This window comes from Diplotaxodon limnothrissa, unplaced genomic scaffold (assembly GCF_057381915.1).
Source record: "Diplotaxodon limnothrissa isolate DT_005_m unplaced genomic scaffold, D_limnothrissa_male_GT1.1 unmapped_scaffold_1, whole genome shotgun sequence".
NCBI classification, from domain to species: domain Eukaryota; kingdom Metazoa; phylum Chordata; class Actinopteri; order Cichliformes; family Cichlidae; genus Diplotaxodon; species Diplotaxodon limnothrissa.
In genome coordinates this window covers 319369-607726 of record NW_028188555.1, presented here as the reverse complement: position 1 = coordinate 607726, position 288358 = coordinate 319369, and the positions used below count along the sequence as shown (strand labels likewise).

The window sequence follows — 288358 nt, the reverse complement described above, 5'->3', positions numbered from 1 at the left end:
CATCATCCCAGAGGTGAAGCTCCTCTGTGTGCAGACCTGAGGTCAGATTCCTCCAGGCTGATGTTCAGGATCTACAGAAACGTGTGGTTGTAGTTATTGCTGCACTGTGTGCTGACAGCAGATACTCAGAACAAAGCGCTGCACACGTGTTCTTTACAAACATCTGTACATATAAAATATGGATCATGGCAGTGAATGAACACGTTTCTGTCATTTGTTTCATTGGCTTCTTTTTTCTGCCTGTGTTCATGTGATTAATGTCTAACACATAAACAGGTTTGTAATCAAACATCACATCATCAGGGAGGCATCATGAAACAAAGTTACTGCTGGAGGCTGAACTCAATTTGGTGGCAATGTTCAAAAATATCACTCAGATCATTTCAAAGCTTTTAGTTCTTCTTCTTCACTTCTGTAAAAGAATAGAAAGGAAATCAGAACCCAGAAGTTCACTTCCTGATGACTGAACTCTTTCAAAATAAAGCTGAAAGCTCTGAATGTGACACCGCTGCTCCACCACAGTTTTTAGAGGAGGTCAAAGGTCAGTTCAGAGTGATGGATCCCAAACTTCCAGTACATCCAGTGAAGGACATAATCAGCTCTGTGATGAAGGCTTTTACTGTGGAGTTTGTAGGCTGATCACTCTGTGTTTAATAAGACAGGCAGGAACAGCAAAGGAAACTTGGATTCTGAACTCAAACACAAGTTTCTCCACTTTGACTTTTCTCTGTGACCATCAGAGCTTCTGCACAGTGTCATCAAATCTGGATGTTTGTCACTGACAGTCAATGATTTTAGTGATAAAGAAATGTGTTCACAGAGGGAGGAAGAGGAAGAGGAGTGGTGTCTGTGAGGAGGAGCAGCTGTCCTGCTGTGCTTTGTGTCAGGACGTCCTGAAGGATCCAGTCTCTACCAGCTGTGGACACTGGTTCTGCAGACAGTGCATCTCCTCATACTGGGACCAGTCTGCTTCATCAGGAGACTGGTCCTGTCCCCAGTGTGGAGAAAGATCCAGAAGCAGAGCTGGACTGCAGACAGCCAGTCAGAGCAGCTGTGTACAAAGTAAGACTGAACATCTGTCTGCTGATGGACTCATTTCTGAAAACTGGACTTCTTGTTGTTGTTCAGACATTGAAGAGTTTTCTGTCTGTTTTTCTTTCTTTCAGCAGATGTTGGTCTGCAGGAGGTTTTAGATGAACATAAGATCAGTCTGAGGAGGAGATGTGAACGTGTGACTGAAGGAAGTGATGAAACAGGAAGTAGAACCCTCCTCAACAGGATCTACACTGAGCTCTACATCACAGAGGGACAGAGTGAAGAGGTTCATAGCCAACATGAGGTGAGGCAGCTGGAGACAGCTTCCAAGATGGACGCCCTCCATGACACTCCAATCAGGTGCCAGGACATCTTTAAAGCCTTACCTGACCAACAGAGACCCATCAGAGTGGTTCTGACCAACGGCGTGGCTGGTGTTGGAAAAACCTTCTCAGTGCAGAAGTTCACTCTGGACTGGGCAGAGGGCTTGGAGAACCAACATGTCAGTGTGGTGGTTCTGCTTTCATTCAGGGAGCTGAACCTGATCAGAGAGGAGCAGTACAGTCTTCTGGAGCTGCTCCATGTTTTCCATCCAACACTACAGAAGGTCACAGCAGAGAAGCTGGCTGTCTCTCAGCTTTTGTTCATCTTTGACGGCCTGGATGAAAGCAGACTTTCATTGGATTTCACCAACAGGAAGCTGCTGTCTGATGTCACACAGAAGTCATCAGTCAGCCAGCTGCTGACAAACCTCATCCAGGGGAATCTGCTTCCCTCGGCTCTCGTCTGGATAACTTCCCGACCTGCAGCGGCCAATCAGATCCCTCCTACATGTGTTGACAGGCTAACAGAAGTACGAGGCTTCACTGACGCCCAGAAAGAGGAGTACTTCAGGAGGAGATTCAGTGATGAAGAGCTGTCCAGCAGAATCATCTCCCACATGAAGACATCCAGGAGCCTCCACATCATGTGTAGAATCCCAGTCTTCTGCTGGATCACTGCTACAGTTCTGGAGCACATGTTGACTACAGAGCAGAGAGGAGAGCTGCCCAAGACCCTGACTGACATGTACTCACACTTCCTGCTGGTTCAGACAAAGAGGAAGAAGAACAAGTACCACGAGGGACATGAGACGAGTCCACAGGAGCTGACGGAGGCTGACAGGGAAGTTCTTCTGAAGCTGGGGAGGCTGGCGTTTGAACATCTGGAGAAAGGAAACATCATGTTCTACCAAGAAGACCTGGAGCAGTGTGGTCTGGATGTGACAGAGGCCTCGGTGTACTCAGGAGTTTGTACAGAGATCTTCAAAAGAGAGTGTGTGATCTTCCAGAAACCAGTCTACTGCTTTGTTCATCTGAGCATCCAGGAGTTTCTGGCTGCAGTCTACATGTTCCACTGTTTCACCAACAGGAAGTCAGAGGTGCTGAAGGACTTCCTGGGAAAAAAATACAACGAGTCATCTCTGGATGATTTCCTTAAACGAGCCATGGAGAAATCCCTCCAGAGTAAAAATGGCCACCTGGACTTGTTTGTCCGCTTCCTTCATGGCCTCTGTCTGGAGTCCAACCAGAGACTCTTAGGAGGTCTGCTGGGTCAGACAGAGAACAGTCCAGAAACCATCCAGAGAGTCATCAAGAACCTGAAGAATAACAAGAAGTTTAATTCCTGTCCTGACAGAAACATCAACATCTTCCACTGTCTGATGGAGATGAACGACCTCTCAGTACATCAGGAGATCCAAGAGTTCCTGAAGTCAAAGAAAAGGTCAAAGGACCTCTCTATGATCCACTGCTCAGCTCTGGCCTTCATGCTGCAGATGTCAGAGGAGGTTCTGGATGAGTTTGACCTGCAGAAGTACAAAGCATCAAAGGAGGGACGACTGAGACTGATTCCAGCTGTGAGGAACTGCAGAAAGGCTCGGTGAGTCCAGATGTGATCATTAACATCATTGATCAGTGTCGGTTAATAGTTTAATGTTTAAATTAAAAACACAGTCCTTGGTTATAAAGTGCTTTACAAACACCAACATTACGGCTAACAGCTGGATTCTCCTGTTTCAGTGCAGCTAGCCAAACAACAAAGAGCCACTTGCTGCTAAAGACAGAGTGAAAGTGGACGGTATATCCTCCATTCTTCATGTAAAACACATGCAATGAATTGTAATGCACCATCTGTGTTTACCTTCATGCAGTTTTCTCTTTATGGTAGACTTGGATATTTAAATGTTTACCTCCTGGAGAGTCTTGTTCACTTGATTAGTTTTTGTGAAGGGGATTCTCCTCACCCCGTCTCCAAGGGAGACACCAGCTACCCTTCAGAGAAAATTTATTTGCCCCACTTGTAACCACGATCTGGTTCCTCCCGTCACTGCCCACAGCTCGTGACCATAGGTGAGGGCAGGGACATAGATCGACCGGTAAATTTAGAGCTTTGCTGTCACGCTCAGCTCTCTCTCTCTTCACCACGACAGACCGGTACAGCGTCCACCTCACTGTTACCGCAGCAACAGTCTGTCTGTTGATTCCTGCTCCCCTCCCCCTTCTTTACACGACCCTGAGATACTCAGACTCCTCCACCTGGGGCAGGAACTTGTCTGTGACCCAGAGTGGGCACTCCACCCTTTCCCAGCTGAGGACCATGATGCTGATCCTCATTCACACGGCTTCACACTCTGCTGAGAACAGCTCCACTGTGAGCTGGAGGCCATCACCTGATGAAGCCAACAGAACCACATCCTCTGTAAAAACAGAGACGAGACTCTGACACCACACAAGTGGAATATAAGGTCAGAGGTCAGCTGATACCTAATATGGTAATCCTGAGCTAACAGGAAAGGGAAATGCAGTGAAGAAATGGATTTTCAAATGAGGAGTGGAATCACCATTTTAAATGTACAAAGTAAATCCTTGATTTTATTTTTTAAAAGATTTTTAAAATCTTTTTAAAAATTGGAATTCAAAAATGTTTTTTAAAATGAAATAAATGTACTCATGTTTTATTGCACAATTTATTATTGAAGCGTTAAATGTATTTTGATGTGTTTTGACTCTTCTGATCCTCCATAATATTGAGATTGTATAGAAGTTTTCAACATTTGCCAGATTTATGATTATACTATACACTATTATTAGTATAGTCTACTATTATACTATACACTATTATTAGTATAGTATACTATTATACTAGACACTATTATTAGTATAGTATACTATTATACTATACACTATTATTAGTATAGTATACTATTATACTAGACACTATTATTAGTATAGTATACTATTATACTATACACTATTATTAGTATAGTATACTATTATACTATACACTATTATTAGTATAGTATACTATTATACTATACACTATTATTAGTATAGTATACTATTATACTATACACTATTATTAGTATAGTCTACTATTATACTATACACTATTATTAGTATAGTATACTATTATACTAGACACTATTATTAGTATAGTATACTATTATACTATACACTATTATTAGTATAGTATACTATTATACTAGACACTATTATTAGTATAGTCTACTATTATACTATACACTATTATTAGTATAGTCTACTATTATACTAGACACTATTATTAGTATAGTATACTATTATACTATACACTATTATTAGTATAGTCTACTATTATACTATACACTATTATTAGTATAGTATACTATTATACTAGACACTATTATTAGTATAGTATACTATTATACTAGACACTATTATTAGTATAGTATACTATTATACTATACACTATTATTAGTATAGTCTACTATTATACTATACACTATTATTAGTATAGTATACTATTATACTAGACACTATTATTAGTATAGTATACTATTATACTATACACTATTATTAGTATAGTCTACTATTATACTATACACTATTATTAGTATAGTATACTATTATACTAGACACTATTATTAGTATAGTATACTATTATACTAGACACTATTATTAGTATAGTATACTATTATACTATACACTATTATTAGTATAGTCTACTATTATACTATACACTATTATTAGTATAGTATACTATTATACTATACACTATTATTAGTATAGTATACTATTATACTATACACTATTATTAGTATAGTCTACTATTATACTAGACACTATTATTAGTATAGTCTACTATTATACTATACACTATTATTAGTATAGTATACTATTATACTATACATATCTGTTTTTAACAGGGAATCTTGATCATGTTACATTTGACTTCTGTTGAGCTTCTTGAATTGTCACCTTCAGTTCCTTTCATTTAGTCTTCCAGTGTCTTTGGTTTAAATGTATTTACCCCTGTGAACTGCATATGAAACAGTTCACCTCTTGTCACTCACTATTATCTGTTTGCCATAAAAGTGTTGGTGATGTGTTGGGAGAATCATTATTTTCAGTCTCTTCGTATAAACATAGTGAGGCAAAGATGTGGGTCGTGGTCCCTGATAATCAGATGTGTCTGTGTTCTGTTACATGTGACGTTAGAGAGGTTTTAGTGGAGATAAAAACAGGACCAACATCACTCGTGACTGCTTTCCTGTCTTCAGTGTGTTTACTGTTGGAGCTCGTCCTCCTGTTGCATCTGTCACAGCTGTTACGCTCCTCTGTGACTCCTCCTCTATCTGCTGTGACACTGCAGGAGTTTTTGGTCATGGCGTGTGAATAACTGCCGAGGTCGGCTAGGACGACGACACCACTCGTTGTCAGACCCTGTCACGCTGTCGGGAGTCCAGTGTACAGTCCTTGGTGTTGCATATTTTAATATGTTTTAGCTGAGACTGTAGTGGGCACTCTTTAAATGTCGGGTCAGTTTGTCACGTTAGAGCCTATTTGTGCCTGTTAGTGCTGCGATGACTTTAGACCGAGCTGACTGAGGGGTCTAAGCTCATGATGCCACCAGCAACACCCGGGTCATGCTGCAGAGTTTTCAAACCCCGCTGACACTCGACATAATTTACTCAGGTTATATCAGGTGATCTAAGAAAGGCCGCTTAGAAAGAAAAGCGAGTGCACTGCTTTAAGTTTCTTGAAGATGTTTAATCCGAACATTCAGCTTCTTCACTTCTAAAACCAGAAAGTGGAGAGTCCCAGATTTTAATCCTAGTGGGAGTGTCCCTTAAGAGGGTCGCTGACCAACTATTGATCATGTGGCTCATCACATGAGCCAAGCTGTGAAAAAGGGTGTGGGTGATTATCAGCAGAGGTTTCGAGAGATGAAACGTCTTCAAGAAACTTAAAGAAGTCACTTTTCTTTCCAGGCTCCTTAGATTACCATGACTGTATGATGAGAACCTACACAGACATATCAGGTGAAGTTTTCAGTGTTTTGGTTCAGTTTAATGTAAAAATGGAGATGAAACACATATAAAGGCTGGTTTACACCACTGAGCCCTGCTCTAAAACACTGACACAGATCTGTCTGTGAAGCTGGCTTTAACAAATAAGAGCTTAAAGTTTTAAAAACATGTTTAGCACCAAACTGTCCACTTTACTGTCTGTAGCAGGAAGTGGCTGTTTGGCACTGAAACGGGAGAATCCAGCTGTTAGCCGTGATATTGTGTTTGTAAAGCTCTTCATAAACGAGGACTGTGGAGGAGGAGAGCCTGTGTGAGTCAGGTGGTTCACCGGCCGAGTGTATCAGCGGCAGAAACAGCTGATCAGCGCAGTTTTATGCAGTAAAATAATCTTTCTGTTCCCAAACACATCCACACAGTTTACAACATAACAGCCCACTACATGCACATCTCACCGCAAACATGCATAAACCTGAACATAAAATATGTCCTGTACCTGTGTGATCTCTTTAAGTAACTCACAGAATATCAACACTAACGCCACAAGTTTGTTGGTATTTTAACATTTTAACCATTGATTTTGAATTAAAACCAACAGTTAAAATATTTTTGCACCAGAGGAAAGAGCAGCAGAAATATTAAGACAGATAAATCATTCTGTCTTCAGTCTCCATGAACAGCATCAACATCCTCTGGTGAAATTTCTCTTTCCTCCTTAAAATATATTAAATGTCAGTTTAATTCCAGATTAATGGTTAAAACATGTATGTCACATATGAACATCAGGAAATAAAGAAAAGTGACTGATTCAGTTCCATATATGCTCCAGGGAGCCGTTAAGGTTCATTGAAATTGTTCAGTTATTAAACTTTAATCTGAGCCGAGCTGACTTCCTCAGGAACAAATAAACACCGAGATAAACTTCACCTTACAGATATAATCTAAATGAATCATATCTAATCTCAGAGAGTTGACAGTCAGCTGTGTGCTGGGAGACATGTTTGTCTGCAGTGTACGAGCTCTGACCGCTCTCCAAAAATGTCGGAGTGAATACATTAATATTAAAAGTGTAGCTGGTGACACAGAAACAGAGGATTTAAGAAGTTTAAGTGTAGGTCGGGTCCACACATGTCCAAACACCTGTGCGTAGTCCTGCTTGTTACTCAGAAACGAACACTAATAAAATGGCCATAAGGCCAAAGCAATGGTTTTGACTGGTGTTGACCCCGCCCCCACCCTGAGTGTGGATGCTGAGAGAAGGGCCAGCTGTGAATATGAGGCTGTGGGAGCAGATGGAGAGAGAGTATGTCGGGGTATCCCAGTACAAACTTTACTGGGGTCAGAAATTAGACAGACCCCAGTTCCTTTGTTTGATTTATCTAGTTTGATGTTAGGAAAGAGATTCATGAGATGGAAAAACCTCCCAGTCTACTGAGATTCAGAAATGATTTGTACACATGGAAACTCCCTGAGTGGGAACAAAGAGTGTCCTGTCAGGAAGAGCATTTGGAATATGGATGTTGAGGATGTGACAGTGCCTGAAATCCTGCTGCTGTTCTGAACCATAGTTTCTGATCTGAAGGTCAAACAGAGTCATGATGGTTGTTTCTATTTGTTCCTTTTTAGTTTAGTTCCCCTGAAATCAGATGTGATATCAGCAGCTCTGAGTTCATTCATCATTATTGTCCAGTGATGACATTTCTGCTCCGTTTGGTGACAGTCAGCAGGTTTTTCCTGCGTGTGGACGTGAACAGTCGTACCTGACAGCAGCAGGTAGCAAACAGAGATCATCTTTCCAGCTGGAACTCTTCACTGAGCTGAACTCATTCAAAATGTTCTAGATTCAAGACAGGAAACAGTCCACATGTGTGTCTTCACTCTGACTCTGGATCAGATCTCAGTGACAGACTGTGGACATTGTGGAAGCCTAAATGTGACACCATCTTCCACCTTCATCTGCAGATTAAAGCCAAACAAAGATTCTCATTAAAAGTCTGCAGGTCTGAGAGAGACTCAATCGTTGTGTCATGTCAAACACAGTAAGAGGAGCTGAAGCACAGATGTGAAGAGCAGATGTTCATCAGATTATGACCTCACTCTGTTTTGTCTTCATATTCATTCAGTCTGTGTTTATAATGCAGACTTTCTGCTTTTATAATAACACATTTTATATTCTATAATCACAGACTGACTCAGTGTCGACTCTCAGAGACTCACTGTGAAGTTGTGGCCTCGGCTCTGAAGTCCATCCCCTCCCATCTGACAGAGCTGGACATGAGTAACAACGAGCTGCAGGATTCAGCAGTGAAGCTTCTGTGTGCTGGACTGGAGAGTCCAAACTGTCGACTGGAGACTCTGAGGTGAGTTCACTGACTGCAGCTGTTGTTGTTTTTCTATATTTCAGGCTGCAGAGACTTTGAGCTTGTGTGGAAACAGAGAGAGAGAAAAGAAAGACATGAATGTCAAAGCTAATAAAGGTGAAGTTAGGAGCTGTGATGATGTTCATGTATCAGAAGCTGATCTGGCTGCTACAGAGACGACCCACACAGCTGCTGTGGTGAGGTTTGTGTTAAAGCAGAGGAACACAGGCCCAAACATGACAGCAAAGCAGGTTTCAGGCTCTGTGAGAGGATTTCAAACAGAAGCTGGAGAAGAGAAAGGACTACAGAAAGAAGGCAGCTGAGACCAGTCCAAGTGTTTCCATGGAGCCCAGTCTAACATTCATTTATACACTAACGTACAGAAGTGAACGGGAAAATGAATCCATAGTTTCAAATGTAGAAATAGTTCTCAGTTCATTTACAGAGTTTAATACCGTTCATGAGGAAATGTTCAGTTCGATTCAATTCGATTGGAATCTGGGAAATTTTGCCTCAGACAGAAATATTATAATTCAGTACATTTACATATTTTTGTGTCTATAAAAGGGAAGCTGGCACTTTTGAGACTTTATCAAATGTGTGAGCATCACAGCAGAGGCCTTTGTGTCAAAGTAGCTGAAGATAAAACACGGAAGAACATGAAGGTGATTTTCCTGTTCTGGGATTTTATAGAAATATTCTGCAGTAGATCAAAAACGAAAGAAAACCATGAATCAACACATGAACATTACCTGATGCTGCTGAAGTGAAGCAGAGCAAAGTTACAGTGTTTTTATTAAAGACACAACTGAGCGTTTTGCAATTTGCATAATTTTAAAAAGTTTAAATTTGTTCAGTATTGAACGGCAGAAATTAGGTTTTCTTTTCGAAAGCAAGTAAAAGGAAAAAAACAGCGGCCGACAGCGCTGTAAACAACGGTAGACTTGTGCGTAACAAGCAAGCGAATAATGCAGAAAACAGATTTTAAACAGGAAACTGTTCTTGAAGTACAGAGAGAGAGAGAGAGAGAGCTGTGCATGAAGTGTGATTTTATTGTGGTGGAAGCAAAACAGCAAAAGTCAGAGTGAGTTCATGACGATGTTTACGTGAAGCGTAGTTTGGATCTTCTTTTGCTGCTGGTTCAGTCAATATTGTTTGGAGAGAGATAAAACTAACAGCTTCAGAATCGAGCGCAAAAAGGACGTAAACACAAAGCGTGGACCCGCCGAAACATCAGAATCGGCGAGCTGTCGGCTTTCAGCCCCGACCGTGTCTGTGCCGTCAGTGAGAAAGGCGACATCTCACTGATTCTGATGTGTCGGCGGGTCCGAGCTTTGTGTTTACGTCTCTGTGCAGAATCCGTGTTCCTGCTCTCATTCACTGTTTCAGCTGTTTGGTGGTTGTTAAAGTTTTGTGAGGTTTAACCTGAGATTCTGACATTTCGGGCAAAATAAATTAATATTAAAAAATTGATTCAGGATTTTAATTAATCAATATCACGTTATCCAAGCTAGAATCGATTTTAATCGATGAATCGATTATTAAAACCCACTCCTAATTCAAAGCACTGAAGCATCGACTTGTTCCATTATCCAACAATGAAAACAAGAAACACAGACAGCTGGCCTTCAAAAGCTGCTCCTTTTGAAACATGTTGGTGGTAAAATGTAAGAAGAGCTGAAGCACATAAATGATCTACGTGCCAAAATATTAAACACAGTTGATATATTTGTGTGAGTGTTGTGATTCAGGTGTAGATGTAATAATGTACATATAGCAGAGTTTCCTCTTCTAGATCAGCTGATCAGAGTCGGGCCAATCAGCTCTGAGCATGCTCAGTCTGAGTTATGGAGCCACATACTATGATTCACCATGGCAACGGCATGAGCAGAGGCTCCGTGTGAATCCAGAGGAGCAGGAACATGAATGATGACAGTAGATGTTTGTGTGAAAGTGCTGGAAGCAAATGAGTGTGTGATGTTCTTTCAGTGTTGCACTTTGTAGACGCTCCCTGAGCACTGGTCTCACAGCCAGCTGCACATAGAGACCAGTGTTGTTAGTCCAGGTCAGAAGATGACTTGTTGGAATGAAAATGAGCTTGTAGTTTGTCTGCTTTAATAATGTGACTGGAAAAAGGTGTTGGACTTCAAATATGTCCATTTCTGTCACACTTCACCTTTAAAAGTGAAGCCATGTGGTTCCTGGAAGGAAAAACACGACTTTTTCAAGTCTTTGTCCTGTTTTTATGAGAAATGTACGACTTTAATGTGAAACATTCAGAGTTTTTTCTCTTGTTGTGTTTGTTTGAAGCTGCTTCCTGTTGGCTTCAGCTGTTTGGAGTTTCCATTTTCTAAACTTCTACATTCTGAACCTTCTTCAGCTCTGAACAGATGATGAAACACTGAATGATTTCAAGCACTTTGTCTAATAAACTTACATCTTTCATTCTTTATACAGATTGAAGAGCTGTGGTTTGTCAGATATTGGCCTTGATTATCTGGCAGCAGCACTGAAGTCCAACCCCTCGTATCCCACAGAGGTGGACCTGAGTGGAACCTACAGCAACCTGAAGGGTTCAGGAGTGAAGCATCTGTGTGGTTTTCGGGAGAATCCACGATGTCGATTTGAAACTCTGAGGTCAGTCAGCATGTTTTAGTTGTGCTGAGATGAATATGATGTGAAAGTTGTGCTGACACTAAACTGCAGACATCAGGCTGATATTATACTGATCCACACTGAGGATCTTCATGGTAAAGTCTGTTTTCTTCTTCTCTGGTTTAGTCCATTGACTGCAGCAGAACAATGTTCACATTTCAAACAGTGATACTCAACGTATGGCCCGCGGCCCACACGCGGCCTGCCCACCTTTCCTGATTCAGAGAGAGGGGACCCTGATTAACTGTGTAGCTTCTTCCTCACAGTTCTAAGTATCAGACACAACAATGAATAATCCACAGCTGACTGTCTTTAGCAGGTCAAAGGTCACGGCACACAGCACTCTGTGAAACAGTTTGGAGCAGGAATTCTTGCACATTTACAAACTGACACTGCTGCACGGCATGCTGGGTAATGCTAGCTGCTCAGGTATGGGCGTGCTAATGGCTGTGAGGCTCTGTGGCTGCAGAACACCGAAGAAGAGAAAAGAGAGGTGGAGGATGAAGAAAAGAGTCGGAGATGAAGCAGAAGTTTTGCTCCAGAGAGGAGCTGTGTCTGTGTGGGCGGGGCTCAGACAGCTCCAGACAGTATTTGATAAGCTGATGTACAAACATGTAGGTCGTGTCCAAATTCATGGGCTGCATCCTCCTGAGGCCGCATTTGTAGACCGATTACGTCACAGCGACACGTCGAAGGCTGTCCAAATTCGTAGACTCCTCCGAATGCAGCCAACAAATGCGTCCTCCTTTTCCCCGAATTTGAAGGATGGGTCGGGTGTGTCCTTCGTGGCCTACCATATCCCAGAATTCATAGCGCGGCCCAGCCAAACTCCAGTTTCCAACAATGGCGGCCGCTACTAAGTTTTAAAATTACTCATACTAATCTTTTTCGGTCACAAAATAAACTTTTAACATATTTTCAGGCGAGAAAGTAGCTGTGTAAACATCAAATATCTGCTCGGTTTATCAAGATACCGCATATTTGCAAAAGTGCTTCGACGTTTTCGGAGACGTCTGCTACCCACCAGCTCGATAGCTCGCCGGGAGCTCGAGGGTCACTGAAGCCGCCGAGAACGGCACAACTCCCGGCACAACTCCCGGCACATCATTTTCAGATCACCGCGGACTTTCGCTACTCAGGTTAAACGTGATATATAAGTCACTTAGACAACCTCAAAATGTTATTGTTTGACTTTTTTCAGTGTTTTGTTTGTTCGTGAGTAAATCGGTTTGGCTGAGATTAAAGTTATTAGATTAGATTAGATAAAATAAAACTTTATTAATCCCCCAGGTGGGTTCCTCCTTGGTCTTTACAGAGCTGACTAAACGTCAAACAGAAAACTGATTAAACAGAAGTATGAGACGGTCGAGAATTTACGCCAGTGTCCTGTTATATTTTAGATAGCAAGGAGCAGACGGCTGAGTTTATTAAACTCCACCGAGACAGCGGTGACGCTAATCAGAAGGCTAGACCGTCCAATTTCCCCAGCCGTTTATTTCCAGCCTACCCGACCTTCTGAGGACCCAGCCCACGTAGACCGCAAAGGCCGGGTCCTCGGGAGGATGCAGCCCATGAATTTGGACACGACCGTAGAATGATGGTGGCAGCTACAGAAACAGGTCCATACAGACTGAAGCGTGTCTCAGTCTGAATGTACACTGCTGTTATAAGAGCTGTGGAAACTCAGGTCAAAAGGACGTAACCACACTGCTGACAGTTCCAGGACATTCACAGAGTTACAGCATCATTTGTGACCATAAAGACAGAAAGCTCATCCAAATCCTGGGATTAAAAGTCTGTCCTGGTGGTGTCCAGTCAAACACGTCTCTGTGAAAGCTTCAATCCAACAGGCTCCAAAGTCCTTCTGCTCATTTCCTCGCCGGGTTCTTGATGCTCCTGTACCATCTCTCTGTCATCCTCCTCGCTCCCTCTTTGCACTCACAGTCTTTGTGCATCATTAACACTCACATGTGGAAAACCAAAGTTTTACTGGGCAGAAGATGATCATCAGTGACTCTGTCTTTAAAACACTCTTGTTAGAAATGTACGACTTTAATGTGAAACATTCAGAGTTTTTTCTCTTGTTGTGTTTGTTTGAAGCTGCTTCCTGTTGGCTTCAGCTGTTTGGAGTTTCCATTTTCTAAACTTCTACATTCTGAACCTTCTTCAGCTCTGAACAGATGATGAAACACTGAATGATTTCAAGCACTTTGTCTAATAAACTTACATCTTTCATTCTCTATACAGATTGGAGCGCTGTGATTTGTCAGAGATCAGCTGTGATTATCTGGAAGCAGTGCTGAAGCTCAACCCTTCGTATCCCAGAGAGGTGGACCTGAGAGACCACAAGCTGCAGGATTCAGGAGTGAAGCAGCTGTGTGTTCTTCTGGAGAATCCACAACATCAAATTGAAACTCTGAGGTCAGTCTCCACGTTTTAGTTGTGCTGACACTGTCGATCTGTGGAACTAAAACCTTTATACAGGAAGTCTGGTTCAGCTCTTTGTAGACCTTCTAATCTCTGATGCTCTGAGTCTTACTCAGTAGATGATGCAGAGTTGTGAAGCCGATGTGGGTGAGGACACTCGCCCAGCTCTAACTACTTTGACGTCCAGGCGGCTTCCCTGCTTGTCCTGATACAAACAAACCTGAGTAACCTTGCAGGTCAGATCTCATCAGTCACACCTGTTATGGCAGCTCTCCTCTAGATTGTAGTTCTTGTTAACCTGGGATGGTTTTAGAAGCCTGGACCACAGACTGCAAGGGAAGATATTACTGGGAAAGGCCAAAGCAACCTATTAGACCCATTAAACACTAACATAGATGAATACTCAGATTTAAACCTTTATTGTTTCACAAAGGGTTAAAAAGGGAACGTCCACAGTTTAGACTGCAGCAGATTTTATTAAAGCAGTTTGACAGGAGCAAAGCAAAGACACAAAGAATAAGTGTTTCACATATTAATACATATAACATAATAATAAAAGAAAAGCAAAAATAATGATACAAAAGAATGAAAAAGTTGTCCAGAGCAGCAGGATGTCTGAGGTCTGCAGAAACACAAAAACACAGCAGCTAAAAATAGTTGTTGAAAGAAAACGAGGTGGGAGCTGCTGATTCCTGAGCTTTGATACTGGATTAGCTTCAGTAGTTATTCCCATCACTGCTGTAGGAGCTACATTTAGTCACAGCTGATTGTCTTTGACCAATCAGAAGACTACTGTTGTAAAAACAAGCACACAAAGAACCAATGAGAGTGAAGAACAGGATAAAGAGCTCGTGTGATGGAGGCAAAGCAATAATCAGCAGACTGTAGCAGTTTCTATCTGGATGAAAGTAGAAGGAGCTCAGCGGAGCTCAGTCCCATATCTTTGGTTAGAAACAACATCAGTGATTTCCTGCTGCTCGAGATGATTCCAGCAGCTCTCATTACAGCAGCTGATGAGAGAAACAGCTGATGGCTCACAGCTCGTGCACTGTTGGATCTCCAGATGTTCACGTGGCTGAAGTCTGTGAAGAAACTGTGGTCCACGTAGTTCACACGGCCTCAGATTGGACCGAGCTCCCTGGATCACTGCAGCATCCTCAGCTGGTACATGGACGTCTCTGCTCCTCAGTCTTGGAGCCCCTGCAGGTCCGTCCACACCACCAGGGTCTTCTCACTCACCTTTCCTTTGTCCTCGTCCTTCATCGGCCGTGCTGTGTCTTTGTTCCTGCGGTGTTGTTCCCACGATGCAGCGCTGATGTTCCCTCCTTGAATGCACAACAAGTACGGTGCTGGTCTTTCTCGGGTGGAGCAGAGACAGATTGAAGTCTTTCAGGCTTTAGTGCCGACTTCCCTGACAGAGGCTGGACTCCATGGTCTGCACAGGAGGCTTCTACACTGTGTGGAGGTGACTCCTGGACTCGAAGACAGGCTGCAGGTACATGTGTGATGAAGAGGAGCTACAGCAGTGTGATGGAGCTGCAGGTGTGAAGGAAGTCCTGCTGTCCTGTCCCACCCTCATCTTTGCTTCCTCTGTCTTCTCTGGACTTGTCCTCCTGTTTCAGAAACAGCACTGCTTCATGCCGAGGGTGGACGGGAGCGTTGGCTCTGATTCTTTTACCATCCACCACAAGGAGACACTGATGCTGACCTCCTGATTCATCTGCATGTGTTCTGCTTCACACTGCTCACCTCCACCAAAGACTTCACAAACATCTTCTTTCTTTGAGTCCAGTTTGTCCCACAAACACTTCCAAATCTCCTCCTCTGAGATTCTGCAGCTTCTTGCAGTGTGACTCAGCTGACTTCTGACAGACCACAGACCGGCACAGCATCCACATGTGTCTCCTTTCAAACAGGCTCTTGATGTTTCCTCCCACATCATTCTGGCCTCTCAGTCTCCTTTGTTCTCCAGCTCTGTAGCTCCAGCTGGTGAAGCTTCAGTTTTCCATGTTGGTAACAGTAAACTACAGCCTCTGCTGTCAGCTGGGTAACTAAACAGAGCTGCAGCACGTCTCTGCGGTGGTGCTACATCCAGCCTGCAGACGGCCGTCTACATGTTGTAGTGGTTTACAGTCACCAGGGGGCGCTGTCCCAGCCATGCAGGCAGTGGGCTGCTCTGCTTGTGCTGTTGTTGGTGAAGCTGAAGTGAAAGTGATAGGTTTGTAGTTTGAACCTATCCACTGGAACGTTAAGGACAATCTGCTACGCAGCAAAAAGCAAGACACAAGGCACCAAAGTTCTCTGGTTTACTCATGCATGAGGGAGACCTGGCTGGAGCCAAGCGTCGTTCCACCACTTGACCACCATCAGACTCTCAGCCAGGCTCCCCATAGCACTCCTTTTATTGTGGTTACATGAATATGCATAGGGTCATTAACATATAGCATCTCACATAGGTATACATGTGAACAAAGAATACTGTGTGTGTGTGTGTGTGTGTGTGTGTGTGTGTGTGTGTGTGTGTGTGTGTGGTACTGCTGATCAAAGGGTCATATAACATCCTTGGTCAGGAAGAGGGTAGACCCCCCTTCACCCTAGATGGTTCACCCTAGATAACATGGTGAGGAAGTCCAGCAGTTCATCTAAACAAAAAGCACTTAGACTAGAACAGACGTAGCTACGTTAATCCTGCCATAAAACAATAAGAGAAGGTACGACCTCTCTCGTGCTCCCAGGATGTGGGTGTGCATTCCAGTGTGGAATACACACCAAGCCCCTGCAGCCTGCTAAAGATCACACATCCTATCACTACACAATTGATTATACACCTCTAAGAATATATGGTTAAATATTTCCTAATACAAATGACAATAATAAAATCTAAACCCATCATCACCACCCTGTATTGTCATTTTTTAAGGCTATACGGCATATATATATCTTCAGCTCTACACCACTTGTCAACATTTTCAGTGCAGGCTTCATTTCATACACACATATTAGCCTTAGCATCCATGTCACTCTGCTGCAACAGTATGAAATTGGTAAAGGTGTTAGCAATCATTTTATTCACCATCGATCTTACACATGGCAAAATGCAACCTGTAAACAAGCAAAGCAAAGCCAATAATGTAAGAATGGGAGTCAAAAACTTTAGAAACATATTCCACCATGGTCCAGATGTCAACCAGGCTATCCAGCCTTGTGACGTGTCTCCTCCTGATGTGTGGTCCGCCACATATTTCTGCAGAGCAGTTAAGTTCTGCAGTGCCTCATAGATGTCTCCTCCAGTCGTATATCCATCCGGAATAAACGTACAACATGTCTCTCCAATCAGCTTACACACTCCTCCTTGTGATGCTGTTATCAAGTCTAGGGTCAGCCTGTTCTGCAGTACCATCGTTCTGATGGCCTTTTGCTCCTCCGCTAAGGCTGTTCCCAGAGTCTTAGTGAGATTAATGTGTCGCAGTAAGGCATATCGGTTGATCTCCACATGATCCCGCACCTCTGCAACTCCGATGTTTGGGATCAAACTTTGGAAGAATTTAGCTCCTCCACTCCAAATGCGGAATTCTCGTGGCACTCCAGTGTCTACTGTCACTCCAAAAGAGTTAGGTGAGGCTATATTCACCTCACGCTTCCGTCGGTTGCTAGGGTGATGTTCAACTCTGTCCATGAAGAAGACATGATCCGATAACTTCACCACGGCACACAATCCTCCCCATCCCTCAGGGAGTGATAGATAGGCTTTATGTCCACACAAGAAATACCAATCAGCCAACACTCTTGTTCCTTTACTGCTCGGCACCATCCTTGCACATCCTGTCCACTTCTGACTCTTTGCTTTTACTGGTATCCTGTAAGCCCGGTTGGACTTGCATTCAGTCCTCCTTAATGTCAAGTTCTCAGCTCACTTTGCACTGGTCAAGCATTTCATACACCTGCTCTCATTCTCTGGAGGGCAGTAGGTGTATATGTATCCACATAAACGAAGCGGCAGCTCCCCCACTGACAGTGATCCATTGTTCATCACACACAACGGCAGTTGAGCTGTATTCAGCTTGTTCAGCAATATTATGTCTGGCAGTGGGTCTGACACTTGAGGCCAGGCCAATAAGTCAGTTTGCTCAGAACAATTCACATCTATAAGTGGCGACTTACTCCAGGTGATGTTCAGAGGTGTACTATAGTTGGCCTGGGACCAGAGGACTCTGTTGCCAGGATGAGTTGCTAAGCCCAACAGACACCAACTCCTGTCCTCTGGTATGCTGTACGGCCACAGTCCAGATGTATATGCGGATAACGGCATATGAGCACACACATAGCAGTCCGTCCTATTGTTCAAGTGAGCAGTTGTATTCATAAACTGCTACCAAAAGTTTGTAGAATAGCAATGAGGGTATTGGGTGTGGTTTCCTTGGACATACAGGGTCTCCACAGCTGACCATGATGACATCAAAGCCATTACACCCAGCAGGGTAGACAACACTTTACCAGCCATTCTGATGAGTACCTGTGGCTCAGTTGGTTTCTTCACCGGATTGAGACGAAGGGCCCTAGAGGCTTTCCCCCCCTTTGTACCCGGTCTTCCTGCCACTTACTCCGAGCTGGCCTGGATGTGTGTCACCTTTTTGCAGTGGCTTTGGTGTATCCAGGTGGGTCGTTCTGCAATCTTCACAGCAGTTGGTGTTGTCAGCAGAGCCTGGTATGGTCCGTCCCACCGTGGCTTCGACCAGCACTTCCTCTTTATGACCTTTATCAGTACCCAGTCCCCTGGCTTCAGACGTTCTTCCTGTACAGAAACAGAATCATCTGGCAGATTATTTGCACTCATGACTTCTTTGCTTTTCAGCATTTTAATCATCCAGTCTGCTAGTGTGTTTTCTTCTTCTGCTTTATCATTATCATTACAAAACACTGGAACTCTAAATGGCCTGCCATATATTATTTCAAAAGGCGTTAGGCCATTATCAGTTGGCGTGATTCTCATATACATTTTCACTAGCTCAATGCAGTCTACCCATGTTCTGCCTGTTTCCTCCATTGTTTTCCTGAGTCTCAGCTTTACTGTGCCATTAGTCCTTTCAACCAGCCCTGCACTTTGTGGGTGATATGAGCAATGGTTTTTCAGCGTTATCCCCAGATGTTGTGACATTTTCTCAATTACTTCATTCACAAAATGAGGACCATTGTCACTGTAAATAGTCTGGGGGATCCCATGCTCTGGGATCACATTTTTGCATATCACTTTAGCCACTGAAATAGCATCTGCTTTCTCAGTGGGGACAACTTCTACCCACTTTGAGAACGGGCACACAATCACCAGGCAGTACCTGTAGGTGTTACAGTTAGACAACTCAATGAAATCCATATGGATTACTTCAAATGGGTAGCTGGGTCTGGGAAACTTTCCTCTCCTAGGTCTGAGGTTTCCCTGAGCATTATGTTTACAACATATTAAACATGCTTTACAAAAATGTTTTGAATAAGCATTGAATCCCAGTGTGAAAAACTGCCGTTCGACTGCTGCCACCATCCCAGCTGTCGAGACATGGCAGAGCCCGTGGCTCAAACTTGCAGCAGTCCTGTATAGGTTCTTAGGCAATATAGGTTTATCACAAAGATAGTAGACATCACCTCGCAGGCTTGCTCCTTTAGTGAGCCACAGCTGCTTCTCAGCTGGAGGTGAGTGTGACTGCATGTCTGCTAACACATCATGTGTGATGGGCGTAGTTTGCTCCTGTGACGCCAGAACATGAACCCCATGTGTTCCAAGGGCCGCTTCCTTTGCAATTTTATCTGCAAAGGCGTTGCCTAGTACAATGGGGTCAGTGCCACGTGTGTGTGCTGCACATTTACAAACCGCAACTTTACTAGGCAGTAAGACTGCTTTCAACAGGGCCTGCAACAATGTCGCATGCTCCACAGGTTTACCTGTTGATGTTGTCATGCCTCGTCTTGACCACTGAGCGGCAAAGAAATGAAGTGTAGCATATGCATACTGACTGTCAGTATATATAGTCACTGCCTCCTGTCTCTTCTGCGCCTGTTCTAACCACAATTTAGCGGACGCCACTTGTAACTCTCTCTCCTGTTTCAATTTCCCTGTCGCACAAGCTGCTTTCACTGTCAACTGGTCTACTAACATTTGACATTGTCCTACAACCAATTTACCTTCAAAATCATATTTCTTGCGCCAATGTCCTAAATACTTTGCGCTACCGGGAGCGAATTTCACCATAAACTTCTCGTCACCCTCTGACACACTCTTGGTTGCTTGGGAACCCATAATAACAACAACAGCTGCCGACGTCACAGACCACGTGTTCTGCTCCGCACACACTCACACAACAACAACAACAACAAAAAATATCCTCACACACAAACAACAAAAATTAGGCCTATTGTCTCAACGCAGTCTCACACAGTGACTGCGTGCTTTGTCGCACACAGTGGCAAAGACTTACATAGCAGTGATCACGCGCTTTATCGCACACAGTGATAAAGACTTTCAACGCAACCTCACACAGTGGATGCGCGCTTTGCTGCACACAGCGGCAAAGAATAGTCGCACACAGTGACTACACGCTTTATCGCACACAGTGATAAAGACTTTACAACTCAGCCTCACACAGTGGCTTAGATTTTTCACATACCTACTTGGTGTTGCTTATTGCGAGTAGCATCAGTCCCGAATCCCGTCAATCGTCATCCATCGAGGAGAAAAAACAGACGGCTAATCCACCGGCTCGATGACGAATTCTCACGCCTCGGGACTTTGCTGCAGGACCTCTATAAGTCCTGGCTGACGTCAGTCTGTCGGCGTGTCTCTTTTCCCCTCGGTGAATGTCGACTCCAGGGATCCGGCTCTCGAAGGACCAATTAATGATAGGTTTGTAGTTTGAACCTATCCACTGGAACGTTAAGGACAATCTGCTACGCAGCAAAAAGCAAGACACAAGGCACCAAAGTTCTCTGGTTTACTCATGCATGAGGGAGACCTGGCTGGAGCCAAGCGTCGTTCCACCACTTGACCACCATCAGACTCTCAGCCAGGCTCCCCATAGCACTCCTTTTATTGTGGTTACATGAATATGCATAGGGTCATTAACATATAGCATCTCACATAGGTATACATGTGAACAAAGAATAGTGTGTGTGTGTGTGTGTGTGTGTGTGTGTGTGTGTGTGTGTGTGTGTGTGTGTGTGTGTGTGTGTGTGGGTGGTACTGCTGATCAAAGGGTCGTATAACATCCTTGGTCAGGAAGAGGGTAGACCCCCCTTCACCCTAGATGGTTCACCCTAGATAACATGGTGAGGAAGTCCAGCAGTTCATCTAAACAAAAAGCACTTAGACTAGAACAGACATAGCTACGTTAATCCTGCCATAAAACAATAAGAGAAGGTACGACCTCTCTCGTGCTCCCAGGATGTGGGTGTGCATTCTAGTGTGGAATACACACCAAGCCCCTGCAGCCTGCTAAAGATCACACATCCTATCACTACACAATTGATTATACACCTCTAAGAATATATGGTTAAATATTTCCTAATACAAATGACAATAATAAAATCTAAACCCATCAGAAAGCGAGAGTTAAAACACTGAACAGTGTCCACTGAGCTTCTCATGCTCTTCTCATGCTCAAAGAAGTTTAACAGGAAGGACGACTCGTCCATCAGGCGTCCAGCTGTCCGTGACCGTGTCCACAGCAGAGTGTGACCGAGGCTTCATGCTAACACGCACACATGAAGCTAATACCACCACGAGCAGCTGCTCAGTGGATTTGGAGGACAAATGTCTGCAGCTTCTCACAGGCAGTATGCAGAATGTGGATCTCCACAAAGACTGTGGAGAGCTCGTCCCACACTCTAAATCCAAACTTGTCTGCACAAAACTTCTCACACGTTCCCGTCACAAGTGTCTTCTAAGTGAAGCTACCAGGTTCAGGTGCAGCTTGTTTATCTGGAGCTGCAGGAGATGATCCATCCTCACAAAGCAACACAGCAGATATGCAAACACACAACACAACCAAAGGATTCTCTATGCATGTCTGTGGCTGATGCTGCTGGAACGAAGCTGTTTGAAACCTTGTTGTTCTGCACTTTGGGACCAGAAGAGGAAACTGAAGCTCTGTGCAGAGGGTCCAATGGAAGCAGCCAAGCGCTGTAAGTGTCTGCTGTACAGGGATGCTGGTTCAGCTGTGGCTCAGTTTCACAGTGTGACTCAATAAAAGCAGCAGGAAATCAAAGCTTGATGCTTTCATCAGTGTGGAAATAAGAAAGTTTCCTGTGACAGACGCTGGAGCTCTTTCACTCTCAGCTTCACAGTTTCAGCTTCAAACTTCTTCCAACATGTTTCTAACACGGCCACATTCCACCTTAATGGAGCTGATATCTTGTGCATCAGCACATTTTCTAAAGGCAGCGATCACATCTTTAGTTTTGGATGTTTAACTGCAGATTGTTTATGTGTTTATAGCACATTAATTACAGCAGCAGCGTTGACCACAGTGCTGTACAAGAATCCAAAATAACGATTAAAATAACTCCTAATATTAATATCACACATCAAATATCAAATAACTCTCATGCTGTATTAAAAGCCAGTGAATACAAATGTGTTTTCAGAGCAGATTTACAGAGACTGACAGCAGGAGCTGGGGCTGTTCGATAGAACGATGTATATATGATGACCATATGAAAACGTCTATCGTTTCATATCACGCTCTTTGTTTCCTGCTTATGTGTTTGTGTTTTCCAGATAAAGCTTTCAAAATAAATCTGAAGATCCTGTTGAGAGTTTTCAAAATAAACACAATACAGTACTGCGGTCGCTCGTTTATCGAGTTACGTTCTAAAAATAAGTCTCAGAATGAAGTAGCAGCTTTATGTTTTACAAGTATTATAGAAGTTTTAAGGCAGTTAAACCCTCACTGCACACTTTCTACACTTTTCTCAGACAGGCATGAACATTTTCACACTTTTCTCTCTTGTTTAAACAAAGTTCAAACCTTCATAGAAAAATAAGTTCATTATTAAAGAGTGAAAGCAAAGTGTTTCTGAAACGTGTCAAATCAGCCTTTGCTGGCATTAAATGAGCTTCTGTGTGAGGAGCACTCGTCCATGGCCTGGGCTCCTCGCTGTCAGGTAAAGTTGCATAAAGCTTTTGAGTTTTTATGCAGATAATGTTGGTGTCCAGCACGATGTTCTTTTTCCTGCGGTCACTGATCCACAAAGCCAAAGCTGACTCCATCCTTACGATGTTCTTGTTGTGGACAGTTACAACCTTTTTGCCTCCTTGTTGAAACTATGATGGTCAGCATCTTCCTCTGCCTTTGGCTGCTACCACAGCTGCAAAACGTCTCGTCATCATTGTTGTTTGTTGGGACAAAACATACAAACATACAGTGCAGCACTGCAGAGTCACACTGCTGTAAATTTGAACACATTCTGTACTGTACAGGAGACACGGCACGAGATTGGCTGACAATGGTCTACAGCCAATCAGGACGCAGAACACAACGCGCTGTAAAAAACAAAAACATGCAAAATTGCACAAAAAAGATCAGCGAAACAGCGAGGCCGCCAAAGGTGAACTGTGTTACAGCGAGGGACCAGCGTATATGTGGTTGTTGGGACGATAAATGTCTTTGAGCTTGTGTCAGAAGACGAGCTGCAGCTTTCTGGACCAGCTGCAGTCTTGCCAGGCAGGTCCCACTAACTCCAACATATAAGGAGTTACAATAATCCAGCTGGGACGTCATGAAAACGTGGATCGCCCGTTCAAGGTTTTTAAAAGATAGAAATGATCTCACCTTAGATAAAAGCCTCAGTTTGAAGAAAGACCGCTGTACAACTGAGCTCAGCTGTTTTTCAAAGGTCACATTGCCGTCAAATATAAGCCCCAAATGTAACTAGAAAAATTTGCATTTCCTGCGAAAATGCTGTGTGGATGCCTTAACGCTGAAGATGTCTGCTGAAAAAAGCTGAAAAAGTTGAAAAAAAAACAACAAAAAACATTGCCCTGAGCAGGATTCGAACCTGGCCCTTCTGGTCTAAAGGCGGCAATTCACCTCACTGCACCAAACTCATTCACACAAAGAAGAGGTGGAGAGAGTGACAATTGTGGTGAAATTAGCAGAAGCTGCTTAGAATTGTGCTGATAAGAGGTGAAAAAGCTAAACATTTGGCAGAAAAGAGGTGAATCAGAAGAATTTCTGCTGAAAAGAGGCAAAGAAGCAATAAGATGAGCTGACAAGAGGTGTAGAAGCAGAAGTACTTGCTGTATGTGTAATGACACACTGGAGAGCAGTGACACACAAGAAAGCAGAGCGCATGCAAGCAGGGAACATGTGTAGCAACTGTCACAGGTAGGATTCAAACCTCTGCCACCGGGTCTCACGGCAGATGCCCTACCCTCTGAGCCAAATGAGTTCTGGTCACAAGCAAAGATATGATGAGAGGGACAATGTGCACTGTGGAGCAGAAGCTCAAATTAGCAGAAAAGAGGTGAAGAGGAAGAACTTTGTTGTGAAATGAGGTAAAGAAACTGAAATTTGTGCTTAAAACAAGTGAAAAAGCTGAACTCTGAAATCCTGCTAAAACAGCAGAAGAGGCTGACATTTTTCAGCTACTCATTGAGCCAAACTGGTTCTCACATAACTGAAAAAAGGTGGAAAAGCTTACAATTGTAATGAAAACAGCAGAAGAGGCTGAGATTTGTGCTGATAAGAGGTGAAAATGCTGAACCAATCAGAGGTACTGCTTCTGTCTGCTTCATCAGGCTGTGTACTTGTATGTATTTCTGCCATAGACTGTTAACAAGAATGTGAGGTCCATATTAGAAAAGCTGCTAAAATCATAAAACTTTGCAGAATTGTAATAAATTATCAATATGAATTACCGGTCTGTGATAGTGTATAAATTTGTACTCAAAAACTAGGTGGGATAGAAGCATAATTCTTGCACTGGGTGAATCAGCGGACTTTGGTGTACTTTGACTACGATTTACATAGCTCTTTGTATCTCCGTCGCGGAGACATGACGAGAGAAGAAATGGCTTAATTTTCGGAGTTTGAAAAATGAGAGGAGGACAGATTTCCACCCCTCAAACATGTTTTTGCAGAAACACTGTAATTTCGCTTAAATAGTATGAAATAGCAGTAATACTATGATTTGGCAGAAATACTACTTTTTAGCACAAATACTATTGTACAGAATGGTGTACGTCAGTTTAATGCTGGGTGGTGCTGCAATAGTAACTATCCTCGGTCAGAAGGAGAGGCTGACATCCAGGGATTAGATTACCACAGGTGGAGTTTATTGGCGGTCAGATGGATGGTACAGGGAGGCATGGCATACAGTAGGAGGATGTGGAGAGGTGATATGGTGTGGTTTCTATGATTAAGAACACTGGCAACAAATTCCTCCACTACAAATCAGTCTGATACCACTTCTTACAGGGTTCACGTTTACTAAGGCACTACCCAAAAGGCGCCACAAGAGGGCACTCCAACACAAGAGATGACCTATTTACACTGTAAACACCCCCTACTTAGCCACTACATACTACAGTGATATTACAGTATACAAATTCACACAAATACTATGATTTGGCAGAAATACTATGACTTAGTAGTAATACTATAACATAACAGTTCAATGTTCTTGCACAAATACCACAATATGGCAGAAATACTATGTTTTAGCATAAATACTGTGATTTGGTATAAATACTACGATTTGGCACACATACTATATTCCGCAGATACACTATAACATAACAGATATTCTACGACTTAGTAGTAATACTATAACATAACAGAATTATTAATTGGGCACAAATACCACAATTTGGCAAAAATACTATGATTGGGTACAAATACTATGATTTGGCAATAATACTGCATTTTAACACAACTACTGAGATTTGATTGAAATACTATGATTTTGAAGAAATACTATTACTCCATACAAATACGATGCTTTGGGACAAATACTATGTTTGGGTTCCAATACTATGATGTGCAACAAATACTATGATTTGGCACAAGTACTATGATTTAGTACAAATACTATGATTTGGCAGAAATACTATGCCTTAGTAGTAATACTATAACATAAGAGATATACTATGGTTTTGCAGACAAACCAAGTTTTCTGCACAAATACCATGATTTGGAACAAATGCTATGATTTAGCAGAAATACTAAGATTGGGTACAAATACTATGATTTTGCAATAATACTGCGTTTTAACAACAACTACTGAGATTTGATTGAAATACTATGACTCCATACAAATACGATGCTTTGGCACAAATACTATGATTTGGCAGAAATACTATGACTTAGTAGTAATACTATAACATAACAGATTTCCTAAAAAAAACTATGAAATTGCAGTAATTCTATGACTTGGCAGAGATACTACGTTTTAGTACAAATACTATAACAACGCAGAAATACTATGACTTAGTAGTAATACTATAACATAACAGTTCAATGTTCTTGCACAAATGCCACAATATGGCAGAAATACTATGTTTTAGCACAAATACTGTGATTTGGTATAAATACTACGATTTGGCACAAATACTATATTCCGCAGATACACTATAACATAACAGATATTCTACAACTTAGTAGTAATACTATAACATAACAGAATTATTAATTGGGCACAAATACCACAATTTGGCAAAAATACTATGATTTGGCACAAATACAATGACATGGCAAAAATACTATGATTGGGTACAAATACTATGATTTGGCAATAATACTGCATTTTAACACAACTACTGAGATTTGATTGAAATACTATGATTTTGAAGAAATACTATTACTCCATACAAATACGATGCTTTGGGACAAATACTATGTTTTGGTTCCAATACTATGATGTGCAACAAATACTATGATTTGGCACAAGTACTATGATTTAGTACAAATACTATGATTTGGCAGAAATACTATGCCTTAGTAGTAATACTATAACATAAGGGATATACTATGGTTTTGCAGACATACTATGTTTTTGCACAAATACCATGATTTGGCACAAATGCTATGATTTAGCAGAAATACTATGAATGGGTACAAATACTATGATTTTGCAATAATACTGCGTTTTAACAACAACTACTGAGATTTGATTGAAATACTATGATTTAGAAGAAATACTATGACTCCATACAAATACGATGCTTTGGCACAAATACTATGATTTGGCACAAGTACTATCATTTAGTACAAATAATGTGATTGGGCAGAAGTACTATGTTTCAGTACAAATACTATGATTTGGCAGGAATACTCTGATTTAGCAGAAATACTATGTTTTAACATAAATACTATCTTTTGGCAGAAATTCCTGCTAAAAAGGACTATTTCTGCTTTTTAGCAGAAATACTGTAATTTGGCATAAATACTATAATTTGGTATAAATACTGTGATTTGGCACATATAATATATTCAGCACATATACTATAACATAACAGAAATATTATGATTTGGCCCCAAAACCATGATTTTGCACAAATACCATGATTTGGCAAATATACTATGATTTTTCAAAAAATACTATGATTTAGCAGAAGTACTAAGATGTAGTAGAAGTACTTTGCTTTAGCAGAAATACTATGATTGAGGAGTAATACCTAAACATAGGAGAAATATTGATACACAGACACACATACACAGACAGTAAGGGAACAGGAGCTGTTGAGAGTCTGGGCTTGGTATATGTAGGTCAGTTAAATTAGCTGCACCTGCTGTAGTCAGCCCTTACACACGCAGACACAGAGAGAGGTGTGAGTTTTCTTCAGTGTATTTCTGACATTCAGGATTCCCCTCGAACAAATGGCCATAATTTCCTAACCGTAGAGGCTAGAACGGTCATTCAGACATTGTTTTGTTCAGAAGAGATGGGGGAATCTTCAGGTCTTCATAATTCAGAGATAAAATATAAATTATTAAAGATATATGACTTGTAATACACTGTAACTGAGTAGAGGCGAAGCAAAAACTGCCTTGACTTGCTCTCAAACAACCTTTGGTAACTCTAAATCTATATGGAGCATCAAAATCATTCTTTCACCGTAAGAAACAGCAGGCTTTGGTGAACAGTCATGGAAATTTTCAGGGCTCTGTGGAAATCCATCAAAAAGATATGATGAGAGAAAAAAGTGACTCATTTCCAGAATTTGAAATCTGATGAAATCTGAGCGAGGGACAAATTTCCTACCCTCAAACAAGTCTAACTCATCTCAGAACGGTAATAGGTGAGAAAATAATTCTTGAATTGTGAGCATCAGGAGTGTCTGAAGATATACCGGGACAAGCCTCATGTCTTAACTTCGCTTCGTTAAGGAGATATGACAATTTGAAAATGCCTCTCATTAGAGAAATCCAGCGGTGATTTTGAACAAACTCTCCATTGAGTTTATATGGAGAGTTTTCTGACTTTGTGTTACTCTGAGGAGATTTGCAAAATAACTATGAGTCCCACAACAATGATAGGGACATTTTCTGAAAGCCAGCAAAAATACCTACGTTTTGGTGTATAATCTGTGGGGCTTGAGTGGAAATTGAGCGAGTAGCAAGAAGTTGTTTGGACATGAAGAGAAAATTCAAACAGTTTCACTGTCCCCTCTGAGTTAATTGCATAGCAACCATAGCAACGCATGTATTTTCTGAAAAATCACAATTTTGCAACTGAAGACTTAAAGAGAGATAAGATGAAAACAGTAGAAGATCTGAAAAAGCTGAATCATACAGGAATAGCCCAATCATTTGAGAACGTTTTAAAGTTTGAATGGAGTTTCTAGGTGAAAGTATGAGGCAGTAGTTAAGTTTCAAAGACAAGAAAGTTTTAGCAGAATTGTGGAAGTTTCCCATTCATTTCAATGGGACAAATTAAAGGAAAAAAGTGTAATATTTTAAAAAGTATAATAGTAATAAACACCAAAAGTCATAGCCGGCATAAGCAGAAAGAGCAGAACAGTTTAGAGTTTGAACGGTGAAAATAGCACAAAAATTGTGGAAGTAGATCCACGGCGAAAAGTGTACGGAAACACCCGGAATAATAAAGAATAAAGAGAAACAGGAACTCAATAGTGTGGATGCCTATTAAGGCATCCACACAATAATGCGATTTAATAAAAGAGCTGAACCAGTCTAATAGAGCGCCCTTGATGCCGCCATGCTCCAATGGTGAGGTCAAGATGCTGTGGTCAAGGCAGCAGTCAGATCCAAAAGCACAGCTGAGTCTCCTGATCAGTGGCTGATAAAAGATCATTAAGAACTTTCCAAAGTGCAGTTTCAGTGCTGTGAAGAGCTTTAAAACCAGACTGAAACCTTTACAACAGATTGCAGCTGAACAAATATAATCTTTTACAAAATCTTCGACAGGAAGGGAAGCTTTGAAATAGGCCTGAAGTTTGAGCAGACAGAGGATCCAGATCAGGTTTTTAGTACAGGCTGTACAACAGCATGTTTAAAACAGGCTGTACAACACCTGAACTAAGACTGCTGTTAAAAATCGCTAAGATGTCGGAACCAACAACCTTTAAAATCTTTTTAAACACGTGTTGGAACAACATCATTTGGACAAGATGATGTCTTTATAGCATCACATCGTTCCTCCACCTGATCAAACCACATGGGCTCAAACTGATCAAAAACAGCTGAGCAGGTGAATATTTTAGCCCCGGTGCGATCTCGGGCGAGAGTATCGATGATGGCCAAAGGGCAGCGTCCAGCTCTACGGCCGCTGAAGAGCAGACTCAACAGACGCGCGTGATGTGGATCCTACTGCTCTAAAACTGGAGCTTCTTCAATCCATTAAAGAGGACATTAGTACGCTGTTAAAAGAAGAAGTCAGAAATGCATTGAAAGAAGATTTTGACAATATAAGGGCTGACGTGCAAGGACTGAGAAATGAGATCACTAACAGCATGGCGGCGACGTGCGGCGAAGTTGATGGAGTAAAGGTTAGAGTGAAAGAAGCTGAGGATGGGCTGTCAATGTGGAGCGATGAGGTGACCACCCTGCAGTCTACAGTAGAGAGTATGAAGGAGGAGCTGTCTGACCTGAAGGATAAATGTGATGAAGGCAGGAAGCGGAGAGCTAACATCCACATCATAGGGATCCCAGAGGGCCTGGACTCGAGCTCCTCCACGGCCGTATCCGTGCTACTACGTGAAGTGCTGGGTATGGATAAAGACGTTATTGTCGACCGCTCACACAGGAGCCCTATCCTGAGAAAGCCAGCTGGTAACCCGCACGCCGTCATTGCCGAGCGTCACTACTACCAGGATTGTGTGGCTACGCCGTGCCAGGGCCCAAGCCCCGCTTGAGTTTAACGGACAACCTATTGCAATATTACGACTGGGCGATATGACCCAAAGTTCATATCTCGATATTCTTTAGCTGGATGGCGATATACGATATATATCTCGATATTTTTAAAGCCAGAAAGTACGAACAAAAAGAGAGTTCTTAGTCAAAGCTGTGTCCCAAATCTCACACAGGCACATTTATTAACATACAGCGTAGATGTACATGAAACAATTACTCAGAAATAAATGATCAGCATTTATTAAATAATAATGCTCCATAAATAAAAGAAAACAATGTTGTTTTTGTGCATAACAAACAGCTCACAATCGTGCAGTCAAAATGTAAACAGACGCTGAGCATAATAACAAGCAGCTGCTCTGTTCCCAGGTTCTACTGCGTGACTGACAGCCTGGAGTTTGAAACCCTCTTTGTAACCGTGTCTCTTACAGGTGCCATTTATGGTCCTTATACACACTCAATACAGTAATATTACGTTGAAGCAGAGTACGTATCACTCCGCAAGGCTCCTCGTAGCTGTAATGCTCCAACAATCCATCAAGCGGTGCGACCTCGTAGCTGAGCAAAGTCGTACCAAAACATCTTTTGAAAGGTTTCTGAGCGCCATGTAGCACATAAAATCGGTTCGAGGTCAGTAAGCACAACCAGAATTCATCCATAAGCCGCACTGTCGATTTATGAGAAAATTACAGGATTTTAAGTGCAGAAAATATAGTTTATGGTTTTCCTTTGATCTTAGCAAATATCTACGCCTCTAATTGGGACGACCACAGATTTTTCACTAATGTCTTTGCGCGGCTCCCCAATATGTCATCACACAATATCATCTTTGAGGGAGACCTAAACTGCTCATTATCTGCTATGGACCACAGTTCACACAAAAGTACACTTGGTCCAAAGTCAGCATGCGTCATTCAGAGCTTTCTTGATAATTATGGGCTGGCTGATGTATGGAGATTTCATAATCCTGCTTCACGTCAATACTCTTTTTTTCTAATGTCCATAAAACATATATTTGTATAGAAAAACGTCTCCCTTTAGTTACAGAATGTGATTATAAGACTCTGGTGATTTCTCCTCTTGCTTTTTCAATGTGTATTCCTGATGCCTGCTCCAACTATCAGCCATGGAGATTCAACTCAGTGTTGTTAGCAGATGAAGAGTTTGTCAGTTACAAAAGGTCTCAAAGACATTTTTTTTCTATCAATCAGACCCCAGAGATGTCATCATCAGTCATTTGGGAATCTCTAAAAGCATCTGAGAGGCCAAATAATTTCATTTTGTGCCAAACAAAGTGCAACACTGAAAGAACATCATCCATAAATATTGAGTAAGAACTGGACTCTCATACAGCGAGACTCAAATGCCTTTAAACATCAGCTTATCCTGCTGATCCAAGTCCAACACTGAGTTTGTAAAAACATGTTTGTCAATCATTTTGTTTGGTTTCTGAGGAAAATGATTCAATAACTTGCTGCTAATACACAACATTTCATCATATTTCCTCATAACCCTCTTTTGTCTGACCATTTGATCCCATTTGAATTTGCAATAAAGGATCCACAGAGTTTGGTGACAATAATGACAGTAGATGATTGTGTGAAAGTGCTGGAAGCAAATGAGTGTGTGATGTTCTTTCAGTGTTGCACTTTGTAGACGCTCCCTGAGCACTGGTCTCACAGCCAGCTGCACATAGAGACCAGTGTTGTTAGTCCAGGTCAGAAGATGACTTGTTGGAATGAAAATGAGCTTGTAGTTTGTCTGCTTTAATAATGTGACTGGAAAAAGGTGTTGGACTTCAAATATGTCCATTTCTGTCACACTTCACCTTTAAAAGTGAAGCCATGTGGTTCCTGGAAGGAAAAACACGACTTTTTCAAGTCTTTGTCCTGTTTTTATGAGAAATGTACGACTTTAATGTGAAACATTCAGAGTTTTTTCTCTTGTTGTGTTTGTTTGAAGCTACTTCCTGTTGGCTTCAGCTGTTTGGAGTTTCCATTTTCTAAACTTCTACATTCTGAACCTTCTTCAGCTCTGAACAGATGATGAAACACTGAATGATTTCAAGCACTTTGTCTAATAAACTTACATCTTTCATTCTTTATACAGATTGAAGGACTGTGGTTTGTCAGAGATCAGCTGTGATTATCTGGCAGCAGCACTGAAGTCCAACCCCTCCCATCTGAGAGAGCTGGACCTGAGTAATGACTACTCCTGGTTTTCGACCAACAACAACAAGCTGCAGGATCCAGGAGTGAAGCATCTGTGTGGTTTCCTGGAGAGTCCAGGATGTAAACTTGAAACTCTGGGGTCAGTCAGCATGTTTTAGTTGTGCTGAGATGAATATGATGTGAAAGTTGTGCTGACACTAAACTGCAGACATCAGGCTGATATTATACTGATCCACACTGAGGATCTTCATGGTAAAGTCTGTTTTCTTCTTCTCTGGTTTAGTCCATTGACTGCAGCAGAACAATGTTCACATTTCAAACCTTCAAAGAAGAAGAAAAATCCTCCACTGGAAAATTCACTGTGAAACTCTCAAACTCTTCATTGCACCTTAAAGTCTGTCTGACACTGAAATCCAAAGAAAAATGTGCGTTTGCTTTACAGACAGCAGTCCAACACAAACATACACACATCATCCAAAACACAGTCCAACATCCAAATCTCCTCCACTGCCAGCATGAATGATGGGAAAGAGAAGGAGGAACACTCTGACATTCAGGGTTAGAATGAGTTTCATCAAGCAGACTGTGAAGATCAAAGCTGCATTAGAAAGCTTACATGAATGAATGAGTGGACAGAAGTGGACAGAGATCATCTGAAGCACTTCAAAGGCTTTAAATCAGCACATTTCTCTTCATTCTTTATCAACTCTGTTAGTTTCTCTCAGTTTTCTGTGGAATGAAGCTAACAGCAGGCTAATAAGATGCTGACCAATAGGTTTCTATTAAAGGTTGTAATTTGTATATGAAAAAGTGCTTTGGCTCAGCAGGGATCAGCTTACAGGTAGAATACAGCTGCTGGATGGGATTAGCATGTCATAGCTATCTACCAAACTGCTAACTGGGGGATTTCAGGCCATCTATGGATCATTTTTGCTAACTGTTTATTCAGCTTAGGCTCACAGGGCTGCAGCCTATGCCCTAGCTGTCATAGGGCAAGAGGCGTGGTCCACCTGCACAGGTGAGCAGTCCATCACAGGGCCAACAGAGAGCGACAGAGAAGCACTCCCTCACATCCACACCTACAGCCAATTTAGAAGCACCAATGAACCTAAGCAGCATTTCATTGGACTGTGGGAGAACATCCAACCTCCACAGAAAGGCCCAGCTGACCAACAAGCTTCAACCTACAACCTTCTTGCTCTAAGGCACTAGTGCTAACCACTTTTGCCCATTTCAGCCCAAATCTTGCATCTTCCTGTTTCTGACTCCAGGCCAGCTCCACTAACACTTTCTCATCAGACACTGCCACCTAGTGGAGGAAGTCTTAGTTCCATTTGAAGCTTCAGATTACAGTTAGTTCCTTTACAAAGAGGTGGAGGTGGTGGGGCCACAGCACCATCATCACTGAGTGCCATAGGACACTTAACCTTTGTTTCCATATGCTGGGAACTTCCTGTTGTTCCAAGGAGGACTGGAAAATGTGTGAAAATCTCCCAGTCACTTCCTCACAGCACACTTCAATCATTTCCCTCCCACAGCATCAGGACCAGGGCTTTTTCTCTCTTTGGTCCCACTAAGAGATTTCCACACAAACACCTCATCAGTGGGACTCTCAGAGCTACCAGCCCTTTGCTACAATCACAAAGCTCTTCATTGAAATCAATGATATCAAAGCTGGAATCAAATGAGTCCAAGTCTTCTGCTGATTCAGTATCACATTCACCTTTGCTCCTTGTTCTGCATCCCCACCATGGACTTCATTCCTTTCCAAGCCAGCCTTGAGTGTCCTTTATTCAGCTCATCCTCTGCTTTACTTTTACACCTGATTTTAGCTGCTTTATCTCTCTTTCAACAGGTTTCTGTGCCTCAATCTTTTTCTTCTCTCCCTCATAACAAGACAGCTTCTTCTGCCTGAGAACATGTTGGAGTGATTTACTAATCCAGGGCTGCTTATTGGGGAAAATACTTCCTGTTTCCAAAGTAATCCCCATTTTTCCCAGAAAGAAATGTCAGTAGAAATCGATGATCTAAGTGAGAACATGAGCCCTTAAAAAGTCCCAGTGGGTGCAGTCAAAGCAGTCCCTCAGTCCCAGTATAGAGTCTTTGGTCCAGACTGGAACAACTGTGTGCCCAGTTTGAGCTCTCTTCAGTGCTGTGACCTGACAGACCCAGAGGGGCCATCACATCACATTTAGAAGCTCCCCTGATGGAGCCACAACACATGTCCAATACTTAGTCTGTCTTGTTGGACCAACTGGAAGAAATGATTCAAGGACTTAGTCACAGAACAGAGATTCAAATCTCCAAAATCCAACTGGCTGCATCAGGACATATAGTCTGAAACTCTGCACAGTTTCCTGTTTGAAGCTGCTTCCTGTTGGCTTCAGCTGTTTGGAGTTTCCATTTTCTAAACTTCTACATTCTGAACCTTCTTCAGCTCTGAACAGATGATGAAACACTGAATGATTTCAAGCACTTTGTCTAATAAACTTACATCTTTCATTCTCTATACAGATTGAGTGACTGTGGTTTGTCAGAGATCAGCTGTGATTATCTGGCAGCAGCACTGAAGTCCAACCCCTCCCATCTGAGACAGCTGGACCTGAGCTACAACAACCTGCAGGATCCAGATGTGAAGCAGCTGTCTGATCTTAAGAAGAGTCCAGACTATAGACTGGAGACTCTGTGGTCAGTAGAGTGATGGAGTGAGTGGGTGGTGCTGTCAGCAGTATTGTACTAAACACAGTCAGTATGAAACAAAGATCCAGTGTTTCCTGTAAAGCTGCAGCTTCTCAGTGAAGCTGTGAGAGGAGAACGGTGACAGGCTTCAGGATTGGACACAAACACTTCCTGTTTCTCACCTTTATGGTCACCATAGTAACGGCTGACACGCTCTGATCAAACACTGTCAACAGCCAATCAGCTCTCTGAACAAAGCAGCACGCAGACCAATGACTGCATTGATTTCCAAGTTTAAAGCAGTGAAGAACACAGTCTGTAGGTGAGGAAGAATTTAGTGAGAGCAGATGTTTGGATGGAATTCCTCCAGTTAACAGCTGGAACCGTCCATCTGGATTGTTGGGCTTGTTGTTGGGGTTCCTACAGAGCTCAAAGTGGACACACCAAGGTTCTTCTAATGAATGAAAGTCCAAACTCAAACTAGGAGGGAAAAACATTTTCAGCAACTTCAATAAAAATCCAAAGATTAGAAAAAGTGAAGCAACAATGAGTCCTAGTACAGTCCCAGCACTGACGTCCCTGCTGCTCTTTATACTGGATGTGCTGCATCACTGACTGACAGCTGATGAAGAGTCTCTGGAAACACTCGTTTATCTCCTCTGCTCTTCCTCCTTCTCTCTGCAGGTGGGACTCATGTTATATGTGCTGAGAGAGGAGCAGCTGTGTCCTGATGATCCAGAGAGGTTGAAGCAGCAGCAGCTTGTGTGTAGAGACGCTCTGACTGGGCCATGTTACTGGGAGGTGGAGAGGAGAGCTTCATCCAGCAGTGACTGACAGAGGAATGAAGTGCAGATGACTGTCAGTGCTGCAGAGTGAACTGCTCTGAGAACAGCTCCACTGTCAGACACAATGTAGAGTCCAGCATCAGCCCTGTGTGTCCCTCTGGATCTGACAGAGGATCATCAGTGTATCTGGACTGCTCTGCTGCTGCTCTGTCCTTCTACAGTCTCTGCACAGTCTCTGTCTCACTCTGGAAAGATTTTACAACTTGTTGTAATTACAGAACGTTAATATAATATTCAAACATGTGATCTTCTCTTTATTTCTGAATCTTTACCAAATAAAGAAAAACCAAACTAACAAACAGAAGCTGTCGTGTCCTTTTTCACCACATCTGTGAATCTTTTCTGTGTTTTTCCTCTTTTCCTCCTTCCTGCAGCTCCATCTTCATCATTCTGTGTCCAGTATATGTGAACACGTCCAAAGCATCTGAGCCTCATGTTACCCGTTTGTGTGAGTTACGCCTGTCGTTGTGTTGTGGTGTATAAATAAGGGGCAGGAGACAGCGCTGGATCTCTGAGTTCTTTACTCTCAATTTCTGCAACATCTGCAATATCTAGAAATGCAAACCTGTGAGCTGTGTGTGTTGTGCGTCTGCTCGGCCACCTCTCCTCCGGCCATGCTGGAAGCAGCTGTGCGTTTGACAGTTTTATCGACTCGACAATAATCGAACAAATTAAATGTTCAAAAATATCAACTTAAGTACTTCAAAGTCAACAAAAAGCTTAAAACAATGAAATAATATTTCACTGAAAAAACAACAGCTCATAAGAACGATACACAAAATAATACAGAAACAAACAAATAAAAGTTATTAACCAGGATCCATGTTTTTGTCACAAAAACTGAATCAGCTGATTCACTCTTTATGTTTCTGAGTTTGTTTTGTGATTATAGTTCTGGTTTCTGTTTCTGTGTCTTCACTGTGTCCCACGTCTCCTTACTTTGGACTCTGTGTTATATTTCCTGTTTTACTTTGACAGTCCTGTGTTACTGTTTCCTGTCTCGTGTGTGTAATTGGTCCCAGCTGTGTTTCCCTCCTGCCTCCCGTTCCCTGATTACTAAACTGCGTCCACGCCGCCGGCGCTCCTCTCCACAGCTGGATTCCAGGATTTCAGAGCATCCAGCTGTGGTGAATGATGGAGACACTTTCTCTGCTCCCTCAGTAATCAGGACAGTTTATTGAACATCAGAGGACATAAAGGACTGTTTTTCACCTGCCCGTTCTGAACCTGGACATTAAAGACTGCTGGCTTCAAGGACATTAATCCCAGTGTCAGCCAGCCAATAACAGCCTGTGTTTTTCAGCTCTTTAGGAGTCAGAAATGAGAAAGACACAGACTGCTAACCTCTCCCTGCAGGAAATAAGCTCCGCCTCTTCCTTTCCTGTATATGAGTGATTCTGACATGAGACACAATGAGTTTCCTGTTTATTGTGACTTAAAGCGAGCAGCAAAGACACTAAACTGTGTGTTTCCAGCTGAAGCTGCTTTTTGTGTTGCTCCCACAATCCTGTCTGAAACAGTCAGTGAGGAAAACTCAGTTTATGCTTCCAAGCTCATTGTGAGAGGGCACATTGTGTTCCTGCAAGTGCTGATTTTGTCTGCATCCCTGAGTTTAGTGAGCTGCCTCCAAGGACTTGTGAAGCCCAGTGTGTTAAGGCTGCATCTCCCAGATGTTTCCACCTTTCCAGCACAGACGATAAATGTTCCCACAAAGGCTCAAAGACTGTTTGATTTTCTGAGTGTTGGCCTCAAGAGATTGCTCAGTGAGCACCTGAGTGTTTCTGGGACATCGGACACTAACTGGAACTTCAAGTCTGGTTCTGAAGCTGCACATGCAAAGACTGTTTCTGGTTGTAGAGACCTGGCTGTTCCAGGGATTGTAACCTCCCCAGAGGCTGAGCTGCTGACCTCAGCTGACTCTGGAGCCTTGAAGGTAACTAAGTTTGCACCGCTCGGGTGAGCCATCTCAGCTGCAACAGCCTCCACAGAGAGCTCACGCAAGCTTACCCAGCCTGCTGAGGATTTTATGCTGCTGCAGCCCAAAAGGCATCCTGAGCTGGCTGACTGCCACCCACAGCTTCAGCTGCCTCAGCCAGGGGTCTCCACACCTGCTGGCCCTGCATCTGCTCTGACTGGGGGCTCCGGAGAGCCGCGCCAGCCATCCATCTCTGCTGGGGCTCCTGTTTGAGAATGTAGGAGTGTAAACTTCAAATATCTGCTCGGTTTGTCAAGATATCACATATTTGCAAAAGTGCTCTGGCGTTTTTGGAGACGTCTGTTACCCACCATCTTGATAGCTAACCGGGAGGTCGAGGGTCATTAGAGCCGGCGAGAACAGCGGACTCCCGGCACATCGTTTTTGGACCCCCACGGCCTTTGGCTGTTCAGGTTTAAACATGATATATAAGTCACTTAGTAGGGGTGCAACGATATTCGTATCGATATTGAACCGTTCGATACAGTGCTTTCGGTTCGGTACGCATATGTATCGAACAATACAAAATTTGTAATTTATTTTATCAACTTTCCTTCTGACGATGCTGTCTGTGTTGAGCGCTCAGTGAATCTGTGTTCGACTACTCCGCCTAGGCTGCACTGTCGAGCGCAGATCCACTGAGTGCTCAACACAGACAGCATCGTCAGAAGGAAGAGCGGAAGAGCGCAGGGCAAGCTAGCGAGACAGAAGTTAAGCTTTCCTTGCAGCATGGACCTCCCCCACCCTCATTCAGATCTGGCGTTTGGAATTATTTTGGTTTTCATGTGACATATGACCCTGAAGGTAAGCGAGTCATGGACTAAAGTAAAACAGTATGTTGGATGTGCCACGCAATGCTCAATTACATGGGTGGGAACTAGTGTGTTAGCGCAGTTAGCTCGTTAACGCGTTGGCCGTCTAGCCCCATACACAGGGCGATCGGCGGTAGCTCGTTAACGGAGATTTGCCGTGTTGTGGCGTTAAGGTCATTTCAACGAGATTAACGCTGACAGCACTAGTGGGAACACAACGAATATGACTGCACATTTACGCCGACATCATCCTAGTGCAAAGACAAGTGGAAGCAGACAAAAACAACAAGCATGCTACTAACTTTAGCTGAGTCATTTAGACAGCTGTTAGCACAGGATTAATATGCTGCTGAGAATATAGCCCAGAAAAAGCGGATAGTATAGCTTTTATTTTGGAAAGAGCCATTTCTCTGTAATAAACTGTCTTTTCCAAAGATGAGTGATTCCTCAATCAGATACAGGGCTCGCAATATCGCTAGCCCGACGTCCCGGGGCTAGCGATTTTTCCAGTCGGGCTACCAAAATCTATCTCTTCCCTGCCCGTCGGGCTATTGTAGGAAAAATATATGTCAATGCTTCTGCATTCTTTCAGAAATGTAGCTGGGTAATTATGTCATTGGCATCGGTGAGCCACTGTCAATATGTGACATATTGAAATCGCGATTGAATTTGCGCTTGTTTTTTGCTTTCACTTTGCAATCGTGCGAACTGTGTATAGAGAGCGACAGCACTGATCTGTGAGTGATGATAATTTGTGCACCAATTCCTCTGACATCGTCTTATCAATCGTTAGCTTACTACGCAAACATGACAAGTGAAATATCCCGCAGCAAGCTTAAACATGTGAGAGGTTGATCGCGCAGAGAATCGCTGAGCTTATGTGAGTGCGTGTGTAAAAGTAGCAGGATTTATATTTTAGTTCTGCTGAGCCAAATAAGACAGGTCAGGGTGAAGAAGTGACAGCCAAAGAAAAGCTTACCACAAAACGGAGAAGTTATGACAAATCAGACTATAAGGCAAAAAGAAAGTGCAGCTTTATGGTTTCATGGACAAAAGAATTTCTGTGGCTGCAATATGACGAGCTAAATAACCAGGGCTGCACATAAGTGGTGCGCATTCTCTGTCAAAATAAAAAACACGCACAAGGGTTAGGGTTAAATTTAAAAACTGTACTTTTGAGTTAAAAAATATATTTATAATTTTAATAAATGACAAATTAAAAAGGCATGAACATTTTATTTTGTATCGAAAAAATATCGAACCGTGACACCAAAGTATCGAACCGAACCGAACCGTGAATTTTGTGTATCGTTGCACCCCTAATATATATATATATATATATATATATATATATATATATATATATATATATATATATATATATTCTCCACCACCCTTGGGGTGGTGGAGAATGACCGAGCTAAGATCCTGTGGGACTTCCAGATACAGACGGACAAAATGGTGGTGGCTAACCAACCGGACATAGTGGTGGTAGACAAACAGAAGAAGATGGCCGTAGTGATCGATGTAGCGGTTCCGAATGACAGCAATATCAGGAAGAAGGAACACGAGAAGCTGGAGAAATACCAAGGGCTCAGAGAAGAGCTCGAGAGGATGTGGAGGGTGAAGGTAACGGTGGTCCCCGTGGTAATCGGAGCACTAGGTGCGGTGACTCCCAAGCTAGGCGAGTGGCTCCAGCAGATCCCAGGAACAACATCGGAGATCTCTGTCCAGAAGAGCGCAGTCCTGGGAACAGCTAAGATACTGCGCAGGACCCTCAAGCTCCCAGGCCTCTGGTAGAGGACCCGAGCTTGAAGGATAAACCGCCCGCAGGGGCGTGCTGGGTGTTTTATAGTATATATATATATATATATATACTATATATATAACTCCACCGAGACAGCGGTGACGCGGATCTGAAGGCCAGACCATCACAGCCGCTCACTTCCCGCCTACCCGACCTTTGGAGGACCCGGCCCACGTAGACCTTGAAGGCCGGGTCCTCAGGAGGATGCAGCCTGTGAGTTTGGACACGCCATGACACATGATGTTCTACACCTGATGTGTTTAAGTGAGCTCTACAGGTGAACAGACTTATTAACGTTACCAGCATAATAAACTGTCCTGTCACTGAAGGTGTCTGCCCGACAAGGACGTGGTGCTGAATGCATCCAGACCCCTGCTGACTGTCTTTGCAGCTTCGGTCAAAGGTACAGTGTCCACTGTGACCCTGAGAGCAGGACACAGCCAGAGGTGAGTCAGCAGTTACAAACTAAATGCTGCTGACATGAATCAAACTGCTGGATAACCCACTGCTCATGAAAATGGCACCTTTCTGTTGCTTTTTGAGATTACTGAGAATATTTGAATTGTGACTCAGATGGCAGATCCAGGCTCTCAGCCTCCAGCTGAAACTTTCAGTCCTCCCCCAGCCAGAAGCTCTGATGCTGGGCTGAGAGACTTTGATCCTTCCCTGGATCCAGAAATCCAGGAGGGAGAAGGAGAACAGGACCTCCTTCCTGATCTGGAGAGGCCTGAGGGAAAGAAAGATGGAGCAGACAGAGCTTTGAACAAATCCAAACCTCCTGAGCTTCACCTCCACAAAGGTGCAGACACTGATGCACAGATTCACATGTGACACCTGCAGCGTCCAGCTTGTGCCGCTGACATTATCTCCACTCTGATACAAGCCTCATTCACTCGCTCACACACGTTCATACAATCACCTTTTCCTCACAGTCACACACATGAATGTAATGAGGGGAACTCAGGGTTCACTGTCATTCCTCAGGATGCTTTGATATGCAGACTGGAGGCTCTGTGGATGAAACACCGACTGTCTGAAGCACTCTGAAGTGTTCATGATGGACTTCATCCTGATTAACACTACAATACTTGTTAGAGGCCTTTTATATGTAATAATATTCTTTTCCATTAAAGCTCTGAACATTCTCACTCTTTCTTGACCAGGTGTGACAGGTGAAGGACACCGGCGAATAGGAGGACAGAAGCTGAGAGCCATTAGTCACATGACTTCAGCTGGCTGATGCAACTACTTAGAATCAGTTTGTGAATATGAAGAAAATCAGTGCAGTCACTGGACAAACTCTGATTCTTCCTAGTTTCACTCTTGTTTCAGTCCAGTGTGACTGAGGTGGTAAAAAATGATCTGACTTTTAGCCACACAGCTGTCTGCTAGAGAAAAAGCCTTTGTGCACAACTTTCTTAAAGGCAAACGGCACCATGTTCACTGCAGCTGCAGCAAACGCAGCAAAGAGTGAAAGTTGGACTGAGAATGTTGTGACTGTTTCATGAGAAAGAGCAGGAAAACAAGCATCACACACCCAGACACAGTGCTGGGATTAGAATTAGACTTTAGAGCCAAATGTAGGACAAAAGCTTTAATATGAAAGAGGAAAACCCAACAACAGCCAGAGCATGAAGCTCAAATCTATACCAATCACCAAGAAAGCTGACAGGCCTGTGACACGTCAGAGACGCCGTTCAAATCATAAAGAAGTTGGTTTATTGACAAAATGTAAAACACCAAAAGAATCAAGTCAACCTTCAGTTTCGAGCGAGTAGACCAATCAGGCACAGCAGCAGCTCTAGAATAAGCAACAGTTTGATGTATTACAAACAACCTTTCATATACACACATACATATGGCTCATATGCTGTTTAAAAAGGGCTCAAAGACCCAACAGATTACACAAAGTACAAAAACACTTTCATTCAGACAACAGTCAGCTGTGCACGAGACAGAGAGCCGACTACAGTTAGTAACATGGACTCACTTTGTTTCAGACACGACACAAAGTAACACAAAGCCACAAAGAGCAGAAACATCAAAGAGGAGGCAGAGCAGCAGCAACTCTCCATGAGCTGTGAGGCTAACAGCCACCCACACTTCCTGTGATGCATAATGAAAACAACATTAACCTGAAGGATGATAACAACAGAAAGAAGTCTAAGCTAACGTTACACAGCGCTCACACAGCGCTGACTGTACAGGCCTCACACAGCTACGACCTGCATCCACAACACCTGATTCTACTGAACACAAACAAGTTAATGATATATGAGCAATCCAGGGAAGGCTTCCAGGAAGGTGAGGATCCAAAGACAGCTCTACAACAGCATCAGTCAGCAACAATGTTACTAATCACTGACTCTTTCATCCTTTTATACTCAATCAAAAAGTGCTGTGTTCACATTTGTTTCTGCTGAAATCCAGAGACTGAAAATGCGTCTTTTTAAAGTTTGAATAAACTGACTGAACTTCTCACGAGTCCAACCGTGAGGAACACTTCCCCCCATGACACATCACAGGAGAACGTCTCAGTGGAGGGGGGACAGTAGCTCAGTTTAGGCAGTCACACTCAGAATCGATGCCTCCAGTCAGGGTCAAACGTGGTCCTCAGAAACCTGCAGATGTTTGGGCCAAGCTCTCACTGGTCTCTGCGTCTGTAGACTGAGCTGATGTTTCTCCAGGTGTCTGGTAAAAGGACGATGCTGCTGTCCAATGAGGCGAGGAGAGAAGTAGCCAAACAGGCGAGAGCCGTGAAGGAGGAACGGCGGGCAGCTCTGGATGCCCGACATAAATACCTGATGAGCAGGCTGGCCGACGCCGGCAGCCTGGAGGAGGCGGCGGTGGAAGACGCCATCGTCTCTGATGACAGAGTAAGTTCAGAGACGTGATCCTTCCTCAGAGTTGAACCTTTGAGTCATTAATGTCTGATTCTTCCAGTTCAGTCTGATCCATGAATTCTTTGCTGCAAACGGATCCAAGAAGCTGATTTTCTTCTATCAGGATGTCAAACAGGTAACTTTGATCACATTTCAATGACTGACACATGAAGGTCTAACCGCTCTTCATAATCTGCTGTCCTGTTTGTTGCACCGTACTTTGTATTCATATCTTTTAATATCTGCCTTTCTCCCAGAGTCTGTCCTCCCGTCAGTCTTCCTTTGTGGACGCATCAAACTCAGCTGTGGCTCAGAGGAAACTCTTCCTCACTACGGGGAACTCTGAGGTTGGCTTCAGCTTTTTATGTTTAGTTAATGTGAGAATCACAGAAAAATGCTGATATGAGTGGAAGGTTCTGCTGGGAAATTGGCAAAGAGCAGATTATTGAACAGCGAGGCAGACGGTTCATTTCAGTGATGCCAGTTTATTAGAAACGAGGACTGTGGGGCTGCTGGAAGTCAGGACGGCCGTTCTCTGGATAAACCTGACAGCTGAGGTGGAGAGCAGGATTTATCCACAGACGGCTTCTTCCAAGCAAATGTCCTGAACACACCTGAGCTGAGGGTTACACAGTGTGTCCTGTGTGATCTCTGCTTTATGGTGGTTGAATCTCACAAATGTGACCATCAGACCTGACGACTTATTTGTGATGTTTTCATTAAAAATATCCTGGGTGAGGTGTTTGGGGCATGTCCCATGAGGAGGAGTCTCCAGGGCAGACCCAGGACACACTAGAGAGGTTATATCTCTCAGCAGGCCTGGGAATGCCTCAGTATTGTCCTGGATATGCTGGAGGAAGTGGTTGTTTAGGGAGGTCTGGGATTCTCTGCTTAGACTGCTGCACCTGTGACCCGGGACCAGATAAACAGGAAATGGATGTTTGAAATTCAAAGAAATCCTCTTTTAATAATGAGGAAAAAAGACAGCAGGAGATCCATCGCAACTAACAAAACACTTCAAACACATCAATGCATCAACTTTAATCAACTTCATTTGGTTCAAATGAAGGAATCTAACAAAGCACTCACTAAAATGAAACACCAGTTAGTTTCCCGAGCTCAACAGGTCGAACACCTGAGTTTGGTTTGCGGTGCAGTTTTTATTTCTTCTAGATAACTTGGGTTATTTGCACAGGAAGGTTTTTAAATGTATTTCTTAAGTACGATCTTATATGGGGGTTGATTTTATAGCATAACAGAATAATGTAATAACTCTAATAGAGTATGAAACATTTGCAGAATGAAGTACAAGGTGAAGAAAAGTTAGAACGTCCCTGTTTGAAAATCCAGTCTCAGAAGGTCAGAGATGGACAAATTCAGCTACAGAAACATGTGGCCATTTTTTTTAAAGCCATAGAGCATATTACAGACGACACAAAGAGCAAACACTGTAAACTTCTAACCACAGACCTCACACAGCTCACACACGTCAGAGTGAAGCTGTCATTTCCTGAAGCTTCCACACAAGAGAACTGGCAACAAGGTGGAGTCCTCATGGATCACTAGCAGAGAAATGTGGGTGGGTGCCAGACCACATGGACTCGACTCACTTTATTTCATACAAAGGAGCAGACTAATGCTGTCATCCTTAAAGACTAACTAGAAACAAGCAGTGCGCTCGCATCGACTCGACTTGTTTTGCAAGTTTGAAGTGAGATGGTACTTTGGAGTCAGCCTCCCGAGATGATGGCTGGTTTTTGAAAAAAATCTCATATTTATACAATGAGCAGCAGACTTTCCTGACTTGCAGAGGTCAACGTCCTCCTCAGTCATGCGCCATGAGTGGCACAGATACTATTCATCAAATAACTAACATGGCCTTGATTGTTACTCCAGAGACTTATCTGCGATGTAGCTTTATAGCATTTTCATTAGCAATCGTATGATTTGTGTTACAATGACCTTTGTGGACGGGCCCGGACCCCCAGGCCTCGTCCGTGACGCCGACGGTGAGCGCAACGTTTTTGTTTTCTTGCGCTTAAAATAACCTGATCAGCGTTCTGCGGACGGTTTGTTTACATTTCTCACATCTGTGATTGTTCACACGGGTTGGACACGAGCAGAGAGGGCTTTCAAGATGAAAAAGCCAACGTGAAACTTTAACGGACGACAAAGTTTTTCAATCAAATCTCCGTCACACCCTTCCTTGACCTCATCACGTTATCCACCTTAGTCAAGGAACAGTGGTTCGGGAAAATATGCATTTGTTTTTTGGACCAGTTTAAAACGTATCTCAACTAGTCATGTGCGGATCGATACTGAAATATCGATTCCTCCGATACCCGTCATTGTGTCCGGCCCCTTGGCGTGCACACTCACAACAATGGCTGAGCGTAAACAGAGTCATGTGCAGACGTATTTTACCTCCACGAACAGCTGAGACGTGGTTTGCCATACATGTGGCAAGAATGTGAGGTGTTGTGGTAACACCGCTGACCTGGTCAAACACCTCAGAGTGAATCACATCACAGAATATGACGAGCGTATGTTGAGGCGAACTGAAGAGGAGGAGAGGGAGAGGTGCTGCCAGGGCGAGACAGACGTCTCTCACGGAGTCCTTTAATGCTGCAGGCAGGCAACAAATAGCCACAACTTCAGGTTTTTCATTTCTATATGATAATTCTGCATCATTAAGTGATAAGAACAAGTAATCTGATGTCCTGTGATCATTACGACGCTATAATTTGAGATAAAATAAAAGATAGAGTAAAAAAAATAAGTTTTTGTACAGAGTATCGGTATCAGATCAGTATCGTCGATACCACCCTGAATTTTACTTGGTATCGGATCGGAAAGGAAATCAGTGGAAATCAAATCCTGCTTCTACAGGTGTCCAGTTCATTCACTCTGACCCCTCCAGATAAGCGTTGCCAGTTCTCACTGTGCTGTAGATCACATTTTCTTGTGTTTGGGGTTATAACGGTTACTTTTGAGGTCTGTGTTATAAAGCAAGTTAATCCTGAATTTAACTGGAGAAGACAAATTCCCACTGCGTGGTGTAGTGCACAGCCAGGCATTCTTTACATTAGTTCGTTTGACAAAACCAAAGAGCCGAAAGTATTTACTTGGAGTTTGGTTTGATGAAATAAGTGCCAGAATCAGTGAATACAAATGATTCCAATGACATGAAAACTGGTGGAAGGACAAATCCCTCAAGAAAAGCACGACTAGCACATTAAGTTTGTTTGTAATCATCATCATCTCTAACACCATGCGCACAACAGTGATTTTGTTACAGAACACTAAGATAGTAAAATCTGGGAAATGATGATATTTCTTTCCAAAACTTCCTGTCTGGAAGACATTAAAGCTGCTGTGCCACCTGCAGCTTCTTTCAATCTATGTTATGTGAATATATCTTTTTCTTTTTGGGTTTGAACATCCATTCAAACTCACTCTCTGCCTAGCAAGTGTCATTCCCTCATTTCCTTGGGGTCCAGCTTCACATACGTGGCACTGAGCCTTTTCCTTTGTCACCTCTTTCTGCTACATGCCTAGCCTCCCAGTTTCTTGGTCTATTTTCTTCATTTCGCTAACTACACTTCTTTTTCTTTGTAAATCTCTTCCTTCAAATACTTTCAAAATCACTTTTCTTTTTTCCCTTTCTTCTGTGCAGAGAAGACGTCAAACCCCTTCTTGGCAGTTTATCTCAATAAAGCTGTACTATCCCAGCCATCTGGTAAGTCTTCCCTACTACCCAGAGCCTGTTTATACTCCTGCATGTCTCTGCCTTCACTCACTTCCTCTTCTTGATGTCCAAACTCATCCTTCAAACTACCATTTGATGCTGCATAGCTGCATTCTCCCTGACACCTCCTTGTCTCCTGTCTTTTTGATTTCACCTTCTGCATAATATTTAGTTGCCCTGTGTGCAGCTTCCTCCACTTTCATATATTTCTACAAGTTCCTCCCTGTTCTTGAAGTATGTGTGCACCACGGCCATTTCCACTTGGAAAATCTGCCCCACATCTGTCTTTCTAGATTTCTCTCCTAAACACCACACCTACCCAACACCTCATAACCTCTGTTCCCTTCACCTAAATGTCCATTGAAGTCTGTGTCAATCACCACTGTAGTATGTGGTCTCTTGCACACAAAATGTGTCTACCCTCCACCTCCATAATATGAGTCCGCCAGCCCTCCCATTGCCAGTCATAGTCCATAACAAGTCAAAAACATAAACAGCTCGAACGTATTATTTATTTAAAAAAGAGAGAGAGAGAGAGAGAGAGAGAGAGAGAGAGAGAGAGAGCTCAGTTGTCCTTGCTCTAGCATCAAGAGTCAGTGACTGGCTGTTCACTGCAGGCTCAGCAGTCCAATGGCCGATCAGCAACAAAACAAATAAAAAAATAAGACACGTTCTTGATTATGACAACAAACCACATCCAAAAAAATATGACAGCAACACTTTAAGTTTTGTGTGCATTCATCATGTGCAACTCTGCAGAAAGTCTCATGTCAAGGATGTGTGGACAGGGGGGCTATTAAAAAGTTCCAGTATACAGAATAGAAAACCATCAAATGAATGAAATAAAATCTGTTGTCACAGTGGTTTTTGAAGGAACAATTACTTCACAGATGGACAGCCTCATTATATTTGAGTTAAATCTGATGATACACACTTCACGTCACCCTAGTTACATGTTTTTATTTGCCATGTGTATGTTATCCAAGGGAGGGAAAAAATGAAAAAGAAAACTTTTGATGTGTCCAGACATTTCTTCACATCAGCTGCCAGCAACCAGTTTCAGCATGTACAACTGTTGCAGTAAGTGTGCTCATGCAGACCAACTATGCTGGTCCACTGTTCTTAATGGTGCTGCATGTTGAGAAAGAAGTGAAACAAATGTTTTGTTTAACAAGTCCACTAGTGTTAGAATAACTTGGCATTTCCAATCTGTTTCTGCTGTAGTTCAATGAAAGGTTTCAGTTACTTAAGTTTGAGAAAAACCAAAAAAACCAAATTGCGTTTACAATTGTAGTTTCATCTTGTTATAAGATATTTGAAATAAAAACAAACAAAAAACATGAACAAACAAACCACAAACAAACAAACCACAAACAAACAAACCACTACATTTTCAGAAATATTTCTGCAGTCTGATTTACAAGTATAAACTTTCTGACCAAAACGCCACAATTTCATCCCTCAAACAAGTTGTCAACTGTGTCAACGACCAATGAGGACATCACTGCTACACTTGATGATACTCACACCTTGAAAAAGTGCAAAGGTTTCCCAACAGGACTTCGACGGTTGGTCTTCTTGATCAAGCTATAATCTGTTCTCATCAAAACCACCATAAAACCAGTTTGACAGGATGATGCTGATAAATCCCTCTAGACCTTTTTGTGACAGTATTAAAAGCTTGCTGGAAATTCTCTGTACTCATATTTGTGCTCAGTATCTGTAGGAGCCATTTTTGTGTGGGTACCTCATGTATGCCACTAGGGGTCACCTTTTGTGTTACATATGGTGTGTCTATTTAAGGTAGATAGGTCATTAGCAGCAGGTGTGTTGTTGTTGGGAAGGAGCAAACAGATTGTGACCGCTGCGCTGTTATGTTAAATTGTGTTGGAATAAAGAATCTAAAGGACAAGATAAGTATGGTTTCAGTTATTGAACTAAGTTTAATACGTTTATTCATACCAGTGACATTGCATTAACCTGCCAACAAACAGCTCAGTGGCTTTAAATGTCGGCTTAGCCTCGACAGCATCTATAACACCATTAAAATGCAGTAATGGCCACACAAAAAATAAAACGTGACCATATTCAGTTTAAGCCATTTTATGTGGTTTAGTTTATACACTTGAATCACAGTAGATGATAGCTTTCTGTTTTTAAATGTCTCCATTTATTGCAAACACTATAGTTACTGTTCTGCCTTTTATAAGGTAAACTGGATATTATGGTTGCAAACGGCCCTAGAGCTCCCTCTAGTGGCTGCTTTGTAATATGGGTTTGACTACTTTGGGAAAGGAACAATGAGAGCGTGAAAAAATCAAAGATGGCGGAAAGTTATCGTTCTAAGCTGATATGGACCTTAAAATGTTGTTGCCTTGGACAAGATATGTCTGTAAGTATGAGTGACGATAAAATAATTATTAACTTTTGTTTTGTGTAAAAATGGTACGATAATTTGTACATTTGAAAGTTTTATCTTGTTATCAAATCACTTTGATTGTCACATCACATGTGCAGGTACACTGGTACAGTACATGTGAGTGAAATTCTTGTTTGCGAGCTTCACAAGCAACAGAGGTGTGCAAAAATACAATAACGTAAAACAAGCAAAATATAAGAACGGCTAAATCTGAGACTAATAAATATATGTACAATATATAATAGTACATGCATTACTGGATGTGTATACTAAATATGTTTTTCTACGTGCGCGCGTGTGTGTGTGTGTACATATTTTACAAATTAAATAGAGTAAACAATAAAATAAAATATACAGAGGTTGGTAGTTGGACATGTGCAAAACAAGTGGCATTTATATACAGTGTGGAGTGCATAATGTTGAAGTTCCAGTAGTGAAGCTGAGGTGTCTATGACGTGTTCAGCAGTCTGATGGCCTGGTGGAAGAAGCTGTCTCTCAGTCTGCTGGTTGGGGACCGGATGCTGCAGAACCTCCTTCCTGATGGAAGTAGTCTGAACAGTTGATGGCTGGGGTGACTGGAGTCCTTGATGGTCCTCCCCGCTTTCCTCAGGCAGCGCTTCCTGTAGATGTCTTGGAGGGAGGGAAGCTCACCTCCAATTATCCGTTCAGAGCACCGCACTACTCTCTGGAGAGCTTTGCAGTTGTAGGCGGTGCTGTTGCCATACCAGGTGGTGATGCATCCAGTGAGGATGCTCTCAATGGCACAGTGATAGAAGGTCCTGAGGATGCGGGGGCTCATGCCGAATCTTTTCAGTCTCCTGAGAAAGAAGAGGCGCTGCTGCGCCTTCTTCACTGTTTTGTTTATGTGTCCTGACCACGTAAGATCCTCAGCCAGATGTACACCAAGGAAGCGGAAGCTGCTCACTCTCCACAGCAGCGCCGCTGATGGTGATGGGGGTGTGTACTTCTCTGCACCTCCGGAAGTCCACTATCAACTCCTTTGTCTTTGCGACGTTGAGGGTGAGATGGTTGTCTTGACACCAGTGGGTCAGGGCGCTGACCTCCTCCCTGTAAGCCGTCTCATCACTGTTGGTGATAAGACCCACCACTGTAGTGTCATCCGCAAACTTCACAATGATGTTGGAGTTGTTAGTGGCTGTGCAGTCATAGGTGTAGAGTGAGTACAGGAGAGGGCTCAGTACACACCCCTGTGGTGCACCAGTGTTCAGTGTGATGGGGGATGAGGTGATGCTGCCCAGTCTGACTACTTGGCGTCTGTCAGACAGGAAGTTAAGGATCCAGCTGCAGAGGGAGCTGCTCAGTCCTAGATCCTGCAGTTTCCTGTCCAGCTTCGAGGGAACGATGGTATTGAATACTGAGCTGTAATCTATTGTTAGCTTGCAGTAAGAGTGTAACAAGCTAGTTTACAATGTTAGTTAGCTAATACAGTATTTTGTACTTTCAGTTTTACGATGGTCAAAGAGAAGGCAATGGTCAGAGGCCATTCTTCAATAAATCAGCGCAGAAAGGAAAACAAGTCTGGTTATTGGAGCATCGTTATCTCGCTGTCTAGCTGGTGAAACTAAGGAACTCAGGGCGAGGACAGCAAAGTTACCAAAGGGGAAAAACTATCAAATTAAACCTGCATCATCTCAAAAATCACAAGTTTCTCTAAAATGTGTTTATTCTAGGGCTGCAGTTATTCATCATTTTAGTCATCAATCATTTTATTGATTGCTCGAAAATTGAATTGGATTAGAAATAGTTTTCTTATTAATGAGCAATAATTATTATTATTCAAAAGAGAAAACACACGGGTCTTTTGGTTACCATTTTAGAAATTGCCATCCTTTAATGATTCATCTGTTAAAAAAAATATTTTGACTGCTTTTATCTAAAAAATATTTTGAGATGCTGAAATGCTGAAATAATAATAATAAAAAAAACAGACACTGATGTCAACATAAAGGTAAACACGCAATTTAGTTTCTTTAGTTTCTGGTTCTCTCCTGTATGGACTAGAGAACGCACGATACCACTTTTTTGTGTCCAGTATCGATATGAATCCGATACAGCGTATTTTTATAATCAATAAAACAGTTTTTTTAATATCTTTCTTTATTTTGTATAAGTTCATACTCACGTTTTAAAAAATAAAACATTAAAGTTATTTAGTTATACCTGTACGCAAAAAACACACTGCACCCAAAATATTTCATAGTTCAGCAACACTGATCAATCTAATAAACTTAAACCTGCACCATCCTCCCTATTCTGGTATTTTAAAGAGTACTTAGCAGAAATATTAAACAACCTAACTAATAGGGTTGCAAACTCCCAGCAAAAAAAAAACTAAAGGGAACCATCGCCCACCCTCTGCCTCGTGATGCTTAATCCACATAATCGACTTTAATTTAATGCATGTATTTAAAAAAAATGCACAGAAATCAATTATTTTTCAACAACAATTAAATAGATTCAACATCTTTCTTCAACAGAACTGCAGAATGCACAGATGGTATCTTCCCAAAGGAAAAAGTACTATAACTTACTAGGGTATATATTAGACTTAATAGTTACTATATACAATATTAGATTTCTATACATTTTACGTTAGATAAAAACTTTGGTTGTAAGATTCAGATAATTATTTATTAAAAGCGAGACATTTTAAACGAGAATAAGAAAGAAAAGTATTTCTTTGTGCCCCCCTTTTCCCTGTTAATGCCCCAGCTGGCCCCCTGGCAAAACTGTGCTAGACCCGCCCCTGCACAGTTACCAGCTGTCAGCTACTTATAGCATTAGGCATTAAAGTAATATTAAATAAATTCTAACAACAGCTTATCAAGCTTAAACGTGCTGCTGTGGTTTATCTGCTGGTTTCCTCTTTCTGGCGCAAAGTGGGAAACAAACAAGAGAGACGGAACTTGCGATCAGCTGATCATTGATTAGTTTCATGATTGAAGTAGCAGCAGGAGAGGGAGGGGGAGAGGAGGCGCGGCAGTCGCTCCATATATCGGTTGTTAAGCTTAACGTGGGAATGCGTTACAAACATTGAGAGAGAAACTTACAAACTTGCTTTACTTCTCTAGGACAGCTTTCACTGAGAAGAAAGGCCGATTTGGAAACATGTAGCAAGGCGCTAAATGCTCCACCAGACAACCGAGAGGTCTCTTGTTGTCACATGCAAGAAAGCATGCTCTGAAGAATATCCAGGTAGATAACTGTGGCGATATGTTGGTTATATTACTTTAAAGTGCAACTGGCTAATTCTTATTTTAGCCAACTCGAAAAGTAAAAATGATGCAACGACCTTGAAATAACACATTTATCTCACTGAAACATGTCATTTAAATAAAAACATTTACTGAAATTAAAATAAATATACTGAATATAATATGGCTCAGATTTAATGGACTATAATGATCCTTTTGTGTTGCTGTTAAAGAAAGGGATAATGTGTGATTACTGTTTTTAAACTATGGGCTACAAACTAAATCCTTTTATTATTTCTGTCCTCGGTTTTAACTCATTAATAATCATTAGGATGAAGCCCCCTAAAAAACAACGTAAAGGTCATGAAAATGTAAACAATTTGGCATTTTGATGATGCATCATCCACATTAAAAAGTAGAGATCATATCAGCCCTGTATTTACTTGTATCGGATACATAAAACATCTTTCCGTATCGCACAGCACTACAGAAAGCTCTTTTCTAGGGTTGTATTAAACATCTGTAACTACCGTAACTCCTGATCCATTTCCTCAATTAAAAGAAGTCCAATGATTCCTGAGAGCAGCAACTCTGCACTTTTCATTAATATTTGCATCATTACGGTAATCCCAGGTACATTGTTGCAGCAGCCCCGTGAAGGCAAAGGTTGAGAGAATAGTGAGTGAGCGTGATGGAACAATGTTATCACACGTTTGGCTTCTTTTTACCATGTTTGTTTGTTTTGTTCTTTCATGTGTTATTTACCAAGATTTGGATGGTGTTCTGCCTCGAGTTACCATAATGTCCCTAACATCACAAAAAAGCACAGAGTTGCTGCTTTCAAGAACTGCTGGAATTTCTCATTTGCCCCAATGGTTCAAGACTCAAGTTAGGCTAAAAACACTGGGACCAGTTTAAATGGGTTCATGTGTGTCAGCTGCATCGTCACTGCTGCTCTTATGTTATGTGTTTTTGTTGAAAACTAGGTGCTGTTTGGCCTTAATGATGTCAAACTTTTCATTCACTTGTTTGCTCCTAAATACGTTTCTATTGCAGGTCTTTTCCAGTTGAAAATGTGAGTGAGCACTACACAAATTACTGACACTGAAATACACTGAAAAGAAAAACAACAAAACTAAATCCAAACAAAAACAACTAAACGAAGTAGTTACACACGTTATAGAATATATATACTGGGCATACAAGCCTGGCCTAAGCTTTCTGTCAGGAAGACTGCAGCAGTCCAGGAGTTGGGTTAACTGTCTTTAAGTCCCACAGAAGAAATGTTTACATCAAAGTGCTTGCCAGGCTTAATCCAAATTAGGTACAGCCATACTTGAACTTATCATTGTATAGTATGTGGGACTATGAGCAATGGTTTTCTGGAAACAGAAACAGGCAATTTTATCATTAGTAGAGTCACAAATAACTAGAAAAACAATTGAAAACATAATGTACTCAACACAGCAATATCTCACAATATCCACAAGGGGTCACTATAGATCATATATTGCCTAAATAGCACGTCATACAAATTGCCAATCATAAGGCACGGACATGGCAAGCTAGCCCCAGTTAAACTAAACAATAGAAAAGTCCTTTATTTGTAATACCGCTGGATGTAATGACTGCGGGAGATTACAGCCACTGCTATTAACTTAGTGCCAAATAATCCTACCAACATGGTATCAAAGAACTGAGGCATAACTTTAACATGCACAAACAATTATAACAGCTTCATGCGAGTCATCCTGCCAAAAGGACTAACACTCACAGGTTCATAAACACACAACTTAATCACACGAAACAACTGCGATGCTCTGCAGTGGCACCTTTAGTCACTCCCACTCTGCGTGCTGAGCACATGCCCACTGATACGCTTATTTCCTTTGAGTGTGCTTGATTTCTGCCTCTAGACATTCTGAGGCCGAGTCAGAGCAGGAAACTTGAGCACACGTGGTCTCATTAAATCAGACAGCTGGAGTCATTTAAAAAGGATCTTTTAAGCAGTGCTGTCCCTCAGCTTCATAGTAGATCCATCTATGGATCAGTTTGAAAATCCTAGCTGTCTTCTTTCCAGTTATCATGTTACAAGATTTTAAGAAAACTTGAACGCTGATCATGAGTTGAATGCCACTGATCTTCAAAATCATCCAAGCTTTTTGATAAATGCACACAAAAGTCGGGTGTCCATGCCACCCGCATGCAAGGTGACAAAAATACCCCAATCAGCCTTTCAAGCTGACAGCTAAAGAAACCATTTCACCAGATTTAGCTTCTTGGATATTGTGTTCACTATACTGTGTTCAAAATGTACTTCTCATTTAATAGAAGAAATGTAATCATGTCAATATAGAGGATTTCAAATTCTCACTCCTGTTAATTAAAAAAAAGAAAAAAGTAGGATAAGACATGAGAAACTCCTTGAAAAGGACAGTCTCCATTATAGCACCTCATGGAAGCTTTGTTAGACGACCTGTCATTAAAAACTAGAAAGACCATCCAGCATCGGGAGCTTTCAGACTTCCAGGTATGACAACAAGCCTATTGCTGGTTTGCCCACTCTGACTGTGTCAGTATTTGCTCCACATACCAACTGCTCTGACCCTAAAGTAAGCCAGAATCCCACACAGCCATATGTAGGCACATTCCAACCACAAAGAATAACTGGGGATTCTTCATCCTGTAAACATCCTGAACAACTGGTTTTGGTGGTTTGATGGGAACAGATCCTCACCTGATCAGGAATACCAACGATCACCCCACCACTCATGTCTTGTTGGGAAATGTTTGCAGTCCTCAAGCTGTGAAAGTCATCAGGTGCAGCAGTCATGAATACCATGTAAACATCCCTGTTGGTAGGACAAACAAATAACAGTGGGATTCATTCGAGAAAACAGAACTTGTTTGATTCCCTGTCTGACAAAAAGAAATTAATGCAACGTAAAAATTAGATTTAAAAAATCAGCAGCATCATATGTAACCAGGTCCTAAATTACATATTGTTATAATTACACAAAATTTGTTCTAAAGCCCAAACTGCTCCTGGTATATCTGACTTTTAGCACCTCCAAGCCTGTAGTCATCTTGGTTATTAGTTAGGCCCCTCCCCCGTGTGTCGCTATGTGTATAGGCACTGTTAATGCTAGCATGAAGAGATCATTCTTGCTGGCTGTTGTAGTGGCTTGAGCTAACTCTCATCCCAACTGTTTATATTTGGTTATAGGAGCTGGAGTGGGCATTAATGCTCCACAATTTACAAGCTGGGACCTGCCGCTAATCCATGGTTAAAGCCTTTACCCACATCAACACTGCAGGCAGAGGCTAACATCTGCAATACTATTAATAATTACACATAACTGTAGCAACAACAAAGAGAGGCTCGAACAAGAAAGGCTTGAAACCCTTAGAAAAGACTGATCAGAGTTGGTTCAATGAACTCTGATCGTGTTCATTCGGAGTTAAGCTCGTGTGTGTTTAGAGACAGAAAGCCATCATGTTACCAGGATTCTCCAGAGAAACACAGAAACAAAGAGCAGAGCCTCCATCTTCATTTAGTGGACAGAGGAATATGATCACAAATCAGTGTGGGCCAAAATTTGTATCTTAAAAACTAGGAGGGGATAAAGTTATACCAACATACTTTAATATTTTTATAATATACACTAGCAAACTTTCATGCTGTGTGTGATATTAAAAATATTGTATTGTGTGATATCACATTCTATTGTGATACAGCATTTTAATCTGACCTTTGATTTCTAAATGCTTCATTAAACTGTCAAATATACAAATATAGACAACTGTGGGATTTGTCTAAAGTATTTGCATATGCCATAGAAATGTTAGCACTCACAGTTTACTGGGCAAGGTTTATGCAAAGTTTCAACAAGACCAGTCCACTTATGACAAACGCGATCATACGAGCATTATAGTACGATGCAGTCTCTGCATGATATGACTATCTATTCAGCTGTAACCTGACAGGGACAAAGTCTAGGAGACAGAAACTGAAGATAGACACCATTTACTGATGGACCTGTTATATTAGGTGACAATTCCACGTGAAAGTCAAAAGAAATGAATACATACAGGGCAAGTCTTTATGAGGCAAACATGATGTGCATCTCACACGAAAGCGATTTAGGTGATTTTCTGTGAGAAATGTGTAAAAAGATCCGTACTCTGAATTTCAGATACTATTGATCTGTTTGTTGTGTGTCTGAGGGTTTACGCAGGGACGTTTTGTGTAAGCACTGATTGCTACAGTAGCATCCAATCAATGCTTACAGTGCAAAGAAACTGGCCTACAGTCTGACAGCTGCATTAATGTCTACACAATCTAAGAGTTTGAAAGATGGACACACGTGAGATGATCATAAATCCACAACAGAATCCTTTCTGTCCTAACATACTGATGAGAAAATAACTGAAGCACTCGTGTCAAGAACAACAACAACAAAGGGAAACATGCCTAACTTGGATTTCAGTGATTGTGAAAACAAACATATGCAAATGAATTTCCTCTGTGCGCTTTGCCTAATTCAGGAAATCACTATCAGTCAAGTTGAGTGTGAGTCAGTGAGTATGTTATGTTCACATAGACTGTTACCTCAGGGGCTAACTAACCAGATGAAATGAACCTTTATGGAACGGAAACCCAGAATTTGTTTCAAGTCACATTTTAGCTTAACCTGCATGGTGGAAAGTGCCTGTACCAGAGACATGATTGTTGCTGCTTAGGTTAAAATATCTAGTATATGTCAATAATGTAACAAAAAAGAAGAAGAAAATCTGTGGCGGTGTAAAAGTCCCACTAAATGCGTCTCTCGGTGTACATCTAAACTATATAACGATTAACCGCCAACTGTGAGTTCAATTTAAATTTTCCTTTACAAATGTGTGTTTGTTTAGGAAGGAAAAAAATGTGTGCACACAGTGTTCGGCAATATAGACTCAAAGGCAGCACCAAGACTGGCACGAGACTATTTCCACTGCACTGAGGGTGGGAACTCCAGGCCTCGGGGCCGCTGTCCTGCAGGGTTTAGATGTGTCCTTGATCCAACACAGCTGATTTAAATGGCTCATTTTGAACGTTGACATATACATCAAGGAATGGACCAGCCACTGCACTGATGTTAAACCAGTTCAGAAGTTCATTTATCATCATGAACCACCAATTTATGAGCAGACAAACCAAAGTGCACTCCAAGATTCAGTTGCTTGTAGAAGCACGTTTAGCAGCAACAGCTCAAAGTCATTGTTTTCTGTATGACTATCAGTCTCTCACATCATTGGGGAGTCATTTAGGCTCACTCTTCTTTATAATGTTGCTTCACTTCATTGAGGTTTGCACAAATTTGTTTATGCAAAACTCACGACCACACGACTTCTATTAAGCTGAGCTTTAAACTTTCTAAAATATAAAACCTGCTAGACACCGGTGTTGTGCCAAAAAGTGATTGTCTGCCAAAAAGTGATTTCTGGTATTTGCCAAAAAGTGATTGCTCGTATTTAAACTGCTATAAGTAACTTGTTGGGCTATAATATGTGAAACATATGTCAAATGCTTCCCTCATGGATGACATAAAGTCATCTTGAGCCACAAACAACATTCGTGTAACAAGGTAGAAGCCGCGATCAGTTTTTGGCAGCGACTTTTATATAACCTTTATTTATTTAGTTAAAAAAAATCTCATTAACATTAAACATGTCTTTAAACATGGGCAGCGCAACGGAGGCTAGACCGTCCCATTTCACAAGCTTCGCACTTCCGGCCTTAGCGGTCTTTGAGTACGCGGCCCTTGAGGATCGTTGAGGCTGCGTACTTTAAGGCTGCAGATCCTGAATTGGGATACAGCCAGTGTCTGTGTCTGCCCTGGTCCCACGTCTCTGTTCCCTTTGTTATAGAGCCTGCCTGAGTCTGTGTTATGTTTCCTGTTTTACTTTGAAAGTCCATGTCTGATGTTAATGTGTCTGGTTTTGCTTCCCCTTGTCTCGTTAGGCCTGATTGGCCCCAGCTGTTTCCCTCCTGTTACCCATTCCCTGATTGCTCCCTCTGTGTATTTAAGCCCTGTGTTTCTTTGTGTCGGTGTTGTGATCTGCTTTCATTTATGCTGTGTGTTCTGGCTGCCTGGTCATGTAGCGTTATTTGGATTTTTGTTACGTTTTGCCATCCAGCAATAAAAGCTGAGTTTTGAGTTACTTTCCGCCTCCGAGTGTCTGCACTTTGGGTCCTTCTACTTCCACTCTTGCCTGCACACAGCCTTAACCTGACAACCGAAGTCTATTTACCAACGTACGTAAAGATATTACACATAAAAAATACACAGAAACATTGGAAATCACTTTTTGGCACAACACCGTAACCTCTCCAGAGGTGGTATCAATATTAATATCTCTAAACCCTATAAATGTTTCTTTTAAAGTCTGACGAAAGGAAGGAGCTGCGAGAAGTGTGCCTCTCAACCGGTGGCTCGCTCAATAACGTCTGGCTGTGCAGCTGAAACCTTTTTGACCCACCAACAGTCACACAGAGGCCACAAAATCTCACATGCGGGTTTCAGTCTTTCAGGCGGAGTCTCTCTAAGAAATTCTAGTTTTAACTTCAGTTCAAATGCTTCATCTTCTGTGAATCGAGTCAAATTAGAAAAAACTAAATATAAAACAGGTTTAAATGAACAAAAAAGAAACTCATCTGATCATTGTTAACATACACAGTGAGCACTCATGCAGGTTCATCAAGACTTTGCTTTTCTAAAAAAGATCTAAAGATTTGCATGAGGAAAAACTGAATAACACCTTTAAAATGTTAGTTTTTCCCTTTTTTGTTCGATTGTAACGTGATTAATACAAAATATTTTAAAGAAAACATTTTAAATAAAGAAAAACTTACCTAATTAATCATTTTATCCTGTGATTTCTTTATTTTGCAATATTTTTTACTGATTAAACATGTTGTTTGTGTCATTGTTACGGCTGCTTTGATGATTTAGGATTCAGTTTTGCTGCATGTTATCATTAAATCCTGTTTCGCCTGGTTTGCAAGAAAAATAACAGGAGACAATGTGATTAGGGCTGAGTATCAATTTCAATTCCTACAACTGCTTCAGTTCCCATTAGTAGTAATACCTACACTTTTTTTGATTTCACTTTTCTAATAGTTTCACAGGCTAATAGTTTTTAAACAGAATAGCACAAACAACATGTATCCCTTTAGAAATCAAACTGTGATACTTCTAAAAGCACATATTCACACCTAGCCACACTAGCACTGTATCAACCCCCAATGTTCCTTTAATGCAACTAGCCCTATAATTATCTACTAGTCACAAACACACTGCAACAGTAAGACTTGTTGATTACACATAGATGATTTATCTACTTTAGGAGCATTTGACTTTTTCTTTAGCGCTCCGAAAAGACACAGAGGCTAATAGTTTTAAACAGAGCACCACAAACAACAACAGGTATTCCTTTAGAAATAAACTTTTCTGGTGTTACTTCTAAAAACTACAGATTCTTAACTAGTCACACTCTGCAACAGTTAGACAGAGTGGGTTACAGTTAGGCCCCCAACAGTCAGCAAAAGAAGTCATAAAACAATAAAAGAGGCTCCCTTTATCAAGAGCATCCCAGCACTCACACATCCCAACTGTAGTTCCATAGTTTTTCCACCTTTTTCATTACAAACAGTTCCTTTATCTTATCTTATCATGTCAGAGGTCAACTGAAACCATGTCCACCTGAACCTCCAAAGGTTTTACACCTTTTCTTACACCCCACACCTTTATCTCTGCAGGCAGACAATTACACCTCCTACTGACTAACTGTACCTCTATAGTTTCCACCTTTTTTCATTACAAACTGCATTTCTGGATGTATACTAAATGTTTTTCTACGTGTGTGTGTGTATACACATTTTTACAAATTAAATAGAGTAAACAATAAATAAAATATATAAAAATATACAGAGTTGAGACATGTGCAAAACAGTGGCATTACTGTACAGTGTGTAGTGCATAATGTTGAAGTTCCAGTAGTGAAGCTGAGGTGTCTATGACGTGTCCAGCAGTCTGATGGCCTGGTGGAAAAAGCTGTCTCTCAGTCTGCTGGTTGGGGACCGGATGCTGCAGAACCTCCTTCCTGATGGAAGTAGTCTGAACAGTTGATGGCTGGGGGGACTGGAGTCCTTGATGGTCCTCCCCGCTTTCCTCAGGCAGCGCTTCCTGTAGATGTCTTGGAGGGAGGGAAGCTCACCTCCAATTATCCGTTCAGAGCACCGCACTACTCTCTGGAGAGCTTTGCAGTTGTAGGCGGTGCTGTTGCCGTACCAGGTGGTGATGCATCCAGTGAGGATGCTCTCAATGGCACAGTGATAGAAGGTCCTGAGGATGCGGGGGCTCATGCCGAATCTTTTCAGTCTCCTGAGAAAGAAGAGGCGCTGCTGCGCCTTCTTCACTGTTTTGTTTGTGTGTACTGACCACGTAAGATCCTCAGCCAGATGTACCCCAAGGAAGCGGAAGCTGCTCACTCTCCACAGCAGCGCCGTTGATGGTGATGGGGGTGTGTACTTCTCTGCACCTCCGGAAGTCCACTATCAACTCCTTTGTCTTTGCGACGTTGAGGGTGAGATGGTTGTCTTGACACCAGTGGGTCAGGGCGCTGACCTCCTCCCTGTAAGCCGTCTCATCACTGTTGGTGATAAGACCCACCACTGTAGTGTCGTCCGCAAACTTCACAATGATGTTGGAGTTGTTAGTGGCTGTGCAGTCGTAGGTGTAGAGTGAGTACAGGAGAGGGCTCAGTACACACCCCTGTGGAGCACCAGTGTTCAGTGTGATGGGGAATGAGGTGATGCTGCCCAGTCTGACCACTTGGCATCTGTCAGACTGGAAGCTAAGGATCCAGCTGCAGAGGGAGCTGCTCAGTCCTAGATCCTGCAGTTTCCTGTCCAGCTTCGAGGGAACGATGGTATTGAATGCTGAGCTGTAATCTACAAACAGCATTCTCACATACGTGTCTCTCTTCTCCAGGTGTGACAGGGCAGTATGTAGTGTCAGGGCTATGGCATCATCAGTGGACCTGTTGTGGCGGTATGCAAACTGTAGAGGGTCCAGTGAGTCGGGTAGTGCAGAGCAGATGAAGTCTCTGACCAGCTTCTCGAAGCATTTGCTTACGATGGGGGTCAGGGCTACAGGTCGCCAGTCGTTCAATGAGGAGATGGTGGAGGATTTGGGTACAGGGACGATGGTGGCCATTTTGAAGCAGGCTGGGACTACAGACAGAGAGAGGGAAAGGTTGAAGATGTGTGTGAACACTCCAGCCAGCTGAGCCGCGCATGACTTGAGGACGCGGCCGGGAATCCCGTCCGGACCAGTAGCTTTGCGCGCGTTCACCTTCCTGAAGCACTTCCGCACATCCTCCTCAGACACAGCGTGCGCACTAACGTCATCCGCGGTGCGCACACTGTCCGGTCTCATGGTGTTCGCTGTGTCGAATCTAGCGTAGAATACGTTTAGATCCTCACACAGAGAGGCCGTGGTCTGCGGTGTGCTGGTTTTCCCTCTAAAGTCTGTGATCGTGTTTAGTCCCTGCCACATACTCCGAGGGTTGTCAAACTGTTGCTCCACCCTGTCCCTGTACTCACGTTTGGCTGCTTTGATCGTCTTCCGGAGTTGGTAATGTGCGTGTTTGTAGTCCGATGTGTTCGCGGAGGCAAAAGCAGTGCTCCGTGCCGCGCGAACATCTCCGTTAATCCAGGGTTTTTGATTTGGGAAGGATTTAACTGTTCTGGATGGGACGACATCTTCCACGCATTTCCTGATAAATCCACAGACTGAGTCTGTGTATTCATCAATGTTCCTAGCAGCCACGTGAAACATTTCCCAGTCCGCGTGATCAAAACAGTCCCGCAGCGTAGATTCCGATTGGTCCGTCCAACAGTGCACTGCCCTCCGGGTTGGAGCTTCCTGTTTCAGCTTCTGCCTGTAGGCGGGCAGGAGCAGGATGGAGCGGTGATCTGATTGGCCGAATGGGGCGCGGGGGAGGGCTTTGTACGCATCCCGGAAAGAGGTGTAGCAGTGGTCAAGTAGCCAGTCTCCACGAGTGCTAAAAAGGATGTGTTGGTGGAGTTTTGGTGAGACTTTCTTCAGGTTTCCCTTATTAAAGTCTCCGGCTGTGATAAACGCTGCCTCTGGGTGTGCGGTTTCCTCGCTGCTGATCGCGCTGTACAGTTCCCTGAGTGCTCGGTCAGTGTCGGCTTGTGGGGGAATGTAAACAGCCGTAATAATCACTGCTGTAAATTCCCTCGGTAGCCAGAATGGCCGGCACTTAATCATCAGGTACTCCAGATCCGGTGAGCAGAAGGATTTGACCGGGTGCACGTTCGCATAATCACACCAGCTGTTGTTGATCATGAAACATACACCACCGCCTCTGCTTTTCCCAGTAAGATCCTGTGACCTGTCCGCACGATGCACGGAGAACCCCGGTAGTTGTATTGCGGAGTCTGGTACCTTGTCCGATAGCCAGGTTTCTGTGAGGCAGATCACGCAGCAGTCCCGCATCTCTCGCTGGAATGAGATCCGTGCCCGAAGCTCGCACAGCTTGTTTTCCAGAGACTGCACATTAGCCAGTAATAAACTGGTTAATGGTGGTCTGTTAGTGCGCCGTCTCAGTCGAACCAGAACGCCAGATCTTCTCCCTCTGCGTCCCGAGTTTGTTTTGCGAGATCTCGCAAAAGTCCGTCTTAATTTTTTTTCTCCCATGTCCCCTGCGGGGCTCCGTATATTAAACATGTCAAGAAAGAAAGAGTATAAAGAAAAAATAGTAAATGTGTGTCTAATTAAACTCTTCCTGTGAACCTTATATCATCCTTTAATATGTTCGATGTTACAAACTTGCAGAAGCACAGAAAAGATCATCAGACATTAATCTAATCAGTTTTCAGCCTTCATTCATATTGAAAAGTTGAAATCTTCCTTGCTAGACCCAAGTGCAGCGTTTAACACCGTTGGCCAGAACATTTTATTACAGCTATTATTAAATGGAGAGTCCTCTTCACACACTGAGGTTAATTATGAAGCTCCACAGGCTTCTGTGCAAAGACCAGTTCTGCTTACATTATACGTGCTTTAGAAGACATAGCATACATTTTCACTGCTATGCATATGATACCCACTTTTATTGGTTAAACTGCCGGGATGTCTTAGACACATAATGAGCTTTAATTTTCTGCTTCTAAGTTCAGATAAAACTGAGGTTACTGTAACGGGGCGTAAAAATCTTAGAAACACTGGCTAACAAGATCCTTACTCTGGATGGCATCGCCTTAAGCCGCCTGTTGCAGTCATTTGGCACATTATAAGTAAAATTGAAGCACACGATCCTAAAGCACAACATCAACATTTATTTATATACAAAAATGAAAATTCTTTTTACAGAAAAGAATTGTAACTTCACAATATTGCATTAAGATGAGCAGACAGATTTTAATCTCAGCATCGTGCACACAGATTTTTCAGGACACTGGAAGAGTTCCTGCCGTGGATTTAGATGTTAGTGTTGTGTGGATGATCCCACTCTGTGATCTTTGTGTTACTAACACTGATGCTTTTACACTTTAGGACCCTCGAGACCTCTGCTGCTCAGCCGTCCTGATCGCTGCCTCCACTTTAACCAGAGGCTGTAACCTCTGATCATTTCACCTGCACCGACAGTAAAACTCTTCTCCAGAACCAAACGTGCCATAAACCCATCACAGCTTCATCATCAGCTCAGTCTCAGCAACATGCAGACGACCGAGCAGCAGAAACTCTGCAGGGAACGTCTGAAGTCTGTTCTTCAGTTTTCCCAGCTCACTGTTTATTGAACATGAGACAGAAAAATAACTTCACCTTTAATGTGAAACTTTTATCGCCTGTGACATGTTTGCAGGAAGTTTTCATGCTGTGATTTAGTGTCACAGCCATAAATATCACACAAGGTAAAAACTGCAAGTCCCAGCATCCTCTGTGTTTAGGGAGGAGCAGTGAAAGTGAAAGTGTTGATCCTCCGTTCAGAGCAGCAGGAGGAGGAAGGTGGAGCTGATGCAGGTGAGTGTTAACATGAATATGTTTCTTCTTATGACATAAAATAATTCCACACTGTTCGTGTCTGTGGGTGAAACGTGAGGCCGGTCGGCTCCTCTGAGCGCTGGTTTCCTGTAAGTAGAGAGGAAGTGAGTTTAGCTGAGAGAGCAGGAGGAGAGTGAGAGCTGTGCTGAGGCAGGTGAGTGTTAACACCGCTCTGACATTACTGTGTCTCTGTGGCGGGAACAACAGGCTCCGTCAGTGGAGGCAAAAATAATCAGACTTTGGTTTTTCAAAGGAAACTACTTTATGTTGGGAGAAGCCGCGCGCTCATTGGATAACGACTTGTCAATCTCAAGTTATTAGCCAATGAGCGCGCAGGTTCACAGTAAGACCCGCCCTTATCCCGACGTCTTTTAAAACTAAAATGGCGACAGAAACTCGGTGAGTGGAGTTCAGGCTGACTTTATGAAAGTGCGACGTTTGAGCCACTTCCTGTTCTCAGTCCCGGCGTCCTGATCACCGAGGTTTCTGTTGCTCTGATATCTGATATTGATTATATCGGTAAACAGGCTGTAGGCAGAAACATCAGGTCTGATCTGAAAATCCCTTCAGAAACAAACTTTAAGAGTTTTATGTCCGTGTGAGGCCGCACGCTGATTGGATAACCACCTGTCAGTCTCAGGGTATTAGCCAATGAGCGCGCAGATTCACAGTAAGATCTTATCACGTCATTCTTTTAAACTAAAACATTGACAGTAAAACTGTAACGTGTCCTGTGATCTATAAACACTCTGTGATGAATAATCTGACGTCATTTTGAGCCTGACAGTAGTTTCCTGTCACAGAGCAGAAGCTGCAGGCAGTTTTTGGCACCTTTATATTTAATTTATTCCAAAATAAATCAATAAAGGTAGAAAAGAACTCTCAGTGACATTAAAAATCTATTTTTAAAGACAGATGTGACCAAGTGCAACAAATATAAGATGAGATGTTTACAGATATTTGAAGTATTGATCATATGTAGAACACAGAGCAGGTCCAATAACAGAGTCATCCTGCTCACAAACAGCAGTTTGGTTTCATGAGCTCACTTCCTGCAGTGATCCTCAGCTTCTCTCCAAAGGAGCCGTAACATGTGGGCTCCTCACCATGATGATGATCCCAAACACACTGAGTTCCTTCATCCACCTGATCATGTACTTATTAAATAATGTGATGGTTTTGGTGTTTTTTAAAGACTTTGAGCCTCTAAAATAACTGGTTTGGACTTTAGGGCCAAAGCTCCAACATTAGAAAGCCGTCAGTGTGATGCTTCCAGTACAACAGCACCTCTGAGTGTGTGTGTTTACCTCTCAGACTAACTCCACCCTGACATCAAGAAGATGGAGGAAGAGGACGGAGCAGCATCTGCAGCATCCAGCTGTGTGTCTGTGAGGAGTGACGGAGTTACACAAACACCTCCACCTTACAGTCATGGACCTGCAGCAACAATGTAAGAACACTACTAACTTTATTAGTCATTTCAACATAACCATGACAGAATCATTGATCTGTGATTGGTTCAAACTGTTTGATCTGAGTTTGATTTTTATTGACTTGTTTTCTTGCTAAGATCTGAACTCTGTAAGTTTAAGTGAAGTCAGTGCAGCAGAATCAGAGAGAAGAGCTGAGAACAAACTGAGTTCATTCAGAGACAGAAAAAACCGCTGATGATTGGCTGACCTGTCAGCGTTATGAGGCAGACACAATATCACAGAGGGATCAGCTGATCATATGGCTGTCAGAGAGAACTGATCAGTTATTGATGTTTGTGTTTGCAGAGGTCAGAGGTCACAGTCTCCAGCATCCAGCTGTGTGTCTGTGAGGAGTGACTGGTCCAGAGAAATATTTCCTCCAGACTTCAGTGATGAACCTGCAGCAACAATGTTCTTCAATCATGGAGCTCAGCTGACCATGTAAGAGAGCTGCTGACTCAGAGTTCAAAGGTTGTTTCTATAAATGTTCTGCCAGTGACATCATAACTTAACCTAACACTGGTCTGTGTATGAAGTATCATTTAGTGGCAGTTGTTAAAGTTGTATAATGATGATGCTAGTTTGGGGTGTATTTTCCTGCTGATGCAAATGCATCTACTTTGCCCTTTGTCTGGTGCTTTGGACAAAGACGTCCAATGAAACTCAGAACAACACAGTTTGCACCACCAGCAGGCAGAGGAAGTGGCTGACATCCAGAAATCCTACCAGTGGCTGAACAAAGCTGGACTGAAAGACAGCACAGAGGCACTAATCATGGCAGCACAGGAACAAGCTCCGAGCACAAGACCCATAGAGCCCGGGGTCTACATGGCTCTTTTTGGGGGGGTTGTGTTGTATTAATAGTGACTTTGTTTCTTTGGACCAAAATCTTTTGTTTTTCAGTTCAGTTGCAACATTGACTAACACTAATGCAGGGGTCGGCAACCTGCGGCTCTTTAGTCCTTACAGTGCGGCTCCTCGTGGTTTGGGAAAATAAATTAGAAGTATTTAGCTGAAGTGTATTTTATTTATGTTCTTTTTTAACTTGTAGTTCTAAATTGGAAGATTATTGTGATATTGAAATATAAAAATAAAATTATATTTTTTTTATTTTTTCATCGTTCAAATAAGCGTCACACTCGCGGAAGCCGGTGTACCCGCCGAAACGCCGTGCATTTATCGAGACTTTCAGCCCCAGGTAGGCCAATTATGGATCTTCGGATCCACATTATGTCAGCAGCTGTTCTCCACCGTGAACTATGTTAAAAACAAACACCGCTCACGCCTCACAGACGACAGCTTACAGTCCTGTAAAGATGAAAGTGACTTCGTACAGCCCCGACCTGCAGACGCTGTGCGCAGAGGTTCAGGAGCAGAAGTCCCGTTGTAAACATATCACGGCAGACCCGACGATGTTTGCATGAACACGCTTTTCAGCTTCTCTTTATTGACCACTTTTCACACACGGTTGCTGTACGCACACAGCCGGCTGTAGCTTTGCAGCTCACAGCCCGACACACAACAGCACAGACGTTAAGGCGGCGAGGCGTGATTGCGGGTGCCGCTCAGGTGCGTCCGCCTCCCCTGCAGCGGCGCTGCAGACCACGCCCCGCCACACACATTAACCAGGTAAAATACATATTTAGGCAGAATTTTGCAAATATCTATTTTTCATCTTTCAGCAGCATAGAGCTTTTTTTCCAATTATTTTTTAAAAGTCAGGTCAAGGCTCCAAAAGCCCAAAGGAGATATAAGGGTGGCGGCTCACAGCAGCTTTTGTTTGCTACATCATTTTAGTTCAGCTGGGTGTCTTTCCTTTGGTTATATTTCTTTAAGAGTTCAAATGTGTTCATTACATAAATAACATGTAATTTTCTCTGTAGCACTTCATGGATTTCATAAGCAACACACCTTAGTTGTTCACACAAAGCATAAAGGTAAAAACAGTATATACAGTGTTCTCTTCATTCTAGATGTCAAAAAGTATTTGTGGCTCCCAGTGTTTTCTTTTGCGTGGAAACTGGCTCCAAATGGCTCTTTGGGTCCTGAAGGTTGCTGACCCCTGACCTAATGGTATATTTTTTTTAGCTGGATCGTTCTATAAAAACATGAATCAAATCTGAGAAAAGTTTCCACCTGACCTGTTGAATGTTATTGAAGCCAGAAGTTTGCCTTCATACTGTGTTTCTTGCATGCCTTTTGTGGTGTACTAATTGATGTGAAATGAATGCAATGTGGTTGTGTTTGCAGAGGTCAGAGGTCACAGTCTCCAGTATCCAGCTGTGTGTCTGTGAGGAGTGACTGGTCCAGAAACAATCCTCCAGTCTTCAGTCATGAACCTGCACCAACAATGTTCTTCAATCATGGAGCTCAGCTGACCATGTAAGAGAGCTGCTAAGTCAGAGTTCAAAGGTTGTTTCTATAAATGTTCTACCAGTGACATCATAAATGATTCCTAATGGTGGTCCGGGTACGATAATGCTAGTATCAATCGTAGTAATAATGCAATCCAAGGTAATGATTTCTTCTCTGTTGCTGTGAACGTCTCTGCAGCCGTCTGTACTCTAATCTGAGACAACTATTACTGACAGAAACCATCACATCATCCAGTTTGTGTGTTTGCAGCTGCTTAAAAGATTTTAAACAGAGATTAATCAGTAATTCATGTGATGTGTTTGTGTTTGCAGAGGTCAGAGGTCACAGTCTCCAGCATCCAGCTGTGTGTCTATGAGGAGTGACTGGTCCAAAGACAAACCTCCAGTCTTCAGTGATGAACCTGCAGCAACAATGTTCTTCAATCATGGAGCTCAGCTGACCATGTAAGAGAGCTGCTGACTCATTTACGGGTGTTTGAAATTCTGTGACCACTTTGTAATTTTAGTTTATATTTTTAAAGTGTTTTTATTTGTAGTTGCCTGTATTTTTATTACACTGTGTGTAACGTGGTGGTTTGTGCTGTTTGGGATCGTTTTGGTGTATTTGTGTCAGAACATCAGATAAATGATTTCATCACATTTTAAAAGAAAGTATCAGGATAATAATCTGAACTGAGTCATCAGAAATAGAAAGATGGTCTCAACAGGCCACTGAGCTGATCTCCAAAGAAATGCAGAAGATTGAAGAGTCCGAGGCTGTTTATTTGTCACAGGCATCGTCATACACGTACAACACAGTGAAATGTGCTGAGCTGCTCCTGTGACTGGACAAAACATTAGAAACAATCATTAAATGAAATAATGAAACATTGTGCAGATGTAATGTTAAAGTGCTTTGTGCCACATTAGCACAGCATGTACTGACAGAGCAGTGCAAGCAGAACAAAGCAAATGAGCAAAGTGATGTAAAGAGAGTAACTGAACAGAGTGAGCAGAGTAATATCAGCAGTAATGAAGCAGCAGGATCAGTGTAGCAGCGTGTGACGTCATAATGAATCAGGTATGATCTGAAATATGACAGTGAGACAAGAACATGATGTAAGGTCCTGTTTAAACCCTGATGGTGATGCTATGAGGGGAGCATGTTCTGATTTAGGACTTGGATGGTCTGAGGATAGAAGCTCCTCTCTGTTTGTGTCCTGATGGTGCAGAAGCTTCTGCCTGATTGTAGAAGGAGCTGACGCCAGCATCATCCCAGAGGTGAAGCTCCTCTGTGTGCAGACCTGAGGTCAGATTCCTCCAGGCTGATGTTCAGGATCTACAGAAACGTGTGGTTGTAGTTATTGCTGCACTGTGTGCTGACAGCAGATACTCAGAACAAAGCGCTGCACACGTGTTCTTTACAAACATCTGTACATATCAAATATGGATCATGGCAGTGAATGAACACGTTTCTGTCATTTGTTTCATTGGCTTCTTTTTTCTGCCTGTGTTCATGTGATTAATGTCTAACACATAAACAGGTTTGTAATCAAACATCACATCATCAGGGAGGCATCATGAAACAAAGTTACTGCTGGAGGCTGAACTCAATTTGGTGGCAATGTTCAAAAATATCACTCAGATCATTTCAAAGCTTTTAGTTCTTCTTCTTCACTTCTGTAAAACAATAGAAAGAAAATCAGAACCCAGAAGTTCACTTCCTGCTGACTGAACTCTTTCAAAATAAAGCTGAAAGCTCTGAATGTGACACCGCTGCTCCACCACAGTTTTTAGAGGAGGTCAAAGGTCAGTTCAGAGTGATGGATCCCAAACTTCCAGTACATCCAGTGAAGGACATAATCAGCTCTGTGATGAAGGCTTTTACTGTGGAGTTTGTAGGCTGATCACTCTGTGTTTAATAAGACAGGCAGGAACAGCAAAGGAAACTTGGATTCTGAACTCAAACACAAGTTTCTCCACTTTGACTTTTCTCTGTGACCATCAGAGCTTCTGCACAGTGTCATCAAATCTGGATGTTTGTCACTGACAGTCAATGATTTTAGTGATAAAGAAATGTGTTCACAGAGGGAGGAAGAGGAAGAGGAGTGGTGTCTGTGAGGAGGAGCAGCTGTCCTGCTGTGCTTTGTGTCAGGACGTCCTGAAGGATCCAGTCTCTACCAGCTGTGGACACTGGTTCTGCAGACAGTGCATCTCCTCATACTGGGACCAGTCTGCTTCATCAGGAGACTGGTCCTGTCCCCAGTGTGGAGAAAGATCCAGAAGCAGAGCTGGACTGCAGACAGCCAGTCAGAGCAGCTGTGTACAAAGTAAGACTGAACATCTGTCTGCTGATGGACTCATTTCTGAAAACTGGACTTCTTGTTGTTGTTCAGACATTGAAGAGTTTTCTTTCTGTTTTTCTTTCTTTCAGCAGATGTTGGTCTGCAGGAGGTTTTAGATGAACATAAGATCAGTCTGAGGAGGAGATGTGAACGTGTGACTGAAGGAAGTGATGAAACAGGAAGTAGAACCCTCCTCAACAGGATCTACACTGAGCTCTACATCACAGAGGGACAGAGTGAAGAGGTTCATAGCCAACATGAGGTGAGGCAGCTGGAGACAGCTTCCAAGATGGACGCCCTCCATGACACTCCAATCAGGTGCCAGGACATCTTTAAAGCCTTACCTGACCAACAGAGACCCATCAGAGTGGTTCTGACCAACGGCGTGGCTGGTGTTGGAAAAACCTTCTCAGTGCAGAAGTTCACTCTGGACTGGGCAGAGGGCTTGGAGAACCAACATGTCAGTGTGGTGGTTCTGCTTTCATTCAGGGAGCTGAACCTGATCAGAGATGAGCAGTACAGTCTTCTGGAGCTGCTCCATGTTTTCCATCCAACATTACAGAAGGTCACAGCAGAGAAGCTGGCTGTCTCTCAGCTTTTGTTCATCTTTGACGGCCTGGATGAAAGCAGACTTTCATTGGATTTCACCAACAGGAAGCTGCTGTCTGATGTCACACAGAAGTCATCAGTCAGCCAGCTGCTGACAAACCTCATCCAGGGGAATCTGCTTCCCTCGGCTCTCGTCTGGATAACTTCCCGACCCGCAGCAGCCAATCAGATCCCTCCTACATGTGTTGACAGGCTAACAGAAGTACGAGGCTTCACTGACGCCCAGAAGGAGGAGTACTTCAGGAGGAGATTCAGTGATGAAGAGCTGTCCAGCAGAATCATCTCCCACATGAAGACATCCAGGAGCCTCCACATCATGTGTAGAATCCCAGTCTTCTGCTGGATCACTGCTACAGTTCTGGAGCACATGTTGACTACAGAGCAGAGAGGAGAGCTGCCCAAGACCCTGACTGACATGTACTCACACTTCCTGCTGGTTCAGACAAAGAGGAAGAAGAACAAGTACCACGAGGGACATGAGACGAGTCCACAGGAGCTGACGGAGGCTGACAGGGAAGTTCTTCTGAAGCTGGGGAGGCTGGCGTTTGAACACCTGGAGAAAGGAAACATCATGTTCTACCAAGAAGACCTGGAGCAGTGTGGTCTGGATGTGACAGAGGCCTCGGTGTACTCAGGAGTTTGTACAGAGATCTTCAAAAGAGAGTGTGTGATCTTCCAGAAACCAGTCTACTGCTTTGTTCATCTGAGCATCCAGGAGTTTCTGGCTGCAGTCTACATGTTCCACTGTTTCACCAACAGGAAGTCAGAGGTGCTGAAGGACTTCCTGGGAATAAAATACAAAGAGTCATCTCTGGATGATTTCCTTAAACGAGCCATGGAGAAATCCCTCCAGAGTAAAAATGGCCACCTGGACCTGTTTGTCCGCTTCCTTCATGGCCTCTGTCTGGAGTCCAACCAGAGACTCTTAGGAGGTCTGCTGGGTCAGACAGAGAACAGTCCAGAAACCATCCAGAGAGTCATCAAGAACCTGAAGAATAACAAGAAGTTTAAATCCTGTCCTGACAGAAACATCAACATCTTCCACTGTCTGATGGAGATGAACGACCTCTCAGTACATCAGGAGATCCAAGAGTTCCTGAAGTCAAAGAAAAGGTCAAAGGACCTCTCTATGATCCACTGCTCAGCTCTGGCCTTCATGCTGCAGATGTCAGAGGAGGTTCTGGATGAGTTTGACCTGCAGAAGTACAAAGCTTCAAAGGAGGGACGACTGAGACTGATTCCAGCTGTGAGGAACTGCAGAAAGGCTCGGTGAGTCCAGATGTGATCATTACATCATTGATCAGTGTCGGTTAATAGTTTAATCTTTAAATTAAAAACACAGTCCTTGGTTATAAAGTGCTTTACAAACACCAACATTACGGCTAACAGCTGGATTCTCCTGTTTCAGTGCAGCTAGCCAAACAACAAAGAGCCACTTGCTGCTAAAGACAGAGTGAAAGTGGACGGTATATCCTCCATTCTTCATGTAAAACACATGCAGTGAATTGTAATGCACCATCTGTGTTTCCCTTCATGCAGTTTTCTCTTTATGGTGGACTTGGATATTTAAATGTTTCCCTCCTGGAGAGTCTTGTTCACTTGATTAGTTTTTGTGAAGAGGATTCTCCTCACCCCGTCTCCAAGGGAGACACCAGCTACCCTTCAGAGAAAATTTATTTGCCCCACTTGTAACCACGATCTGGTTCTTCCCGTCACTGCCCACAGCTCGTGACCATAGGTGAGGGCAGGGACGTAGATCGACCGGTAAATTGAGAGCTTCGCTGTCACGCTCAGCTCTCTCTCTTCACCACGACAGACCGGTACAGCGTCCACCTCACTGTTACCGCAGCAACAGTCTGTCTGTTGATTCCTGCTCCCCTCCCCCTTCTTTACACGACCCTGAGATACTCAGACTCCTCCACCTGGGGCAGGAACTTGTCTCTGACCCAGAGTGGGCACTCCACCCTTTCCCAGCTGAGGACCATGGCCTCAGATGCTGATCCTCATTCACACGGCTTCACACTCTGCTGAGAACAGCTCCACTGTGAGCTGGAGGCCATCACCTGATGAAGCCAACAGAACCACATCCTCTGTGAAAACAGAGACGAGACTGTGACACCACACAAGTGGAATATAAGGTCAGAGGTCAGCTAATACCTAATATGGTAATCCTGAGCTAACAGGAAAGGGAAATGCAGTGAAGAAATGGATTTTCAAATGAGAAGTGGAATCACCATTTTAAATGTACAAAGTAAATCTTTGATTTTATTTTTTAAAAGATTTTAAAATCTTTTTAAAAATTGGAATTCAAAAATGTTTTTTAAAATGAAATACATTTACTCACTAAATTTACTATTATTAGTATAGTATACTATTATACTGTACATATCTGTTTTTAACAGGGAATTTTGATCCTGTTACATTTGACTTCTGTTGAGCTTCTTGAATTGTCACCTTCAGTTCCTTTCCTTTACTCTTCCAGTGTCTTTGGTTTAAATGTATTTACCCTGATAACTGCATATGAAACAGTTCACCTCTTTTCACTCACTATTATCTGTTTGCCATAAAAGTGTTGGTGATGTGTTGGGAGAATCATTATTTTCAGTCTCTTCTTATAAACATAGTGAGGCAAAGATGTGGGTCGTGGTCCCTGATAATCAGATGTGTCTGTGTTCTGTTACATGTGACGTTAGAGAGGTTTTAGTGGAGATAAAAACAGGACCAACATCACTCGTGACTGCTTTCCTGTCTTCAGTGTGTTTACTGTTGGAGCTCGTCCTCCTGTTGCATCTGTCACAGCTGTTACGCTCCTCTGTGACTCCTCCTCTATCTGCTGTCACACTGCAGGAGTTTTTGGTCATGGCGTGTGAATAACTGCCGAGGTCGGCTAGGACGACGCCACCACTCGTTGTCAGACCCTGTCACGCTGTCTGTTTTCATCTTTAGCCGAGGTTATTAAGAACTTCAAAATGAAACCAGTCTCTGTTTTCAGTCTCCGCCCTCTTTTGCAGCTTTGAGCCAGGTTGTAACACCTGTTAAAGTCACCACCTGTTGTGACCGGGGAGTGAGATGAGTGTGAGAAAGATGAAAACAACGTCTCATTCTGACTAGTTACTGGGAACTGATGTGTGATGATGCAATAACAAAGATGACTGTTTCTATGATTTTCTGTTTTATTAATTGTTTTTATTGATGATAAGGACAGGCAGAGGAGATTGGATGGATTTACTTCGTTTTATTCTTTTGCACTGAAATGGAGTCCAGTGTACAGTCCTTGGCGTTGCACATTTTAATATGTTTTAGCTGAGACTGTAGTGGGCACTCTTTAAATGTCGGGTCAGTTTGTCACGTTAGAGCCTATTTGTGCCTGTTAGTGCTGCGATGACTTCAGACCGAGCTGACTGAGGGGTCTAAGCTCATGATGCCACCAGCAACACCCGGGTCATGCTGCAGAGTTTTCAAACCCGACATAATTTACTCAGGTTATATCAGGTGATCTAAGAAAGGCCGCTTAGAAAGAAAAGCGAGTGCACTGCTTTAAGTGTCTTGAAGATGTTTAATCCGAACATTCAGCTTCTTCACTTCTAAAACCAGAAAGTGGAGAGTCCCAGATTTTAATCCTAGTGGGAGTGTCCCTTAAGAGGGTCGCTGACCAACTATTGATCATGTGGCTCATCACATGAGCCAAGCTGTGAAAAAGGGTGTGGGTGATTATCAGCAGCGGTTTCGAGAGATGAAACGTCTTCAAGAAACTTAAAGAAGTCACTTTTCTTTCCAGGCTCCTTAGATTACCATGACTGTATGATGAGAACCTACACAGACATATCAGGTGAAGTTTTCAGTGTTTTGGTTCAGTTTAATGTAAAAATGGAGATGAAACACATATAAAGGCTGGTTTACACCACTGAGCCCTGCTCTAAAACACTGACACAGATCTGTCTGTGAAGCTGGCTTTAACAAATAAGAGCTTAAAGTTTTAAACACATGTTTAGCGCCGAACTGTCCACTTTACTGTCTGTAGCAGGAAGTGGCTGTTTGGCACTGAAACGGGAGAATCCAGCTGTTAGCCGAGATGTTGTGTTTGTAAAGCTCTTCATAAACGAGGACTGTGGAGGAGGAGAGCCTGTGTGAGTCAGGTGGTTCACCGGCCGAGTGTGTCAGCGGCAGAAACAGCTGATCAGCGCCGTTTTATGCAGTAAAATAATCTTTCTGTTCCCAAACACATCCACACAGTTTACAACATAACAGCCCACTACATGCACATCTCACCGCAAACATGCATAAACCTGAACATAAAATATGTCCTGTACCTGTGTGATCTCTTTAAGTAACTCACAGAATATCAACACTAACGCCACAAGTTTGTTGGTATTTTAACATTTTAACCATTGATTTTGAATTAAAACCAACAGTTAAAATATTTTTGCACCAGAGGAAAGAGCAGCAGAAATATTAAGACAGATAAATCATTCTGTCTTCAGTCTCCATGAACAGCATCAACATCCTCTGGTGAAATTTCTCTTTCCTCCTTAAAATATATTAAATGTCAGTTTAATTCCAGATTAATGGTTAAAACATGTATGTCACATATGAACATCAGGAAATAAAGAAAAGTGACTGATTCAGTTCCATATATGCTCCAGGGAGGCGTTAAGGTTCATTAAAATTGTTCAGTTATTAAACTTTAATCTGAGCCGAGCTGACTTCCTCAGGAACAAATAAACACCGAGATAAACTTCACCTTACAGATATAATCTAAATGAATCATATCCAATCTCAGAGAGTTGACAGTCAGCTGTGTGCTGGGAGACATGTTTGTCTGCAGTGTACGAGCTCTGACCGCTCTCCAAAAATGTCGGAGTGAATACATTAATATTAAAAGTGTAGCTGGTGACACAGAAACAGAGGATTTAAGAAGTTTAAGTGTAGGTCGGGTCCACACATGTCCAAACACCTGTGCGTAGGCCTGCTTGTTACTCAGAAACGAACACTAATAAAATGGCCATAAGGCCAAAGCAATGGTTTTGACTGGTGTTGACCCCGCCCCCACCCTGAGTGTGGATGCTGAGAGAAGGGCCAGCTGTGAATATGAGGCTGTGGGAGCAGATGGAGAGAGAGTATGTCGGGGTATCCCAGTACAAACTTTACTGGGGTCAGAAATTAGACAGACCCCAGTTCCTTTGTTTGATTTATCTAGTTTGATGTTAGGAAAGAGATTCATGAGATGGAAAAACCTCCCAGTCTACTGAGATTCAGAAATGATTTGTACTAGAGCTGGGCAATATGAGATTTTTTCATATCACGATATGTTTTTTTCATTTCAGGCGATAACGATATCTATCACGATATAAGCCAAATAACTATATTTGTAAGATTTAAATGTGCCGTTGCTCACAAGTAAAATGTGAAATAATCAGCAGCTTGTTTTTAAATATTTATTTCCCATAATAAGTTCAACAGGGTAGATGTACTTAAGGAACATGAGACTTTTTCAGATAAATAAAGGCAAATATTGCAAACTACACAAAAGGCAGCCGCTAAAGCGTTTAAGTTTCAAAATAGAACAAATGAAACAGACTAAATTGTCAATTCCACTTAGAAACAAAATATTAATTCTAAAAATAAATCTTAGTTTGTTTTACAGAAGAACAGACAAAACTGACTAACTTTTGTCAATATCAAGTAAACTGAGAACTAAAAGGAAATTCTCAATCTCTCCTTGTTGTATAGCTGAGCTTTTCAAACAGTTTTAACAGTTACTTTAGTCTGACAAAAGCCGAATGACGAATTAGCGCTTCCAGTCAGAGACTGAGGCTACGTCCACACGTACACGGGTATTTTTGAAAACGGAGATTTTCCGTTTTCGTTTTAAAAAATAATCCCGTCCACACATAAAGGCAGAAATGAAGGAAAACGCTGCTATGAACATGCCAAAGCAGCAGGTGGCGCTAGATTCCTAACCGTGCAGAAATATTGGCCAATCAGAAGTCTAGAAGCCTCGGTGGGAAAAAGTAAACAAAGCTGGGGCATAGAAGCAGAACCTGTGTGTATATGTAAGCATTTAAACACTGCAGAGAGTACAATGAACAGTAACAGTATTGTAGAAATTCATTTCACCGAAACAATAACGTGGCGCACAGTGTGACGCATGCACCAGTTTATTGTATTTCCAGACTTGCTTTCAGCACAATTTACAGTGAACGCTACTCTGTTTTTTGTCAGACTTGAAATAGCCGAAATACCTTCAAACTACGGAACTTCTATGGCTCTTCCGTTCGACAATCTCTCCGGCGTTGGAACCTTCATCTGTTTTCTCTTCGGTCACGCTCGGTTGATTTTTCTAGTCGGCACACTCATTTCCTCCATTACCCGCTGGCTCCATTACCCGCTGGCTGCTTCCCAAACAAACACACGTGCGGCTTGGCACTTGTGCTGTACGTAACAAGTCACGCGACGTGACGCTGCGGCTGTGATTGGTTCGGCTCTGTGCTACTGAATTTGGATTGGCTGACCTTTTTTTTTTTTTAATTTTTTTTAAGAGAACAAGAGCGGCGAGGTCTATCGCGATAGCTTAATTTCTCTATCGAGTAAAAGTTATATCGCGATACATATCGTTATCGTTCTATCGCCCAGCTCTAATTTGTACACATGGAAACTCCCTGAGTGGGAACAAAGAGTGTCCTGTCAGGAAGAACATTTGGAATATGGATGTTGAGGATGTGACAGTGCCTGAAATCCTGCTGCTGTTCTGAACCATAGTTTCTGATCTGAAGGTCAAACAGAGTCATGATGGTTGTTTCTATTTGTTCCTTTTTAGTTTAGTTCCCCTGAAATCAGATGTGATATCAGCAGCTCTGAGTTCATTCATCATTATTGTCCAGTGATGACATTTCTGCTCCGTTTGGTGACAGTCAGCAGATTTTTCCTGAGTGTGGACGTGAACAGTCGTACCTGACAGCAGCAGGTAGCAAACAGAGATCGTCTTTCCAGCTGGAACTCTTCACTGAGCTGAACTCATTCAAAATGTTCTGGATTCAAGACAGGAAACAGTCCACATGTGTGTCTTCACTCTGACTCTGGATCAGATCTCAGTGACAGACTGTGGACATTATGGAAGCCTAAATGTGACACCATCTTCCTCCTTCATCTGCAGATTAAAGCCAAACAAAGATTCTCATTAAAAGTCTGCAGGTCTGAGAGAGACTGAATCGTTGTGTCATGTCAAACACAGTAAGAGGAGCTGAAGCACAGATGTGAAGAGCAGATGTTCATCAGATTATGACCTCACTCTGTTTTGTCTTCATATACATTCAGTCTGTGTTTATAATGCAGACTTTCTGCTTTTATAATAACATATTTTATATTTTCTGTAATCTCAGACTGGCTGACTGTGGACTCTCAGAGACTCACTGTGAAGTTGTGGCCTCGGCTCTGAAGTCCATCCCCTCCCATCTGACAGAACTGGACATTAGTAACAACAAGCTGCAGGATTCAGGCGTGAAGCTTCTGTGTGCTGGACTGGAGAGTCCAAACTGTCGACTGGAGACTCTGAGGTGAGTTCACTGACTGCAGCTGTTGTTGTTTTTCTATATTTCAGATCTTTGATATTTGAAACGTTCTTTAGTTCCTAAATGTTCAGGATGTGTCTGAAGAGAAATGTGTCTTTGAGTGCTTTCAGAAATGTTGTGTCTTTCCAAACGACTGAACAACAGTTTTTCCTCTTGGCTCCAAATAGAAGTTACAGACTTGAGCAGGGTTCATTTAAAGGCTGACAGAAGTGCAGTGGTGACGGGGAGATGTTTGTCAGGACAGCTTTTCAGCCTCCACAGGTTCATGTTGTGCTCCATCAGTCAGTGAAGATGAAGTCAGTACTGGTGAGGCTGTAGAGTGTGTGAGGGATGTGAATGAGGCTGTTGGAGATCTGATGATAGCAGATAAAAACAGGCTGCAGAGACTTTGAGCTTGTGTGGAAACAGACAGAGAAAAGAAAGACATGAATGTCAAAGCTAATAAAGGTGAAGTTAGGAGCTGTGACGATGTTCATGTATCAGAAGCTGATCGGGCTGCTACAGAGACGACCCACACAGCTGCTGTGGTGAGGTTTGTGTTAAAGCAGAGGAACACAGGCCCACACATGACAGCAAAGCAGGTTTCAGGCTCTGTGAGAGGATTTCAAACAGAAGCTGGAGAAGAGAAAGGACTACAGAAAGAAGGCAGCTGAGACCAGTCCAAGTGTTTCCATGGAGCCCAGTCTAACATTCATTTATACACTAACGTACAGAAGTGAACGGGAAAATGAATCCATAGTTTCAAATGTAGAAATAGTTCTCAGTTCATTTACAGAGTTTAATACAGTTCATGAGGAAATGTTCAGTTCGATTCAATTCGATTGGAATCTGGGAAATTTTGCCTCAGACAGAAATATTATAATTCAGTACATTTACATATTTTTGTGTCTATAAAAAGGAAGCTGACACTCGCAAGACTTTATCAAATGTGTGAGCATCACAGCAGAGGCCTTTGTGTCAAAGTAGCTGAAGATAAAACACGGAAGAACATGAAGGTGATTTTCCTGTTCTGGGATTTTATAGAAATATTCTGCAGTAGATCAAAAACGAAAGAAAACCATGAATCAACACATGAACATTACCTGATGCTGCTGAAGTGAAGCAGAGCAAAGTTACAGTGTTTTTGTTAAAGACACAACTGAGCGTTTTGCAATTTGCATAATTTTAAAAAGTTTAAATTTGTTCAGTATTGAACAGCAGAAATTAGGTTTTCTTTTCGAAAGCAAGTAAAAGGAAAAAAACAGCGGCCGACAGCGCTGTAAACAACGGTAGACTTGTGCGTAACAAGCAAGCGAATAATGCAGAAAACAGATTTTAAACAGGAAACTGTTCTTGAAGTACAGAGAGAGAGAGAGAGAGAGAGAGAGAGAGCTGTGCATGAAGTGTGATTTTATTGTGGTGGAAGCAAAACAGCAAAAGTCAGAGTGAGTTCATGACGATGTTTATGTGAAGCGTAGTTTGGATCTTCTTTTGCTGCTGGTTCAGTCAATATTGTTTGGAGAGAGATAAAACTAACAGCTTCAGAATCGAGCGCAAAAAGGACGTAAACACAAAGCGTGGACCCGCCGAAACATCAGAATCGGCGAGCTGTCGGCTTTCAGCCCCGACCGTGTCTGTGCCGTCAGTGAGAAAGGCGACATCTCACTGATTCTGATGTGTCGGCGGGTCCGAGCTTTGTGTTTACATCTCTGTGCAGAATCCGTGTTCCTGCTCTCATTTACTGTTTCAGCTGTTTGGTGGTTGTTAAAGTTTTGTGAGGTTTAACCTGAGATTCTGACATTTCGGGCAAAATAAATTAATATTAAAAAATTGATTCAGGATTTTAATTAATCAATATCACGTTATCCAAGCCAGAATCGATTTTAATCGATGAATCGATTATTAAAACCCACTCCTAATTCAAAGCACTGAAGCATCGACTTGTTTTCATTGTTGGATAATGGAACAAGAAACACAGACAGCTGGCCTTCAAAGTAAAAGCTGCTCCTTTTGAAACATGTTGGTGGTAAAATGTAAGAAGAGCTGAAGCACATAAATGATCTACGTGCCAAAATATTAAACACAGTTGATATATTTGTGTGAGTGTTGTGATTCAGGTGTAGATGTAATAATGTACATATAGCAGAGTTTCCTCTTCTAGATCAGCTGATCAGAGTCGGGCCAATCAGCTCTGAGCATGCTCAGTCTGAGTTATGGAGCCACATACTATGATTCACCATGGCAACGGCATGAACAGAGGCTCCGTGTGAATCCAGAGGAGCAGAAACATGAATGATGACAGTAGATGTTTGTGTGAAAGTGCTGGAAGCAAATGAGTGTGTGATGTTCTTTCAGTGTTGCACTTTGTAGACGCTCCCTGAGCACTGGTCTCACAGCCAGCTGCACATAGAGACCAGTGTTGTTAGTCCAGGTCAGAAGATGACTTGTTGGAATGAAAATGAGCTTGTAGTTTGTCTGCTTTAATAATGTGACTGGAAAAAGGTGTTGGACTTCAAATATGTCCATTTCTTTCACACTTCACCTTTAAAAGTGAAGCCATGTGGTTCCTGGAAGGAAAAACACAACTTTTTCAAGTCTTTGTCCTGTTTTTATGAGAAATGTACGACTTTAATGTGAAACATTCAGAGTTTTTTCTCTTGTTGTGTTTGTTTGAAGCTGCTTCCTGTTGGCTTCAGCTGTTTGGAGTTTCCATTTTCTAAACTTCTACATTCTGAACCTTCTTCAGCTCTGAACAGATGATGAAACACTGAATGATTTCAAGCACTTTGTCTAATAAACTTACATCTTTCATTCTTTATACAGATTGAAGAGCTGTGGTTTGTCAGATATTGGCCTTGATTATCTGGCAGCAGCACTGAAGTCCAACCCCTCGTATCCCACAGAGGTGGACCTGAGTGGAACCTACAGCAACCTGAAGGGTTCAGGAGTGAAGCATCTGTGTGGTTTTCGGGAGAATCCACGATGTCGATTTGAAACTCTGAGGTCAGTCAGCATGTTTTAGTTGTGCTGAGATGAATATGATGTGAAAGTTGTGCTGACACTAAACTGCAGACATCAGGCTGATATTATACTGATCCACACTGAGGATCTTCATGGTAAAGTCTGTTTTCTTCTTCTCTGGTTTAGTCCATTGACTGCAGCAGAACAATGTTCACATTTCAAACAGTGATACTCAACGTATGGCCCGCGGCCCACACGCGGCCTGCCCACCTTTCCTGATTCAGAGAGAGGGGACCCTGATTAACTGTGTAGCTTCTTCCTCACAGTTCTAAGTATCAGACACAACAATGAATAATCCACAGCTGACTGTCTTTAGCAGGTCAAAGGTCACGGCACACAGCACTCTGTGAAACAGTTTGGAGCAGGAATTCTTGCACATTTACAAACTGACACTGCTGCACAGCATGCTGGGTAATGCTAGCTGCTCAGGTATGGGCGTGCTAATGGCTGTGAGGCTCTGTGGCTGCAGAACACCGAAGAAGAGAAAAGAGAGGTGGAGGATGAAGAAAAGAGGCGGAGATGAAGCAGAAGTTTTGCTCCAGAGAGGAGCTGTGTCTGTGTGGGCGGGGCTCAGGCTGCTCCGCCCACACAGTGACAGTGAAGCAGGTGAAGAGTAATAAATGAAGACAGCAGACAGTATTTGATAAGCTGATGTACAAACATGTAGGTCGTGTCCAAATTCATGGGCTGCATCCTCCTGAGGCCGCATTTGTAGACCGATTACGTCACAGCGACACGTCGAAGGCTGTCCAAATTCGTAGACTCCTCCGAATGCAGCCAACAAATGCGTCCTCCTTTTCCCCGAATTTGAAGGATGGGTCGGGTGTGTCCTTCGTGGCCTACCATATCCCAGAATTCATAGCGCGGCCCAGCCAAACTCCAGTTTCCAACAATGGCGGCCGCTACTAAGTTTTAAAATGACTCATACTAATCTTTTTCGGTCACAAAATAAACTTTTAACATATTTTCAGGCAAGAAAGTAGCTGTGTAAACATCAAATATCTGCTCGGTTTATCAAGATACCGCATATTTGCAAAAGTGCTTCGACGTTTTCGGAGACGTCTGCTACCCACCAGCTCGATAGCTCGCCGGGAGCTCGAGGGTCACTGAAGCCGCCGAGAACGGCACAACTCCCGGCACATCATTTTCAGATCACCGCGGACTTTCGCTACTCAGGTTAAACGTGATATATAAGTCACTTAGACAACCTCAAAATGTTATTGTTTGGCTTTTTTCAGTGTTTTGTTTGTTCGTGAGTAAATCGGTTTGGCTGAGATTAAAGTTATTAGATTAGATAAAATAAAACTTTATTAATCCCCCAGGTGGGTTCCTCCTTGGTCTTTACAGAGCTGACTAAACGTCAAACAGAAAACTGATTAAACAGAAGTATGAGACGGTCGAGAATTTACGCCAGTGTCCTGTTATATTTTAGATAGCAAGGAGCAGACGGCTGAGTTTATTAAACTCCACCGAGACAGCGGTGACGCTAATCAGAAGGCTAGACCGTCCAATTTCCCCAGCCGTTTATTTCCAGCCTACCCGACCTTCTGAGGACCCAGCCCACGTAGACCGCAAAGGCCGGGTCCTCGGGAGGATGCAGCCCATGAATTTGGACACGACCGTAGAATGATGGTGGCAGCTACAGAAACAGGTCCATACAGACTGAAGCGTGTCTCAGTCTGAATGTACACTGCTGTTATAAGAGCTGTGGAAACTCAGGTCAAAAGGACGTAACCACACTGCTGACAGTTCCAGGGCAGTCACAGAGTTACAGCATCATTTGTGACCATAAAGACAGAAAGCTCATCCAAATCCTGGGATTAAAAGTCTGTCCTGGTGGTGTCCAGTCAAACACGTCTCTGTGAAAGCTTCAATCCAACAGGCTCCAAAGTCCTTCTGCTCATTTCCTCGCCGGGTTCTTGATGCTCCTGTACCATCTCTCTGTCATCCTCCTCGCTCCCTCTTTGCACTCACAGTCTTTGTGCATCATTAACACTCACATGAGGAAAACCAAAGTTTTACTGGGCAGAAGATGATCATCAGTGACTCTGTCTTTAAAACACTCTTGTTAGAAATGTTCGACTTTAATGTGAAACATTCAGAGTTTTTTCTCTTGTTGTGTTTGTTTGAAGCTGCTTCCTGTTGGCTTCAGCTGTTTGGAGTTTCCATTTTCTAAACTTCTACATTCTGAACCTTCTTCAGCTCTGAACAGATGATGAAACACTGAATGATTTCAAGCACTTTGTCTAATAAACTTACATCTTTCATTCTCTATACAGATTGGAGCGCTGTGATTTGTCAGAGATCAGCTGTGATTATCTGGAAGCAGTGCTGAAGCTCAACCCTTCGTATCCCAGAGAGGTGGACCTGAGCTACCACAAGCTTCAGGATTCAGGAGTGAAGCAGCTGTGTGTTCTTCTGGAGAATCCACAACATCAAATTGAAACTCTGAGGTCAGTCTCCACGTTTTAGTTGCGCTGACACTGTCGATCTGTGGAACTAAAACCTTTATACAGGAAGTCTGGTTCAGCTCTTTGTAGACCTTCTAATCTCTGATGCTCTGAGTCTTACTCAGTAGATGATGCAGAGTTGTGAAGCCGATGTGGGTGAGGACACTCGCCCAGCTCTAACTACTTTGACGTCCAGGCGGCTTCCCTGCTTGTCCTGATACAAACAAACCTGAGTAACCTTGCAGGTCAGATCTCATCAGTCACACCTGTTATGGCAGCTCTCCTCTAGATTGTAGTTCTTGTTAACCTGGGATGGTTTTAGAAGCCTGGACCACAGACTGCAAGGGAAGATATTACTGGGAAAGGCCAAAGCAACCTATTAGACCCATTAAACACTAACATAGATGAATACTCAGATTTAAACCTTTATTGTTTCACAAAGGGTTAAAAAGGGAACGTCCACAGTTTAGACTGCAGCAGATTTTATTAAAGCAGTTTGACAGGAGCAAAGCAAAAACACAAAGAATAAGTGTTTCACATATTAATACATATAACATAATAATAAAAGAAAAGCAAAATAATGATACAAAAGAATGAAAAAGTTGTCCAGAGCAGCAGGATGTCTGAGGTCTGCAGAAACACAAAAACACAGCAGCTAAAAATAGTTGTTGAAAGAAAACGAGGTGGGAGCTGCTGATTCCTGAGCTTTGATACTGGATTAGCTTCAGTAGTTATTCCCATCACTGCTGTAGGAGCTACATTTAGTCACAGCTGATTGTCTCCTTTGACCAATCAGAAGACTACTGTTGTAAAAACAAGCAGACAAAGAACCAATGAGAGTGAAGAACAGGATAAAGAGCTCGTGTGATGGAGGCAAAGCAATAATCAGCAGACTGTAGCAGTTTCTATCTGGATGAAAGTAGAAGGAGCTCAGCGGAGCTCAGTCCCATATCTTTGGTTAGAAACAACATCAGTGATTTCCTGCTGCTCGAGATGATTCCAGCAGCTCTCATTACAGCAGCTGATGAGAGAAACAGCCGATGGCTCACAGCTCGTGCACTGTTGGATCTCCAGATGTTCACGTGGCTGAAGTCTGTGAAGAAACTGTGGTCCACGTAGTTCACACGGCCTCAGATTGGACCGAGCTCCCTGGATCACTGCAGCATCCTCAGCTGGTACATGGACGTCTCTGCTCCTCAGTCTTGGAGCCCCTGCAGGTCCGTCCACACCACCAGGGTCTTCTCACTCACCTTTCCTTTGTCCTCGTCCTTCATCGGCCGTGCTGTGTCTTTGTTCCTGCGGTGTTGTTCCCACGATGCAGCGCTGATGTTCCCTCCTTGAATGCACAACAAGTACGGTGCTGGTCTTTCTCGGGTGGAGCAGCGACAGATTGAAGTCTTTCAGGCTTTAGTGCCGACTTCCCTGACAGAGGCTGGACTCCATGGTCTGCACAGGAGGCTTCTACACTGTGTGGAGGTGACTCCTGGACTCGAAGACAGGCTGCAGGTACATGTGTGATGAAGAGGAGCTACAGCAGTGTGATGGAGCTGCAGGTGTGAAGGAAGTCCTGCTGTCCTGTCCCACCCTCATCTTTGCTTCCTCTGTCTTCTCTGGACTTGTCCTCCTGTTTCAGAAACAGCACTGCTTCATGCCGAGGGTGGACGGGAGCGTTGGCTCTGATTCTTTTACCGTCCACCACAAGGAGACACTGATGCTGACCTCCTGATTCATCTGCATGTGTTCTGCTTCACACTGCTCACCTCCACCAAAGACTTCACAAACATCTTCTTTCTTTGAGTCCAGTTTGTCCCACAAACACTTCCAAATCTCCTCCTCTGAGATTCTGCAGCTTCTTGCAGTGTGACTCAGCTGACTTCTGACAGACCACAGACTGGCACAGCATCCACATGTGTCTCCTTTCAAACAGGCTCTTGATGTTTCCTCCCACATCATTCTGGCCTCTCAGTCTCCTTTGTTCTCCAGCTCTGTAGCTCCAGCTGGTGAAGCTTCAGTTTTCCATGTTGGTAACAGTAAACTACAGCCTCTGCTGTCAGCTGGGTAACTAAACAGAGCTGCAGCACGTCTCTGCGGTGGTGCTACATCCAGCCTGCAGACGGCCGTCTACATGTTGTAGTGGTTTACACTCACACGACGTGCGGCGAAGTTGATGGAGTAAAGGTTACAGTGAAAGAAGCTGAGGATGGGCTGTCAATGTGGAGCGATGAGGTGACCACCCTGCAGTCTACAGTAGAGAGTATGAAGGAGGAGCTGTCTGACCTGAAGGATAAATGTGATGAAGGCAGGAAGCGGAGAGCTAACATCCACATCATAGGGATCCCAGAGGGCCTGGACTCGAGCTCCTCCACGGCCGTATCCGTGCTACTACGTGAAGTGCTGGGTATGGATAAAGACGTTATTGTCGACCGCTCACACAGGAGCCCTATCCTGAGAAAGCCAGCTGGTAACCCGCACGCCGTCATAGCCGAGCGTCACTACTACCAGGATTGTGTGGCTACGCCGTGCCAGGGCCCAAGCCCCGCTTGAGTTTAACGGACAACCTATTGCAATATTACGACTGGGCGATATGACCCTAAATTCATATCTCGATATTCTTTAGCTGGGTGGCGATATACGATATATATCTCGATATTTTTAAAGCCAGAAAGTTCGAACAAAAAGAGAGTTCTTAGTCAAAGCTGTGTCCCAAATCTCACACAGGCACATTTATTAACATACAGCGTAGATGTACATGAAACAATTACTCAGGAATAAATGATCAGCATTTATTAAATAATAATGCTCCATAAATAAAAGAAAACAATGTTGTTTTTGTGCATAACAAACAGCTCACAATCGTGCAGTCAAAATGTAAACAGACGCTGAGCATAATAACAAGCAGCTGCTCTGTTCCCAGGTTCTACTGCGTGACTGACAGCCTGGAGTTTGAAACCCTCTTTGTAACCGTGTCTCTTACAGGTGCCATTTATGGTCCTTATACACACTCAATACAGTAATATTACGTTGAAGCAGAGTACGTATCACTCCGCGAGGCTCCTCGTAGCTGTAATGCTCCAACAATCCATCAAGCGGTGCAGCCTCGTAGCTTAGTAAAGTCGTACCAAAACATCTTTTGAAAGGTTTCTGAGCGCCGTGTACCACATAAAATCGGTTCGAGGTCAGTAAGCACAACCAGAATTCATCCATAAGCCGCACTGTCGATTTATGAGAAAATTACAGGATTTTAAGTGCAGAAAACATAGTTTATGGTTTTCCTTTGATCTTAGCAAATATCTACGCCTCTAATTGGGACGATCACAGATTTTTCACTAATGTCTTTGCGCGGCTCCCCAATATGTCATCACACAATATCATCTTTGAGGGAGACCTAAACTGCTCATTATCTGCTATGGACCACAGTTCACACAAAAGTACACTTAGTCCAAAGTCAGCATGCGTCATTCAGAGCTTTCTTGATCATTATGGGCTGGCTGATGTATGGAGATTTCATAATCCTGCTTCACATCAATACTCTTTTTTTTTTCTAATGTCCATAAAACATATATTTGTATAGAAAAACGTCTCCCTTTAGTTACAGAATGTGATTATAAGACTCTGGTGATTTCTCCTCTTGTTTTTTCAATGTGTATTCCTGATGCCTGCTCCAACTATCAGCCATGGAGATTCAACTCAGTGTTGTTAGCAGATGAAGAGTTTGTCAGTTACAAAAGGTCTCAAAGACATTTTTTTTCTATCAATCAGACCCCAGAGATGTCATCATCAGTCATTTGGGAATCTCTAAAAGCATCTGAGAGGCCAAATAATTTCATTTTGTGCCAAACAGAATAGAATAGAATAGAATTAGAATAGAATTCAACTTTATTGTCATTGCACATGCACAGGTACAGGGCAACGAAATGCAGTTTGCATCCATCCAGAAGTGCTTTAGTGACATAGATATATTACAATATATATTAGCAATAATATAGATATGTGAGTATATTACAGAAATGGGTCTATTATGGTATGTTATAATGTACACGGTATGAAGTATGTTGTGAATATTCTATAACTATAAGTATGTACAGGCTGTAGTGAGTACGAGCTATGTACAGAATATGAACAGGATATAAATATGAAAAACTATACAGAATATGAAATAAATAACTTTACAGAAATCTGAGATATACAGCTATACAGAAATGGGAACTATGCAAGTTGTAAACAGTTGTAGGATTAAAGATTATCGAATGTACAGAATGATTATTTACACAGAGCTATACAGTAGTGCAGTTAAGATAAGTGAGATATGTAGATAGTTTCTACAGAGGCTATATAAAGTGCTAGTGGTTGTGAGTGGTGATTCAGTCCATGTTATTATTGTGTGTTTGAGGGTACAGTTGTCCATTGTGGGTGTGTGTATGTTCAGTCCATGAGTTTAACGTGGGTCAGATGTCAGGAGGCAGAGTTCAGGAGTCTGACAGCTGTGGGGAAGAAGCTGTTCCGGTACCTGGTGGTCTTAGTTCGGAGGCTCCTGTAGCGCCTCCCGGAGGGCAGGAGGGTGAAGAGTCCATGTGATGGGTGACTGGGGTCTTTGATGATTTTCCCAGCCCTTTTCAGACACCGCTTCCTGTAGATGTCCTTTATGGCAGGAAGTGGTGCTCCGGCGATGCGCTGGGCAGTTTTCACGACCCTCTGCAACGCCTTCCGGTCCGAGGCAGAGCAGTTCCCGTACCAGACTGTTATACAGTTGGTCAGGATGCTCTCGATGGTGCAACGATAGAAGTTCACCAGGATGTCTGAGGACAGGTGGTTCTTCCTCAGAGTCCTCAAGAAGAAGAGGCGCTGGTGAGCCTTCTTGACCAGCTTGGAGCAGTTGGTCGTCCAGGTGAGATCCTCGGAGATGTGGACTCCCAGGAACTTGAAGCTGCTCACACGCTCCACAGCTGTCCCCTTAATGTGGATGGGTGGATGTGGGTCAGCATTCCTCCTGTAGTCCACGATGAGCTCCTTGGTCTTCTCAGTGTTAAGCAGCAGGTTGTTTCTGTCGCACCACTCAGCCAGACGATCCACCTCCTCCCTGTAGGCGGCCTCATCGTTGTCACTGATGAGGCCAATCACCGTGGTGTCATCTGCAAACTTAATGATGGTGTTGGAACCATCAGCAGGTCTGCAGTCGTGGGTGAAGAGGGAGTAGAGGAAAGGGCTCATCACACAGCCTTGTGGTATACCGGTGTTCATTGTGATGGTAGATGAGCAGTGGTTATCCAGCCGGACATGTTGGGGGCGGTTGGAATAAAATAGGGACCGAGCGCCTCTCTCAGTTAGCTGATGAAATGACTAAACTACATGCTGTGTACAGCCACTCTCCTGAGCCTGTATTATATACACAGCGGTTACAATGACAAACTGAATACAATCTCATATCTACAAAACAAGCTTAGTCAAAGTTGCAGCTACGCTTATGAACATGGAGAAAAAACAGGCGAGTTATCAGCTCACCAGCTACGACTAAGAACAGCTAACCAACTATCCTTGAGATCTACAATGACCAGGTAATAAGGTCTACAGACAACCAAACTATCCTTGAGATCCACAATGATTTCAATAAGGTGTTTGATATTCCCTCCTTGGGAGAAGATGCGATCGCTAGTCTGGAGGAACCTGTCTCTAATGTTGAAATAAAGTTTTCTGACCGACTGAATTCACTGTTAAAATCAACTTTTGAAGAATCCTTCCTCTCACAGTCGTTGCCTCCAACAATGCATCAAGCAGTGATGTGTTTAATTGTAAAACAGGAAAAAGACCATTTAGATTGTCGTTCATGTCGTTTAATATCTTTGTTCAACACAGACACCAAGATCCTGGCTCAAGTGTTGGCCCGTCGCTTACACAAGTATTTGTCCTCCATTATTTCACCAGACGGGCTTTATTAGGCACTCTTTTTTGAACATTAGAGCTCTATTAAATATCATTTATACCCATGTTAAAGGTGATACATTGGAAACTGTAATTTGGCTTGACGCAGAAAAGGCGTTGGATCGGGTGAGATGGGATTTTTTTTTATACGCTTAAAAAATGTGGCTTTAATTTTGTATCTTGGATAAAAGTATTGTATTGCTCCCCTCTAACAGCCGTCCGGACTAACAATAATCTGCCCCCCAGGACAGGGATGCCCTCTGTCTCCTTTTTGCCATTGAACCGCTAGCTGTTGCTCTGAGACAATGTGTTGGTGTTGAGGGAAAACATCGAGGGGGTATCAAACATGAAGTCTCTCTTTATGCCGACGACATGATTTTATTTATTTCCAACCCATCGAACAGCCTCCGCAAACTTTTGGATAGACTTACAATAATAATAATAATACGTTTTATTTATAGGCGCCTTTAAGAGCCTCAAGGTCACCTTAATGCATACTTAAGGAATTTGGGACAATTTCTGGATATAAAGTGAATTTTGGGAAGAGCGAGGCAAAGTCTATCTGTACGACAACTGGGGAGTTTTGTGTATTTTAGCCCCTTTTAAACCCAGCTATAACAAGTTTAAGTACTCGGGCATCTGGGTGACAAGAAAACCACAAAGACTTGTATAAAACTATCTTCCTTTATTGTCGAAGCTTAAAGAGGATTTTGGAAAATGTGAGTTTTGCCTCTTTATATTTATGGTGGGGATGCAGAACAAGGAGCAAAGATGAATGTGATGCTGAATCAGCAGAAGACTTGGACTCATTTGATTCCAGCTTTGATATCATTGATTTCAATATGTCCATTTCTGTCACACTTCACCTTTAAAAGTGAAGCCATGTGGTTCCTGGAAGGAAAAACACGACTTTTTCAAGTCTTTGTGCTGTTTTTATGAGAAATGTACGACTTTAATGTGAAACATTCAGAGTTTTTTCTCTTGTTGTGTTTGTTTGAAGCTGCTTCCTGTTGGCTTCAGCTGTTTGGAGTTTCCATTTTCTAAACTTCTACATTCTGAACCTTCTTCAGCTCTGAACAGATGATGAAACACTGAATGATTTCAAGCACTTTGTCTAATAAACTTACATCTTTCATTCTTTATACAGATTGAAGAGCTGTGGTTTGTCAGAGATCAGCTGTGATTATCTGGCAGCAGCACTGAAGTCCAACCCCTCCCATCTGAGAGAGCTGGACCTGAGCTCCAACTACAACCTGCAGGATCCAGGAGTGAAGCATCTGTGTGGTTTCCTGGAGAGTCCAGGATGTAAACTTGAAACTCTGAGGTCAGTCAGCATGTTTTAGTTGTGCTGAGATGAATATGATGTGAAAGTTGTGCTGACACTAAACTGCAGACATCAGGCTGATATTATACTGATCCACACTGAGGATCTTCATGGTAAAGTCTGTTTTCTTCTTCTCTGGTTTAGTCCATTGACTGCAGCAGAACAATGTTCACATTTCAAACAGTGATACTCAACGTATGGCCCGCGGCCCACACGCGGCCTGCCCACCTTTCCTGATTCAGAGAGAGGGGACCCTGATTAGCTGTGTAGCTTCTTCCTCACAGTTCTAAGTATCAGACACAACAATGAATAATCCACAGCTGACTGTCTTTAGCAGGTCAAAGGTCACGGCACACAGCAGACAGTCAGAAATATTCTAACTCTGATCATTTATCAGTTGTGACACTGTGAGACTTGATCAGAGGTGTGATCATCACAGCAGAGGCCTTTGTGTCAAAGTCACTGAGGATCAAACAGAAACACATGAAGCAGATTTTCCTCTTCTGGCTTTTTATAGCAGATAACCTTCAAAATATTCTGCAGTCGATCAAAAACTGAAGCAAACCATGAAGCAACATGTGAACATGAGCTGATGCTGCTGAAGTGAAGCAAAGTTACAGAGGTTTGATTACAGACACAGCTGAGAGTTTGTAATCTGTCATCATTTTAAAAAGTTTCCATGGAACAGCAGAAATGAGGCTTTACTGTCAGAGGCCGACAGCACTGAACACAACAGCAGACTGGTGGCTAATAAACAGTGAATGATGCAGAAACAGATGTTTGAAGCTGTTCTTGGAGTACACTGAGAGAGAGAGAGCTGTGCAGGCAGGAACAGCCAAAGTCAGAGAGAATTCATGAGCATATTGATCAAACGTGAAGCAGAGTTTGGATCTTCTTTTGCTGCTGCTTCACTCAGTTTTGGTTGGAGACAGATGAAACCTGCAGCTTCAGGATCTGTGAGCTGTCCGCTTTCAGCCCCGACGGCGTGTCCGTGTACGTGCCGTTGAGTGAACGATCCACGCTCTGTGTTTCCATCTTTGTGTGTTTAGCTGCTCTCATTTACTGTTTTATCTGTTTGCTGCTTGTTGAAATAGTTTGTGAGCTTTAACCTGAGATTCTGGCAAAATACATTTATATGAAACATCGATTCAGGATTGAATGAATCAACATCGTTTTATTCAAATTAAAACCATTTAAATGGGAACATGAATTTTTTACAGCCGCCTCTAATGCTGGGTAATGTCAGCTGGTCCATGTGCAGCTGGCTGTGAGGCTCAGGGAGCGTCTACAAAGTGCAACACTGAAAGAACATCATCCATAAATATTGAGTAAGAACTGGACTCTCATACAGCGAGACTCAAATGCCTTTAAACATCAGCTTATCCTGCTGATCCAAGTCCAACACTGAGTTTGTAAAAACATGTTTGTCAATCATTTTGTTTGGTTTCTGAGGAAAATGATTCAATAAGTTGCTGCTAATACACAACATTTCATCATATTTCCTCATAACCCTCTTTTGTCTGACCATTTGATCCCATTTGAATTTGCAATAAAGGATCCACAGAGTTTGGTGACAATGATGACAGTAGATGTTTGTGTGAAAGTGCTGGAAGCAAATGAGTGTGTGATGTTCTTTCAGTGTTGCACTTTGTAGACGCTCCCTGAGCACTGGTCTCACAGCCAGCTGCACATAGAGACCAGTGTTGTTAGTCCAGGTCAGAAGATGACTTGTTGGAATGAAAATGAGCTTGTAGTTTGTCTGCTTTAATAATGTGACTGGAAAAAGGTGTTGGACTTCAAATATGTCCATTTCTTTCACACTTCACCTTTAAAAGTGAAGCCATGTGGTTCCTGGAAGGAAAAACACGACTTTTTCAAGCCTTTGTCCTGTTTTTATGAGACATGTACGACTTTAATGTTCTTTTTTTTTTTAACTCAATTTTTATTATAATTTACAACATTGCAACTTGTACTTGTCGATGTTCACAAGTAGGACAGTTACAGGAACCGCAATGCAGAAATGTAGATTAAAATAAGAACTGCAATTAGGAAGCACAAAACAAAACCCAAGCAAGCAAACAAACAGACAACAACATAACAAAAAGAAAACAAAACAAAAACTTTATGTAATATTAAATAACATGTGACAAACTTAGCCGTAAATGGACAAAACGAAACAGACCTATGCTAAATTATTGAAACAGTAAAGCATGTATGGGTCGCCAACGCTCAGTAAACAATTCTCTCTGAATCCGCAGAGCAGATGTTATTTCCTCCATCTGGTAAATTTCTCTTGCTTTATCAATCCACATATTATATGAAGGTGGGTCAAGATTCAGCCATTTAATAGTGATACACTTTAGTGCTGCTGTAAGATTCTTAAGAGATACGTTTTATTGTTTCCCGCAAAACCCTTTGGTAAGACTCCTAAAATGACTAACTGTTGGTCTTTTGTTAATGGTTGTTGGAAAACTGTACTGAGAACTTTAAATATGTCATTCCAAAGTGAGCAGATTTTTGGGCATGACCAGAATATATGTGAGTGGGTTCCTAAAGAAGTACCACAATTTCGCCAGCAGGTGTCAGGATTTGTAGGCTTCATTTTGGCAATTATCTCTGGGGTTCTAAAATATCTCATGACCACCTTCCATTTAAATTCTCTCCACAGCCCAGAATTAGTCACCAGATGGGCTTCACCGAACACCTCTTCCCAGGTGTCCTCTGAGATTTGAGTGCCAGTCTCAGCTTCCCACCTTGCCTTAATATCCAAAGTTGCATTTGTATTGAAACTCATAAATGTGTTATAAAAATGACTGATTAATTTTGGGGAGGAATTACTTTGAAATATTTTTAGAAATATTTCCTCAATGGCTGAGGGCTCCAAAACTTGCCTCCATTCTTTATGTTTTGTCAAAAAGCTTCTTAGCTGCAGAAATCTAAAAAAGTCAGAAGAAGGAAGCCGAAACTGACCTCAACTGTTCAAATGAGCTCAGGTGCCCATTCCTCACAACATGACAAAGTTTATGAAGCCCGCTATTTGACCATGCTCTGAAGCCAGAGTCTTCCACAATAGGAGAAAAACCCTGCAGGGAGGAGAGCCTTGATAACATTGAAATTTCTTTTGGAAGACCAAATGATTGTTTGATTCTACGCCAAATCTTTAGTGTGACCCTCGTCCGTTCCCCCATATGCACATTGTTAATTGAAATGTTAGAAAAAAGCAGGGATTCCAATGATCTTTCGCACATTGTCTTCTCAATGTTTAGCTACTGAGTTTCAGACAAATCCTGCACCCATACAGTCAGGGGTCTCATCTGAGCTGCCCAGAAATAATATTTCAGGTTTGGAACAGCCAATCCCCCCTGCAGGTTTGACAGTTTTAATCTTTGGAACTTGATCATCCCTCATGTGTATTTAGTCTCTGTGTCGCGTCATCTGTGTTCCCACCCTCCATATTTTCATGCCCGGTCTTTTGTATTCTTAGCCATAGCTTTCCGTGTCTTCATGATTTATTATAGTATTAGTTCCCCAGTTTAGTTCTCTTCACTGTGATTCTGCCTTGTTTGATGTCTTCAGCCGAAATAAAGGCACGCTTTTCGTTCAAAACTCAGTTTCATGTCTGCGCCAGTGTCTGTGCCTGAGTCCTCCACACACTCTCCATACGGTCAGCCACTGTGACCGTGACACTAAACTACATGCTGTGTGCAGCCACTCTCCTGAGCCTGTATTATATACACAGCGGTTACAATGACAAACTGAATACAATCTCATATCTACAAAACAGGCTGAGTCAAAGTTGCAGCTACGCTTATGAACATGGAGAAAAAACAGGCGAGTTATCAGCTCACCAGCTACGACTAAGAACAGCTAACCAAATATCCTTGAGATCTACAATGACCAGGGAATAAGGTCTACAGACAACCAAACTATCCTTGAGATCCACAATGATTTCAATAAGGTGTTTGATATTCCCTCCTTGGGAGAAGATGCGATCGCTAGTCTGGAGGAACCTGTCTCTAATGTTGGAATTGAAACGGCCGTACGGAGCATGCAGTCTGGAAAATCTGCTGCCCCGACGGGTATCCATCTGATTTTTTTCATAAAGTTTTCTGACCGACTGAATTCACTGTTAAAATCAACTTTTGAAGAATCCTTCCTCTCACAGTCGTTGCCTCCAACAATGCATCAAGCAGTGATGTGTTTAATTGTAAAACAGGAAAAAGACCATTTAGATTGTCGTTCATGTCGTTTAATATCTTTGTTCAACACAGACACCAAGATCCTGGCTCAAGTGTTGGCCCGTCGCTTACACAAGTATTTGTCCTCCATTATTTCACCAGACGGGCTTTATTAGGCACTCTTTTTTGAACATTAGAGCTCTATTAAATATCATTTATACCCATGTTAAAGGTGATACATTGGAAACCGTAATTTGGCTTGACGCAGAAACGGCGTTGGATCGGGTGAGATGGGATTTTTTTTATACGCTTAAAAAATGTGTCTTTAATTTTGTATCTTGGATAAAAGTATTGTATTGCTCCCCTCTAACAGCCGTCCAGACTAACAATAATCTGCCCCCCAGGACAGGGATGCCCTCTGTCTCCTTTTTGCCATTGAACCGCTAGCTGTTGCTCTGAGACAATGTGTTGGTGTTGAGGGAAAACATCGAGGGGTATCGAACATGAAGTCTCTCTTTATGCCGACGACATGATTTTATTTATTTCCAACCCATCGAACAGCCTCCGCAAACTTTTGGATAGACTTACAATAATAATAATAATACGTTTTATTTATAGGCGCCTTTAAGAGCCTCAAGGTCACCTTAATGCATACTTAAGGAATTTGGGACAATTTCTGGATATAAAGTGAATTTTGGGAAGAGCGAGGCAAAGTCTATCTGTACGACAACTGGGGAGTTTTGTGTATTTTAGCCCCTTTTAAACCCAGCTATAACAAGTTTAAGTACTCGGGCATCTGGGTGACAAGAAAACCACAAAGACTTGTATAAAACTATCTTCCTTTATTGTCGAAGCTTAAAGAGGATTTTGGAAAATGTGAGTTTTGCCTCTTTATATTTATGGTGGGAATGCAGAACAAGGAGCAAAGATGAATGTGATGCTGAATCAGCAGAAGACTTGGACTCATTTGATTCCAGCTTTGATATCATTGATTTCAATATGTCCATTTCTTTCACACTTCACCTTTAAAAGTGAAGCCATGTGGTTCCTGGAAGGAAAAACACGACTTTTTCAAGTCTTTGTCCTGTTTTTATGAGAAATGTACGACTTTAATGTGAAACATTCAGAGTTTTTTCTCTTGTTGTGTTTGTTTGAAGCTGCTTCCTGTTGGCTTCAGCTGTTTGGAGTTTCCATTTTCTAAACTTCTACATTCTGAACCTTCTTCAGCTCTGAACAGATGATGAAACACTGAATGATTTCAAGCACTTTGTCTAATAAACTTACATCTTTCATTCTTTATACAGATTGAAGAGCTGTGATTTGTCAGAGATCAGCTGTGATTATCTGGCAGCAGCACTGAAGTCCAACCCCTCCCATCTGAGACAGCTGGACCTGAGCTCCAACAACAACCTGCAGGATCCAGGAGTGAAGCATCTGTGTGGTTTCCTGGAGAGTCCAGGATGTAAACTTGAAACTCTGAGGTCAGTCAGCATGTTTTAGTTGTGCTGAGATGAATATGATGTGAAAGTTGTGCTGACACTAAACTGCAGACATCAGGCTGATATTATACTGATCCACACTGAGGATCTTCATGGTAAAGTCTGTTTTCTTCTTCTCTGGTTTAGTCCATTGACTGCAGCAGAACAATGTTCACATTTCAAACAGTGATACTCAACGTATGGCCCGCGGCCCACACGCGGCCTGCCCACCTTTCCTGATTCAGAGAGAGGGGACCCTGATTAACTGTGTAGCTTCTTCCTCACAGTTCTAAGTATCAGACACAACAATGAATAATCCACAGCTGACTGTCTTTAGCAGGTCAAAGGTCACGGCACACAGCAGACAGTCAGAAATATTCTAACTCTGATCATTTATCAGTTGTGACACTGTGAGACTTGATCAGAGGTGTGATCATCACAGCAGAGGCCTTTGTGTCAAAGTCACTGAGGATCAAACAGAAACACATGAAGCAGATTTTCCTCTTCTGGCTTTTTATAGCAGATAACCTTCAAAATATTCTGCAGTCGATCAAAAACTGAAGCAAACCATGAAGCAACATGTGAACATGAGCTGATGCTGCTGAAGTGAAGCAAAGTTACAGAGGTTTGATTACAGACACAGCTGAGAGTTTGTAATCTGTCATCATTTTAAAAAGTTTCCATGGAACAGCAGAAATGAGGCTTTACTGTCAGAGGCCGACAGCACTGAACACAACAGCAGACTGGTGGCTAATAAACAGTGAATGATGCAGAAACAGATGTTTGAAGCTGTTCTTGGAGTACACTGAGAGAGAGAGAGCTGTGCAGGCAGGAACAGCCAAAGTCAGAGAGAATTCATGAGCATATTGATCAAACGTGAAGCAGAGTTTGGATCTTCTTTTGCTGCTGCTTCACTCAGTTTTGGTTGGAGACAGATGAAACCTGCAGCTTCAGGATCTGTGAGCTGTCCGCTTTCAGCCCCGACGGCGTGTCCGTGTACGTGCCGTCGAGTGAACGATCCACGCTCTGTGTTTCCATCTTTGTGTGTTTAGCTGCTCTCATTTACTGTTTTATCTGTTTGCTGCTTGTTGAAATAGTTTGTGAGCTTTAACCTGAGATTCTGGCAAAATACATTTATATTAAACATCGATTCAGGATTGAATGAATCAACATCGTTTTATTCAAATTAAAACCATTTAAATGGGAACATGAATTTTTTACAGCCGCCTCTAATGCTGGGTAATGTCAGCTGGTCCATGTGCAGCTGGCTGTGAGGCTCAGGGAGCGTCTACAAAGTGCAACACTGAAAGAACATCATCCATAAATATTGAGTAAGAACTGGACTCTCATACAGCGAGACTCAAATGCCTTTAAACATCAGCTTATCCTGCTGATCCAAGTCCAACACTGAGTTTGTAAAAACATGTTTGTCAATCATTTTGTTTGGTTTCTGAGGAAAAAGATTCAATAAGTTGCTGCTAATACACAACATTTCATCATATTTCCTCATAACCCTCTTTTGTCTGACCATTTGATCCCATTTGAATTTGCAATAAAGGATCCACAGAGTTTGGTGACAATAATGACAGTAGATGTTTGTGTGAAAGTGCTGGAAGCAAATGAGTGTGTGATGTTCTTTCAGTGTTGCACTTTGTAGACGCTCCCTGAGCACTGGTCTCACAGCCAGCTGCACATAGAGACCAGTGTTGTTAGTCCAGGTCAGAAGATGACTTGTTGGAATGAAAATGAGCTTGTAGTTTGTCTGCTTTAATAATGTGACTGGAAAAAGGTGTTGGACTTCAAATATGTCCATTTCTTTCACACTTCACCTTTAAAAGTGAAGCCATGTGGTTCCTGGAAGGAAAAACACGACTTTTTCAAGTCTTTGTCCTGTTTTTATGAGAAATGTACGACTTTAATGTTCTTTTTTTTATACTCAATTTTTATTATAATTTACAACATTGCAACTTGTACTTGTCAATGTTCACAAGTAGGACAGTTACAGGAACCGCAATGCAGAAATGTAGATTAAAATAAGAACTGCAATTAGGAAGCACAAAACAAAACCCAAGCAAAACAAACAAACAGACAACAACATAACAAAAAGAAAACAAAACAAAAACTTTATGTAATATTAAATAACATGTGATAGGGCTGGGCGATATATCAAAAATTTATCGTTACCGAAATTTATGACTCTCATCGACGTCATTTTGCCCATGTCGGTAAATTCGGTATTTAAAAAAAAAAAGGAAAGGCATGTGCAGGTTGGCGATGTTCATGTCCCTTTAAGACGCTGTGCTACGTTACAGACTTGACGGGGTGGAGTCACATGACTCTACTACCTGTAACAAGACGAGACACGGGTGAACAAATGGAGGACGATTTAAATGTTGAAGCAGCAGCGACGGAGGTAGGCTGGTGGAGGAGGAAGAGGAGACGCTTGTTAACAAAAAAAATGCATCATCAATCGTTTGGCAACATTTTGGATTCAACAAGGATGATATTGATCAAAAAATTGTTAAATGTAAACTCTGCAAAAAGACTGTTGCGTCAAGTCAAGGTAACACAACCAACCTCTTAATAAATAATATTTATTATTAAACTATTTTGTTTACAAGGGATATACATTTTTTAGAGAGCATGGTTACATATTGTATCCGACACTTTTTATTTTGTTCAGTTAATAAATCTTAACCACTAAAAGTACTTACTACTATTGTCTTCATTTATTTTCAGTGACATTTTACAGTCCTTTAAAGTGGTAATAATATAATTGCAATGAATAGGTCTAGGGGGAATAATATTATCAAAATAACTGGAGGAACTATGCTGCCTGCCACAGCCCCATCAAATGAAAAAAAAAAAAAAAGCGTTTGTTTTTTGGCACTTGGGGTGGTTATCGTCCATTTATCGTTATCGAGGTTAACTGCTCAATTTATCATGATATTGATTTTAGGCCATATCGCCCAGCCCTAACATGTGACAAACTTAGCCGTAAATGAACAAAACGAAACAGACCTATGCTAAATTATTGAAACAGTAAAGCATGTATGGGTCGCCAACGCTCAGTAAACAATTCTCTCTGAATCTGCAGAGCAGATGTTGTTTCCTCCATCTGGTAAATTTCTCTTGCTTTATCGATCCACATTTTGTATGAAGGTGGGTCAAGATTCAGCCATTTAATAGTGATACACTTTAGTGCTGCTGTAAGATTCTTAAGAGATACTTTTTATTGTTTCCCGCAAAACCCTTTGGTAAGACTCCTAAAATGACTAACTGTTGGTCTTTTGTTAATGGTTGTTGGAAAACTGTACTGGGAACTTTAAATATGTCATTCCAAAGTGAGCAGATTTTTGGGCATGACCAGAATATATGTGAGTGGGTTCCTAAAGAAGTACCACAATTTCGCCAGCAGGTGTCAGGATTTGTAGGCTTCATTTTGGCAATTATCTCTGGGGTTCTAAAATATCTCATGACCACCTTCCATTTAAATTCTCTCCACAGCCCAGAATTAGTCACCAGATGGGCTTCACCGAACACCTCTTCCCAGGTGTCCTCTGAGATTTGAGTGCCAGTCTCAGCTTCCCACCTTGCCTTAATATCCAAAGTTGCATTTGTATTGAAACTCATAAATGCGTTATAAAAATGACTGATTAATTTTGGGGAGGAATTACTTTGAAATATTTTTAGAAATATTTCCTCAATGGGTGAGGGCTCCAAAACTTGCCTCCATTCTTTATGTTTTGTCAAAAAGCTTCTTAGCTGCAGAAATTTAAAAAAGTCAGAAGAAGGAAGCCGAAACTGACCTCAACTGTTCAAATGAGCTCAGGTGCCCATTCCTCACAACATGACAAAGTTTATGAAGCCCGCTATGTGACCATGCTCTGAAGCCAGAGTCTTCCACAATAGGAGAAAAACCCTGCAGGGAGGAGAGGCTTGATAGAATTGAAATTTCTTTTGGAAGACCAAATGATTGTTTGATTCTACGGCAAATCTTTAGTGTGACCCTCGTCCGTTCCCCCATATGCACATTTTTAATTGAAATGTTAGAACAAAGCAGGGATTCCAATGATCTTTCGCACATTGTCTTCTCAATGTTTAGCCACTGAGTTTCAGACAAATCCCGCACCCATACAGTCAGGGGTCTCATCTGAGCTGCCCAGAAATAATATTTCAGGTTTGGAACAGCCAATCCCCCCTGCAGGTTTGACAGTTTTAATGTTTGGAACTTGATCCTTGGGCGTTTGCCTTGCCATATAAATTAGGAAAAAAGTTTATCTAAATTATCAAATGTAGAGTTGGGAATGTTAATAGGCAGCATTTGAAAAAGGTCTAGAAGTCTTGGCAATACATTCATACGTATACTCTCGATCCGACCCAAGAAAGACAGAGGCAGGACTGTCCATCTCTCTAAGTCTTTTTTTATTTTTGCAACTGTAACTTCATAATTTACTTTAAACAAGTCTGATAATGAGTGAGGAATTTGAATTCCTAAATACTTGATACCTTCGTTTGGCCATTTAAAGCCACATCGCTCCTTGAATGTTAGTGAAATGTTTCCTCCTATATCCATTGCCAATGTTTTGTCAATATGGCACTATATTGCAGGAAGGCAATATAGTGCCATAGTTGTCATGGTCCTGGGTCGTTGACCCAGCGTTTTGTGTTTTGTGACTATTTCCCTCTGTTCTAGTTATTCTGTGTCCTCCCCCCTTGTGTCCGGTTCGGGTTCTAGATTTCCTGTTTTACTTTGTAGGTCTGTGTCTCGTTATGCCCATTAAGTTCCAGCTGTGTCCCCTCCTGTGTGCCATTTCCTCATTACCTGGTGTGTGTATTTATAGTTGGTGTCTGCCTGTGCTCCTCGTCGGCTCGTCTGCGTTCATCCCTGTATCACTGCGTTCCTCCGTGTAGCTCTGCATTCTATGGTGTTTCGTTCCTGTCTCTGCGTCTCTCTGCCCCGCACCCCTTTTGTATGGTCTCAGGTTTGTCTTTAGTTTCTCCCAGTTTAGGTTTGTAATTGCTCATGTTGAGTTGCCTGTTTTTGCCACCACCACCACCTTGTAAATAAACATCACTCTGTCATCAGTTCGCTGCATCTTGGGTCCTCCTTTTCCTCCACACCACACGGCTCCCTCCGCCAGCCGTGACAATAGTGCCTTCCTGCAATGAACCCCGTTTGATCTGGATTTATAACCTGTGTAATAATTTTACTAACTCTTTTGGCTAAAATCGTGGTGAGGATGCGCAAATCAGTATTAAGTAATGAGATTGGCCTGTATGATTGACAGTTTGTGGGGTCCTTGCCCTCTTTATGGATTACAACAACTGTAGCATCGTTCCAGGACGACGCGCACACACATACACTTACACTGATAAGCACGCACTCATCCCCCTCCCTTTCCAAACGCCTTCGATGCTTGTTTCCTGTGGGGGAAGACGGCGGGTCTGTGTGCCACGCTGGAATGGTAGCGCTGTGTAGGACGACTGCTGTGTTCCTTCGTATTACTCCTCACCCCCTACCCAACCCCGGTGGCTTGTCACGTGCCCCAATGTTGTGACGTGGACATTTATGTGCTCTCTGTGCAGAGGAGTTTTTTTGTTTCCTGTTCTCATGCTGTCCTCCCATAGGTGCCCAGCGTGAGAAGAGGTCTCTTTTTTTCCTCATGTACTTTTCCCATTGTTGTGTACTTTTTCAGTTTTTTTTTTTTTTTCTGTAACGCTGCCGATCTCCGACTGTATTCCCATGTGATGTCTTTGTTGTGTGTGTAAGTCGGGGGGGAGGGGTCCTATTCCTCTGCGGGGCAACCTGCATATGGCCAATAAAGCATTCATTCAATTCAATTCAATTCATAGTCCCAGTCTCCAGAGCGCAGTGGTAAGCTTTCAGTAATAAGGGTGCGACTTTGTCCTTAAGTTTTTTAAGTGCTAAGCCTTTTAAGTGTTAAGGTTTGAAATCACCTGTAAAATTTCTTGTTCATCTAACTCCTTTGCTACAGACTCTGGCAGTGTTTTTAAATTGATCTTTTCTAAGAAATCAGATAGTGTATTGTTATCTTTACATGTATCTGAATTTTTATATAATGACTCGAAAAAATTGGCAAAACAACTTGCAATTTGATTTGGTTTAGTAATTAGGGTTTGATCTGACTTCAACTTTTGGACCATATTACAAGTTTGCTGTTTCCTGAGTCTTATTGCCAGCAATCTACTAGCCCTACTACCCTGTTCATAGTACTTTTGTTTAGTGAATCTTAAATTGCCCTCAATTTTCACGTTCATTAAACTATTAAGCTCACTACGTAACATTTTAAGATCGGAAAGCAAATTGGCTGTCTGTGCTTTTTTGTGTTGTTGCTCTAGGTGTTTTATTTTGGCCTCCAATTCACACCGCCTAGCCTCTTTTCTTTTTTTCCCGGCACTTGCAAATTATATTATGCGACCTCTAATGTATGCCTTGGCGCAATCCCAGAGGGTTAAAGGCGATATCTCTGGAGTTGTGTTCAACTGCAAGTAAGTATTTAGTTCAGTATGTATGAACTCAAAAAACTGCCAATCATTTAGGAGTGAGGCATTTAATCGCCAGACTTTAATGTTCTTGATGCTCCTGTACCATCTCTCTGTCATCCTCCTCGCTCCCTCTTTGCACTCACAGTCTTTGTGCATCATTAACACTCACATGAGGAAAACCAAAGTTTTACTGGGCAGAAGATGATCATCAGTGACTCTGTCTTTAAAACACTCTTGTTAGAAATGTTCGACTTTAATGTGAAACATTCAGAGTTTTTTCTCTTGTTGTGTTTGTTTGAAGCTGCTTCCTGTTGGCTTCAGCTGTTTGGAGTTTCCATTTTCTAAACTTCTACATTCTGAACCTTCTTCAGCTCTGAACAGATGATGAAACACTGAATGATTTCAAGCACTTTGTCTAATAAACTTACATCTTTCATTCTCTATACAGATTGGAGCGCTGTGATTTGTCAGAGATCAGCTGTGATTATCTGGAAGCAGTGCTGAAGCTCAACCCTTCGTATCCCAGAGAGGTGGACCTGAGCTCCAACAAGCTTCAGGATTCAGGAGTGAAGCAGCTGTGTGTTCTTCTGGAGAATCCACAACATCAAATTGAAACTCTGAGGTCAGTCTCCACGTTTTAGTTGTGCTGACACTGTCGATCTGTGGAACTAAAACCTTTATACAGGAAGTCTGGTTCAGCTCTTTGTAGACCTTCTAATCTCTGATGCTCTGAGTCTTACTCAGTAGATGATGCAGAGTTGTGAAGCCGATGTGGGTGAGGACACTCGCCCAGCTCTAACTACTTTGACGTCCAGGCGGCTTCCCTGCTTGTCCTGATACAAACAAACCTGAGTAACCTTGCAGGTCAGATCTCATCAGTCACACCTGTTATGGCAGCTCTCCTCTAGATTGTAGTTCTTGTTAACCTGGGATGGTTTTAGAAGCCTGGACCACAGACTGCAAGGGAAGATATTACTGGGAAAGGCCAAAGCAACCTATTAGACCCATTAAACACTAACATAGATGAATACTTAGATTTAAACCTTTATTGTTTCACAAAGGGTTAAAAAGGGAACGTCCACAGTTTAGACTGCAGCAGATTTTATTAAAGCAGTTTGACAGGAGCAAAGCAAAAACACAAAGAATAAGTGTTTCACATATTAATACATATAACATAATAATAAAAGAAAAGCAAAAGAATGATAAAAAAAGAATGAAAAAGTTGTCCAGAGCAGCAGGATGTCTGAGGTCTGCAGAAACACAAAAACACAGCAGCTAAAAATAGTTGTTGAAAGAAAACGAGGTGGGAGCTGCTGATTCCTGAGCTTTGATACTGGATTAGCTTCAGTAGTTATTCCCATCACTGCTGTAGGAGCTACATTTAGTCACAGCTGATTGTCTCCTTTGACCAATCAGAAGACTACTGTGGTAAAAACAAGCAGACAAAGAACCAATGAGAGTGAAGAACAGGATAAAGAGCTCGTGTGATGGAGGCAAAGCAATAATCAGCAGACTGTAGCAGTTTCTATCTGGATGAAAGTAGAAGGAGCTCAGCGGAGCTCAGTCCCATATCTTTGTTTAGAAACAACATCAGTGATTTCCTGCTGCTCGAGATGATTCCAGCAGCTCTCATTACAGCAGCTGATGAGAGAAACAACTGATGGCTCACAGCTCGTGCACTGTTGGATCTCCAGATGTTCACGTGGCTGAAGTCTGTGAAGAAACTGTGGTCCACGTAGTTCACACGGCCTCAGATTGGACCGAGCTCCCTGGATCACTGCAGCATCCTCAGCTGGTACATGGACGTCTCTGCTCCTCAGTCTTGGAGCCCCTGCAGGTCCGTCCACACCACCGGGGTCTTCTCACTCACCTTTCCTTTGTCCTCGTCCTTCATCGGCCGTGCTGTGTCTTTGTTCCTGCGGTGTTGTTCCCACGATGCAGCGCTGATGTTCCCTCCTTGAATGCACAGCAAGTACGGTGCTGGTCTTTCTCGGGTGGAGCAGAGACAGATTGAAGTCTTTCAGGCTTTAGTGCCGACTTCCCTGACAGAGGCTGGACTCCATGGTCTGCACAGGAGGCTTCTACACTGTGTGGAGGTGACTCCTGGACTCGAAGACAGGCTGCAGGTACATGTGTGATGAAGAGGAGGTACAGCAGTGTGATGGAGCTGCAGGTGTGAAGGAAGTCCTGCTGTCCTGTCCCACCCTCATCTTTGCTTCCTCTGTCTTCTCTGGACTTGTCCTCCTGTTTCAGAAACAGCACTGCTTCATGCCGAGGGTGGACGGGAGCGTTGGCTCTGATTCTTTTACCGTCCACCACAAGGAGACACTGATGCTGACCTCCTGATTCATCTGCATGTGTTCTGCTTCACACTGCTCACCTCCACCAAAGACTTCACAAACATCTTCTTTCTTTGAGTCCAGTTTGTCCCACAAACACTTCCAAATCTCCTCCTCTGAGATTCTGCAGCTTCTTGCAGTGTGACTCAGCTGACTTCTGACAGACCACAGACTGGCACAGCATCCACATGTGTCTCCTTTCAAACAGGCTCTTGATGTTTCCTCCCACATCATTCTGGCCTCTCAGTCTCCTTTGTTCTCCAGCTCTGTAGCTCCAGCTGGTGAAGCTTCAGTTTTCCATGTTGGTAACAGTAAACTACAGCCTCTGCTGTCAGCTGGGTAACTAAACAGAGCTGCAGCACGTCTCTGCGGTGGTGCTACATCCAGCCTGCAGACGGCCGTCTACATGTTGTAGTGGTTTACAGTCACCAGGGGGCGCTGTCCCAGCCATGCAGGCAGTGGGCTGCTCTGCTTGTGCTGTTGTTGGTGAAGCTGAAGTGAAAGCGAGAGTTAAAACCCTGAACAGTGTCCACTGAGCTTCTTATGCTATTCTCATGCTCAAAGAAGTTTAACAGGAAGGACGACTCGTCCATCAGGCGTCCAGCTGTCCGTGACCGTGTCCACAGCAGAGTGTGACTGAGGCTTCATGCTAACACGCACACATGAAGCTAATACCACCACGAGCAGCTGCTCAGTGGATTTGGAGGACAAATGTCTGCAGCTTCTCACAGGCAGTATGCAGAATGTGGATCTCCACAAAGACTGTGGAGAGCTCGTCCCACACTCTAAATCCAAACTTGTCTGCACAAAACTTCTCACACGTTCCCGTCACAAGTGTCTTCTAAGTGAAGCTACAAGGTTCAGGTCCAGCTTGTTTATCTGGAGCTGCAGGAGATGATCCATCCTCACAAAGCAACACAGCAGATATGCAAACACACAACACAACCAAAGGATTCTCTCTGCATGTCTGTGGCTGATGCTGCTGGAACGAAGCTGTTTGAAACCTTGTTGTTCTGCACTTTGGGACCAGAAGAGGAAACTGAAGCTCTGTGCAGAGGGTCCAATGGAAGCAGCCAAGCGCTGTAAGTGTCTGCTGTACAGGGATGCTGGTTCAGCTGTGGCTCAGTTTCACAGTGTGACTCAATAAAAGCAGCAGGAAATCAAAGCTTGATGCTTTCATCAGTGTGGAAATAAGAAAGTTTCCTGTGACAGACGCTGGAGCTCTTTCACTCTCAGCTTCACAGTTTCAGCTTCAAACTTCTTCCAACATGTTTCTAACACGGCCACATTCCACCTTAATGGAGCTGATATCTTGTGCATCAGCACATTTTCTAAAGGCAGCGATCACATCTTTAGTTTTGGATGTTTAACTGCAGATTGTTTATGTGTTTATAGCACATTAATTACAGCAGCAGCGTTGACCACAGTGCTGTACAAGAATCCAAAATAACTATTAAAATAACTCCTAATATTAATATCACACATCAAATATCAAATAACTCTCATGCTGTATTAAAAGCCAGTGAATACAAATGTGTTTTCAGAGCAGATTTACAGAGACTGACAGCAGGAGCTGGGGCTGTTCGATAGAACGATGTATATATGATGACCATATGAAAACGTCTATCGTTTCATATCACGCTCTTTGTTTCCTGCTTATGTGTTTGTGTTTTCCAGATAAAGCTTTCAAAATAAATCTGAAGATCCTGTTGAGAGTTTTCAAAATAAACACAATACATTACTGCGGTCGCTCGTTTATCGAGTTACGTTCTAAAAATAAGTCTCAGAATGAAGTAGCAGCTTTATGTTTTACAAGTATTATAGAAGTTTTAAGGCAGTTAAACCCTCACTGCACACTTTCTACACTTTTCTCAGACAGGCATGAACATTTTCACACTTTTCTCTCTTGTTTAAACAAAGTTCAAACCTTCATAGAAAAATAAGTTCATTATTAAAGAGTGAAAGCAAAGTGTTTCTGAAACGTGTCAAATCAGCCTTTGCTGGCATTAAATGAGCTTCTGTGTGAGGAGCACTCGTCCATGGCCTGGGCTCCTCGCTGTCAGGTAAAGTTTCATAAAGCTTTTGAGTTTTTATGCAGATAATGTTGGTGTCCAGCACGATGTTCTTTTTCCTGCGGTCACTGAGCCACAAAGCCAAAGCTGACTCCATCCTTACGATGTTCTTGTTGTGGACAGTTACAACCTTTTTGCCTCCTTGTTGAAACTATGATGGTCAGCATCTTCCTCTGCCTTTGGCTGCTACCACAGGTGCAAAACGTCTCGTCATCATTGTTGTTTGTTGGGACAAAACGTACAAACATACAGTGCAGCACTGCAGAGTCACACTGCTGTAAATTTGAACACATTCTGTACTGTACAGGAGTCACGGCACGAGATTGGCTGACAATGGTCTACAGCCAATCAGGACGCAGAACACAATGCGCTGTAAAAAACAAAAGCATGCAAAATTGCACAAAAAAGATCAGCGAAACAGCGAGGCCGCCAAAGGTGAACTGTGTTACAGCGAGGGACCAGCGTATATGTGGTTGTTGGGACGATAAATGTCTTTGAGCTTGTGTCAGAAGACGAGCTGCAGCTTTCTGGACCAGCTGCAGTCTTGCCAGGCAGGTCCCACTAACTCCAACATATAAGGAGTTACAATAATCCAGCTGGGACGTCATGAAAACGTGGATCGCCCGTTCAAGGTTTTTAAAAGATATAAATGATCTCACCTTAGATAAAAGCCTCAGTTTGAAGAAAGACCGCTGTACAACTGAGCTCAGCTGTTTTTCAAATTGCCGTCAAATATAAGCCCCAAATGTAATAATGCGATTTAATAAAAGAGCTGAACCAGTCTAATAGAGCGCCCTTGATGCCGCCATGCTCCAATGGTGAGGTCAAGATGCTGTGGTCAAGGCAGCGGTCAGATCCAAAAGCACAGCGGAGTCTCCTGATCAGTGGCTGATAAAAGATCATTAAGAACTTTTCAAAGGGCAGTTTCAGTGCTGTGAAGAGCTTTAAAACCAGACTGAAACCTTTACAACAGATTGCAGCTGAACAAATATAATCTTTTACAAAATCTTCGACAGGAAGGGAAGCTTTGAAATAGGCCTGAAGTTTGAGCGGACAGAGGATCCAGATCAGGTTTTTAGTACAGGCTGTACAACAGCATGTTTAAAACAGGCTGTACAACACCTGAACTAAGACTGCTGTTAAAAATCGCTAAGATGTCGGAACCGACAACCTTTAAAATCTTTTTAAACACGTGTTGGAACAACATCATTTGGACAAGATGATGTCTTTATAGCATCACATCGTTCCTCCACCTGATCAAACCGCACAGGCTCAAACTGATCAAAAACAGCTGAGCAGGTGAATATTTTAGCCCCGGTGCGATCTCGGGCGAGAGTATCGATGATGGCCAAAGGGCAGCGTCCAGCTCTACGGCCGCTGAAGAGCAGACTCAACAGACGCGCGTGATGTGGATCCTACTGCTCTAAAACTGGAGCTTCTTCAATCCATTAAAGAGGACATTAGTACGCTGTTAAAAGAAGAACTCAGAAATGCATTGAAAGAAGATTTTGACAATATAAGGGCTGACGTGCAAGGACTGAGAAATGAGATCGCTAACAGCATGGCGGCGACGTGCGGCGAAGTTGATGGAGTAAAGGTTAGAGTGAAAGAAGCTGAGGATGGGCTGTCAATGTGGAGCGATGAGGTGACCACCCTGCAGTCTACAGTAGAGAGTATGAAGGAGGAGCTGTCTGACCTGAAGGATAAATGTGATGAAGGCAGGAAGCGGAGAGCTAACATCCACATCATAGGGATCCCAGAGGGCCTGGACTCGAGCTCCTCCACGGCCGTATCCGTGCTACTACGTGAAGTGCTGGGTATGGATAAAGACGTTATTGTCGACCGCTCACACAGGAGCCCTATCCTGAGAAAGCCAGCTGGTAACCCGCACGCCGTCATAGCCGAGCGTCACTACTACCAGGATTGTGTGGCTACGCCGTGCCAGGGCCCAAGCCCCGCTTGAGTTTAACGGACAACCTATTGCAATATTACGACTGGGCGATATGACCCAAAGTTCATATCTCGATATTCTTTAGCTGGATGGCGATATACGATATATATCTCGATATTTTTAAAGCCAGAAAGTTCGAACAAAAAGAGAGTTCTTAGTCAAAGCTGTGTCCCAAATCTCACACAGGCACATTTATTAACATATAGCGTAGATGTACATGAAACAATTACTCAGGAATAAATGATCAGCATTTATTAAATAATAATGCTCCATAAATAAAAGAAAACAATGTTGTTTTTGTGCATAACAAAAAGCTCACAATCGTGCAGTCAAAATGTAAACAGACGCTGAGCATAATAACAAGCAGCTGCTCTGTTCCCAGGTTCTACTGCGTGACTGACAGCCTGGAGTTTGAAACCCTCTTTGTAACCGTGTCTCTTACAGGTGCCATTTATGGTCCTTATACACACTCAATACAGTAATATTACGTTGAAGCAGAGTACGTATCACTCCGCGAGGCTCCTCGTAGCTGTAATGCTCCAACAATCCATCAAGCGGTGCGGCCTCGTAGCTGAGCAAAGTCGTACCAAAACATCTTTTGAAAGGTTTCTGAGCGCCGTGTAGCACATAAAATCGGTTCGAGGTCAGTAAGCACAACCAGAATTCATCCATAAGGCGCACTGTCGATTTATGAGAAAATTACAGGATTTTAAGTGCAGAAAACATAGTTTATGGTTTTCCTTTGATCTTAGCAAATATCTACGCCTCTAATTGGGACGATCACAGATTTTTCACTAATGTCTTTGCGCGGCTCCCCAATATGTCATCACACAATATCATCTTTGAGGGAGACCTAAACTGCTCATTATCTGCTATGGACCACAGTTCACACAAAAGTACACTTAGTCCAAAGTCAGCATGCGTCATTCAGAGCTTTCTTGATCATTATGGGCTGGCTGATGTATGGAGATTTCATAATCCTGCTTCACATCAATACTCTTTTTTTTCTAATGTCCATAAAACATATATTTGTATAGAAAAACGTCTCCCTTTAGTTACAGAATGTGATTATAAGACTCTGGTGATTTCTCCTCTTGTTTTTTCAATGTGTATTCCTGATGCCTGCTCCAACTATCAGCCATGGAGATTCAACTCAGTGTTGTTAGCAGATGAAGAGTTTGTCAGTTACAAAAGGTCTCAAAGAGATTTTTTTTCTATCAATCAGACCCCAGAGATGTCATCATCAGTCATTTGGGAATCTCTAAAAGCATCTGAGAGGCCAAATAATTTCATTTTGTGCCAAACAAAGTGCAACACTGAAAGAACATCATCCATAAATATTGAGTAAGAACTGGACTCTCATACAGCGAGACTCAAATGCCTTTAAACATCAGCTTATCCTGCTGATCCAAGTCCAACACTGAGTTTGTAAAAACATGTTTGTCAATCATTTTGTTTGGTTTCTGAGGAAAATGATTCAATAAGTTGCTGCTAATACACAACATTTCATCATATTTCCTCATAACCCTCTTTTGTCTGACCATTTGATCCCATTTGAATTTGCAATAAAGGATCCACAGAGTTTGGTGACAATAATGACAGTAGATGTTTGTGTGAAAGTGCTGGAAGCAAATGAGTGTGTGATGTTCTTTCAGTGTTGCACTTTGTAGACGCTCCCTGAGCACTGGTCTCACAGCCAGCTGCACATAGAGACCAGTGTTGTTAGTCCAGGTCAGAAGATGACTTGTTGGAATGAAAATGAGCTTGTAGTTTGTCTGCTTTAATAATGTGACTGGAAAAAGGTGTTGGACTTCAAATATGTCCATTTCTGTCACACTTCACCTTTAAAAGTGAAGCCATGTGGTTCCTGGAAGGAAAAACACGACTTTTTCAAGTCTTTGTCCTGTTTTTATGAGAAATGTACGACTTTAATGTGAAACATTCAGAGTTTTTTCTCTTGTTGTGTTTGTTTGAAGCTGCTTCCTGTTGGCTTCAGCTGTTTGGAGTTTCCATTTTCTAAACTTCTACATTCTGAACCTTCTTCAGCTCTGAACAGATGATGAAACACTGAATGATTTCAAGCTCTTTGTCTAATAAACTTACATCTTTCATTCTTTATACAGATTGGAGAGCTGTGGTTTGTCAGAGATCAGCTGTGATTATCTGGCAGCAGCACTGAAGTCCAACCCCTCCCATCTGAGACAGCTGGACCTGAGTAATGACTACTCCTCTTCTTCAACTAAGAACAAGCTGCAGGATCCAGGAGTGAAGCATCTGTGTGGTTTCCTGGAGAGTCCAGGATGTAAACTTGAAACTCTGGGGTCAGTCAGCATGTTTTAGTTGTGCTGAGATGAATATGATGTGAAAGTTGTGCTGACACTAAACTGCAGACATCAGGCTGATATTATACTGATCCACACTGAGGATCTTCATGGTAAAGTCTGTTTTCTTCTTCTCTGGTTTAGTCCATTGACTGCAGCAGAACAATGTTCACATTTCAAACCTTCAAAGAAGAAGAAAAATCCTCCACTGGAAAATTCACTGTGAAACTCTCAAACTCTTCATTGCACCTTAAAGTCTGTGTGACACTGAAATCCAAAGCAAAATGTGCGTTTGCTTTACAGACAGCAGTCCAACACAAACATACACACATCATCCAAAACACAGTCCAACATCCAAATCTCCTCCACTGCCAGCATGAATGATGGGAAAGAGAAGGAGGAACACTCTGACATTCAGGGTTAGAATGAGTTTCATCAAGCAGACTGTGAAGATCAAAGCTGCATTAGAAAGCTTACATGAATGAATGAGTGGACAGAAGTGGACAGAGATCATCTGAAGCACTTCAAAGGCTTTAAATCAGCACATTTCTCTTTATTCTTTATCAACTCTGTTAGTTTCTCTCAGTTTTCTGTGGAATGAAGCTAACAGCAGGCTAATAAGATGCTGACCAATAGGTTTCTATTAAAGGTTGTAATTTGTATATGAAAAAGTGCTTTGGCTCAGCAGGGATCAGCTTACAGGTAGAATACAGCTGCTGGATGGGATTAGCATGTCATAGCTATCTACCAAACTGCTAACTGGGGGATTTCAGGCCATCTATGGATCATTTTTGCTAACTGTTTATTCAGCTTAGGCTCACAGGGCTGCAGCCTGTGCCCTAGCTGTCATAGGGCAAGAGGCGTGGTCCACCTGCACAGGTGAGCAGTCCATCACAGGGCCAACAGAGAGCGACAGAGAAGCACTCCCTCACATCCACACCTACAGCCAATGTAGAAGCACCAATGAACCTAAGCAGCATTTCATTGGACTGTGGGAGAACATCCAACCTCCACAGAAAGGCCCAGCTGACCAACAAGCTTCAACCTACAACCTTCTTGCTCTAAGGCACTAGTGCTAACCACTTTTGCCCATTTCAGCCCAAATCCTGCATCTTCCTGTTTCTGACTCCAGGCCAGCTCCACTAACACTTTCTCATCAGACACTGCCACCTAGTGGAGGAAGTCTTAGTTCCATTTGAAGCTTCAGATTACAGTTAGTTCCTTTACAAAGAGGTGGAGGTGGTGGGGCCACAGCACCATCATCACTGAGTGCCATAGGACACTTAACCTTTGTTTCCATATGCTGGGAACTTCCTGTTGTTCCAAGGAGGACTGGAAAATGTGTGAAAATCTCCCAGTCAGTTCCTCACAGCACACTTCAATCATTTCCCTCCCACAGCATCAGGACCAGGGCTTTTTCTCTCTTTGGTCCCACTAAGAGATTTCCACACAAACACCTCATCAGTGGGACTCTCAGAGCTACCAGCCCTTTGCTACAATCACAAAGCTCTTCATTGAAATCAATGATATCAAAGCTGGAATCAAATGAGTCCAAGTCTTCTGCTGATTCAGCATCACATTCATCTTTGCTCCTTGTCCTGCATCCCCACCATGGACTTCATTCCTTTCCAAGCCAGCCTTGAGTGTCCTTTATTCAGCTCATCCTCTGCTTTACTTTTACACCTGATTTTAGCTGCTTTATCTCTCTTTCAACAGGTTTCTGTGCCTCAATCTTTTTCTTCTCTCCCTCATAACAAGACAGCTTCTTCTGCCTGAGAACATGTTGGAGTGATTTACTAATCCAGGGCTGCTTATTGGGGAAAATACTTCCTGTTTCCAAAGTAATCCCCATTTTTCCCAGAAAGAAATGTCAGTAGAAATCGATGATCTAAGTGAGAACATGAGCCTTTCAAAAGTCCCAGTGGGTGCAGTCAAAGCAGTCCCTCAGTCCCAGTATAGAGTCTTTGGTCCAGACTGGAACAGCTGTGTGCCCAGTTTGAGCTCTCTTCAGTGCTGTGACCTGACAGACCCAGAGGGGCCATCACATCACATTTAGAAGCTCCCCTGATGGAGCCACAACACATGTCCAATACTTAGTCTGTCTTGTTGGACCAACTGGAAGAAATGATTCAAGGACTTAGTCACAGAACAGAGATTCAAATCTCCAAAATCCAACTGGCTGCATCAGGACATATAGTCTGAAACTCTGCACAGTTTCCTGTTTAAAGCTGCTTCCTGTTGGCTTCAGCTGTTTGGAGTTTCCATTTTCTAAACTTCTACATTCTGAACCTTCTTCAGCTCTGAACAGATGATGAAACACTGAATGATTTCAAGCACTTTGTCTAATAAACTTACATCTTTCATTCTTTATACAGATTGTGGGACTGTGGTTTGTCAAAGATCAGCTGTGATTATCTGGCAGCAGCACTGAAGTCCAACCCCTCCCATCTGAGAGAGCTGTACCTGTACTTCAACAACCTGAAGGATCCAGATGTGAAGCAGCTGTCTGATCTTCAGCAGAGTCCAGACTACAGACTGGAGACTCTGGAGTAAGTAGAGTGATGGAGTGAGTGGGTGGTGCTGTCAGCAGTATTGTACTAAACACAGTCAGTATGAAACAAAGATCCAGTGTTTCCTGTAAAGCTGCAGCTTCTCAGTGAAGCTGTGAGAGGAGAACGGTGACAGGCTTCAGGATTGGACACAAACACTTCCTGTTTCTCACCTTTATGGTCACCATAGTAACGGCTGACACGCTCTGATCAAACACTGTCAACAGCCAATCAGCTCTCTGAACAAAGCAGCACGCAGACCAATGACTGCATTGATTTCCAAGTTTAAAGCAGTGAAGAACACAGTCTGTAGGTGAGGAAGAATTTAGTGAGAGCAGATGTTTGGATGGAATTCCTCCAGTTAACAGCTGGAACCGTCCATCTGGATTGTTGGGCTTGTTGTTGGGGTTCCTACAGAGCTCAGAGTGGACACACCAAGGTTCTTCTAATGAATGAAAGTCCAAACTCAAACTAGGAGGGAAAAACATTTTCAGCAACTTCAATAAAAATCCAAAGATTAGAAAAAGTGAAGCAACAATGAGTCCTAGTACAGTCCCAGCACTGACGTCCCTGCTGCTCTTTATACTGGATGTGCTGCATCACTGACTGACAGCTGATGAAGAGTCTCTGGAAACACTCGTTTATCTCCTCTGCTCTTCCTCCTTCTCTCTGCAGGTGGAGGCCATGATGGTAAACAGGACGGTGTGTGTGCTGAGAGAGGAGCAGCTGTGTCCTGATGATCCAGAGAGGTTGAAGCAGCAGCAGCTTGTGTGTAGAGACGCTCTGACTGGGCCATGTTACTGGGAGGTGGAGAGGAGAGCTTCATCCAGCAGTGACTGACAGAGGAATGAAGTGCAGATGACTGTCAGTGCTGCAGAGTGAACTGCTCTGAGAACAGCTCCACTGTCAGACACAATGTAGAGTCCAGCATCACCCCTGTGTGTCCCTCTGGATCTGACAGAGGATCATCAGTGTATCTGGACTGCTCTGCTGCTGCTCTGTCCTTCTACAGTCTCTGCACAGTCTCTGTCTCACTCTGGAAAGATTTTACAACTTGTTGTAATTACAGAACGTTAATATAATATTCAAACATGTGATCTTCTCTTTATTTCTGAATCTTTACCAAATAAAGAAAAACCAAACTAACAAACAGAAGCTGTCGTGTCCTTTTTCACCACATCTGTGAATCTTTTCTGTGTTTTTCCTCTTTTCCTCCTTCCTGCAGCTCCATCTTCATCATTCTGTGTCCAGTATATGTGAACACGTCCAAAGCATCTGAGCCTCATGTTACCCGTTTGTGTGAGTTACGCCTGTCGTTGTGTTGTGGTGTATAAATAAGGGGCAGGAGACAGCGCTGGATCTCTGAGTTCTTTACTCTCAATTTCTGCAACATCTGCAATATCTAGAAATGCAAACCTGTGAGCTGTGTGTGTTGTGCGTCTGCTCGGCCACCTCTCCTCCGGCCGTGCTGGAAGCAGCTGTGCGTTTGACAGTTTTATCGACTCGACAATAATCGAACAAATTAAATGTTCAAAAATATCAACTTAAGCACTTCAAAGTCAACAAAAAGCTTAAAACAATGAAATAATATTTCACTGACAAAACAACAGCTGATAAGAACGATACACAAAATAATACAGAAACAAACAAATAAAAGTTATTAACCAGGATCCATGTTTTTGTCACAAACACTGAATCAGCTGATTCACTCTTTATGTTTCTGAGTTTGTTTTGTGATTATAGTTCTGGTTTCTGTTTCTGTGTCTTCACTGTGTCCCACGTCTCCTTACTTTGGACTCTGTGTTATATTTCCTGTTTTACTTTGACAGTCCTGTGTTACTGTTTCCTGTCTCGTGTGTGTAATTGGTCCCAGCTGTGTTTCCCTCCTGTCTCCCGTTCCCTGATTACTTAACTGCGTCCACGCCGCTGGCGCTCCTCTCCACAGCTGGATTCCAGGATTTCAGAGCATCCAGCTGTGGTGAGTGATGGAGACACTTTCCCTGCTCCCTCAGTAATCAGGACAGTTTATTGAACATCAGAGGACATAAAGGACTGTTTTTCACCTGCCCGTTCTGAACCTGGACATTAAAGACTGCTGGCTTCAAGGACATTAATCCCAGTGTCAGCCAGCCAATAACAGCCTGTGTTTTTCAGCTCTTTAGGAGTCAGAAATGAGAAAGACACAGACTGCTAACCTCTCCCTGCAGGAAATAAGCTCCGCCTCTTCCTGTCCTGTATATGAGTGATTCTGACATGAGACACAACGAGTTTCCTGTTTATTGTGACTTAAAGCGAGCAGCAAAGACACTAAACTGTGTGTTTCCAGCTGAAGCTGCTTTTTGTGTTGCTCCCACAATCCTGTCTAAAACAGTCAGTGAGGAAAACTCAATGTGACTTCAGAGTGACAGAGGTAAGCGACTCATGTTGTAACTGACGTCAGACCCTGGAGATTTTGGCGGAAAATTAAAGCGAATGGTAGTTTAGAATTGAACAAATTCCTTTAAGCTTCAGTATTACCAAATACACTTATCAATAGTCTTCTAACTAACAATATTTGTCTAAATCATCTCCAACACCCTGGAGAACAACGGGGAGAGTTTAGAGGCTCTCCAAGATTACATTGATCAGTGCTTCCAGGATCTTGTGATGAAGAAGGCTCAGAGTGCAAAACCTTCATCAAAACCCACCTGAAGCTGCCGGAGGACACGGTGAAGATCATCGCCTTTGATAGAGTGCATCGCATCGGCCCCATGCGGGCTGCGACCGGGAGACCACGTGCTACTGTGGCCAAGTTCGGCCACTTCAAACAAAAGGAACAGGTGAAAAGTCTCCGTGTCCATCGGTGTGTCTCCACGTCTCTCTGCCTTCTTCGTGTCATCTCTGTGTTTCCCTGCTGCCCTCATGTTTTCTGCTTTGTCTGTTAGTTCTTCCCAGTTTAGGTTGATGTTCGCTTCTTCCCTCACCTTTGTTATTTTCACTGTAAATAAATCTCCACTCGCATCTCCACCGCCGTCTGCATCTTGGTCCTCATTCACTCCACCACACGACTGCTGCCCCAGCCGTGACAACGTTTGATGTTTCCTCTACATTTACCTTTAAAAATTATTTACTTTGCCTTGTTTGGTATCATTTGGTATCAGATGGCCGACTTCTAAATGGTCACCATGGTCACCACCGAACTTGAGGAGTTTGCCCCCTCACATATACTAATGTGCCACAAACAGGACTTTAACATCACCAACCATTCCTATGTTATTACGGTGTATCCATATAACTGGCCCACCCTGTACAGTTATGCTTTCATTGTGACATACTGTATTAACACAATTCAGGGAGGATTCTAGGATCAGAGCTTCGGGGGGCTGAGCACCCAGAGAGCTGCCCAGCCAGCCAAGATACACTTTACTCGTCACAATGAGACTTCTTCCCCGTCTCTGTCGGTCCCTGCATCCTCCCTGTCCTCATCGTCTGTTGTCTTCGCCTCCTTTATCAGTCATCATAATTTTACCGTCTCTGTGCACGTCTGCAAATTTCTTTATTAAATCAAAAGATTCTTAAATCCATCAAGTCTCTCTGTGCCTGGGTCCTCGTCACAAAACATGCCATCACTGTTTTGTACTTTTAAACAATTTAATCCCACATTTGTGAAAGAAAAGCAAAACACTTTTTTGAAAAGTCTGTAACAAAACCATCAATTCTGATCAAGGTTATTTAAATGCTGCCAAAGAAGAATGGATTGGAATAAAAAAAATACATATCCTAACCTTAATTACTGGAGGAGAATAATGAATGATGCTCATAGTGAGTAAGAAGTAAACTGAGTGCATATTTTGGACAGAGATTCACTTTTAATGTGTTTGTATAATATAATACAGATACATAAAAACACTCCTGAAACAGAATAAATTATTACAAATAAATTATTACAAAATATTAAAAAATATTATGGATACTTTTGTTGTTAAAATGTTACCTCTCAACCAAGTTCTGCCTTTTATATTTTTAGTAGTGTGTCACACAAACAGGAAATATTGTCAAAAAAAAGTAAGTAAGTGCTGAAGCACCCCAAAAATGAACCAAAGCACCCCCAAAAATGAACCAAAGCACCCCAAAAATGAACCAAAGCACCCCAAAAATGAACCAAAGCACCCCAAAAATGGGCTTAAATCGCCCCTGTTAACAAATAATAGCCCAACAGTCACTTTTATGCTTACTGTAGCTGTTAGCTAAAAACACTAATTTAGCCTAGTTTGCCCTGAATTCAGCTTTGACGAACATGATCGACTGTTTCCAGTAGAATTCCTCGTTGTCATCTTGTTCCCTCTCAGAGCCCCGTATGCTTGCAGAGACCCCTACAGTAGGGAAATGTGCCAAAGAACGTCCAAAACATTGCATTTTAGGTTTATTTATGCCTTACACACAATCCCAACTCTTTAGCTAACTTAACAACTTTGGCTAAAGTCTATAGTTAGTCTTACTCGTTTGTACAACATTTCTGGATCGCCACTGTTTGAAATGATATGACATATGACTCTCACTGAAACAGCAAACTTTGTAGAAAACACAACACTTCTGATTCTCTATCTAGCTGTTTGGTCACAGCTGTAGATTACATTATAAGTGGTTGTTCACTCTTGTCAATAATTACATTTCTAAATTCTATTTGTGCAGTTACATGTAAACAAAGTCCAATATTGTATCTAAATGATTGTGTTATGGTGGGACAGTTTCCAATTTTGTTGTATTATTGCACTAGGTATGACTGTGCAAGAGTTATCTTATCTTCCTTGCTTGCACCACACTCTTTGCAGAAATGGTGCACAGCAGCACTGCATCATGTTATTGTGTTGTATAATATACCAGAACTAATACAAAGCAACATCCATGTACACTATAGGTCCATACCAATGTGCCCAAATGGGACCTCCATAAATGGTAAGGGGCGCAAAGGCACTTTAAGACCAGTGGGCACACTGTCGGTGCACATCCGCTCGGATGCTTTTTTCTATTCATTTATTTCCCTGTTTATTTATCGATGCACAAAAGCAATTATCTCAGAGACACCATCCTCTTAACAGAGACTCAAATCAGGAACCTGCAGATTATTAGTCAGCAGCTTTAACTTCCTGTCTTTGTCTCACTAAACCTTCCACGTGGAAACTTGAGCTGCCCACTCAAGCACAGTAGGCTTCAACTGGCTCTGCTCAAGTCACTTCAGTATCTGAGAAACTGTCTCGATGCATGCCAAAGAACACTTTGACAATACGCTTGTGTTGAGTCAAATCCACCACAAGCATATTCTATGGCAGTTTAATTCCACTCCACATAAAAATAGTCACGTATTATTTCCCCCCACCACACTTCCTGCCAGTAGCTGGTGCCCCCACCCACAGTGCATTAGTGGTTCTCTGTGTTTAGTGGCTCACTCTGGGCGGCTGCTCGGTGGGGCCCGGCCCCCTGGCTCTGTTGGGCCTGTGCTGCGGGTGGGGTGCCCTCAGGTCTCGGCCCTCTGGGCCCATTTACTGCTCAGTAACATTTAATATCTATTATTTACTACTACTTACTAGCCTACTTACTGCATATTATTGGTTGTTGCTGTGGGTTCCCCACTGTGTTGGTTTTTCCTTGTGTTTTTCAGCAGATGATGAAATAGATTTTCAGTATTTTTTCTCTCTTCCTCTCCATCTATTTCTCTTCTTCTCTATTTTTCCCTCTTCTTCTGTTAACTTTCTCCCCAGCTTATCTTTTTTCTTCTTTCCTGACCCCCGTTCTGATTCTAATGACTCAAAATAAAGTAAAATCATCATCAAATATGACTATCAAGTGGACCAGTATAGCAAAAACCATAATGGTGGCAGAGGCCACAGAGCCAAGTGGCAGGATTTTCAACGTTCAAACCAGATAAAAAACAGAAATTAAATGGTGTTAAAAGCCATGAATTAAGGCAATTCATTCACAACATCATTACAAGTTTTACTGGACGTTAATATTTTTCTCTTTTTTCAGTGCAAAACAAACTAACAGTACACATGATGCTGGCAAGTTAAAATGTCAGTGTCTTTTATAGATAGCATGTCTAGCATCATAGTTTTATAGATCACGTAGTCAGGGTAAAAACTCCATCTCTGATTATTATTGTACATGACTGTGACATGCAGTGGCCTCAGCATCATGATGAAGGCGACCGGAGGAGATAGTTTGGTAGACATCGATGTTTTGCCGATGAAGGCTCATGTAGCGGTCCTCTTTGTCCTAAACAACAATTTACACTGTCATTTACATTTAATTAAAGTGCAGCTTAAAAACAGACATAATGCACTGCAGCCTCGGCACAATTAAGTGTAAAACAGAACTATGGAAAACTCACAAACATCTGGCGAGTTTCAGATCCTGTTAAGTTAGTTAGACCTGATCTGTTTTCTCTGTTAGGATAAAAACATCAGAGGTCATGGGGTGAAAAATACCTCAAAAACAAGACCAGCTATGTCTACAACTAATGTGTGGTGTTTTAAAAGAACCTATGAGATACTTTGAACACCACAGTGGCTGCTGTATGCAGTAATGTGCTCAAGTGATTTCAAAGGGTCATTTCATGAGTTTAAGTGCGTCAGTAAAAGTTTTCACCTGCGAGGATTTCTCCTCAGGCTGTAACCACAGGTTATCACAGCCACACTGATGAGTGAAGCAGCAGCAGAAATGATGGGAACTGTAGCCATGAACTTCATGCCAGAAGAATCTCCATCGTCTGTTGAATGTTGCCACACACACACAAAAAAACTTCATTTTGAAAACATGAAAAGTCACGAAATTTGCATTAACCTGTTATATTAAAGTGGAAAACATGTTTATCTTTTCATTACATTAGAGTTACAATTGCATCATTCAAACACTTCACTGATGAAATAACACCAAAGTTGTGATTGGAGCAGTTTTATAATGAAATTTTAAACAAATTAGCCAGAAGAAGAGCTTAAAAACATTCCAGATGTTCATCTCCTGACTGAAACCTTTCATTAATCCGCTGCAGGCGGGAATGACGACCTCAAACCATGTATGACAGAAAAGAAAGTGTTAACGCAGTTCCAAACATCCACCTTGAATCTGCGGTGTGGGTATAAATAGAAAATGTTTTTACCTCTCACAGTCACACTGAGATGGAGAACATACAATCCACCACGAAATCCACACTCACAGGTGTAGTTCCCACTGTCTTCAGATGTTAAGTTGAGCAGGTGGAGAAACACAGTCTCATTTTCTTTGATCAGTGTGAACCTGGAGTCACAGCCATGAATAAAGCCTCGGTCGTAACGATAGAGCAGACGACGCTGTTCTCCTCGGCTCCTCTCTGTGCTGATCTCACACAGTATCATCACAGTAATATTCAGAGTTGTTTTGCTGCATATTTGAGTGGAATCGGGTTTCTTTCCAATTGTCTTCACAAGAGTCTCTATAAATTGTTCCAGTTAAAATGAAACAAAATCGGGATTATAGTTTCTATATATTTGTTGTTGTGGGAAAATCAATCACATATATTATTTCACTAACCTAACTAAAGCTTTCTTCTTAAACACCTGGCTTTACAGCTTTTCTTTTTTAATTATATATATTTACCTTCACTGCTAAAAACCACAAGCAGAAGCAGGAGAAAGCAGAGTTTCCGTGCAGTCATGCTGGTGAGGAAGTAACTGTGGCTGACAGTGTGAGGTAGACTATAGTGAAAGCAGGAAGACTTGCACCCTCCTTATTTCACCTCTTGTGTCTACACTGAAACTTTTACTATGTCTAAAATAGAAGTGCATAAAAGTGGAAGGACAGTAGAAGGTAAACCACCAACATTGTTTAAGCCAGACTGATCTCTCTGTTTATCTGGATGGACATTGTGTTCAAATTATGATGAGATGTTTGTTCAAAAACAAAACTAGTCTGATACAAAGAGTCATGTTTGCCACAGTTTATTGTGTTTGTATTGTATTAAATCTGAGAGCCTGAGTTGGAGTATTATGACTGAATGGTCTCCATTACTGGGAAACAAATATCCAGTGTGAAAAGATGGACGTTTATTATAATATATGAATATTATTATATTAGTATGTCACCTAAAGTTTTATATACTTTAAAATGTTTCATAGAGCTTTATTATCCACTCCCACAGTTCCTGTGCTTCTTGCTGAGCATGTCTTGTTGTCGTGTTGATGGTTCACTGAGATGATAGTCTGGTAGGAATCACTCGATGGCTGCTGAAGGTTTGTATAGGGCTGATCTGGCTCATCGTCATCCTTTAGAAAAGTGAAATATTTTAGGTATTAATCAAGTTCAACCCGGTCTACCCACACACTCTATTGATCTTTAAATCTCTCCATCTGTTGCCTGGATTATTTAATGTTTCTGCTCATTTCTGTAAGAGCTTCTTCACAAAATAAAGGACACTGAAGTTGGCACTAATAGTATTATAACACTAATCTGTAATTATCTATATAAGTAGTTAACATCCTAAAACATAAATGTACATGTTTTATGTTTACTGGCAAACTTTTAACTAGCTGCTGTAGATCATAGCAATAAATTGCTCACCAAACCGTTGGGATTTTCAGGTACAGACACTCCAGATGTTCCTGACCTTAAGCAGCCACGCTGATAAGAAAGGATGTCAGCATTAGTGTAACACTATTCACATTCAAACAGAGAAAAATCAAGTAAGAACATCTACATTTATATTATCTTCTCTCTTAATAATGATAATTATTTTTGGAAGGATAAAAAGTGTTCATTCTAGACATGATGTTTAACATACACCGAATTCTCACTTATTGAAATGTGATGTTTCCTTTTACTTTCTCTACATCTATATCATCTTTGAATTACTACAGCAAAAATAGTCTCACCCATTACTTTTCCTCCAGTAGATAAATCCCACGATAACTCCAGTTATAAAGATGATCACAACACCGGGCAGATAAACGGAAAAAGATTTGTCTGCTGAAGTGTGGGCCTCGTTTGTGTCTAAATCATTGAAAAGATGCATTTGTCAGTAAAATCATTTACTTTCATTTCCTGGAAATCAAAACACAAATCAAACACAGTTTACGTCTACTGAAACTCTGAGTGAAGTAATGAAACCCCAGTTTTATAACCACAGAGCGTTAAATATTGTCACTGTGCTCTTTTCTTTTGTCTTCTTCTTCTTTTGCATCTTTTCTGAATATTACTATGAACTGAAATTGGTCCAACTGCTTATATACATTCACTGGCCACTTTATGAGGTATACTTGTTCAGGGTGTAACACAAATATTTCAGTGTTCATTTCATTTGTCAATCACATGTCAGCTTCATCTTCCTGGTTAAATAAAGGTTAATAAAATAATAAAATGTCAGCAAATCAATGCTCAAACAGAGCAACATGGCACATGTTACTGGTCCCAGTGCTTCACAAACTGCTGATCTGCTGGGATTTTCACACACAATCATCTCTGTTCACAGACAATGGTCTGAAAAATAGAAAATATCCAGTGAGCTGTGATTCTCTGGGTAAAAATGCTGTTTACACATCAAACCTTGAGGCAGAGCGGACCACACTGGATATCACTGCTGTCCTCTAACAACAGCAAGCTGAGGCTACAGTTTGCAAGTCTGGACAACAGAAGACTAAAAAAACGATGCCTTGCCCGATGAGTTGATTTCTAACAGTTCAGACTGCTGGTGGTGTAATGCTCTGTGGGGGATTTTCTTTGCAAACTTTGGACCCTGTAGTGACCACTGAGCATCATTTAAACACCACAGCCTGCCTGAAGGTTGTTGCTGACCACATTCATGTCTTTATGCCCAAAAAATACCCATCGTCTGATGGCTGCTTCCAGCAGGATACCACACCATGTCACGGCGCTCAAATCATGTACGGCCTGCGCAGTCACCAGATCTCAATCCAGCAGAGCACCTTTGGGATGTGGTGGAACGGAAAGTTTGCTTCAAGTAAGAGCAGCTGACGAATCTGCAGCAACTGTGTGATGATGTAATTTCAATATGTCTTGAGAATCTTTGAGGAATGTTTTTAGCGCCTTGTTGTGCCACAAAAAATGAAGACATGTTTGATGGCTGAAGGTGGTCCAACTCGGTTCAAAGATGTACCTGATAAATGAGTCAGTGAGAGTATTTAAACTGCTGTAAGTGAAAATAAGAAGAAAAGAAATGAACAAATTACAAGAATAAAAAACACATAAGCAGGTCAATACAATGCTGACACAGTGCTGAATAACTGTGTCAGATAAAGAAACTAAAATGCATTTACCTTCCACAGTGACACTGATATGGACAATATATGTCCCTTCAGTGTTTGTACACTCACAGGTGAAGTTCCCACTATCAGCTGGTGTTAAACTGGTCAGCTCCAGAAAGGCAGTCTGATTTTCTTTTGTTATTGAGAACCTGGGGTCACATTCCTGAGTAACGTTCTCTCCGTGTCGATACAGCAGATGACACTCTCCTCCTGTGTCCCTCTGTCTTTTGATCTTACAGATAATCAAAACAATAGTAGTCTGACTTTCCTTGTTGCAAATCCGAGTGACATCGTGTTCTCTCCTGACTGTCTTCACAACAGTCTCTGTAAACAGGGACAGCAAAATACGGTAAATACAAGATTCAGCCTGTGTCAGAGAGGACTTTAGTTTCTATATTTTGTGAATGTTAAACCATCTTTTTAATCCCATAATAATGTGTTTAGTTTAAACTAAAAGCAAGGAGGTTATAAATTTAAAAATATTAATAATGCATAATGAAAATAGTTTCCTTGTATTACCTTCAGCATCATGGGACACAGCTAGTGGTAACAGCAAAATCAAGCAAAGTTTTGATACGTCCATGCTTGTTAACATGTCTGTAAGCCACCGACAGTGAAGAGGAAGATGTGCGGAAAGAAACAAGCTGAAGCTTTCCTGGCTAAGCAGACGTCAGACTGTTGCCCTTCACGGGGCAAGTGTGAAATGATGTAAAAAGGAAGTGTACTGACAGGACTTTCATATTAAAAGGCTGTAAAGTTGAAACACTGTGCGAGCTCCCACACAAAAAGAAAACAAGCTAATTTTTCTTTATCACAGAGGAATTATTACACTGCTAACTGTCATGTTCGCTGAAACTGAAGGATGGATAATATTGTAAAAGTAACAACAAAACTACCATTTATCATAACATTATAAGCATTTTAAACTAAAATAGCGTGTGTTATGGTTCAAAATATTGGGGATGGAGACAAGAGGAAAAACCACAATAACAACACTGGTCCGGTCGGGTTGAGTCAAACGATGATTTTAATGAACACACGCGTGGGAGATGGGCACTGATGCAGACAGCCTCAGATCTCAAAATGGTGGAGCATTGCTCAAACTCTTATAGCCTCTGGTGCCTCCACCTTATCATAAAAAGCCTAAACATTCACATGCTTTCTCTCACACAGCGCCTAAGCTACGACCTTGGCTCCCCGTCTATCTGCTCCTGCTGAGATGGGGCAGAAAACTCCAGTATATTCTGTTCTCTTCTAATCAGACAAATAAGACAATAACTTTCTGCGAACAGTATTTCTTATAACTCAGCAGTATAATGCATCATAAAACAATATCATTCATTCACAACAAGTCAGCAGTTTAATGTAATGCAAATCAGTTTAACTAATGCAATAGTTATCAGCTTCTTCTAATTCAGGAGAATAATGCCAACTAAAACTACATAATAATTCACCATCTTTAATTAGGGGTCTAACATGGCATAAAATAATATTATAATCTAATAATTCCCCCTGATGAGCTCATTAGAATAATGAGCTCACCAACACCCCATAATCCAGTGTGGCTGGGTTCATCTCTTCTCACTCCTGAGGTCCTTTGTCCCCCTGAGGGACGAACCATATGTGGGATGACCTCTATGTTTGCGCAGTTCAGATGCAAGACAAACTATTATTCCAACAATAGCAGGTACAGATGACACTCCCCAGGTCTCCCACAGCTTTATTTGGTGCTACCTTATACCCTCCAGACGTACTCAGACTAGAACCTCTGTCCAAGGAGCTTTTAGCCTTTTATGTTATTGCTGCAGCTACCAGTGTCGTCCAGTTGGGTGATCCTCTGCTCTTCATTCTTCAACCTCAGGGGTTAGACAACCCTTCAGTCGTGGCACAGATCAGGGGATTATTCTGCCCCGATTTCAAACAACGATCTGTGTATCCTCCAGAAAAAGGAACAGGAACGTGTCCCCCTTTTTGCCCAAGAGCCTCTCGAACTTCGTTGGTCTGGTGTTCCCGGATTTCCGCCAACCCCTTCATGGTTATTGCTGTGTTTATGGGATCCATCCTTTTGTGGTGACTAGCTGGAGCCCAAACGCCATGACCCTTGGACCCAGTTGGTGTCTTGGCAGTCACTGTGTCTGTCTCTGCTGCGGAGGATCCTCGTATATCTGTGACCTCGTCTGGTGTCTGTTCCTTTCTCTGTAAGAGACAGAAAACCAAAACACCTCTCTTCCTAACCCTAATAATCTAATGTTGTTATCTACTGACCTTCTAGTGATTCAGAATTGGTTTAAAAACATTCAGAATGTTCCAGGGACTTATTCTAATCATATCCTATGTGTGTGTAAGCGTGTTTGCATTTAGCCCTCTGCACTCAAAGTCAATACCTGCAATATATCAGTCCGGACCATCACGCCGAACGAAGCTTATGACCTTCAAAAGACCAAGTGCCAACTCGTTATAAGCACATTTGCAAGGTGTGTCTGAACATTATTGAAACCCCTCTTTTTAACAAAAGACAAAGAAATTAACAAATCTTCTAAACGCTATTCAGTTCATTTCAATGATTGATGCTTACACATGGAAATAATGATCTATGCTTCTTACTGATTCTCTACAAAAGACCGGAAACTTCTCGGGCCGCTATTAGCTTAAGTTTTACCATTCCTAAGGTATTAAAGACACAAATGAAGTTATAAAATGTTCAAATAATCCTTGTTTGATGTTAAAGCTCAACTTCCCCCCCCCCTTTTTTTTTTTTTGACACATCCCCATGTGTCAAATCAACGGAGCTAGAACATTAAAAGAAAAGGTTAGGCAGCTACAAGGTTTCCCAGATCGTTAAGGTGATCTGCGTGTAATGTTCTGACTCAGGTATTTAATATTTTAATAAATGTCGTTTAATTAACTGCCACTATTTAAACTAAACTTAAAGACATAATTGAAGAAAAGATCACAAAAAATAACATGATATCAGTGTTTTGTAAGCGCGTGCGGCCTTCTATGCTCGAAGCCTTTTCCCTCAATAGATCAGTCAGACATTCGCGCTGACTGTAGCTTTTAACCCTTATTAACTTGAGCACAACTCTACAATGAGCAACAAGTTGCAATATGTATAAAAATGATCATGGTTACACCTGCAATAAAAATTATATCATTATCCTAACACCTGTAAATAGAAGATTCATCAGAGGTTATAACCATCACAGGAACACAGATGTTAGTATAAGGTCAAAAGCTTCAATATATGATCATCGATGCAATACTTGTTGCATGATTCTCATACAATAATAATGCTGATATTAAAATAACAGTAAAACACCCCCTTTTATCCCGTTTCGCTTGACCCATAAACGTTTATAAATGCCTCTTTTAAATGTTATTTCCCCCTGTTCTCCCCTTCCTGACCACAGCAGGGGGATCTTAGTTTTGAATCAGCCATGAATCCAGCTCACCTGATTCATCAGTGAGCTCCACCGTCACTGGCGTCTGACAGGGTGGTGCTGCATACTCTTCCTTTAATGTCACTATTTTCAACCTGTTAATTAGAGTGCTTAAACCTGAAGTCGACTACGTCCACAACAAGTCAATACAGCTGTAAATGTGGCCAATTATCAATCTATTACCAATCAATAACAACAGATAACTTCTATTTTATGCATGCTTTTAATCAACCACTCACCCAGAGGATCTCCAATCCCAGGAAATTCCTTCTCCTCAGTCAATGAGTCTGTCCTCCTTCCATGCCCTGGTAACTGGTCCATCCAGAGCCATATGATCTCAAATATACATAAAACAAGCCAAACCACACCTTGGTCACACCAACTCTCTTCCGCCCCGAAGATGTCCAATGCCATCCTAGTATGGACTGAAAGTGGCTTTAACGCTGACTGTCCTGACAATCCATCTTATAACATTTCCTGGTCAGATCTGCCAATCTCCGCCCCAGGGTTTTAACTATTTTGCAATTTTCATTAGTTTCTATGTTTTTTCTAGTTTTGCCTCCAGATTTTCAATTTTTTTTTACCAGTTGGAATCAGTTTTTACCAATTCTTTGCTAGTTTAGTCTAGTTTTTATTTTCCTGAAAATCCTTAGTTTCAGTTTAGTTTTAGTTGTGTTTTGCAAAAATTAAGTGTAACAAAATCTCAGTTCCATCATATCAATCATGCTCTTCTGGTTATCCTTGGGTGTTGAGACTAATAACTATTAATTCTTGCCGCACCGAGTGTTCCTAATTTTGGTTGAAGTGAATTGATAACCTTTTTGAAGGCGATTGTTTCACACATTTATTTAGATGTCCCAGTCCTGTTATCTCGGGATACATCACGCTGCCTTATCTGGGGTTAGCTGTTTTCGGGGGATGCGGGTTGAGTGGGGGAGCTCTTCAAGGTAAGCTAGGTTAACCTTCTTGTGTGAGCTTTTCAAGTGCACTTTAAGGTTTGTGGGATTTTTCGTGTCATAAATGTCCCTCATAACCCCCTGATGGCCCAGTAATTCATTTTTGCGCACTGTAGTACACATTTAGTTTTTGCTTGTAGCTCTCATACTCTACTTGCCACTCCTCTAAGTCCTGATGTTTCTTAGCGAGGACAACAGTACCTTTAAAATTATATCACATGTGTGGGGGTGTGGCCTTGCCAATTGTTTTTCCCACCTTTTCAAAATGGCTGACGTGCCCACAAGCACATTTTATGGAAGAAAGAAAGGTAAGCTTGATATTTACATTTAAAATGTTTTGTTAAACTCAGATTTTTATTAATTTTCAAAGAATAAACATCTAGTAAATGATTTGAGGGGTCTTTAAGAATTAGGCTCATTTAGTTTCACGGAGAACATGACAAAATATGGTTCACTCCACTTGCCTGAAATGGTTAACAGTCCAAGGCATTTCAGTTGTAGAATGGGTGCAACAGTAAAACATATGTGAGATGTGGGAAGTGCCAAATGTTCCTTTGTGTCTCCAAATAAAAATAAAAATCACAGTACTTCCTCAGATATCATAAATGAATTGACTTTTGTGAAATAGAAAGCCCAGTGCAATCACTTATTCCTGAACCAATGGCTTACAGCTAGTGAAGTGTCAGTGACTTCTAAGTTGATCCCTGATCTACATTTTTATGATATTGTTATATAAATAAGTTTTAATATCCTGCTTACAAAAATTTCAGTGGAACATGTAATCTTCTTAAATAGCTCTTGAATGTTGTTAGTTTCACATTCGTGATCAATGAACTCCCCTTGTGCACTGTAGTGCACATGTTGTAAAATTTAAATAAAATTAGTTAAAAACAATTTTGTTTTTGTAATGTGTTTATTTTACCGTCCCAGCACTTGATTTATCTTAAAAAGAAAAAAGAAAAAGAAAAAAATGAAAATACTTTTCCCTTTTTTCTTTCCCTGGGTCTCAGGAGGACATTGTGTCTCTCTCCACTACAAGACTCTTGCTATATCTAAAAAACAGTCATATTCAAAGTAATCCTAAATTGGACTCTGGCGCTTTCTCCCGACTTTTCCTGACATGATTCTGCGCGTGGACGGAGCAGCAACACAGACGACTCGACTAACGTACTGCCTTGACTTTACTATTGCAGGGCACGCACACATCAATGCAACTAAACACATTTTGCTATAAATCTAGTTAATTTTAGTTAGTTTTGTGAACATTCAGTACAGTTTTAGTTAGTTTTCCTTTTTGTTTTGATTTTATTACCGTTAACGCAAATTTTTCCACTTCTAGTTTTCGTTATTTCATTTGTTGTCTTTAATAATAATAATCTTCTCTGCACCCTGGAATAAACATAATCAATATGATCAACATTTTGCTGCGTATCAATTCACCTTTTTGATTCAAATGCTCCAGCCTTATGTGGTTTGTGACATGTGTTGATCTAAACCTCCACTCTGTCTCTAAATGTTTGAAGAATTTTTCAAGTTCGGGGTCAAATTTTGAGAATTTGACCATAAGTGAAAGTTATGGCGTTATCACCCCCTTTGGGGATTACCTTTTCCAGTTTTGATGATATTCCTCCCCATTCTCTATTTTTTGCAAGTACCCCTCTTCGGTGGCGAGAAACTGTTGGTGTGATCAAGCGGGTGCTGTAAAAACAAAAGCTCAGGACAGAACAGTCACCAATCATGTACTTCATTCAAAATTGACATATATCAAACTTCATATTGATCCTCTTAGTGTAATGGTACATTTTAATTTCTCAAAACTGAAAACAATATTCTCTTTATTTTACTCTTGTTCTTGTGCAGCACCACCCCTCAGCACATGCCCCTGTTATTTTATCTTACTTTTAAATTGTTGACTACTTCAAGAAAGCGCCCAAAAGACGGGGACCAGTGTTTATCACTACATATCTCCATTTTGAGTGTGGCTGTCTATCATTCCCCTGTTATTCATAGACCTCGGTGGAGGTTTTTTTTTTTTTTTTTTTTTACCTCTATAAAAATTAATTGACTCTTTACAGTGACCCACTATGGTTAATAATAACATGTTCAGTCATGAGTGGAATCAAACCTTTTCTTCACTTTAGCATTTAACATTCCCCACCATATAATATGATACATTAATCGAAACACAGCTACTAAAACACAATTTTCTTAATGCAAACATCAGTAACTCAAAATTAGCAACCAAAGGGTTCAGCCTGCAGTTCACACTCCTGTGAAGCTACAGCTCTTTAGTCTCTGTCATCCTTCTGTTCTTGCAAAAACAAAACATCCACCCTTCTTTTACAGGCTGGGTGAATTGTCTGTGGACATTTAATAATCCTAAAGTCGGCACCGTTTTTGTCTCAATATCAAGTCAGTTAAAACTTTTAGTCGTCAGTCCGTCACAGTCCAGTCACATGCATACATCCACACACATTCATACCAGATATTGCTGATAATGGAGTCTCACGCGCAACCTATTCGAGCCTCCATCACCAGCAAGATGACGTCATCATTTTAAAGGAAACAGTTCCTTGTTTGTTTTTTTTTCTTTTTTGGACTGGATCGACTCGCTGCAATCCTTTTAGGCTCAGGACTTCTCATGTGATCAATGTCCCATATAAGTGAATTTCTCCCAAGCCCATTATAATCATGGAGAAAAATACTTTGCGACTGTTTTCAGTAAGAATATTTTATAGCGCTTTAAAGTTCAATCTCTCAGGCCTGGATTAAAGAGCTGATTTGTTAAATCAGGAACTCACAAGATACCAAAATATCACCACCGGTGGATCACACCTCTCTGATGTTCTTATCTCAGTGCACTGTAACAAAAGCAAAAACAAACGTAACCAATAAAACACTCATATAATAACAAATACTGGGGCCCATTACAAACATGTCCAAAGATCAAACCCTCTTTCTCTATGTTAGAGAAAGAGAACAATCCAAACCTCACTGATAGAATCAACCTAGTGTCAAACAAAACCCAAAAATCAACCAAAACTTCACACACTATATTGTGTAGGCATACAGGTACCGTAACTCCTTTTTGCACTGACAAATACATGTTGGATTGACTTAATTCAATAGTGGACACTGGTTGCACACAAATATTTTGCTTTGGCAGAAACTTAAACAACTGAGTCAAATCAACACAACCTTTTCATATTCTCTCCGAAATAAAACTCACACCGTTAATTCATCATTTTCGCTCTGTACCACTGCTCCTTATCAGGCTGTGTGAAGCACAGTAAACAATTCAGTGGAGGCCTTGAGCCATAAACAGACATCACGCACAGACATTGTTTTCACAACCAAACTACTTTAGACCTTGTCCCCTAAATCTACACAGATGCCCTCTGTGTGGCATGAAATGCATTTAACCCATAAACAATCAATGGCTTCTTGTTGTTGTAACCGACTCCATATTTGGATGTTTGTGTGCAGCATTTGTTAGTAAAGCATTCTTCATTGCAACAGCGTGTGTGTATCACTCTTTATTGCACAAGCTTGTAAATGTGTGTGTGTGGATCACTCCTCAGTGAGTTGAATCAGCATTTCGATTTTTTTTTTTTTGCACGTGTGTGTGTCATTTCTCACTCAATCAACGAGTGCATATGTTCATATGTGTGTTTCTCTTCATTCTGAGTCAGTGCATGTAGATGTGTGTGTTTGTGTGGGTGTTTGTGTTCATCACTTTCCTGTTCTGGTGTTCTGGGTAAACCACGGCCTGAAGCATGCCCTGGGGTCCTGCCCTCCTCCTTTTCAGTCTGTTTGCATCTGTTGGTGCTGCTGCTCAAAGTTCTGTCCATACTGGTTCTGGCCCCAATTGAGGCAGTGCTTTTCTCCAGTGTCCTGCAACTTCTCCCTGTTCCACTCCTCCTTAACTTGACCCTTTTTCTTCTGTAGCTCCTTCAGGGCTTGCTCCTGCTGTTGGAGCTTCTTCGTCAGGTTTGGCGACCTCCTGCTCCAGCAAGCTCCGGCCTGATTCCAAGTCCTGTGTCTGGGACTCCAAGCCTGATGGGTTCGATTATCAGCCAGCTCCTCCTGAGCCATGGTCAGTTTCTGCTCTGATGCCTTGAGCTCTTACTGAGGGCAGAAACCTCAGAATCTTTTCCGTCCACTTCAGATTGAAGTCCATCGATGTTTTCCTTGCTTTGCTCCACGGCCTTTTGCGGCTCTGCTGTTCGGCTCTTCTCAGAGGTCAGCTCCTGGCCGAGCCCCGACACCTGTGCCTTCAGCTTATTTTCTCCTGGTGTTTTGTCCATTCTGAGGTGCCTCCTGACCTCAGTTACTCCTCCTGTCTCTGGCACGCCCTTTTTGCTGCCCGACGATCATTGTTGGTCCGTCACTGTCCTGCACAGTTTTAATGCAGAGTGGTTAAGGTCAGCATTGTTTTGCTCGGCCTCACTTTTCATCTGGGCTTAATGGGCGTCTCATCACAGCTCTGTCAGCTGAAGCTGTCTTTTTCCATATGGCAAGAGTGTGAAGAGTGTGTGAGAGGGGTGTGTCCGATCAGGCACAATGCTGTTGGCTTTGCGAATGCCTCGTTTTCCAAATCCAGATGTTTATTTGTCACGTACACAGCAACAGAGAGAACAGTCTGTTGTTGGGATGGCTGAGGTCCTTCACGATCTTCCTGGTCTTGGTCCAGCACCGCCTGCTGTAGATTGAGTGCAGGTCAGGGTGCTCAGAGCGGATGGTGCACTCAGCTGATTGCACAACCCTCTGTAGAGCTTGTCTGTCTGGCATGGTGCTGTTCCCGAACCAGACAGTGATACAGCTGCTCAGGATGCTCTCGATAGTTCCTCTATAGAAGGTGGTCAGAATCGGTGGTGGGAGCCGGGCCTTTCTCAGTCTTCTCAGAAAGAAGAGACGCTGACGGAAATCTCCCCGTGTAGTGAAACGGGCCTTGGATTTAACGCTCTCCGTCTCCGCTGCATGAGATCGTTTTCCTGCAGCACTGTTGACATTTTCAAGTTGTTGTTGTGGGTCCAGCTGCTTTAGCATTTGGTCAGGGTCACATCAAAGATGGTAGAGGAGAGAGCAAAGATGGTAGGGGGGAGAGCAGGAGTCCAGGGTCAGCTTCGGCTTTCAGGGCCGACAAAGCAGCCTGTAATCAAACATAAAGAGAAAAAACAAAACAAAAACAAAACAAAAACAGATGAACAGGAAAATGATGTTATTTTGGCTGCGTTATTCAGAGAGGGGAGAAACAACGGGACCAGGCCCTGTGTCAGCCTTCTCTCCCCCTTTTTTTGTTTTTTCTCACCATATAATCCACTCATGACCCACCAAGCTGACAGGACATCACAGGTACATGTTAAAATTCTTAAGATCGTGTTTAAAAGCACAAAAATTTGAATTTTCTTTCATCTGGTAATCACTTGTATTAATCAATCAGCAGAAAACATGTCACAATTTGACTTTTCTAACCACTAAATTTGTCGTGTTATCACTGGTTGGTCAGACCAGTGCCTTTTTTTTTTTTTTGAAGTTAAGTTGTTGTCCTGCAACCCAGAGAGTTTATTTGTTAGTAGTGGATAAACTTTATTATTTAACGGCGGGTGTATGTTAAGTTTCACTGCTTTAAACTTGCTGGAAAATCTTCACGTGTTCATGAGTGTAAGCTGTTTCTTCATTGCGTGTATGTGCGTTTGTAGGTGGGCTAATTTAACGTTTTTTCCTCAAACAAGGCATTTCTCTAACATGTGCCTCTCTCTCACATTACTCTGCTTGTGTGTGTTTTTGTTTCACCTTTTGTTGTGATGCTCCGGAAGCCTTCCCAACCTCCACAAGTCTGTTGGCCCCAATTTTATGTGTTAAAGCTTCTCTTAATTTCTCCTTTAATTCTCTGCTAGCTGCTGTCTTTTCCACAGCTGCTGATTCTTGCTGAGTGTGGTTTCCATTACTATAATTTGCTTCGGCCGCTGTGCTTGTGGGGGCAGTTGGTCCAGGCCCGTAGCCACCTGTATCAACACACTGAGAGATTTATTTAATATCATTTTCCTCACAATCTTACTCTGCCGGCTGACGTGCCGGTCTTAATCATGCTCGATTTGTCTCTTCTATATCAAAACCCAGCCGAACATCAAACATTCAGCGTAGTCATTCAAAACCTTATCTGTAGTATTATAATCAGCAAAATCAGCGTTTTAATTACAGGCATGTATCATTATTTGCAAATCATAATTATAAAACTCAAAAACACGCTAAACAGCAACAAAAGTCCTCTGTGCGCTCCACAGCTCATTTGCATGTTCACACACAGTCTAAAAATAGCTCGCAGTGCTGCAGTGCGCTGTCGTCACACACAGGGTCACACAAAGCTCAGACAAAACTCTTTTATTTTATATTGCAAAGACGTCTTATATTTACAACCACTGACAGGCCTGACAGATTCAGCGCCTAACAATTTCGACAAATTTAAGTTAACGGGTCCAACCGAAGAAAGTCCAACTTTTTTGTAATCAATCAAACAGTATCTGTTACTTCTGGAACAGTTTCTGACCTAATTTCTAAAGAGCACCTACACAATTTCGACAAATTTAACCATAACGGGTCCAACCGAAGAAAGTCCAACTTTTTTGTAATCAATTAACCAGTATCAGACTCTAACTTTATCTGGCCTAATCCCTAAGGTCCCTAACTCAATTTAACAGTATTCAAAAAAGCACATCACACCGTTCCAAACGGTGAGGAGACTCTAACTCCTAGCTTATTTCAGGATGCCCTGTACCCCACAGATAAGCCAAACTGAACTAACCCTGTTCGCCGACAGGTCAAGACCACGCGTCCACGGCCAGGAGGGAGCGTAACCTCCGGGCTATGCGCTTCTTAGCGGACTCTAACCGCCGTTCTATAATAATTTATAACAATTTGAAACACCAGTCAACGCCCTAAAACAAGAGTATGACTAAGGCAAGTGCCACCTAGAGGTCAATGGGGACTCGAACCCACAAACTGACCACTCAGGTCCACTCTATAACCAATTTGGACTCTAACCAACAAAATGACCAATTCCCTATCAAACTACTTGAGACTCTAACTCAATTCCTTGGGACTCGAACCCAGCATTTCTTTCAATTCCTTTTTCAACTTCATTAACCCCTGGGGGGTCTTAGAAAAATGCATACACTATTGGTCTTAGAGCCACAAATCGACCACGCCCAAAAAAGTGCTATAAAAAATTTATATATTAATATTTTTTTCCACTTTAAATTAGCCAATCTTTTAGACCTACTTCTCCTTGAAATATTCATGTCAAGTTTTAATTACATTTCGCGGATTTTAACCCTTTATATCCCGGTTTCGTCACATGAGCGCACTGCTTTTTTTGCCCCAAAAAACAAAAAACTTGAATATTTTCCAAAAAAAACATTTGAGGTAATATTCAATTGTTATTATAATTAGGCCTTTGGATGGACTAAAGATTGGCACCAAGAGTCATTTCGATCGCCTTTTATTTTTTTTCCAGGAGCGCATTTCATAAAATGCACACTATCGACCACGCCCAAAAAGTGCAATAAAAATATTAAATATTAATTTTTTTTTTCACTTTAAATTGGTCAGTCTTTTAAAACTACTTCTCCCTGAAATATTCATATAAAGTTTTAATTATATTTTCGTTGTTTTAACCCTTTAAATTACAAAAAAACTAAAAAAAAAACTAAAAAACTAAATATTTTCCCAAAAAAACATTTGAAGTAATATTTGATTGTTATTATAATTAGGCCTTTAGATGGACTAAAGATTGGCACAAACAGTCATTTCGATCGCCTTTTATTTTTTTTTTCAGGACCAGAAAATGGTCTCCAGGCGGCAAATGCTCCTCCTCTAGGCCGAAATAAGTGCATGTTGCCGGGGTAAGTCGCGACGATCACCGGGGCACGATCACCGGGGACTGCTTTTTCCAGCCCACACGTCCGATACCACGTGACAACAAATACGTCATTTCCTGTTGACTAAAAAAAAAAAAGCACCCTCTCATGGTCCTAGGGACCCAAAAATGCTCCCGCACGATCAGCGGGCGAAGCCGCTGCAGCACGCCGGAAATGACACTTCATTCCCCGCAGGTCTCTTTAAGCAGCCCGCTGTTTTCCAGCCCCGGGTCAAATGTGGAGCAAGGGCACCACCCGGTGGACAAATAAAAAAATTACAATTCTAAGGCCTCTTCTCCAAAACAAAAACGAAACCTAAGCCATCACCCAGATGTTAACGGTATAAATCCTGCAGTGAAAAATAGCGTTTATAAAGGGTTTCAATGGGGCACAAATCGACCCTAGGATTAATAGCGTAAGTTTATCGCTAGCTTAGCCACTGAAGCTAATTTCCGGAAGTCATACTGAAATTTTAACAGTAAATGTGACCAAACTTTTTTTTGCAGACTTTCGCTATATTCCATTCAACACTGTGCAAATGGCAGGTAATCAAAATTTGAAAATAGCCAAAAATAGCCACAAATCGACCCAAGGCGCCCCAGGGGTTAAAGACTCTTAGCCGACTTTAACTGCATAACACACACGGATCCTCATCAAAATCAAAACAGACCCTCTACCAGTAATTTCAGTGAGTAGACTTTAATTTAGTCATATCCAATTTGGCACACTTTGGAAATAATTCAACAGGTAGTGCCTTACCTTTAGATAAGCCGGCTTATGCCCACTAGTGATGGGATTTCCGGCTCTTTTTAGAGATCCGGCTCTTTCGGTTCGGCTCACTAAAAAGAGCCGGCTCTTTCGGCTCCGAACCGGCTCTTCAGGTTGTTTTGTTGCTTTAATTAATTTATTATTAACAATAATATAAAATTATGCACAAACGGAATTACTAACGTAAAAAAAAGTGGTTTTATTTGTATATGTTTATATATAAATATATGCGGTGGCCCCTAGAGACAAAACACGTACAAACTCCAAAACACATTTCTAGCATGAACTGAACTTCCAAAGCAGAGCTACTAGATCACTTAAATTACACAATTGAAAGCATGTGTGTATTGTTTGTGTATTTATACACAGGCACTCATATATATTCAAATAATTTAAAAAAAAAAGTTCATTTACCTGTTACTACCACACACCAAATCCGGTCGTTGGTACTTGCTGGCTTGTGTAGCCACTAGGTAACAAAAGCTCAACACTGCGCCCAGCATCCTGGAGCACTTCTGTTGTCTTTTGTACGTGTTTTGAGTTTTTATGTGCTTCTTTGTTTTTTGTACGTGTTTTTACATGTTTTGGAGTTTTTACGTGTTTTGGAGTTCGTACGTGATTTGAAGTTTGTATGTGCTTTGTCTGTAGGAGCCACTGTAAATTAAACTTTTATTTTTTCACTCAACATAAAATGTAATAAATAAATCATATAATACAAAAATCAACTATTCACATTTCAACTTTTAACTATTTAAATTTTCAGCTTTTTCCTTTTACAAATTTAAAGTGAAAACAACACAAAACACTGCAAACCACAACACAATTAAATATAAATTATAATATGAAAACAAAAAGAAGATGCATATTCTCTGTCATATGGACCTGCATGAATAAACTTTCTGAATCCTTTATCATCTGCAACCGAAAATAGTTGTGGATGATTACTATACCTTTCTAATGTGACGTTGTTGTCCCTGCCTCTCTTTCTCTCTCTCTCCCTCTGGCTCTGTTCCTGTGCTACTGAGTGTAACTACCGCCCCTCCCCCCTCTGCCCAGCATAAAGCACAAGGCTCAGGTGCGAAGTGAAGCTGAAAAAAAGTGCGAGAGAGAGAGAGAGAGAGGGTGAGAGAAAGAAAGAAAAAAAAACCCCACGTGACGGCTCGCGATAAGGAGCCGGCTCGCGTCGTTCACGTCAAAGAGCCGGCTCTAAGAGCCATTTCGTTCGCGAACGACCCATCACTAATGCCCACTCACATAAGACCACTGGCTCGTGCCTGTCCGTTCGACAACCTCGGACCGTCCAAACTTTTAAATTCCACCCCAATACCACAGGACGAGCCCCCAAAATGTTATGGTTCAAAATATTGGGGATGGAGACAAGAGGAAAAACCACAATAACAACACTGGTCCGGTCGGGTTGAGTCAAACGATGATTTTAATGAACACACGCGTGGGAGATGGGCACTGATGCAGACAGCCTCAGATCTCAAAATGGTGGAGCATTGCTCAAACTCTTATAGCCTCTGGTGCCTCCACCTTATCATAAAAAGCCTAAACATTCACATGCTTTCTCTCACACAGCGCCTAAGCTACGACCTTGGCTCCCCGTCTATCTGCTCCTGCTGAGATGGGGCAGAAAACTCCAGTATATTCTGTTCTCTTCTAATCAGACAAATAAGACAATTACTTTCTGCGAACAGTATTTCTTATAACTCAGCAGTATAATGCATCATAAAACAATATCATTCATTCACAACAAGTCAGCAGTTTAATGTAATGCAAATCAGTTTAACTAATGCAATAGTTATCAGCTTCTTCTAATTCAGGAGAATAATGCAAACTAAAACTACATAATAATTCACAATCTTTAATTAGGGGTCTAACATGGCATAAAATAATATTATAATCTAATACGTGTTACGTCATCAAACCGCTTCATCCAATCACTCAGATACTTACAAAGTTTTGACTGCATTACCTTTAAAATTTGTACGAAGATGAGCATAAAATGAATAAAACTGACATGCTTGCATTTGTTGTGTAGTGCAACAGGTGTATGTGGCTGAGGGATTCCCATGATGCAATGCGTATTTCTTCTTCAGTCACCTTTCCTACTCACTGTGTGTTAATGCAGCTCTCTGCATTGAATCATACCTGTTATTAACCTCTGTCTCTCTTCCACAGCGTGTCTTTATCCTGTCTTCCTTCTCTCATCCCAACCAGTCGCAGCAGATGGCCCCGCCCCTCCCTGAGTCTGGTTCTGCTGGAGGTTTCTTCCTGTTAAAAGGGGGATTTTCCTTCCCACTGTCTCCAGACTGCTCACTCATAGGGAGTCATATGATTGTTGGGCTTTTTCTCTGTATGTATTATTGTAGGGTCTGCCTTATAATATTGTTGTGATTTGTTGCTGTGCAAATAAAATTGAATTGAAAATTGAATTGTGAAGGCCACACCAGAAGCTACACAATTGGGAAGTCAGTAACGTCAGACACCAGCATCTTTATTTTAATTTTAATGCACATTTCCACAAACATAAATAACGACACATGTCCCATAAACAATTTCTGGTTAATGTTTTACTGGTGCTGGAGGTCTGTTGGACTGCTGAGGGTAACTGGAGAGAAAATGATGTGTTGTTTTCATTGGACGTTAAGGCGTCTGGGAAGGGATCTCAGACCATTTACATCCTGGGCCATCTGACCTCAGGAAATCACATGATAAGGTGGGGCCAGGTTTCACAATGAGCTCACCCGAAACCCTGGCTGATTAGGACCCACACCCGCTTTCACACCTTGGCTCATGTGATTAGGTAGAGGATCATCAGGGGGTCCTTTGTCCCTCTTTGGGGGGAAACTCCCACTGGTTTTAAGTCTGGGACTCCCCACCATTGACCCTTAGAACTGAAGAAGCTTCTCGGATGAGAGGTGAAACGTCTTCAAGCAACTCAAGAAGTCCAGACGCTTTTCTTTCCAAGCTCCTTAGACTACGATGACCTGGATGACTGAGAACCTTCACAGACTTAAGTATTAAATTAATAGTTGGTTTTCATTCTTTGTTTTTAGATTTTTTTTTTCTATTCGTATCCCCTCGTGTATTTAACTGGCCAGTTCAGTCCAATTTACTTTGGGAAATATTTAATCTGAGGTAGGGATGCACCGATACCAGTATCTGGTATCGGCCTCGATACCACATTTTCTAAAGTACTCGTGAAAAGTTCCCCGATACCGAGGACCGATACCACGGTCTGAGACCTGTCTATGTTTGAGCGGCATGTAAGGGGTTAATCACAGGCGCCGAGTGCCCGCCCCACAGGCCCCGGCTGCATCTCAGAGCTGGGAGAAGGCGAGGCGAGACAAGTCAGCCGTGTGGAACTATTTCAAAGTGAACGAAGACACGAAAACAAAGGCGGACTGCAAATTGTGCTCATCGAAATTGTCCAGAGGAGGCTCTAAAGGTAGCGCATTTAACACAAGTAATTTAATCAAGCACCTAAAATCCCAACACGACAACGAGTACAAAGAGTTTACCCACACTTATTTACCCACGCTTATTAGCACAGAGGAGCATAGCTGATGCTAAAGCAGTGGGACGGAAAATAGTTGGGCATTTTAAACATTTTAAACGCCTTAGCCTACTCCCGCCTCGAGGACATTCAGGGACAGCTCAACCAGCCAATAAAGAGACTGCAGCAGGACATACAGACACGCTGGAAGAGCACGTATTACATGACATCAGTCCTATTTTTCCACATATTAATACATTTATGAATTTTGTGCAGGTATAAAGATCGCTTCTTCTCCAACAACACTGCTCCAGAGGCCAAGCTGCACCTGAAGCAGGAGCTTCTAGAGGTGAGGCAGAGGGGAGTCGGGCAGAAGCTGCAGAACCTCCTGCTAAACTGTTCCTCAAGGCCCAGGCTGCCGCTGGCAGCAGGTGCTGCCATTGAGCTCGACACATACCTCAGAGAGGCCCCAAGCCCTCGTGAAGACAGTCCTCTGAAGTACTGGGGTGTCAACAAAATCAGGTTCCCCACTTTGGCTAAAATAGCCTGTAAATAGCTCTCAGCCCCATGTAGCAGTGTGGACAGTGAAAGGCTTTTTAGCTCAGTGTCACACATTATAGATGAAAACAGAAACAGTCTGACTGCTGATGATGCAGAAAAGCTACTTTTCTTAAAAAACCCTGCCACTCACTGTTTCTCTCCATTTAGTGAGTCATCTTAGACTTGATGTTAATACCTACCTCAGTTGCACTGACTGCCACAGTTCTATGTCAGTGGATGTTGTTAGTTTATTCACATATTGTGCACTAAATGGCAAAGATGTTTATTAATGCCCCTTGTGTTGTCCAAAGCGGCAGAGTTTAAAATAAACTGAAAAATACTTGAGTTGCACTGTCACTGTTTAAATTTTTTTATAATTATTTATTCTGTAATATGTTGCATACAACATGCTTTTCATTTTAAATAAATGTTCTTAATTCCAAACCAGTCCCTTGTTTTGTTTGTTGTTAAATTATAGGACTAAAGCTGTTACCTGTAAATTTAAATCATGTTTTTATTAAGTACTCGGTATCGGCGAGTACTGAAATGCAAGTACTCGTACTCGTTTCCAAAAAAGTGGTATCGGTGCATCCCTTATCTGAGGTAAACATTTTGCTTTTCATTTGACCCCTGACCTGTCTGCTGTAATGCAGGAGGCAGGTTTATGAGCTATACTGCAGCCAGACACCACAGGAAGCCTTCCTCCATGTTTTCTTTACAGTAATTGATTCAGCCAGTTTAAGTCTCCTTTGTTTTTGTGCATTAGATCACTGTGTGGGTTGTGTTGAGTGCTTATGTATTTGTAAGTAGCCATTATGACTTGACTAGTGGTGTTTATCTCTTTTAAGGGTCTAGTATCATCAGTTAATTAGTTTTTACACTTTGCAGGCACTTTGCTGTAAATACAACAACACTGCTGAAAAGTCTAATTTAAATAATTACTACTGATGCACCTATCAAATAAACTAACATTTGCATAAGTGTTGAAATGCTGGACTCTTCCTCTCCTAAATCTGTGGCAGAGAAAAAATGTTGCAGGAGTGTTTTTTTACATGATATGTAAGAAAAATAAGAAAAAGAAAGAAACCCTGTGATTTTAATGTGAATGCATTACTGACATCTTATCCAAACACACATTGTGCACACTACTTTATCCCCTATTACAACTGCAGCTTTTATTAGTGCATGTTCACGGGACTTCTGATTCTATAGGGTCTTGACAAAAGTCTCTGCAATCAATTGATTACAATCAAGTGATTCAATTGAAACATGGAAATCAGCATTTCACCATTTTATACTATACATACATGTTTTGCTTTCAAGACTGGACAGGAGTGGCATGTGGGCGGCATTGTAGAGTGTGTTGACAGGAGGAAAACTTACACGCTCAGTAAATCACCCCCGTCACTACCTAAACCTCAAAGTCTCTAAACAGGAAGTGCATCTGCATGAAAGCTTCTGTTTTATATGCAGACAGATGACCTTTTGATGTAAAACCTTTCTCTGTATCTAGAGAAACACTTTAACTATATATTCAACTATATAGTTTAACATTTGGTCCGTAACTATCATTTAAAAACAATAAAAAGGTTTAAAAGAATATACATAGGCGGCTATAAAGACTGCAGGTCAAACATCGTGCAGATACAGAAGGACCTCCTGGGGTCCAAAATGTCGCACTATTACAGAGCAATGCTTACAATAGTCTTGCATGGTTAGCCAGTTAGACAGATGCAAATGTTAAAGAGCTAAAACAGACATGTAAATAAAATACAACATCATGTTAGCAGCTTATTGGTATTAATGTCTCTTAAAGCTCTCCATGACCTAGCTGCATCTTAACTCTCTGAGCTGCCACAGTCTTATAAACCCACCCGCTGTCTCAGGTCAGCTGATCAGCTGTTCCTGAATGTTCCCAGGACTGAGCGTAAACTTAGAGGACATCGTGCTTTTGCTGCAGCATCTCTGAAACTGTGACACGATCTGCCTTTAGAGATTAGACAGGCTTCTTCTCTGCCTGTTCTTAAATCACTCCTGAAAACTCATCTCTTCACCCTGACCTTTGACACCTTGTAAGATGTTGGTTTTTAGTTTGAGTTTTTTAGTTTATTTTTGCTGTTTTATCTTGTTTTGAAATATAGGGCTGTTTACATTTTTTATGTATTGTGTGTTTTATTTTTTTACTGTTATGTTTTATTCTATTGTTCTTAACTCATTTACTGTACAGCACTTTGGTTTTGTCCTGGGTTTTTTAAAGTGCTTTCTCAATAAAGATGGATTGGATTGGACTGGAAGATAAACACTTTAGTTTGCAGTACTGTGGTGAGTTCACAGTAAAGCACTGTGTTGGACTGGCGCACAGTGATTGTGGCGTTCATGGTCAGTGTTAGGTTACCTCAAGTACAGTGGATTCATTTGCATTTAAGCTGATGATGCTTCGATTAAGTCATCAAATTTCACCTTTATATCAGCTCTATAAGCCAATTCTCAGGATACTGTTAGTGTAGGAAATGGAAAGACAACCAAGATATCTGTGAAACGTCTGCTTACATCTTGAATTCAGCTCCGGCGTATGTGGTAAGTTGTTAATGAGTGACTTTAATTTATTCTTTCTTCAGATGTGGCTATACACTCTACTGAGAATAAGCATACTGTCATGATATGAGTGGATCTTCAAAATAGACATCAAAATAGGTCATGGAGAAAATAAGTATAAAAAGTAAAGATCTTATTAGGAATAATACTTTTTGGATAATTATAACCATCATAAGCAACCGAATCATCTCAACACGTATTTGCTCAAAAATGTATTTATTACCACAAACATGTATTTAATTATCAACAAAAGGAAAATCAACAGTTTCTAGAACTCCAACAGGGGCAGGACTTGGAGGTACTGGGATTTCAGGAGGCAGCAGAATGGTACACTGGTCAGTGTCATTATTATTGACCTGTGATGGTGGATGGCCTTGGAGGGAGCTGAGAGGTAACTCAGACCTCTTGTCTTCAGGACACGTAAAGCAAACATACTCCTTCTCAGCAGCTGGAGACTTAGAGACATCCCAACTCATCAGCCTCATGCGTTTGGGCATCAAATGTTCCTCTTCATCATTAACAGAAAAAGCAGTAGAATACCTGCGCTTTCTGCAGAGACCTACCTCTGCAGTGGGTGGAGGTCTCGGAGGCAGAGGAACATCGCTAGGACACATGAAAAATGTCACTTCATCATCCAGGGATGTATGATCGTTTTTCAAATCTGGATTAATGATCTTGTCAGTGTACTTTGCATGGAAGCTGGCATCAGCAGGTGGAGGATTTGAAGAAACTGGAACATCAGAACTCATCAGCCTCATGCGTTTGGGCATCAAATGTTCCTCTTCATCCTCCACAGAAAAAGCAGTAGAATATCTGCGCTTTCTGCAGAGACCTACCTCTGCAGTGGGTGGAGGCACTGGGATTTCAGGAGGCAGCAGAATGGTACACTGGTCAGTGTCATTATTATTGACCTGTGATGGTGGATGGCCTTGGAGGGAGCTGAGAGGTAACTCAGACCTCTTGTCTTCAGGACAAGTAAAGCAAACATACTCCTTCTCAGCAGCTGGAGACTTAGAGACATCCCAACTCATCAGCCTCATGCGTTTGGGCATCAAATGTTCCTCTTCATCATTAACAGAAAAAGCAGTAGAATACCTGCGCTTTCTGCAGAGACCTACCTCTGCAGTGGGTGGAGGTCTCGGAGGCAGAGGAACATCGCTAGGACACATGAAAAACATCACTTCATCATCCAGGGATGAACGATCGTTTTTCAAATCTGGATGCATGATCTTGTCTGTGTCCTTCGAATGAAAGCTGGCATCAGCAGGTGTTGGACTTAGGAGCTCACATGCAGGTGCGCTGATAGGTCGGAACATGAAAGCGGGAACTTCATTGTCCAGAGCACAACGGTCTGCACTGGATGAGCGTGGGAGCTTCTCCTTTGCCTGTGGAGGAGGCAGACTTTGACTTTGTGTTGCAGAGGAACATTCAAGTCATCTGACGTTTTGCTCTGTTACATATTATTATTGTTGTTGTTGGATTTTTCTTTAAAAATTCACACGATTTAATGTTTAGAAACAGACACAGTGAAGGGTAACTTACCACAGCTCGAGCCATTTTAGGCGTCTGTCAAGGCAAAGACTCAGGATTTGGTTTCTCTGTGTAAGATTACAGGACAGTTGTCAGTTTCATTTTCAAGTCAGTTGGATAAATTCATATCAAACTTCTCAAACTTTATCATTAAAGCATTGTTTAGGTGGACAAATATGAAAGATATGAAGATAAAAACAGTAACAGCTGGCAATCAAGGGAAAACAACCTTACGAAAAAGGTCTTAATCATTATTGTTTAAAAGTAAATCTTTCAGTCCTTACTTCAGTGATTGTTTGAAGTCTCTGTGCTTGTTGTCAGTCGCAGATTTGTGTAAAATATTTGCAGTTTGTGAATAAAGTTTGCAGGAGCTCCAAAGTTTGTCTGTTCAATACCAAAGTAATGAGGAGACTGAGTGCAGGTTTGGAATCCTCAGTGACAGAAGAATGCAGCAATATTTGAATTTGAATTTGTTATTGTTTTATTAACAACAACTACCAGGATCATACCATAGCAACACAGTGATGCCCAATCAAATGTCAGGTACAAGGGATAGCCCACATACACATCCAACAGCACAGTAAAGCAATGGGCACCAATGCCACCAGTCAGGCCTTAAAAATACCTGAGTTATATAACAGCACACTGACAGTGTCTCATCCAAAAATATAAAATGTATAAATACAGTTAATATCATTTTCATTTAAATTTTATTTAATTCTCTTCATGTAGTGCCAAACAGATGTCTCAAGTCGTCACTGTTACAACATAGATAAACATGAACATGAAATCCATTATTTAATTCTCTTCCATTCACTCCAGTTCAATTCAATAGCTATATAGATGGATAGACAGATACTGTATTATATACTATATTGATTCCAAATGGAGAATTAATGTGTTATATCACCAGGATAATGAATTCAAGTAGTACAATCTCCAATAAACAGACAACACAGTTAAAGTTCAAAGTGCAATATGTGCAGGATCCAGGCTTTATATTGTAAGATGCAAAATGTTTATATATACATAACATTGTTGAAAAACTAAAGAAAGTTAAAAATCAAAATAAGTTTATTGTCACTGTGGCTGATGTGATTGCAATATGAACCCGGAAGCAGACAAGGGAGAGATGGAACTGAATCTTAACAAAAAAACAAACCATTTATTAGGTTGAAAAACACGAACACAAAACAAGGCCCAGCAAACAGGGGCGGAAACTAAAACTAAAACCTATCCTGGGAATAACTCGGTATGACTATGACAACTATGACAAGAAAAACATGAACATGAATCCGAGGAGGTGCATGCGAGAAACTCTGATGAAAAAACATGAACATGAACATGGACCTAAACAGAATCAGGAGATAACCTGAAACCCGGAATAACGTGAACGGAGGAAAACGCACCAACACTGCCCAGAGGAAGACAGCGGACTTAAATACACAGAAGAGAAAGGAGGGAAGTGGAAACACAGCTGACACAAATGAACCTGACACCACAGGGGAAGCAACATGAAACACACTGAACATGGAAACACAACCCTTTCATAATAAAAGACGAAACAAGGAGAGACGTGGACGTGTGATGGGCTGAGTTGCCAAATGGCTGGTAGGCTTTTAGCTAGGCTTTAGCTTCAGCCAAGTGGAAGCTAAATTGGCTAGTCATTCATATGTAAATTAGGTTGTTACCTGAGAATTCTGGAGGGGAGTGGGGGTGTGTGAATGATTGCTGATTTCTAACTGCCAACTGCCTCTTTGTTTGTCTGGGGGGGAGCTGCTAAAAGCGGTGAACTTCCTTTTGTGTTCGTCTTGATGCATTCTCAATCATCCAGGAAAATAAATCTCCAAAAGTCACCAACTTGGAGTGGTTAGTTTCCTGAGCCACAAGGAAACTTGTGTTTCAGTTTGCCATCTTAGGGAGAAGGAGGATCATCACAGTTTTGGTGGTTGTATGAACTTAGAATGCATAAACTAATAATTTGTTTTAATTAAAAAACTTTCCCTCTGTCATTTCCTGAGTGTTTCAAAATAAAAGTCCTCTCTTTCATGTTTTGAATGTGAGGCTGTTCCTGTGATGCCTTCAAATCTGTTTCAGTCTGCAGATTTTTACATTTCAGACCCAAAGTGACTCAGGCAAAAGCAGAAACACACAAACAGAAAGAAACAGGAAAATATGTGTTTCTGTGAACAATGCAGCAGCAAAATGAAAGACCAGGACTTATTTTTAATGATTGACCAGTGTTGGGTAAGTTACTTTAAATTAGTAACTTAGTTACATTACTAGTTACTTCTATCAAAAGTAACTCAGTTACTTCAAGTTACTCGTTACTTTCAAAGTAACTAGTTACTAGGGAAAGTAACTTTGGTTTTACTCAGAATTCTCTTGTTAATGTGTTGCTTCCATAACTTTGCCAGTCTTCTAGCTTGCTTACTTGCCACAAGTGCACTGTGCCACCTACCAATAGAAAGGAAAAGATAAGGTGCATATTTCCACGAGAGAAATCCCACGCCTGGACCGCCGTTGACCGCCACCATGATTCTAGCCTACGTCACAGCATCATGTGCGCCTTTTACATCCAACACAAGAACTGCAGTCGTGGTGCTGTCGATTATACTCAGAACTCGGAAATTCTGCCTTCTGAATAGGAAGATGTAGGTAACACCAGACTGCAGATGAGCTGCATACAGGGCTGGACTGGGACAAAAAAATCAGCCTGGGCATTGTGACTAGAGACCGGCCCACCATTATAGCAAAAATCCTAAAGCCTTTGAATGAAAACAAACGCTGTTGTGACAGTGATGCTCACTGTCTTGATGGTGTATATGCATCAATCTATCAATCGTTTGTTGTAAGATTCAGATAATTATTTTTTAAAAGCGAGACACTTTAAATGAGAATAAGAAAGAAAAGTATTTCCTTGTGACCCCCTCTCCCTGTTAATGCCCTACCTGGCCCCCCTGGCAAAACTTTGCTAGAGCTGCCCCTGCACAGTTACCAGCTGTCAGCTACCTAAAAAAGGATCCTGGTGTTATTTGTCTCTCAGAAACAGTTCATAACTTCCCTTCAACTCATCCATGTCACCTAAAAGGTAAACCTGTTTCTCCATCACAGCTCTGATGATTCAGTAAGGACATCTCCTGGTTTCATCTTCATGTTTCCCTCTCATCACATAACCAAACCGACATCATGACCAGCAGCTTTTTTGCAGCTGTGGCTCCAGCAAACATCAGCTGATACTAGAAATTAATATGAAATAAATTCTAACAACAGCTGATCAAGCTTAAACGTGCTGCTGTTGTTTAACGTGAACTCCGCTGGTTTCCTCTTTCTGATGCAAAGTGGGAGATAAACAAACAAGAGAGACGATCAGCTGATCATTGATCAGTTTTCATGATTGAAGTAGCAACAGGAGAGGGAGGGGGAGAGAATGAGAGAAGAAGAGGCAGCTGTGCAGCAAAGACACAGAATAAATCCAGCTTTGTGCCTTTTTCATTGTAGCTGAATTACGGGACTAACTGTTCCTTTTCACCTCAATAAGAAATGCGTAATATTTTCTCTGAATACCAGATGAGACGGTTGGCAATTCTAATAACTTATGAACAAAATAAAGTTCAACATCATTAACTTCATAGCACCCACCCAGCTGTATAGAAACTCTGTCATGCTAGCTAGCACGCAGTACGGAAAAAGTCAGAATAACAAAAATAAACTCCACCTAAACTTGGTTTATATCTGACCCAGAGAGACTGCAGGTCATAACTTCTTACCTGAAGTTCAGTTCACACTTGGACCGGCGGCTGCCTCGGGTCTCTTTTCCTTCTGAGTCCCCCTTTCCCTCCTCCACCTGCTGGCTTCCACCACTTGCTAATGTTACTGAATCTGTGGAAGCTCCGCGATAGCCACCACACGAAGTAACGAGTAACGAGCCTATCTAAATCCCAGTAATGACTAACGCGTTCCTGATTTTAGTATAATAACTAGTTACCGTGCTCGTTACCACAATAATAACGTAGTTACTGTAACACGTTACTTAATAACGCGTTAGTCCCAACACTGTGATTGACAAAAACATTAAATGATCATGTTTATTTTCACATCAATGTTCCATCGGTCCTTCTTTTAGAATAAGTTTAGAAATGAAAAATACTAATAACACACCAGGAAAAAGCCAACAGCACGAGTCCTGAAAGGCTTAAAGAGAAAATAAACGCACAAAGAATGAAACAAAAAGGCACAAAACCTCAAAACAAGAGTGAATTAAATCTGAGCGACACACAAAGATGCTAAAAGCCCCAAACATGAACCTGTGAGGTCATTAATACCTGTGTGTGTGCATGTTTACATGTCTTTGTGGGGACCAAAATGCCCGTCCCCACAAGTTTGAAGACATTTTTGAGACTCAGAATGTGGTTTTAGTGTCAGGGACAGTCAGGTCAGGGTTAGGCATTCAGTCTTAATGGTTAGAGTAAAAGGCTGAGGAGAGCATGATGTCAAATAGATGTCCCCACAAGGATATGAAAACACAACCGTGTGTGTGTGTTACTGTGAATTTGTGAGACAAGTGAAGATTTCAGAATCAGTGAGAAATGTTTCACTTCCTGTTGGTGAAGAAGAGCAGACTCCTCTTCAGCCACAGAAATGAAGAAGCTTTTATTTTGTCAGCCTGACAAACATGAGCTCAGCCACGAGCAGAGGCGACCCTGCAGAGGTGAAGGTCACAGTCAGAATCAGCGCCAGAGAACCGCACAAGGACGGCCTCATTGGTCACGGCTGAGTTCATTATGTGATGGTAACAAGCTGATTATTACAGAACAGGAAACACACGTCTGCTCATCAAACACCAGCTGCTGCTGCTTTTATCAGTCTGACAACAAAACCTCACAAGAAAGAAGTTTTTGTGAGTTTGCAGCGTTCCTCTAAACTGAAAACTAAAACAGCCTGAAAATGGGAACATGCACCCACACTCGAGAGTCAGGCAGCTTAAATGTGTTTGTCTTCATCTGTAGTTACGTTTCATTGGCTGGAAATGTGCTAACTGGAATCATTCATGAGTCCAGATGAACAAAAACAAGTGTTTACTGCTCCACGCTGCACGAATCTGAATCAAAATCACTCAGACGCGCCCACGTAGGCATTCCACTAAAACCATGTGACCACCTTCACCTTTAAACCTGTCGTGAATATAATTTTAGACTCTTCACTTTATTTTGAAAGAACAGATTTGCAGGAAGTGCGGCTGCTGCAGAAACTCTTCACTTTTCACTGGCTTTAATCTTGAAGGTTTCTCCCAGAGGTGGGACCAAGTCATTGTTTTGCAAGTCTCAAGTAAGTCTCAAGTCTTTATCCTCAAGTCTCAAGTAATGTCAGGCAAGTCAGAGTCGAGTCTCAAGTCACTGGTGTAAAAGTCCAAGTCAAGTCACAAGTCTTAGAACATTTTTTCAAGTCAAGTCTAAAGTCATAAAATTAATGACTCGAGTCTGACTCGAGTCCAAGTCATGTGACTCGAGTCCACACCTCTGGTTTCTCCAGATGTGGAACTTTCATGCTAAACATTCAACATCTGACGACCGTCTCCGTGTAAAACACTGACAAACTCAAACTTTATACGGTAACTGACAGATTTATTCCTCCATTTTCAGGCATTTCACAATGAACTTGGATTAGTTTGATGATTTTATTCACGTTGGTGAATAAAACCAGCCAAGAGGCTGATTCCTGCAGAGGAGGAGGCAGAGTGGAGGAATCTGCAGGTTCTGTCTCTAACACACAACCAGAGCTTCAATCATAACGAGCACATAATAAAACCATGATCCCCCTGATCGACTCTTTTAGCCTGTTTCCTCTGGATCGAACAGGATCTAACAAACCCCAGCTTCTGCTGGGACACTGGTCATCATGGGAGGAAAAAGATGGCTGCCGTGTTGCCGTTTCCTGTCTTACACCAGCGTTATACTTCCTGTATCTGTGGGTCAGAGGATGAACTTAAAGCTTTCAGTCTGCTCTACAACCCACCACCTATCCACACGTCTTCTAAGTGGACTGGAAATCAGTAAAACTTCTACCAGACTTTAGTAAATATTGCATTAAGATGAGCAGACAGATTTTAATCTCAGCATCGTGCACACAGATTTTTCAGGACACTGGAAGAGTTCCTGCCGTGGATTTAGATGTTAGTGTTGTGTGGATGATCCCATTCTGTGATCTTTGTGTTACTAACACTGATGACACCACCGTTATTGGACTCATCTCGGACGGGGATGAGTCTGCCTACAGGAGGGAGGTTGAACGTCTGGTGTCCTGGTGCAGCCACAACAACCTGGTGCTGAATGCCCAGAAGACAGTGGAGATTATTGTGGACTTCAGGACGCACACAGCTCCACTCCCCCCCATCATCCTGTCTGACACCCCCATCACCTCTGTGGACTCATTCCGCTTCCTGGGTACCACCATCACCCAGGACCTGAAGTGGGAGCCCACCATCACCTCCGTCATTAAGAAAGCCCAGCAGAGGATGTACTTCCTGAGGCAGCTGAAGAAATTCAACCTGCCAACACGGACGATGATGCAATTCTACACTGCAATCATCGAGTCCATCCTCACCTCCTCCATCACCGTGTGGTACGCTGGAGCCACTATCAGGGACAAACAGAGACTGCAGCGTGTTGTGCGCTCTGCTGACAAGGTGATTGGCTGCAGACTCCCATCTCTGCAGGACCTGTACACCTCCAGGACACTGGGGCGTGCAGCTCGGATCTCAGCTGACCCTTCTCACCCTGGACACAGTCTGTTTGACCTGCTCCCCTCAGGCAGGAGGCTCCGGTCCATTCGCACCAGAACCTCTCGCCATAAGAACAGTTTCTTCCCCTCTGCTGTCGGACACATGAACAATAACCGTATGACTGTTCCCACCACTAACACATGACCCTATGCTGTGTTCACTGCATCATTCCATGTTTGGCACTGATCACCACCTGCACTCATGTATATATCATGTATATATCTATCTACTTAGCACTTTTAATTCTTATTCTTATTTTTATTTTCATGTCTATTTAAGCGTAATTTATGGCAGTATGTTTGCACTGAAGCACCGCAGCAATTTCCTAATGTTGTAAACCTGCTCAACATTTGGCAATAAAACCCTTTCTGATTCTGATTCTGATGCTTTTACACTTTAGGACCCTCGAGACCTCTGCTGCTCAGCCGTCCTGATCGCTGCCTCCACTTTAACCAGAGGCTGTAACCTCTGATCATTTCACCTGCACCGGCAGTAAAACTCTTCTCCACAACCAAACGTGCCATAAACCCGTCACAGCTTCATCATCAGCTCAGTCTCAGCAACATGCAGACGACCGAGCAGCAGAAACTCTGCAGGGAACGTCTGAAGTCTGTTCTTCAGTTTTCCCAGCTCACTGTTTATTGAACATGAGACAGAAAAATAACTTCACCTTTAATGTGAAACTTTTATCGCCTGTGACATGTTTGCAGGAAGTTTTCATGCTGTGATTTAGTGTCACAGCCATAAATATCACACAAGGTAAAAACTACAAGTCCCAGCATCCTCTGTGTTTAGGGAGGAGCAGTGAAAGTGAAAGTGTTGATCCTCCGTTCAGAGCAGGAGGAGGAGGAAGGTGGAGCTGAGGCAGGTGAGTGTTAACACCGCTCTGACATTACTGTGTCTCTGTGGCGGGAACAACAGGCTCCGTCAGTGGAGGCAAAAATAATCAGACTTTGGTTTTTCAAAGGAAACTACTTTATGTTGGGAGAAGCCGCGCGCTCATTGGATAACGGCTTGTCAATCTCAAGTTATTAGCCAATGAGCGCGCAGGTTCACAGTAAGACCCGCCCTTATCACGACGGGTTTTAAAACTAAAATGGCGACAGAAACTCGGTGAGTGGAGTTCAGGCTGACTTTATGAAAGTGCGACGTTTGAGCCACTTCCTGTTCTCAGTCCCGGCGTCCTGATCACCGAGGTTTCTGTTGCTCTGATGTCTGATATTGATTATATCGGTAAACAGGCTGTAGGCAGAAACATCAGGTCTGATCTGAAAATCCCTTCAGAAACAAACTTTAAGAGTTTTATGTCCGTGAGGCTGTAAAACTGTAACGTGTCCTGTGATCCATAAACACTCTGTGATGAATAATCTGAAGTCATTTTGAGCCTGACAGTAGTTTCCTGTCACAGAGCAGAAGCTGCAGGCAGTTTTTGGCACCTTTATATTTAATTTATTCCAAAATAAATCAATAAAGGTAGAAAAGAACTCTCAGTGACATTAAAAATCTATTTTTAAAGACAGATGTGACCAAGTGCAACAAATATAAGATGAGATGTTTACAGATATTTGAAGTATTGATCATATGTAGAACACAGAGCAGGTCCAATAACAGAGTCATCCTGCTCACAAACAGCAGTTTGGTTTCATGAGCTCACTTCCTGCAGTGATCCTCAGCTTCTCTCCAAAGGAGCCGTAACATGTGGGCTCCTCACCATGATGATGATCCCAAACACACTGAGTTCCTTCATCCACCTGATCATGTACTTATTAAATAATGTGATGGTTTTGGTGTTTTTTAAAGACTTTGAGCCTCTAAAATAACTGGTTTGGACTTTAGGGCCAAAGCTCCAACATTAGAAAGCCGTCAGTGTGATGCTTCCAGCACAACAGCACCTCTGAGTGTGTGTGTTTACCTCTCAGACTAACTCCACCCTGACATCAAGAAGATGGAGGAAGAGGACGGAGCAGCATCCAGCTGTGTGTCTGTGAGGAGTGACGGGGTTACACAAACACCTCCACCTTACAGTCATGGACCTGCAGCAATAATGTAAGAACACTACTAACTTTATTAGTCATTTCAACATAACCATGACAGAATCATTGATCTGTGATTGGTTCAAACTGTTTGATCTGAGTTTGATTTTTATTGACTTGTTTTCTTGCTAAGATCTGAACTCTGTAAGTTTAAGTGAAGTCAGTGCAGCAGAATCAGAGAGAAGAGCTGAGAACAAACTGAGTTCATTCAGAGACAGAAAAAACTGGCTGATGATTGGCTGACCTGTCAGCGTTATGAGGCAGACACAATATCACAGAGGGATCAGCTGATCATATGGCTGTCAGAGAGAACTGATCAGTTATTGATGTTTGTGTTTGCAGAGGTCAGAGGTCACAGTCTCCAGTATCCAGCTGTGTGTCTGTGAGGAGTGACTGGTCCAAAAACACACCTCCAGTCTTCAGTGATGAACCTGCAGCAACAGTGAACTTCAGTCATGGAGCTCAGCTGACCATGTAAGAGAGCTGCTGACTCAGAGTTCAAAGGTTGTTTCTATAAATGTTCTGCCAGTGACATCATAACTTAACCTAACACTGGTCTGTGTATGAAGTATCATTTAGTGGCAGTTGTTAAAGTTGTATAATGATGATGCTAGTTTGGGGTGTATTTTCCTGCTGATGCAAATGCATCTACTTTGCCCTTTGTCTGGTGCTTTGGACAAAGACGTCCAATGAAACTCAGAACAACACAGTTTGCACCACCAGCAGGCAGAGGAAGTGGCTGACATCCAGAAATCCTACCAGTGGCTGAACAAAGCTGGACTGAAAGACAGCACAGAGGCACTAATCATGGCAGCACAGGAACAAGCTCCGAGCACAAGACCCATAGAGCCCGGGGTCTACATGGCTCTTTTTGGGGGGGTTGTGTTGTATTAATAGTGACTTTGTTTCTTTGGACCTGACCAAAATCTTTTGTTTTTCAGTTCAGTTGCAACATTGACTAACACTAATGCAGGGGTCGGCAACCTGCGGCTCTTTAGTCCTTACAGTGCGGCTCCTCGTGGTTTGGGAAAATAAATTAGAAGTATTTAGCTGAAGTGTATTTTATTTATGTTCTTTTTTAACTTGTAGTTCTAAATTGGAAGATTATTGTGATATTGAAATATAAAAAGAAAATTATATTTTATTATTTTTTCATCGTTCAAATAAGCGTCACACTCGTGGAAGCCGGTGTACCCGCCGAAACGCCGTGCATTTATCGAGACTTTCAACCCCAGGAAGGCCAATTATGGATCTTCGGATCCACATTATGTCAGCAGCTGTTCTCCACCGTGAACTACGTTAAAAACAAACACCGCTCACGCGTCACAGACGACAGCTTACAGTCCTGTAAAGATGAAAGTGACTTCGTACAGCCCCGACCTGCAGACGCTGTGCGCAGAGGTTCAGGAGCAGAAGTCCCGTTGTAAACATATCACGGCAGACCCGACGATGTTTGCATGAACTCGCTTTTCAGCTTCTCTTTATTGACCACTTTTTGCACACGGTTGCTATACGCACACAGCCGGCTGTAGCTTTGCAGCTCACAGCCCGACACACACCAACACAACAGCACAGACGTTAAGGCGGCGAGGCGTGATTGCCGCTCAGGTGCGTCCACCTCGCCGCTGCAGACCACGCCCCGCCACACACATTAACCAGGTAAAATACATATTTAGGCAGAATTTTGCAAATATCTATTTTTCATCTTTCAGCAGCATAGAGCTTTTTTTCCAATTATTTTTTAAAAGTCAGGTCAAGGCTCCAAAAGCCCAAAGGAGATATAAGGGTGGCGGCTCACAGCAGCTTTTGTTTGCTACATCATTTTAGTTCAGCTGGGTGTCTTTCCTTTTGTTATATTTCTGTAAGAGTTCAAATGTGTTCATTACATAAATAACATGTAATTTTCTCTGTAGCACTTCATGGATTTCATAAGCAACACACCTTAGTTGTTCACACAAAGCATAAAGGTAAAAACAGTATATACAGTGTTATCTTCATTCTAGATGTCAAAAAGTATTTGTGGCTCCCAGTGTTTTCTTTTGCGTGGAAACTGGCTCCAAATGGCTCTTTGGGTCCTGAAGGTTGCTGACCCCTGACCTAATGGTATATTTTTTTTAGCTGGATCGTTCTATAAAAACATGAATCAAATCTGAGAAAAGTTTCCACCTGACCTGTTGAATGTTATTGAAGCCAGAAGTTTGCCTTCATACTGTGTTTCTTGCATGCCTTTTGTGGTGTACTAATTGATGTGAAATGAATGCAATGTGGTTGTGTTTGCAGAGGTCAGAGGTCACAGTCTCCAGTATCCAGCTGTGTGTCTGTGAGGAGTGACTGGTCCAAAGACAAACCTGTAAACTTCAGTCATGAACCTGCAGCAACAATGTTCTTCAATCATGGAGCTCAGCTGACCATGTAAGAGAGCTGCTGACTCATTTACGGGTGTTTGAAATTCTGTGACCACTTTGTAATTTTAGTTTATATTTTAAAGTGTTTTTATTTGTAGTTGCCTGTATTTTTATTACACTGTGTGTAACGTGGTGGTTTGTGCTGTTTGGGATTGTTTTGGTGTATTTGTGTCAGAACATCAGATAAATGATTTCATCACATTTTAAAAGAAAGTATCAGGATAATAATCTGAACTGAGTCATCAGAAATAGAAAGATGGTCTCAACAGGCCACTGAGCTGATCTCCAAAGAAATGCAGAAGATTGAAGAGTCCGAGGCTGTTTATTTGTCACAGGCATCGTCATACACGTACAACACAGTGAAATGTGCTGAGCTGCTCCTGTGACTGGACAAAACATTATAAACGATCATTAAATGAAATAATGAAACATTGTGCAGATGTAATGTTAAAGTGCTTTGTGCCACATTAGCACAGCATGTACTGACAGAGCAGTGCAAGCAGAACAAAGCAAATGAGCAAAGTGATGTAAACAGAGTAACTGAACAGAGTGAGCAGAGTAATATCAGCAGTAATGAAGCAGCAGGATCAGTGTAGCAGCGTGTGACGTCATAATGAATCAGGTATGATCTGAAATATGACAGTGAGACAAGAACATGATGTAAGGTCCTGTTTAAACCCTGATGGTGATGCTATGAGGGGAGCATGTTCTGATTTAGGACTTGGATGGTCTGAGGATAGAAGCTCCTCTCTGTTTGTGTCCTGATGGTGCAGAAGCTTCTGCCTGATTGTAGAAGGAGCTGAAGCCAGCATCATCCCAGAGGTGAAGCTCCTCTGTGTGCAGACCTGAGGTCAGATTCCTCCAGGCTGATGTTCAGGATCTACAGAAACGTGTGGTTGTAGTTATTGCTGCACTGTGTGCTGACAGCAGATACTCAGAACAAAGCGCTGCACACGTGTTCTTTACAAACATCTGTACATATCAAATATGGATCATGGCAGTGAATGAACACGTTTCTGTCATTTGTTTCATTGGCTTCTTTTTTCTGCCTGTGTTCATGTGATTAATGTCTAACACATAAACAGGTTTGTAATCAAACATCACATCATCAGGGAGGCATCATGAAACAAAGTTACTGCTGGAGGCTGAACTCAATTTGGTGGCAATGTTCAAAAATATCACTCAGATCATTTCAAAGCTTTTAGTTCTTCTTCTTCACTTCTGTAAAATAATAGAAAGGAAATCAGAACCCAGAAGTTCACTTCCTGATGACTGAACTCTTTCAAAATAAAGCTGAAAGCTCTGAATGTGACACCGCTGCTCCACCACAGTTTTTAGAGGAGGTCAAAGGTCAGTTCAGAGTGATGGATCCCAAACTTCCAGTACATCCAGTGAAGGACATAATCAGCTCTGTGATGAAGGCTTTTACTGTGGAGTTTGTAGGCTGATCACTCTGTGTTTAATAAGACAGGCAGGAACAGCAAAGGAAACTTGGATTCTGAACTCAAACACAAGTTTCTCCACTTTGACTTTTCTCTGTGACCATCAGAGCTTCTGCACAGTGTCATCAAATCTGGATGTTTGTCACTGACAGTCAATGATTTTAGTGATAAAGAAATGTGTTCACAGAGGGAGGAAGAGGAAGAGGAGTGGTGTCTGTGAGGAGGAGCAGCTGTCCTGCTGTGCTTTGTGTCAGGACGTCCTGAAGGATCCAGTCTCTACCAGCTGTGGACACTGGTTCTGCAGACAGTGCATCTCCTCATACTGGGACCAGTCTGCTTCATCAGGAGACTGGTCCTGTCCCCAGTGTGGAGAAAGATCCAGAAGCAGAGCTGGACTGCAGACAGCCAGTCAGAGCAGCTGTGTACAAAGTAAGACTGAACATCTGTCTGCTGATGGACTCATTTCTGAAAACTGGACTTCTTGTTGTTGTTCAGACATTGAAGAGTTTTCTGTCTGTTTTTCTTTCTTTCAGCAGATGTTGGTCTGCAGGAGGTTTTAGATGAACATAAGATCAGTCTGAGGAGGAGATGTGAACGTGTGACTGAAGGAAGTGATGAAACAGGAAGTAGAACCCTCCTCAACAGGATCTACACTGAGCTCTACATCACAGAGGGACAGAGTGAAGAGGTTCATAGCCAACATGAGGTGAGGCAGCTGGAGACAGCTTCCAAGATGGACGCCCTCCATGACACTCCAATCAGGTGCCAGGACATCTTTAAAGCCTTACCTGACCAACAGAGACCCATCAGAGTGGTTCTGACCAACGGCGTGGCTGGTGTTGGAAAAACCTTCTCAGTGCAGAAGTTCACTCTGGACTGGGCAGAGGGCTTGGAGAACCAACATGTCAGTGTGGTGGTTCTGCTTTCATTCAGGGAGCTGAACCTGATCAGAGAGGAGCAGTACAGTCTTCTGGAGCTGCTCCATGTTTTCCATCCAACACTACAGAAGGTCACAGCAGAGAAGCTGGCTGTCTCTCAGCTTTTGTTCATCTTTGACGGCCTGGATGAAAGCAGACTTTCATTGGATTTCACCAACAGGAAGCAGCTGTCTGATGTCACACAGAAGTCATCAGTCAGCCAGCTGCTGACAAACCTCATCCAGGGGAATCTGCTTCCCTCGGCTCTCGTCTGGATAACTTCCCGACCTGCAGCGGCCAATCAGATCCCTCCTACATGTGTTGACAGGCTAACAGAAGTACGAGGCTTCACTGACGCCCAGAAGGAGGAGTACTTCAGGAGGAGATTCAGTGATGAAGAGCTGTCCAGCAGAATCATCTCCCACATGAAGACATCCAGGAGCCTCCACATCATGTGTAGAATCCCAGTCTTCTGCTGGATCACTGCTACAGTTCTGGAGCACATGTTGACTACAGAGCAGAGAGGAGAGCTGCCCAAGACCCTGACTGACATGTACTCACACTTCCTGCTGGTTCAGACAAAGAGGAAGAAGAACAAGTACCACGAGGGACATGGGACGAGTCCACAGGAGCTGACAGAGGCTGACAGGGAAGTTCTTCTGAAACTGGGGAGGCTGGCGTTTGAACATCTGGAGAAAGGAAACATCATGTTCTACCAAGAAGACCTGGAGCAGTGTGGTCTGGATGTGACTGAGGCCTCGGTGTACTCAGGAGTTTGTACAGAGATCTTCAAAAGAGAGTGTGTGATCTTCCAGAAACCAGTCTACTGCTTTGTTCATCTGAGCATCCAGGAGTTTCTGGCTGCAGTCTACATGTTCCACTGTTTCACCAACAGGAAGTCAGAGGTGCTGAAGGACTTCCTGGGAAAAAAATACAACGAGTCATCTCTGGATGATTTCCTTAAACGAGCCATGGAGAACTCCCTCCAGAGTAAAAATGGCCACCTGGACCTGTTTGTCCGCTTCCTTCATGGCCTCTGTCTGGAGTCCAACCAGAGACTCTTAGGAGGTCTGCTGGGTCAGACAGAGAACAGTCCAGAAACCATCCAGAGAGTCATCAAGAACCTGAAGAATAACAAGAAGTTTAAATCCTCTCCTGACAGAAGCATCAACATCTTCCACTGTCTGATGGAGATGAACGACCTCTCAGTACATCAGGAGATCCAAGAGTTCCTGAAGTCAAAGCAAAGGTCAAAGAAACTCTCTGAGATCCACTGCTCAGCTCTGGCCTTCATGCTGCAGATGTCAGAGGAGGTTCTGGATGAGTTTGACCTGCAGAAGTACAAAGCTTCAAAGGAGGGACGACTGAGACTGATTCCAGCTGTGAGGAACTGCAGAAAGGCTCGGTGAGTCCAGATGTGATCATTACATCATTGATCAGTGTCGGTTAATAGTTTAATGTTTAAATTAAAAACACAGTCCTTGGTTATAAAGTGCTTTACAAACACCAACATTACGGCTAACAGCTGGATTCTCCTGTTTCAGTGCAGCTAGCCAAACAACAAAGAGCCACTTGCTGCTAAAGACAGAGTGAAAGTGGACGGTATATCCTCCATTCTTAATGTAAAACACATGCAGTGAATTGTAATGCACCATCTGTGTTTCCCTTCATGCAGTTTTCTCTTTATGGTGGACTTGGATATTTAAATGTTTACCTCCTGGAGAGTCTTGTTCACTTGATTAGTTTTTGTGAAGGGGATTCTCCTCACCCCGTCTCCAAGGGAGACACCAGCTACCCTTCAGAGAAAATTTATTTGCCCCACTTGTAACCACGATCTGGTTCTTCCAGTCACTGCCCACAGCTCGTGACCATAGGTGAGGGCAGGGACGTAGATCGACCGGTAAATTGAGAGCTTCGCTGTCACGCTCAGCTCTCTCTCTTCACCACGACAGACCGGTACATCGTCTACCTCACTGTTACCGCAGCAACGGTCTGTCTGTTGATTCCTGCTCCCCTCCCCCTTCTTTACACGACCCTGAGATACTCAGACTCCTCCACCTGGGGCAGGAACGTCTCTGACCCAGAGTGGGCACTCCACCCTTTCCCAGCTGAGGACCATGATGCTGATCCTCATTCACACGGCTTCACACTCTGCTGAGAACAGCTCCACTGTGAGCTGCAGGCCATCACCTGATGAAGCCAACAGAACCACATCCTCTGTGAAAACAGAGACCAGACTCTGGCTGTATCCCAATTCAGGGTCTGCAGCCTTAAAGGCCGCATTTTAAGGCCGATTACGTCACAGCGACGCGACGAAGGTCGCTGCTCGAAATGCAGCCCTCAAATGCGTCCTTAATTTCGCTGAATTTTAAGGACGTGGCGGTGTAGACTTCATATAGTATACTACTATACTATACACTATTATTAGTGTAGTCTACTATACTATACACTATTATTAGTATAGTATACTACTATACTATACACTATTATTAGTGTAGTCTACTATTATACTATACATATCTGTTTTTAACAGGGAATCTTGATCATGTTACATTTGACTTCTGTTGAGCTTCTTGAATTGTCACCTTCAGTTCCTTTCATTTACTCTTCCAGTGTCTTTGGTTTAAATGTATTTACCCTGATAACTGCATATGAAACAGTTGACCTCTTGTCACTCACTATTATCTGTTTGCCATAAAAGTGTTGGTGATGTGTTGGGAGAATCATTATTTTCAGTCTCTTCTTATAAACATAGTGAGGCAAAGATGTGGGTCGTGGTCCCTGATAATCAGACGTGTCTGTGTTCTGTTACATGTGACGTTAGAGAGGTTTTAGTGGAGATAAAAACAGGACCAACATCACTCGTGACTGCTTTCCTGTCTTCAGTGTGTTTACTGGTGGAGCTCGTCCTCCTGTTGCATCTGTCACAGCTGTTACGCTCCTCTGTGACTCCTCCTCTATCTGCTGTGACACTGCAGGAGTTTTTGGTCATGGCGTGTGAATAACTGCCGAGGTCGGCTAGGACGACGCCACCACTCGTTGTCAGACCCTGTCACGCTGTCTGGTGTCATCTTTAGCCGAGGTTATTAAGAACTTCAAAATGAAACCAGTCTCTGTTTTCAGTCTCCGCCCTCTTTTGCAGCTTTGAGCCAGGTTGTAACACCTGTTAAAGTCACCACCTGTTGTGACCGGGGAGTGAGATGAGTGTGAGAAAGATGAAAACAACGTCTCATTCTGACTAGTTACTGGGAACTGATGTGTGATGATGCAATAACAAAGATGACTGTTTCTATGATTTTCTGTTTTATTAATTGTTTTTATTGATGATAAGGACAGGCAGAGGAGATTGGATGGATTTACTTCGTTTTATTATTTTGCACTGAAATGGAGTCCAGTGTACAGTCCTTGGCGTTGCACATATGTTTTAGCTGAGACTGTAGTGGGCACTCTTTAAATGTCGGGTCAGTTTGTCACGTTAGAGCCTATTTGTGCCTGTTAGTGCTGACGATGACTTCAGACCGAGCTGACTGAGGGGTCTAAGCTCATGATGCCACCAGCAACACCCGGGTCATGCTGCAGAGTTTTCAAACCCCGCTGACACTCGACATAATTTACTCAGGTTATATCAGGTGATCTAAGAAAGGCCGCTTAGAAAGAAAAGCGAGTGCACTGCTTTAAGTTTCTTGAAGATGTTTAATCCGAACATTCAGCTTCTTCACTTCTAAAACCAAAAAGTGGAGAGTCCCAGATTTCAGTGTTTTGGTTCAGTTTAATGTAAAAATGGAGATGAAACACATATAAAGGCTGGTTTACACCACTGAGCCCTGCTCTAAAACACTGACACAGATCTGTCTGTGAAGCTGGCTTTAACAAATAAGAGCTTAAAGTTTTAAAAACATGTTTAGCGCCGAACTGTCCACTTTACTGTCTGTAGCAGGAAGTGGCTGTTTGGCACTGAAACGGGAGAATCCAGCTGTTAGCTGTGATGTTGTGTTTGTAAAGCTCTTCATAAACGAGGACTGTGGAGGAGGAGAGCCTGTGTGAGTCAGGTGGTTCACCGGCCGAGTGTATCAGCGGCAGAAACAGCTGATCAGCGCCGTTTTATGCAGTAAAATAATCTTTCTGTTCCCAAACACATCCACACAGTTTACAACATAACAGCCCACTACATGCACATCACACCACAAACATGCATAAACTTAAACATAAAATATGTCCTGTACCTGTGTGATCTCTTTAAGTAACTCACAGAATATCAACACTAACGCCACAAGTTTGTTGGTATTTTAACATTTTAACCATTGATTTTGAATTAAAACCAACAGTTAAAATATTTTTACACCTGAGGAAAGAGCAGCAGAAATATTAAGACAGATAAATCGTTCTGTCTTCAGTCTCCATGAACAGCATCAACATCCTCTGGTGAAATTTCTCTTTCCTCCTTAAAATATATTAAATGTCAGTTTAATTCCAGATTAATGGTTAAAACATGTATGTCACATATGAACATCAGGAAATAAAGAAAAGTGACTGATTCAGTTCCATATATGCTCCAGGGAGGCGTTAAGGTTCATTGAAATTGTTCAGTTATTAAAGTTTAATCTGAGCCGAGCTGACTTCCTCAGGAACAAATAAACACCGAGATAAACTTCACCTTACAGATATAATCTAAATGAATCATATCCAATCTCAGAGAGTTGACAGTCAGCTGTGTGCTGGGAGACATGTTTGTCTGCAGTGTACGAGCTCTGACCGCTCCCCAAAAATGTCGGAGTGAATACATTAATATTAAAAGTGTAGCTGGTGACACAGAAACAGAGGATTTAAGAAGTTTAAGTGTAGGTCGGGTCCACACATGTCCAAACACCTGTGCGTAGTCCTGCTTGTTACTCAGAAACGAACACTAATAAAATGGCCATAAGGCCAAAGCAATGGTTTTGACTGGGGTTGACCCCGCCCCCACCCTGAGTGTGGATGCTGAGAGAAGGGCCAGCTGTGAATATGAGGCTGTGGGAGCAGATGGAGAGAGAGTATGTCGGGGTATCCCAGTACAAACTTTACTGGGGTCAGAAATTAGACAGACTCCAGTTCCTTTGTTTGATTTATCTAGTTTGATGTTAGGAAAGAGATTCATGAGATGGAAAAACCTCCCAGTCTACTGAGATTCAGAAATGATTTGTACACATGGAAACTCCCTGAGTGGGAACAAAGAGTGTCCTGTCAGGAAGAGCATTTGGAATATGGATGTTGAGGATGTGACAGTGCCTGAAATCCTGCTGCTGTTCTGAACCATAGTTTCTGATCTGAAGGTCAAACAGAGTCATGATGGTTGTTTCTATTTGTCCCTTTTTAGTTTTGTTTCCCTGAAATCAGATGTGATATCAGCAGCTCTGAGTTCATTCATCATTATTGTCCAGTGATGACATTTCTGCTCTGTTTGGTGACAGTCAGCAGATTTTTCCTGCGCGTGGACGTGAACAGTCGTACCTGACAGCAGCAGGTAGCAAACAGAGATCGTCCTTCCAGCTGGAACTCTTCACTGAGCTGAGCTCATTCAAAATGTTCTAGATTCAAGACAGGAAACAGTCCACATGTGTGTCTTCACTCTGACTCTGGATCAGATCTCAGTGACAGACTGTGGACATTATGGAAGCCTAAATGTGACACCATCTTCCTCCTTCATCTGCAGATTAAAGCCAAACAAAGATTCTCATTAAAAGTCTGCAGGTCTGAGAGAGACTGAATCGTTGTGTCATGTCAAACACAGTAAGAGGAGCTGAAGCACAGATGTGAAGAGCAGATGTTCATCAGATTATGACCTCACTCTGTTTTGTCTTCATATACATTCAGTCTGTGTTTATAATGCAGACTTTCTGCTTTTATAATAACACATTTTGTATTTTCTATGATCACAGACTGGCTGACTGTGGACTCTCAGGGACTCATTGTGAAGTTGTGGCCTCGGCCCTGAAGTCCATCCCCTCCCATCTGACAGAACTGGACATGAGTGAGAACAAGCTGCAGGATTCAGCAGTGAAGCTTCTGTGTGCTGGACTGGAGAATCCAAACTGTCGACTGGAGACTCTGAGGTGAGTTCACTGACTGCAGCTGTTGTTGTTTTTCTATATTTCAGATCTTTGATTGATGTTTGAAACTTTCTTTAGTTCCTAAATGTTCAGGATGTGTCTGAAGACAAATGTGAAGAAGTTTGAGTGCTTTCAGAAATATTGTGTCTTTCCAAACGACTGAACAACAGTTTTTCCTCTTGGCTCCAAATAGAAGTTACAGACTTGAGCAGGGTTCATTTAAAGGCTGACAGAAGTGCAGTGGTGACGGGGAGATGTTTGTCAGGACAGCTTTTCAGCCTCCACAGGTTCATGTTGTGCTCCATCAGTCAGTGAAGATGAAGTCAGTACTGGTGAGGCTGTAGAGTGTGTGAGGGATGTGAATGAGGCTGTTGGAGATCTGATGATAGCAGATAAAAACAGGCTGCAGAGACTTTGAGCTTGTGTGGAAACAGACAGAGAAAAGAAAGACATGAATGTCAAAGCTAATAAAGGTGAAGTTAGGAGCTGTGATGATGTTCATGTATCAGAAGCTGATCTGGCTGCTACAGAGACGACCCACACAGCTGCTGTGGTGAGGTTTGTGTTAAAGCAGAGGAACACAGGCCCAAACATGACAGCAAAGCAGGATTCAGGCTCTGTGAGAGGATTTCAAACAGAAGCTGGAGAAGAGAAAGGACTACAGAAAGAAGGCAGCTGAGACCAGTCCAAGTGTTTCCATGGAGCCCAGTCTAACATTCATTTATACACTAACGTACAGAAGTGAACGGGAAAATGAATCCATAGTTTCAAATGTAGAAATAGTTCTCAGTTCATTTACAGAGTTTAATACAGTTCATGAGGAAATGTTCAAAACAGCAGCTGAGAAGAAATCTGCTTCACAAAGTTGGATCCAATTCCAATAGTTTGCGATGCACTTGAACGCAGCGTGAGCAGTTCACTGCCTAACCCCACAGAGACTGTCAGTCTGGACTTTTCTTTATTTCTATTGGCTGTCAGTGAGATTTCAGAGCAATCAGAGACTGTGGGTCTGTGTATGAAGTATAATTCATGTGCAGTTGTTGAAGTTGTAGAATGAGAAATGGCAGTTTGGGGTATTTCCTGCTTTCATTGTCCTGCTTGTGCTGATGAAAATGTTTATTGACGTGTGAATTCATTCTTCAACGCTCGATTCTGCCTGAACAACGAGAAAACTTTGCTTTGTGTAACAATTCAAAGCACTGAAGCATCGACTTATTTCATTATCCAACAATGAAAACAGGAAACACAGACAGCTAGCCTTCAAAGTAAAAGCTGCTCCTTTTGAAACATGTTGGTGGTAAAATGTAAGAAGAGCTGAAGCACATAAATGATCTACATGCCAAAATATTAAACACAGTTGATATATTTGTGTGAGTGTTGTGATTCAGGTGTAGATGTAATAATGTACATATAGCAGAGTTTTCTCTTCTAGATCAGCTGATCAGAGTAAGGCCAATCAGCTCTGAGCATGCTCAGTCTGAGTTATGGAGCCACATACTATGATTCACCATGGCAACGGCATGAGCAGAGGCTCCGTGTGAATCCAGAGGAGCAGGAACATGAATGATGACAGTAGATGATTGTGTGAAAGTGCTGGAAGAAAATGAGTGTGTGATGTTCTTTCAGTGTTGCACTTTGTAGACGCTCCCTGAGCACTGGTCTCACAGCCAGCTGCACATAGAGATCAGTGTTGTTAGTCCAGGTCAGAAGATGACTTGTTGGAATGAAAATGAGCTTGTAGTTTGTCTGCTTTAATAATGTGACTGGAAAAAGGTGTTGGACTTCAAATATGTCCATTTCTGTCACACTTCACCTTTAAAAGTGAAGCCATGTGGTTCCTGGAAGGAAAAACACGACTTTTTCAAGTCTTTGTCCTGTTTTTATGAGAAATGTACGACTTTAATGTGAAACATTCAGAGTTTTTTCTCTTGTTGTGTTTGTTTGAAGCTGCTTCCTGTTGGCTTCAGCTGTTTGGAGTTTCCATTTTCTAAACTTCTACATTCTGAACCTTCTTCAGCTCTGAACAGATGATGAAACACTGAATGATGTCAAGCACTTTGTCTAATAAACTTACATCTTTCATTCTTTATACAGATTGAAGAGCTGTGGTTTGTCAGAGATCAGCTGTGATTATCTGGCAGCAGCACTGAAGTCCAACCCCTCTTATCCCACAGAGGTGGACCTGAGTGGAACCTACAGCAACCTGAAGGATTCAGGAGTGAAGCATCTGTGTGGTTTCCTGGAGAATCCACGATGTCGATTTGAAACTCTGGGGTCAGTCAGCATGTTTTAGTTGTGCTGAGATGAATATGATGTGAAAGTTGTGCTGACACTAAACTGCAGACATCAGGCTGATATTATACTGATCCACACTGAGGATCTTCATGGTAAAGTCTGTTTTCTTCTTCTCTGGTTTAGTCCATTGACTGCAGCAGAACAATGTTCACATTTCAAACAGTGATACTCAACGTATGGCCCGCGGCCCACACGCGGCCTGCCCACCTTTCCTGATTCAGAGAGAGGGGACCCTGATTAACTGTGTAGCTTCTTCCTCACAGTTCTAAGTATCAGACACAACAATGAATAATCCACAGCTGACTGTCTTTAGCAGGTCAAAGGTCACAGCACACAGCACTCTGTGAAACAGTTTGGAGCAGGAATTCTTGCACATTTACAAACTGACACTGCTGCACGGCATGCTGGGTAATGCTAGCTGCTCAGGTATGGGTGTGCTAACGGCTGTGAGGCTCTGTGGCTGCAGAACACTGAAGAAGAGAAAAGAGAGGTGGAGGATGAAGAAAAGAGGCGGAGATGAAGCAGAAGTTAAGCTCCAGAGAGGAGATGTGTCTGTGTGGGTGGGTGATAGGTTTGTAGCTTGAACCTATTCGCTGGAACGTTGAAGACAATATAATTACACAGCAAGCAAGACACAAAGTAGGCAAAGTTCTTCTTGTTACTCATTCAATACAATTCAATTCAATTTTATTTATATAGCGCCAAATCACAACAAAAGTCGCCTCAAGGCGCTTCATAGATACAGAGAAAAACCCAACAATCATATGACCCCCTATGAGCAAGCACTTTGGCGACAGTGGGAAGGAAAAACTCCCTTTTTACAGGAAGAAACCTCCAGCAGAACCAAGCTCAGGGAGGGGCGGGGCCATCTGCTGGTTGGGGTGAGAGAAGGAAGACAGGATGAAGACATGCTGTGGAAGAGAGACAGAGGCTAATAACAGATATGATTCAATGCAGAGAGGTCTGTTAACACATAGTGAGTGAGAAAGGTGACTGGAAAGGACAAACTCAATGCATCATGGGAATCCCCCGGCAGCCTACGTCTATTGCAGCATAACTAAGGGAGGATTCAGGGTCACCTGGTCCAGCCCTAACTATATGCTTTAGCAAAAAGGAAAGTTTTAAGCCTAATCTTAAAAGTAGAGATAGTGTCTGTCTCCCGAATCCGAACTGGAAGCTGGTTCCACAGAAGAGGGGCCTGAAAACTGAAGGCTCTGCCTCCCATTCTACTTTTAAATACTCTAGGAACAACAAGTAGGCCTGCAGAGCGAGAGCGAAGCGCTCTAATAGGGTGATATGGTACTACAAGGTCATTAAGATAAGATGGGGCCTGATTATTTAAGACCTTGTATGTGAGGAGCAGGATTTTGAATTCAATTCTGGATTTAACAGGAAGCCAATGAAGGGAAGCCAAAACAGGAGAAATCTGCTCTCTCTTTCTAGTCCCTGTCAGGACTCTTGCTGCAGCATTTTGGATTAGCTGAAGGCTTTTCAGGGAGTTTTTTGGACATCCTGATAATAATGAATTACAGTCGTCCAGCCTGGAAGTAATAAATGCATGAACTAGTTTTTCAGCGTCACTCTGAGACAGGATATTTCTAATTTTAGAGATGTTGCACAAATGGAAGAAAGCAGTCTTACATATTTGTTTAATATGTGCGTTGAAGGACATGTCCTGGTCAAAAATGACTCCAAGGTTCCTCACAGCGTTACTGGAGGCCAAGGTAATGCCATCCAGAGTAAGAATCTGCTTAGATACCATATTTCTAAGCTTTTCAGGGCCGAGTACAATAACCTCAGTTTTATCTGAATTAAGAAGCAGAAAGTTATGCATGAGGGAGACCTGCCTGGAGCCAAGTGTCGTTCCCCATAGCACTCCTTTTATTGTGGTTACATGAATATGCATAGGGTCATTAACATATGACGTCTACATAGGTATACATGTGAACAAAGAATACTGTTTGTGTGTGTGTGTGTGTGTGTGGGGGGTGGGTGTGACCCCATAAATGACTTCCCTAAACCTGCTGGTCTGGAAGTCCAACAGTTCATCTAAACAAAAGGCACTTAGCCTAAAACAGATACAGCCACGTTTATCCTGCCATAAAACAATAAAACAAGGTACGACCTCTTCCCATGCTCCCAGGATGTAGGTGTGCATTCCAGTGTGGAATACACACCAAGCCTTTGCAGCCTGCTAAAGATCACACATCCTATCAGTACGCAATTGATTATACACCTCTAAGCATATATGGTTAAATATTTCTAAGCATAAATGACAATCAACAATACAAAACCTAACAGCGGGGCTCAGGCAGCTCCGCCCACACAGTGACAGTGAAGCAGGTGAAGAGTAATAAATGAAGACAGCAGACAGGATTTGATAAGCTGATGTACAAACATGTAGAAACGGGTCCATACAGACTGAAGCGTGTCTCCTTTGCATCTTCCATATTTGATACTGAGAGTTTCCAGAAGAGCAAACATCAAACACGCCTCCAAACATGTGACGAGTCAGACTGACATCATTTCTACAGAGAACAGTGTGAGCTCTCAGCAGGTCACTTCAATAAGAAGGACAAAGTGCAGCAGGAATGACTAAACCCACTAACAGTCTGATATCCCCGTGTTCCTGTTGTTCTACAGCATCATCATTAATGCTGCTCCACCACCATCACTGCAGCTGACCAATCAGCTTCTGTCACGTCATGTGACGCTCTGTGACTCAGACTGGAGAAATGCTAAATGGCTAACCTGAAGCTAACCTGAGAAACAGTCAAAGTACTGATGATTCCTACAAAGTGTGTGTGTTCAGTATGAGATGAGTGTGAATGAAACCATGGAGGAGCGGGCCGTGGCTGCTCTCACACACGTTTGCTGCAGGGGCGGATCTACAGAAATGTTCATAGGGGGCAAAATCAAAGCCATTATTGTTGACACATATGCAGCTGTTACATCCTGTAATATGCATTAAATATGGTTCAAATACATTAAATGCATTAAATATACATGTTTCATATAAATAAAGTCTACAACTGTGTTTTCTTCAGCCCACATAAGGAAACAGTTGAGTCAGATAAATGTCGTGTCCAAATTCATGGGCTGCATCCTCCTGAGGCCGCATTTGTAGACCGATTACGTCACAGCGACGCGCCGAAGGCTGTCCAAATTCGTAGACTCCTCCGAATGCAGCCGACAAATGCGTCCTCCTTTTCCCCGAATTTGAAGGATGGGTCGGGTGTGTCCTTCGTGGCCTACCATATCCCAGAATTCATAGCGCGGCCCAGCCAAACTCCAGTTTCCAACAATGGCGGCCGCTACTAAGTTTTAAAATTACTCATACTAATCTTTCTGGGTCAGAAAATAAACTTTTAACATATTTTCAGGCGAGAAAGTAGTTGTGTAAACATCAAATATCTGCTCGGTTTATCAAGATACCGCATATTTGCAAAAGTGCTTCGACGTTTTCGGAGACGTCTGCTACCCACCAGCTCGAAAGCCAGCCGGGAGCTCGAGGGTCACTGAAGCCGCCGAGAACGGCACAACTCCCGGCACATCATTTTCAGATCACCGCGGACTTTCGCTACTCAGGTTAAACGTGATATATAAGTCACTTAGACAACCTCAAAATGTTATTGTTTGGCTTTTTTCAGTGTTTTGTTTGTTCGTGAGTAAATCGGTTTGGCTGAGATTAAAGTTATTAGATTAGATAAAATAAAACTTTATTAATCCCCCAGGTGGGTTCCTCCTTGGTCTTTACAGAGCTGACTAAACGTCAAACAGAAAACTGATTAAACAGAAGTATGAGACGGTCGAGAATTTACGCCAGTGTCCTGTTATATTTTAGATAGCAAGGAGCAGACGGCTGAGTTTATTAAACTCCACCGAGACAGCGGTGACGCTAATCAGAAGGCTAGACCGTCCAATTTCCCCAGCCGTTTATTTCCAGCCTACCCGACCTTCTGAGGACCCAGCCCACGTAGACCGCAAAGGCCGGGTCCTCGGGAGGATGCAACCCATGAATTTGGACACGACCGTAGAATGATGGTGGCAGCTACAGAAACAGGTCCATACAGACTGAAGCGTGTCTCAGTCTGAATGTACACTGCTGTTATAAGAGCTGTGGAAACTCAGGTCAAAAGGACGTAACCACACTGCTGACAGTTCCAGGACAGTCACAGAGTTACAGCATCATTTGTGACCATAAAGACAGAAAGCTCATCCAAATCCTGGGATTAAAAGTCTGTCCTGGTGGTGTCCAGTCAAACACGTCTCTGTGAAAGCTTCAATCCAACAGGCTCCAAAGTCCTTCTGCTCATTTCCTCGCCGGGTTCTTGATGCTCCTGTACCATCTCTCTGTCATCCTCCTCGCTCCCTCTTTGCACTCACAGTCTTTGTGCATCATTAACACTCACATGTGGAAAACCAAAGTTTTACTGGGCAGAAGATGATCATCAGTGACTCTGTCTTTAAAACACTCTTGTTAGAAATGTACGACTTTAATGTGAAACATTCAGAGTTTTTTCTCTTGTTGTGTTTGTTTGAAGCTGCTTCCTGTTGGCTTCAGCTGTTTGGAGTTTCCATTTTCTAAACTTCTACATTCTGAACCTTCTTCAGCTCTGAACAGATGATGAAACACTGAATGATTTCAAGCACTTTGTCTAATAAACTTACATCTTTCATTCTCTATACAGATTGGAGCGCTGTGATTTGTCAGAGATCAGCTGTGATTATCTGGAAGCAGCGCTGAAGCTCAACCCTTCGTATCCCAGAGAGGTGGACCTGAGCTACCACAAGCTGCAGGATTCAGGAGTGAAGCAGCTGTGTGTTCTTCTGGAGAATCCACAACATCAAATTGAAACTCTGAGGTCAGTCTCCACGTTTTAGTTGTGCTGACACTGTCGATCTGTGGAACTAAAACCTTTATACAGGAAGTCTGGTTCAGCTCTTTGTAGACCTTCTAATCTCTGATGCTCTGAGTCTTACTCAGTAGATGATGCAGAGTTGTGAAGCCGATGTGGGTGAGGACACTCGCCCAGCTCTAACTACTTTGACGTCCAGGCGGCTTCCCTGCTTGTCCTGATACAAACAAACCTGAGTAACCTTGCAGGTCAGATCTCATCAGTCACACCTGTTATGGCAGCTCTCCTCTAGATTGTAGTTCTTGTTAACCTGGGATGGTTTTAGAAGCCTGGACCACAGACTGCAAGGGAAGATATTACTGGGAAAGGCCAAAGCAACCTATTAGACCCATTAAACACTAACATAGATGAATACTCAGATTTAAACCTTTATTGTTTCACAAAGGGTTAAAAAGGGAACGTCCACAGTTTAGACTGCAGCAGATTTTATTAAAGCAGTTTGACAGGAGCAAAGCAAAAACACAAAGAATAAGTGTTTCACATATTAATACATATAACATAATAATAAAAGAAAAGCAAAAGAATGATACAAAAGAATGAAAAAGTTGTCCAGAGCAGCAGGATGTCTGAGGTCTGCAGAAACACAAAAACACAGCAGCTAAAAATAGTTGTTGAAAGAAAACGAGGTGGGAGCTGCTGATTCCTGAGCTTTGATACTGGATTAGCTTCAGTAGTTATTCCCATCACTGCTGTAGGAGCTACATTTAGTCACAGCTGATTGTCTCCTTTGACCAATCAGAAGACTACTGTTGTAAAAACAAGCAGACAAAGAACCAATGAGAGTGAAGAACAGGATGAAGAGCTCGTGTGATGGAGGCAAAGCAATAATCAGCAGACTGTAGCAGTTTCTATCTGGATGAAAGTAGAAGGAGCTCAGCGGAGCTCAGTCCCATATCTTTGGTTAGAAACAACATCAGTGATTTCCTGCTGCTCGAGATGATTCCAGCAGCTCTCATTACAGCAGCTGATGAGAGAAACAGCTGATGGCTCACAGCTCGTACACTGTTGGATCTCCAGATGTTCACGTGGCTGAAGTCTGTGAAGAAACTGTGGTCCACGTAGTTCACACGGCCTCAGATTGGACCGAGCTCCCTGGATCACTGCAGCATCCTCAGCTGGTACATGGACGTCTCTGCTCCTCAGTCTTGGAGCCCCTGCAGGTCCGTCCACACCACCAGGGTCTTCTCACTCACCTTTCCTTTGTCCTCGTCCTTCATCGGCCGTGCTGTGTCTTTGTTCCTGCGGTGTTGTTCCCACGATGCAGCGCTGATGTTCCCTCCTTGAATGCACAACAAGTACGGTGCTGGTCTTTCTCGGGTGGAGCAGAGACAGATTGAAGTCTTTCAGGCTTTAGTGCCGACTTCCCTGACAGAGGCTGGACTCCATGGTCTGCACAGGAGGCTTCTACACTGTGTGGAGGTGACTCCTGGACTTGAAGACAGGCTGCAGGTACATGTGTGATGAAGAGGAGCTACAGCAGTGTGATGGAGCTGCAGGTGTGAATGAAGTCCTGCTGTCCTGTCCCACCCTCATCTTTGCTTCCTCTGTCTTCTCTGGACTTGTCCTCCTGTTTCAGAAACAGCACTGCTTCATGCCGAGGGTGGACGGGAGCGTTGGCTCTGATTCTTTTACCGTCCACCACAAGGAGACACTGATGCTGACCTCCTGATTCATCTGCATGTGTTCTGCTTCACACTGCTCACCTCCACCAAAGACTTCACAAACATCTTCTTTCTTTGAGTCCAGTTTGTCCCACAAACACTTCCAAATCTCCTCCTCTGAGATTCTGCAGCTTCTTGCAGTGTGACTCAGCTGACTTCTGACAGACCACAGACTGGCACAGCATCCACATGTGTCTCCTTTCAAACAGGCTCTTGATGTTTCCTCCCACATCATTCTGGCCTCTCAGTCTCCTTTGTTCTCCAGCTCTGTAGCTCCAGCTGGTGAAGCTTCAGTTTTCCATGTTGGTAACAGTAAACTACAGCCTCTGCTGTCAGCTGGGTAACTAAACAGAGCTGCAGCACGTCTCTGCGGTGGTGCTACATCCAGCCTGCAGACGGCCGTCTACATGTTGTAGTGGTTTACAGTCACCAGGGGGCGCTGTCCCAGCCATGCAGGCAGTGGGCTGCTCTGCTTGTGCTGTTGTTGGTGAAGCTGAAGTGAAAGCGAGAGTTAAAACCCTGAACAGTGTCCACTGAGCTTCTCATGCTATTCTCATGCTCAAAGAAGTTTAACAGGAAGGACGACTCGTCCATCAGGCGTCCAGCTGTCCGTGACCGTGTCCACAGCAGAGTGTGACCGAGGCTTCATGCTAACACGCACACATGAAGCTAATACCACCACGAGCAGCTGCTCAGTGGATTTGGAGGACAAATGTCTGCAGCTTCTCACAGGCAGTATGCAGAATGTGGATCTCCACAAAGACTGTGGAGAGCTCGTCCCACACTGTAAATCCACACTTGTCTGCACAAAACTTCTCACACGTTCCCGTCACAAGTGTCTTCTAAGTGAAGCTACCAGGTTCAGGTCCAGCTTGTTTATCTGGAGCTGCAGGAGATGATCCACCCTCACAAAGCAACACAGACAGCAGATATGCAAACACACAACACAACCAAAGGATTCTCTCTGCATGTCTGTGGCTGATGCTGCTGGAACGAAGCTGTTTGAAACCTTGTTGTTCTGCACTTTGGGACCAGAAGAGGAAACTGAAGCTCTGTGCAGAGGGTTCAATGGAAGCAGCCAAGCGCTGTAAGTGTCTGCTGTACAGGGATGCTGGTTCAGCTGTGGCTCAGTTTGAGCCTCAGTTTGTCAAAATGAGCTTGTAGTTTGTCTGCTTTAATAATGTGACTGGAAAAAGGTGTTGGACTTCAAATATGTCCATTTCTGTCACACTTCACCTTTAAAAGTGAAGCCATGTGGTTCCTGGAAAGAAAAACACGACTTTTTCAAGCTTTTTTCCTGTTTTTATGAGAAATGTACGACTTTAATGTTCTTCTTTTTTTTTAACTCAATTTTTATTATAATTTACAACATTGCAACTTGTACTTGTTGATGTTCACAAGTAGGACAGTTACAGGAACTGCAATGCAGAAATGTAGATTAAAATAAGAACTGCAATTAGGAAGCACAAAACAAAACCCAAGCAAGCAAGCAAACAAACAGACAACAACATAACAAAAACTTTATGTAATATTAAATAACATGTGACAAACTTAGCCGTAAATGGACAAAACGAAACAGACCTATGCTAAATTATTGAAACAGTAAAGCATGTATGGGTCGCCAACGCTCAGTAAACAATTCTCTCTGAATCCGCAGAGCAGATGTTATTTCCTCCATCTGGTACATTTCTCTTGCTTTATCAATCCACATATTATATGAAGGTGGGTCAAGATTCAGCCATTTAATAGTGTCACGGTCTGGGGGGCAGACCGTGGGGGATGTTGGAGAAAGGACCCAAACGCTGGACTTAGTGGAATGAACAGTGGGTTTATTTACAGTGAGGTAAATGTACACCACACATAAAATCTCCAAAAGTGCTCCCTCGACTCCCGTGACGTGTCTTCTCCCAAGTGCTGGTATCCCGTGCTCTCTGTGCCTACGCGTCCTGCAGTCCTGTGTTCCACTCTCCTGAGGAAAAAACGACAGAAGCAGCCGTTATGGCACCAACTCCGGCAGGCATACACTTAACAATACTAGAGACACTGACATGGAGTCTAACTCAACGATCCTGCGCCGGAGGAAGCTCCATCGCTCTGTTAAGTAGCTCCCCCGACGAGCCCGATCAGAAGCAGGTGTGTGAGAACCTAGGCGTGACCGGCAGCCGGCAGGGCCACGCCCAGCAGGCCTGCAGGTGGCTGTCCTTCATCCCTCAGTCACACCCGCAGACACCCACACACCAGCATGGAACACAAGAGCACAGTGCAGCAAACATACATCCAATACACTAATAACAATAATAATAACAATAACAACAATAACAATAATGGTCCACACTGTTCACGAACCCCGAGTCCCCGGAACCGGGTCCGTGACAAATAGTGATACACTTTAGTGCTGCTGTAAGCAAGATTCTTAAGAGATACGTTTTATTGTTTCCCGCAAAACCCTTTGGTAAGACTCCTAAAATGGCTAACTGTTGGTCTTTTGTTAATGGTTGTTGGAAAACTGTACTGAGAACTTTAAATATGTCATTCCAAAGTGAGCAGAGTTTTGGGCATGACCAGAATATATGTGAGTGGGTTCCTAAAGAAGTACCACAATTTCGCCAGCAGGTGTCAGGATTTGTAGGCTTCATTTTGGCAATTATCTCTGGGGTTCTAAAATATCTCATGACCACCTTCCATTTAAATTCTCTCCACAGCCCAGAATTAGTCACCAGATGGGCTTCACCGAACACCTCTTCCCAGGTGTCCTCTGAGATTTGAGTGCCAGTCTCAGCTTCCCACCTTGCCTTAATATCCAAAGTTGCATTTGTATTGAAACTCATAAATGTGTTATAAAAATGAGTGATTAATTTTGGGGAGGAATTACTTTGAAATATTTTTAGAAATATTTCCTCAATGGGTGAGGGCTCCAAAACTTGCCTCCATTCTTTATGTTTTGTCAAAAAGCTTCTTAGCTGCAGAAATCTAAAAAAGTCAGAAGAAGGAAGCTGAAACTGACCTCAACTGTTCAAATGAGCTCAGGTGCCCATTCCTCACAACATGACAAAGTTTATGAAGCCCGCTATTTGACCATGCTCTGAAGCCAGAGTCTTCCACAATAGGAGAAAAACCCTGCAGGGAGGAGAGGCTTGATAGAATTGAAATTTCTTTTGGAAGACCAAATGATTGTTTGATTCTACGCCAAATCTTTAGTGTGACCCTCGTCCGTTCCCCCATATGCACATTTTTAATTGAAATGTTAGAAAAAAGCAGGGATTCCAATGATCTTTCGCACATTGTCTTCTCAATGTTTAGCTACTGAGTTTCAGACAAATCCCGCACCCATACAGTCAGGGGTCTCATCTGAGCTGCCCAGAAATAATATTTCAGGTTTGGAACAGCCAATCCCCCCTGCAGCTTTGACAGTTTTAATGTTTGGAACTTGATCATCCCTCATGTGTATTTAGTCTCTGTGTTTCATGTCTCTGTGTCGCGTCATCTGTGTTCCCACCCTCCATATTTTCATGCCCAGTCTTTTGTATTCTTAGCCATAGCTTTCTGTGTCTTCATGATTTATTATAGTATTAGTTCCCCAGTTTAGTTCTCTTCACTGTGATTCTGCCTTGTTTGATGTCTTCAGCCGAAATAAAGGCTCGCTTTTCGTTCAAAACTCAGTTTCATGTCTGCGCCAGTGTCTGCGCCTGAGTCCTCCACACACTCTCCATACGGTCAGCTACTGCGACCGTGACACTAAACTACATGCTGTGTGCAGCCACTCTCCTGAGCCTGTATTATATACACAGCGGTTACAATGACAAACTGAATACAATCTCATATCTACAAAACAGGCTGAGTCAAAGTTGCAGCTACGCTTATGAACATGGAGAAAAAACAGGCGAGTTATCAGCTCACCAGCTACGACTAAGAACAGCTAACCAACTATCCTTGAGATCTACAATGACCAGGGAATAAGGTCTACAGACAACCAAACTATCCTTGAGATCCACAATGATTTCAATAAGGTGTTTTATATTCCCTCCTTGGGAGAAGATGCGATCGCTAGTCTGGAGGAACCTGTCTCTAATGTTGGAATTGAAACGGCCGTACGGAGCATGCAGTCTGGAAAATCTGCTGCCCCGACGGGTATCCATCTGATTTTTTCATAAAGTTTTCTGACCGACTGAATTCACTGTTAAAATCAACTTTTGAAGAATCCTTCCTCTCACAGTCGTTGCCTCCAACAATGCATCAAGCAGTGATGTGTTTAATTGTAAAACAGGAAAAAGACCATTTAGATTGTCGTTCATGTCGTTTAATATCTTTGTTCAACACAGACACCAAGATCCTGGCTCAAGTGTTGGCCCGTCGCTTACACAAGTATTTGTCCTCCATTATTTCACCAGACGGGCTTTATTAGGCACTCTTTTTTGAACATTAGAGCTCTATTAAATATCATTTATACCCATGTTAAAGGTGATACATTGGAAACTGTCATTTGGCTTGACGCAGAAAAGGCGTTGGATCGGGTGAGATGGGATTTTTTTTTTTTATACGCTTAAAAAATGTGTCTTTAATTTTGTATCTTGGATAAAAGTATTGTATTGCTCCCCTCTAACAGCCGTCCAGACTAACAATAATCTGCCCCCCAGGACAGGGATGCCCTCTGTCTCCTTTTTGCCATTGAACCGCTAGCTGTTGCTCTGAGACAATGTGTTGGTGTTGAGGGAAAACATCGAGGGGGTATCGAACATGAAGTCTCTCTTTATGCCGACGACATGATTTTATTTATTTCCAACCCATCGAACAGCCTCCGCAAACTTTTGGATAGACTTACAATAATAATAATAATACATTTTATTTATAGGCGCCTTTAAGAGCCTCAAGGTCACCTTAATGCATACTTAAGGAATTTGGGACAATTTCTGGATATAATGTGAATTTTGGGAAGAGCGAGGCAAAGTCTATCTGTACGACAACTGGGGAGTTTTGTGTATTTTAGCCCCTTTTAAACCCAGCTATAACAAGTTTAAGTACTCGGGCATCTGGGTGACAAGAAAACCACAAAGACTTGTATAAAACGATCTTCCTTTATTGTCGAAGCTTAAAGAGGATTTTGGAAAATGTGAGTTTTGCCCCTTTATATTTATGGTGGGGATGCAGAACAAGGAGCAAAGATGAATGTGATGCTGAATCAGCAGAAGACTTGGACTCATTTGATTCCAGCTTTGATATCATTGATTTCAATATGTCCATTTCTGTCACACTTCACCTTTAAAAGTGAAGCCATGTGGTTCCTGGAAGGAAAAACACGACTTTTTCAAGTCTTTGTCCTGTTTTTATGAGAAATGTACGACTTTAATGTGAAACATTCAGAGTTTTTTCTCTTGTTGTGTTTGTTTGAAGCTGCTTCCTGTTGGCTTCAGCTGTTTGGAGTTTCCATTTTCTAAACTTCTACATTCTGAACCTTCTTCAGCTCTGAACAGATGATGAAACACTGAATGATTTCAAGCACTTTGTCTAATAAACTTACATCTTTCATTCTTTATACAGATTGAAGAGCTGTGATTTGTCAGAGATCAGCTGTGATTATCTGGCAGCAGCACTGAAGTCCAACCCCTCCCATCTGAGAGAGCTGGACCTGAGTACTGACTCCTTGTCTTTGAATAAGAACAACGTGCAGGATTCAGGAGTGAAGCATCTGTGTGGTTTCCTGGAGAGTCCAGGATGTAAACTTGAAACTCTGAGGTCAGTCAGCATGTTTTAGTTGTGCTGAGATGAATATGATGTGAAAGTTGTGCTGACACTAAACTGCAGACATCAGGCTGATATTATACTGATCCACACTGAGGATCTTCATGGTAAAGTCTGTTTTCTTCTTCTCTGGTTTAGTCCATTGACTGCAGCAGAACAATGTTCACATTTCAAACAGTGATACTCAACGTATGGCCCGCGGCCCACACGCGGCCTGCCCACCTTTCCTGATTCAGAGAGAGGGGACCCTGATTAACTGTGTAGCTTCTTCCTCACAGTTCTAAGTATCAGACACAACAATGAATAATCCACAGCTGACTGTCTTTAGCAGGTCAAAGGTCACGGCACACAGCAGACAGTCAGAAATATTCTAACTCTGATCATTTATCAGTTGTGACACTGTGAGACTTGATCAGAGGTGTGATCATCACAGCAGAGGCCTTTGTGTCAAAGTCACTGAGGATCAAACAGAAACACATGAAGCAGATTTTTCTCTTCTGGCTTTTTATAGCAGATAACCTTCAAAATATTCTGCAGTCGATCAAAAACTGAAGCAAACCATGAAGCAACATGTGAACATGAGCTGATGCTGCTGAAGTGAAGCAAAGTTACAGAGGTTTGATTACAGACACAGCTGAGAGTTTGTAATCTGTCATCATTTTAAAAAGTTTCCATGGAACAGCAGAAATGAGGCTTTACTGTCAGAGGCCGACAGCACTGAACACAACAGCAGACTGGTGGCTAATAAACAGTGAATGATGCAGAAACAGATGTTTGAAGCTGTTCTTGGAGTACACTGAGAGAGAGAGAGCTGTGCAGGCAGGAACAGCCAAAGTCAGAGAGAATTCATGAGCATATTGATCAAACGTGAAGCAGAGTTTGGATCTTCTTTTGCTGCTTCACTCAGTTTTGGTTGGAGACAGATGAAACCTGCAGCTTCAGGATCTGTGAGCTGTCCACTTTCAGCCCCGACGGCGTGTCCGTGTACATGCCGTCGAGTGAACGATCCACGCTCTGTGTTTCCATCTTTGTGTGTTTAGCTGCTCTCATTTACTGTTTTATCTGTTTGCTGCTTGTTGAAATAGTTTGTGAGCTTTAACCTGAGATTCTGGCAAAATACATTTATATTAAACATCGATTCAGGATTGAATGAATCAACATCGTTTTATTCAAATTAAAACCATTTAAATGGGAACATGAATTTTTTACAGCCGCCTCTAATGCTGGGTAATGTCAGCTGGTCCATGTGCAGCTGGCTGTGAGGCTCAGGGAGCGTCTACAAAGTGCAACACTGAAAGAACATCATCCATAAATATTGAGTAAGAACTGGACTCTCATACAGCGAGACTCAAATGCCTTTAAACATCAGCTTATCCTGCTGATCCAAGTCCAACACTGAGTTTGTAAAAACATGTTTGTCAATCATTTTGTTTGGTTTCTGAGGAAAAAGATTCAATAACTTGCTGCTAATACACAACATTTCATCAGATTTCCTCATAACCCTCTTTTGTCTGACCATTTGATCCCATTTGAATTTGCAATAAAGGATCCACAGAGTTTGGTGACAATAATGACAGTAGATGTTTGTGTGAAAGTGCTGGAAGCAAATGAGTGTGTGATGTTCTTTCAGTGTTGCACTTTGTAGACGCTCCCTGAGCACTGGTCTCACAGCCAGCTGCACATAGAGACCAGTGTTGTTAGTCCAGGTCAGAAGATGACTTGTTGGAATGAAAATGAGCTTGTAGTTTGTCTGCTTTAATAATGTGACTGGAAAAAGGTGTTGGACTTCAAATATGTCCATTTTTGTCACACTTCACCTTTAAAAGTGAAGCCATGTGGTTCCTGGAAGGAAAAACACGACTTTTTCAAGTCTTTGTCCTGTTTTTATGAGAAATGTACGACTTTAATGTGAAACATTCAGAGTTTTTTCTCTTGTTGTGTTTGTTTGAAGCTGCTTCCTGTTGGCTTCAGCTGTTTGGAGTTTCCATTTTCTAAACTTCTACATTCTGAACCTTCTTCAGCTCTGAACAGATGATGAAACACTGAATGATTTCAAGCACTTTGTCTAATAAACTTACATTTTTCATTCTTTATACAGATTGAGGGGCTGTGGTTTGTCAGAGATCAGCTGTGATTATCTGGCAGCAGCACTGAAGTCCAACCCCTCCCATCTGAGACAGCTGGACCTGAGTAATGACTCCTTGTCTTTGAATAAGAACAACGTGCAGGATCCAGGAGTGAAGCATCTGTGTGGTTTCCTGGAGAGTCCAGGATGTAAACTTGAAACTCTGAGGTCAGTCAGCATGTTTTAGTTGTGCTGAGATGAATATGATGTGAAAGTTGTGCTGACACTAAACTGCAGACATCAGGCTGATATTATACTGATCCACACTGAGGATCTTCATGGTAAAGTCTGTTTTCTTCTTCTCTGGTTTAGTCCATTGACTGCAGCAGAACAATGTTCACATTTCAAACAGTGATACTCAACGTATGGCCCGCGGCCCACACGCGGCCTGCCCACCTTTCCTGACTCAGAGAGAGGGGACCCTGATTAACTGTGTAGCTTCTTCCTCACAGTTCTAAGTATCAGACACAACAATGAATAATCCACAGCTGACTGTCTTTAGCAGGTCAAAGGTCACGGCACACAGCAGACAGTCAGAAATATTCTAACTCTGATCATTTATCAGTTGTGACACTGTGAGACTTGATCAGAGGTGTGATCATCACAGCAGAGGCCTTTGTGTCAAAGTCACTGAGGATCAAACAGAAACACATGAAGCAGATTTTCCTCTTCTGGCTTTTTATAGCAGATAACCTTCAAAATATTCTGCAGTCGATCAAAAACTGAAGCAAACCATGAAGCAACATGTGAACATGAGCTGATGCTGCTGAAGTGAAGCAAAGTTACAGAGGTTTGATTACAGACACAGCTGAGAGTTTGTAATCTGTCATCATTTTAAAAAGTTTCCATGGAACAGCAGAAATGAGGCTTTACTGTCAGAGGCCGACAGCACTGAACACAACAGCAGACTGGTGGCTAATAAACAGTGAATGATGCAGAAACAGATGTTTGAAGCTGTTCTTGGAGTACACTGAGAGAGAGAGAGCTGTGCAGGCAGGAACAGCCAAAGTCAGAGAGAATTCATGAGCATATTGATCAAACGTGAAGCAGAGTTTGGATCTTCTTTTGCTGCTGCTTCACTCAGTTTTGGTTGGAGACAGATGAAACCTGCAGCTTCAGGATCTGTGAGCTGTCCACTTTCAGCCCCGACGGCGTGTCCGTGTACGTGCCGTCGAGTGAACGATCCACGCTCTGTGTTTCCATCTTTGTGTGTTTAGCTGCTCTCATTTACTGTTTTATCTGTTTGCTGCTTGTTGAAATAGTTTGTGAGCTTTAACCTGAGATTCTGGCAAAATACATTTATATTAAACATCGATTCAGAATTGAATGAATCAACATCGTTTTATTCAAATTAAAACCATTTAAATGGGAACATGAATTTTTTACAGCCGCCTCTAATGCTGGGTAATGTCAGCTGGTCCATGTGCAGCTGGCTGTGAGGCTCAGGGAGCGTCTACAAAGTGCAACACTGAAAGAACATCATCCATAAATATTGAGTAAGAACTGGACTCTCATACAGCGAGACTCAAATGCCTTTAAACATCAGCTTATCCTGCTGATCCAAGTCCAACACTGAGTTTGTAAAAACATGTTTGTCAATCATTTTGTTTGGTTTCTGAGGAAAATGATTCAATAACTTGCTGCTAATACACAACATTTCATCATATTTCCTCATAACCCTCTTTTGTCTGACCATTTGATCCCATTTGAATTTGCAATAAAGGATCCACAGAGTGTGGTGACAATAATGACAGATGTTTGTGTGAAAGTGCTGGAAGCAAATGAGTGTGTGATGTTCTTTCAGTGTTGCACTTTGTAGACGCTCCCTGAGCACTGGTCTCACAGCCAGCTGCACATAGAGACCAGTGTTGTTAGTCCAGGTCAGAAGATGACTTGTTGGAATGAAAATGAGCTTGTAGTTTGTCTGCTTTAATAATGTGACTGGAAAAAGGTGTTGGACTTCAAATATGTCCATTTCTGTCACACTTCACCTTTAAAAGTGAAGCCATGTGGTTCCTGGAAGGAAAAACACGACTTTTTCAAGTCTTTGTCCTGTTTTTATGAGAAATGTACGACTTTAATGTGAAACATTCAGAGTTTTTTCTCTTGTTGTGTTTGTTTGAAGCTGCTTCCTGTTGGCTTCAGCTGTTTGGAGTTTCCATTTTCTAAACTTCTACATTCTGAACCTTCTTCAGCTCTGAACAGATGATGAAACACTGAATGATTTCAAGCACTTTGTCTAATAAACTTACATCTTTCATTCTTTATACAGATTGAAGAGCTGTGGTTTGTCAGAGATCAGCTGTGATTATCTGACAGCAGCACTAAAGTCCAACCCCTCCCATCTGAGAGAGCTGGACCTGAGCGACAACTACAACACTGAGGATCTTCATGGTAAAGTCTGTTTTCTTCTTCTCTGGTTTAGTCCATTGACTGCAGCAGAACAATGTTCACATTTCAAACAGTGATACTCAACGTATGGCCCGCGGCCCACACGCGGCCTGCCCACCTTTACTGATTCAGAGAGCTGTGTTTGTGTGGGCGGGGCTCAGACAGCTCCGCCCACTCAGTTTGTTCCCTCCTGATTCATCTGCATGTGTTCTGCTTCACACTGCTCACCTCCACCAAAGACTTCACAAACATCTTCTTTCTTTGAGTCCAGTTTGTCCCACAAACACTTCCAAATCTCCTCCTCTGAGATTCTGCAGCTTCTTGCAGTGTGACTCAGCTGACTTCTGACAGACCACAGACTGGCACAGCATCCACATGTGTCTCCTTTCAAACAGGCTCTTGATGTTTCCTCCCACATCATTCTGGCCTCTCAGTCTCCTTTGTTCTCCAGCTCTGTAGCTCCAGCTGGTGAAGCTTCAGTTTTCCATGTTGGTAACAGTAAACTACAGCCTCTGCTGTCAGCTGGGTAACTAAACAGAGCTGCAGCACGTCTCTGCGGTGGTGCTACATCCAGCCTGCAGACGGCCGTCTACATGTTGTAGTGGTTTACACTCACACGACGTGCGGCGAAGTTGATGGAGTAAAGGTTAGAGTGAAAGAAGCTGAGGATGGGGTGTCAATGTGGAGCGATGAGGTGACCACCCTGCAGTCTACAGTAGAGAGTATGAAGGAGGAGCTGTCTGACCTGAAGGATAAATGTGATGAAGGCAGGAAGCGGAGAGCTAACATCCACATCATAGGGATCCCAGAGGGCCTGGACTCGAGCTCCTCCACGGCCGTATCCGTGCTACTACGTGAAGTGCTGGGTATGGATAAAGACGTTATTGTCGACCGCTCACACAGGAGCCCTATCCTGAGAAAGCCAGCTGGTAACCCGCACGCCGTCATAGCCGAGCGTCACTACTACCAGGATTGTGTGGCTACGCCGTGCCAGGGCCCAAGCCCCGCTTGAGTTTAACGGACAACCTATTGCAATATTACGACTGGGCGATATGACCCTAAATTCATATCTCGATATTCTTTAGCTGGGTGGCGATATACGATATATATCTCGATATTTTTAAAGCCAGAAAGTACGAACAAAAAGAGAGTTCTTAGTCAAAGCTGTGTCCCAAATCTCACACAGGCACATTTATTAACATACAGCGTAGATGTACATGAAACAATTACTCAGAAATAAATGATCAGCATTTATTAAATAATAATGCTCCATAAATAAAAGAAAACTGTTGTTTTTGTGCATAACAAAAAGCTCACAATCGTGCAGTCAAAATGTAAACAGACGCTGAGCATAATAACAAGCAGCTGCTCTGTTCCCAGGTTCTACTGCGTGACTGACAGCCTGGAGTTTGAAATCCTCTTTGTAACCGAGTCAGGAGTGGACAAACATCTTGAGAAAGTTGAGGGTAAACAGGAATGTTTCCTCTGGATGAGTCCGACTCTACCAGAGGAAAAGGGGAAAGATGCAGAGAAGACAGCGCGAATGTAACAGGTGCCATTTATGGTCCTTATACACACTCAATACAGTAATATTACGTTGAAGCAGAGTACGTATCACTCCGCGAGGCTCCTCGTAGCTGTAATGCTCCAACAATCCATCAAGCGGTGCGGCCTCGTAGCTGAGCAAAGTCGTACCAAAACATCTTTTGAAAGGTTTCTGAGCGCCGTGTACCACATAAAATCGGTTCGAGGTCAGTAAGCACAACCAGAATTCATCCATGAGGCGCACTGTCGATTTATGAGAAAATTACAGGATTTTAAGTGCAGAAAATATAGTTTATGGTTTTCCTTTGATCTTAGCAAATATCTACGCCTCTAATTGGGACGATCACAGATTTTTCACTAATGTCTTTGCGCAGCTCCCCAATAAGTCATCACACAATATCATCTTTGAGGGAGACCTAAACTGCTCATTATCTGCTATGGACCACAGTTCACACAAAAGTACACTTAGTCCAAACTCAGCATGCGTCATTCAGAGCTTTCTTGATCATTATGGGCTGGCTGATGTATGGAGATTTCATAATCCTGCTTCACATCAATACTCTTTTTTTTTCTAATGTCCATAAAACATATATTTGTATAGAAAAACGTCTCCCTTTAGTTACAGAATGTGATTATAAGACTCTGGTGATTTCTCCTCTTGTTTTTTCAATGTGTATTCCTGATGCCTGCTCCAACTATCAGCCATGGAGATTCAACTCAGTGTTGTTAGCAGATGAAGAGTTTGTCAGTTACAAAAGGTCTCAAAGAGATTTTTTTTCTATCAATCAGACCCCAGAGATGTCATCATCAGTCATTTGGGAATCTCTAAAAGCATCTGAGAGGCCAAATAATTTCATTTTGTGCCAAACAGAATTGAATAGAATAGAATTAGAATAGAATTCAACTTTATTGTCATTGCACATGCACAGGTACAGGGCAACGAAATGCAGTTTGCAACCATCCAGAAGTGCTTTAGTGACATAGATATATTACAATATATATTAGCAATAATATAGATATGTGAGTATATTACAGAAATGGGTCTATTATGGTATGTTATAATGTACACGGTATGAAGTATGTTGTGAATATTCTATAACTATAAGTATGTACAGGCTGTAGTGAGTACGAGCTATGTACAGAATATGAACAGGATATAAATATGAAAAACTATACAGAATATGAAATAAATAACTTTACAGAAATCTGAGATATACAGCTATACAGAAATGGGAACTATGCAAGTTGTAAACAGTTGTAGGATTAAAGATTATCGAATGTACAGAATGATTATTTACACAGAGCTAGTGCAGTTAAGATAAGTGAGATATGCAGATAGTTTCTACAGAGGCTATATAAAGTGCTGGTGGTTGTGAGTGGTGATTCAGTCCATGTTATTATTGTGTTTGAGGGTACAGTTGTCCATTGTGGGTGTGTGTATGTTCAGTCCATGAGTTTAACGTGGGTCAGATGTCAGGAGGCAGAGTTCAGGAGTCTGACAGCTGTGGGGAAGAAGCTGTTCCGGTACCTGGTGGTCTTAGTCCGGAGGCTCCTGTAGCGCCTCCCGGAGGGCAGGAGGGTGAAGAGTCCATGTGATGGGTGACTGGGGTCTTTGATGATTTTCCCAGCCCTTTTCAGACACCGCTTCCTGTAGATGTCCTTTATGGCAGGAAGTGGTGCTCCGGGGATGTGCTGGGCAGTTTTCACGACCCTCTGCAACGCCTTCCGGTCCGAGGCAGAGCAGTTCCCGTACCAGACTGTTATACAGTTGGTCAGGATGCTCTCGATGGTGCAACGATAGAAGTTCACCAGGATGTCTGAGGACAGGTGGTTCTTCCTCAGAGTCCTCAAGAAGAAGAGGCGCTGGTGAGCCTTCTTGACCAGCTTGGAGCAGTTGGTCGTCCAGATGAGATCCTCGGAGATGTGGACTCCCAGGAACTTGAAGCTGCTCACACGCTCCACAGCTGTCCCCTTAATGTGGATGGGTGGATGTGGGTCAGCATTCCTCCTGTAGTCCACGATGAGCTCCTTGGTCTTCTCAGTGTTAAGCAGCAGGTTGTTTCTGTCGCACCACTCAGCCAGACGATCCACTTCCTCCCTGTAGGCGGCCTCATCGTTGTCACTGATGAGGCCAATCACCGTGGTGTCATCTGCAAACTTAATGATGGTGTTGGAACCATCAGCAGGTCTGCAGTCGTGGGTGAAGAGGGAGTAGAGGAAAGGGCTCATCACACAGCCTTGTGGTACACCGGTGTTCATTGTGATGGTAGATGAGCAGTGGTTATCCAGCCGGACATGTTGGGGGCGGTTGGAATAAAATAGGGACCGAGCGCCTCTCTCAGTTAGCTGATGAAATGACTAAACTACATGCTGTGTACAGCCACTCTCCTGAGCCTGTATTATATACACAGCGGTTACAATGACAAACTGAATACAATCTCATATCTACAAAACAAGCTTAGTCAAAGTTGCAGCTACGCTTATGAACATGGAGAAAAAACAGGCGAGTTATCAGCTCACCAGCTACGACTAAGAACAGCTAACCAACTATCCTTGAAATCTACAATGACCAGGGAATAAGGTCTACAGACAACCAAACTATCCTTGAGATCCACAATGATTTCAATAAGGTGTTTTATATTCCCTCCTTGGGAGAAGATGCGATCGCTAGTCTGGAGGAACCTGTCTCTAATGTTGAAATTGAAACGGCCGTACGGAGCATGCAGTCTGGAAAATCTGCTGCCCCGACGGGTATCCATCTGATTTTTTCATAAAGTTTTCTGACCGACTGAATTCACTGTTAAAATCAACTTTTGAAGAATCCTTCCTCTCACAGTCGTTGCCTCCAACAATGCATCAAGCAGTGATGTGTTTAATTGTAAAACAGGAAAAAGACCATTTAGATTGTCGTTCATGTCGTTTAATATCTTTGTTCAACACAGACACCAAGATCCTGGCTCAAGTGTTGGCCCGTCGCTTACACAAGTATTTGTCCTCCATTATTTCACCAGACGGGCTTTATTAGGCACTCTTTTTTGAACATTAGAGCTCTATTAAATATCATTTATACCCATGTTAAAGGTGATACATTGGAAACTGTCATTTGGCTTGACGCAGAAAAGGCGTTGGATCGGGTGAGATGGGTTTTTTTTTTATACGCTTAAAAAATGTGTCTTTAATTTTGTATCTTGGATAAAAGTATTGTATTGCTCCCCTCTAACAGCCGTCCGGACTAACAATAATCTGCCCTCCAGGACAGGGATGCCCTCTGTCTCCTTTTTGCCATTGAACCGCTAGCTGTTGCTCTGAGACAATGTGTTGGTGTTGAGGGAAAACATCGAGGGGGTATCGAACATGAAGTCTCTCTTTATGCCGACGACATGATTTTATTTATTTCCAACCCATCGAACAGCCTCCACAAACTTTTGGATAGACTTAGAATAATAATAATAATACGTTTTATTTATAGGCGCTTTTAAGAGCCTCAAGGTCACCTTAATGCATACTTAAGGAATTTGGGACAATTTCTGGATATAATGTGAATTTTGGGAAGAGCGAGGCAAAGTCTATCTGTACGACAACTGGGGAGTTTTGTGTATTTTAGCCCCTTTTAAACCCAGCTATAACAAGTTTAAGTACTCGGGCATCTGGGTGACAAGAAAACCACAAAGACTTGTATAAAACTATCTTCCTTTATTGTCGAAGCTTAAAGAGGATTTTGGAAAATGTGAGTTTTGCCTCTTTATATTTATGGTGGGGATGCAGAACAAGGAGCAAAGATGAATGTGATGCTGAATCAGCAGAAGACTTGGACTCATTTGATTCCAGCTTTGATATCATTGATTTCAATATGTCCATTTCTGTCACACTTCACCTTTAAAAGTGAAGCCATGTGGTTCCTGGAAGGAAACACACGACTTTTTCAAGTCTTTGTCCTGTTTTTATGAGAAATGTACGACTTTAATGTGAAACATTCAGAGTTTTTTCTCTTGTTGTGTTTGTTTGAAGCTGCTTCCTGTTGGCTTCAGCTGTTTGGAGTTTCCATTTTCTAAACTTCTACATTCTGAACCTTCTTCAGCTCTGAACAGATGATGAAACACTGAATGATTTCAAGCACTTTGTCTAATAAACTTACATTTTTCATTCTTTATACAGATTGAAGAGCTGTGGTTTGTCAGAGATCAGCTGTGATTATCTGGCAGCAGCACTGAAGTCCAACCCCTCGTATCCCACAGAGGTGGACCTGAGTGGAACCTACAGCAACCTGCAGGATCCAGGAGTGAAGCATCTGTGTGATTTGCTGGAGAATCCACGATGTCGATTTGAAACTCTGAGGTCAGTCAGCATGTTTTAGTTGTGCTGAGATGAATATGATGTGAAAGTTGTGCTGACACTAAACTGCAGACATCAGGCTGATATTATACTGATCCACACTGAGGATCTTCATGGTAAAGTCTGTTTTCTTCTTCTCTGGTTTAGTCCATTGACTGCAGCAGAACAATGTTCACATTTCAAACAGTGATACTCAACGTATGGCCCGCGGCCCACACGCGGCCTGCCCACCTTTCCTGATTCAGAGAGAGGGGACCCTGATTAACTGTGTAGCTTCTTCCTCACAGTTCTAAGTATCAGACACAACAATGAATAATCCACAGCTGACTGTCTTTAGCAGGTCAAAGGTCACGGCACACAGCAGACAGTCAGAAATATTCTAACTCTGATCATTTATCAGTTGTGACACTGTGAGACTTGATCAGAGGTGTGATCATCACAGCAGAGGCCTTTGTGTCAAAGTCACTGAGGATCAAACAGAAACACATGAAGCAGATTTTCCTCTTCTGGCTTTTTATAGCAGATAACCTTCAAAATATTCTGCAGTCGATCAAAAACTGAAGCAAACCATGAAGCAACATGTGAACATGAGCTGATGCTGCTGAAGTGAAGCAAAGTTACAGAGGTTTGATTACAGACACAGCTGAGAGTTTGTAATCTGTCATCATTTTAAAAAGTTTCCATGGAACAGCAGAAATGAGGCTTTACTGTCAGAGGCCGACAGCACTGAACACAACAGCAGACTGGTGGCTAATAAACAGTGAATGATGCAGAAACAGATGTTTGAAGCTGTTCTTGGAGTACACTGAGAGAGAGAGAGCTGTGCAGGCAGGAACAGCCAAAGTCAGAGAGAATTCATGAGCATATTGATCAAACGTGAAGCAGAGTTTGGATCTTCTTTTGCTGCTGCTTCACTCAGTTTTGGTTGGAGACAGATGAAACCTGCAGCTTCAGGATCTGTGAGCTGTCCACTTTCAGCCCCGACGGCGTGTCCGTGTACGTGCCGTCGAGTGAACGATCCACGCTCTGTGTTTCCATCTTTGTGTGTTTAGCTGCTCTCATTTACTGTTTTATCTGTTTGCTGCTTGTTGAAATAGTTTGTGAGCTTTAACCTGAGATTCTGGCAAAATACATTTATATTAAACATCGATTCAGGATTGAATGAATCAACATCGTTTTATTCAAATTAAAACCATTTAAATGGGAACATTAATTTTTTACAGCCGCCTTTAATGCTGGGTAATGTCAGCTGGTCCATGTGCAGCTGGCTGTGAGGCTCAGGGAGTGTCTACAAAGTGCAACACTGAAAGAACATCATCCATAAATATTGAGTAAGAACTGGACTCTCATACAGCGAGACTCAAATGCCTTTAAACATCAGCTTATCCTGCTGATCCAAGTCCAACACTGAGTTTGTAAAAACATGTTTGTCAATCATTTTGTTTGGTTTCTGAGGAAAATGATTCAATAACTTGCTGCTAATACACAACATTTCATCATATTTCCTCATAACCCTCTTTTGTCTGACCATTTGATCCCATTTGAATTTGCAATAAAGGATCCACAGAGTTTGGTGACAATAATGACAGTAGATGTTTGTGTGAAAGTGCTGGAAGCAAATGAGTGTGTGATGTTCTTTCAGTGTTGCACTTTGTAGACGCTCCCTGAGCACTGGTCTCACAGCCAGCTGCACATAGAGACCAGTGTTGTTAGTCCAGGTCAGAAGATGACTTGTTGGAATGAAAATGAGCTTGTAGTTTGTCTGCTTTAATAATGTGACTGGAAAAAGGTGTTGGACTTCAAATATGTCCATTTCTGTCACACTTCACCTTTAAAAGTGAAGCCATGTGGTTCCTGGAAGGAAAAACACGACTTTTTCAAGTCTTTGTCCTGTTTTTATGAGAAATGTACGACTTTAATGTGAAACATTCAGAGTTTTTTCTCTTGTTGTGTTTGTTTGAAGCTGCTTCCTGTTGGCTTCAGCTATTTGGAGTTTCCATTTTCTAAACTTCTACATTCTGAACCTTCTTCAGCTCTGAACAGATGATGAAACACTGAATGATTTCAAGCACTTTGTCTAATAAACTTACATCTTTCATTCTTTATACAGATTGAAGGACTGTGGTTTGTCAGAGATCAGCTGTGATTATCTGGCAGCAGCACTGAAGTCCAACCCCTCCCATCTGAGAGAGCTGGACCTGAGCATCAACAACAAGCTGCAGGATCCAGGAGTGAAGCATCTGTGTGGTTTCCTGGAGAGTCCAGGATGTAAACTTGAAACTCTGAGGTCAGTCAGCATGTTTTAGTTGTGCTGAGATGAATATGATGTGAAAGTTGTTCTGACACTAAACTGCAGACATCAGGCTGATATTATACTGATCCACACTGAGGATCTTCATGGTAAAGTCTGTTTTCTTCTTCTCTGGTTTAGTCCATTGACTGCAGCAGAACAATGTTCACATTTCAAACAGTGATACTCAACGTATGGCCCGCGGCCCACACGCGGCCTGCCCACCTTTCCTGATTCAGAGAGAGGGGACCCTGATTAACTGTGTAGCTTCTTCCTCACAGTTCTAAGTATCAGACACAACAATGAATAATCCACAGCTGACTGTCTTTAGCAGGTCAAAGGTCACGGCACACAGCAGACAGTCAGAAATATTCTAACTCTGATCATTTATCAGTTGTGACACTGTGAGACTTGATCAGAGGTGTGATCATCACAGCAGAGGCCTTTGTGTCAAAGTCACTGAGGATCAAACAGAAACACATGAAGCAGATTTCACGGCACACAGCACTCTGTGAAACAGTTTGGAGCAGGAATTCTTGCACATTTACAAACTAACACTGCTGCACGGCATGCTGGGTAATGCTAGCTGCTCAGGTATGGGCGTGCTAATGGCTGTGAGGCTCCGTGGCTGCAGAACACTGAAGAAGAGAAAAGAGAGGTGGAGGATGAAGAAAAGAGGCAGAGATGAAGCAGACGTTTAGTTCCAGAGAGAAGCTGTGTCTGTGTGGGCGGGGCTCAGACAGCTCCGCCCACTCAGTTTGTTCCCTCCTGATTCATTTGCATGTGTTCTGCTTCACACTGCTCACCTCCACCAAAGACTTCACAAACATCTTCTTTCTTTGAGTCCAGTTTGTCCCACAAACACTTCCAAATCTCCTCCTCTGAGATTCTGCAGCTTCTTGCAGTGTGACTCAGCTGACTTCTGACAGACCACAGACTGGCACAGCATCCACATGTGTCTCCTTTCAAACAGGCTCTTGATGTTTCCTCCCACATCATTCTGGCCTCTCAGTCTCCTTTGTTCTCCAGCTCTGTAGCTCCATCTGGTGAAGCTTCAGTTTTCCATGTTGGTAACAGTAAACTACAGCCTCTGCTGTCAGCTGGGTAACTAAACAGAGCTGCAGCACGTCTCTGCGGTGGTGCTACATCCAGCCTGCAGACGGCCGTCTACATGTTGTAGTGGTTTACAGTCACCAGGGGGCGCTGTCCCAGCCATGCAGGCAGTGGGCTGCTCTTGCTTGTGCTGTTGTTGGTGAAGCTGAAGTGAAAGCGAGAGTTAAAACCCTGAACAGTGTCCACTGAGCTTCTCATGCTATTCTCATGCTCAAAGAAGTTTAACAGGAAGGACGACTCGTCCATCAGGCGTCCAGCTGTCCGTGACCGTGTCCACAGCAGAGTGTGACCGAGGCTTCATGCTAACACGCACACATGAAGCTAATACCACCACGAGCAGCTGCTCAGTGGATTTGGAGGACAAATGTCTGCAGCTTCTCACAGGCAGTATGCAGAATGTGGATCTCCACAAAGACTGTGGAGAGCTCGTCCCACACTCTAAATCCACACTTGTCTGCACAAAACTTCTCACACGTTCCCGTCACAAGTGTCTTCTAAGTGAAGCTACCAGGTTCAGGTCCAGCTTGTTTATCTGGAGCTGCAGGAGATGATCCATCCTCACAAAGCAACACAGCAGATATGCAAACACACAACACAACCAAAGGATTCTCTCTGCATGTCTGTGGCTGATGCTGCTGGAACGAAGCTGTTTGAAACCTTGTTGTTCTGCACTTTGGGACCAGAAGAGGAAACTGAAGCTCTGTGCAGAGGGTCCAATGGAAGCAGCCAAGCGCTGTAAGTGTCTGCTGTACAGGGATGCTGGTTCAGCTGTGGCTCAGTTTCACAGTGTGACTCAATAAAAGCAGCAGGAAATCAAAGCTTGATGCTTTCATCAGTGTGGAAATAAGAAAGTTTCCTGTGACAGACGCTGGAGCTCTTTCACTCTCAGCTTCACAGTTTCAGCTTCAAACTTCTTCCAACATGTTTCTAACACGGCCACATTCCACCTTAATGGAGCTGATATCTTGTGCATCAGCACATTTTCTAAAGGCAGCGATCACATCTTTAGTTTTGGATGTTTAACTGCAGATTGTTTATGTGTTTATAGCACATTAATTACAGCAGCAGCGTTGACCACAGTGCTGTACAAGAATCCAAAATAACTATTAAAATAACTCCTAATATTAATATCACACATCAAATATCAAATAACTCTCATGCTGTATTAAAAGCCAGTGAATACAAATGTGTTTTCAGAGCAGATTTACAGAGACTGACAGCAGGAGCTGGGGCTGTTCGATAGAACGATGTATATATGATGACCATATGAAAACGTCTATCGTTTCATATCACGCTCTTTGTTTCCTGCTTATGTGTTTGTGTTTTCCAGATAAAGCTTTCAAAATAAATCTGAAGATCCTGTTGAGAGTTTTCAAAATAAACACAATACATTACTGCGGTCGCTCGTTTATCGAGTTACGTTCTAAAAATAAGTCTCAGAATGAAGTAGCAGCTTTATGTTTTACAAGTATTATAGAAGTTTTAAGGCAGTTAAACCCTCACTGCACACTTTCTACACTTTTCTCAGACAGGCATGAACATTTTCACACTTTTCTCTCTTGTTTAAACAAAGTTCAAACCTTCATAGAAAAATAAGTTCATTATTAAAGAGTGAAAGCAAAGTGTTTCTGAAACGTGTCAAATCAGCCTTTGCTGGCATTAAATGAGCTTGGTTCTGTGTGAGGAGCACTCGTCCATGGCCTGGGCTCCTCGCTGTCAGGTAAAGTTTCATAAAGCTTTTGAGTTTTTCTGCAGATAATGTTGGTGTCCAGCACGATGTTCTTTTTCCTGCGGTCACTGAGCCACAAAGCCAAAGCTGACTCCATCCTTACGATGTTCTTGTTGTGGACAGTTACAACCTTTTTGCCTCCTTGTTGAAACTATGATGGTCAGCATCTTCCTCTGCCTTTGGCTGCTACCACAGGTGCAAAACGTCTCGTCATCATTGTTGTTTGTTGGGGACAAAATGTACAAACATACAGTGCAGCACTGCAGAGTCACACTGCTGTAAATTTGAACACATTCTGTACTGTACAGGAGACACGGCACGAGATTGGCTGATGATGGTCTACAGCCAATCAGGACGCAGAACACAACGCGCTGTAAAAAACAAAAACATGCAAAATTGCACAAAAAAGATCAGCGAAACAGCGAGGCCGCCAAAGGTGAACTGTGTTACAGCGAGGGACCAGCGTATATGTGGTTGTTGGGACGATAAATGTCTTTGAGCTTGTGTCAGAAGACGAGCTGCAGCTTTCTGGACCAGCTGCAGTCTTGCCAGGCAGGTCCCACTAACTCCAACATATAAGGAGTTACAATAATCCAGCTGGGGCGTCATGAAAACGTGGATCGCCCGTTCAAGGTTTTTAAAAGATATAAATGATCTCACCTTAGATAAAAGCCTCAGTTTGAAGAAAGACCGCTGTACAACTGAGCTCAGCTGTTTTTCAAATTGCCGTCAAATATAAGCCCCAAATGTAATAATGCGATTTAATAAAAGAGCTGAACCAGTCTAATAGAGCGCCCTTGATGCCGCCATGCTCCAATGGTGAGGTCAAGATGCTGTGGTCAAGGCAGCGGTCAGATCCAAAAGCACAGCGGAGTCTCCTGATCAGTGGCTGATAAAAGATCATTAAGAACTTTCCAAAGTGCAGTTTCAGTGCTGTGAAGAGCTTTAAAACCAGCCTGAAACCTTTACAACAGATTGCAGCTGAACAAATATAATCTTTTACAAAATCTTCGACAGGAAGGGAAGCTTTGAAATAGGCCTGACGTTTGAGCAGACAGAGGATCCAGATCAGGTTTTTAGTACAGGCTGTACAACAGCATGTTTAAAACAGGCTGTACAACACCTGAACTAAGACTGCTGTTAAAAATCGCTAAGATGTCGGAACCAACAACCTTTAAAATCTTTTTAAACACGTGTTGGAACAACTTCATTTGGACAAGATGATGTCTTTATAGCATCACATCGTTCCTCCACCTGATCAAACCACACAGGCTCAAACTGATCAAAAACAGCTGAGCAGGTGAATATTTTAGCCCCGGTGCGATCTCGGGCGAGAGTATCGATGATGGCCAAAGGGCAGCGTCCAGCTCTACGGCCGCTGAAGAGCAGACTCAACAGACGCGCGTGATGTGGATCCTACTGCTCTAAAACTGGAGCTTCTTCAATCCATTAAAGAGGACATTAGTACGCTGTTAAAAGAAGAAGTCAGAAATGCATTGAAAGAAGATTTTGACAATATAAGGGCTGACGTGCAAGGACTGAGAAATGAGATCGCTAACAGCATGGCGGCGACGTGCGGCAAAGTTGATGGAGTAAAGGTTACAGTGAAAGAAGCTGAGGATGGGCTGTCAATGTGGAGCGATGAGGTGACCACCCTGCAGTCTACAGTAGAGAGTATGAAGGAGGAGCTGTCTGACCTGAAGGATAAATGTGATGAAGGCAGGAAGCGGAGAGCTAACATCCACATCATAGGGATCCCAGAGGGCCTGGACTCGAGCTCCTCCACGGCCGTATCCGTGCTACTACGTGAAGTGCTGGGTATGGATAAAGACGTTATTGTCGACCGCTCACACAGGAGCCCTATCCTGAGAAAGCCAGCTGGTAACCCGCACGCCGTCATAGCCGAGCGTCACTACTACCAGGATTGTGTGGCTACGCCGTGCCAGGGCCCAAGCCCCGCTTGAGTTTAACGGACAACCTATTGCAATATTACGACTGGGCGATATGACCCAAAGTTCATATCTCGATATTCTTTAGCTGGATGGCGATATACGATATATATCTCGATATTTTTGAAGCCAGAAAGTACGAACAAAAAGAGAGTTCTTAGTCAAAGCTGTGTCCCAAATCTCACACAGGCACATTTATTAACATACAGCGTAGATGTACATGAAACAATTACTCAGAAATAAATGATCAGCATTTATTAAATAATAATGCTCCATAAATAAAAGAAAACAATGTTGTTTTTGTGCATAACAAACAGCTCACAATCGTGCAGTCAAAATGTAAACAGACGCTGAGCATAATAACAAGCAGCTGCTCTGTTCCCAGGTTCTACTGCGTGACTGACAGCCTGGAGTTTGAAACCCTCTTTGTAACCGTGTCTCTTACAGGTGCCATTTATGGTCCTTATACACACTCAATACAGTAATATTACGTTGAAGCAGAGTACGTATCACTCCGCGAGGCTCCTCGTAGCTGTAATGCTCCAACAATCCATCAAGCGGTGCGGCCTCGTAGCTGAGCAAAGTCGTACCAAAACATCTTTTGAAAGGTTTCTGAGCGCCGTGTAGCACATAAAATCGGTTCGAGGTCAGTAAGCACAACCAGAATTCATCCATAAGGCGCACTGTCGATTTATGAGAAAATTACAGGATTTTAAGTGCAGAAAACATAGTTTATGGTTTTCCTTTGATCTTAGCAAATATCTACGCCTCTAATTGGGACGATCACAGATTTTTCACTAATGTCTTTGCGCGGCTCCCCAATATGTCATCACACAATATCATCTTTGAGGGAGACCTAAACTGCTCATTATCTGCTATGGACCACAGTTCACACAAAAGTACACTTAGTCCAAAGTCAGCATGCGTCATTCAGAGCTTTCTTGATCATTATGGGCTGGCTGATGTATGGAGATTTCATAATCCTGCTTCACGTCAATACTCTTTTTTTCTAATGTCCATAAAACATATATTTGTATAGAAAAACGTCTCCCTTTAGTTACAGAATGTGATTATAAGACTCTGGTGATTTCTCCTCTTGCTTTTTCAATGTGTATTCCTGATGCCTGCTCCAACTATCAGCCATGGAGATTCAACTCAGTGTTGTTAGCATATGAAGAGTTTGTCAGTTACAAAAGGTCTCAAAGAGATTTTTTTTCTATCAATCAGACCCCAGAGATGTCATCATCAGTCATTTGGGAATCTCTAAAAGCATCTGAGAGGCCAAATAATTTCATTTTGTGCCAAACAAAGTGCAACACTGAAAGAACATCATCCATAAATATTGAGTAAGAACTGGACTCTCATACAGCGAGACTCAAATGCCTTTAAACATCAGCTTATCCTGCTGATCCAAGTCCAACACTGAGTTTGTAAAAACATGTTTGTCAATCAGTTTGTTTGGTTTCTGAGGAAAATGATTCAATAACTTGCTGCTAATACACAACATTTCATCATATTTCCTCATAACCCTCTTTTGTCTGACCATTTGATCCCATTTGAATTTGCAATAAAGGATCCACAGAGTTTGGTGACAATAATGACAGTAGATGTTTGTGTGAAAGTGCTGGAAGCAAATGAGTGTGTGATGTTCTTTCAGTGTTGCACTTTGTAGACGCTCCCTGAGCACTGGTCTCACAGCCAGCTGCACATAGAGACCAGTGTTGTTAGTCCAGGTCAGAAGATGACTTGTTGGAATGAAAATGAGCTTGTAGTTTGTCTGCTTTAACAATGTGACTGGAAAAAGGTGTTGGACTTCAAATATGTCCATTTCTGTCACACTTCACCTTTAAAAGTGAAGCCATGTGGTTCCTGGAAGGAAAAACACGACTTTTTCAAGTCTTTGTCCTGTTTTTATGAGAAATGTACGACTTTAATGTGAAACATTCAGAGTTTTTTCTCTTGTTGTGTTTGTTTGAAGCTGCTTCCTGTTGGCTTCAGCTGTTTGGAGTTTCCATTTTCTAAACTTCTACATTCTGAACCTTCTTCAGCTCTGAACAGATGATGAAACACTGAATGATTTCAAGCACTTTGTCTAATAAACTTACATCTTTCATTCTTTATACAGATTGAAATACTGTGGTTTGTCAGAGATCAGCTGTGATTATCTGGCAGCAGCACTGAAGTCCAACCCCTCCCATCTGAGAGAGCTGGACCTGAGCTTCAACTACAAGCTGCAGTATCCAGGAGTGAAGCATCTGTGTGGTTTCCTGGAGAGTCCAGGATGTAAACTTGAAACTCTGAGGTCAGTCAGCATGTTTTAGTTGTGCTGAGATGAATATGATGTGAAAGTTGTGCTGACACTAAACTGCAGACATCAGGCTGATATTATACTGATCCACACTGAGGATCTTCATGGTAAAGTCTGTTTTCTTCTTCTCTGGTTTAGTCCATTGACTGCAGCAGAACAATGTTCACATTTCAAACCTTCAAAGAAGAAGAAAAATCCTCCACTGGAAAATTCACTGTGAAACTCTCAAACTCTTCATTGCACCTTAAAGTCTGTCTGACACTGAAATCCAAAGCAAAATGTGCGTTTGCTTTACAGACAGCAGTCCAACACAAACATACACACATCATCCAAAACACAGTCCAACATCCAAATCTCCTCCACTGCCAGCATGAATGATGGGAAAGAGAAGGAGGAACACTCTGACATTCAGGCTTAGAATGAGTTTCATCAAGCAGACTGTGAAGATCAAAGCTGCATTAGAAAGCTTACATGAATGAATGAGTGGACAGAAGTGGACAGAGATCATCTGAAGCACTTCAAAGGCTTTAAATCAGCACATTTCTCTTTATTCTTTATCAACTCTGTTAGTTTCTCTCAGTTTTCTGTGGAATGAAGCTAACAGCAGGCTAATAAGATGCTGACCAATAGGTTTCTATTAAAGGTTGTAATTTGTATATGAAAAAGTGCTTTGGCTCAGCAGGGATCAGCTTACAGGTAGAATACAGCTGCTGGATGGGATTAGCATGTCATAGCTATCTACCAAACTGCTAACTGGGGGATTTCAGGCCATCTATGGATCATTTTTGCTAACTGTTTATTCAGCTTAGGCTCACAGGGCTGCAGCCTGTGCCCTAGCTGTCATAGGGCAAGAGGCGTGGTCCACCTGCACAGGTGAGCAGTCCATCACAGGGCCAACAGAGAGCGACAGAGAAGCACTCCCTCACATCCACACCTACAGCCAATGTAGAAGCACCAATGAACCTAAGCAGCATTTCATTGGACTGTGGGAGAACATCCAACCTCCACAGAAAGGCCCAGCTGACCAACAAGCTTCAACCTACAACCTTCTTGCTCTAAGGCACTAGTGCTAACCACTTTTGCCCATTTCAGCCCAAATCCTGCATCTTCCTGTTTCTGACTCCAGGCCAGCTCCACTAACACTTTCTCATCAGACACTGCCACCTAGTGGAGGAAGTCTTAGTTCCATTTGAAGCTTCAGATTACAGTTAGTTCCTTTACAAAGAGGTGGAGGTGGTGGGGCCACAGCACCATCATCACTGAGTGCCATAGGACACTTAACCTTTGTTTCCATATGCTGGGAACTTCCTGTTGTTCCAAGGAGGACTGGAAAATGTGTGAAAATCTCCCAGTCAGTTCCTCACAGCACACTTCAATCATTTCCCTCCCACAGCATCAGGACCAGGGCTTTTTCTCTCTTTGGTCCCACTAAGAGATTTCCACACAAACACCTCATCAGTGGGACTCTCAGAGCTACCAGCCCTTTGCTACAATCACAAAGCTCTTCATTGAAATCAATGATATCAAAGCTGGAATCAAATGAGTCCAAGTCTTCTGCTGATTCAGCATCACATTCATCTTTGCTCCTTGTTCTGCATCCCCACCATGGACTTCATTCCTTTCCAAGCCAGCCTTGAGTGTCCTTTATTCAGCTCATCCTCTGCTTTACTTTTACACCTGATTTTAGCTGCTTTATCTCTCTTTCAACAGGTTTCTGTGCCTCAATCTTTTTCTTCTCTCCCTCATAACAAGACAGCTTCTTCTGCCTGAGAACATGTTGGAGTGATTTACTAATCCAGGGCTGCTTATTGGGGAAAATACTTCCTGTTTGCAAAGTAATCCCCATTTTTCCCAGAAAGAAATGTCAGTAGAAATCGATGATCTAAGTGAGAACATGAGCCTTTAAAAAGTCCCAGTGGGTGCAGTCAAAGCAGTCCCTCAGTCCCAGTATAGAGTCTTTGGTCCAGACTGGAACAACTGTGTGCCCAGTTTGAGCTCTCTTCAGTGCTGTGACCTGACAGACCCAGAGGGGCCATCACATCACATTTAGAAGCTCCCCTGATGGAGCCACAACACATGTCCAATACTTAGTCTGTCTTGTTGGACCAACTGGAAGAAATGATTCAAGGACTTAGTCACAGAACAGAGATTCAAATCTCCAAAATCCAACTGGCTGCATCAGGACATATAGTCTGAAACTCTGCACAGTTTCCTGTTTGAAGCTGCTTCCTGTTGGCTTCAGCTGTTTGGAGTTTCCATTTTCTAAACTTCTACATTCTGAACCTTCTTCAGCTCTGAACAGATGATGAAACACTGAATGATTTCAAGCTCTTTGTCTAATAAACTTACATCTTTCATTCTTTATACAGATTGAAGAGCTGTGGTTTGTCAAAGATCAGCTGTGATTATCTGGCAGCAGCACTGAAGTCCAACCCCTCCCATCTGAGAGAGCTGGAGCTGTACTACAACAACCTGAAGGATCCAGATGTGAAGCAGCTGTCTGATCTTCAGCAGAGTCCAGACTACAGACTGGAGACTCTGAGGTCAGTAGAGTGATGGAGTGAGTGGGTGGTGCTGTCAGCAGTGTTGTACTAAACACAGTCAGTATGAAACAAAGATCCAGTGTTTCCTGTAAAGCTGCAGCTTCTCAGTGAAGCTGTGAGAGGAGAACGGTGACAGGCTTCAGGATTGGACACAAACACTTCCTGTTTCTCACCTTTATGGTCACCATAGTAACGGCTGACACGCTCTGATCAAACACTGTCAACAGCCAATCAGCTCTCTGAACAAAGCAGCACGCAGACCAATGACTGCATTGATTTCCAAGTTTAAAGCAGTGAAGAACACAGTCTGTAGGTGAGGAAGAATTTAGTGAGAGCAGATGTTTGGATGGAATTCCTCCAGTTAACAGCTGGAACCGTCCATCTGGATTGTTGGGCTTGTTGTTGGGGTTCCTACAGAGCTCAGAGTGGACACACCAAGGTTCTTCTAATGAATGAAAGTCCAAACTCAAACTAGGAGGGAAAAACATTTTCAGCAACTTCAATAAAAATCCAAAGATTAGAAAAAGTGAAGCAACAATGAGTCCTAGTACAGTCCCAGCACTGACGTCCCTGCTGCTCTTTATACTGGATGTGCTGCATCACTGACTGACAGCTGATGAAGAGTCTCTGGAAACACTCGTTTATCTCCTCTGCTCTTCCTCCTTCTCTCTGCAGGTGGATGTCGTGGCAATAAACAGGACGGTGTGTGTGCTGAGAGAGGAGCAGCTGTGTGCTGATGATCCAGAGAGGTTGAAGCAGCAGCAGCTTGTGTGTAGAGACGCTCTGACTGGGCCATGTTACTGGGAGGTGGAGAGGAGAGCTTCATCCAGCAGTGACTGACAGAGGAATGAAGTGCAGATGACTGTCAGTGCTGCAGAGTGAACTGCTCTGAGAACAGCTCCACTGTCAGACACAATGTAGAGTCCAGCATCAGCCCTGTGTGTCCCTCTGGATCTGACAGAGGATCATCAGTGTATCTGGACTGCTCTGCTGCTGCTCTGTCCTTCTACAGTCTCTGCACAGTCTCTGTCTCACTCTGGAATGATTTTACAACTTGTTGTAATTACAGAACGTTAATATAATATTCAAACATGTGATCTTCTCTTTATTTCTGAATCTTTACCAAATAAAGAAAAACCAAACTAACAAACAGAAGCTGTCGTGTCCTTTTTCACCACATCTGTGAATCTTTTCTGTGTTTTTCCTCTTTTCCTCCTTCCTGCAGCTCCATCTTCATCATTCTGTGTCCAGTATATGTGAACACGTCCAAAGCATCTGAGCCTCATGTTACCCGTTTGTGTGAGTTACGCCTGTCGTTGTGTTGTGGTGTATAAATAAGGGGCAGGAGACAGCGCTGGATCTCTGAGTTCTTTACTCTCAAATTCTGCAACATCTGCAATATCTAGAAATGCAAACCTGTGAGCTGTGTGTGTTGTGCGTCTGCTCGGCCACCTCTCCTCCGGCCATGCTGGAAGCAGCTGTGCGTTTGACAGTTTTATCGACTCGACAATAATCGAACAAATTAAATGTTCAAAAATATCAACTTAAGCACTTCAAAGTCAACAAAAAGCTTAAAACAATGAAATAATATTTCACTGAAAAAACAACAGCTCATAAGAACGATACACAAAATAATACAGAAACAAACAAATAAAAGTTATTAACCAGGATCCATGTTTTTGTCACAAACACTGAATCAGCTGATTCACTCTTTATGTTTCTGAGTTTGTTTTGTGATTATAGTTCTGGTTTCTGTTTCTGTGTCTTCACTGTGTCCCACGTCTCCTTACTTTGGACTCTGTGTTATATTTCCTGTTTTACTTTGACAGTCCTGTGTTACTGTTTCCTGTCTCGTGTGTGTAATTGGTCCCAGCTGTGTTTCCCTCCTCTCCCGTTCCCTGATTACTAAACTGCGTCCACGCCGCCGGCGCTCCTCTCCACAGCTGGATTCCAGGATTTCAGAGCATCCAGCTGTGGTGAGTGATGGAGACACTTTCTCTGCTCCCTCAGTAATCAGGACAGTTTATTGAACATCAGAGGACATAAAGGACTGTTTTTCACCTGCCCGTTCTGAACCTGGACATTAAAGACTGCTGGCTTCAAGGACATTAATCCCAGTGTCAGCCAGCCAATAACAGCCTGTGTTTTTCAGCTCTTTAGGAGTCAGAAATGAGAAAGACACAGACTGCTAACCTCTCCCTGCAGGAAATAAGCTCCGCCTCTTCCTGTCCTGTATATGAGTGATTCTGACATGAGACACAATGAGTTTCCTGTTTATTGTGACTTAAAGCGAGCAGCAAAGACACTAAACTGTGTGTTTCCAGCTGAAGCTGCTTTTTGTGTTGCTCCCACAATCCTGTCTGAAACAGTCAGTGAGGAAAACTCAGTTTATGCTTCCAAGCTCATTGTGAGAGGGCACATTGTGTTCCTGCAAGTGCTGATTTTGTCTGCATCCCTGAGTTTAGTGAGCTGCCTCCAAGGACTTGTGAAGCCCAGTGTGTTAAGGCTGCATCTCCCAGATGTTTCCACCTTTCCAGCACAGACGATAAATGTTCCCACAAAGGCTCAAAGACTGTTTGATTTTCTGAGTGTTGGCCTCAAGAGATTGCTCAGTGAGCACCTGAGTGTTTCTGGGACATCGGACACTAACTGGAACTTCAAGTCTGGTTCTGAAGCTGCACATGCAAAGACTGTTTCTGGTTGTAGAGACCTGGCTGTTCCAGGGATTGTAACCTCCCCAGAGGCTGAGCTGCTGACCTCAGCTGACTCTGGAGCCTTGAAGGTAACTAAGTTTGCACCGCTCGGGTGAGCCATCTCAGCTGCAACAGCCTCCACAGAGAGCTCACGCAAGCTTACCCAGCCTGCTGAGGATTTTATGCTGCTGCAGCCCAAAATGGGCTAAAATCGCCCCTGTTAACAAATAACAGCCCAACAGTAACTTTTATGCTTATTGTAGCTGTTAGCTAAAAACACTAATTTAGCTTAGTTTGCCCTGAATTCAGCTTTAACAGACATGATCGACTGTTAAATACGGAATTGTCCCGTATTTAGAAACAAAAGTACACGTCCCGTATTGAGCTAATAAGGGACGCACTTTGTCCCGTAATACAGTGAGACTCAAAAGTAGTCTATAACTTTTAATGGAATTAACACTTTGTTTGAAAACATAATTCCCAGCCCCTCTCCTGCTTTGTGACCAATGAGCTGACAGCACACTTATCGCACACTGTTTGCCCAGCTTTATGCGATTTTTTTTTTTTCAGTCACGTTATTCAGCTCCTGCTCAAACTGCACGATTGACTCGCAGGGGTTAGAAGTTGGTAGGTCACGATGCAGGTCTCACACTATACGGCCCGATGCTCTGATGCGACCTGAGTGCTCACACTGTGCCTCCATAACATGAAGGTTATAGCAGAAAACCTGTCGCTCTCTGTCTTTCACTCACACAGACACACCACCACCATCAACTTTGCTAAATTGCTAATGAAAAACATGATCAGGCAGCTGTGATTGAGCAGCAGTGTAAATCCAACTATTTTCACGGTTGTTGTGGTCGTGATAATTTTGTGAGGCCACATCGAAAAGGCTCGGATGAGCTTTCCAAAGTTCTACAAGTTGTGCCTCCATCGCTTGTGTCCAGATCACACGCTGCACAGCCGTGCTGCTCCGTCTTTTTCACCGACGTTTACGTGTTTGCGCGTGAGCAGTGTGAGCGGCTCACGAGCGATTGATGATCGGGAGCTGGTCGTGAGGTGTTAATCGCTTCTCGTTACCCCACGTATACTACACGACGCACGACGAAGGCCAAAAAACGGTCCGATCACCAAAACGGTCGCACGACTCAAAAATCGGCTCAAAATGGGCCTAAAACCGCACAGTGTGAGCCCAGCATTAGAGCAGCAATGTTTGTTCCCCTCAGAGAAAGGGAAGAATGGGGAAAAGGAAAACACCTGGCTGGAAAAAGTTAATATGGGCATGTGCAGTCAATATCAGCGCTATGTGGCCAGAAGTGTGATAATATAACTTATTTTGTGTAAGAAACAACTGCAAGGATAGATGATTACAACAAATAGATCACTAATACATAAAAGTAATACATAGATGAATAATGATGATGAGTTAAGATGCGTAATCATGGGAACAAGCGGGTTTACAAACAGGAGCAGCTGATTAGCATTAGAAAAGCTGAAATAATACCTCAACTGAAGCCAATTGTACTAAATGCACTAAATGTGCACTGTTACAAGAATATTTTTCTTTCTATTGTTTTCTATTATTTTAAGTTAAGCAGGACAGAGTTCTTTTAAAGAAAGATTTACTTATATTCTCAAAAGTTAAGCATGACAGGCTTCTGTTTAAGAAAGAGACCTGTTTTACTGTGTTAATGTTGTCATTTTGAGCTACAAAAAAATGGCTAAATGATCATTTGTTTCACATGTGTTCATATCACAAAGAATAGAATAGGATTTAAGTAGAACATATCTACTTAAATCAACTTCAAGTCAAATGGTTAAAAAAAAGAGCTAGAAAATTCACCACACTGGGAAGGGTGAAGACAACTGGGTCGCCTGGCCCTGGCCACGAGGTGTCCCTTATTTATTTTTCAGGAAGTTGGCAACCCTATTTCCAGTAGAATTCCTCGTTGTCATCTTGTTCCCTCTCAGAGCCCCGTATGCTTGCAGAGACCCCTACAGTAGGGAAATGTGCCAAAGAACGTCCAAAACATTGCATTTTAGGTTTATTTATGCCTTACACACAATCCCAACTCTTTAGCGAACTTAACAACTTTGGCTAAAGTCTGTAGTTAGTCTTACTCGTTTGTACAACATTTCTGGATCGCCACTGTTTGAAATGATATGACATATGACTCTCACTGAAACAGCAAACTTTGTAGAAAACAACACTTCTGATTCTCTATCTAGCTGTTTGGTCACAGCTGTAGATTACATTATAAGTGGTTGTTCACTCTTGTCAATAATTACATTTCTAAATTCTATTTGTGCAGTTACATGTAAACAAAGTCCAATATTGTATCTAAATGATTGTGTTATGGTGGGACAGTTTCCAATTTTGTTGTATTATTGTACTAGGTATGACTGTGCAAGAGTTATCTTATCTTCCTTGCTTGCACCACACTCTTTGCAGAAATGGTGCACAGCAGCACTGCATCATGTTATTGTGTTGTATAATATACCAGAACTAATACAAAGCAATATCCATGTACACTATAGGTCCAAGCCAATGTGCCCAAATGGGACCTCCATAAATGGTAAGGGGCGCAAAGGCACTTTAAGACCAGTGGGCACACCATCGGTGCACATCCGCTCGGATGCTTTTTTCTATTCATTTCCCTGTTTATTTATCGATGCACAAAAGCAATTATCTCAGAGACACCATCCTCTTAACAGAGACTCAAATCAGGAACCTGCAGATTATTAGTCAGCAGCTTTAACTTCCTGTCTTTGTCTCACTAAACCTTCCACGTGGAAACTTGAGCTGCCCACTCAAGCACAGTAGGCTTTAACTGGCTCTGCTCAAGTCACTTCAGTATCTGAGAAACTGTCTCGATGCATGCCAAAGAACACTTTGACAATACGCTTGTGTTGAGTCAAATCCACCACAAGCATATTCTATGGCAGTTTAATTCCACTCCACATAAAAATAGTCACGTATTATTTCCCCCCACCACACTTCCTGCCAGTAGCTGGTGCCCCCACCCACAGTGCATTAGTGGTTCTCTGTGTTTAGTGGCTCACTCTGGGCGGCTGCTCGGTGGGGCCCGGCCCCCTGGCTCTGTTGGGCCTGTGCTGCGGGTGGGGTGCCCTCAGGTCTCGGCCCTCTGGGCCCATTTACTGCTCAGTAACATTTAATATCTATTATTTACTACTACTTACTAGCCTACTTACTGCATATTATTGGTTGTTGCTGTGGGTTCCCCACTGTGTTGGTTTTTCCTTGTGTTTTTCAGCAGATGATGAAATAGATTTTCAGTATTTTTTCTCTCTTCCTCTCCATCTATTTCTCTTCTTCTCTATTTTTCCCTCTTCTTCTGTTAACTTTCTCCCCAGCTTATCTTTTTTCTTCTTTCCTGACCCCCGTTCTGATTCTAATGACTCAAAATAAAGTAAAATCATCATCAAATATGACTATCAAGTGGACCAGTATAGCAAAAACCATAATGGTGGCAGAGGCCACAGAGCCAAGTGGAGGATTTTCAACGTTCAAACCAGATAAAAAACAGAAATTAAATGGTGTTAAAAGCCATGAATTAAGGCAATTCATTCACAACATCATTACAAGTTTTACTGGACGTTAATATTTTTCTCTTTTTTCAGTGCAAAACAAACTAACAGTACACATGATGCTGGCAAGTTAAAATGTCAGTGTCTTTTATAGATAGCATGTCTAGCATCATAGTTTTATAGATCACGTAGTCAGGGTAAAAACTCCATCTCTGATTATTATTGTACATGACTGTGACATGCAGTGGCCTCAGCATCATGATGAAGGCGACCGGAGGAGATAGTTTGGTAGACATCGATGTTTTGCCGATGAAGGCTCATGTAGCGGTCCTCTTTGTCCTAAACAACAATTTACACTGTCATTTACATTTAATTAAAGTGCAGCTTAAAACACAGACATAATGCACTGCAGCCTCGGCACAATTAAGTGTAAAACAGAACTATGGAAAACTCACAAACATCTGGCGAGTTTCAGATCCTGTTAAGTTAGTTAGACCTGATCTGTTTTCTCTGTTAGGATAAAAACATCAGAGGTCATGGGGTGAAAAATACCTCCAACACACTACCCACACACTCTATTGATCTTTAAATCTCTCCATCTGTTGCCTGGATTATTTAATGTTTCTGCTCATTTCTGTAAGAGCTTCTTCACAAAATAAAGGACACTGAAGTTGGCACTAATAGTATTATAACACTAATCTGTAATTATCTATGTAAGTAGTTAACATCCTAAAACATAAATGTACATGTTTTATGTTTACTGGCAAACTTTTAACTAGCTGCTGTAGATCGTAGCAATAAATTGCTCACCAAACCGTTGGGATTTTCAGGTACAGACACTCCAGATGTTCCTGACCTTAAGCAGCCACGTTGATAAGAAAGGATGTCAGCATTAGTGTAACACTATTCACATTCAAACAGAGAAAAATCAAGTAAGAACATCTACATTTATATTATCTTCTCTCTTAATAATGATCATTATTTTTGGAAGGATAAAAAGTGTTCATTCTAGACATGATGTTTAACACACACCGAATTCTCATTTATTGAAATGCGATGTTTCCTTTTACTTTCTCTACATCTATATCATCTTTGAATTACTACAGCAAAAATAGTCTCACCCATTACTTTTCCTCCAGTAGATAAATCCCACGATAACTCCAGTTATAAAGATGATCACAACACCGGGCAGATAAACGGAAAAAGATTTGTCTGCTGAAGTGTGGGCCTCGTTTGTGTCTAAATCATTGAAAAGATGCATTTGTCAGTAAAATCATTTACTTTCATTTCCTGGAAATCAAAACACAAATCAAACACAGTTTACGTCTACTGAAACTCTGAGTGAAGTAATGAAACCCCAGTTTTATAACCACAGAGCTTTAAATATTGTCACTGTGCTCTTTTCTTTTGTCTTCTTCTTCTTCTTTTGCATCTTTTCTGAATATTACTATGAACTGAAATTGGTCCAACTGCTTATATACATTCACTGGCCACTTTATGAGGTATACTTGTTCAGGGTGTAACACAAATATTTCAGTGTTCATTTCATTTGTCAATCACATGTCAGCTTCATCTTCCTGGTTAAATAAAGGTTAATAAAATAATAAAATGTCAGCAAATCAATGCTCAAACAGAGCAACATGGCACATGTTCCTGGTCCCAGTGCTTCACAAACTGCTGATCTGCTGGGATTTTCCCACACAATCATCTCTGTTCACAGACAATGGTCTGAAAAATAGAAAATATCCAGTGAGCTGTGATTCTCTGGGTAAAAATGCTGTTTACACATCAAACCTTGAGGCAGAGCGGACCACACTGGATATCACTGCTGTCCTCTAACAACAGCAAGCTGAGGCTACAGTTTGCAAGTCTGGACAACAGAAGACTAAAAAAACGATGCCTTGCCCGATGAGTTGATTTCTAACAGTTCAGACTGCTGGTGGTGTAATGCTCTGTGGGGGATTTTCTTTGCAAACTTTGGACCCTGTAGTAACCACTGAGCATCATTTAAACACCACAGCCTGCCTGAAGGTTGTTGCTGACCACATTCATGTCTTTATGCCCAAAAAATACCCATCGTCTGATGGCTGCTTCCAGCAGGATACCACACCATGTCACGGCGCTCAAATCATGTACGGCCTGCGCAGTCACCAGATCTCAATCCAGCAGAGCACCTTTGGGATGTGGTGGAACAGAAAGTTTGCTTCAAGTAAGAGCAGCTGACGAATCTGCAGCAACTGTGTGATGATGTAATTTCAATATGTCTTGAGAATCTTTGAGGAATGTTTTTAGCGCCTTGTTGTGCCACAAAAAATGAAGACATGTTTGATGGCTGAAGGTGGTCCAACTCGGTTCAACGATGTACCTGATAAATGAGTCAGTGAGAGTATTTAAACTGCTGTAAGTGAAAATAAGAAGAAAAGAAATGAACAAATTACAAGAATAAAAAACACATAAGCAGGTCAATACAATGCTGACACAGTGCTGAATAACTGTGTCAGATAAAGAAACCAAAATGCATTTACCTTCCACAGTGACACTGATATGGACAATATATGTCCCTTCAGTGTTTGTACACTCACAGGTGAAGTTCCCACTATCAGCTGGTGTTAAACTGGTCAGCTCCAGAAAGGCAGTCTGATTTTCTTTTGTTATTGAGAACCTGGGGTCACATTCCTGAGTAACGTTCTCTCCGTGTCGATACAGCAGATGACACTCTCCTCCTGTGTCCCTCTGTCTTTTGATCTTACAGATAATCAAAACAATAGTAGTCTGACTTTCCTTGTTGCAAATCCGAGTGACATCGTGTTCTCTCCTGACTGTCTTCACAACAGTCTCTGTAAACAGGGACAGCAAAATACGGTAAATACAAGATTCAGCCTGTGTCAGAGAGGACTTTAGTTTCTATATTTTGTGAATGTTAAACCATCTTTTTAATCCCATAATAATGTGTTTAGTTTAAACTAAAAGCAAGGAGGTTATAAATTTAAAAATATTAATAATGCATAATGAAAATAGTTTCCTTGTATTACCTTCAGCATCATGGGACACAGCTAGTGGTAACAGCAAAATCAAGCAAAGTTTTGATACGTCCATGCTTGTTAACATGTCTGTAAGCCACCGACAGTGAAGAGGAAGATGTGCGGAAAGAAACAAGCTGAAGCTTTCCTGGCTAAGCAGACGTCAGACTGTTGCCCTTCACGGGGCAAGTGTGAAATGATGTAAAAAGGAAGTGTACTGACAGGACTTTCATATTAAAAGGCTGTAAAGTTGAAACACTGTGCGAGCTCCCACACAAAAAGAAAACAGGCTAATTTTTCTTTATCACAGAGGAATTATTACACTGCTAACTGTCATGTTCGCTGAAGCTGAAGGATGGATAATATTGTAAAAGTAACAACAAAACTACCATTTATCATAACATTATAAGCATTTTAAACTAAAATAGCGTGTTACGTCATCAAACCGCTTCATCCAATCACTCAGATACTTACAAAGTTTTGACTGCATTACCTTTAAAATTTGTACGAAGATGAGCATAAAATGAATAAAACTGACATGCTTGCATTTGTTGTGTAGTGCAACAGGTGTATGTGGCTGAGGGATTCCCATGATGCAATGCGTATTTCTTCTTCAGTCACCTTTCCTACTCACTGTGTGTTAATGCAGCTCTCTGCATTGAATCATACCTGTTATTAACCTCTGTCTCTCTTCCACAGCGTGTCTTTATCCTGTCTTCCTTCTCTCATCCCAACCAGTCGCAGCAGATGGCCCCGCCCCTCCCTGAGCCTGGTTCTGCTGGAGGTTTCTTCCTGTTAAAAGGGAGTTTTTCCTTCCCACTGTCTCCAGACTGCTCACTCATAGGGAGTCATATGATTGTTGGGCCTTTTCTCTGTATGTATTATTGTAGGGTCTGCCTTACAATATAAAGCGCCTTGAGGCGACTTTATATTGTTGTGATTTGTTGCTGTGCAAATAAAATTGAATTGAAAATTGAATTGTGAAGGCCACACCAGAAGCCACACAATTGGGAAGTCAGTAACGTCAGACACCAGCATCTTTATTTTAATTTTAATGCACATTTCCACAAACATAAATAACGACACATGTCCCATAAACTATTTCTGGTTAATGTTTTACTGGTGCTGGAGGTCTGTTGGACTGCTGAGGGTAACTGGAGAGAAAATGATGTGTTGTTTTCACTGGACGTTAAGGTGTCTGGGAAGGGATCTCAGACCATTTACATCCTGGGCCATCTGACCTCAGGAAATCACATGATAAGGTGGGGCCAGGTTTCACAATGAGCTCACCCGAAACCCTGGCTGATTAGGACCCACACCCGCTTTCACACCTTGGCTCATGTGATTAGGTAGAGGATCATCAGGGGTCCTTTGTCCCTCTTTGGGGGGAAACTCCCACTGGTTTTAAATCTGGGACTCCCCACCATTGACCCTTAGAACTGAAGAAGCTTCTCGAATGAGAGGTGAAACGTCTTCAAGCAACTCAAGAAGTCCAGACGCTTTTCTTTCCAAGCTCCTTAGACTACGATGACCTGGATGACTGAGAACCTTCACAGACTTAAGTATTAAATTAATAGTTGGTTTTCATTCTTTGTTTTTAGATATTTTTTTTCTATTCGTATCCCCTCGTGTATTTAACTGGCCAGTTCAGTCCAATTTACTTTGGGAAATATTTAATCTGAGGTAGGGTTGCATCTGGTATCGCAACCCGTTCTCACTCCCGACGCGTAAAATAATGACGATTTGTCACGTCCCTTAACTTCTCATGCTGACGCCTAAGGTACCCTTCCACGTTTTTAAGTTACGCTGTGGGTTGTCAATTCATTCCAATATGAACCCGCTCGCGGCGATCAGAGACGCTTCGAGCAGAGGCTCCAGCCATCCATTTACTCCAATAATAACCCCGTCACGGCGAAACATGACGCCGTGAAGCACAATCTAACTGGAGAACCGGGGACCCTCTCCGCGAACGGGTTTTTCTCCCTAATTTAATGCTTTCTTTTAATGACATCGTTAACATTTCTCAACAAAAACACGTGAAAGTATCACTGATAATTCAACAATAAAATCGCTTCATGTTGTGGCCATCACACAGTGTTTTCCAAACTGATTCACGATCTGAAAGTGCGCAGATTTAACGTACATAATCCTTTGTTAGGTTTATTATTTTCATTTCACACGTAAAACACATTTATAGATTCATTCACCACTCCTGTTAGTTTTGGATGCGCTCGGCTCCAGCCAATCAGACGCAACCTGTGTAAGCAAAGGCTGATGGGAGAATGGAGAGACCCATTTATAAGAATAAGAAAATGAGGCGGAACTGATTGATTCTAATGCAGGTATGTAAAAAATACATATATTTAAAGTAATACCTTGATGTGTGTTTCAAAGTTTGTTTTTTCATAAAAGCTTCAAACAAACAGAGGTGACTGATCTCGGAAACGGTGTAATGTATTTAAAAATGGCCACAGCTACCGTCAGCATGCTTGCTAGGTAACGACTACACGTGTCTACTGCAGCATTAGCCATTTAATCCAACGATGATGGATCAAATCTATTACAAACGTTAAAGGACTTGTGTGCTGCAAAATACCCTCACATGGTGCGTAAAGCAGTTTTTGCGCTAAGAGTTCTGCTAGCTCTTTACAAACTGATGTAGCTAACGTTAATAGCTAACATTAACCGGAGCGCCAAGACTGAAAATCATTTGAATTGCGTTAGTTATGTGTTTATGTCACTGAGTTCTGCAAAAATCTCTTTCCTCTTTAGCTTGAAAATGAGTGATTCAGAGGATCCCGAGCTGGAGGAAGAGCTTCAGGCTGCTGACGAACTCCTTCAAGATATGCAGGTAACATTTTTAGTGGAAACAGTTGTTAAAGAGGGAACACGCTTGTCTAATATTTTGTACGGAGTAAACATTATGTTATTTGAATTTTTTTTAAAGTTTATGTCAAATTAAGTTGGTTAACTTAAGATGTTTGATAATCTTTGCTTTAGTCATAGACTGTATTTTAGGTGTTCCCTTTTTTCCTTGTTAATTGCGTAGAATGATGCACAGAGTGAACCTCAGCCAAGACCAGTGCGCTGGAAAAAACGTGACAGTCAGGGAGCTTTTATTCCTCAAAGACCATCAACCAGTCGAAGTACTAGTTGCATGCCACGTGGTCAGTGTTCACACAACCATTGATTTTATCTCACAACTTGTTTTCACCAAAGAATTTCAGTAAGTAAATATTCTTCATTCCCCCCCCCCCCCCCCCCCCCCCCCCCACCCCAGTGTCCAGAGAGCAGCATCAATGTCCACGTGAAGAACCTAGTTATGTTGCCAGTGTCAACCCAACAAAAGGTACTTTACCTTCTTGTATATATTGTGATTTCTGTTTACTTTTATATTTGTTGTTATAGTTGAGTTATGCAGGGCTTTTGTGGAGTCCTAAGAAACATACTGCCTAGAGTGTTTTTCACTTTGTGGAAGAGTTTCTTCCTTTCTTTATTTCTTTTTCTGTTAGTGTATGGAACTGAGGTGCTTCGTCAGGAGCTCCTTCAGTTGTTGGAGGATGGAGAAGAGGACGCAGCCATGACTTGTGAGACGTCGTCTGAGTCAGCTGCTACTCACTGGGTGATCAGAAATATGGTGTCCTCGCAAAAGTGGAAAGAGGTCAGGCCTTGTCTTATAGACAGTATGTTAGCTACTCTGGATCCACAGTCACACCGTGTGTGTCAGTGTGGCAAACAAGTAGTTGTGAGGTGTCTGGACTGCCTGCCTCTTCCATTCCTTTGTGCTGACTGTGATGTTGCAGTTCACACACGCTTTGTCCTGCACAACAGAGAGGCAGTAACAGGAGGGTTTTTGCAGCCTTCATCAGAGTTTCACAAGCCAATAGGTACGGTTTTTAAGTCTTATGCATTTCTTGCTATGTATGAGTATGAGTGGGTGCTGTTATTGTATATTTATTGTGTATCAGTTAATTTCTAATTATTTTTATATATATTGTGTGTTTTAATGTTAGTTCGGCTGTTGCCTGTGCAAAGGCCAGACCATGTGTGTGACTGCCCAGCAGGTAACGTTGAGGTTTCACCCGGCGCAATTGTGGCTCTTGTAACCATAAATGGTAAGTTGCCCTTTTGTCACACACTACATACACAATAGATGTGTTTGGAGGTTTTATTGCAAATTGTGCATTGCTATCTTGGTTTTAATTACCCTCGGCCCGCAGTATATGTGGGCACCTGTCAAAGGTCATTTGGATTTACCAGACCGATTTGAAAACAACATGAAAAAAATGAATGCTTTGAGCCATGACTGAATTTATCCTTATCCTTTCTAAAGGCCGTTATAACCTTGCACTGCCAGTGGTGAGCTGCACCAGCTGTGGCCTAATGTGGTCCCCCTCAGTTAAAGACATCCTGGGTAGTGGATCTTGGCCTGGCACCTTAAATTTCTGCACCCTGTTTTCAATGGATGTCTTTCAGTCTTTCTATGACATTAAGAAGGCTGCAGCAGGGATGTCACTTAAGGCATTTGTCAAAATGCTGGATGAACGAACAGCCCATTTTGGAAGGGTGAGTTTCTAAATTTGCTAAGTTTAAGGAAATTGTGCAAATCAATGTTTATGATGACTGTCCTTGAATATTCTGTTGTATGTCCTCTATGTAAAAGAATGGCCGAATATCAGCTGATGCCTTCAGTAAAAGTTTCTTGGAGTGGAGTGCTGTAAAGTTTGAGGTGGACAGGATGTGCAAGGAGCCATGCTTTAGCTGCCCTGCCTGCACTCCAGACATGCTTGCCGTCTCAGTTGATGGAAACCGCAAGCTTTATCGCTTTCAATCAAATGCAAGGTACGTTATGCATTGTGTACATAAGTCAAATATGGATTTGTAGAAAAATGTATTTTAATGTTTCTTTTCAAACAACTGTCACTGTGTTCGTTCAGCACTTCAGAGCAGGGGAACTTTGAAGGTGTCTTCATTGAAAAAGATGAGGAAGTTGCTGAGTTTGTGAAATACATCCAGAGACACACAAATCATGTAAGATACACATATATATTAGTGCTGTTAGCGTTAATCTTGTTAAAATGACGTTAATGCCGTAACCATATACACATACGTGTGTGTGTGTGTGTGTGTGTGGGGACATATATGGATGGGTCGATTTTTTTTTTTTTTCTCTTGGTGTTGTCGTAATACTATTTACTTTACTTTATCTTAATGTGTACTTAATTTTGTCACCATGTGTATTTAAAAAAAACAACATGATTTTTATTTTGTGTTATCAGTGCTGTCCTGGGGAGATATGAGGTCTTGTGTGACTCGAGGCTAATTCAGCTAATTGTTATGCATTTGTTTTAAAAAGTTTGTCCCTGATAGGGCTTAATCATGTCATGTCTTTTATGTTAAAATCTTTGAGTGTATAGGTCCCGGGGAAAGGGTTGTGCGGATCTTCATCTTGGACTGCAGCAAAGGAGTCGTCCAAAAAGTCCACTGGGAAGTTGGATGAGGAGGGCATGGAAATAGCTGTTTGTCGCCACGGAGTCCTCTTAGCTGCATTGAACATGTTTCGAGGGGAGATCTTTGCTTACACCCTTTTTCTCCAGAGGAAGTTGGCAGCTAACGTCCCAGGACATATTACGTTCCTTTGCTCCGATGTGGCCTGTAAATATTTCCCCTATTTAACCAAGGTGGCTCAGCAGTGCCCTGAGCTGAGGAACCTTTTGTCAATGCGTCCTTTTCTCTCTGTCATGCATGCAAAGGCTCACACTTGGAAATGCGAGGTATACTGCAGCTTGTAGTTTTGGATTAGTTTGAGACATTTTGTTATAAGGTTGAATGAATTCAGCAGTCATGTATTGTGACCTCCTTTCTATAGATCAAATGGGGAGGTGCGTTTCAGGATGGGGCCGGTTCAACAGTTGGAGAAGAGGTGGAACAAGTAAACAGTTTCCTGTCTAGGGCGGCCATCACAACGAAGTACATGTCTAAAGCAGGTGTGTGTCCGTGTCTGAGATTCCACTCAGTCTCCTGCTCATTAATTCTAATTTGTATACTAACTGAAATGCAGGGCGAACAGACATGCTGAGCCTCCTGGCTTTGGGCTGGAACAAAAGGAAAGTGGAACAACTGGGCCGCACTTTGAGCCAGCGATATCTAAAGGTCATTTTTTCAACACCCATTTTAATGTGTGTGGTAATGGGGGGAAAACACCAGTACTCTTTTAATGTCAATATGAATGACATTTATGAATGCATTCTTGGATCATAAGGATCCTTAGAGAACAAGTGGAGAGCCTGAATGCGACCAGAAATGAGCTGGGTGTGGATGACGACACGCTGCAGCAATGGGTGGCCGATGTGCAGAAATGGGCTGAAGGTGAGTCTCAATATAATGCACTCATGTATAACAACAGGACCCACCATGGCCTCATTAAAGAACTTAGAGTTAAGATCTTTCTGACAGTGTCAACAAACAATGAAAAATAAGCCTTGTAAAAGCAAATTTATGGCAGAGTTGTTGCGTTTCATCAAATTGGATAGAACCTGGGTTGAAATGATGTCGTACTAGTTGGTTTTATAAACCTGAACACCAACATACTTGTTATCTCATGATTATCATGAGATAGCAGCACATGAAGGCTCCAGATGTCTTATAATGAATGTCATCAAGTCAGTGATTACAGAGTCCACTGTAGTTTGGTGACTGTTACTCATCCTGTATTCTGATTAATATTCCTCTCACTTAGAAAGTGATCAAACTGATGGCAGCCTTGGAGCGTTGCAGGCACGAGTAGAGGAGCTTGTCGTCATCATCAGAGTGCGAACACAAAGTCTTTACAGACAAAATGGTGTCACAGTTTCTTTGAAACGGACCGTTTGATGCTCAGTTTGTACAGCTACTTTGTAAACAGAATAAAATCAGATCCAGGTTTGTTTAAGCTGGATGTGATTTGTTCTAGCAAACAAATTGATGAGTGTAGATTAAAATGAAACTATATACATTATGTGAAGGTGTGAATTTTTTATGATTATTTACAGATAGCAACAAGAGGCGACACAGAATTCGCAAGGTCATCTTAGTTGAGAAGAAACGCTTGGCGGCTGCTGTTGACGACTACAACAAGCTCGCTGAACCAACAAAGCAAATCGTATCCAGTGATGCCCTCATGCAGACCGATATTTGGCCCTGGCAGAGCACAAGTGAACGTAAGCTCTTGATTTATAAATATCCTTTTTAAACAAACTCCCAGTATCTGAGCAGTAGTTGAATGTTTTGTTCTTGAATCATAATATTCTTCTATGTTTTCCCATCTGATGTTGTTAAACTGTAGCTGCTGCTGACCTCCGGACAAAGAGAAAGGTCTTTGAGAAGGTGATGGCTGTGAGGCGCCTGAGAGAGGAGGAGATGATCCTTTGCAGGGAGATGCAGCATCACTGGACAGTGTTGCGAATGCGATCTGTGGTGTTGGGGACAATCTCCTCAGACTGTAAGCACTTTATTTATTTATTAATTTTTTGATGAATCGATTGAAAATAAGAGCAGATGCTAAAGTCTTACTGGATCTTTTACCTATATCTAGATTGCTAGCTAACACTGCCTTCTCCCTTTTAAAGAAATGTTTAATTACAGCATCCTAATTCCTTGTGTTTATGAGGTGAGGTTTTTTTTTGTTTGTTTTTTTTACTTTTCTCATATTTATTTGTTTTGTTCTTTTTACAGCCTCCTTTGTTGGCATGTCGGAGGATGTACAGAAGGGACTCTGTAGCCTGGTTTTAAAAAAACAAAGTGAACTGAAAGCTGAAATGCTCAAAGTAAAGGACGTGTACAAGAGAATCCTCAGCCACCAACCACTCCTGGAAATGGACTCGGAGGAGGAGGAGGACATTCCAGACGATGCCACTGAGAGTGATTTGAGCACTTCTGATGAAGACTGTGTCATCATTGATGTTATGTTTGGTAAAATAAAAAGTTAATCACATCTCTGTTCAATGTGATTTTTCAACAGACATTTTACATTTTGAGAAGAAAAATGGAATTCCCTTGGTGCAGTTGTTTACCCTGAATCATTATTTCCCATCTAATTTAATGACTTGTGTACATGTTCAGATACAATAACATAATTTAATTCATGGGATGCTTTCTGGGCTGCTCAAATTATCACAAAATTTAAAAGCACCAGGCAGCACACTCACAAGTAAATTTTTTGTTCAGTGTTTTGTCGAAGAAATCAACAAGTACAATTGAGATGTTTGCTGTAGTGGTGTGTTTGTTAAGAAGCATGCCAGCACACTGGTGAACTGACAGTCCCAGAATGCACCCGAGCCATTGACTCGCCCCAGAGCAAATGAAATTGCTTATCTAGAAAGACAACCGTCATCAAAGAAGAAGTAAAAGAGTAGGAAACAAATGGTAAGGGAAGGTACTGTGGGGTAGGAAAGAAAGGCCAGAGCTGTGCAAAATGACCTCCAACAGGCCACAAATGTGCACGTCTGCTCAAACGGTCAGAAATGGACTCCATGAGGGTGGTATGAGGGCCCGACGTCCACAGGTGGGGTTGTGCTTACAGCCCAACACCGTGACGGATGTTTGGCATTTGCCAGACAACACAAAGATTGGCAACTTTGCCACTGGCGCCCTGTGCTCCTCACAGATGAAAGCAGGTTCACACTGAGCACTTGTGACAGTCTGGAGACGCCGTGGAGAACCTTCTGCTTCCTGCAACATCCTCCAGCATGAGTTTGGCAGTGGGTCAGTTTTGGTGTGGGGTGGCATTTCTTTGGGGAGCTGCACAGCCCTCCATGTGTTCGGCAGAGGTAGCCTGACTGCCATTAGGTACTGAGATGAGATCCTCAGACCCCTTGTGAGACCATATGCTGGTGCGGTTGGCCCCGGGTTCCTCCTAATGCAAGACAATCCTAGACCTCATGTGGCTGGAGTGTGTCAGCAGTTCCTGCAAGACGAAGGCATTGATGCTGTGGACTGGCCCGCCCATTCCCCAGAACTGAATCCAATTGAGGACATCTGGGACATCATGTTTCGCTCCATCCACCAACTGCACCACAAAATGTCTAGGAGTGGGCAGATGCTTTAGTCCTGGAGTCTGGGAGGAGATCCATCAGGAGAGCATCTGCCACTTCATCAGGAGTATGCCCAGGTGTTGTAGGGAGGTCATACAGGCATGTGGAGGCCACACAGACTAGTGAGCCTCATTTTGACATGTTTTGAGGACATTACATAAAACCAGATTAATGATTCTGTATTGCATTGATCAAGGAACCAACCCAATAGGAGCTAAAGGAATCCTCTTGACATTACTTCACTCAGTAAGTTTATACTATGTTTAATGTGCATTTTCTTCATCAGTTTAGAACATAACATGTTAGCGCTCCCTGGTCCTTTTTGGAGACAGATCCTGAGCAGGCGGGCAGCTTTGGAGAACTCGTGTCAGCTGTGGTAATTAAGGAATACTTTGATTTAATATTGATTTCATGACAACTATCCTCAGTCACATATTCCTGGATATATATAATGACATAAGTAAACTACCATTTTAGAATCATTGCCTTCTTTGATCTGACTTATTGCCTCAGACTTTGGCCCTGTGTCCCCAAAAGTATAGAAAATCCATGACACTGAGTAAGAGGCCTTTATCATGTTATAAGTGAGAGAGTTTGGTGTAAAAGTGGTTGAACATGCCAAATCAATCCACAACATACTGCCATTCCCCAGCTGTAACCTGCATATGCATCAAACCAAAATCCAGTATCATAGCCACATGATAGACATACAGATGAGGTTAAAAGGGTTGTCTCATTTTGCCAGATAGCTTCATCCCAAAAAAGATAAACATTCTTCAAAAACAAAAGTTTGTGAATATTTGCTGTATTGCCAGGCCTAAACCAACCTGTTAAACTTATCAAATTATTGTCATAGATACGAACCTATTGATTGAAACAGAATAATCCATTGAAGCCTCCATCATCATCCAAGATCACTGTTACTGTTCAGATTATTTTATCTCTGTTTTCCTCTAGAATGTTTTGAAAATCAGCATTTGATCAACAGACTTTTTAAAAGTTTATTTTGATCCTATTGTTTACGTGTGTAATTGCATTTTTATTGAAATTATGACAGGAAAACCCTCAATCAAATTGTATCTTTGATATCTAATAATAATATTAACAATAATGTTACATATGTAATATGTACACAATAATATTGTGCAAACAAACAAGAAAAATAGCAAAAAATGTCAATTTTTTTTAATACCCTGTATATAAAGACCACATATGACCACAACTCCAAATGTGCAATTGTCACTGCATCTAAACATGACATATTACAAAAAGGTAGAAACATATAATATACAATATGTTCTGAAGCTGGTACTGGTGCAGTTAACTTTGCTTTAGGCTCCCATACACAGTAGGTGTTACTTACTATACGTGCAGTGCAGTATTACTTTACCTTGTAATATGTTATAATAAGCAAGTCACTTCTATATTTATGAGGATGTAGACAATAATGTTGGCTGATATGTAAAACTATGAGATGTCGAGTGCAGGGAAGATATTATTGATCGATCAGATTCATGAATGTGTTAGGTACTTAAGCCACAATTAGAGAGTGAAACAGAGACACTGGTTGAAATGTATAGTAAATATTTTATTTTGAACTTTTATGCTGAACTACAAGCTGTGAACTGTGCGATCTCTGCCACCTGTGGTGCCTGGTTTACTGTGTGTAAAACTGCGCAGGTTCCCATGTGTCATCCCACACTTTGCCACTGTCAGGAGAAAAACATAACAAACAACAACGACAACCACACACAAAATAGGACAATTTAGGTTGTGACATATGACAATTTTTTAGGATGAAATATCTTCTATATTCATGTCATGCTTTATACACCTTCATTGTAATATAAATTAATCAAATCAAGTCAGAGAGTATTAATATATGTAGTAGATGTCAAGCAGGACCACAGCAGCAGCCACGATCCTTCAGAACCTGCTGGATGAGAGAGCACAGAAACTCCAGGGAAGAAGTTTAGTTAGTAACATGCATGAACTGCATTACTGAGACATGTACGTTTACAGATGGTGGTGAGGGAGAGGGGGAGAGTTTTCAGTAAAAGGAGACGTGACTGCATCTTCAACCAATACTGAGCCTGCATAACCTGAAAGAGACAGAGAGAGGGGGGGGGGGGGGCACTAACCCCCAGCAGTCTGGTCCTATTACAGCATAACTAAGGGCTGAGCTGAACCAGCCCTAACTATAAGCTCTATAAAGAAGTAAAGTCTTATGCCTACTCTTAAAAGTGTTGACCATGTCCACCTCCAAAACTCATAATGGACTTTGGAGGTGGACAGCTATCAAGCTCCTCACAGAAGAGGAGCTCGATAGCTAAAAGCTCCCAATTTACTTTAGTCCAAATACATGAATTCAAATTGAGTTGATAACTATTTATCAACAATATGAATGTCTGTTCCCGTCCAACAAAGTTGTTACTACATACCATGTTGAGCAAGGCTTCCACTTGACTTTAACTTCTTCTTTTTCCTGAAAAACATGATATAAACAAACAATTAATTAAGAAAGACATGCAAGTTGCATACAAAAAGGAGCTTATAAACATTTGTGTACTATTGAATGGCTCAATATATTATACAATTAGTTTACAAAAACATAAGAACCACTACAATGCTTGTACTGCCAGCATCGAGTGCATGTCAGCAAAGCAACACTGCTTACATTGTGGCTCACAAGCAAAACTAACTGAAGCAGATGTTACTGAATGGGAAGGAGCACCTCCACATCAATCACTCCTTCTGAGCATGATGTCAGGAGGACTTTAAAGAACGTAAACATCAGGAAGGCAGCACGACCAGGTCGTATCAGGTGGTCTGTTCTTATTTAATGTCCTATTTGGAGTGAAATCCTGACTCAGTGGCTGAATTAGTGAAGATTCATCAAATACAAAAGCTTATGGATATTCAGTCAGGCACAGTTCAAATCCGGGAAGTCCAAAGACGCAAACAAATCTGCACAACAGCAGGCTAAATTACTTACATTTTCAACTCTCATGTCTACTATCTCTTCATATTTGAAAATCTTCTGTGTACGGTGTTTTCGGCATTCTGAAAAATAACAAATGAAATATTTACATGAGTTCTGTAAAACTGGAAAAAATGCAAAAATTAAGAAAAAGAAATCTTAACAAACTTAACGAACCTGTCATGTGTTTCGTACATTTACAATACCATAACGTCTAACCTTTCCTTGTCCTTTTTTTGTTTGGGACATCCGAGGTGTACACCGTAGAAATTGAGGGAGATGCAGGATGTGGAGATGGAGAGGAGGATGCAGGAGAAAGCAGAGATGAAGAGGAGGATGCAGGAGGAAGCAGAGATGGAGAGGAGGATGCAGGAGGAAGCAGAGACAGAGAGGAATATGCAGGAGGAAGCAGAGATGGAGAGGAATATGCAGGAGGAAGCAGAGATGGAGAGGAGGATGCAGGAGGAAGCAGAGATGGAGAGGAGGATGCAGGAGGAAGCAGAGACAGAGAGGAATATGCAGGAGGAAGCAGAGATGGAGAGGAGGATGCAGGAGGAAGCAGAGATGGGGAGGAGGATGCAGGAGGAAGCAGAGATGAAGAGGAGGATGCAGGAGGCTGACAGAGGGAAGATGTTGGTACAGGCTCTAAATGAAGAATAAATTCCTGGTTTAGAGCCTCTGGGTCTGGGACTGGTCCAGCATCCACACTGTCAGCAGAGGATGGTCCAGCTGCTGGTGTAGAACTTTTAGCAGGAGGTGAAGCTTGTAATTCTGAAAAATTTTAAATATTAAACATTCATTAAAATGGGTGGAAAAAATGTACAGTACACATAAACACATAATAAGTAGTGATTTGCATGTTTTCAGTTAAGTTTTTACTAAAGATACAACTGGTAAATATTGGCATCAAATAAGTCATCTCGCACACTCACTGACCCAAATAATTCAGTACAAGTGCCCTCGGGGGTAGTGTGACATCTGTAGTGCTTTTCTACATTGTACATTAAAAAATTAATGAGTGTGACTATAAATCCAGATAGATAATGACTTTTTCCTCTGATGACACTACTTTCCTGACTTTGTAGTGAATAACATTTGACACTTCAAGCTAGTACTGTGACTTAGGAGTTTTGTACAATGGTGATGCTAACTACCTCAGGGAGGTAATCAGGTGACCTCTTAAGAAGTATATAAGTTATTTAAGAATCTTGGTGTTCATATTGGTAACATTATATAACATTTGTTATACTAGAAAGTCTCGAAGAGAATTATCAGGTCTGGTTTTCGTGAAGATTTTTAAAATTACATTTGTATATACATGAGTGTGAAAGACCATACTATACACACACACATACAAAGCTGTTCAGGTGGGTAACACCAGAGGTTCAGTATGGCTAGCTTTGGTGATGTGACAGACACATGGGGCGGTAATAAGGCAGATATAACACTATTTTCATGTTAGCAACAGGACATGTAGGGCAGCTGTCACCTCACAGCAAGAAGGTTACTGGTCTGAACCTTGGCTGAATAATAGAATAGAACAGAATAGAGTAGAGTAGAATAGAATAGCTGGTGACTGTTAACTATCCTCATCCTCACCATCTTGTTTGTCTCTATGTACCCCGTGATGATCTGCCTTCTTATTTAGGGTGTACCATGAGTATCACCCAAAGACAGCTAGGATAGGCTACCTGATAAGGACACCTGGTTACAGATAATGGACAAAGCATATCTTACTTCTCAGAAGGTGTTCATAAAGCTTCCTCATCTTCATGAGGATGTCACGTGCAGCACCTTCCGCTGGTTCGATCTGAATGATCATGTCCCCTACTATACGGCCCTTACGGTCAAACTGTCCAAGAAACAGAATTGGTTGGTAGCCCAGGGCATGTAGCTTTGAAACCTGCAAGTACAACAAAGAAAAACATGCAGCCAGTCTTTCATGTAAGCAAATTGATGGATAACAAAACTTTAAGTTTCACATCTTTGTTGTTTTATTGTTGTCGATAGTTAAAAAGTATTTATGGTGACAAAACCTGTAAATGTATGATAAAATCCATCTTGAAATGTTTTGTCTCTCAGTTAATAGCCGATTAAATTAAAAATCAGAAGTAGCTTGAATAAAAATAGTTTTTAACAAGTTTTTTCTAGTTGGATGTCTTTAGTGTGATGATGTTATTCTGATGTGAATAACTTTTTTTATTTATGCTCTTTTATAAATTAATATTTTATGTGTATATACATGTCTTGTTAGTTTCTTACTTCATGATATACAAGAAAACATTGACAACTGTGATTAATAAAGAATTGTCTACCAGACCAACCACTTATTAGATCAGAACTTTTAAACTTACTGACAACTGGGCTGAATTAACCACCCTGCTCGCATTTCTGTTTTTTTTTTAACAGAGGCAGCCCAGTTACTGTTTTTAAACTGTTCTTGTTTTTTTTCCAATCCCTCCTTTACGTTCAGGCTGCCCAGGCATCCACTGCATGTCTTCCTGTTGCAGGTGTTTGGGGCCTGACAGGAAGGGCATGGTTTGGTTTTTGGCTTTGTCATTTCTGCAAATGAAAATGGAACATGTAGGGATTATTTCAGGTCTGTTTTGGTGAAACGATTACAAAAATAATTTATGACCAAAGAAATAACTTATATTACGAGGCAGTATTACACCATATTTAGAAAAAAAAAATCAATTACGAGATTAAAGTCATTAATATTGAGTTAATTACGTGAATAGGGTTAAAAAAAAACCCTGAATTGATTACAGAAAAGATACATTGCTAAAATAGAGCAGTACTAACATTAGCTGGGTGGCCAAGCAAGTGTCTTACACATGGGAATACATCACAAAAAAAATTAAATAAACTTTTGCAGAAGTAGTTCTCTTGGTACACAGACTGCTCTGTGAAAACATTTCAAGTTTAATATCAGTTTAATATCACTGAAATTAATATTTCAGTGAACATGCAAATTACCCACAGTTTATCACAACTTACTTAGCTAGGATCTGCCTCGTGTCCAGTCGAAAACTTCGCTGCAGGACCGTGAGTTGAAAGATACATTTACTACGACTCCCAAGATGCATTGCAGTAAAAACCATCCAATCGCCTTGCTTAAGATCTGTTGACGTGTCGCTAAAGGCGCGCTGTAGATAAATATTGCAATTTGTAAAAAATAAAATACTAAAATTTGCAATTTTTAATTACATAATTAAACACTGGGCCAGTTTAATTTCGTATTATCGCTGGTTATTATTTTAGAGTAAATAAAGGAATAACGGGTAGCACCAAGCTGTTGTTATCTTCATTTCCATAGCGACGGCGGTTGAGGATTATGGGTAGTGTGCAGTTACGGGATTAGTGCGTCTGTGTAAGTTGGTCTGATTGGCTGGAGCCGAGTGCATCCAAAACTAACAGGAGTGGTGAATGAATCTATAAATGTGTTTTACGTGTGAAATGAAAATAATAAACCTAACAAAGGATTATGTACGTTAAATCTGCGCACTTTCAGATTGTGAATCAGTTTGGAAAACACTGTGTGATGGCCACAACATGAAGCGATTTTATTGTTGAATTATCAGTGATACTTTCACGTGTTTTTGTTGAGAAATGTTAACGATGTCATTAAAAGAAAGCATTAAATTAGGGAGAAAAACCCGTTCGCGGAGAGGGTCCCCGGTTCTCCAGTTAGATTGTGCTTCACGGCGTCATGTTTCGCCGTGACGGGGTTATTATTGGAGTAAATGGATGGCTGGAGCCTCTGCTCGAAGCGTCTCTGATCGCCGCGAGCGGGTTCATATTGGAATGAATTGACAACCCACAGCGTAACTTAAAAACGTGGAAGGGTACCTTAGGCGTCAGCATGAGAAGTTAAGGGACGTGACAAATCGTCATTATTTTACGCGTCGGGAGTGAGAACGGGTTGGGTATCGGCCTCGATACCACATTTTCTAAAGTACTCGTTAAAAGTTCCCCGATATCGAGGACCGATACCACGGTCTGAGACCTGTCTATGTTTGAGCGGCATGTAAGGGGTTAATCACAGGCGCTGAGTGCCCGCCCACAGAACCCGGCTGAGTCTCAGAGCTGGGAGAAGGCGAGGCGAGTTATGTATTTGTAAGTAGCCATTATGACTTGACTAGTGGTGTTTATCTCTTTTAAGGGTCTAGTATCATCAGTTAATTAGTTTTTACACTTTGCAGGCACTTTGCTGTAAATACAACAACACTGCTGAAAACTCTAATTTAAATAATTACTACTGATGCACCTATCAAATAAACTAACATTTGCACAGGTGTTGAAATGCTGGACTCTTCCTCTCCTAAATCTGTGGCAGAGAAAAAATGTTGCAGGAGTGTTTTTTTTACATGATATGTAAGAAAAATAAGAAAAAGAAAGAAACCCTGTGATTTTAATGTGAATGCATTACTGACATCTTATCCAAACACACATTGTGCACACCACTTTATCCCCTATTACAACTGCAGCTTTTATTAGTGCATGTTCACGGGACTTCTGATTCTATAGGGTCTTGACAAAAGTCTCTGCAATCAATTGATTACAATCAAGTGATTCAATTGAAACATGGAAATCAGCATTTCACCATTTTATACTATACATACATGTTTTGCTTTCAAGACTGGACAGGAGTGGCATGTGGGCGGCATTGTAGAGTGTGTTGACAGGAGGAAAACTTACACGCTCAGTAAATCACCCCCGTCACTACCTAAACCTCAAAGTCTCTAAACAGGAAGTGCATCTGCATGAAAGCTTCTGTTTTATATGCAGACAGATGACCTTTTGATGTAAAACCTTTCTCTGTATCTAGAGAAACACTTTAACTATATATTCAACTATATAGTTTAACATTTGGTCCGTAACTATCATTTAAAAACAATAAAAAGGTTTAAAAGAATATACATAGGCGGCTATAAAGACTGCAGGTCAAACATCGTGCAGATACAGAAGGACCTCCTGGGGTCCAAAATGTCGCACTATTACAGAGCAATGCTTACAATAGTCTTGCATGGTTAGCCAGTTAGACAGATGCAAATGTTAAAGTGCTAAAACAGACATGTAAATAAAATACAACATCATGTTAGCAGCTTATTGGTATTAATGTCTCTTAAAGCTCTCCATGACCTAGCTGCATCTTAACTCTCTGAGCTGCCACAGTCTTATAAACCCACCCGCTGTCTCAGGTCAGCTGATCAGCTGTTCCTGAATGTTCCCAGGACTGAGCGTAAACTTAGAGGACATCGTGCTTTTGCTGCAGCATCTCTGAAACTGTGACACGATCTGCCTTTAGAGATTAGACAGGCTTCTTCTCTGCCTGTTCTTAAATCACTCCTGAAAACTCATCTCTTCACCCTGACCTTTGACACCTTGTAAGATGTTGGTTTTTAGTTTGAGTTTTTTAGTTTATTTTTGCTGTTTTATCTTGTTTTGAAATATTGGGCTGTTTACATTTTTTATGTATTATGTGTTTTATTTTTTTACTGTTATGTTTTATTCTATTGTTCTTAACTCATTTACTGTACAGCACTTTGGTTTTGTCCTGGGTTTTTTAAAGTGCTTTCTCAATAAAGATGGATTGGATTGGACTGGAAGATAAACACTTTAGTTTGCAGTACTGTGGTGAGTTCACAGTAAAGCACTGTGTTGGACTGGCGCACAGTGATTGTGGCGTTCATGGTCAGTGTTAGGTTACCTCAAGTACAGTGGATTCATTTGCATTTAAGCTGATGATGCTTCGATTAAGTCATCAAATTTCACCTTTATATCAGCTCTATAAGCCAATTCTCAGGATACTGTTAGTGTAGGAAATGGAAAGACAACCAAGATATCTGTGAAACGTCTGCTTACATCTTGAATTCAGCTCCGGCGTATGTGGTAAGTTGTTAATGAGTGACTTTAATTTATTATTTGTTCACATGTGGCTATACACTCTACTGAGAATAAGCATACTGTCATGATATGAGTGGATCTTCAAAATAGACATCAAAATAGGTCATGGAGAAAATAAGTAGAAAAAGTAAAGATCTTATTAGGAATAATACTGTTTGGATAATTATAACCATCATAAGCAACCGAATCATCTCAACATGTATTTGCTCAAAAATGTATTTATTACCACAAACATGTATTTAATTATCAACACAAGCAAAATCAACAGTTTCTAGAACTCCAACAGGGGCAGGACTTGGAGGTACTGGGATTTCAGGAGGCAGCAGAATGGTACACTGGTCAGTGTCATTATTATTGACCTGTGATGGTGGATGGCCTTGGAGGGAGCTGAGAGGTAACTCAGACCTCTTGTCTTCAGGACACGTAAAGCAAACATACTCCTTCTCAGCAGCTGGAGACTTAGAGACATCCCAACTCATCAGCCTCATGCGTTTGGGCATCAAATGTTCCTCTTCATCATTAACAGAAAAAGCAGTAGAATATCTGCGCTTTCTGCAGAGACCTACCTCTGCAGTGGGTGGAGGTCTCGGAGGCAGAGGAACATCAGTAGGACACATGAAAAATGTCACGTCATCATCCAGGGATGAACGATCGTTTTTCAAATCTGGATGCATGATCTTGTCTGTGTCCTTCGAATGAAAGCTGGCATCAGCAGGTGGTGGACTTAGGAGCTCACATGCAGGTGCGCTGATAGGTCGGAACATGAAAGCGGGAACTTCATTGTCCAGAGCACAACGGTCTGCACTGGATGAGCGTGGGAGCTTCTCCTTTGCCTGTGGAGGAGGCAGACTTTGACTTTGTGTTGCAGAGGAACATTTAAGTCATCTGACGTTTTGCTCTGTTACATATTATTATTGTTGTTGTTGGATTTTTCTTTAAAAATTCACACGATTTAATGTTTAGAAACAGACACAGTGAAGGGTAACTTACCACAGCTCGAGCCATTTTAGGCGTCTCTCAAGGCAAAGACGCAGGATTTGGTTTCTCTGTGTAAGATTACAGGACAGTTGTCAGTTTCATTTTCAAGTCAGTTGGATAAATTCATATCAAACTTCTCAAACTGTATCATTAAAGCATTGTTTAGGTGGACAAATATGAAAGATATGAAGATAAAACAGTAACAGCTGGCAATCAAGGGAAAACAACCTTACGAAAAAGGTCTTAATCATTATTGTTTAAAAGTAAATCTTTCAGTCCTTACTTCAGTGATTGTTTGAAGTCTCTGTGCTTGTTGTCAGTCGCAGATTTGTGTAAAATATTTGCAGTTTGTGAATAAAGTTTGCAGGAGCTCCAAAGTTTGTCTGTTCAATACCAAAGTAATGAGGAGACTGAGTGCAGGTTTGGAATCCTCAGTGACAGAAGAATGCAGCAATGTTTGAATTTGAATTTGTTATTGTTTTATTAACAACAACTACCAGGATCATACCATAGCAACACAGTGATGCCCAATCAAATGTCAGGTACAAGGGATAGCCCACATACACATCCAACAGCACAGTAAAGCAATGGGCACCAATGCCACCAGTCAGGCCTTAAAAATACCTGAGTTATATAACAGCACACTGACAGTATCTCATCCAAAAATATAAAATGTATAAATACAGTTAATATCATTTTTATTTAAATTTTATTTAATTCTCTTCATATAGTGCCAAACAGATGTCTCAAGTCGTCACTGTTACAACATAGATAAACATGAACATGAAATCCATTATTTAATTCTCTTCCATTCACTCCAGTTCAATTCAATAGCTATATAGATGGATAGACAGATACTGTATTATATACTATATTGATTCCAAATGGAGAATTAATGTGTTATATCACCAGGATAATGAATTCAAGTAGTACAATCTCCAATAAACAGACAACACAGTTCAAGTTCAAAGTGCAATATGTGCAGGATCCAGGCTTTATATTGTAAGATGCAAAATGTTTATATATACATAATATTGTTGAAAAACTAAAGAAAGTTAAAAATCAAAATAAGTTTATTGTCACTGTGGCTGATGTGATTGCAATATGAACCCGGAAGCAGACAAGGGAGAGATGGAACTGAATCTTAACAAAAAAACAAACCATTTATTAGGTTGAAAAACACGAACACAAAACAAGGCCCAGCAAACAGGGGCGGAAACTAAAACTAAAACCTATCCTGGGAATAACTCGGTATGACTATGACAACTATGACAAGAAAAACATGAACATGAATCCGAGGAGGTGCATGCGAGAAACTCTGATGAAAAAACATGAACATGAACATGGACCTAAACAGAATCAGGAGATAACCTGAAACCCGGAATAACGTGAACGGAGGAAAACGCACCAACACTGCCCAGAGGAAGACAGCGGACTTAAATACACAGAAGAGAAAGGAGGGAAGTGGAAACACAGCTGACACAAATGAACCTGACACCACAGGGGAAGCAAAATGAAACACACTGAACATGGAAACACAACCCTTTCATAATAAAAGACGAAACAAGGAGAGACGTGGACGTGTGATGGGCTGAGTTGCCAAATGGCTGGTAGGCTTTTAGCTAGGCTTTAGCTTCAGCCAAGTGGAAGCTAAATTGGCTAGTCATTCATATGTAAATTAGGTTGTTACCTGAGAATTCTGGAGGGGAGTGGGGGTGTGTGAATGATTGCTGATTTCTAACTGCCAACTGCCTCTTTGTTTGCCTGGGGGGGAGCTGCTAAAAGCGGTGAACTTCCTTTTGTGTTCGTCTTGATGCATTCTCAATCACCCAGGAAAATAAATCTCCAAAAGTCACCAACTTGGAGTGGTTAGTTTCCTGAGCCACAAGGAAACTTGTGTTTCAGTTTGCCATCTTAGGGAGAAGGAGGATCATCACAGTTTTGGTGGTTGTATGAACTTAGAATGCATAAACTAATAATTTGTTTTAATTAAAAAACTTTCCCTCTGTCATTTCCTGAGTGTTTCAAAATAAAAGTCCTCTCTTTCATGTTTTGAATGTGAGGCTGTTCCTGTGATGCCTTCAAATCTGTTTCAGTTTGCAGATTTTTACAGTTCAGACCCAAAGTGACTCAAACATTTACTTAAAAGAGATTTTTGTTCGTCTGGGTTTTCCTGCTCAGCAGCGCTAAACAGGCAAAAGCAGAAACACACAAACAGAAAGAAACAGGAAAATATGTGTTTCTGTGAACAATGCAGCAGCAAAATGAAAGACCAGGATTTATTTTTAATGATTGACCAGTGTTGGGTAAGTTACTTTAAATTAGTAACTTAGTTACATTACTAGTTACTTCTATCAAAAGTAACTCCGTTACTTCAAGTTACTCGTTACTTTCAAAGTAACTAGTTACTAGGGAAAGTAACTTTGGTTTTACTCAGAATTCTCTTGTTAATGTGTTGCTTCCATAACTTTGCCAGTCTTCTAGCTTGCTTACCTGCCACAAGTGCACTGTGCCACCTACCAATAGAAAGGAAAAGATAAGGTGCATATTTCCACGAGAGAAATCCCACGCCTGGACCGCCGTTGACCGCCACCATGATTCTAGCCTACGTCACAGCATCATGTGCGCTTTTTACATCCAACACAAAAACTGCAGTCATGGTGCTGTCGATTGTACTCAGAACTCGGAAATTCTGCCTTCTGAATAGGAAGATGTAGGTAACACCAGACTGCAGATGAGCTGCATACAGAGCTGGACTGGGACAGAAAAATCAGCCTGGGCATTGTGACTAGAGACCGGCCCACCATTATAGCAAAAATCCTAAAGCCTTTGAATGAAAACAAACGCTGTTGTGACAGTGATGCTCACTGTCTTGATGGTGTATATGTATCAATCTATCAATCGTTTGTTGTAAGATTCAGATAATTATTTTTTAAAAGCGAGACATTTTAAACGAGAATAAGATAGAAAAGTATTTCCTTGTGCCCCCCTTTCCCTGTTAATGCCCTACCTGGCCCCCCTGGCAAAACTTTGCTAGACCCGCCCCTGCACAGTTACCAGCTGTCAGCTACCTAAAAAAGGATCCTGGTGTTTTTTGTCTCTCAGAAACAGTTCATAACTTCCCTTCAACTCATTCATGTCACCTAAAAGGTAAACCTGTTTCTCCATCACAGCTCTGATGATTCAGTAAGGACATCTCCTGGTTTCATCTTCATGTTTCCCTCTCACCACGTAACCAAACCGACATCATGACCAGCAGTTTTTTTGCAGCTGTGGCTCCAGCAAACATCAGCTGATACTAGAAATTAATATGAAATAAATTCTAACAACAGCTGATCAAGCTTAAACGTGCTGCTGTTGTTTAACGTGAACTCCGCTGGTTTCCTCTTTCTGATGCAAAGTGGGAGATAAACAAACAAGAGAGCCGATCAGCTGATCATTGATCAGTTTTCATGATTGAAGTAGAAACGGGAGAGGGAGGGGGAGAGAATGAGAGAAGAAGAAGAGGCAGCTGTGCAGCAAAGACACAGAATAAATCCAGCTTTGTGCCTTTTTCATTGTAGCTGAATTACGGGACTAACTGTTCCTTTTCCCTCAATAAGAAATGCGTAATATTTTCTCTGAATACCAGATGAGACGGTTGGCAATTCTAATAACTTATGAACAAAATAAAGTTCAACATCATTAACTTCATAGCACCCACCCAGCTGTATAGAAACTCTGTCATGCTAGCTAGTATGCAGTACGGAAAAAGTCAGAATAACAAAAATAAACTCCACCTAAACTTGGTTTATATCTGACCCAGAGAGACTGCAGGTCATAACTTCTTACCTGAAGTTCAGTTCACACTTGGACCGGCGGCCGCCTCGGGTCTCTTTTCCTTCTGCGTCCCCCTTTCCCTCCTCCACCTGCTGGCTTCCACCACTTGCTAATGTTACTGAATCTGTGGAAGCTCCGCGATAGCCACCACACGAAGTGACGAGTAACGAGCCTATCTAAATCCCAGTAACGACTAACGCGTTCCTGATTTTAGTATAATAACTAGTTACCGTGCTCGTTACCACAATAATAACGTAGTTACTGTAACACGTTACTTAATAACGCGTTAGTCCCAACACTGTGATTGACAAAAACATTAAATGATCATGTTTATTTTCACATAAATGTTCCATCGGTCCTTCTTTTAGAATAAGTTTAGAAATGAAAAATACTAATAACACACCAGGAAAAAGCCAAGAGCACGAGTCCTGAAAGGCTTAAAGATAAAATAAACGCACAAAGAATGAAACAAAAAGGCACAAAACCTCAAAACAAGAGTGAATTAAATCTGACCGACACACAAAGATGCTAAAAGCCCCAAACATGACCCTGCAGAGGTGAAGGTCACAGTCAGAATCAGCGCCAGAGAACCGCACAAGGACGGCCTCATTGGTCACGGCTGAGTTCATTATGTGATGTTAACAAGCTGATTATTACAGAACAGGAAACACACGTGTGCTCATCAAACACCAGCTGCTGCTGCTTTTATCAGTCTGACAACAAAACCTCACAAGAAAGAAGTTTTTGTGAGTTTGCAGCGTTCCTCTAAACTGAAAACTAAAACAGACTGAAAATGGGAACACGCACCCACACTCGAGAGTCAGGCAGCTTAAATGTGTTTGTCTTCATCTGTAGTTACGTTTCATTGGCTGGAAATGTGCTAACTGGAATCCTTCATGAGTCCAGATGAACAAAAACAAGTGTTTACTGCTCCACGCTGCACGAATCTGAATCAAAATCACTCAGACGCGCCCACGTAGGCATTCCACTAAAACCATGTGACCACCTTCACCTTTAAACCTGTCGTGAATATAATTTTAGACTCTTCACTTTATTTTGAAAGAACAGATTTGCAGGAAGTGCGGCTGCTGCAGAAACTCTTCACTTTTCACTGGCTTTAATCTTGAAGGTTTCTCCAGATGTGGAACTTTCATGCTAAACATTCAACATCTGACGACCGTCTCCGTGTAAAACACTGACAAACTCAAACTTTATACGGTAACTGACAGATTTATTCCTCCATTTTCAGGCATTTCACAATGAACTTGGATTAGTTTGATGATTTTATTCACGTTGGTGAATAAAACCAGCCAAGAGGCTGATTCCTGCAGAGGAGGAGGCAGAGTGGAGGAATCTGCAGGTTCTGTCTCTAACACACAACCAGAGCTTCAATCATAACGTGCACATAATAAAACCATGATAATAATAATGGATTGGATTTATATAGCGCTTTTCAAGGCACCCAAAGCACTTTACAATGCCACTATTCAGTCACTCTCACATTCACACACTGGTGGAGGCAGCTACAGTTGTAGCTACAGCTGCCCTGGGGCAGACTGACAGAAGCGAGGCTGCCATATCGCGCCATCGGCCCCTCTGGCCAACACCAGTAGGCGGTAGGGTAAAGCGTCTTGCCCAAGGACACAACGACCAGGACAGAGAGCCCAGGGATTGAACCGGCGACCTTCCAGTTACAGATACGCTTCCCAACCCCCTGAGCCACGGTCGCCCCCCCCCCTGATCGACTCTTTTAGCCTGTTTCCTCTGGATCGAACAGGATCTAACAAACCCCAGCTTCTGCTGGGACACTGGTCATCATGGGAGGAAAAAGATGGCTGCCGTGTTGCTGTTTCCTGTCTTACACCAGCGTTATACTTCCTGTATCTGTGGGTCTGAGTTTTTAATCAGAGGATGAACTTAAAGCTTTCAGTCTGCTCTACAACCCACCACCTATCCACACGTCTGCTAAGTGGACTGGAAATCAGTAAAACTTCTACCAGACTTTAGAAAATATTGCATTAAGATGAGCAAAGATTTTAATCTCAGCATCGTGCACACAGATTTTTCAGGACACTGGAAGAGTTCCTGCCGTGGATTTAGATGTTAGTGTTGTGTGGATGATCCCATTCTGTGATCTTTGTGTTACTAACACTGATGCTTTTACACTTTAGGACCCTCGAGACCTCTGCTGCTCAGCCGTCCTGATCGCTGCCTCCACTTTAACCAGAGGCTGTAACCTCTGATCATTTCACCTGCACCGGCAGTAAAACTCTTCTCCAGAACCAAACGTGCCATAAACCCATCACAGCTTCATCATCAGCTCAGTCTCAGCAACATGCAGACGACCGAGCAGCAGAAACTCTGCAGGGAACGTCTGAAGTCTGTTCTTCAGTTTTCCCAGCTCACTGTTTATTGAACATGAGACAGAAAAATAACTTCACCTTTAATGTGAAACGTTTATCGCCTGTGACATGTTTGCAGGAAGTTTTCATGCTGTGATTTAGTGTCACAGCCATAAATATCACACAAGGTAAAAACTACAAGTCCCAGCATCCTCTGTGTTTAGGGAGGAGCAGTGAAAGTGAAAGTGTTGATCCTCCATTCAGAGTAGTGATGGGATTTCCGGCTCTTTTTAGAGAACCGGCTCTTTCGGCTCCAAACCGGCTCTTCAGGTTGTTTTGTTGCTTTAATTAATTTATTATTAACAATAATATAAAATTATGCACAAAAAGGAATTACTGACGTAAAAAAAAAGTGGTTATGGTAGATATATGCGGTGGCCCCTTGAGACAAAACACGTACAAACTCCAAAACACATTTCTAGCATGAACTGAACTTCCAAAGCTGAGCTACTAGATCACTTAAATTACACAATTGAAAGCATGTGTGTATTGTTTGTGTATTTATACACAGGCACTCATATATATATTCAAATAATTTAAAAAAATTTTTCATTTACCTGTTACTACCACACACCAAATCCGGTCGTCGGTACTTGCTGGCTTGTGTAGCCACTAGGTAACAAAAGCTCAACACTGCGCCCAGCATCCTGGAGCACTTCTGTTGTCTTTTGTATGTGCTTCTGAGTTTTTATGTGCTTCTGAGTTTTTATGTGCTTCTGAGTTTGTACGTGTTTCGGAGTTTGTACGTGTTTTGGAGTTTGTACGTGCTTCAGAGTTTGTACGTGATTTGAAGTTTGTATGTGCTTTGTCTCTAGGGGCCACCGTAAATATACTTTTATTTATTCACTCCGCATAAAATGTAATAAATAAATCATATAATACAAAAATCAACTATTCACATTTCAACTTTTAACTGTTTAAATTTTCAGCTTTTTCCTTTTACAAATTTAAAGTGAAACAACACAACACACTGCAAACCACAACACAATTAAATATAAATTATAATATGAAAACAAAAAGAACATGCATATTCTCTGTCATATGGACCTGCATGAATAAACTTTCTGAATCCTTTATCATCTCCAACTGAAAATAGTTGTGGATGATTACTATACCTTTCTAATGTGACGTTGTTGGCCCTGGCTCTTTCTCTCTCTCTGCCTCTGTTCCTGTGAAGCAGAAAAAAAGTGCAAGAGAGAGAGAGAGAGAGAGAGAGGCTGAGAGAAAGAAAAAAAAATATGTGACGGCTCGTGATAAGGAGGCGGCTGCGTTGTTCACGTCTACGATCCGGCTCTAAGAGCCATTTCGTTCGCGAACGACCCATCACTAGTTCAGAGCAGCAGGAGGAGGAAGGTGGAGCTGAGGCAGGCGAGTGTTAACATGAATATGTTTCTTCTTATGACATAAAATAATTCCACACTGTTCGTGTCTGTGGGTGAAACGTGAGGCCGGTCGGCTCCTCTGAGCGCTGGTTTCCTGTAAGTAGAGAGGAAGTGAGTTTAGCTGAGAGAGCAGGAAGAGAGTGAGAGCTGTGCTGAGGCAGCTGAGTGTTAACACCGCTCTGACATTACTGTGTCTCTGTGGCGGGAACAACAGGCTCCGTCAGTGGAGGCAAAAATAATCAGACTTTGGTTTTTCAAAGGAAACTACTTTATGTTGGGAGAAGCCGCGCGCTCATTGGATAACGGCTTGTCAATCTCAAGTTATTAGCCAATGAGCGCGCAGGTTCACAGTAAGACCCGCCCTTATCACGACGTCTTTTAAAAACTAAAATGGCGACAGAAACTTTTTTTTTTTTAAATTAAACTTTATTTACAAACAACAGTATAACATACAAGGCACCATAATTAATCCGATTATGTTACATCCTCGGTTGAGCATCAGAGGCGGAGCCAGATATTTGAAACACCCGGGGCTTAGCCCAAAGAGTAGTATGCATGTGGGATTTTTTTTTTTTTTTTTTGGGGGGGGGGGGGGGGGGGGGGTAGAAATGACTGAAAGATTAATAGGCTCTGTTCAAAAAAGAATGACTTCATATAGGGAAAAATATATATCACATGTGCAGGACACCTTAAACGAGTTTTTTAATTAAGCAGCAAGGCAGAACAAGGTCAGGGCTGTATCAAGACATGAGGACTAAACCCCAATTCAACCAGACCCAGAACTGATCCAGAATTAAAACAGGACTACAACAGTTCAAAATCAGGACTACTGAGGACTTAACCAAGACAGAACCAGAATCAGAACTAGATGATAGCACTAAAAACCATCATAGACCTGCACTACACTTGTTTTTTAATTCTACCAAAGTCCACTATTTAGATTGAGAAAAGTTTATATAATTATTTAGCCTTGTTGTACAAACAAGCCTGCAGAACTTAATAAATACAGAATTTGAAAAATAACAAACCTAAAAAGAAACACTAGGTACGAGATACATGAGGACCTATGATACGGTGATACTTTTGGTAAACAACCATTTGACTAACATGCGTGTCTCACCTGCTCTTGTTCATCTGTTCTGTCCTCGTTCTCCTCTCTCTCCCTCTTTGTGCTGACAAACATCAAATATACAGATATTTACAAACTCTTCAGATAAAAACACTTTTTTAATTGTAACATCAAATCAGACAAAATGTTTATTTTTTTAGATTGATAAATATAAAAACATATTTGTTAACTTTAAGAGTAAAGAGAGAAACTGTCTGTATTTCTTAATAGCAAATGGCACCAAATTGTATTCAAATTGAGCCACACTTATGGAGCTCCACAGTTCTTTTTCTGGTGTTTTGGTTGACATCTCTTGATGTTCCCATGTCACAGAAACAGGCTCTGTGTTTTGCCTTATATGCATCCACAGGTGTGTCACCAGTTTACTCACATGGACTCTACTAACCTATCAGAAGCTTCTTCAGCTCAGAATGGAATCGTCTGGAGTTTTCTTATTAATTAACAATAAACTTAGTGTATATGTACTCCTTAATATGATGAAAGTGATAATAAATAGACAGCTCTGTCTCTCTTTATTCTGACATTTAACTAATTCAAAAGATATTTCAATATTTATCTAAAACAAAAGTTTACTCTAAATTGATGTTGTACAGTAAAAATGTTTTATGTTTTCTCCCTAAAGTGTAAATATCTGGTTACAAATGTGAATATCCTGCTGTGTACTGAAATCCCTCTTGTTTTGCATAGAAATGACCAACATACAAAACATAATATATAAAATAACATCTACCTGAGTTTTTTCTTTGAAAGAACCCTCTAATGTCCATTCTTATATTTCAGTACATAACTGAAACCGATTTAGTCGGGGAGGGTAAGAACTGAAAATATGAAATAAACACACGTAAGCTAAGACTCTCTAAAAAAATAGCATTTGTTCGGCTTTTCATTTCGCCATTTGTTGATTCACTCGAAGAGCAAGTAACGTAATATTGGTCAAGTGATCAGTTTGATATCAATCTTTCGTGATGCACCGTCATATTTACATTATTTGTACAGTACGAATGATTTTCTTTGGTACCTGGTCAAACTTAAGCTCTCCTTAGTATGGCTAGCTCCGTTTCTCCAACTGCGCACTCACTGCTGGCAGCAGCTGCCCCGCCCCCTCGCTCAGTCGCTTAGTGCCTGAGCTCGGATCATACCAATATCAGGGGGGATTCACGCACAGTCGTAAATTCCCACAGTGTGCACTATGTGCTTCGAATATTGTGTGTACTTTTTGTTTTATACAGTTGTCAGCCAGGCATCTAACTATGAAAAATTACACTCCAAAAGACCCCGGGCTTCTGACAAAACAACCCGGGCTTAAGCCCAGTAAGCCACCCCCACGCTCCGCCCCTGTTGAGCATTATAGCAAAACAAACAAACAAACAAAACGAACAAAAAAAAAACAACAACAACAACAATAAGCACAAAGCTAAAAGAGTTAGCACAAAAAGAAAGAACAGTCATTGAAGGATTTGAACCAAAGGCAAAAAATAACGTGCAAAAAAAGGGCAGTCGTGATTATAAAATAGGGAGTTTTTTTTTTTAACATAGATTAAACTCTTTAAATAAAACAACAAGTTTATGGGCTTTCTTGTTATTCACAAGTTTCAGCGATTTAGCCCAGAGTCTAAAGTCATTCAGCCATCTGTTTATACATGGTTTAGCTTTAAAGTATCTGCATTTGTGAAGAAAAAATTTTCCCATCGTAAAGAAAACTCCCTTAAAATATGGACAATAACAAACCTGCTAAATTCCTTCCAGAATCTCTGTGTAAAAGAACAGTACCAAAAAAGATGTGTCACAGTTTCTGGATGATCCCCACAGAAAGTACAATTAGTATTAATGTCCCTTTTAAATTTTACCATGTAGTGACTGGCTGGATAACATTTATGTAGAATTTTAAATGAGACTTCTTTCACCTTATTTACAATCAAATATTTATGGGGGACCATCCAGACTGTCTTCCACTTGATATCTGGAACATATCGGTTCCAATAAGATATTACATATGGGAGAGAGACGATATCTTCTTGGAATAAACTACGTATTCTCTTATTGCTGTTACCAAGTTCCTGTGAAAAGCAGATTTTTCCTATTGGTAACTCAGCTGGATCAGGGAGAGCATAGGTGTCAAACTCTGGCCCGCGAAGCCATACCAAATTATTATTAGAGCTGGCCTACTGGTATTATACAGCTAATATATATATTGTTTAGTATTAAGCTTTGCTTGTTCCATATTCAGTTTTTAAGAAAAACTTGTTTGAGTCCATAAGAAGAGATTCATTCTTAAATCTGGAGGAAGATTTTTTTTTCAGTAAATATTAATGTTAGCCCGCGACCTTGTTCCAGTTTTGAATTTTGGCCCACTGTGTATTTGAGTTTGACACCCCTGAGGGAGAGTGACTGAGGTAGATATTGAGCTGTCAGTGGTTTTATATAATATTAAAGTCCCTGAGGGTATGGCACCAAGCACCATTGAGAATTCCTGAACACTGATTGGAAAATTATATAGTGCAATAAAGTCGTTGTAAGTAAGTAGTTGTCCCTCTTTATTAACCAGCTGAGCCACCAATAGGATCCCATTTTGGACCCAAGTTTCCAGGAAAAGTGATTTATTTTTATATAAAATATCTCTGTTGTTCCAGATGAGGTATTTGTGAGGTGAGAAGTTGTGTTTATAAATGAGGGTCCACGCTAAGAGGACCTGCTTATGGAAGGATGAAAGCTTTACAGGGAGTTTCTCAACATTGTAATTACAATTTAAAACAAAATTAAAGCCACCAAAACAAGAGAAAATATAATGTGGTATAAAGTTCCAGATAGAGGTAGGGTTTTTAAGAAAATGTTTGGCCCAATTAATTTTGAAAGTGTTATTTAAAGTAGAAAAGTCTAAAACGTTAAGCCCACCTGATTCGTACTTATTCATCACAACAGTTTTTCTAATATAATGCGTACGGTTTTTCCATATAAAATTAAAGAGCATACAGTCAATATCTTTACTAATTTTCTTATCCAGATGTAAGGAGACAGCAGCATATGTTAATCGGGATATCCCTTCTGCTTTAGTAATTAACACTCTACCTTTCAAAGACAAGTCCCTTTGCAGCCACTGGTTGAACTTTTTTAGGGTTTTCTGTATAATTGGAGTGAAGTTTGAAGAGAATCTTGATTTTTGGTCTTTGGATATTAACAGTCCCAAGTATGTGACTTCTTGTTTAACAGAGATATTACAGATAGTATTTGCAGGGCAGTCTTTAAATGCTAGTAACTCACACTTTTTTAGATTTAGGCATAAACCAGAGGCCTCAGAGAAATCACTAATCACAGTAAGAGCTGGAGGGATTTGGTTTGCATTCTTCAAGAAGAGTGTGGTGTCATCGGCTAACTGGCTGATGACGAGCTCCTTATCAGCTATGGTGATTCCTTGTACAACACTGTTTGAAATATTAGTTGCAACAGTTTGTGTACAAAGTAAAAATAAATATGGTGAAATAGGACATCCTTGGCGAATACCACGTTTCAGGTCAAATCTCGGGGTGGAGCCGTTAATCATTTTAATAGAACTATTGCCATTTGTGTATAAGGTTTTGACAGCTTTACAGAAAAACTTGCCAAAGCCAAATTTTTCCAAAGAGTGGAAAATAAATTGATGTTCAATTGTATCAAAAGCCTTATAAAAATCCAGGAAGAGAATGAAGCTATTGTCAGATACCAAATCAGAGTAATCAAGTAAATCCAAAACCAGTCTAATGTTATTAGAAATGTGTCTGTTTCTCATAAAGCCTGATTGTGTCTCATCAATAATTGTTTCCAAGACCTCTTTAATTCTGTTAGCAAGTATTAAAGCCATAACCTTATAGTCATTATTGAGCAGGGAGATGGGTCTCCAATTATCAATAAAGAGTAAGTCTTTGTTTGGTTTTGGAATAAGTGTTATGAGACCTTGAGTTAGAGAAGGAGGGAGGATGTTATTCTCTATACTTTCTGTAAAAACCTGCAGTAAAAATGGAGCCAGGAGATTAGAAAATGATTTATAAAACTCTGCAGTCAAACCATCTGTGCCGGGAGATTTATTGGCCTTAAGTGCAGAAATGGAATTACAAACTTCCTCCACAGTCAGAGGGCTGTCACAATAACTTCTATCTTCCACAACAATAGATTTTAGGTTTTTAATATTATTGAAAAATCCTGTTGAGACAGCCTCATTATATTTTGAGTTGTATAGTTTAGTATAGAATTCGGCACAGAAATGTGAAATTTCTCCAGGATTGTCAGAGACAATGCCATTAATATTTAGTTGATGAATAGAGTTTGTTTTTGATCTGTATTTTTCAAGTCTGAAAAAGTAAGCAGAATTTTGTTCACCCTCCTCCAGCCACCTCTTCCTGGATCTTATGAAAGCACCCTCAGCCTTGAGTCGTTATAAACCGTCCAATTTATTTTGAAGTTCTAGTAAACTTAATTTATCTTCCTCTGAGATTTCTTCTGGAGACTTCTGGTAATAAGAGGCAATTCTGCTTATTACTTCTTGTTCTTCAGCTTTCCTTAATTTAGCAATTTGACTCCCATATCTTCTCAATTTGCATGCTTCAAATTTAAAAAGTTCCCAATTGGTACAAAAGGACTTCTCTCTGTTAGCTTTGTTCCAATAATAAACAATTAATTTATTAATCTGCATGTTAACCATTTTATCTTTTAGTAAAGAATTATTTAACTTCCAATAAGAGAATTTATGAGGTATATTATCCAGTGTAAACATTCGGACGTTAATGTAAATTGCTCTATGATCAGTGAGGGGAGTGGCAAGTATATTAACAGTAATATTATCTTTATCAATACAGTCAGAAACAAGCCAAAAGTCAATACGTGATTGCCTGGATCCTGTCTTATTGCTCCAAGCAAAGAGTCTATCATCTGGAAATTTTTCTCTCCAAATATCCACAAGATTAAATTTTCCCATGAAATTTTTTAAGTTTGCACTGTATGAAGACTGCTGCCCTGGAGGCCACCTATCAACCGTATTGTCTAAAGCAATGTTAAAGTCTCCACCAATTAAGAGGACTGAATTTGGGTATTTGGAGAGCCAGAAATTAATTCTTTCTTCTAAGGAGTCAAGTAATTTATCATTTTCAGTTTTATTATTGTAACCATATATATTTACTGCAATGAAAGTACTGTTATTGTGTCTGATTAGTGAGCAGAGGTAGTGTCCTAAGGTGTCACAGTCAGAGTGTAACACATCTCCAGAAAAAGAATTTTTAAGCGTGCCAACTCCAGCAGAACGCTCAGAGCCATGGGACAACCAGACTTCATTACCCCATTGTGATTTCCAAAAATTTGTATCAGCAGGTGTGGAATGACTCTCTTGGAAAAAGCAAAAATCTGTTTTAAATTGTTTGGCAAATAAAAACAAAGCTTTGCGTTTACATGTTTGTCTTAAACCCCTGGTATTAAGAGAAACAAATGAAAAAGACAAAGTTATTAGAAAAAAGAAAGAGAAAAAGTAAGTTCTAAACTTCTACAACTAAGAATAGATCTATAGGATAAGGGGACCGGGTGCTGCACAATTTAGGTAGTAGAACAGTAAAAACCCTGAGTGACTAAGCTTATAAAAACACAGTATTTAACTATCTACTGTACTATGGTTTAAATATAGCTTTTTATAAATAAACACACTCTTCAACACAAAATAAAACTTTAACCTGAGGGTGAAAATATCAAGTTCACCATGTAAACAAGCTTACAGAAATGTCATTTCGGAGACTGAATAAGCGTCTCTATGAAGGAGGGAAAACTTCTGATCCACTGATGAATCCTCGGCCTCCCACGAAATAAGCCGGCTTACCCTCCTTAGGGGCTTTGTCTATCATCGGCCACAGTTTGTCACGACGTTCTCTGTCCTCCCTGGACAGATCTTCAGCGAACCTCAAATGATTGTCCTGCAGGTAGGAGGATGTTTTGGCTGCTTTCCATACAGCATCTCTGTAGATTCGGTAGGTGAACTGCACGATGATGCCTCTAGGTCTGGTGCTACCTTGTCGCTTGGCTCCGAGTCGGTGTACGGTGTCGATGACGTCAGGCAGCCTATGATTTTGTTCTGGCAGAACAGACTGGCATATCACAGTCACCTTTCCCCTTGCGTCTTCTTTCTCAGCCTCCCTGACTCCATGTAGTCTGAGATTCCACCTCCTGGAATATCTTTCCAACTCAGAGATTCTCTGTTGGCAGTTGTCCACTCGACCTTCCTCTTTAGTTACTTTTTTTTCCAAGTCGCAAACTTTCCCCTTCATATCTTTCATTTCCGCGCACACAAAATCAATCGTCTTTTTGAGACCCTCAATCTGGAGCGTATTCTCTTTCACCATGTTCGAGTTCTCTCTCACCATGCTCTCAATGTTATCAGACCTGGTGTTTATTAGTGCCGACAGACGAGAAATTATCTCATTTACATCAACTGGGTCAGAGTTGCTGCGTTCGTACATCACCTTCTTCGGAGCTGGCGATTTGAGAGGTGTAACAGGGAGAGGTGGGAACTCATCCACTTCTTCTTCGGCTAACGTGAGTGCCACCGTAGTAGCTGCGTAGTTATGGAAGCTATCCATTAGCACGTTGCTGGGCGTAGCACTCTCCTCGTTAGCATTCTCAGGCGCTATCTTAGACTTGGAACTTTCCAGTCCCCTTTTCGCTCCTTTCTGATTCGGCATTCTGCTGCTTCTTGCCCTATGATTGCTGTATCTTCTCTTATTTAGTGAATTGTTAGTGTTAGCAGCATAAAGTTGAGGTTTTACCGTTGTTCACGAACTTTCTGTGCAGAACTCGGTAGAGAGCGTCTACTCACTCCGCCATTTGGCACACCCCCGATCGGGTAGTGACAGTGTCCAAATTCATCGGCTGCATCCTCCCGAGGACCCGGCCTTCGCGGCGTACGTGGGCTGGGTCCTCAGAAGGTTGGATATGCTGGAAGTAAACAGCTGGGGAAATTGGACGGTCTAGCCTTCTGATTAGCGTCACCGCTGTCTCGGTGGAGTTTAATAAACTCGGCTGTCTGTTCCTTGCTATCTGCAATATAACAGGACACTGGAGTAAATTCTCGACCGTCTCATACTTCTGTTTAATCAGTTTTCTGTTTGATGTTTATTCAGCTGTGTAAAAACCAAGGAGGTACCCACCCGGGGGATTAATAAAGTTTTATTTTATCTAATCTAATCTAATAACTTTAATCTCAGCCAAACCGATTTACTCACGAACAAACAAAACACTGAAAAAAGCCAAACAATAACATTTTTAGGTTGTCTAAGTAAGTTATGCAGGCCCGTGCAGAGGGGGGGGGCTGGAGGGGCTTGAGCACCCGCCCCTTTCCTGATGGGTGCCCAAAGTGCCCTTTTGTTGAGGCAACTTTTAAAAAACATTTTTTTTTATTTTATTTATTTTTATGTGTGTGTGCGTGCGGAGTCCTGTCTGTGCCCCTCAACAATAATATTTAACTATTAATCACAGTTTTGCTAAATAAAAGGATCTGGCTTGCATCAGTCACATGATCACATTTAACCAATGATCGCCCTTGATGGCAGAACGCGCTGGTTACGAGCCGGGAACGAGCTCACAAAGAGCACGCGCATCTTTTGCGGTCCGGAGCTGTAAGAGAAACACAAGTTAACTCAGAGACACAGACTGATGCGACAAACCCAGTAAGTAGCTGTACAGCGTACACTGTAGTGTATAGCACACAGGAGTATTGGCTTATTACGTACACGTTGGTAAGTTGTCTTGTGGCAATTTGACGAACTGAAACAAACGAGCGTGCTGTGTGTGCAACAGCGTGACAAACATTACCTGTCCTTTTATTAACTGCACATGTAGTGCTGGTCATAGCTGCTAGCTCACTGGGTAAGGCTGTCATAGGTCTGTAGCTCTGTCACCGTTTTAGGGAACATATTTAGTTTTAAAGTAAGTTACAGAGCATTTCCTGCCTTTCTGGGGGGATTATATTTCACTAAAAACGATCTAATATACATGTCCACATAATTATGCATTATTATAATATTTTAAAAAACACACGCTGTATTTTAAAGAACATACTTTAAGAAGCAGATTATATTAGATTTATATTTTAAATAAGACAAAATTTGGATTTTACAGCAGTAACATTATTGTATCTCTACAGTTTAAAAATGTAATAAGCTTTGCCCTGCACAGAGTGGATAGTGAAACAAATGGAATCATCATAAATACATTATTTCATATTTATTACTTCCCCCTCCTCATTGCTTTATTATTGTAGCTCTAGTAATAAATAATAATGTAAGGATTCTGGATCAGCACCATTATGCCCATAGTATATACAGTATTCTGAAGAAGGTCTAAAATGTCACTGTGTGTGCGTGCATGTGCTTGTTTTATGTATATGGATTCTTTTAAATTATTACTCATGATATAACATTGTCCAGACATGGCTGGTAAGGACATGAGGAGGAAACAGTAGGAGCTGTGTGAGGCTACTAAAGGCAGTGCTATAACATTTTTCTGTCATCATTTTATTATAGATTAAGTGCAAGAGTTGTTAGGTGTGGATAATTAGATTATAGTTTATTGCAATAGCAAGTTGTGCCTTGTTCTCAGATGGACAGCAAGTGGAGAGTGATATATGAAATGATGGGATGGAAGGAAGAAGAGAAGCAAAGAGTGATTCACAGGCAGAGCCTAATTTATTTCTCACAGTTTTTGTTGCCTTATGGTTCCAAGCGCTGTCACCAATCTTTGCATTTTGTTATTATCTCATGACACTTGTTTAATCAGCTACCATCTCTCCTATGGACTTTTTAATGTCTACAGTCTCAGATCAACACAGCCCTGCCCTTCAGCACTATCCACAGCAACCCCTCAACAGCAACATTGTACCCATCAGGTAAAACATCGACTACGTTTGCTTTGCCTTGTCGCCACCTCACAACAGTGATATAGTATGATGCAATCCCATATTAGATTGTTGATGAATGTGTGTTGTTGTTATTCAGCCTGGTTCAATGTGCCCCTTTTTAACTTTGAGCACCCGCCCCTTTAAACGTCTCTGCACGGCCCTGGACTTATATATCACCTTTAACCTGAGTAGCGAAAGTCCGCGGTGATCTGAAAATGATGTGCCGGGAGTTGTGCCGTTCTCGGTGGCTTCAGTGACCCTCGAGCTCCTGGCTGGCTATAGTGCTGGTGGGTAGCAGACGTCTCCGAAAACGTCGAAGCACTTTTGCAAATATGCGGTATCTTGATAAACCGAGCAGATATTTGATGTTTACACAGCTACTTTCTCGCCTGAAAATATGTTAAAAGTTTATTTTGTGACCCAGAAAGATTAGTATGAGTAATTTTAAAACTTAGTAGCGGCCGCCAAATTGAGGAACTGGATTTGGTGGTCATGAAAATGGCATTAAACAAGTCCCCAGGGACAGATGGACTCACTACTAATTTTTATCAATTCTTCTGGAAGGACCTAAGAACTTTATTGTTTGATGCATTAAAGGAATCGATACAGAAAAAAAGAACTGATGCCGAGCATGAAACAAGCGCTGATAACCCTGATCCCTAAATCGGGTAAGGATAAAAGAATTTTAGACAATTTAAGACCCATCACCTTAAACACTGACTATAAGATCCTGTCTGGAGCTGTAGCTGAGAGGCTAAAGAAAGGCATCTCAAACATTATCAGTGAAACACAATCAGGTTTTTTGAAAGGAAGACTAATTCATAACAATATTGGGCTGGTTTTGGACCTCCTTGAGTACAGTGAAATAATCCAAGATGTCACGGTCCTGAGTCTGTGGACTCAGTGTTTTTCTGTTTGTATTAGTTATCTTTGATTTCATGATGTGTTTTGATTCTCTTGGGTTTGATTTTTGTCGCTAGTATTCCTAACTCCCTAGGTCCTTGGCATTTCTTGTGTTCTCCTTCTTAGGTCGTGGTTCTGTGTTACTTCTGTTAGTATACAGTCATCTCTGTCAGTGTGTCTCTTGTTCTGTCACTGTATCCCCTAGTTTAGTCCACGTCTGTTCAGTTTCCTGTTTTACTTTGAAAGTCTGTGTACTATGTCAATGTGTTGAGTTTTGCCGCCCCTTGTCTTGTCATGTCTGATGAGTCCCAGCTGTGTTCTCCTCCTGTTTCACATTCCCTAATCACCTCAGTATGTATTTAAGCCCTGTGTTTTTCTCTGCCAGTTGTTGCGTCCTCCACGTTTGTTGTGTGTGTATTCATTGTCGTCTACCTTCAGCATCTCCAGTCTAGTTAGTTTAAGTTGTTGTTTATGTATCGCCAAGGGTGACTCACCAGCAAATAAAGCTGTCGTTTAAGTTAATGTTTTGTCTCCGAGTCCTGCACGTGGGTCCAGCCACTGACAGCCACACAACTCATCGTGACACAAGAGAGAGGATACATCCTGTTCTTGGATTTTTACAAAGCATTTGACTCAGTTGAACATACGTTCATATTAAAAACTCTGCAGTCTTTTGGTTTTGGACAGGAATTTATCAATGTTATAGAGATGCTATATAATGACATTAACAGCTCTGTTTTGCTAGAACATGGTACATGTTCAAGGTTTGAGGTTAATAGAGGGATAAGGCAGGGATGTAGCAGCTCACCACTTCTGTTCATCATGGTTGCTGAGTTATCTATTTTGATTAAAAACAGTCACATTGACAGATAATAATCAGTCAGCTCGCAGATGATACCACCCTGTTTTTAAAAAATGAGGACCAGATTCCTTTAGCCTTATAGGTGATCAACCACTTCTCCAAAGCTTCTGGCCTACAGCTGAATATTAATGAATAAGAAATTCTAGCTCTGCATGAGTGTACCCTGCAAGCAATAAATAATATACAGATAAAAAAAGAGGTGAAGTATCTGGGCATTGTAATTTGCAAGGATAAGACATCAACAGAAAATAAGAATATCTGTGCCAATATAGAAAAGTGTAAGTCAATTTTAAACAGGTGGCTGCAAAGGGACATAACTCTGTTTGGGAGAATCTTGCTAACCAAAATGGACAGTCTGTCCAGACTAATCTATCCAGCCTTTTCTCTGCCCATATCTCCAAAACTAATTAAATCTATAAATAATCTTAATTTTAGGTTCATATGGAGGAACAAATGTCATTATATAAAGAAAAATGATATGATTAAGAATTATGAAGAGGGTGGGGCTAATGCCATTGACTTTGATGTTATGAATGGTGTACTAAAACTGAAATGGTTAAGATCTTTCATTAGGAACAAAAATTCCTTTTGGAACATTATTCCCAATGTGATTTTTGGCAAAATGGGTGGAATAGACTTTTTGTTACGTTGTGACTTTGATTGCAGTTCGTTACCTGTTAAACTCTCAGCTTTCCATCAGCAGGTCCTTCTCTACTGGAAGATCTAAAGGGATTTGGGCTGTAGCTCATTTTATGGATGATAATGGGGTCTTATTAAAACATGAGACGTTTTGTGAGAAATTTGATGTAAGATGTACTGCTAAGAGATATAAATCCCTAGTGAAAGCCATCCCAGTCCCTTTGAGATCAATGATAAAAGAAGATATTGTGCACTCTAAAATTTCTCCTGGACTGAGGCAGCTCTGCATAGCTGGAGCTGAATTTGGTGACAGCAGGTTTACAAACAAAGTGATCAGGAATATTTTGATCAACGACATTTGCCCTAATCTGGTTAAAAGAAATTATATCCTTAAAGAATTTGAGACCATGGAGGTTAAGGCGATAAGAAAAAAGTATATTTCACTTCCTCTTTCCCCTAAAGTAAAAGAGGTTCACTTTAAAATCATTAATGAGGTTTATCCAACCAATGAATTCTTAAGACGGAAATTTAACTTAGATGTGAACGCCTGCACATTTTGTGAAAATGATATTGAAAGTCTGGATCACTTGTTTTTCTACTGTGAATCAGGTGAATCAGTGCACTCCTTCTGGACTGACATGTGGAGCTGGCTACAGTCCAGGAGAATTCAGTTACCACATTTGACGGTGACAGTAATAAAGTTTGGAATACTTGCTGAGAATGCAGATTTTGACCTGTTGATTAGGACGATTTTGTTAATGGGAAAATTTTTTCTTCACAAATGCAGATACTTTAAAGCTAAACCATTTATAAACAGTTGGCTGAATGACTTTAGACTCTGGGCTAAATCGCTGAAACTTGTGAATAACAAGAAAGCCCATAAACTTGTTGTTTTATTTAAAGAGTTTAATCTATGTTAAAAAAAAGAAACCTCCCTATTTTATAATCATGCCATTACTTAATGGCATGATTTTGCTCATGGTATTTTTTGCTCATGGTATTTTTTGCCTTTGGTTCAAATCCTTCAAAATACATACAAAATCAGTATCGATACTTACGTAAATTAATAGAAATAGAGATGGACCGATACGTAATATCGCATCAGTCCATCTCCATTTCCCTTTCTGGATTAAGTAAGGTTGTAAAAGCAGCTCGATGTACAACCTGTTCTTTGGATCCTCTACCAGCCTGGGCTATAAAGGAACTGTGGTCAGCATTAGGACCCTACAACCTGTTTCTTTTAAATACTTCATTGAGTCTTTCCTGAATGTTTTAAATCAGCTGTGGTAGTACCAATCTTGAAAAAGCCTGGACTGGATGTTGACATGGTCGCAAATAGGGCAGGGTATCGTCACTGATTTCTAGAATCGATTTGATTCCGATTCACAAGGTCCTGAATCAATTCGATCCACGATTCGATTCAATTCGATTTGAATCTGGGAAATTTTGCCTCAGACAGTCAGAAATATTATAATTCAGATCAGTACATTTACATATTTTTGTATCTATAAAAAGGAAGCTGACACTCGCAAGACTTTATCAAAGGTGTGAGCATCACAGCAGAGGCCTTTGTGTCAAAGTAGCTGAAGATAAAACAGAAAAACATGAAGGTGGTTTTATAAAAATATTCTACAGTAGATCAAAAACGAAAGAAAACCATTAATCAACATATGAACATTACCTCTGAAGTTACAGCGGTTTTATGACAGACACAGCGTTTTGCAATTTGCATAATTTTAAAAAGTTTAAATTTGTTCAGAAGCCTGTTGAACGGCAGAAATTAGGTTTTCTTTTCGGAAGTAAGTAAAAGGAAAAAAACAGCGGCCGACAGCGCTGTAAACAACGGTAGACTTGTGCGTAACAAGCAAGCGAATAATGCAGAAAACAGATTTTTAGACAGGAAACTGTGTGTGAGAGAGAGAGAGAGAGAGAGAGAGCTGTGCATGACGTGTGATTTTATCCTGGTGGAAGCAAAACAGCAAAAGTCAGAGTGAGTTCATGACGATGTTTATGTGAAGCGTAGTTTGGATCTTCTTTTGCTGCTGGTTCAGTCAATATTGTTTGGAGAGAGATAAAACTAACAGCTTTAGAATCAGCGTAAAAAGGACGTAAACACAAAGCTCGGAGCCGCCGAAACATCAGAATCAGCGAGCTGTCGGCTTTCAGCCCCGACCGTGTCCGTGCCATCGGGTGAGAAAGGCGACATCTCACTGATTCTGATGTGTCGGCGGCTCTGAGCTTTGTGTTTACGTCTTTGTGCAGAATCCGTGTTCCTGCTCTCATTTACTGTTTCAGCTGTTTGGTGGTTGTTAAAGTTTTGTGAGGTTTAACCTGAGATTCTAGCGTTGGTGCAAAATGCAGCTGCTCGCATTTTAACAAGAACTGGGAAATTTGAGCACATTACCCTGTTCTGAGATGTCTTCACTGGCTACCTTGTCAGGTTCGAGCAGATTTTAAGGTCCTGCTGCTCACCTACAAGGCTTTAAACGGATTGGCACCTTCATACCTCTCCGACCTTTTACACCTTTATGTTCCATCTCGTGCTCTCCGATCTCAGGACTCTGGTCTTCTAAAAGTTCTTAGAGCCAGAAAAAAGACAATTGGAGAGCTTTTTCTTTTCATGCCCCGTTTCTGTGGAACAACCTCCCACAAGATATTCGGCAGGCTGCTCTGTGGAGGTTTTTAAAACCAAGTTGAAGACACATTTGTTCACCCGATCCTACATGTCTTAATTCTATGGCTTTTAGTTTTTACATTTTTATTGTTTTTAACTTGTATTGTGTCTTTTACCTGTATTGCTATGTATCGCTTTTATTTTATTTATCTCTTTAGTTGTACAGCACTTTGTTTGAAAGCGCTTTATAAATAAAGTTATTATTATTATTATTATTATTACAAGGTCCACGTTTACGGGAACATCTGCCACAGATATGGGAGAATATTTGATTTCTATTGTAGACAGAAGCCACGGGTGTGTTCAGTCAAACGTTTAGAATAAACTTTGGTCTATAAATGTGTTTCATGATTTATTTTTAACTCCAACTGGTTATTTGTACTATGCTTTCATTTCAGAGTGCAATGAGAAATAAAAAGGATATTTTCAATAAAACTGTCACGATCCTGGGTCTGTGACTCAGTGTTTTCTGTTTTGTATTGTTAATCTTTGATTTCATGATGTATCTTTGTTTATTCTTACGTTTTGGTTCTGTGTTTTGTTGTACCTCTAAGTTCAGTCTTTGTATTTCCTGCTTTGTTGTGAAGGTCCGTGTCTCATGTCAGTGTGTTTAGTTTGCGTTTCCTCTGTCTCGTCTTGTCAATCACTCCCAGATGTGTCTTCCTTCTGTGTCTCATTCCCTCGTTATCCCTCTGTGTATTTAAGCCTTGTGTTTGCCTCTGTTAGTTGCTGGTTTGTCTATGTAGCTGTCAGGGTCCTGGGTCTCCTGATCTAGTGGTTTCAGTTCTTTGTGATTTTTGTGTGATGTCAGTTTAGTTTGTGAGTTATTCTATGCTTCCTAGGTTTTGATTCCCTGCCCCCCTTGTTTCTCTGTGCACTCTGTTCTGTGTTTAGTCTTCTCTGTCCATTTGTTCAGCCCTGTGTTGTTGCCTTCTGTGTCTCCCTCTGTGTAACTGTCTATATAGTGATGTGTTGTGGTGCTTTGCTCCCACCCCTTGTGTTCCGTGTTTTCGTCTTCCCTTCGTGTACTATTAGTTTTTAGGTTTTTGCTTAGTTTCCATGCTCACCTTCGCCATTTCTGTTTGTATCACCATGTGATGAATAAACTCACTTGCATCTGAGCTGCCTGCATAAAGGGTCCTTTAATAATTTACACACGGCTCTCAAACCGTGACAAAAACACTGGAAAAATTGGGCTGTTCTAAAACGTTTGACGGGTAGTGTATATATTTAGTTTATATATTTTCTTTATTTATAATAGTTTGTTTTATATTGTAGCAAAGTGTTACTTGGATACTTCTCTATGTGCTTCTTCATGTGCAATTTTGTTGCATTCTGAGCCTAAGAAATTTATTGGTGGTAGTGATGAACTGCTGTTAGAATCAAGTTAAATTCTGATAAATCAGACAATTACCTCTCCAGCTGTTGTTACAGTCTTTGTTTATCGGGTCCTTACAGGGTAAAAGATGACGACACCTAAAGAAATCCTTCTGGGGACTTTGAAGGATTTGGGACGTGATGACTTTGAAGAATTTAAGTGGCATCTGAAGAACGGGTCTGTAGAAGGTTTACCAGCAATCCCAGAGAGTGAACTGGAGGATGCAGAGAGGACGAACATAGTGGATCTGATGTTTGATACCTACTCTATCAACACTTTTGAAGTCACTAAAAATCTTTTGGGGAGGATAAACAGAAATGATCTGTTGGAGAATTTAAATAAAACCATCCCAGAACCCACAGGTAAGTCAGGAAATGACTAAACAAAAAACACATAAACAATAAAAACATTAGTTAACATTACACAGGTGCCATAAGCATCCATATAAATAATAAATCCAAAACACTTGCCAACACTTTCAGGAGTGAGAGACTGCAGAAAGCCTACAGTTTGTGTTTTATGCATCTGCACAAATAACCTCCTGTGTACACACATGAATATCTGCTCTTTGGGTTGGTTTGATTAAAATGGGACCAGCAGCAGGTTTTCAGCCCATTTTACAGATTTATATTGTGAGATTGGTTTTAGAGCTGTTTTATCAACATAAATGAGGCGACAACAACAGTTTGGGACACGTCACAAATATGATCAAAGTGATAGGGTTTCCGAAAGAGACTCAGGCGCAGGCCAGGGTATTCCTTTAAGCGAAGAACAGTGCGTTTATTTACAGTGAACACATTCACCAAGTGGCTACATACAACGTGCAGGGGAAATGGGTCCGTGTCGCCAGGGTCCGTGGGAAACAGGGTTGGGAGAAGGGTGCTCCACACTTTCTGTACAAATGTTCCTCCTCAATCACTCCTCTCAGAATCGGGTTCCAAAAAAACGATACTGATAGCTCAACGATCCAGCAAAGACTAGTGCAGACTCGCCATCTAAGTAGTGCAGTTATCAGCTGGGATCAGCGGCCGGTGCGGTGATGAGCAGGTGTGCAGGCCAGCAGCGGGAGCCCACAATGAGCGTCGCCTGAGTAATGACTCCTTGTCTTTGAATAAGAACAACCTGCAGGATCCAGGAGTGAAGCATCTGTGTGGTTTCCTGGAGAGTCCAGGATGTAAACTTGAAACTCTGAGGTCAGTCAGCATGTTTTAGTTGTGCTGAGATGAATATGATGTGAAAGTTGTGCTGACACTAAACTGCAGACATCAGGCTGATATTATACTGATCCACACTGAGGATCTTCATGGTAAAGTCTGTTTTCTTCTTCTCTGGTTTAGTCCATTGACTGCAGCAGAACAATGTTCACATTTCAAACAGTGATACTCAACGTATGGCCCGCGGCCCACATGCGGCCTGCCCACCTTTCCTGATTCAGAGAGAGGGGACCCTGATTAACTGTGTAGCTTCTTCCTCACAGTTCTAAGTATCAGACACAACAATGAATAATCCACAGCTGACTGTCTTTAGCAGGTCAAAGGTCACGGCACACAGCAGACAGTCAGAAATATTCTAACTCTGATCATTTATCAGTTGTGACACTGTGAGACTTGATCAGAGGTGTGATCATCACAGCAGAGGCCTTTGTGTCAAAGTCACTGAGGATCAAACAGAAACACATGAAGCAGATTTTCCTCTTCTGGCTTTTTATAGCAGATAACCTTCAAAATATTCTGCAGTCGATCAAAAACTGAAGCAAACCATGAATCAACATGTGAACATGAGCTGATGCTGCTGAAGTGAAGCAAAGTTACAGAGGTTTGATTACAGACACAGCTGAGAGTTTGTAATCTGTCATCATTTTAAAAAGTTTCCATGGAACAGCAGAAATGAGGCTTTACTGTCAGAGGCCGACAGCACTGAACACAACAGCAGACTGGTGGCTAATAAACAGTGAATGATGCAGAAACAGATGTTTGAAGCTGTTCTTGGAGTACACTGAGAGAGAGAGAGCTGTGCAGGCAGGAACAGCCAAAGTCAGAGAGAATTCATGAGCATATTGATCAAACGTGAAGCAGAGTTTGGATCTTCTTTTGCTGCTGCTTCACTCAGTTTTGGTTGGAGACAGATGAAACCTGCAGCTTCAGGATCTGTGAGCTGTCCACTTTCAGCCCCGACGGCGTGTCCGTGTACGTGCCGTCGAGTGAACGATCCACGCTCTGTTTCCATCTTTGTGTGTTTAGCTGCTCTCATTTACTGTTTTATCTGTTTGCTGCTTGTTGAAATAGTTTGTGAGCTTTAACCTGAGATTCTGGCAAAATACATTTATATTAAACATCGATTCAGGATTGAATGAATCAACATCGTTTTATTCAAATTAAAACCATTTAAATGGGAACATGAATTTTTTACAGCCGCCTCTAATGCTGGGTAATGTCAGCTGGTCCATGTGCAGCTGGCTGTGAGGCTCAGGGAGCGTCTACAAAGTGCAACACTGAAAGAACATCATCCATAAATATTGAGTAATAACTGGACTCTCATACAGCGAGACTCAAATGCCTTTAAACATCAGCTTATCCTGCTGATCCAAGTCCAACACTGAGTTTGTAAAAACATGTTTGTCAATCATTTTGTTTGGTTTCTGAGGAAAAAGATTCAATAACTTGCTGCTAATACACAACATTTCATCATATTTCCTCATAACCCTCTTTTGTCTGACCATTTGATCCCATTTGAATTTGCAATAAAGGATCCACAGAGTTTGGTGACAATAATGACAGTAGATGTTTGTGTGAAAGTGCTGGAAGCAAATGAGTGTGTGATCTTCTTTCAGTGTTGCACTTTGTAGACGCTCCCTGAGCACTGGTCTCACAGCCAGCTGCACATAGAGACCAGTGTTGTTAGTCCAGGTCAGAAGATGACTTGTTGGAATGAAAATGAGCTTGTAGTTTGTCTGCTTTAATAATGTGACTGGAAAAAGGTGTTGGACTTCAAATATGTCCATTTCTGTCACACTTCACCTTTAAAAGTGAAGCCATGTGGTTCCTGGAAGGAAAAACACGACTTTTTCAAGTCTTTGTCCTGTTTTTATGAGAAATGTACGACTTTAATGTGAAACATTCAGAGTTTTTTCTCTTGTTGTGTTTGTTTGAAGCTGCTTCCTGTTGGCTTCAGCTGTTTGGAGTTTCCATTTTCTAAACTTCTACATTCTGAACCTTCTTCAGCTCTGAACAGATGATGAAACACTGAATGATTTCAAGCACTTTGTCTAATAAACTTACATCTTTCATTCTTTATACAGATTGAAGAGCTGTGATTTGTCAGATATTGGCCTTGAATATCTGGCAGCAGCACTGAAGTCCAACCCCTCGTATCCCACAGAGGTGGACCTGAGTGGAACCTACAGCAACCTGAAGGGTTCAGGAGTGAAGCATCTGTGTGGTTTTCGGGAGAATCCACGATGTCGATTTGAAACTCTGAGGTCAGTCAGCATGTTTTAGTTGTGCTGAGATGAATATGATGTGAAAGTTGTGCTGACACTAAACTGCAGACATCAGGCTGATATTATACTGATCCACACTGAGGATCTTCATGGTAAAGTCTGTTTTCTTCTTCTCTGGTTTAGTCCATTGACTGCAGCAGAACAATGTTCACATTTCAAACAGTGATACTCAACGTATGGCCCGCGGCCCACACGCGGCCTGCCCACCTTTCCTGATTCAGAGAGAGGGGACCCTGATTAACTGTGTAGCTTCTTCCTCACAGTTCTAAGTATCAGACACAACAATGAATAATCCACAGCTGACTGTCTTTAGCAGGTCAAAGGTCACGGCACACAGCACTCTGTGAAACAGTTTGGAGCAGGAATTCTTGCACATTTACAAACTGACACTGCTGCACGGCATGCTGGGTAATGCTAGCTGCTCAGGTATGGGCGTGCTAATGGCTGTGAGGCTCTGTGGCTGCAGAACACCGAAGAAGAGAAAAGAGAGGTGGAGGATGAAGAAAAGAGGCGGAGATGAAGCAGAAGTTTTGCTCCAGAGAGGAGCTGTGTCTGTGTGGGCAGGGCTCAGACAGCTCCGCCCACACAGTGACAGTGAAGCAGGTGAAGAGTAATAAATGAAGACAGCAGACAGTATTTGATAAGCTGATGTACAAACATGTAGGTCGTGTCCAAATTCATGGGCTGCATCCTCCTGAGGCCGCATTTGTAGACCGATTACGTCACAGCGACACGTCGAAGGCTGTCCAAATTCGTAGACTCCTCCGAATGCAGCCAACAAATGCGTCCTCCTTTTCCCCGAATTTGAAGAATGGGTCGGGTGTGTCCTTCGTGGCCTACCATATCCCAGAATTCATAGCGCGGCCCAGCCAAACTCCAGTTTCCAACAATGGCGGCCGCTACTAAGTTTTAAAATTACTCATACTAATCTTTTTCGGTCACAAAATAAACTTTTAACATATTTTCAGGCGAGAAAGTAGCTGTGTAAACATCAAATATCTGCTCGGTTTATCAAGATACCGCATATTTGCAAAAGTGCTTCGACGTTTTCGGAGACGTCTGCTACCCACCAGCTCGATAGCTCGCCGGGAGCTCGAGGGTCACTGAAGCCGCCGAGAACGGCACAACTCCCGGCACATCATTTTCAGATCACCGCGGACTTTCGCTACTCAGGTTAAACGTGATATATAAGTCACTTAGACAACCTCAAAATGTTATTGTTTGGCTTTTTTCAGTGTTTTGTTTGTTCGTGAGTAAATCGGTTTGGCTGAGATTAAAGTTATTAGATTAGATAAAATAAAACTTTATTAATCCCCCAGGTGGGTTCCTCCTTGGTCTTTACAGAGCTGACTAAACGTCAAACAGAAAACTGATTAAACAGAAGTATGAGACGGTCGAGAATTTACGCCAGTGTCCTGTTATATTTTAGATAGCAAGGAGCAGACGGCTGAGTTTATTAAACTCCACCGAGACAGCGGTGACGCTAATCAGAAGGCTAGACCGTCCAATTTCCCCAGCCGTTTATTTCCAGCCTACCCGACCTTCTGAGGACCCAGCCCACGTAGACCGCAAAGGCCGGGTCCTCAGGAGGATGCAGCCCATGAATTTGGACACGACCGTAGAATGATGGTGGCAGCTACAGAAACAGGTCCATACAGACTGAAGCGTGTCTCAGTCTGAATGTACACTGCTGTTATAAGAGCTGTGGAAACTCAGGTCAAAAGGACGTAACCACACTGCTGACAGTTCCAGGACATTCACAGAGTTACAGCATCATTTGTGACCATAAAGACAGAAAGCTCATCCAAATCCTGGGATTAAAAGTCTGTCCTGGTGGTGTCCAGTCAAACACGTCTCTGTGAAAGCTTCAATCCAACAGGCTCCAAAGTCCTTCTGCTCATTTCCTCGCCGGGTTCTTGATGCTCCTGTACCATCTCTCTGTCATCCTCCTCGCTCCCTCTTTGCACTCACAGTCTTTGTGCATCATTAACACTCACATGAGGAAACCCAAAGTTTTACTGGGCAGAAGATGATCATCAGTGACTCTGTCTTTAAAATACTCTTGTTAGAAATGTTCGACTTTAATGTGAAACATTCAGAGTTTTTTCTCTTGTTGTGTTTGTTTGAAGCTGCTTCCTGTTGGCTTCAGCTGTTTGGAGTTTCCATTTTCTAAACTTCTACATTCTGAACCTTCTTCAGCTCTGAACAGATGATGAAACACTGAATGATTTCAAGCACTTTGTCTAATAAACTTACATCTTTCATTCTCTATACAGATTGGAGCGCTGTGATTTGTCAGAGATCAGCTGTGATTATCTGGAAGCAGTGCTGAAGCTCAACCCTTCGTATCCCAGAGAGGTGGAGCTGAGCTACCACAAGCTGCAGGATTCAGGAGTGAAGCAGCTGTGTGTTCTTCTGGAGAATCCACAACATCAAATTGAAACTCTGAGGTCAGTCTCCACGTTTTAGTTGTGCTGACACTGTCGATCTGTGGAACTAAAACCTTTATACAGGAAGTCTGGTTCAGCTCTTTGTAGACCTTCTAATCTCTGATGCTCTGAGTCTTACTCAGTAGATGATGCAGAGTTGTGAAGCCGATGTGGGTGAGGACACTCGCCCAGCTCTAACTACTTTGACGTCCAGGCGGCTTCCCTGCTTGTCCTGATACAAACAAACCTGAGTAACGTTGCAGGTCAGATCTCATCAGTCACACCTGTTATGGCAGCTCTCCTCTAGATTGTAGTTCTTGTTAACCTGGGATGGTTTTAGAAGCCTGGACCACAGACTGCAAGGGAAGATATTACTGGGAAAGGCCAAAGCAACCTATTAGACCCATTAAACACTAACATAGATGAATACTCAGATTTAAACCTTTATTGTTTCACAAAGGGTTAAAAAGGGAACGTCCACAGTTTAGACTGCAGCAGATTTTATTAAAGCAGTTTGACAGGAGCAAAGCAAAAACACAAAGAATAAGTGTTTCACATATTAATACATATAACATAATAATAAAAGAAAAGCAAAATAATGATACAAAAGAATGAAAAAGTTGTCCAGAGCAGCAGGATGTCTGAGGTCTGCAGAAACACAAAAACACAGCAGCTAAAAATAGTTGTTGAAAGAAAACGAGGTGGGAGCTGCTGATTCCTGAGCTTTGATACTGGATTAGCTTCAGTAGTTATTCCCATCACTGCTGTAGGAGCTACATTTAGTCACAGCTGATTGTCTTTGACCAATCAGAAGACTACTGTTGTAAAAACAAGCAGACAAAGAACCAATGAGAGTGAAGAACAGGATAAAGAGCTCGTGTGATGGAGGCAAAGCAATAATCAGCAGACTGTAGCAGTTTCTATCTGGATGAAAGTAGAAGGAGCTCAGCGGAGCTCAGTCCCATATCTTTGTTTAGAAACAACATCAGTGATTTCCTGCTGCTCGAGATGATTCCAGCAGCTCTCATTACAGCAGCTGATGAGAGAAACAGCTGATGGCTCACAGCTCGTGCACTGTTGGATCTCCAGATGTTCACGTGGCTGAAGTCTGTGAAGAAACTGTGGTCCACGTAGTTCACACGGCCTCAGATTGGACCGAGCTCCCTAGATCACTGCAGCATCCTCAGCTGGTACATGGACGTCTCTGCTCCTCAGTCTTGGAGCCCCTGCAGGTCCGTCCACACCACCGGGGTCTTCTCACTCACCTTTCCTTTGTCCTCGTCCTTCATCGGCCGTGCTGTGTCTTTGTTCCTGCGGTGTTGTTCCCACGATGCAGCGCTGATGTTCCCTCCTTGAATGCACAACAAGTACGGTGCTGGTCTTTCTCGGGTGGAGCAGAGACAGATTGAAGTCTTTCAGGCTTTAGTGCCGACTTCCCTGACAGAGGCTGGACTCCATGGTCTGCACAGGAGGCTTCTACACTGTGTGGAGGTGACTCCTGGACTCGAAGACAGGCTGCAGGTACATGTGTGATGAAGAGGAGCTACAGCAGTGTGATGGAGCTGCAGGTGTGAAGGAAGTCCTGCTGTCCTGTCCCACCCTCATCTTTGCTTCCTCTGTCTTCTCTGGACTTGTCCTCCTGTTTCAGAAACAGCACTGCTTCATGCCGAGGGTGGACGGGAGCGTTGGCTCTGATTCTTTTACCGTCCACCACAAGGAGACACTGATGCTGACCTCCTGATTCATCTGCATGTGTTCTGCTTCACACTGCTCACCTCCACCAAAGACTTCACAAACATCTTCTTTCTTTGAGTCCAGTTTGTCCCACAAACACTTCCAAATCTCCTCCTCTGAGATTCTGCAGCTTCTTGCAGTGTGACTCAGCTGACTTCTGACAGACCACAGACTGGCACAGCATCCACATGTGTCTCCTTTCAAACAGGCTCTTGATGTTTCCTCCCACATCATTCTGGCCTCTCAGTCTCCTTTGTTCTCCAGCTCTGTAGCTCCAGCTGGTGAAGCTTCAGTTTTCCATGTTGGTAACAGTAAACTACAGCCTCTGCTGTCAGCTGGGTAACTAAACAGAGCTGCAGCACGTCTCTGCGGTGGTGCTACATCCAGCCTGCAGACGGCCGTCTACATGTTGTAGTGGTTTACAGTCACCAGGGGGCGCTGTCCCAGCCATGCAGGCAGTGGGCTGCTCTGCTTGTGCTGTTGTTGGTGAAGCTGAAGTGAAAGCGAGAGTTAAAACCCTGAACAGTGTCCACTGAGCTTCTCATGCTCTTCTCATGCTCAAAGAAGTTTAACAGGAAGGACGACTCGTCCATCAGGCGTCCAGCTGTCCGTGACCGTGTCCACAGCAGAGTGTGACCGAGGCTTCATGCTAACACGCACACATGAAGCTAATACCACCACGAGCAGCTGCTCAGTGGATTTGGAGGACAAATGTCTGCAGCTTCTCACAGGCAGTATGCAGAATGTGGATCTCCACAAAGACTGTGGAGAGCTCGTCCCACACTCTAAATCCAAACTTGTCTGCACAAAACTTCTCACACGTTCCCGTCACAAGTGTCTTCTAAGTGAAGCTACCAGGTTCAGGTCCAGCTTGTTTATCTGGAGCTGCAGGAGATGATCCATCCTCACAAAGCAACACAGCAGATATGCAAACACACAACACAACCAAAGGATTCTCTCTGCATGTCTGTGGCTGATACTGCTGGAACGAAGCTGTTTGAAACCTTGTTGTTCTGCACTTTGGGACCAGAAGAGGAAACTGAAGCTCTGTGCAGAGGGTCCAATGGAAGCAGCCAAGCGCTGTAAGTGTCTGCTGTACAGGGATGCTGGTTCAGCTGTGGCTCAGTTTCACAGTGTGACTCAATAAAAGCAGCAGGAAATCAAAGCTTGATGCTTTCATCAGTGTGGAAATAAGAAAGTTTCCTGTGACAGACGCTGGAGCTCTTTCACTCTCAGCTTCACAGTTTCAGCTTCAAACTTCTTCCAACATGTTTCTAACACGGCCACATTCCACCTTAATGGAGCTGATATCTTGTGCATCAGCACATTTTCTAAAGGCAGCGATCACATCTTTAGTTTTGGATGTTTAACTGCAGATTGTTTATGTGTTTATAGCACATTAATTACAGCAGCAGCGTTGACCACAGTGCTGTACAAGAATCCAAAATAACGATTAAAATAACTCCTAATATTAATATCACACATCAAATATCAAATAACTCTCATGCTGTATTAAAAGCCAGTGAATACAAATGTGTTTTAAGAGCAGATTTACAGAGACTGACAGCAGGAGCTGGGGCTGTTCGATAGAACGATGTATATATGATGACCATATGAAAACGTCTATCGTTTCATATCACGCTCTTTGTTTCCTGCTTATGTGTTTGTGTTTTCCAGATAAAGCTTTCAAAATAAATCTGAAGATCCTGTTGAGAGTTTTCAAAATAAACACAATACAGTACTGCGGTCGCTCGTTTATCGAGTTACGTTCTAAAAATAAGTCTCAGAATGAAGTAGCAGCTTTATGTTTTACAAGTATTATAGAAGTTTTAAGGCAGTTAAACCCTCACTGCACACTTTCTACACTTTTCTCAGACAGGCATGAACATTTTCACACTTTTCTCTCTTGTTTAAACAAAGTTCAAACCTTCATAGAAAAATAAGTTCATTATTAAAGAGTGAAAGCAAAGTGTTTCTGAAATGTGTCAAATCAGCCTTTGCTGGCATTAAATGAGCTTCTGTGTGAGGAGCACTCGCCCATGGCCTGGGCTCCTCGCTGTCAGGTAAAGTTTCATAAAGCTTTTGAGTTTTTCTGCAGATAATGTTGGTGTCCAGCACGATGTTCTTTTTCCTGCGGTCACTGAGCCACAAAGCCAAAGCTGACTCCATCCTTACGATGTTCTTGTTGTGGACAGTTACAACCTTTTTGCCTCCTTGTTGAAACTATGATGGTCAGCATCTTCCTCTGCCTTTGGCTGCTACCACAGGTGCAAAACGTCTCGTCATCATTGTTGTTTGTTGGGACAAAACGTACAAACATACAGTGCAGCACTGCAGAGTCACACTGCTGTAAATTTGAACACATTCTGTACTGTACAGGAGACACGGCACGAGATTGGCTGACAATAGTCTACAGCCAATCAGGACGCAGAACACAACGCGCTGTAAAAAACAAAAACATGCAAAATTGCACAAAAAAGATCAGCGAAACAGCGAGGCCGCCAAAGGTGAACTGTGTTACAGCGAGGGACCAGCGTATATGTGGTTGTTGGGACGATAAATGTCTTTGAGCTTGTGTCAGAAGACGAGCTGCAGCTTTCTGGACCAGCTGCAGTCTTGCCAGGCAGGTCCCACTAACTCCAACATATAAGGAGTTACAATAATCCAGCTGGGACGTCATGAAAACGTGGATCGCCCGTTCAAGGTTTTTAAAAGATAGAAATGATCTCACCTTAGATAAAAGCCTCAGTTTGAAGAAAGACCGCTGTACAACTGAGCTCAGCTGTTTTTCAAATTGCCGTCAAATATAAGCCCCAAATGTAATAATGCGATTTAATAAAAGAGCTGAACCAGTCTAATAGAGCGCCCTTGATGCCGCCATGCTCCAATGGTGAGGTCAAGATGCTGTGGTCAAGGCAGCGGTCAGATCCAAAAGCACAGCTGAGTCTCCTGATCAGTGGCTGATAAAAGATCATTAAGAACTTTTCAAAGTGCAGTTTCAGTGCTGTGAAGAGCTTTAAAACCAGACTGAAACCTTTACAACAGATTGCAGCTGAACAAATATAATCTTTTACAAAATCTTCGACAGGAAGGGAAGCTTTGAAATAGGCCTGAAGTTTGAGCAGACAGAGGATCCAGATCAGGTTTTTAGTACAGGCTGTACAACACCTGAACTAAGACTGCTGTTAAAAATCGCTAAGATGTCGGAACCAACAACCTTTAAAATCTTTTTAAACACGTGTTGGAACAACTTCATTTGGACAAGATGATGTCTTTATAGCATCACATCGTTCCTCCACCTGATCAAACCACACAGGCTCAAACTGATCAAAAACAGCTGAGCAGGTGAATATTTTAGCCCCGGTGCGATCTCGGGCGAGAGTATCGATGATGGCCAAAGGGCAGCGTCCAGCTCTACGGCCGCTGAAGAGCAGACTCAACAGACGCGCGTGATGTGGATCCTACTGCTCTAAAACTGGAGCTTCTTCAATCCATTAAAGAGGACATTAGTACGCTGTTAAAAGAAGAACTCAGAAATGCATTGAAAGAAGATTTTGACAATATAAGGGCTGACGTGCAAGGACTGAGAAATGAGATCGCTAACAGCATGGCGGTGACGTGCGGCGAAGTTGATGGAGTAAAGGTTACAGTGAAAGAAGCTGAGGATGGGCTGTCAATGTGGAGCGATGAGGTGACCACCCTGCAGTCTACAGCAGAGAGTAGGGCTGGGCGATATTACCCAAAATTCATATCTCGATATTTTTTAGCTGGATGACGATATAAGATATATATCTCGATTTTTTTTTTTTAAAGCCATAAGTTAAGAACAAAAAGAGTTCTTAGTCAAAGCTGTGTCCCAGATGTCACACGGGCACTTTTCTTTACATACAGCGTAGATGTACATGAAGAAATTACTCAAAAATAAATTATCAGCATTTATTAAATAATCATGGTCCATAAATAAAAGAAAACAATGTTGTTTTTGTGCATAACGAAAAGCTCACAATCGTGCAGTCAAAATCAAGGCTGGACTGGGACAAAAAATCGGCCCGGGCATTTTGACTAGAGACCTGCCCACCAGGATAAAGATTGAAAATGTGACATCATTCAGGGGTAAAACCGCAAAGGATTCTGGGAACTTGTGGCAAGAGGTACTAGCGCGTGCAGGCTTTCAATTGAACTCAGTTACACAGCGATAAAAAGAAACACAAAAAATGGCAAGAAGCTGTTGTATTATTAACTGCAACAGCCGGTCGCATGACAGCCACGGGAAGCCGATCGTTTTGTTTTTTTAATCGGATTACGTCGTTGAAGAGAAATGTTTTAAGCCATGTTTCCGAAGTAAGAGCCGACGGATGGTCTGGATATACCAAATATAACGTCCCAGAACACTCCAGCTCACATGTTAGTCTGCTCCAAGCATTCCCACAAAGGTCAGAGTTTTGTAGTAGTTAATACGTCATTTTTCTTAACATAACTGGTGATATAGGTTACAAGCAAGTCTGGCGCTGAACAGAAATTGTCGCGCTATGCTCCTTTGTTTATTGTGCATAAATAGTGAATTGTCCTGACACAATATTGCGTTTCGCTTCTGTTATTACCATGGTACATTGACAAAAACATATACTTTTATTCACAGGGTAAAACAGTTGTTTTGTATCACTAATTGTCCAGTGCGATTACAGCATACAATATTATTGTCACTGCTACATTTCTGTAATGAACCAGAAATTATTTCCACTACTAATTAATTACCGTTGAGCTCAAAGGTTATATTAATAAACGGTTAACGAATGTGTATTTATGACGACGATTTGTGAGACTGGTAAACTTACCTTTGTTCGTACGATGGTCTTTCGTTCTACTCGGTGCATTTCAAGGTCCTGTACCCATCCGTCGGTAAACTGTACCTGGGCTTGTTGCAGTGACCTGAAGTTACTAAACTTCATGAGTGTATGCACTCACTCCAAGAACCGTGTAATTATAAATCTGAGCGTGGTGAAAGTTGGGCAGCATGCTAACGTCCTTTGTCCACTCTGTGTGCTCGTAAAGGTCTGACCCTTTCACTCCTTTGATTTTTTCCTCGTATCTTTTCTTTGTCTTTTCGTCGAGTCTGTCTTTGTACGGACCGGCATTGTTCTCCTTTTGTTTTGTACATTCCTTTTTTGTGCGGCAAAGAAAAAACAAGAAGGCATTGTAACCGGAGAATGAACGTTTTGCGGTGCTGCAAATGCTTGCATTTGATGCGGTACTTGGATTGTTTTGCCACGAGTTCCCGGCATGCAATGCGCGAAAATCACGTGATTGCTAAACAAGGGGGCGGGTGCATTCGGCCTCCTCGGCTGTAATTGGTCCAGGCCAGAGTCGATCATGACCAATTGGCCAATCCAACACCTGTCATTATATACACCCTTCCTAAAAAAAAAAAAAAAAAAAAAAAAAAATCCTTAGGCCCATAAAAACAAAAAATCGCCATCGGGCATACCGGGCATTTGCCCGGTATGCCCGATGGCCAGTCCAGCTATGGTCAAAATGTAAACTAATAGACGCTGAGCGTAATAACAAAGAGACAGATTTCACAGCTGCACCACGTCTCTGAACAGGTGCCATTTGTGGTCCTTATACACACACAGTACGGTAATATTATGTTGAAGCACAGTACGTATCACTCCGCGAGGCGGCTCCATCAAGCGGTGCAGCTCTGTAGCTTAGCAAAGTCATATTAAAACATTTTTTGACAGATTGCTGAGCGCTGTGTACCACATAAAATCGGTTCGCGGTCAGTAAGCACAACCAGAATTCATACATAAGGCGCACTGTCGATTTTTGAGAAAATGAAAGGATTTTAGGCCGTGCAGCCCTCCTGGCTGCATGTCGTTAGCACGGTTAGCTCGTTAGCGCGGTTAGCTCGCTAACACATTGACACCGTCCAGCCCCACGCACGGGGCGATCCGAGGTAACTCGCTAACGGAGATTTTCCTCTTTCATCTTGTCATTGCCTGCAGGTAAAGCTATGGGGGAGGGGAGGCCGAGTAAAGTTGCGTAGAGACAAAAGTGGACGAAAGAGAGGCAAACCTGCGGCTCCACAAGTATAATTATAACGTAACAAAGACTATATCGATATAAACGATATTGTCACATCTTATATCTCGTATGAAAATATATCGATATTTTTAAAAAACTCGATATATCGCCCAGCCCTAGTAGAGAGTATGAAGGAGGAGCTGTCTGACCTGAAGGATAAATGTGATGAAGGCAGGAAGCGGAGAGCTAACATCCACATCATAGGGATCCCAGAGGGCCTGGACTCGAGCTCCTCCACGGCCGTATCCGTGCTACTACGTGAAGTGCTGGGTATGGATAAAGACGTTATTGTCGACCGCTCACACAGGAGCCCTATCCTGAGAAAGCCAGCTGGTAACCCGCACGCCGTCATAGCCGAGCGTCACTACTACCAGGATTGTGTGGCTACGCCGTGCCAGGGCCCAAGCCCCGCTTGAGTTTAACGGACAACCTATTGCAATATTACGACTGGGCGATATGACCCAAAGTTCATATCTCGATATTCTTTAGCTGGATGGCGATATACGATATATATCTCGATATTTTTAAAGCCAGAAAGTACGAACAAAAAGAGAGTTCTTAGTCAAAGCTGTGTCCCAAATCTCACACAGGCACATTTATTAACATACAGCGTAGATGTACATGAAACAATTACTCAGAAATAAATGATCAGCATTTATTAAATAATAATGCTCCATAAATAAAAGAAAACAATGTTGTGTTTGTGCATAACAAAAAGCTCACAATCGTGCAGTCAAAATGTAAACAGACGCTGAGCATAATAACAAGCAGCTGCTCTGTTCCCAGGTTCTACTGCGTGACTGACAGCCTGGAGTTTGAAACCCTCTTTGTAACCGTGTCTCTTACAGGTGCCATTTATGGTCCTTATACACACTCAATACAGTAATATTACGTTGAAGCAGAGTACGTATCACTCCGCGAGGCTCCTCGTAGCTGTAATGCTCCAACAATCCATCAAGCGGTGCGGCCTCGTAGCTGAGCAAAGTCGTACCAAAACATCTTTTGAAAGGTTTCTGAGCGCCGTGTAGCACATAAAATCGGTTCGAGGTCAGTAAGCACAACCAGAATTCATCCATAAGCCGCACTGTCGATTTATGAGAAAATTACAGGATTTTAAGTGCAGAAAACATAGTTTATGGTTTTCCTTTGATCTTAGCAAATATCTACGCCTCTAATTGGGACGATCACAGATTTTTCACTAATGTCTTTGCGCGGCTCCCCAATATGTCATCACACAATATCATCTTTGAGGGAGACCTAAACTGCTCATTATCTGCTATGGACCACAGTTCACACAAAAGTACACTTAGTCCAAACTCAGCATGCGTCATTCAGAGCTTTCTTGATAATTATGGGCTGGCTGATGTATGGAGATTTCATAATCCTGCTTCACGTCAATACTCTTTTTTTCTAATGTCCATAAAACATATATTTGTATAGAAAAACGTCTCCCTTTAGTTACAGAATGTGATTATAAGACTCTGGTGATTTCTCCTCTTGCTTTTTCAATGTGTATTCCTGATGCCTGCTCCAACTATCAGCCATGGAGATTCAACTCAGTGTTGTTAGCAGATGAAGAGTTTGTCAGTTACAAAAGGTCTCAAAGACATTTTTTTTCTATCAATCAGACCCCAGAGATGACATCATCAGTCATTTGGGAATCTCTAAAAGCATCTGAGAGGCCAAATAATTTCATTTTGTGCCAAACAAAGTGCAACACTGAAAGAACATCATCCATAAATATTGAGTAAGAACTGGACTCTCATACAGCGAGACTCAAATGCCTTTAAACATCAGCTTATCCTGCTGATCCAAGTCCAACACTGAGTTTGTAAAAACATGTTTGTCAATCATTTTGTTTGGTTTCTGAGGAAAAAGATTCAATAACTTGCTGCTAATACACAACATTTCATCATATTTCCTCATAACCCTCTTTTGTCTGACCATTTGATCCCATTTGAATTTGCAATAAAGGATCCACAGAGTTTGGTGACAATAATGACAGTAGATGTTTGTGTGAAAGTGCTGGAAGCAAATGAGTGTGTGATGTTCTTTCAGTGTTGCACTTTGTAGACGCTCCCTGAGCACTGGTCTCACAGCCAGCTGCACATAGAGACCAGTGTTGTTAGTCCAGGTCAGAAGATGACTTGTTGGAATGAAAATGAGCTTGTAGTTTGTCTGCTTTAATAATGTGACTGGAAAAAGGTGTTGGACTTCAAATATGTCCATTTCTGTCACACTTCACCTTTAAAAGTGAAGCCATGTGGTTCCTGGAAGGAAAAACACGACTTTTTCAAGTCTTTGTCCTGTTTTTATGAGAAATGTTCGACTTTAATGTGAAACATTCAGAGTTTTTTCTCTTGTTGTGTTTGTTTGAAGCTGCTTCCTGTTGGCTTCAGCTGTTTGGAGTTTCCATTTTCTAAACTTCTACATTCTGAACCTTCTTCAGCTCTGAACAGATGATGAAACACTGAATGATTTCAAGCACTTTGTCTAATAAACTTACATCTTTCATTCTTTATACAGATTGGAGCGCTGTGGTTTGTCAGAGATCAGCTGTGATTATCTGGCAGCAGCACTGAAGTCCAACCCCTCCCATCTGAGAGAGCTGGACCTGAGATACAACGACAAGCTGCAGGATCCAGGAGTGAAGCATCTGTGTGGTTTCCTGGAGAGTCCACGATGTCGATTTGAAACTCTGAGGTCAGTCAGCATGTTTTAGTTGTGCTGAGATGAATATGATGTGAAAGTTGTGCTGACACTAAACTGCGGACATCAGGCTGATATTATACTGATCCACACTGAGGATCTTCATGGTAAAGTCTGTTTTCTTCTTCTCTGGTTTAGTCCATTGACTGCAGCAGAACAATGTTCACATTTCAAACCTTCAAAGAAGAAGAAAAATCCTCCACTGGAAAATTCACTGTGAAACTCTCAAACTCTTCATTGCACCTTAAAGTCTGTCTGACACTGAAATCCAAAGCAAAATGTGCGTTTGCTTTACAGACAGCAGTCCAACACAAACATACACACATCATCCAAAACACAGTCCAACATCCAAATCTCCTCCACTGCCAGCATGAATGATGGGAAAGAGAAGGAGGAACACTCTGACATTCAGGGTTAGAATGAGTTTCATCAAGCAGACTGTGAAGATCAAAGCTGCATTAGAAAGCTTACATGAATGAATGAGTGGACAGAAGTGGACAGAGATCATCTGAAGCACTTCAAAGGCTTTAAATCAGCACATTTCTCTTTATTCTTTATCAACTCTGTTAGTTTCTCTCAGTTTTCTGTGGAATGAAGCTAACAGCAGTCTAATAAGATGCTGACCAATAGGTTTCTATTAAAGGTTGTAATTTGTATATGAAAAAGTGCTTTGGCTCAGCAGGGATCAGCTTACAGGTAGAATACAGCTGCTGGATGGGATTAGCATGTCATAGCTATCTACCAAACTGCTAACTGGGGGATTTCAGGCCATCTATGGATCATTTTTGCTAACTGTTTATTCAGCTTAGGCTCACAGGGCTGCAGCCTGTGCCCTAGCTGTCATAGGGCAAGAGGCGTGGTCCACCTGCACAGGTGAGCAGTCCATCACAGGGCCAACAGAGAGCGACAGAGAAGCACTCCCTCACATCCACACCTACAGCCAATGTAGAAGCACCAATGAACCTAAGCAGCATTTCATTGGACTGTGGGAGAACATCCAACCTCCACAGAAAGGCCCAGCTGACCAACAAGCTTCAACCTACAACCTTCTTGCTCTAAGGCACTAGTGCTAACCACTTTTGCCCATTTCAGCCCAAATCCTGCATCTTCCTGTTTCTGACTCCAGGCCAGCTCCACTAACACTTTCTCATCAGACACTGCCACCTAGTGGAGGAAGTCTTAGTTCCATTTGAAGCTTCAGATTACAGTTAGTTCCTTTACAAAGAGGTGGAGGTGGTGGGGCCACAGCACCATCATCACTGAGTGCCATAGGACACTTAACCTTTGTTTCCATATGCTGGGAACTTCCTGTTGTTCCAAGGAGGACTGGAAAATGTGTGAAAATCTCCCAGTCAGTTCCTCACAGCACACTTCAATCATTTCCCTCCCACAGCATCAGGACCAGGGCTTTTTCTCTCTTTGGTCCCACTAAGAGATTTCCACACAAACACCTCATCAGTGGGACTCTCAGAGCTACCAGCCCTTTGCTACAATCACAAAGCTCTTCATTGAAATCAATGATATCAAAGCTGGAATCAAATGAGTCCAAGTCTTCTGCTGATTCAGCATCACATTCATCTTTGCTCCTTGTTCTGCATCCCCACCATGGACTTCATTCCTTTCCAAGCCAGCCTTGAGTGTCCTTTATTCAGCTCATCCTCTGCTTTACTTTTACACCTGATTTTAGCTGCTTTATCTCTCTTTCAACAGGTTTCTGTGCCTCAATCTTTTTCTTCTCTCCCTCATAACAAGACAGCTTCTTCTGCCTGAGAACATGTTGGAGTGATTTACTAATCCAGGGCTGCTTATTGGGGAAAATACTTCCTGTTTCCAAAGTAATCCCCATTTTTCCCAGAAAGAAATGTCAGTAGAAATCGATGATCTAAGTGAGAACATGAGCCTTTCAAAAGTCCCAGTGGGTGCAGTCAAAGCAGTCCCTCAGTCCCAGTATAGAGTCTTTGGTCCAGACTGGAACAACTGTGTGCCCAGTTTGAGCTCTCTTCAGTGCTGTGACCTGACAGAGCCAGAGGGGCCATCACATCACATTTAGAAGCTCCCCTGATGGAGCCACAACACATGTCCGATACTTAGTCTGTCTTGTTGGACCAACTGGAAGAAATGATTCAAGGACTTAGTCACAGAACAGAGATTCAAATCTCCAAAATCCAACTGGCTGCATCAGGACATATAGTCTGAAACTCTGCACAGTTTCCTGTTTGAAGCTGCTTCCTGTTGGCTTCAGCTGTTTGGAGTTTCCATTTTCTAAACTTCTACATTCTGAACCTTCTTCAGCTCTGAACAGATGATGAAACACTGAATGATTTCAAGCTCTTTGTCTAATAAACTTACATCTTTCATTCTTTATACAGATTGTGGGGCTGTGGTTTGTCAAAGATCAGCTGTGATTATCTGGCAGCAGCACTGAAGTCCAACCCCTCCCATCTGAGAGAGCTGGACCTGAGATACAACTACCTGCAGGATCCAGATGTGAAGCAGCTGTCTGATCTTCAGCAGAGTCCAGACTACAGACTGGAGACTCTGAGGTCAGTAGAGTGATGGAGTGAGTGGGTGGTGCTGTCAGCAGTATTGTACTAAACACAGTCAGTATGAAACAAAGATCCAGTGTTTCCTGTAAAGCTGCAGCTTCTCAGTGAAGCTGTGAGAGGAGAACGGTGACAGGCTTCAGGATTGGACACAAACACTTCCTGTTTCTCACCTTTATGGTCACCATAGTAACGGCTGACACGCTCTGATCAAACACTGTCAACAGCCAATCAGCTCTCTGAACAAAGCAGCACGCAGACCAATGACTGCATTGATTTCCAAGTTTAAAGCAGTGAAGAACACAGTCTGTAGGTGAGGAAGAATTTAGTGAGAGCAGATGTTTGGATGGAATTCCTCCAGTTAACAGCTGGAACCGTCCATCTGGATTGTTGGGCTTGTTGTTGGGGTTCCTACAGAGCTCAGAGTGGACACACCAAGGTTCTTCTAATGAATGAAAGTCCAAACTCAAACTAGGAGGGAAAAACATTTTCAGCAACTTCAATAAAAATCCAAAGATTAGAAAAAGTGAAGCAACAATGAGTCCTAGTACAGTCCCAGCACTGACGTCCCTGCTGCTCTTTATACTGGATGTGCTGCATCACTGACTGACAGCTGATGAAGAGTCTCTGGAAACACTCGTTTATCTCCTCTGCTCTTCCTCCTTCTCTCTGCAGGTGGAGGCGATGATGGTAAACAGGACGGTGTGTGTGCTGAGAGAGGAGCAGCTGTGTCCTGATGATCCAGAGAGGTTGAAGCAGCAGCAGCAGCTTGTGTGTAGAGACGCTCTGACTGGGCCATGTTACTGGGAGGTGGAGAGGAGAGCTTCATCCAGCAGTGACTGACAGAGGAATGAAGTGCAGATGACTGTCAGTGCTGCAGAGTGAACTGCTCTGAGAACAGCTCCACTGTCAGACACAATGTAGAGTCCAGCATCAGCCCTGTGTGTCCCTCTGGATCTGACAGAGGATCATCAGTGTATCTGGACTGCTCTGCTGCTGCTCTGTCCTTCTACAGTCTCTGCACAGTCTCTGTCTCACTCTGGAAAGATTTTACAACTTGTTGTAATTACAGAACGTTAATATAATATTCAAACATGTGATCTTCTCTTTATTTCTGAATCTTTACCAAATAAAGAAAAACCAAACTAACAAACAGAAGCTGTCGTGTCCTTTTTCACCACATCTGTGAATCTTTTCTGTGTTTTTCCTCTTTTCCTCCTTCCTGCAGCTCCATCTTCATCATTCTGTGTCCAGTATATGTGAACACGTCCAAAGCATCTGAGCCTCATGTTACCCGTTTGTGTGAGTTACGCCTGTCGTTGTGTTGTGGTGTATAAATAAGGGGCAGGAGACAGCGCTGGATCTCTGAGTTCTTTACTGTCAATTTCTGCAACATCTGCAATATCTAGAAATGCAAACCTGTGAGCTGTGTGTGTTGTGCGTCTGCTCGGCCACCTCTCCTCCGGCCATGCTGGAAGCAGCTGTGCGTTTGACAGTTTTATCGACTCGACAATAATCGAACAAATTAAATGTTCAAAAATATCAACTTAAGCACTTCAAAGTCAACAAAAAGCTTAAAACAATGAAATAATATTTCACTGACAAAACAACAGCTCATAAGAACGATACACAAAATAATACAGAAACAAACAAATAAAAGTTATTAACCAGGATCCATGTTTTTGTCACAAACACTGAATCAGCTGATTCACTCTTTATGTTTCTGAGTTTGTTTTGTGATTATAGTTCTGGTTTCTGTTTCTGTGTCTTCACTGTGTCCCACGTCTCCTTACTTTGGACTGTCTGTCCTGTCACTGAAGGTGTCTGCCCAACAAGGACGTGGTGCTGAATGCATCCAGACCCCTGCTGACTGTCTTTGCAGCTTCGGTCAAAGGTACAGTGTCCACTGTGACCCTGAGAGCAGGACACAGCCAGAGGTGAGTCAGCAGTTACAAACTAAATGCTGCTGACATGAATCAAACTGCTGGATAACCCACTGCTCATGAAAATGGCACCTTTCTGTTGCTTTTTGAGATTACTGAGAATATTTGAATTGTGACTCAGATGGCAGATCCAGGCTCTCAGCCTCCAGCTGAAACTTCCAGTCCTCCCCCAGCCAGAAGCTCTGATGCTGGGCTGAGAGACTTTGATCCTTCCCTGGATCCAGAAATCCAGGAGGGAGAAGGAGAACAGGACCTCCTTCCTGATCTGGAGAGGCCTGAGGGAAAGAAAGATGGAGCAGACAGAGCTTTGAACAAATCCAAACCTCCTGAGCTTCACCTCCACAAAGGTGCAGACACTGATGCACAGATTCACATGTGACACCTGCAGCGTCCAGCTTGTGCCGCTGACATTATCTCCACTCTGATACAAGCCTCATTCACTCGCTCACACACGTTCATACAATCACCTTTTCCTCACAGTCACACACATGAATGTAATGAGGGGAACTCGGGGTTCACTGTCATTCCTCAGGATGCTTTGATATGCAGACTGGAGGCTCTGTGGATGAAACCACCGACTGTCTGAACCACTCTGAAGTGTTCATGATGGACTTCATCCTGATTAACACTACAATACTTGTTAGAGGCCTTTTATATGTAATAATATTCTTTTCCATTAAAGCTCTGAACATTCTCACTCTTTCTTGACCAGGTGTGACAGGTGAAGGACACCGGCGAATAGGAGGACAGAAGCTGAGAGCCATTAGTCACATGACTTCAGCTGCTGCTGCCTCACCAACCACTGGCCCCTCGGTGAGTCTAGAGTTACAGCAGTGACCACAGGAAGTGCACACGTGTGATCTAAAGCTACATGTGGGCCTGTGACCATCAGTCTTCTCACTGTGGTAGACGGGTTTGTGAGTCCCTGTGATGCTGGGAGTGTCCAGGACAGTCGCTCCTGATCGGGTCTCTCATGGAAAGCTGGTCCCAGGAATTCCTGGAAAATTCCTCCACAAAAGAGAACTGGGAACATAAGTGCAGAGTGACAGAGGTGCTCAGCAACCCTGCTGTTATATGGGAATAGAACCAGAATAGTCGGCAACCACTTGAGTTAAGTTAGCCAAAGAGATGCGACTCAGACTGACTTCATCATGTTGGCAACGTGTCTGCATTGATAAACTCCAGTTATTGACAAATCAGAGAATAATTCCAGTCATTCAGAGACAGATTGTGATTGTTTGGAGGATGTAATCGTTTCCCTTCAGGGAGCGTGTTGGACGCTCAGTGTCCGGGTGATTAGCTGATGCAACTACTTAGAATCAGTTTGTGAATATGAAGAAAATCAGTGCAGTCACTGGACAAACTCTGATTCTTCCTAGTTTCACTCTTGTTTCAGTCCAGTGTGACTGAGGTGGTAAAAAATGATCTGACTTTTAGCCACACAGCTGTCTGCTAGAGAAAAAGCCTTTGTGCACAACTTTCTTAAAGGCAAACGGCACCATGTTCACTGCAGCTGCAGCAAACGCAGCAAAGAGTGAAAGTTGGACTGAGAATGTTGTGACTGTTTCATGAGAAAGAGCAGGAAAACAAGCATCACACACCCAGACACAGTGCTGGGATTAGAATTAGACTTTAGAGCCAAATGTAGGACAAAAGCTTTAATATGAAAGAGGAAAACCCAACAACAGCCAGAGCATGAAGCTCAAATCTATACCAATCACCAAGAAAGCTGACAGGCCTGTGACACATCAGAGACGCCGTTCAAATCATAAAGAAGTTGGTTTATTGACAAAATGTAAAAAACCAAAAGAATCAAGTCAACCTTCAGTTTCGAGCGAGTAGACCAATCAGGCACAGCAGCAGCTCTAGAATAAGCAACAGTTTGATGTCTTACAAACAACCTTTCATATACACACATACATATGGCTCATATGCTGTTTAAAAAGGGCTCAAAGACCCAACAGATTACACAAAGTACAAAAACACTTTCATTCAGACAACAGTCAGCTGTGCACGAGACAGAGAGCCGACTACAGTTAGTAACATGGACTCACTTTGTTTCAGACACGACACAAAGTAACACAAAGCCACAAAGAGCAGAAACATCAAAAAGGAGGCAGAGCAGCAGCAACTCTCCATGAGCTGTGAGGCTAACAGCCACCCACACTTCCTGTGATGCATAATGAAAACAACATTAACCTGAAGGATGATAACAACAGAAAGAAGTCTAAGCTAACGTTACACAGCGCTCACACAGCGCTGACTGTACAGGCCTCACACAGCTACGACCTGCATCCACAACACCTGATTCTACTGAACACAAACAAGTTAATGATATATGAGCAATCCAGGGAAGGCTTCCAGGAAGGTGAGGATCCAAAGACAGCTCTACAACAGCATCAGTCAGCAACAATGTTACTAATCACTGACTCTTTCATCCTTTTATACTCAATCAAAAAGTGCTGTGTTCACATTTGTTTCTGCTGAAATCCAGAGACTGAAAATGCGTCTTTTTAAAGTTTGAATAAACTGACTGAACTTGTCACGAGTCCAACCGTGAGGAACACTTCCCCCCATGACACATCACAGGACAACGTCTCAGTGGAGGGGGGACAGTAGCTCAGTTTAGGCAGTCACTCTCAGAATCGATGCCTCCAGTCAGGGTCAAACGTGGTCCTCAGAAACCTGCAGATGTTTGGGCCAAGCTCTCACTGGTCTCTGCGTCTGTAGACTGAGCTGATGTTTCTCCAGGTGTCTGGTAAAAGGACGATGCTGCTGTCCAATGAGGCGAGGAGAGAAGTAGCCAAACAGGCGAGAGCCGTGAAGGAGGAACGGCAGGCAGCTCTGGATGCCCGACATAAATACCTGATGAGCAGGCTGGCAGACGCCGGCCGCCTGGAGGAGGCGGCGGTGGAAGACGCCATCGTCTCTGATGACAGAGTAAGTTCAGAGACGTGATCCTTCCTCAGAGTTGTACCTTTGAGTCATTAATGTCTGATTCTTCCAGTTCAGTCTGATCCATGAATTCTTTGCTGCAAACGGATCCAAGAAGCTGATTTTCTTCTATCAGGATGTCAAACAGGTAACTTTGATCACATTTCTTTTTTTTTTTCTTTTCTTTTTTTTCTTTTCTTTTCTTTTTTTTACTCTCTTCCTCTTTTCTCTTCTTTTTAGTGCTCGGAGACTAACCCTCTCTGCACAGGAGGAACAAACTGTGCGCACTTAGTTTGTTTCTTAGCACTAATTAGCAGATATGTGTCTTGCCAATCAAGTTTGCTAGTATTAGCAGCTAGCTTAGCCGTCAAGCTTTTTATCTAAATATGGTCATTGGCAACTCCAAAAAAGCAGTGGTGAAAATGCCAACAATGACGTCAACATTTTCTCAGAGCAGTGGGGAGCACTACAGTGTTTCTGTCGTATGGCAGCACCTATTGTAAGGAGAAAAATGCTGAAATGTGACTCGCTGATCTTGCTATGGCTATGATAACATTATTCAGTTCATCGTTATGTAAAATATGTTTATACTATTTAAGGTATTCATTGCAATGGGTGGTTCCACACTGCAGTCTCTAATCTTGCAAGGAAAGAGAGGAGCTTCCCTCTGTAATGGAAGGACATTTTGAAATAAAGATGGCTGCAACTTTTCCTTCTCTTTTTCTGGACCTCCAGCGCACCTTTAGCGAACAAAGAAAAGCACAAATGAAAACAGGAATCAAATAAAATCTTTTGAACAAGTGTCTATTTGTGAATCACTGTATTATTTCATTTATTTGTTTCTGTTTATTTATGTTTTGAACTATCATAATATTTTCTCCAAACTTCTGATGATAGTAGAATTTGGATTTGAATCCAAAATATGACTATCCAATAAAACCAGTAAATGTGTATTTGTATCAGACATCATTTGGGTTCATTGCAATTTCAGAACAAATTCTTATTATTAGTAGTAGTAGCAGTATAAACCTTGTGGAGAAGGGAAATTATTTTACTGCTATTGTTAAATAATTGTCATTATTACCATTGCATTAATAATATAATCTGGAGTTTATATTGCATTCAGGGGTTGAACAGTGTGTGTCTTTCAGAAAGACTAAGTTGCAGGCTGACAGGAAGTTGCAGGTTTGCAGAGTGTGCCTTTTGCAGAACTGAAACCGAAAGCAGACGAGACACAGACAGTAGGTGAAGAGGTGACACAAAGAGCATGTGAGGTCAACACATACACACACATTAGTTAGATTTATTTAGAGGAGAGAACGGAAAGTACCAAGCCATGAAAATAGAAGATGATTTTCTAGGTGAAAAGTCATTCTGGTGTTGATCTGATCTATGTATAAAATGTACCGGTGACGCATGAAGGGGCGTCAGTAAACAAACCCTGATGCTATAAAAAATCTGTGTATGCTCTGATTAAGTCGAGGACTACTGGCTGTCTGCGTACAGAGTGTCTTCCCACGCGTGTATTCATTAAAATCATTGTTTGACCAAAGACCTTCTGGACCATGGGTGGTGTGTACTCTCCTTCCTCAACTTTGAACCTTAACATTTGGGGGCTTCGTCCGGTGGTTGAGGAGGGAGGATTGGAGGTTTAGATGGAGAAATTTGGTGGTCTCTGAGGTGGTCTGACGGGCAGACATGAATTCCAGTGGTCGAAGTGAGTGGGCATAAGCCGGCTTATCCAAAAGGTAAGGCACTACCTGTTGAATTATTTCCAAAGTGTGCCAAATTGGACATGATAAAATTTAAGTCTACTCACTGAAGTTACTGGTGGATGTCTGTTTTGATTTTGATGAAAAATCTCATGAGTTGAAGCAGTTAGAGTTCTGCTAAGAAGAATGAAGAAATGAAAGCAGTAAAGTCTGCTAAAGCAGTTAGAGTCTGCCAGGAAAAGTTTAAATACTGGGTTGAAGTCCCAAAGAAATTGAGTTAGAGTCTCAAGTAGTTTGGTAGGGTATTTGGTCATTTTGTGGGTTAAAGTCCCGGTTGGTCATTAGGTCAGACCTTTGTGGGTCAATTTGTGGGTTAGAGTCCCCATTGTCCATCAGGGTCGATCTGCCTCAGTTATACACTTGTTTTGGGTGTTGATTGTTGTTTCAAAATATTATAAATTATTCTAGAACGGCAGTTCGAGTCTGCTAGGAAGCGCAGAGCCCGGAGGTTACGCTCCCTCCTTGTCGTGGACGCGCGACATTGACCTCTCGGCGAAGAGGGATAGTTCAGTGTGGCTTAACTGTGGGGTACAGGGCATCCTGGAATTAAGCTAGGAGTTAGAGTCTCCTTACCGTTTGGAACGGTATCTGCGCTTTTTTGGGCAGCAAAGGTTGGACCTTGGGTGTTGGACACTTTTAAATTGAGTTAGGGATTTTAGAAATGAGGCCAGAAACAGTTAAAGTCTTGATACTGGTTAATTGGTCGCAAAAAACTCAGGGAGTTTATCCGCTGGGCGATTATTTTAAATTTGTCTAAATTGTGTAGGCGCTAAAGCTGACAGATCTGACAGTGGTTGTAAATATAAAACGTCGTTGTAATATAAAATAAGAAAATTTGGTGTGAGAGATCTCTGTGTGTCGAGTCAATAATGCACTGACTGCCTGCTGCTATTCTTAGATGAAGAGTGTGTGTGCATGCAAATGAGGCAGCTGATGTAGAGCGCATGAGAGGACTATGCTTTCGGTTTTGTGTGTTATTCAGCTCTATAACTATTGTTTGCAAATGTGGATAAATGTCTGCGATTAAAATGCTGGCTTAGTAAATAATAACATTGTAAATATATGAATGGTGACAGCGTTTCAAAATAGAATATAAGAATTGTTTGTGTTTAAAACCAACGTTTAGGTAAGAAGATTTAAGGTAGATTTGAAGGCATAAACAAAAAATAAAAGGGTTACAGTCTGCAAGTGTTGTTAATTCATGAGCTGACTGGATGCAGAGTAAGTGGAGTGGTCATCCTGAGAGGATTGAATGATGCTCTAACTCTGTGGTCAAGTCAGACATAGGCTTTAAGCAACCATGAGCCACTAATAAGCGTGACAGATTAATGAGTATGTGTAAATTGAACTTGTTAAATAGCCTTAATAGAAGTATCTCAATGAACACGCAATGAAGTGGACTTTTTAGGGGTAGTTTACCATTGATACCATAAAAAGCAACTTAATTAGTAGTTCAATAACAAATTTTAAAGATAACCTTTGTTATTTGATAAGAGAGAGAAAAATTCAGGTTACATATAGTAAATAAATAAGGGAATGTTAATCTCTGGGTCATTCCACACTGAAATTTCAATTGTAGGGGATCATTTGGAGGTGAATTGTGTAGGACACGGGGAGACAGAAGAATCTCCCCATGAGTTTTCGGTGTGCATAGAAATTGAGGAGGCTGAACTGGAAGCCTGCCTGGGTCGTTGTTTTTGTTTATTTGAGGGTCTGCTGGAAATTTGTGAGAACGACCACCTTGATATGTGGGAGCCTTCTCGGGCAGCGATTTTTTGTTAAACATGTGGCAGGCTGTGCAAAATGGAGAAAGCTTTGACATGATGAATAAAGGTGTGAGAGGTATTTCTTTGGTGATGTAAAGTAGGAGGTTTTAAAGTTTGAAAGTGTTTTTAATTTGAGAGAGGCATGAGTGATGTTATAAGAGTTTGAGTTTCTTTTTCTTTCAGTTTAAAACACATAAGTACATACACTTGGTACACCTGTTTACTCTTTGACTTTATTAAAACAGACGGTGTATTTGAGTTTGAATTTCAGTAATTGTATGTTGATATGGTAATTTAGTTTTATGTTAGGTGAAGGAGATGTCCATCTCTGTGTCTTGCAGGATTGAAAGTGAAAGTTGAAGGTTGTGATGTGAATGCTGTGAGTACTCGATTTGAATGATTCTGTGTGAGGTGTACAAAATACTAAATAATAATAACACTATGAAAGTTGATAGTAGAGTGAGTGCAAGGTGGTGTGTGAACAGAGGAAGTCTGAGAGAGAAGTGTGTGCGTAGGCAAAATGCAGAGTGTGTGCGTGAAATAAGGGAGTATTGTTTTTACATCAAGGTTTAGTAGAACTAAAGTAGAACGTCACAAACAAACAAAAGAAGGTAAAATGAAGAGAGAAAATAACTGACAATTACATTAATGAATAGAAAACACACATACACAAAGTGCCATATGTGAAATTATTCTAGGAAGGAGTCAGAAGTGCGATAGTTTAATATAAGATGCAATGAAGGAAGCAGCTTACACTCCTTTAATTTCCAGAGCCAGTGTGTTCCCTCCCCTGCCCACTTGGGCCCCGTATCAGGCGAGTATGGAAGGCTGGATAGCCCATGACGGGTAAGATCCCACCTCGAAACCCTGGGACAACCTAAGGCAGGCACAGTCACGATTACTCGGCTTCAGTAAGAAGACGGGACCTGACGGGTAAGGCCGCTGGGCTGAGGCAGAGGGGGTAAGTGGCAAGTGGAGCCCTACCTTCTGGCTGAGGACAAGGAATGCTGCTATTTAAGGTAGGAAATCAGAATTTGGGTTAGTAAATTTGGGGAGGAGAAAATTGACTGTTTAAAGGCAAAATTATGAAGGAGTTTGACACACTGCAAAAGCACCATATGCAAATTCACACACACAAACAGAAAATGCATTAACCTTATAAAGACAAGACAAGCTCATGGAGTTTAATGCATAGACACTGATTAAACCTGGCTAAGAACACAAACATATGCAATGAAGAACAGCTTGCTATTTTGTATGAATGATACAATGGTGTGAATGTTTAATAAAATACATTTGTGTTTGTAATTGAGGAATAGAAGAAGCCATATGACAAAGGGGGTTATGTTTTATGCTGAATTGAAGTATGTTACAGAGCATAAGGGGGTGATTTTTGTGTGCAAATTGTGTGGTTTTAATGAGACTTTTGGTGTATTGAGGAGGTGAAATTATGTGGTGGCAAGACTTGTGTGTTTAAGGTTGTTGAGGTTGTTGTGGTGAGGGGTTGATTCTGTCAGTTAGGTTGTTGTTGTTATTTTTGTTTTTAATAGAGGGAGTTTTAGGAAACATGGACATGTCTGGGAGGGGCCCATTATTTTGTAACAGTGCACTTAAAGAAAACCTGTCAGGTGATTTTGTTTTGTTTTTATGAGCTAACAATCAGCTCTATTTTTTCATTTCTGTTTTAAGCAGGCCTGCAACAGTGAATAACGGCGCTGAAAATTATCGGGAAGAGCAAATATAAGGCGGCTTTCCAGATTACAATTGGCTGAGGAGAGCTACCTGTGGGGACTATTCAGGTCGTAAGTCCCTGTAAAAAGGATTTTATGCGAGTCAATCCAGTCCAAAAGCATAAAGAAATATTTTCCTATGGAAAATAAAAAATGACTGAGCTCATTTTGCTGAGGGTGGAGTATCTGATCGTGCGGGAAGCTCCACTATCAGCAAATACATGGTGTGACTGCAGGTGAGTGAATGTGTGACTGAATGTGAGTGAGGATGAATTAATGTGGACAAACAATTTGTTTTTACCAGAGAAAATTTCTGTTTTGTTTTGTTGACTGGGGTTAGATTATGGGATTATAGTATATTGTTGGGAGAATGCCAAATGCTAAAGGGGAAATATTTTTTGATGTAACTCAGTTATCATTAATTGAAGTAACACATGACTGATAACTGTTCTGTTTTAAGTTTATTTTTATGACATAGATTGGATCATGAGTGGGGAAACTGAGCATTTTTAAGTTTTGTATAGTATCTTGACACATGAAATGTATCAAGATAAAGGGGGTTTAGGGTTTAATAATTTAATTGTTTAATAATTTAGGATCATTTCAGGACCTTTTGGGTTTTTGATCATTTGGATATGGTAAAACTGAAACTGTTATTTTTAAGTTAAGGTTAAAGGATTAAAGTGAACTTGTCACGGTTGCAAGCCGTGTGGAGTTGTAGAAAAGGACCCAAAAGGCGGCAGCTCTGGTGCAGGTGAATATTTATTTACAACGGTGGGCACAAAACAGCACTGGTGGAAAAACAAGAAACCGGAAACCTAAACTGGGTAAGCTAACAACACAAACCAGAAACGAGACGCAGGGAGACCGAGGGGAAACAACACAGACGAACCAGCAACTACCATAACAGAAGACACAACTTAAATACACCCAGAGAACACAGGGAGATTACACACAGGTGGGGAACACAGGGGATACTGATAAACATAACGAGACAGGGCAGGAGTGAACACAACATTACGCATACTGACGAGAGACTGTCAAAGTAAAACAGGAAGTACACAGAGGTTCAGACAGGAGGAGAGAGAGCAAGGGGAGAACACAGACATAACAGGCTGGGGGAAACATGGAATAAACACAAAGAGAGACGAGAGCTCATAAATAGACAGAGGGGCACAAGGGGGTAAGAGTCACAAAGGGAAAAAACACTTAGGGAACACCACAACAGGACACCTCAGAAAACCTGGCCTAAATAAGGAGCGAAAATACAAGGAACCAAGAATACTGGGCCAACATGGCCCAGGACCATGACAGAACTGAATCCTGTTTAGAAGATACAATGCCGGTTTTTCAAAGCTGTGAATAAATCTTAGAGGGAAAATTAGTGAGGGTTGAAGGAGTAGAACAGGTTTGATTTTTTTGATCTTTAGAAGTAGTGGTTATAATGTAGGCGTACACATACAGATATTACATAGGTTTATCTTTAGGATAAAGGGGGAGCTTCTACGTAGAAATGATTTTTATACATATTGCATTTTGTGCTTTTAAAGGAGTTGTGGCTCAAATTTGTCTCTGGAGGGTCACGAGCCTTTGGCTAGCGCTATGATTAGCCAATCTACTGTGAGGATAATATGAGTTCATGAAGGATTGCACATGCTTACAGACACAGAGTTAAGAAACACACATGACAGTATTGATTCCAGGCAAAAGGCCTCAAATTCATTTAGCTTTTAACTGAACTTAAAGAAGGACCAAAGAGGAAGGAAAGCATATATTTTGGTTAAGTCTGATAAATTAGAATTAGAAGGTATTGTTACATTAAAAGGAGCAAAATGAAATAAAAAGGCTATACCAAAATGGGTTATAACATAGGAAATGTGAGGTTAAAATGAAGTTAACACATAGGAATTGTTTCAAGGCAGCATTTAGCTATGATGAAATGTATACAGGAGTAATTGCTTATATGCTTAAACTTAATTGATTAAAGTGGTTGTTTTCTTTTAGAGTAGAGGAACTTGCAGCAGCGACAATTTGTGCACAGGATGTTGATGATCAGATAAGGGAAAATAGAGCGAGCAACCGGACGTGAAAGCAGGGCTTAAAGAGTTCTAAAGGGATGAGTAACGTTGAAGAGTATACATAAATACAAGTCAATAAGTTAAGAAGATAATTAGGATCAGGCTTTTGATTAAAGAGTCCCAGATAGGATAAGTTAGGGAGGTGCAGGAAAAGGTGTTTTGTTTCCTTTGCAGAAGATCGATCTCGGCGACCACAGGAGGGGCGAGGATCCTGGAGATCTCGAGGTCCGAGACCACCAGAGAGGGTCTGCGTGAGGACACAATGTATTGTGACCTCTGGTGTTCCAGAGGTCAAGAGAGGGAGTGTGGAGAAGGGAAATTATTTTACTGCTATTGTTAAATAATTGTCATTATTACCATTGCATTAATAATATAATCTGGAGTTTATATTGCATTCAGGGGTTGAACAGTGTGTGTCTTTCAGAAAGACTAAGTTGCAGGCTGACAGGAAGTTGCAGGTTTGCAGAGTGTGCCTTTTGCAGAACTGAAACCGAAAGCAGACGAGACACAGACAGTAGGTGAAGAGGTGACACAAAGAGCATGTGAGGTCAACACATACACACACATTAGTTAGATTTATTTAGAGGAGAGAACGGAAAGTACCAAGCCATGAAAATAGAAGATGATTTTCTAGGTGAAAAGTCATTCTGGTGTTGATCTGATCTATGTATAAAATGTACCGGTGACGCATGAAGGGGCGTCAGTAAACAAACCCTGATGCTATAAAAAATCTGTGTATGCTCTGATTAAGTCGAGGACTACTGGCTGTCTGCGTACAGAGTGTCTTCCCACGCGTGTATTCATTAAAATCATTGTTTGACCAAAGACCTTCTGGACCATGGGTGGTGTGTACTCTCCTTCCTCAACTTTGAACCTTAACAACCTCTATTACAAATGTATTCTTTACCTGTCATTATAAATTTGCCATTGTATTGATTTGATTTATAAATTAAGCCAAATAAATTATTAATTTTACAACTGAGAGTCCTATGTGTATGTTTTGCCACCATCATGGCTCTCGTCAATGAACTATTTTTAGACATGCTGTAACTGTCATGTGCTCAAACGACTTTCTGTAAACACAATGAAGATTTCTATCCTTCCTGGTAGACTATTTGTGAAGTTTCAAGAACTTTGCTCCTCTGAAAAAGCATCACTCAGAGGAATGTTGGCAGTGACTCAGAGAGACGATCAGACATGTAGAGCACCATAAACTCAGTGACTGAAGGGTCACACATTCAGCTTTGGATTCACTGTAAAATGTGAAGCTGGAGATGATTTCATTCACCAGCAACAGCAGACAGCTGAATGGAAAAGTTCAAAGGTTTAAAACCACAACATTTGGAAATCCGGAGGATGTCATTTAATGTTGTGTCAGAGATAATTCCCCCCAAGTTATTAGTGAATATTTCATAATAGAAATGACCAGGTTTCCCTATTGACAAGGGTGTCA

The 288358-nt window shown here is 42.0% G+C and overlaps 8 protein-coding genes and 1 pseudogene across 12 annotated transcripts in view; 7 read left to right on the top strand and 2 right to left on the bottom strand.

The window, feature by feature from the left end:
• The window catches only part of LOC146606963 (protein NLRC3-like), a 15688-nt gene extending 1389 nt beyond the window's left edge, over positions 1-14299 (top strand). The window contains exons 3-7 of one of the 2 annotated variants that reach the window (XM_085349115.1): positions 991-1062; positions 1167-2955; positions 8548-8721; positions 11179-11358; positions 13624-14299. In XM_085349115.1, the coding sequence (XP_085205241.1) occupies positions 991-1062; positions 1167-2955; positions 8548-8721; positions 11179-11358; positions 13624-13816 (2408 nt within the window). In that variant the 3' untranslated portion in view covers positions 13817-14299. Of the gene's footprint in view, positions 1-171; positions 1063-1166; positions 2956-8547; positions 8726-11178; positions 11359-13623 lie in introns of those variants that run through there. The other variant, XM_085349114.1, reaches the window with a different exon arrangement.
• Positions 14300-16789: 2490 nt separating this feature from the next.
• On the bottom strand, positions 16790-18211 carry LOC146606962 (uncharacterized; annotated as a pseudogene).
• Positions 18212-29764: 11553 nt separating this feature from the next.
• Positions 29765-35877, top strand: LOC146606961 (NACHT, LRR and PYD domains-containing protein 4-like). The gene is made up of 4 exons (XM_085349140.1): positions 29765-30141; positions 32277-32477; positions 34853-35026; positions 35702-35877. The coding sequence occupies exons 1-4, from the start codon at positions 29765-29767 to the stop codon at positions 35724-35726; spliced, it is 777 nt and encodes a 258-aa protein (XP_085205266.1). The 3' UTR covers positions 35727-35877.
• A 29832-nt stretch (positions 35878-65709) lies between these two features.
• On the top strand, positions 65710-97552 carry LOC146606959 (protein NLRC3-like). Of its 2 annotated transcripts, none has more exons than XM_085349129.1 (6): positions 65710-66286; positions 68996-69095; positions 70914-70992; positions 71097-72885; positions 78996-79169; positions 91698-91893. In XM_085349129.1, exons 1-6 carry the CDS (start codon positions 66177-66179, stop codon positions 91891-91893), a joined length of 2448 nt encoding a protein of 815 aa, XP_085205255.1. In that variant the 5' UTR covers positions 65710-66176. The 2 variants fall into 2 exon arrangements, with proteins under 2 accessions (XP_085205255.1, XP_085205256.1); XM_085349130.1 differs by lacking the exons at positions 65710-66286; positions 68996-69095 and adding exons at positions 68501-68690; positions 97357-97552 and having other exon boundaries at positions 70751-70992; positions 91698-91874.
• Positions 79610-85648, top strand: LOC146606960 (ribonuclease inhibitor-like). Its single transcript, XM_085349100.1, has 3 exons — positions 79610-79716; positions 81987-82166; positions 84464-85648. Exons 1-3 carry the CDS (start codon positions 79610-79612, stop codon positions 84654-84656), a joined length of 480 nt encoding a protein of 159 aa, XP_085205226.1. The 3' UTR covers positions 84657-85648.
• A 6426-nt stretch (positions 97553-103978) lies between the features above and the next one.
• Positions 103979-204114, top strand: LOC146606957 (ribonuclease inhibitor-like). The gene is made up of 4 exons (XM_085349139.1): positions 103979-104043; positions 104489-104662; positions 115099-115272; positions 204069-204114. Exons 1-4 carry the CDS (start codon positions 103979-103981, stop codon positions 204085-204087), a joined length of 432 nt encoding a protein of 143 aa, XP_085205265.1. The 3' UTR covers positions 204088-204114.
• On the top strand, positions 155471-193767 carry LOC146606958 (protein NLRC3-like). Of its 3 annotated transcripts, XM_085349106.1 has the most exons (8): positions 155517-155537; positions 155957-156072; positions 157897-157979; positions 159812-159883; positions 159988-161776; positions 166287-166460; positions 180868-181062; positions 193572-193767. In XM_085349106.1, exons 1-8 carry the CDS (start codon positions 155520-155522, stop codon positions 193765-193767), a joined length of 2643 nt encoding a protein of 880 aa, XP_085205232.1. In that variant the 5' UTR covers positions 155517-155519. The 3 variants fall into 3 exon arrangements, with proteins under 3 accessions (XP_085205233.1, XP_085205232.1, XP_085205231.1); XM_085349107.1 differs by lacking the exons at positions 157897-157979; positions 180868-181062 and adding an exon at positions 183167-183361 and having other exon boundaries at positions 155471-155550; positions 155973-156049; positions 159787-159883; XM_085349105.1 differs by lacking the exons at positions 155517-155537; positions 155957-156072 and adding an exon at positions 183167-183361 and having other exon boundaries at positions 157865-158019; positions 159642-159883.
• A 13279-nt stretch (positions 204115-217393) lies between the features above and the next one.
• Positions 217394-220622, top strand: LOC146606956 (uncharacterized). Its single transcript, XM_085349120.1, has 9 exons — positions 217394-217497; positions 217593-217686; positions 218073-218429; positions 218525-218642; positions 218717-218807; positions 218909-219024; positions 219687-219854; positions 219980-220135; positions 220369-220622. The coding sequence occupies exons 1-9, from the start codon at positions 217394-217396 to the stop codon at positions 220620-220622; spliced, it is 1458 nt and encodes a 485-aa protein (XP_085205246.1).
• Positions 220623-223383: 2761 nt separating this feature from the next.
• LOC146606955 (uncharacterized) lies at positions 223384-226480 on the bottom strand. Its single transcript, XM_085349126.1, has 5 exons — positions 226444-226480; positions 224926-225477; positions 224722-224789; positions 224168-224211; positions 223384-223435 (listed from the first exon to the last, which is right to left on the bottom strand). The coding sequence occupies exons 1-5, from the start codon at positions 226478-226480 to the stop codon at positions 223384-223386; spliced, it is 753 nt and encodes a 250-aa protein (XP_085205252.1).
• Positions 226481-288358: the final 61878 nt, after the last annotated feature.

Bases quoted from the DNA above. Each gene is read 5' to 3' on its own strand.
- LOC146606961 (XM_085349140.1), top strand. From the start codon at position 29,765: ATGGCGGCGACGTGCGGCGAAGTTGATGGAGTAAAGGTTAGAGTGAAA. The intron at 32,478-34,852 runs GTCAGTCAGCAT...TTCTCTATACAG, and splicing joins TGTAAACTTGAAACTCTGGG to ATTGAGTGACTGTGGTTTGT. The intron at 35,027-35,701 runs GTCAGTAGAGTG...TTCTCTCTGCAG, and splicing joins TATAGACTGGAGACTCTGTG to GTGGGACTCATGTTATATGT.
- LOC146606959 (XM_085349130.1), top strand. From the start codon at position 68,536: ATGCAATGTGGTTGTGTTTGCAGAGGTCAGAGGTCACAGTCTCCAGTA. The intron at 70,993-71,096 runs GTAAGACTGAAC...TCTTTCTTTCAG, and splicing joins TCAGAGCAGCTGTGTACAAA to CAGATGTTGGTCTGCAGGAG. The intron at 91,875-97,356 runs GTCAGTCAGCAT...TTCTTTATACAG, and splicing joins TGTAAACTTGAAACTCTGAG to ATTGAAGAGCTGTGATTTGT.
- LOC146606960 (XM_085349100.1), top strand. From the start codon at position 79,610: ATGAATGTCAAAGCTAATAAAGGTGAAGTTAGGAGCTGTGACGATGTT. The intron at 79,717-81,986 runs GTTTGTGTTAAA...TTCTTTATACAG, and splicing joins CACACAGCTGCTGTGGTGAG to ATTGAAGAGCTGTGGTTTGT. The intron at 82,167-84,463 runs GTCAGTCAGCAT...TTCTCTATACAG, and splicing joins TGTCGATTTGAAACTCTGAG to ATTGGAGCGCTGTGATTTGT.
- LOC146606957 (XM_085349139.1), top strand. From the start codon at position 103,979: ATGTATGCCTTGGCGCAATCCCAGAGGGTTAAAGGCGATATCTCTGGA. The intron at 104,044-104,488 runs GTAAGTATTTAG...TTCTCTATACAG, and splicing joins GGAGTTGTGTTCAACTGCAA to ATTGGAGCGCTGTGATTTGT. The intron at 104,663-115,098 runs GTCAGTCTCCAC...TTCTTTATACAG, and splicing joins CATCAAATTGAAACTCTGAG to ATTGTGGGACTGTGGTTTGT.
- LOC146606958 (XM_085349105.1), top strand. From the start codon at position 157,865: ATGCAATGTGGTTGTGTTTGCAGAGGTCAGAGGTCACAGTCTCCAGTA. The intron at 158,020-159,641 runs GTAAGAGAGCTG...ATGTGTTCACAG, and splicing joins CATGGAGCTCAGCTGACCAT to AGGGAGGAAGAGGAAGAGGA. The intron at 183,362-193,571 runs GTCAGTCAGCAT...TTCTTTATACAG, and splicing joins TGTAAACTTGAAACTCTGAG to ATTGAAGGACTGTGGTTTGT.
- LOC146606956 (XM_085349120.1), top strand. From the start codon at position 217,394: ATGTGCAAGGAGCCATGCTTTAGCTGCCCTGCCTGCACTCCAGACATG. The intron at 217,498-217,592 runs GTACGTTATGCA...GTGTTCGTTCAG, and splicing joins CGCTTTCAATCAAATGCAAG to CACTTCAGAGCAGGGGAACT. The intron at 218,643-218,716 runs GTGTGTGTCCGT...ACTGAAATGCAG, and splicing joins GAAGTACATGTCTAAAGCAG to GGCGAACAGACATGCTGAGC.
- LOC146606955 (XM_085349126.1), bottom strand. From the start codon at position 226,480: ATGAAGATGAGGAAGCTTTATGAACACCTTCTGAGAA. The intron at 224,212-224,721 runs GTAAGTAATTTA...CATGTTTTTCAG, and splicing joins TAGACATGAGAGTTGAAAAT to GAAAAAGAAGAAGTTAAAGT. The intron at 223,436-224,167 runs GTATGTAGTAAC...TTCTCCTGACAG, and splicing joins TGGAAGCCTTGCTCAACATG to TGGCAAAGTGTGGGATGACA.